Source organism: Ochotona curzoniae, unplaced genomic scaffold (assembly GCF_017591425.1).
Source record: "Ochotona curzoniae isolate NIBS_2020 unplaced genomic scaffold, NIBS_Ocur_1.0 contig_2599, whole genome shotgun sequence".
NCBI classification, from domain to species: domain Eukaryota; kingdom Metazoa; phylum Chordata; class Mammalia; order Lagomorpha; family Ochotonidae; genus Ochotona; species Ochotona curzoniae.
The window spans coordinates 12,221,126-12,509,483 of NW_024465520.1; the positions used below are offsets into that span (position 1 = coordinate 12,221,126).

At 42.0% G+C, this 288,358-nt stretch overlaps 2 protein-coding genes across 3 annotated transcripts; one reads left to right on the forward strand and one right to left on the reverse strand.

Moving 5' to 3' along the window:
- Positions 1-52,644: 52,644 nt before the first annotated feature.
- VEPH1 (ventricular zone expressed PH domain containing 1) lies at positions 52,645-230,519 on the reverse strand. Of its 2 annotated transcripts, XM_040974934.1 has the most exons (13): positions 230,229-230,519; positions 218,680-218,895; positions 203,570-203,744; positions 174,293-174,459; positions 166,647-166,856; positions 147,099-147,319; positions 129,617-129,826; positions 128,657-129,054; positions 102,076-102,215; positions 100,442-100,576; positions 69,912-70,029; positions 55,915-56,051; positions 52,645-52,881 (listed from the first exon to the last, which is right to left on the reverse strand). In XM_040974934.1, exons 1-13 carry the CDS (start codon positions 230,364-230,366, stop codon positions 52,645-52,647), a joined length of 2,502 nt encoding a protein of 833 aa, XP_040830868.1. In that variant the 5' UTR covers positions 230,367-230,519. The 2 variants fall into 2 exon arrangements, with proteins under 2 accessions (XP_040830868.1, XP_040830869.1); XM_040974935.1 differs by lacking the exon at positions 100,442-100,576.
- Positions 183,007-188,644, forward strand: PTX3 (pentraxin 3). Its single transcript, XM_040974936.1, has 3 exons — positions 183,007-183,136; positions 183,601-183,990; positions 188,031-188,644. The coding sequence occupies exons 1-3, from the start codon at positions 183,007-183,009 to the stop codon at positions 188,642-188,644; spliced, it is 1,134 nt and encodes a 377-aa protein (XP_040830870.1).
- Positions 230,520-288,358: the final 57,839 nt, after the last annotated feature.

Below are 288,358 nucleotides of genomic sequence, written 5' to 3' on the forward strand. Positions count from 1 at the left end.
CTAAGTAGCTACTAAGACTGGGACTGGATTACAGTGAAGTCAGGAGCCTTGAGCTTTGAGTGTCCCATGTTGGTGGTGGGATCCAAAGTGCCTTGGCCACCATTCCCTGCTGCCTTCCCCAGGCTCACTGACAGGTAACTGGATTGGAAGCTGAGCAGCCTGGACTTGAACCAGCAGTTTGTATAAGCTACCCTTCTCACCTGCAGCAGCTTGACTTGCTGTACCACGATACCAGCATCTGGGGAGACTTAATTAAAGGAAAAGGTGGCAGTTTTAGAAAATGGAATATACTAACCATCTGGGAAATTTAATAAAGTTGTTTTTTTTTTCTTTTAAATTCTAGTATGTGAAACATGTCACATGTGTTGTTTGATAAAATCAGAAAGAAAATATTTGGGTGAAGACAAAAGCAGAATTTATGTTTTTAGGCTTTCATATCTTGAAATCAGCATACACATTTATTAAATTTGTTCCAAGGATTTTGTAAATCACAGTTGTAAATCCCACAGTTTCCCTGTGATTTACTCTTGTTAATGAGGACAGATACATTGACTTGAAGTTTTATGTCAGATCTGTGTCCTAAGGGACTGAAAATAAACCTGTTTGGTAGGAGGCAGAAATCATTGATGAGACTCACGGCAGGATTCCAAGTGTATCAGATGGCCCCACTGTGTATGCTCTATATTAAAACATGAGTTTGTGTTTCAAAAAATCTGAGTCTTTAAGTTGTTTTTAGGATTTTGATGCTTCATTGGCCCGTTCAGACCCTTTATCATCATTTCTTGTGGTTGAAAAGCCACCATGTGTCCACTTCTGCCAGGCCTGGATGTGCTCCAGGAAATGCTTGACCCTTGCTGTGTTCCCTTTGGTCCCACTCTTCCCTTCTCCAAGCTCCTCCCTTAATTACTCTTCCAAGATGATTATTTGCCTGTGCCTCTAACTTTCCTGCTGGTGCCCGTGCTGCCTGCTCCACCCTTTTGCGTTCTGCTGTTTACTTGGGGCCCTTGGCCAGAAACTGAGCGAGGCGTGGTCCCAGAGACCAGGGATGTGTTTGTGCTCAACACCTCCTTCTCCTTTGTAGTATGTTGACCACTGTTCAGAGTCCTGTGCTTTCCAGCTGCATGTTGGGAGAGTGAGAGCAAAGGGTGGACCTGCCCCGTGCTCTCTTAGGTTACTCCGCTCACATTCTAGAAGCCAGAAGAACTGCAAAGGAGGCGGGAACGTTTAGAGGTGTACCTAGCGACAAGCACAGACAGGCTTTGTCTTCATAGGACTGGAGATTCAAACACGCTAACTTGTGCGCAGTGTTTAGCTCGGTACTTGGCAGGTGGCTTGTTCAGGAATAATCCCAGCATTTGGTGTTCCAGTTCCATGAACGTTGTTTTGTTTTCTTATTGTCTGTTGATGAATTAGCATTCCAATTTATCTAAGAGTTTGGTTAGTAAAGGCAAAGTCAGAGAGGTTGCTTCACACTGAAATCAAAATCACCTTTCTGAGTCTGTGTAAACAGAGACCGAATTGTAGAAACAGCACTCCATGGGTCTCATCTTGGGGACACTCAGTCTGCTTGTGACTCAGTGATGCCACCCAGAGTAAACGTCTTTCCCTTCTCCTCCAATTCCTCCTCCTCCAACTCCTCTTCCTCCTTCTCCTCTTCTTCTTCCTCCAACTCCTCCTTCTCTGCTTCTTCTTTTTAAAAAAAGATTTATTTATTTTTATTGGAAAGGAAGATTTACAGAAAGAAGAAGAAATAGAAAGATCTTCCATCAGCTGATTCACTCTCCAAACAATCACAATGGCCAGAGTTGACTTGATCCAAAGCCAGGAGTTTCTTCCAGGTTTCGCACCTGGGTGCAGGGTCCCAAGGCATTGGGCCATCTTCTGCTGTCTTCTCAGGTCATAAGCAGGGAACTGGTTTGGGAGTGGAGCAATTGGGACTTGAGCTGGAACTCATATGGCACTTAGAGGTGGAGGATTAGTCAATTGAGCCCTGAGTTGGCTTCTAAAGATTCTATTTTTCATGAACATTTGGACATACCCTCAAGTGTACATGGGTATGTATGTATTTGTTTTTGCATCTCTGCATACATACGCATACCTTGTGTGCACATGAGACACAGAAGGTAAGTCACTTTCTCAGAGTCATGTGGCCAATAGAAGTTGCAAACCAGAGGGAGCTTTTGAGCTTAGATGTCTGATTTCTAAGTTTGCAGTCCCAGACCCCTTCCTGAATGTTAAACCTTGATTAATGTCTCTCTTTCTCTAGACTGTCAGGCCTGGAGGACGGGGTTTCATTTATCTGTGCATCCCTTGCAATGAGAATGGGTGCAGGTGCACCGTGGCAGTGCTGTGAGCATCAGGCAACCCTCTCTCCACAGAGATGACAAAAGCCACTAGAATTTGTAAACCTGGTCATACGCCTGTGACCCTGTCACCTTCTTTCTGTGTGCAGTCAGTGGCTGCTTACTGTTAGAGGAATTTTAACCTCATTTCCTTCTGTGCTTAATGGAACAAATTGTGAAAGTTTTGTAAAGCTTCAGCAGTTTCCCAGTGTGTCCGTGGGAGTTGCTGGGCTACAGTTCCACTCTGTGCCCTCTTCCCTGTTCATGATTCTGTGAAATCGGTTCAACTGTGTCTGTTGGAGGTATAGGGAAATTTGGGGACTTGCTTGTTAAGCTCTGAGGTCTGGTTTTGTACTGCCTGTCCTGGAGCTCTGATTGCGGGGACGGATTCCACCAAAACACAGCTTTGCGAGCAGCCGCCATTACCTGCAGTATCAGCAGTTTTCCCTGGAATCTATCCTAAGCCACATCTCAAGGAGCTGATTTGGAGCAGCATTTTATATTCCCCAAGAGCTGAATCCTCTCCAAAGCATACTCATCGCAAGTGATGACTCTTAGAAATAAATCCACTGAAGGTCAGCTCACGTCGGAGTAGTCACCAGAGCTTAAAGCAATCAGAACCACATTTTTCTTAGAAAACATCTTGTTCATGTATGTTAAGCTTGGGATAATCCTGATTTTGCTTATAATCACAAGGATTATATATTTTCATAAGAGCAAATTTCAATTCTTTCTTTCCTCTGACTCTGCTTTGTTTTGCATTCACACACATACACAAACTTTTTTGTTTTGTTTGTTTGTAATATTTTTTTGAAGTTAAATAATATGTTACTAGATATGATAGTCTCCATTACACAGCAATTATACATCCCTTTAAATGAAATGCTACAAAACAAAGTCAACAACAGAAAGAAGAAAGAAGTTAATACCATGAAGTTAAATAACATGCTACTGAATGACTAATGTGTTGCTGAAGAAGTGAAAAAGAAAATCAAGAATCTTCTTGAAGAAAATGATGTTACTATATAATCTATGAGTCATTGAAGAATTTAATCAGAGAAAGTGTTTTGAAGAGATGAAACTAACAAAAACATCAAAATCAATGTGATATAGTTTTCACTGATTTTGTTGGTGATATATGTCTCCTGTTGGCAACAAATAGATGGTTTTGTTTTTTAGTCCAGTCTACTATTCCATGACATTTGATTAAGCTTAAGCCATTTACATTCAGGATTAATATGTGTGGGTGGTAATTTGGCCCTGTCATTTTAGCAATGAGTCGTTCATTGATTTAGTCTTCTGTTGTCATTTTACTGGGATGTTCTTCGCATTTGCCTTTGGTTTTGGTGGGTGCTATTCTTCTCTGTCAAGAGAACATCTTTAAGTATCCTTTGTAGGACTGGTTTGAAAGAGGCATATTCTTTTAACTTTTCTTTACTGTGGAAGAATTTCATTTCATTTTCAAAGACAAAGGAAAGCTTTGCTGGATATATTATCCTGGGCTGACTTTTTTCTTTTAGAATCTGGAATATGTTGTTCCATTTTCTTCTGGCCTGTAGAGTTTCCTGTGAGAGATCTCCTGTGAGTTTAATTGGCATTTCTTTATACATCAATTGATTTTTTTTCCCGTGCACATTTAAGATCTTTTCCTTATGTTTGGTTGAAAAGAGCATGATTATCATGTTCTGAGCCCCTCCTGGATCTTGTTTCCCAATTCTTCCTCTAGATTAGGGAAATTTCACTTTATTATTTCATTAAATATATTTGTAAAACCAGTTTCTCTTTCTGCGCCTTCTGGGACTCTTGTTACTCTTGTATTTCGCCTCTTAATAGTGTCTTTCAAGTTTTGAATACTTTTTTTGGCTTGATCCAGCTCTGCTTCCAGCTTTTTGTTTTTTTCACCCTGGTGACAAGAAATATCTTCCAATTCTGAGATTCTTCTGCCTCTTTCATTCTATTTTGGAGACTCTCCAATGTATTTTCAATTTGCCCCACTGTATTCTTCATTTCTAATGTATCAGGTTTCATTTGATTCATTTCCAGTGTGACATATTCCTTCAATTCCTTGAATGCCTGCTTTATGTGCTTCTCGTTGTTGATATGAAGCTTTACAACAAATGTTTTGATTTCTATCTCCCATTTTCTCGATGTCTTCCTCAGTTAACTCTGAAGTTGGCATAGGGTTTTGCTCCTTTGCAGTGGAGTCTTCAGTAATATTCATTGTGCCTCTATGTCTTCTTTTGCTCTTGGTCATTGTACTTCTGGTTATCAGATTCTTCTCCTTGGGGCAGGTTTCTAAGCTGTGTCACCCACAGGTCTACAGTTCGATTTACTTATTGCAGTTGGTAAACAACTCTTTGCTTGCAGCCTATTGTGGCTCTTCCTCCAGCAAGTTCCAGGTCTGGGTTCTTATGTTGAAGTTCCACCATGGTCTCTAGAGCTCCAGCTCTTGGCTCACCAGTCTCTGCCTCCTGTGACACTGTGATGAAGCTGCACCATTATCTGTACAACCTTTCTCCCACTTGCAGTTGGAGCCGGTCCCAGGATTAGGGAGACACCAGATGTCCTATAAGGCTAGGTTGTTGGTGCTGCTGATCTTGTAGGAACCTGTTGGTTGTTAGGTCTGAGGACCACATGGATCTGTTTTGGCCCATAAGATGCCATAGTCAGTATTATTTTCTTGTGGGACCAGTGCAATGCACTGAGTTCAGGGAGTTCTCATGAGATCAGCACATGCACAGCTCACTGTTGTCCCTGCAGTCCTAAAACTTTTGCTACACTGTATGAAATGGCACCTGATGTGCCACTGCTAGAGTTCTTGTCTGCTTTCCATCAGGTCTGAGGGCTACCTGGACCTGTCTTGGGTGGAACCTGTAGGATGCCATGGTGTTGCAGTTTGCTGAGTCAGAAATGAGTTCATTCCCAACTCAGTGTATGCTCAGTCCTTTCCCTTGCTCTTTCCTCCTTAAACAAAATGGCACCTGATTTGGCTCTACTGGGGGCAGACTCGGCTGTGAAATCCATCCTGTTCCCACACTGCCTGTCTGGGATCTGCTGCTCTGTCTCTGCTCCTGGTCAAATCAAACAGACCAGCAGCCTGTGCAGTTCTTTGGGTTCACTTCCAAAGCTCCTGGTAAATGTCCCTTTCCATCTGGTTGCTGGTGTAGTTCTGGCTGCTGGTGGAGTTCAGATCACCATTTGCTGAATGCCTCTGGGATATCAGTCACTGCAACACCACACCGTTGTGTCCGCTGCTTTCCTGTGTCTGTCAGTGTCCAGGTACCCCTCTGCTGTTGTTCTGTCCTCTCCTATTTCCTGGAATGTGTCCTCTCTGCTTCACACTGGTTAATGTTTCTCTGTTTGTTTAAGTGTGTCCATACCCTATTCTGCCATATTGATTCTTCCTGTAATATTTTTAAAAAGTGTGGTTTTCTTACTGTTGGCCTCCATGTCAACTTTCATTCAGTCATTTGCTTTGGAAATATTCTGGATAACTTTTACCATTTCCTAACTTGCACCTGCTTTTTTTTTTCTTTCAAAAATTGGAGATGGTTCTGTCCATCTTTATGATCAGGTAGTTAGGATTCTGTTGAAATTATCCTCTCTCTTTGCTTCCTTCCTTTCACTTTCCTTTGGAAAGAAATCCTCCAACTTTGGAAACAAATCCTCAGTGCTTTTATAGTGAGAGAGTACCTGGCGGGGGGAAATATTTTTGTGTCCTCTGGAGGGTAGTCTGACAAGCTCAGTTATCATATGAAGAGGTGTGAAATAGTCTAGTGAGGCCAAAGGGATCATATGATTGAATTCAGATCTTGTAGGAGTTATTTTAGGTATAAATATCTTTGCCACTAATTGTTTATGACATGTTAATGGCTATGGACTGAACGTATTATAAAAGACAGATTAATATATAGTCTGAGTATTCCTTATCTCAAGTACTCATGGCCAAAAATGTTTCACATTTTGGAGTTTATCAGATTTGGGGATTTTGTGTGGACTTTACTGGCTGGGTATCTTTTGTCAGTTGAAATGCTGATACATTTCATATTTTGAATTTTCAGAGGAAGGGTGGTCATCCTGTAGCATACTTAAATTATATATTGAGTCTCACTTGTGGTAGGTAGACATGGCATGGAAAGAACAGTAACTGACACACCAGACATAAGTGCTTCACATAATTTCAATTAAAATATGTATGTATATGTGCACATGCATGTAAGGATGTGCATACATATGCATTTATTTATGATTTTATTTATGAGAGGGGAAGAGGGAGAGACAGAGAGGTCCCATCCACCGATTCACTCTCAAGATACTGCAACAGCCAGGACTATGCCAGGCCAAAGCCAGGAGCAGGAACTCATTCTGGGTCTCCCACACGGCTGGCAGAGATCCTGCTCTGCCATCACCTTCTGTGTCCCAAGGTGCACACACGTTAACAAGAAAACGGAAAGTAAGAGTGGAGCTGGGTGTCGAAGTGGTGTACTCTAACATGAAATGCTGGTGTCTGAAGAGGCAGGTTAACTGCTACACCACATGCCCATGCTTTCATTTATTTATTGATGATCCTTCTTATCCCAAGTAGGATTTAAGATTATTCATCAAAACATGCCTGCTTTGAAGAGATAAATAAAAAATGAAACTAAGTGATGATTGTGCCAAAATCTTAAACAAGGGTAGGCAGATGCAAAAAAAAAGCCAGCTGTATTACATTATTGCATGAAATGCGTTTTTCCAGGATGAGTCTGTCTGCTCATGTGGGCTTCAAGGTTGTCTCCAAACTTCCCAGTTAGCAGAGACAAGTGGCGTATTGGCCTAGACAGAGGGGGATCATTCCTGATAGTGACAAGACTGGTTAATTCTCACCAAGAGTGTCATCAAAGCCTGAGCCAAGTCCTCGCAGCGTGCCCTGAGTAGAATCAGCCATGAGTTTGACTCAGCTGGGCCACGGTGCTGTGCCAGTGGGGCAGGCCCATTTTCCCCTCCCTCAGGGACAGCTGGGTTTCACTGGTGTGACTTTGTCCTCCAGGGCTTGGGCATCATGGTGGGAAGGAGGACAGCACAATGTTAGTATTTCTAGCTTGCAATAAGCAATGACATCTGGCAGCTGAGGTATAGCCAGGGTATAATCAGAAGAACTGCACACATGTTCCTGACAAGTCAATAAAAATCTTCATTTTACTGAGTTTTATTATTTTGTGGGCTTTTCAGTCATGTGGTGTTATATATATGAGCATCATTCTTATAGTAACTGGTATGTGTACTAAGGAAAAAGAAGGCAGCTACTAAGAATTTTAAAAAGCTGGAATTTAAAAAAATTCTGTTATATGATTCTTAAAAAATTTATTGAATTAAGCCTTTACCTGCTGTGCCAGCATCCTATATGGGCACTGGTTCCAGTCCAGTGCCCTGCTACTGCGCCTGGGAAAGCAATAAAGGACTGCCCAAGTCATTGGACCCCTGCATCCGTGTGGGAGATCCAGAAGAAGCTCCAGGCTCCTGGCTTCAGATTGGCCCTGCTCTGGTTATTTGTGACCATTTGGGGAGTGAACCAGCAGGTGGAAGATCTCTCTGTCTCTTTGCTCTCTATATCTATTCTTCTCAAATAAAAACAAATAAATCTTAAAAAATCTATTTATTTATAAAATTTTAAACAATGCATTTATTTGTAAAATTATACAAGTTCATTATAGGTTTAGAAAATGCAGAGTTAGATAGATGGCCTAAAATATCACAATCCAGAAATAACTTGACTAAATTATATAGTGTCTGCCTTTGTGTAAATAGTGCATGCAGTGGTTTAACCTCTTAATTTTATGAAGGTTACCAAATCAGTCAAAGTGTGGTCAGATAGTTAGACCTCTATAAAACATCCCCTCGCCCTGCCTCCCTGCCCTTGCCTCTCTTCTGACCTCCAGCTTTGGAAACAATCCCTTTGTGCTTTTACAGTCAGAAAGGGTCTGGAAGGAAAAAAAATAAACTTATCTTGAGGGAGGAAATATCTGTTTCCCCTTGGGAGCAATCTGGAAATTCTGCTAACATAGTTTTTCTACTCATGATTAAGTAAAATGATTTTCCATTTGCTTTAAGCATACAGAGACATTGTGACTCACTGTGGAATGGGATGAAAAACACAATATCAAAACTTTGAGGATGAGGCCAGAGACTTGAGATAAAGAAGGATGTGCTCTATCCCCATTTTTTTGTGTGTGCTTGTGTTTTTTTGGGGGGGCGGGCTGGGGATGGACCTGGCTGGACAGGTGGTAGCACCTGCTAGCATAAGTGTTGGCTGGGTATGTTGGTGGGTTGGACTGAGCTAGGCTGCAGCACCTCTTGGTGTGTAAGAACCGAATGAAATGTGGGACAGACTGGACCAGTATACTGCACATAGCATCAGGTGCAGGGGCCATGGCTGGGGGTGGGCATGGTGGGGATTATTGGGGTCTCTTTGACTGGACTGCAGTTCCCACTGCTGTATTTGAGGGTCAAGTGTGTGGTGAGCAGAGTTGGGCTGGGGTGGAGCATCCATTGGTTTGTGTAAGAAATGGGGCGGCAGACAGAACTGACCCAACAACCACCAGTATGTGTGTAGTCTGATGTGGGTGATGGACTGAGCCAGAGCTCGTTCTAGCACACCTGGGAATCAGGTCCAGGGTCACCTCGGATGAGCTTTCTTTGGAGACTCCGTCACTGGACTGCTGGACTCAAAAACTCCAGCCTTGGGGAGAATTGCGTGATCTGTGGTCTGACCATGGAGTGCATATGTCAAAACTGGGCCTCCTCAGTTGCTGAAGATGGAGCAGTGGATGGCAGCCCCAGATGCATATGGGGGATATGGCAGTCCATCAGGGCCTGCAGAAGACATCTGGCACCATGGCAGAGAAAGGAGGGCAGAACAAATTAGACATCTCTTCCAGCCAAGCACTGCAGCAAATATCTGGGCGAACGGAGACTCTAAGGTGGACTATGTCAGCCAATGGACTTTGGAAGGATTTCCTCAGCCTTGGAGCAATGAAATCAACAGCATTTCAGAATTCTCAAAATCACTTGAGTAGCACCCTTTAAGAATGTTCCACATTGGGGACCCTGGGATGACACTGAGTGGGTGTTTGCCATGACTGGGTACTGATGCAGTTAGGAGGTTGGGTGTGGCGTCTCCTCTTTTCTCTCCCCTCCCCCCAGATACAGGCAGAAGAAAATTGAAAATAATGGTCTCCTTCACTTTCCCTTAACCTTCAACATTCCCACCCTAAACAGTGGTCCACATAGGCATGCACCCTTCTCAACTATGTAAACATCAAAAATAAAAAAGTTAAAATGAAGATTTATTTATTTTTATTGGAAAAGCAGATTCAGATTTACAGAGACGAAGAAAGAGACAGGAAGATCTTCCATCTGTTGGTTCACTCCCCAAATGACTGCAGTGGCCAGAGCTGAGCCAATCTGAAGCCAGGAACCAGGAGCTTCTTCCAGGTCTCCCACATGGGTGCAGGGTCCATAGGCTTTGGGCCGTCCTCGACTGCTTTCCCAGGCCACAAGCAGGGAGCTGGAAGGGAAATGGAGCATCTGGGACACAAACTGGCACCCATATGGGATCCTGGCATTTGCAAGGTTAGAATTTAGCCATTGAGTGATTGCGGCAGGCTTTTAAAAAAATGTATTTATTAGGTTGTGGTTTCAATGCAACAGCACATATTATTGTACTTATTAACTGACACTGGTGGCTTGCATACTGAAAACCTTGTGAGGGGCTCCTGAACTTTTAATGTGCTTTTAATGTTGAAGCACAAAAAGGAAAAATACAGATGAGCGTTCTGAGTAGGCATAGAGGACATGGGGTCCAGTGTGTTCTCTTTGAAGCCAGAAGCAGGTGTGACACTCTGTTTTCCTGCTTGCCAGCATCTCTCTCCCTTTTCTTCCACTCTGTTTCTGCTTTCCTTCTCCAAGCTCTTCCTTCTCTTCTTTTACACTAACTCCTCTTCCGTATCACCCCTTCTACAGCTCTTTCACCTCCACCTTCAATTGGCCTAAACTGTGCTCTTTTGTGTGTAAATAACTGGTAAAAGTAGGAGAAGAAAGGCAAGCTAGTTCTTGGAATGGATTTTGCATTTTGAACCAAAGCGAAAAACTCAAATAAAAATTTGTAAAAATATTGGTTTTAACCAGGACCACAAACTCCTCACCTTTTCCTCTCCCCAGAAGGCAGTTGTTCCTCTTGGACAGATACTTGAGGCTTATGACACTAGGGAGGTCTATAAATCCAGGTTTGTTGTTTTGGGGTGTTATTTGTTTTGGCTTCATATATGATAACTCTTCCTCCCACCCCAGGCCTTGCTGCTGGAAATCATACCCCTGGAATTCTGCTTGGCCCTGTCTGGTCTACCCTCTTCCAAAGTAAGCTCACACATTTGCTGTCGGATAAAACTGCCTTGCCCAGCCTGCTCAACACCCAGGTCTGGACCACGTGTTCACCAGCGGGAGTAATGACCCAATATGGGAGTTTCCCAACTTTCCCCACTTACCTTACTCTCAGACCCAGATCTCACACATGCCAGCAGATGCCAGGCCCCTACCTGCACAGCCTGCCCCCTCTATCCCAGCCTTTGAATGAGCTGGTGGATGATGCGACCCAGCCCTCCCCACACCCTGTTTTAGGGTGCGTATGTGGGTGCTACAGCCTGGACCTGCCTGGCCTGTTCACAGCTCCATTACCCGTGAATGTTGGCAGAGTCCATGGTTTCGCCTATCTCAGTCCCTCAGCACCCCAACTCTTAAGCTAACCAGGGTTAGGTCCACATATCCTCCACAGAATATACCCCTGGACCTGATTCTCTTGAGTGCTGATTGATGTCATTGCCCAGCATAATGTGACCTGTTAACTGTTCCAACACTCACTTTCATGTACTGGGATCTTTCATGTGGGCTGGTGTGTGGTGGTTGGCAATTTCCATGCTAACAAGTCCAGCTCAGAACTCCCCTGTGGGCTGCAGCATCGGTCCGAACCATAAAGGTCAAACAACCAGATCTCGGTCCTCTCCCTTGCCTGCAAGTACAGAGGACTTGTTGTTTGGAGTTCTTCTGAAGTCATTCCTCACCTACATTTATGCTGGTTTTTTTCCCAGGGATGTCCCTCAGCAGGAATTCCTCACCTGGGCATGAAGTGACAGGCATCTCTCTCCCTTACCTGTGTGATTCCCCAGTCTCCCTCAAATGCTTAAGCCCAAGTTCCTGGAGTGTGTCGCTGGGCAGTCTGAAGACCACCCAGCACAGAGCCACCCCTGTCGCAGCTCCAGCTGGGTGAGGGCAAAAGGACTCCCTAGCAGGGCCTGTGAGGCCACCCACAGCTCCTGTGGAGTATACGGGATCCAGGTGACCCTGGACAGGCCCAGTGCAGAGCCACCCCTGTTGCCACACCAGCTGGGTGGGGGAAAAAGGTCCCAGCTCAATTATTTTTATAACACTACCCACACATAGGTAGCTGAGCTGGCTGAAGTTGGCAGCTAACTGGTGCCAACTTCAGTGGTGATAAGCACTTCCCATGTCAGAATGACTGCATTGGACTCCTGGCTCAGCTTCTGATTTCAGTTTTCCACCAGTGAGCATACTGGGAGGCAACAGGTGATGGCCCATGTACTTGGGTCCTGGCTACCTGTGGGGGAGACCTGGATAAAGTTTCAGGCTTCTGGCTTAGGCCTGACCCAGACCTGGCTATTCAGATATTTGAGGAGTGGATCAAAAGCAGAAAGAGTTTTCTGTTTGCTTCTGATTTTTCAAGTGAAACAAATTGGAAAGTACAACAATTAGAAAGTAGCACAGTTGGAAAGATAAACATAAAAGTTGGAAGGGTGAACTTCTCAGCCCAGTCTATGGAGTGCTGTAGGCACTTTGGGGATACAAAGATTGTTGAGATATAGTCTTTAAAGCACTTGCAGATACACTTGACATAATACTGAGAGAACAAACTTTATAAAGCTATAGTAAACTTTCAGCAGTGTTGCAAGTACAGCACAGTACGTAATCGTTTTGTTTTGTGGACAGGTGGTGAATATGTTACTGACCTCATGGCCCCTCAATTCCGTATACTTTAGCATATATTTATATCTTCTGTCTGTTGGTTCATACCCCAAATGGCTGCAGTGTGCAGAGCTGGGTTGTTTTAACGTTGGGAGCCAGGAGTTTCTTCAGGTATCCCATGTGGGTGTTAGGGCACAAGGACTTGAACCACCCTCCACTGCTTTTCCAGGCATTATCAATAGGGAGCTGGATCAGAACTAGAGCAGCCATGACATTAACCAGTGCCCACATGGGATTATGGTGCCACAGGCAGAAGTTTAGTCTGCTATGTCAGGGCTTGGCAGGAGTGTGGGAGTATACAAGAATCTTTATATAATCATAATGTAACCATTGACATCAGAAATTAACACTGGTGCAATGCTAATCTCCAACCCTCAGACTGTACTTAAATTTTGTGACTCAACCCAGTGATCTTATTTGCAGCATAGGATTCTTTTTTTTTTTTTTTTTTAAGATTTCTTTTATTTATTGGAAAGTCAGCTATGCAGAGAGGAGAGACAGAGAGGAAGATCTTCCATCCGATGATTCACTCCCCCAAGTGAGCGCAACGGCCGATGCTATGCCGATCCGAAGCCAGGATCCAGAAACTTCTTCCGGGTCTCCCACATGGGTGCAGGGTCCCTAGGCTTTGGGCCGTCCTCGACTGCCTTCCCAGGCCACAAGCAGGGAGCTGGATGGGAAGTGGAGCTGCTAGTATTAGAACCGGCGCCCACATGGGATCCCGGGGCGTTCAAGGCGAGGACTTTAGCCGCTAGGCCATGCCACCAGGCCCAGCATAGGATTCTGTTTCAGAATTCTCACGTTTAGTTGTCATTTTAGTTTCTTCCAGTTTGGCAAATATCATCAGGCTTTCTTTGACTTTGATGACTGACACTTTCATGGGCAAGTTATTTTGTAAAATGTGTTTAAACTGTGATTGCCTGATACTTGCTTTTGTATTTTTTTGAAGGTGAGCTGGTTACTTTTAGGTGTCTGTTTCACTGGATCAAGGGATGTAGCTGCAGGGACATTTTTGGAGAATACTGTGTTCCATGAGTCAGTAGGTTGGCACATGATTTGGTAGACTGAGTGGGGAAGATAATCCCTCCCTGTGGGCAGGCACCATCCAACTGGAGAAGGGACTCATGAAACAAAAAGCTGAAACATCTCTGAGTTGGTCTGCTCTTTGCTGGAGGTGGGACACCCTTCTCCAGCCCTAGGGTCTCAGGACCCCAATTCCCCAGCCTTCAGACTCCAGCACTTATACCAGGAAGCCCCTGGTTGGGCCTCTCCTTGAGAATCACATGTCTGGCTTCCCACCTTTTCCAGCCCCTAGACAGTGTATCACAGAGGTCTCCAACATCCAGGGCTGTAGCCTGTCTGCTGCCACCCTCTGGCTCACGGGAGCACTCTTCCACTCAGGGCTGTGCTGCTCTGTGCCAGGCTGACCCCACACCCGACAGCTCTGTATAGCTTTGCTCTGTGCTGGAAGTGCCATGCCTGGAGCCCTTCCTCACGCTGTTGGCAAGCTGAGGGTCCACAGTGCATGCTGCCTTTGTCACAGCCTTCTTACCCAGCTATAGCTCCGACACCTTCAGGGACAGCTCTGTTGGGTCCTCCTCGCTTTGCTCCACCTGAGCTTTGGGCCACTGTGACTCCTTCTGGGACACTGTGACAAGCTTTCACGGCTTTGGTACTGCATTATTTGGGAGGGAAGGGAAGACGGAAGAAATGAGGAAGAGAAGGGGGAAGGTCTATTTTAAATTTCAGCGTTTGAAAAAAGAACAGTGTGCATTATATATTTGTTTTCTATACTAATGACAAATAAATGAAGCTTTATTGAGGTCTTCTAAAAAGACTAAAATATTAAACACGTTTTAAAAGTTTACATTTATTGTCTTCCTAAGGGACTAATGTAGTGCTGGATAATTAGACTCAGATTCTTTATTTATGTTCATATTTGGGGCCAGAAGGGAAGTTTCTTTTAATATACAATCTTTGTTTATTTAAAGTGCCTAGAAGGATTGGAAAATGTTGGGAATGAACCATTATTGGTAAAGAGACTACGCAAAGCTATTATGGCTTCTAATAAAGGGCAGCATTGCTCCTTTAATCACTTCATGCAGTTTGGCCCAAAGGCATTTATCCTCGTCTCTATCCATCGAATTTCATGGTAAACGTTATTAATTTAACCCAGATGAAGTCAGAGAGTTATGTCTGAGTCCATCTTGTGGTTCTAGCAAGGTAATTACTACCAAGTGATCAGTGAGTGAGTTCAGAAAGATGCATTTACTTATTATTAACTGAATAACCACTGAGTTAATAAAACTATCCCATGACATACCGGGAATTAATTGAACATAATAGATCAAGAAGTTACAACCACAGGGAGATAATGGAGAAGTAATGGTCTTTTCTACTGAGATAAAAAGATACTTAAAAGCTCATTTAATTGAATATTTTCCTAATATTTAGGAGCTAGGTGTGATTCAAGGGAGTGAAATAGCAGTTTTACTAATGCAGATTCTTAATGTGGAAACATCTCAACTTAATCAACAAAGTTGGAAGATCTAGTCCTTGTCTGAGAATTTTACCATTTAAATAGCTGAATTTTAAAAGAAAATCAGTCTATATAGTCAACTGTTTACTTTCTAATGCAAAAAGTAGTAGCCAGATCAGGTTAGATCAAAGTAAATAAAGTCCAAAGACTTTGAAAAGTTCACAACACCATTCTTTTGCACTTTGTTCCAAAACCCAACAAGTCAAAAAATTAAAAAAATAATGTGGCATAAAATATAGGTTTTCTGTTCCCTACGGTCCTGACCTTGCATTTTGCTGTGATTTTTGGCCCAGGATCTTAACTAACCACAATGTGGAAATATTTCAGGGAGTTAACGCAAGCCATGACTCTGGGATTGCTTCATAAATTCACAGACAAGAAAAGGAAATGGAATGTTCTCCAGTTGGTAATATAATGACGGAGTATGTGGAACTTATCACAAATAAGTTAAGTACATCAGCAGAATGTGCTGAATCCAGGAAGCTAAGATTTCTCCCCGAAAAAGCAAAGTTGACCAAAATGCTCTGCAGTCTGTTTCATGATTAAACAGGATCTTCGGAATAAGCGTCACTGTTTCTCCTAATGTGTGTGTGAATTAAAGAACATGAAGCAGTATCTGAGTGTAGCGTCAAGGGCTTAATAGCAGTGAAGAGCATGGGATAACAGAACCAAAAGAAATAAACCAGAGGCAACTGAGCAGCAGCAAAAGAGCAAGATCTCTGGAAGTGGGAAGAAGGACAGCTCAAGACAGAAGAGTGCTCAGCTGATGCGTCCATGGGATTCTGAGGACGGCCAGGGGGAAGAGCAGCACTTTCACTGACACTTCAAAGAACACTTTCTTTTCTGTATTCCAAAGAGATGTATACACATCTCTTTTTGCGTAAACCTTTAAGTGTCTGATAACAGCTTAGTGGAATTTGGGAACCGCTGTCACTTGCCAGGTATTTTATAGCAGTTACTTACAACATCTCCTCCCTCTAAGTTCCTGTTCTCTTTCACCTCCTCCACACACACATATCTCTATACACATTTCCCAACAAAACTGATTCTGAAACTATATTTGCACTAGAAAATTTTTCCTGAGGAAATAGAGTTCTTTTAAATTGATAAAGCATAAGGATCTTACAGAGGAAACTTTTCCAAGCACTATACATGACTGGGAGGGAAGGGAGGGTTGTTTGTCTAAGGCTAGCTTGTGTTCAGTTCAGAATGACAAAACTTGGGGTTCATTTGCCAAAAGTTCAATACCAGTTTAGGAGAGAAGTGGAGAGAGGGTTCAGACCACTTGATTAATCACTCTGAACCCAGAAATCCCAAGAGTTTCTGAGGTTTCAAATGGAATTTGGATAATATAAAATTCTCATGCACGTGAAAACCAAAGTCATGCGTGCTTCTCAATTGCATTAAGAAGTCTTATTCCGGGACAGTTGTGGTGCAATGTGTTGGCTGCCACTTGGGATGCTACACCTCCATGTTGGAGTGTCTGGTTCGAGTCCAGGCTACTCCATTTTCTAATCCAACTTTCTGCTAATTCATCTAGGAGACTGTGGATGAAAAATCAAGTATTTGACTTCCTGTTATTCTTGTGAGAGACCAAAATGGGGTTCTTGTTTCCTGGCTTTTTCTTAGCATAAGTTGGCTATTGTGAGCATTTGAGCAGTAAACCAATAGATGGAAGATCTCTCTCATCTTTCTCTCTCTCTGTTACCCTGCTTTTCAAATGGATGAGTATTAAGAAATAAATGAAAATGTAACTTTCTTTTAAAAATAAGAGTCTTATTCTGTCTGTGGTAATTGGGATTATTGCCCACAGTTCTTCACTCCATCTTCCAATACGATGATATATTCTTGTCCTTGACTATGGAAATTTAAGGTGCATCCTCCTGTAGAAAGATTTATTTTCTCACCGTATTGACGCCAACATGTGGCTCCATTTGCCTATTGCGATATGGGTCTAGGGTTGATGTTGCATTAGCTTAAGCCAATGTCTTAAGGGGCATTCTCTGGGATTTTTCTTTTTTGCTTCTTTATCATTATTATTTATCATTATCATTTTTGACACAGTTCTATAGGTCCTGGGATTTCCCTTACCCCCTTTCCAAGTCCCGCCCCCATCCCCCCCCCCAAGTTCCTCTACATTGTCGCTATAGTATAGTTCTTCATAAACAGTCATCTGTCCATCATTGAGGGCATGGACAATGGCAGGTATCCCTCTGCTGTCATTCTGTCCTCTCCTATTTCCTGAAATGTGTCTTCTCTGCTTCACACTGGCTAATGTTTCACTGGTTGTTTAAATGTGTCCTTACCCTACTCTGCCATCTTGATTCTCTCTTGGGATTTTTTCTCTTGGAGCTTCCCCTGTTGATTACTGTGGGAGGAGGCTTCTTTTGCTTACTGGATTTTCTGCATGATAAGTATTTTTTCCCTTTTTTTAAGAAAAGAATTTTTAATTTTTATTGGAAAGGTGGATTTGCAGAGAGAAGGAGAGACAGACAGAAAAATCTTCCATCCACAGTTCACTCCCTAAGTGGCTGCAATGGTCAGAGCTGAACTGATTTGAAACCTTGTGCCAGGAGCCTCCACTGGGTCTCACACATGGATGCAGAGTCTCAAGGCTTTGGGCTGTCCTCTACTGCATTTCCTAGGGCAAAACCAGGGAGCTAGATGGGAAATGGGGTCACCAGGACATGAATTGGCACCCATATGGTATCCTGGCATGTACAAGGTGAAAATTTAGCCACTGAATCATTGTGCCGGACCCGTGAAAATTCTTTCAAATGAGACAAGAACCAACATTGCCTTTGCTTTGAATTTCCTGGAACAGCTTTGATGCTGTGACTTGGAATCGACTCCAATCAGATTCCAGTCTGATGAGACTGGGATCCAGTCTGAAGTGGCGTCCAGCCAGCACCATGTTGTCTTGCTGGATGGGTGAGCAATGGACTATGCTCACTCCTTTGCTTTGCAGAGCCTCACTCCTCTCCATTACTAACTTTCTCTCAGAGACACAAGTTTCCTGTCAACCAGTAAAAAGTGGTTAGTGCAGCTGCTGGTGTCACGACTCAGGAGTCAGGCTTGCTGACAAGGTTGGCACAGCCCCCTGGAACTGAGACTGTATACTTTTTGTCTCAACTCTGGCAATGTTGATCCTGTCTGACACAGTTTCCTTTCACAAGATAGGCCAGCTTTGCTGGGAAAAAGGTCTCAGAGAAATTTTGGAATTCAGGCCGGGGCTGCACTCTGGTAGGTTTCAAAAGTCTCCTTGACTAGATACCAAATTCTGACAGTCCTTTAGGGTGTTGGGCTGAAATGCATTCTGTTCCTTTCCTCTAGAGGTCAATTTATCAGGGACTAGGTGCAGGGGCATGGGGCCATGAGCTTCATGCTGCATGCCTCAGTGAATCCCCAGTGTACCCCACACCCTGACAAGCTCTCCATCTTTTTCCTCCTTGCCACTCCTCTAAATGCTTTCTTTGCTTTGCCCAAATCTTCTTAATCCCTACAAACTCACATTCCAGGTCCCCTTAACTGGTGTTTCTCACTTGCTAAATTATGGAAGTTTTTCTGTCCACCGATTGAAGATTCTTCTGTTCTGTAATTGTTGATTAACCTGTTGCCATCTGCGATGTGGTTCATGAAAATATTATGTGTTTCAACAAAGGAGTTGTTGGTACTATGCTTAGATGCTTTCTCTTTTAGGCTACACATTTTTCTGAGACTCCTCAGGTTTGTAACATTTTGGTAAAGTATAATTGTGGAAAAATCAATCTACTTATTTTCTACCAGGATTCAAATACTGCTTGGATTCAAAAACTGCTTTAACCTGAAAGCTGGTTAAATCTAGTCCCTAGTTTTGGTTAAAATGCTAGGTCTAACTTTTACTTTGACAGGGGTTTAAATTGTTGGCAATTTTTTAACATCCAAAGTTCTAAAGTCTTCCACATTAAGACATTCAGCTGGACCCCTGGAACTCTCTAAAGATGACTCACTGAAGTGGCAGAGTTGGTAATGGCCTTATGTTTTGTGTTTTCTAGGACTAAATCATGGGAAGCTTTCAGGTGGTACTTTAGACAACATTCCTGAGCAAATTTGCATTCCATCAGGGACTTGGAGGTCAATACTTGGAAGAGTGCCCTACTGTTGTTCCCGCACAAGGTACACTTTTAGCATGAAGCAGCCAGAGTGGTCATCACCTCCATATCCCCCACATCCCTAAGAGCACTGGGGTCCATGCATCTGTGTCCTTCAGGCCCCCACACACCCCACCTGTGCCTTCCCCTAGAATCTCTGTAACCAAAAATTATTCTGTGCCATCCATCAGTGTCTGGGCCACCCACTGAGGGGCTGCCTGTGGCTGCTGCTGGGTCAGTCCTCTGGCTAGGCCTGCTGAGGGCCACTCCTCTGATTGTCAAATAAATAAATAAATAAATAAATAAATAAATAAATATCAAAAAAGTAGAAAACACCAGATCATGTTACATACAAATGGTATGGTACCATACAAAATTATAAAGAAAAACTCAAAACTCTGGGACAGCTCAGCACCCTGGGTGTCTGAGTAGCTGCCAGGCAGAGATTTTCCTATAAACTTGTTTCCAGGGAAGATGGTACTGTCATCTTTAAGTGTGGAAAAGTAAGTTGAAGAAGAATACTATGGAAAGGTTCTATTAAAAAGGTAATTTGCCTATCAGGATGTATTATTTGAGTGGTGAAGAGGACTGTTTGGAAGCTTTTTTTTTTTTTTAACCAAACTACCAGCAAGCACTACTTTCTGTGGAGGGGCGGTGATGGGATTGCACGTCTTGCTTTGTGCATTTCTGGGTCATTTGAATTTGTAAGAAAATTGAGTAAGATCACTAAAACGTATGAGTTTGGAAAAAAAGCCATCCCTCCACCCACAACCCCACTGGATCAGGAGAGTGAATTTTATTGCTCACTTGTCACCATTTTGAAAACATACTGGTACAGTTTCACATGCTGACTTAGAGGACAAGGATCCTTTCCATGATCAGAAAAGAGTTGAGTTCGTGTGCTTTTTCCCTCAATATCTTCTCCAGGCGATTGAAACACCTTTCTGAAAATTTCTAAAATATATTGATAGTACCTTACTACCTTTCTACGAGAAAACAGAACAATGTGTACCATGAGCAAAAAATTAAACAGCAAACACAAAGCTTATGTCACTAAGTAGAGAACTCAGTGTTACTGGCTGAGCACAGTGTTATTACAAAATAAGGAGAAAAACCCTCCAAGTTGATGAGAAAGTAATACAGGAAATGAAACCATAATGAATTGCTTAGACCTGGGATGGATGAATGTCCAAATTCTACAGGTGGATGGTGAGTGGAGAGGCAGAAGGGTCCCGTGTACCTGCTGGGAGCAAGGTCACTGTTGGCAACAGATCTTGTTTTAACAGGTTGAACCTCATTTTGCACCCAACTAGATAATATGCAAGTGTCACAGTCATGGGCACTTAGGTATCCAGCAACTTTTCTTTCTTTTTTTTTTTTTTTAAGAATTATATCTATTTTTTATTGGAAAGGCAGATGTACAGAGAGGAGGAGAGACAGGGAGGAAGATCTTCTTTCCGATCATTCACTCCCCAACTGGCTGCAGTGGCTGATGCTGTGCCGATCTGAAGCCAGGAGCCAAGAACTTCTTTCTGAGTCTTCCACGCTGGTACAGGGTCCCAAGGCTTTGGGCTGTTCCAGACTGCTTTTTCACGTCACAAGCAGGGAGCTGGATGGGAAGTGGAGCTGCTGGGATTAGCACTGGTGTCCATATGGGATCCTGGCGCGTTCAAGGCGAGGACCTTAGCCATTACACTGTTGCGCCAGGGCTCCGTCCAGCAACTTTTCACATCGGAAGAGCTGAATGAGGCACTGTGGAATTTGGTGATGTCACACGACAGAGGAACAGGAATTTAGGCTTCCATCTGGGGCAGCTTGATCAACTCTGGCACCTCTAGGTCAGAAGTGAGATGCATGGTTTGTGACTTATGGGTAAAGTGAGATCATTTCTGTGGTGAGAGCTCTGCCCACCTGGACATTTGCAGAGATGACCAGAAATCTGGAGAACTTGGCTGAATATAAGACAGCTTGCCAGGTGACCAGAGGGAGTCTCCCACATGACCACCGAGAACAGTGTGTGATCTGCACCATCACCGGACAATGGTGATGAGTGAGTAACAGGGTCCGCCTGCCGTGGGTTGTGCATAGCTTGCTCTGCCACCAGGTTCTGAGCTGCATACCTACTCTTGCTTCCTCCACGAGAAAGAGCCCCATGGGTCTTAGTGATCTCGGAAGAAGTGAGTTCATGGGAACTCAAACGCAGACTCAGCTGCCTGGGGCTTAATTTTCTTGTGGGCGGTAAAGTGATTGAAATCTTTTAGAATCTTAATGATGACAGCAAATGCTTTACAGATGGTACTAAGCAGGTCTGGTCAAAACAGTGATTCTCACAGGGCAGTTGCCTTCTGAGAGGCTGACATGAGCAATATTCTCTCCGTCATCCCCTTAGCAACTGCTGTGCACCCCCACTCCACCGCCAGCATCCTGCCCATGTTATCTGATTTCATTCTCATTGGCATCCTTGGTAAGCAGCATCCACAGGCAGAAGCCCTGTGTTAAGTGATGTGTGCTTTGTTGCTGATGGAAGAAACATCAGAGTTGGGAGCTTTGAGGGTGATTGAGAAGAATAAAAGACCAGGAGGGAAGGAAAAAGTAAGGCAGCTGGGGATGGAATGATGGGAAGGTGCTAAAATAAGGGCAGGTGAGCACAGTCCCTTATGAAAGGAGCCACAGAAGAGGAAGGGGCCAAGAAGAGGAAGCTTTGCTAGTCTAGGCCAATCCAGATAATTTCAGAACTGTATTTTTCCACAGTTAGCTGGGAATAGATTCTTCTCACTCTGCCTCAACTTAAATTGTGGACTCTTTGGGAGCAGGGAGTATTTAAAATAGAAAAGCATTACTTGCTTACATGTAATATTTTGAACCTATGGCTTCCTAAGGGAAGACCCTGGAAAAGTGACATCAGCATCTCCTGGAAACTTGTTGGAAATGCAGACTTTCAGTGTCCCCTGTTGTTACCAGTTCATGTCCTGACTGCTCCACTTCTCATCCAGCTCCCTGCTTGTGGCCTGGGAAAGGTTTTGGGATCCTGTATCCTTGTGGGAGACCTGGAGGAAGCTCTGACTCCTGACTTCGGATCAGCTCAGCACTGGCTGTTGTGGCTACTTGGTGAGTGAACCAGAAGGTGGAAGAATTGTATCTGTTTTTCCTTCTCACTAAATGTATCTTTCAGATAAATAAGCACTTTGTTTTTAAGGAAAAGAAAAAGAAATGTTGGCTTTTCAGGCCCAAGCCAGAGCTATTGACACTCTGGGAGCAGAGGGCAGCTCTCTGTGCTTGAACAGACTGGACAATGAGTGATTTTGATGCACATCAAGGTTTGCAAGCCAGTGTCCTAAGTTCTAATTCACAGGTGAGCCCATTTTGCTTGTTCCTAATTGGTCAGTCCTTCTGGCTTTTTTTCTCTGCTTGGGTAAATGGGAAGGTATGTCTGTTTTCTTGAAGTCACATGTGGGACTTGATTCGATCAATAAAGTATCAGTGCAAATTCTGTGTGTTCCTTCCAGGTATCAGTGTGTGACTTTCCTTGCTCTTTCCTTGGACTGTGGCAATCGTGGGCAGATGGTTAATGTCATTATGCGTAAGACTGTAACACTGATGCCTGCAGGAATGCCAGGATACCGCACCAAGAGTGGCTTCATGGAAGGTCACTGCTGCTCCTTTGTGTGCCTGAGAGACTGTGATACACGGAGGTTTGGAAATGATTGCCACAGCATAAACAGATCTTTCATAACAAATATTGTAAGTACTGTATCTTCACAGTGCTTTGTCTCATTCCAGGCATGTTGGCAACAAATAGTAATTAGCGAAGTGAATTCAATGAAGAATAAACTTGACATTAAATCGACAAACATTTCTCATTGTCCAGGAAATCTACTAGATTAGCTCAGATTCATTTTGTGTATTGATTGGCACTACCACATTTTGTAAATTAAAAAATTCATTTATTTATTTGAAGGGTGATGGTAAGGGTGTGGAAGAGAGGAGCAAGAGGTCGCCGATTTGGTGGTTTACTCTGCAAATGACTGCAATGACATGACTGGGTGTGTCCAAAGCTGGGAGCCTGGAATTCTATCCAGGTCTGTCTCTTGGGTGGGATAAACCTAAACCCTTGGGTCATCATTTTCTGCCTTCCAGGTCTGTTAGCAAGAAGCTGAGGAGAAGAACAGCCAGATTCAAAGTAGCATTTCTACCTGGTAGTTAAAGTCCACTGTGTCACAGCAGGGGCACTTGACATAGTTGTTAACCTTGAAGATTTTAGTTGGAAGCAAAGATTAAACAGTCTAATGATTGAAAGAGTGTAGAGGTTCTTGAATAAAGCTCTAAAAATTTTCACTTCATTTATCAGAAAATGGAAAAGAAATGAGGTGTCAGCGCACTTGTCTTACGTTGGTGTTTTAGGAAAGTGTACCTGCCGGTGTGGAGTGGCAGGAAGGCCAGCTGAAAGGCTGTTTCAATAATCTAGGTGTGAGATGAGGTTCTGAGCTAGAGTGCTGATGACTGAAATGAAAATACATAATCAAAAATGAAAGGGATTAGAAAGGGAAAAACAGGGTATTGGATATGTAAGGGGTAAGAAGATGAAGAAGGAAAAGTGCTCAGGAGAGACTCACATCTGTGAGACCACACTCACACACACACACACACACACACACACACACACACACACGGTAGAAGTTGAGGAGACGTTCTTGCTCTGTGTTGAATTTTAGTGATGACAGATCTCTTAGGCAGGAGATGCCCACAAAGGCAGATTGTTGATTGAAATTGGATGGAGTTTGGCAGAGGTGTCACAGCCAGAACTAGAAGATTATGGTGGAATGATCTCCCTGGGAACAGCAAGAGCAGGTGAGGCATCTAAGGGAGAACTTGGAGGAAAATGCAGATTCCAAGAGACATCCATATTGTAGAGTGGGAAAATGGGGAAGAACTGGTAAAGGAGCCAAGGGAGCAATCAGAAAAGTGGGATAAGTAGATCATTTTAAAACTTTTTAAAATTTTATATGTACCTAGCAATCGCACATATTATGGAGTGCAATGTGCCACTCCAGTGCATGTAAGCTACTTGTGATGCTCAGAACAGGGTAATTGGCAATCTGTCATTTCACATGTTTATTATTTATTTTTATGCTTATTTTATTTTCAATTTGTTTAGTTTTCATTTGGAAGGCAGAGAAGCAGAGGAAGGTCTTCCATTCACTAGTTGGCTCTGCAGATGCCTGCAATAGCCAGGCTAGACTGGGAGTGAAGCCAGGAGTCCAGCATTTAGTCTGGGTTTCCAACTGCATGGCAGGGACCCAACTACTTGGTTCATCATTACTGCCTCCCAGGACACCCATTAGCAAGAAGCTGGAACCAGAAGCGGAGTGGAGATCTGAACCCAGACACTCCCATATGTGATGTATTCTCAAGTGGGAACTCAAACATCTCTCCAAATGTCTTTCTACTAGTTATTTTGAACAAATTAAGTATTGTTAACCATCATCATCATACAATATTGCAAAATATTAGAAGTTTTGTCAGACTGTGCCGGACCCTGTACTGGCAAGCACACAGAATAATCAGGTCTGGGATCCCTCAGATGAAGTTTCTTTGGAGATCCCTTCAACTGAACTGCTGATCTCAGAACTCCAATCAAGAAGGGACTGTGTCAGCCAGTAGATTCTGCATAGATTTCATCGTGATTTGAACAGCGAGATTGGTAGCAATTCAGAACTGTTGAACTATCAAAACTGCTTAAGCAGGACCCTTGGAGCATGCCTCACATCGGGGACCTGGGATGGGAGGGAGTCTGGGTGGGGCTTTTCCCTTTATTTCTTCCCTGACCCCAGATACAGGGGGAAAAAAATGATGATGTTAGTGTGGAAACAATGGTATTACCCACTTTCCTGTAGCCCTTGACCCTTTGTACCCTAAGTAACTAAGTAAGATTATCAAAAATATAAATAAATAAAGTAAAATGAAAAAAAAGTTGTTCCTCCAGGGGTTGGTGCTGTGGCACAACAGGCTAAGCCTTTGCCTGCACTACCAACATCCTATATGGGTGCCAGTTTACGTCCTGGCAACTCCATGCTTATGGCCTGGGAAAGCAGCAGAGGACGGTTCAAGTCCCACCCATGTAGGAAATCCAGAAGGTTCTCTTGCCTCCTGGGTTCAGATTGAGTCAATTCCAGCTATTTGGGGCAGTGAATGGATGATCTCTCTCCTTCTGTCTCTCCTCTCTAACTCTGCCTTTCAAACAGAAATAGAATAAATGCTTAAGAAAGGAAGCTGTTCGTCCTACCCACTGGTAGCCCTATATCCATCAGCTATCCCTTTCCTGGTCCTCTTTCCCCACCCCCCAGATAACCTCCTCGAACGGGTCTTAAAAAGTTTTCAGGAAAAAAATGAGGAAGGAGGAGGGTGCATTGGGAATGCGGGCAGGAGGGAGACCTGGGTGGGAAGTATCACTGTGTCCTAACGTCTGTATTGCAAAGTGTGTGAAATGCGATCACTTTATATAAATAAAATAAGATTTAAAAAGTTTGTAGGAAAGGCAGAATTAAAAGACAAGCTCATTTTGGTGCAAAGAAATCTGAAGACCACACATAAATTTTCCATTATTCATATTTTCCATGAATTATCTGAAGACCCCCTCATAGTCTATTTCCTTGCTTGCACATGGGAGTGAAAACATGTGGTGTTAGCATGTCAGTCGCTGGCTTATTTTGTTCAACTTAATGTCCTTCAGTTTCATTTGCGTTGCTGCAAATGATAGAATTTCATTTTTTCCAATGACTGGGTAATATCCCATTGTGTGTGTGTGTGTATATATATATATATGTATGTATATATATATATATCACTTGGCTTCCTCTGGATTGATGTGAATTTAGCTCAATTCTGTAACTTGGCTGCTGTGACAAGTGCTGTGGTAGACATTGGGGAAGAACTATCTTGTTGACATGCTGATTTGGATATGCGCTTGGTCATGGGATTGGGGGATCATGTGGTAGTTAGTTCTTGCACTAGTTTTTTGAGGAGCCCTCAGTTTACCACATTGGCTATAATGATCTATATTTCCAGAAGCAGTGTATCAAAGCTCCCCTTTTTCTGCACCCTCCCTAGAATGGGCTATGTTTTATCTTTTTGGCAAGTCTTTCTAATTGGCATGTGATGGTATACCATCATGGTTTTGATTCGCATTTCCCTAGTGATTAGTGATGGGGAGTATTTTCCCCAAGTACTTGTTGGACCTCTGTAGATCTTCTTCTGAGAAACGTCTTTTCAGGTTATTTTCCACTTTTAAAAATTGAGTTTTTTTGAGCCATTGAATTATTTGAGTTGAAGTCCTTATATGTTCTGCAAATTAACACCTGGTAAAGGTAATTTTCATTTAGGACTTTACATTGAGAGTTCTACATGTATTTTATTTTATTTCATTAAAAATTTATTTTTAAAAAACAGTTCTGTTTTTGATGATGTTTACATAGTTAATTAGGGTGGGAAGGGTTAAGGATTAGGGGAAAGTGGGTGAGACCATTATTTCCACATTTTTTTTTGTTTCTTTTTCCTGTATCTGGAGGGAGAGGGAGGATAAAGGGCAGAAGCTGCACCCAGCATCCCAACTGCCTCAGTAGCGGGAATGGGGAACAGCTACCCAAGTCATCCCATGGTCCCTGGTGTGGGGTATGCGCCCAGGGCTCAAGTGATTTCAATAGTTCGGTAATTCTGAAATGCTGTTGATCTCTCTGATCCAAGGATGAGAAAATCCTTCCAAGGTCCATTGGTTGACAAGGCCGCCTTAGAGTCTCCATTCACCCAGATATTTGCTGCCAGCGCTTGGCTGGAATAGTTAAGTAGTTTGTTCTGCCCTCCTTCCTCTGTTATGATATCAGAAGCACTCTGATTTCTTTAAAAACTTTTATTTAAAAGGCAGACACATACACAGATAGACTGAGAAAAAGAGTTTCTACCCACTATTTTACTGCCCAAATTCCTGCAATAACCAGGGCAGGGCCAGGTTGAAGCCAGGAATCAGGTATTCCATCCAAATCTCCCATGTGGGGAGTAGGGACCCAAGTACTTGAGCCACTAACTGGCTACTGCTAGCCACTACAAGGTAGCCTAGTGGCTACAGTACTTGCCTTACATGTGCTAGTGTCCCATATGGATGCTGGTTCATATCCCGGCTGCTCTACTTCCCATCCAGTTCCCTGCTTGTGGCCCGAGAAAGCAGCAGAGGTCAGCCCAAAGCTTTGGGACCCTGTAGCCATGTGGGAGACCTTGAAGAAACTCCTGGCTCGTGGCTTGGGATTGGCTCAGCTCTGGCTGTTGTGGCCACTTGGTGAATGAACCTATGAATGGAAGAGCCTTCTATCTGTAGCTTCTTCTTTCTGTGAATCTAACTTTGCAATATAAATAAATAAAATCCTTAAAAATTTTTTGAGTTTCTGAAGTATGTGAGGCGTGGCAGATGCTGCCTTGTTGGCTAGTCTCTCCTCAATTACAAACTACCATGCACCAGTTCACATAAAATAGAATTCTTACAGCTTATAGACAAAAATTAGACATCATTCTTTTACATAATGCCCCTCAATACTTATAACTTTATTTTTAAAAACAACAATTCTCTCACCTTCTGAGTTTATTTTTCAGGGCCTGGTTTGAATTCTGACTCTAAAAAGTGCTGGCTAATAAAAGTCTCTTATTTGGGGTACATGTAGTGCAGTTTTGTATATATATATATATATATATATATTTTAAAGAAAAGCAATCTTTATTAAAACTGTTTTTGTGTTTTAAGTTTATTTGCTTTGGCAACATTGTTGCATTATGCACATTAATTTTTTTTATAATAACAGATTGATTTCTTACATAAGTTCCGAGGCAAGTCTTACAGTCTGTTGCTGCAGTCTTAATTAGTGTTTTTTTCTGTGCAAACAAAAATCAGAAGGCTTTAGCATGAATTACATGCCTCAACATTTAGTAATCCCCCCAAAGTTAGTGAGATGAGATTTGTGGTACTTGTCGCCTCGAAGCCCTAAGTAAATCCAGCCTGCAGGAATGTCCTTGGCGTTGTCAGGATTTGAAGAACCCTAGGGCTGTTGGGAAATTTTTATGCGGTTTAAAATTGAATAAGTACACTACACTATAAAACATAATAAAGGAACTCAATATTTTTGTCAGAAGCGAGTTTTCCTCATTAAAATGGAAAAAAGTATAGTTTAATTTGCATGCCTTTTTGTTAACTCTGGCTCATTTTGTGGCCTTTGTTTATTTCCTTGGAAGTCTCTGGGTGCTGGGCCCTCGGACCAACGCCTGAGGAACACTGTCATTGCCTTTGTTGTGCCAAGTGGTGCAGGAAAAAAAAAATGTTTTGGTCTGTTTTATATGTATAAAATCCCAGAATGAAGAGAATTATACTGCTTGCCTTTTAGATAGCGGTTGAGAGTTTCAATTGGGGAGGCTGAACAATAACTTCAAACTATGGAGAGCAGCTGGAAAAAATCAGAGTGGAGCTGGCAGCTTTGCTGTTCCACTTCTGTGGGGTCCTGGTGGGCAACCTGGCTGAGCCAACCATTCTTGCCTCGCTTCACCAGCTCATGCCATTTGTGGTTTTGGGACATCACTTCTTCTCTGCTTTCTTTGTTCCTCTAGTTCCTTTAAGACTTCCCTTCCTTGACACAGAGTCTCTGAAGTTCAACTTTCACCCTCTTCTTGTGCTAGGGTAATCTTTTTCACTTCCAGTTCTATTTCCAAATATCAATTGAATGTCCCTTAGGGACCTCACACTCCAAAGCTGCAATACTTAACTTACCTTCCAGCTTTCCCTCCCCTGACTCCTTGTGCTGATGGACAGCATCACCTGTAGTAACATTTTCATTTTTCTTTTTTGTGGGTGATCAATGACTGCGTCAGATTAATGTCATCTCAAAGGACTTTATATCCTTTATTTCCCACATCTCCTAAGTAGCCAGATTTTGTGTATACTATCTTTAAACAGTTCTCTAACAAACATTTTCTGGGCTACATTCAATTAAAAACAAAATATAAAAGCCAGATTGGTCACAAAGTGAAAGCTGGGCTAATCCAAAGCCAGAAACCAGGAGCTTTTTCCAGGTCTCCCCCACGGGTGCAGGGGCCTAAGCTTTTAGGCCGTCTTCTGCTGCTTCTCCAGGCACAGCAGACAGGAGAACTGGAAGGGAGCTGCTGGGACTCAAAACGGCACCTGTGTGGGATGCTGGAGCTGCAAGTGAAACAGCCTACTTTGGCATGCCATTGGCCCTGATTACTACCGTCCTTCCTTTCCTCCCTTTTTCTTTCTTCCTTTCTTTTAAATGATTCATTTGTTTTTATTGTAAAGGCAGATAAGATTGATGGAGAGAAGGAGGGACAGAAAGATCTATCACTGGTTCACTCCCCAAATGATCACAACAGCTGGAGCTGAGCCATTCTCCATTTCTTTCCCAGGCTATAATCAGGGAACTGGATGGAAATGGAGCAGCCAGGACAGGAACTGGCACCCATATGGGATCCTGGTGTTTGCAAGGTGAGGATTTAGCTATTGAGCTGCCATGCTGGGCCCTGATCTTCTTTTCACTCATGGGATTCTCCTCTAGTCTCGGGGTGGCACTGGCCGTGGTAGGAGGAGTGAAATGGCTTATGTGCTTCTCTGTGGTTTTCCCATTCTGTTGTTTAAAGTACACATCTTGGCTGCAGAAGAAGCTTTCTGTTCAGAATTTTGGATCTTGGTACTAAAAACTGAGCTTTTGGAAACAAGACAACCTTTTGTCTCTCAAAAGTCTTGCTTAAAAATTGAAATATTTAGTTTTTAACATGATCTTCTCTGTTACACATTTTAAGAACCTATTTTGGAATTCATATCCAAGAACTGATTCTTTGTTCTTGTTGCATTAGAACAGGGAGTAGGCACAAAGCAGCCCCGGGGAGGCGGGACTGGGGAAAAGCCTCTCTCAGGATCTCCAGACATCATGTCCAAGTCCTTGATTTGTCCCAAGTCGTGTCTCCAGTCTGTGATCTTTTCCTTGGTCTTGACATTCAGCCCAACTGGCTACTCTCTGCTCCCCACCGTGTGTTTCTTCTGTCCTATATTATTCCTGCTATCTATTAAAACGTTTTATCATAAACTGGCGAATTATAGTTGTTATACAAGGAGCCTTCAAAATCTCATGAAGTTTTATAATACAGAGAAATGTGCGTGGATTTAAAAAAATTTTGCACGAAAATGAATTTATCTTTAATTCCATTGTCTATGAACTTTTTGAAGTCCCTGTATTGATGGAACACAAAGTGATGTTGTGATCTATGAATATCATGCAAAATAATTAAATCAAGATAATGAACATATCCTTCACTTTCAATACTTATCATTGTGATGAAAACATTTAAAGTATTTATTTGCTTTTATTTATTTGACAATTAGAGAGAGAGAGAAAGAAGGAATCACCAATTGGTTTGCTCCCCAAATGCTTGCAACAACCAGGACTAGGCCAGGCCAAAACCACAGACCAAGCACTCCATCCTGGTCTGTCACATGTGTGATGGAAATCTGATATTTGAACTATCATTGACTGCCTTCCAGGCAAAGTAGAGGGAAGCAGATTTGAAAGCAGAAGTAGGATTTGATCCCAGGCATTCTAACATGAGATTGGGAGCCCCATGTGTCAGCTGTAGCCATAGTGACACTCTCAGCAAGTATGCTACTATTAACTGCACTCACCGCACTGTACAGCAGATAAAATAAATCCTTTTTACTGTACCCCTGAGTCTCTGGTATCCATCATCCTACTCTGCTTTTAGGAGTTCCACGTATAAGTGAGAACATGAGGTCTATGTGTCTATGCCTGACTCATTTCACTTAGCAGAATTCTTGCTGCAAGTAATACAATTTGCCTCCTTTTAAAGGCTAAACCAACATATTACCTTTTCCCCATTTACTCATTTGTGGATGGACTGTGACTGACTGAACTATGTTGCTATTGTGAATAGTTCTACAATGAATATTTGAGTGCAAACATCTCTTTGGCATACTGATTTAAAACCTGTTGAATGAGGACTCAGAAGTGAGGTTACTGGCACAGGGGCCACCCAAGGCAGCCACCAGATGGGCAGGGAGAGGTCCCTGTTCGTAAAGGGGTATGCCCAGTTGATGCAGCTGCACCCTGCAATTTGAGTATCGCATGTTGAAATGCCAGTTCCAGTCTTGATTGCTCCTCTTTTGATCCAGCACCCACTAATGCACCTTGGAAAGCAGTACAAGATGTTCCACGTGCTCAGGTCCCTGCTCCCGTGTGAGGGGATGTGAATGTATTTCTTGGCTTCTACCTATGTGGGAAATGAAACAGCAGATGGAAAAGCTCACTTTCTCTCACTCGCTTCCTCTCTGTCATTGTGAGTTTGATATAAATAAGCACTAAAAATAAAAAAAATATTCATAGAAGTCTTCTCAGAATAGCCAGAGTGCTAGAATAACTCAAATGTGTAGCTGTTAGAGAAAGTTATATGAATTTTGCTCTAGTTACGGAATGGAAATGTACTCAGCAGTGAAAAGGAATACAGTATTAATACACATCACCATATGGGCAATCTCAAAAACGTCACGGTGATGGGCTTATGGTTAAGATGCCTGTGTCCCGTGCTGAAGTGTCTCTGTTCAATTCTCGGCTCCAGTGCCTGACTCCAGCTTTCTGCTGAGAGGCAGGGGTGATGACTCAAACATTTGGATTCCTGTCGCCATGTGAAACAGTTGGAATCAGTATCTGGCTCCTGGCTTCGGCCTGGTCCAGTTCTGGACATCTGGGGAGTGAACTAGTGGTCGGGAGTTTTTTATGTCTGTCTTTCTGTCTATCTAGTTTCTCTTTGTCTTTCAAATTAACAGAGAACTCATCCTTTAAGTTAAAATCTTGAGAGAAAAACATCAGGCACAAAGGAATACATACTACATGATCCCACTGATGTATGGTTACAGAATAGACTAATTTTATTTCCCAGGTGGCCTCTAGGGAAGTATATAATTACATTTCTGGGATGATAGTAATATTGTATGTATTATTTTATTGTTTATGTTGTTTTACACAATTTTCAAAATTTGTGAACTGAATATGTGTGGCATATAAATTCTGCCACATGTAAATTACACCCTCTAAGAAATCAAAAATAAAAAGGTGAAAAAGGATGTGCTCGCTTCAGCAGCACATATACTAAAAAAGGTGAAAAAAGAAATGAAGCCAGCCAAGGACAAACGCCTAGAGAGGGTAAAGAGCTTCCAAAAACAAGCAACTTATAAAAATGTGTAAAAAATATAAACAGAAATTCCAAAGGCAAGGAAAATATTAACAACCCATTCACATCAAAGAAACTGTGCAATCTCAGTGGTAACTGGAGATGAAGAAATGAAAGCAAAACCACTTCAGCACCCATCAGATACAAAAAAAATAAATTTGGAATAATTCCAAAGGGCTGACGAGGTTATGCGCAATGGACATAGTTAAGACTGCAACTTGGAATCTATGGGATAAAGTCAAGTAGAAGAGTAATTAGGAAAAGCTTACTAGAGTAAATTTAAACACAGCAATTCCATTCTTAGGTATTCCTTAGGTCAGCAGTTCTCAGACTTTTAAAAAATATTTATTTATTAATTTGAAATTTTGTTAATTAATTCAGAGTTACAGAGATAGAAAGATAGATAGATAGATAGATAGAGCCGTTATCTGCTGATTCATTTCCCAGATGACTACAATGGCTACAGCTTGGCTAGGTTGAAGCTTAGAGCCAAGAGCTCCATGGGGGTTTCCCACATGGGTGGCAGGGCCCTGAGAACTTGGGCTAGCTTTCACTGCTTTCCCAGGCCATTAGTAGGGAGCTGGATGGAAAATAGAACAGCTAGGACATGAACTGGTATCCAGGTGGAATGCTGGTGTCATAAGAGAGTAGCTTTATCCTACTAGGGCACAATGCTGGCTCCAATTCTTACATCTTTAAATTCCAATATACTTTTAAAGTTATTGAGGACATCAATTATTATTTACATAATTTGTATCTATTGATGTTTACTGCAATAGAAAAATGGAGAAATTAAAAAATACTTTATTGTTAAGCCATTTAAAAGATAATTAACTCATTACACATTAACATGAATAATATATTTTTATAAAATAATTGTAATTTCCACAACAAAGATTTTAGTGGGAAAAGGAGCATTAATTTACATTTCTGTAAGTAGGTTTGACTCAACAGAAGACAACTGGGGAGTGTTTTGTTTACATTCAATCTTTTGTAATATATTATTTTCGTTGAAGTCTGTATGAAGACAATACAGATTCTCAGAGACATGGAACTGGCAAAGGGAGGAATGTGTTAGCATCTTTTCAGGTAGTTGTGGCTGGTTCCTTTGACGATGTACCCCAAATTAACAAGGGGGTAGTTTCTTTAAAGTTAGATTATTGGTGAGTTTTTTTTCATAATTAGTTGAATTAAAAATACAAGATTTATACTGTACTTTAAATGAACTTTTTACCCATGTGTAGTTTTGTGACATTGGTCATTTGAAGAATATGATTTACTGAGTTGTACAGATTTCCAAAATGTTGATAATAGTATAAAATACCATTTCATCAGAAATTATTCCTACTTTCGTTTCTTTTTGACTTTTTGTCTTTGCTTTACGGCTGGACTATGGGCTGGACTGTCTTGGAAGTAGATTCTTTTTGAAAGAATTTATGTAAAGTAAATAGATGTTTCATAATACAGATTTAGAAGCTTAGGGGCTCCACCCCACCCATCGCCTTCTCCTATCTCAACCCTGCTTAACTTTTTCAAAATTATTACAATGACATATTCATTGCTTCACATGTGTAACATTTCATTATATAAAGATATCAAGGCATAACAAGTAGATTGCAATGAAAAAAAAAAAGAAAAATGGAAATCCTGCTATTATTCTGGAGTACAGAAACAGACTGTAGAGAGCAGTTGAATCTCAGGACGTTAATCGCACAGAGATAACTTTTTGTGCTTTGTGTTTTAGTTGTCACAGATCGCATATGGTTTTTGTCTTTTTCAGAATGACTTATTTCATTAAGCATAATGATTTCCAGCTGTATCCAGTTGCAAAGGATAGAGATTCATTCTTTGTTGTGATGAGAGTATTCCACACTGTACATGTGCCACTTTTTATTTTTTAGAAAGATAATTATTTTTATTTTTGATGATTTTTACATAGTTGATTAAGTTGATAAGGGATAAGGGTTATGGGTGAGACCATTATTTCCACATTCTCCTTTTTCCTTTTGTATCTGGGGGAAGGAGGGAGATAAGTGGAGAAGCTCCACCCAGCCTCCCAAATGCCTCTGTACCTTGGGATGGAGGACAGCCACCCAATGCCATTTAAGGGTGCCTGATGTGTGGTATGTTCTGTGGGTCCTGCTCAAGAGGATTTGATACATTGAAAGTTCTGAATACTGCCATTTTTGCCACTCCAAGTGTGATGAAATTTCTCCAGAATCCAGTGGCTGACATAGTCCACCTCAGAGTCTCTATTTGCCCAGATATTCACTGCCAACACTTGGCTGGGGTAGTTCATCAATTTGGCCTTGGCTTTTGATGCTATAGCTAGGCCTAACCTGGCCTGCTGCCAGTCCCAACTCTTATTGGTAGGTGCTGCAACCTGAACCTGCTCAGTCTGCTCCCACCCCTGGCTCATGCATACTGGTAGGTGTGATGGTCTAGCCCAGAATGACCTGTGCAAAACTGGTTTCTGCACTTGCCAGTGAGCTAGGCTTTGCTCAGCCATGCCTGGACCTCCCCTTTCCAAAACCAACCCACACACTTGCCAGTTGGTGGAGCTACCTTGCCAAGCCTGCACAACCCCCAGACCTGAACCACATGTTCACCAGTAGGAGCTATGGCTCAATAGGATAGTTGGCCAAGTTCCTCCACTTGGCCCGCTTCCAGACCCAGATCTCATGCATGCCAGTGGGTGTTAGGTCCTAACCTGGCCTTGCCTTCCCCTCCATCTTGGTCTTTGTATGAGCTGGTGAATGTTGTGAGCCAGCCCCCGCACCCTCACACCCTGTTTTAGGATGCGCATGCGTGTGCTGCAACCTGGATCTGTCTAACCTACTCCCAGCCCCAGTACCTGTGAGTGTTTGTGGGTTCCATGGTCACACCTAACTCAGCTCATCCCCACCCCAGTTCTTAAGTGAACCAGCGGGACTTGTATTTCCACAGGGATTGTACCCACATTCCCCCTCATGATCTATCCCTGGACCTGATTTTCTCATGTGCTGGTTAGTGTCCTGGCTTGCCTAATGTGACCCATCCCCTGTTCCAACCCTCAGTCAAGTACTGGGATCTAGCTCTCCTAGAAAGGCTCCCACTTTTGTGTGGGCTGATGTGTGGTGGTCAGCAATGCTTTGTGCTAACAAACCCATCTCAGGACTCCAATGGTGGCTGATGATCTGACCCATATTGATCTTATGGTCTCTTTTCCCCAAACCATCAAGTCTTAGTTCCCTCACTTAACTGCAAATACAGTGGCTCTGCCTTTGGGAGTCTCTCAAGATTCATTATTCACTTACACATGTGGTGGCCTTATCCTATGATGTCTCTGGGCAGTAATTCCACTCCCCCAGATCCCCAGAGCTCATTGCTGGCCAGCCAGTTGGCCCAGGCCAAGATGTCTCTGACTGCCTTTAAGCAGCTATGCCAGGCTGTACCCCTCTCCTCTCCAGCCAAGAAGTAGCCAGTGGGGTTGAGGTTCCTGTTTGTGTTCCCAGCACCATGTGCCCCTTTTTCTTTACGTAGCCATCATCTGATGAACAGCTGGGTTGGTTTCTTATCTTAGCTGTTGTTAATTGCATTGCTGTAAACAGGGGTATAGTTAAGTCTCTTGTAAGCGAATTTAATTTCATTTTGATATATTCCTAGAGGTATGTTAGCCAGGTCGTATGGTAGATCTATTTCCAGATATCTGAGGGATCTCCACTGTCTTTTAAAATGGTTGCACTTGTTTACATTCCCACCAACAGTCAGTTAGGGCACCGTTTTCTCCACATCCTCACAGTATTTGTTATTTCCCGATTTCTCTGTATGATAACCATTCTAATTGGGGTGAGGTGGAATTCCATTTTTTAAAGTTTTCAGTTCTCTAGAGGTTAGAGAATCTTAGAATTTTTAAAAAAGTGTATTAGCTATTTGAAATTCATTTCTTGAAAAATGCCTGTTCATGTTCTTTGCTCATTTCTTAACTGGATTGTTTGTTTTGCTGTTGTTGAGTTTCTGGAGTTCTTTATAAATCCTGGATATTAATTGTCTATCAGTTGTGTAGTTTGAAAATAATTTCTCTCATTGTTTTGTCTGCCTCTTCACTTTATCACCAGTTTCTTTTGCAGTGCAGATGCTTCTTAGCTTGATATAATCCCATTTGTTTATTTTTGCCTATGTTTTGGGGGTCTTTTACAAGAAGTTTTTGCCTGTGCCTATGTTTTGCTGAGTGATTCTGATATTTTCCTTTAATAATTTAATGATATCAGATCATGGATTTAGATATTTTATCCAGTTAGAGTTGATTTTTGTATAAGGCATATGGTATGTAGGGGTCTTGTTTCCTCAGCACAGGCGATCTGAAATTCCCAGGACTACTTGCTGAAGACTGTCCTATCTCTTTGAATTTATTTTTGGTTTGCTTTTCAAAAATTAGTTGGCTATAGATGTGTGGGTTTATTTCTAGAATTCTGTTGCATGCCATTGGTCTTCATTTCTGTTTTTATGACAGTACTGTGCTATTTTGATTACAAATGTCCTATAGTACATCTTGAAGTCTGGTATTGTGATACCTCCAGCCTTGGTTTTGTTTTGTAAGATTGCTTTAGCTATTCAGAGTCTCATGTGTTTCCATACGAATTTAAACCTCATTTTTTCCTAGATCCAAAAAGAATGTCATAGATGTTTTGATTATAATCACATTGAATGAGTAAATTACTTTCAACAACATGGACATTTTAATTATATTAATTCTACCAATGCATGAACATGGAGGAGTTTCCTATTTTTGGTGTCTTCTATTTCTTAATTTAATGTTTTATAAATTTCATTATAGAGATGACTCACATCCTTGATTAAATTTATTCCAAGGTATTTAAAAAAGTTTGCAGCTGTTGTGAATGGGACTTATCTTACAAGTTCTTTCCCAGACACTGCATTGTTTATGTGCATAAAGATCATTGCTTTTTTTGTGTTGCTATTATATCCTGCTTAACTTTCTTATGAGTTCTAATACTTTCTTAGTAGAATGAGTTCCTCTATATACAAAAGCATTCGTTTGCAAACAAGGATAGTTTGACTTCTTCTTTTTCAGTTAGTACCACTTTGACTTTTTTTTTTTTTTTTGCTTAATACCTCTGACTAAAACTTTCAGGACTGTATTTGTTAAACAGGAGAAGGTGGACATCTATGTAGAGCTAGATACAAGCTGAATAAACCTAGGCCCGTCTTGAGATCACTGGCTGGTTCAGCATGTCCTGCAGTCTCAGTGTGGGGGACTTTTTGGGCTGATCCAGGTCTACTCCAAGGTGGTACCTTTTGTCTGCTTGTCTAGGTACTCTGTAGGGATAAAGAGGAGTGAGATGAGTGTTCCTACCCCACAATGATCCACAAGGACCTCAGTTCTCTATTTTGATGCCTATCTGAACCCAGTGTTGGTTTGATCTGGTGGGCAGTGTCACCTATTGTTGACCCACCTCTTTGCTGAAGAGCTCCATTTGTAGAGAATCTGCTCCCTGTTGTGCAGTCTCACCATGCCTGCTGCTCCATGATGTTTCCATCTCCACTGCTGAATTCTCGCAACTCCTGTCAGGCAGCACGTGTCATTGTCTCTCCCCCACCCTCCCCTTCCAGTCAAAATCATTGTGTTTTTATCCTGATATTCAGACAGAGTTTAAGGTAGTGGCTGCTTGTCTAGGAGCATACTTAGGGAGGGGAGTGAAGTCAGGACTGGGGAGGGAAGAAGCTGAGCACCACCAGTTTTGCCCAGTCACACGGGAGCCCTGTGGCTAGAATGATCTCTCAGGGTTGTCATAATGTGGGCCCAAGTGGCCAGGTCTTTGTATTTCTCCATTATCCATCTCAGCATAGACTATGGAGGAGCATCAAGAAACACAGTGCTCACAGCACTGGACTCCAGCTCCAAAAATTCTCATTATTTTAAAATTTTTGGTACTTATTATAAGATCACAGCATTCAAGACACTGCTACAGATGAAAGAACAGACTAAGATGGAACAGATTAGAAAGCTCAGAAGTAGATATATACACATGTGACCAGTTCATTTTTACAAAGTCATTCAACAGAGAAAGAGATGCTTTGGGTGTTTTTTTCCTGAATAATATGTACATTTAAAAATTTCCAGTTAATTTAAAAAAAATTTATTTTAAATTTTGAATTAGATTTCTTGTAGCCTCTTAAAACTTACCTTTTGAAAAAAAAAAAACTCCAAATATCCAAATGTCTAATGAGCAGCTTTTACTAGTCGTTCTTGTAAACAGTTCAGTAGTTTGTTTGCATAACCCTTTCTAGTGAGAAAATTTTCTTTTTTTGTTTTTAAGGATTTATTTATTTTTATTGCAAAGTCAGATATACAGAGACGGGGAGAAACAGAGAGGAAGATCTTCCGTCCACCGATTCAGTCCCCAAGTGACCGCAATGGCTGGGGCTGAGCCAATCTGAAGCCAGGAGCCAGGCACTCCTCCGGGTCTCCCACGCGGATGCAAGGTCCCAAGGCTTTGGGCCATCTTCAATTGCTTTCCCAGGCCACAAGCAGGGAGCTGGATGGAAAGTGGAGCTGCTGGGATTAGAACCGGCACCCATATGGGATCCTGGGGCGTGCAAGGCGAGGACTTTAACCACTATGCCATCGTGCCGGGCCCGAGAAAATTTTCTTAAGAGTAGCTTCTCTACATCATATTCTTTCAAATACCTCTTCACAAAACTGAAGTCATATAGATGAACTTTAGCATGCAGATACAATGATAGGTGTTAACTTCACAGTAACAATGTAATTATCTTTAATAACACATCCACAAGAAAGAAAGAAGATGAAAAAGAGAAAAAAATAACAGAAAGGAAGAGAAGTGAAAAGGAATAAAAAGGAAAGAAAAAAAATAAGAGAAAGGCAGAAAAGAAGTGTAGCAGATGGTCTCTGTTTCCTTAGGTCCAAGTTCTCGGTTACATGTGCCCTGATCCTGTGGCAGGCCAGACCATCTGTACCAAGGGCTAAGTTGGTTCTGATGTCTTTGGCCTTTTTGGTTGACAGAGCTCTGTACACACCTGCTAGTGGCCTTCCATCCCCAGGGCTCCCCTTATCTTCTTGCACCTTGTATTTGAACTGCACATACTTTGCTCCTGTCAACACGATCCCAGAAGTCTCCGCACTTTCACTCACCCGCTGTTCCCACTCTCCCGTCTGAGTCTGTTCTTTGAAGTGATTTGAAATCTAAAGCAAACTGGCTGTGCCTCAGCTTAGTTACTGGTGGCAGAGACCAAAATCAACACAATTTTCATAATGTCTTTTTCATTTGGGAAGACAACATGCCAACGTCTCTGGGGCTTTTATTTAAAACAAATAACCAAGACAAAATCTCCATGGCTCCTTGCTTTTTGAAGCCGATGTCCAAAATATGGACATGGTATATTACACAAATAAAAAATGGAGACTCCTGGTTCTATTTGCATGGGCCTTGTGAAAGACATTTTTAAAGTTGAAGTCTTCTCTGAAATATCTTCCTGAGTGAATCAGGACAGCCTGGATACTGTCTGTCTGGATTGTATTATTCTCATACCTTACTAAGATTACCTTTATGTGTTCAATATGTTAATGTACTCCTGATTGTCATTGAGCAATATACATACATACATATATTTAACTCTAACAGTCAAATAGTTAGCAAGTATGTTTTTAAAGAAAATTTCTGTTGTTGTTTTCTCCTTAACATTCTTTTTACTCTTTCTCTACCCCTTCTCTTTATCCACACTGGACAGGAAGCCCCTACCACATAGAAAAGGGATGTTGAGAATAAATTTAGAAAGAAGTCACAGTAAATTGTAAGCATTTGCATTTCAGCATGGGACTTCTGAAACTCACAACAGAGGTAATCCTTTAAGAAAATAAGGTTTTAAGTCTCAAGAGTCAGGATTTTAAGATGAAAAAGTCCATAGCTCTGGAGACCTTTCAGGAACCTTGTACATAAATAACACATTTGGGAGAATATGTGTGGATAAGGGGGGCTGGAAAAAACTGGAATGAATGGAGAATACTCTCCATTGACTATGTTTATTCTGAAGTAAGATGATGTTTTTCCTACCAGGTGAAATGGGCTCCAGGCCTCAAGACATCAACTGGGTGGAACTACAAAGAAATAAAATAACATTATTCACAGTCTGGATTTACAAGCTAGAGTTTGCAACTTGCCACTGTCTTATGAAAGGTACTGTTGTCCTTTGGAGGAGATGCAGAGCCAGTGTTTATCACAGTGTTCTCTTTGCAAGGCCTCGTCGGGAGCATTCTTGGGGCTCAGCATTGGGAGGGATTTTCTTACTTTGGGCTACTGCTTTATTTCCATTCTGGGGAACCCTGTGACTTGTGAATCTGAATGTTTCTCTTCATTCCGACTGCCACGTCTGAGCCCTGCCTTCTGCTAATGTACGGAGCCTCATGGGATGCATTTTATCTACTACCTCATCCTTTTGCCCCTTTGTCTTTGCTGCTTCTGTCTGGATGGGCTGTTTGGAAAGTAGAATCAGACAGAATTGAAGGTACTAGATGCTTGTTTGGGAGAGCCTTGAGAGGATCCCAGTTCATTCATTCAGTGGAATGCAGTCAGGACTGGGGAGGTAAAAAGTTGAGCTTAAAAGTATAGCCCTACTACTTCCAGATCAAAGATGGACTCCCAATGAAACTATGAAATATATCTTGATAATAGGATGCTGGACTGTCTGCCTTTGTCCATGCTTGTAAAATCAGAATACACATAAACAGCAGAATGATGGACTTAGGACTGTTTATGAAGAACTTTACAGCTGTAATAATATAGGGGAAATCAGTGTGGGGGTAGGGAGCTTGGAGAAGAGGGAAGGGAAATCCCAGAGCCGATAGAACTGTATCATGAGAAAGAAAATGTAACCATAACCATAGTCTCAATGAACCATGTAGAGGGGGCTGCAGCTAGAATGGTCTCCTAGATGTATCCCAATGCAGGACCCCAATGACCAAGTCTTTAGACTCTTGTCACTCATTACATGTTAGATGCCCTAGGAAGAGGAAAAAACAGCTTTGGCTATCCAATAGCACTCCCATACTTAATTGAAAGAGCCTTGGTTTGGGCTGAAGCTGTGGCATTGTAGGATAAGCCTAAGGCTGTGGTGCTGCCATCCCACATGGGTGCCAGTTTATGAAGTGGCTGCTCAAATTCTGATCCAGCTCCCTGCTAATGTGCTGGGGAAAGCAGTGAAAGATGATTCAAATGCTTGATGCCCTACACCTACATTGGAGACCTAGAAGAAGCTCCAGGTTCAGATCCACCCAGTTCTGGCCTTGGTGACCATTTGGGGAATAAAGAGTGGATGGAGGATCTTGTTCTCTCTGTTTCTCTTTCTCTGTTTATAACTCTGCTGTTAAAATAAAAATAAATAACAAACTTAAAAAAAGAAAAAGGACCTTGATAATGTAAAAGTCTAATATGTATTTTTAAAATACCCATAAATAGTGTCCCCATATCACAGTGCCCCCATATCACAGTGCCCCCATATCACAGTGCCCCCATATCACAGTGCGATGATCTCTTTATGTATCCCAAACTTCCTCAGCCTCCTTGGCATGTTCTATTTATTACAGTGTTGCTGCTGCCAGCATCTACTGGGGCTGGAACTCTGGAGAAAGAGTTCCACCAGAAAGGGTAATGTACAGTTTGATGAAGGCAGAATCTGAGGGACCCAGATCTGGGAGACCCAAGTCTGTTGACTTCTAGTGAATCTTCAGAACTGTTCCAAAGTGGTCTAATTCAAGTCCAGATCTACGCACTGTGCAGACCCTGGCTTAGCCCAAAAGGCCAGCTTTGGGAAAGGGGTTCAGTTCTAACAAGTTAATAGTGTTTCTCTCTCTTCTTTGTAAAGAATATGGTTGGTTACAAGGAGCATGGTCAGAAACAGGGAGAGTATTATCTCTGAAAAAAAGGCTGTAGAAAAGAAAGCTACTGATGAATATTATGAACACTTCTGGGAATAAATAAGGAATGTATAGGTAAAGAACAAAAGATTGCTCAAGGTTGCTGCAGATTGCTCTGATGAAACATAACTTTTGTTCATGTCACCAAATCAAATTGACCTGGTAGACAAAAACTCATCACCCTGTCTTGGACGTTCCTCAATCAAGTCTCTAGAGATTTATTCCTAGTGTTCTGCAGACATTTTAGAGGCAGCATTCTGCTCAGGGCTGTACTATCTATTTCCAAAGTACCTCCAACCCTCATTTCTCCTCATTTCCCCTGTTGCTTGATTCTTTCAAGCTCTCAGTTTGTCTCTTGCTTGTGCTGTTGTCACAGCCTTCTACTTCCCTACAAATCTGTTCTCTACACAGCAGCTAGAACAATCATAACGCAGACTCATCCTGTCTGTGTTTCGGACCTGCTCTACCTTGGAGCTTGTTGTCTTGGCCACTTCCCTGCCTCCCACCCTCGTTCGTTTCTCTGACTTATTTTTGCTCCTTCAATGAATGTGCACCTTTTCCCTCGGTCTTCTCACATTCTGTTCCCTTCCTGGTCTGCCTTTTTAAACCTTTCCCTTAGCAGCTCCTGTTTGTCTTAAACCTCAGTCAGAAGTCTTTTTCTTCTGGGAGCTGCCTCTTACTTCCTAGCTAGGTCAGACTTCTTATTTCATAATCTCACATGGGAACACCCTGACTAATCAAGGCAAAATTTGGATTCATCCCTCTCCTGCTAGAATATTCATTCCACAAAGGTTGAGACATCTTGGCACCTCAGCATTCCCAATCCTAGCTCAGATCCTGCACAAGGTAGGTGCTTTGCATTCTGTTTCATTTACTACATTAGATGGATTTATTGTCTTAGTCTGTTGGAGTTGCTGTAGCAAAATGTCCTGAACTGGATTATTTATACACAACAGATTTTTTTTTTCCATAGATTTTGGAGACTGGGAAGTCCAAGATGGGTGTACTGGCAAATTCAGAGTCTGTTAAAGGACTCTTTCATTGGAGATGACATCTTCTGCATTGTGAGGAGAAACAAGCTCCTTTGCTACTGCTTTAAGGACAATAATCTCATTGCAGAGGGTGAAGCTTTCATGACCTAGCCACCTTCCAGAGACCATCACTTGAGATCAGATTGGGCTGGGTTTTAAAGTATGAATGGGGAAAGCACAAACACTCATTTCACTGCATTTGCTTACCAAGCTTCTTAAGGCATGGATGACTAAGTTATTTCTGAATTCTCATGTCTTTGTTAGGCACCTTGCATTGTTGCATAGCAGGTTAGTTGCTGTTTGCCACACAGCATCCCAATGCTAGGATGCCAATTTGAGTCTGGGCTACTCTACATCAGAACAAAGGACTCTGATCTGATTATGTGTCTGGGAAAGCAGCTGTCACGAACAAGGGAGACACAGATGAAGTTCTTGGTTCCAGGGTTTAATTTTGGCCATTGTAGCCAATTGGATGTAAACCAGTGGATGGAAGATTGCTCTCTTTTGTAATTCTATATTTCAAATAAACAAAGCTTTAAAATGTAAGTCTTTGTTTAATGAATACCTGAATCTGACTACTTGGAAGGTATTTTCTTTAAAAGATTTATTTATTCATTGGAAAGTCAGGTATACAGAGAGGAGGAGAGACAGAGAGGAAAATCTTCGGTCCAATGATTCACTCCCCCAAGTGAGCGCAATGGCCGATGCTATGCCGATCCAAAGCCAGGATCCAGGAACTTCTTCCCAGGTCTCCCACATGGGTGCAGGGTCCCAAAGCTTTGGGCTGTCCTCCACTGCTTTCCCAGGCCACAAGCAGGGAGCTGGATGGGAAGTGGAGCTGCTGGGATTAGAACTGGTGCCCATATGGGATCCTGGGGCGTGCAAGGCGAGGACTTTAGCCACTAGGCCATGCCACCGGGCTCTTGAAAGGTATTTTAAGGGGAAGATGAGCAGATAACATGTGGGTGTCCAAGGGAGGGACACAGGACTGAATGTTGGAAATTATGAAACGGCAGATCCCACAATCAACTCTTAGTGATAATTTAATAGGAACCATATTTGAGCACTTCTGTGGACTGTTTTTGAATTCTGAGTGACTGAATAATTCTAAGTAATTTTTATGCTTATTATTTTTAATAAGAACATTTTGCTTCTCACAACTTTTCTATAAAAGTTATTTTCATAATCAAAGCATTTTTATTTGAGTTAGATGTAGGCTAACAGTTAAGTACTGGGCTGTCCATCCCCAAAGTGCTAAAGCTGCTGGGAATGGGAGGGACCAATGATGCCTAGTAAGGGATTTACTTTGTGCAGTGGGGACGTTGGATTTGGCAAACTCTTGGATTCTTTCGATATTGCTAATTGCATGATAAATATTGAAGCCCCCTTTTTAGAAGAACTTGGCCTAGTTCACTTGGCTGCCTCTCAGTCTGCCAGTGGCTTCCCTGGAACCACATCGTGACAATACTGACTGCAGTGGAATTTGAGGCTGGCACAGCTGCAGCATTTCTGCAAAAGACAGTATTATAACGATGCTAAAAACATGCACACAAAGATACTTCAAAATGCTCACGAAAAGTGTGTGTTATGAAAAGATTATGCATAGATTCCAGAATGTTTTTAGTGCTTCTGTGTTTCTAGAAATGCGTTGAACTATCCTCACGTGTAGGTGTGTGGTGCTAGTGTGGAAAATCACGAGATAACCCTTTAGTTTTCTGCTCAAAGTGTTTTCAAATAAGTGTGTAAGATACACGTCTGAGCATTTTGGCTAATTTCCTAAGATGGACTTTTCTAAATTATAGTTTTGGCTAAATTTAAAAGATGAGCTTCATTCTGACTTTTGTGTTTATGAGCTAGTTGGGCAAACCAGAATCTTGTTTTCTGCTCTGGAAAGACATTTGAGCATTTTTTTTTCTTGTATTACAATAGCTCTGGTTTAAGAGGGAACAGAATATTCCTAAAGGAAATCTGGTGTGTGGAAGTCAACCTCTCTGAAGAACAATGGAGCATACACAAAGTTTCTTGTGATTACACGAACTCCCAGGCAAACAGGAGAGGGTGCAGGGAGAGACTGGAGTAGTAAACATAAGATATATTTCTACAAAGATCTGCAAAAACAATCAATTGCTTTGCTGTTTTAACACCTGTATAAAAGAATATTTACATGCATGCATGCTTGGTTATTAATACTAACATGAATGGACTGAGGGCTAAAATATCAGACAATATTTGGGAGCAGGTGATGTGGCACAGCAAGTTAAGCCATCCGTCAAGGATGCCTTGTTCTGTATCAGGGTGCCTCGAATCAAGTCCTGCCTCTGCTTCATTCCAGCTCCCTGGTATTATAACTGGAAAGCAGTACCTGATGGACCAGGTAACTGGATTCTTGGCACTCAGATGGGAAACCTGGATGAAGTTTCTGCATCTTGACTTTGGTGTGGCTCAAATCTACAAATCTGTGTGGTAATCCACATCTGGGGAGTAGACTAGCAACTGGACTCTCTGTTGCCTCTTGTTTCTCCCTTTGAATAAATAAATAAATAAAAGGCAAGGAAATTGTAAACAAATACAACATATAATTTTTTCCCCAGTGATGTCTCACATAATACTTTTATTCCTTCTTAAGAAAGATTTATTTATTTTTATTGGAAAGGAAGATTTACAAAGAGAAAGAAAAGAAAGGAGAGAGAGAGAGAGAGAGAGGAGAGAGAGAGAGAGAGAGAGAGAGAACTTCCATCTACTGGTTCACGCTCCAAATGACCACAACAGCCCAGAGCTGAGCCAATATATAGCCAATAGCTAGATGATTAGTCAATAGAGCCATCACACTGAACCCATTACTTTTTTGTGTTTTAAATATTTATTTTTTATTATTGGGAAGTCACATATACAAAGAGGAGGAGAGACAGATAAAAAGATCTTCCAACTGCTAGTTTATTCTCCATATGGCTGCAAATGGCCCAGAGCTGAGCCAATCTAAATCTAGGAGCTAGGAGCTTCTTCCAGGCCTCCCATGTGGGTACAGGGTCCTAAGGCTTTGGGCCATCTTCTACTGCCTTCCCAGGCCACAAGCAGGGAGCTAGAAGGGAAGATGAGCAGTTGTTGCAAGAACTGGTGCCCATATGGGATCATGGCACATATAAAGCAAGGATTTAGCTACTGTGGACCCAGAACTTTTATTCCTATAAGTCTCCAAGTCTGTGATTTGAATGCTTTGTGCTTTTAAATTATTGGGGTACTTTATAAGTCCTCAATGTTCTCTGAACCAAAATTAATTCTAATTTCTCTGAAAAAATAAGGGAAGTTCATTATTTTTCTGATGTAAACTTGAAGAGGTTTGTCCATAAGGACATAGAGGATCTGTGTAAACACTGTGTACCTGATTCTCACTTTTTGTTTAAAATGCACAGAAAACTTGTAGAATTTCCAGCTTCCCTCACTCTTTTGCCCTAAAAAAAATCTGTCTTTGAAGTAGTCAAATTCAGTAGCTCCTAGGACTGGCGTTCAGAGAGAAGAGCTGTGTTTGCAGATGTGTTCTGCCGAGGCCGGGGTTCTTGTGCTAGGACCCAGGATCTACCACCAGAGCTCTGTGCCTCTTGTGCAAGGCACGTGGTTGTGGGGCTCTTGGTCAGCTGGTTTATGCGAGGACATACAGGAGATGGTGGAACTTCTTAGCAGAGCATCTTCAGCAGGCTCCGCCACACTCAGCTGAGTGCGAGAACCCAGGCACAGGAATTGCCATTTTCTGCTGAAGCTCATACAGCCCCATTCTACCCTCTCTGCTCTTTGCTTCCCTCTGCTCTTCTGTGGTTCTATGATTTCTGCCTGGCTTCCTAGTTTTGCCTTTATACTCTGGATCAGAAGTGGAGCAGCTGGCAGGGCTGCCATTGTGGTTCAGCAGGGAAAGTCACTACCCTCACACGTAATGCTGGCATCCCATAGAGGTGCTGGCCTGAGTCCTGGCTGCTGCTCTGCTTCTGATCCAACACCCTACTGATGACCTGGGAAAGCAACAGAAGATGCACCAAGTGCTAGTGCTTCTGTTAATCACAAGGAGAGCAGATGAAATTCCTGGCTTCTGGATTTGGCCTGGCCTAGCTCTAGTTGTTGGGGTCATCAGAGAAGTGAATCAGCAGATGGAGGATCTTTCTCTCTCTCTGCTGTCTTTTCTTCTATTCATGTGGCTCTAAATTTCAAAGAAGTAAACAAATCTTAAAAAAAAAAAAAAGCTGGATCATCTGAGACTTGAACAGGTACTCATATGGCAAGCCAGCATCGCAGGTGGTGGCTTAATTTGCTGTGCTCCAATGCTGGCCCCTGTGTGGAACACATTCATTCACTGATTTAAATTTTGTTCCTTTCTACTTTAATATCCCCAAATTTGTCCACCACAAATGGCTGCAACTGTCTGAAGCTGCCTGTTGATGTCTAAACTTGGTACCAGTTTTTTGTCACTTCAGTCGAATTATCTGGATGGGAGCTACGTGGGTGCTTGATGCTACATGTATTATTTGCTGTGTAATATGTCCAACATAGGTTAGAACAGAAAAAAAATTGCAGAAGCCAGTGAATGGAGTGAAATGAGTGATTAGTGAACCAAAGAACCAGCATGGGAGGAGTGATTGTGGATCTGCTTAGTCTTTCGTGGTAGAAGTTGTTACTCCCCATTTGGAGGTGAGATGAGTACCTTGCCCAGATGATCGAGTCTAGGTAGAGAAGGACTTGGAACCTTAAGTTTTCACACCTAAGTTCTGTGCCATATTCTCAAGACTGCTGCCTCAGTAGTCATCTCCCTGACTTCCAAGCCCCTCTGTCTTTCAGGAACATTTTGGGGGAGCAATGGTCCCAAGGGGTCCATAAGCAAGTAATGTTTGGAAAAAGATGGGCTCTTGAATTTTTGTTAGGTTTTCACTTAAAAATTTAGTTCCCAATGGTAACTGGAATAATTCTTCCTATGGGACTTAAGACATGTTATTTATTTCACTTCAGTACACCTTGAATTAACGCAGATAGTCTTTTACTTCATCTATTTGTTTTCTGTTGCACACAGAGAAGTTTATTTGTGAAGGAACCAGGTGAGCAGGGAAAGGAGAGGGAAGGGGAAAGCCAGGAGGTGGGGTGCCTCTCAAAAGGGGAGGGAGGGACAGACACCCCATCTCACTATTACATCCTACAGTGAATAATGCTTCCTGAAATCTGAACTGTTTATTTACATTTGCAAATAAGACAGAACCATGAAGAGGCCTGCTGGTGCCTATGAAAAACAGATGACTTGAAGATATAGAAAATGTCCCATGGTATTACTTGCCACGGATTTTCTAGGAAACGTAGCAATATAGAAATATTACATGTGTATCGTTACCAAACTCCGGATTCTCAAGAAATAACTACGGGAGAATTGTACAATAAACCTTTATGTGATTTTCTGTCCAGGACTATCATTTTATTCAAACCATCATTTTCAAGGTTTAAATGTGTTTAGTGGTTTCTGAGATCAGGCTCAGGAATGACAGTCCGCTTGAACAAGGCCAGTTTGTGGTGAGCCTGTGCCAACATGGCAGGAAGTGCCAGAAATATCTGTGGGCAGCCTGTGACTCTCAGATTCCTAGAGTGATTGTGAACTCAGTAGAATTTATTTGCATTTGGGATTATTGACCCTACAATGAAACTAGAAAGATCATTATACATAATTCATACATTTACTTCTTTTCAAAATCGGTTAAAAGGCACTCAAAGAGAGTTATTCAGTTAACTCAAGCATAAGGACTTTGTAACAAGAAATACGCTTTTTTTTTCCCCAAATGGAGTTGGTAGGCAAAACGTTCAATGAGGAAAACATCAGGATAGAACTGTTGCTTTTCTGTGGTCTCTTGGCTATGCAAGCTTTGAGCACATTGCTGGCATTCCAATTGTTAATAGCATGCCATTCACCTAATATTTTGAGACGGTTCTAGCTTTCTCTAATTGATTAAAGCAGTTGAGGTCATTCTCTGACTTTTAACAATGTGCTGGTATGTCTTAAAATAATATTTAGTGAATCATTTATGGTTATAATTGTTCTCGGTCTCCTGTTCAATTTCATAAGATGTGTCTGTAGTCCAGGGTGAGTCTCCCATTGTACTCTGAATGCATATATCAAAATTAAATGAATCGACTTCCTTCTCAAACTGTTGCTTCTGAGTTTTGTATCTCTGTAGATGTTGGCAACCTGCACCAAATTTGCAAGTCAACACCTGGAAGTCAGCAGAAAACCTTTCCCCCTATTTTTTTAGAAAGCAGTGTTACAGAGAGAAGGAGAGCAAGAGAGTGAGAGAGAGAGAGAGTGCTAGCAAGATATCTTCCATCAGCTGGTTCCTCCTCAAAGCAGCCATAGTAACTGGAAATGAGTTTATCTGAAGCCAGGATCTAGGAGCTTCTTCTGGGTCTCCCACATAGTTGCAGGGGCCAAGGACTTGAACTGTCCTTCCCTGTTTTCCCAAGCAGGGATCTGGAAAGGAAGTAGAGCAGCTGGAACATGAACCAGCACCCACATGGGATGTTGGCATTGCATGCAAAGTTTGTCTTCGCCTGTTATGCCAGGGTGCTGTCCTTTTGTTTTCTTTTTCTTTTGTTTCTCTCTCTCTTTTGAAAAAACTATTTATTTATTTTTATTGGAAAGGCAGGTAATAGTTACAGAGAGAGGAGAGACAGAAAGAAAGATTTTCCATCCACTGGTTTACCCCACAAATGGCACAATGCCCAGAGCTGGGCTGATTTGAAACCAGGAACCAGGAGCTTCTGCTGGGTGTCCCATACAGGTTCAGGGTCCCAAGGCTTTGGGCCAGCCTCGACTGCTTTCCCAGGCCACAAGCAGAAAGCTAGATGGGAAATGGAGCATGCGGAACATGAAACAGCTCCCGTATGGGACCCTGGTCCTTGCAGGGTTTAGCCATTGAGCCATCATGCTGTGCCCAACCCTTTCTACTGTCACACTCCGTCTCCATGAGATCCATGGGATCTGCGTTGTTTCATGAGTTCAATATTTTCTTTGCCTGCCTACTTCCTTTGTCGCCTTGGCTACCATATCTGTCAAGATCCTCAGAACCTGCGAAACGCCCTTGCTGCATTTTTTTTTGCTATCCTTACAATTCATTCTTTATGCCATTGTCAAGGCTACATTTCTAAAGGTAAATTTGCCAAAATAAGATCTTTCAGTGGCGTTTCAGCATTGAAGGCCCTTGGCATGAAGTCAAGCCTTTCATACTATGATCCCATAGGGTTTTTTCCAGCATCACTTCAGCACCATTCCCTATAGATCCCTTGTCCTGCAACATGGGGAAGAACTTGGCACTTTGCTTACTGCCAAACTCCCAAAGTACCCTTATTTAATTCCTTTGTTTTCTTATTCTCTGTGAGCAATTTCAAATAATTCTGTGCCTTCAGTGATTTCCTATAAATGTGTATACAATGATCCCCAATTTTTACCTCTAAAATTTATTCCAACTTTGCATATTAAAATTGAATTATTTTTTTTCTCAAACATGATCTCTCTTACGTTTACTGTCCTATAACATTGGCAGTGGAGTCGGGATGTTGACCACCAATAATCTTTCTTCAGGTTCCTGCGTTGACCTACATATTAGACAAATTTCAAGAGAAATGTTATACTCTATATGTATTCCAAGTTAGCTTTTGTGTTACTGATCACGGCAAAGCAAGTCACCACAAATTTATCAGTTCAAAACAGCATAGCTTTATTATCTCACAGTCTCCAAGGGTCAGGAGTGCAGCATGGTTCAGTAGGGTCTTCTACTCATAGTTTCACAGCGCTGCAATCAGGGTTGTGTGTGGGCCAGTGCTCTAATCTGAGGCTCAGAGTCCTCCTCCAAAAACACTTGATTGTTGGCATGCTTTTTTAAGTCTAATAGGAACATCTTCCTCTGAGTTATGCATATTCTTTTGAAGGACTCTATGACGAGTTCAGGCCCAATGAGGATGATGCCCATTTGTTCATTTGAGGTTAACTGAATAAGGACCTTAATCACATTGCCCAAATCTGTTTTGGTTGCATAATGGACTATAGTCATGGAGAGGTAATCCTGTCACGTCTGTCTTATTCTAACAGCAAAAAGGTGCAGGAGTTCAGGTCCTACCCATATCCAAGGCAGAGAGGATTTTACCAGTAAATGCAGCATCGGAAATTATCCCACAGTTCTGCTTAACACACCTTAGCTAAGAAAAAAAAAAGTGTGTGTAGATACGTATGGCAAAAAAAGAGCGAATATTTGCAACTTGGAGGTATTAAAAGGTTTGAAAAAGGACAGAACTTTAAAATATTTAAGTTTAGTGGAAGTGGTTGGTGCAAACTCTGTAGATAGAGAAAATGGTTTTCTATGCTTTGTGACACTGCCTTGAGTAGAGGGTATATACAAGTAGATACATTTTAGATTATATTTCATGAATCTGAAAGGAATAGTAAGAAAAGTAATTCTAGAAGACAGAAATTTAATCACATAATCAGTTTGAACTACTTTTTATGTGTTAGTCTCATTTATATTAAGAAAGGATAATTACAATTATACATCTACAAGTAGGTTATATGATTTTTCTTTGCATATTGATTCAACTTTTTCTAGTATGCAGCTTTTAATACCTTTGTCAAACTGTGATTTTCATTACAGGTAGCAATTTTTCTTCAGGAAAGATAGCTGAGGAATCTTTTAAAGCTGGTTTTAAAAATACGTTTATTTATTTAAGGTGGGCGTAGAGAGAGAGAGAGGCCCCAACTTTTGGTTCAGTTCTCAAGTGCTCACAGTGGCCAAGGATGGGCCAGGTCAAAGCCAGGAGCCAAGAACTCAGTTCTGGGCTTTGTGTGGGTGATAGAAATCTCATTGCTAGAGACAAACCCAGGACCCCCAGGTCTGCATTAGTAGGAAACTGGAATCAGGAACCAGCATTAGGAATTAACTTGAGACACTTCTATGTGGGATACAGATGTTCTAACTCAAAACTAAATACCCTCTTCTGTAGTCTTAGTTTTAGATGATAGAGCTACTGAAGTACCTTTGGCCATGACTCCTCCCTTACTGGCTCCGCTAAGGACACACTGTAGCTTATTTTCCTGTGTGCTTCAGATATTCTGAAGTTAATCCAACCGCTGTTAGGATATTAAATTTGCTAAGAATCTTGCCATTTTCGGCGTTAGAGACAGCTGTTCTGCGGTTACTAGTAAAAAACAACAGCATGGCTTGGTAAATTCCTTTTTCTTGACGCTGGCAGTGATAAGGCACTGCCTGCTGTACATGGCTGCATGAAGACTGTGGGAAAGGTCCTATAGGTAAGTCGTTACTTCTCTACTTTGCCTCTCTTTTGCTTGGGCGACTGCCACGTTGATGCACTGCAGCCACTCTTCCGCTTTCTTCTCATCCTTGGCCTTGAACACGTAGGTTTTGTCGTCTGTGAAGATTTCAAAAGCCCGGGGCAGAGAGCGGTCCCTGCGTTTCCTGGCCACGGCTTTTACACTCTGTACTTTGCTGAGCTCTATTGGAGAGTCATCAGGATCATCTTTCTGAAATACATGGGAAGAACAGAATGTGAGCCGGTGCCTACTAGCGAGTGAAACATTTTCCAAGAGGGCCAGTAACCTTTTACTTTCATAGCTCAAGACCTTTGACACTGATGTTAAGGCCTCAGTGAGTCGCTAAAATAACTGAAGGGATGAATAACTGAATCATTGTTGCAGTACCACGAATCGGCATAAGATATCCAGGTGAGAGAAAATTATTATAGAGTAGTGATTCTTTGATTTTCTGCTGTTTTCTATTTGGAACGCTATTAACTCTGAATTTCAGATAGCTTGAGAAGTATAAAACTGATTTTTCCTTTGTGCTAATACTGAGAAAATGTTTGCCAAGCCCTTAATTTAATAAGTAGGGTTCCAATGTTAGAGTAGATCAAACGGTTTCAAAACTCCCTGCAGCTTTGGAAGCATGCTTTGGTTTAGAATGCCATGGGAGGAATTTGCAATGGCGTTACATTTGTCTTTTATCGGAGCAGTGGTTGAAGTGCCTCTACAAGAAGAGAAGTCACCGCTGTAGGTAATTATGGATGGTTTTGAGGAATTATGCACTTTCTCATTACATACTGTCTGCTGGAAAATGAACCTGTGATTGAGAACCTTGTCAATCCTTTTCCCACCTCTCCTGTTACAATCACCCCTCCGCAATATGACAATGAAAGGTCCCCTTCTTAGCTCAACTTAAATGTCCATGATTTATTGCCCAACTTAGAAAAGTCTCGGGAGAATCAAACAAGAAAGCACCTCAAAATATTAATGTCTGACAGCCAGGGCAACCAGATCACTCCTCAGCTACTCCATGAAAAGATGCATAGTCAATAACATTTCAATTTTTAATGCTAAAAATGATTTACTAAATTTGGTATTGTAATATGGACTTTCATAAATAATATACATTTTTAGAAAGATAAGCCAATCAGAAAAATCTTACCACTCGGAGACTAAGGACCACAAGAAATCAGAACAATAACATGTCCATCTGTAGGATGGTTTTATTGCAGGGTAATCAGAATAAAAATGCTGTGGGAGATGTTATCTCAAAGAAATAAGAAATATTTTATACATTTCTACTAAAGAAGTGTCAATTTGTGTAATTAAAAAAATAGTGTTTAATATTAAGGTAAAGTTTGTTTTATTCCAGTGGCTACATTCACAGGAGAGAGTGATCTTTTGCTTTTCAAATGTAATTCAGTGAACACTATCATCTGGGTGACTGCTTATTTATTTTATTAGAGACTTATTTGAAAGTCAGCTATTTACATTTAGGATAAAATTGTTGATGCAGCAATATTGTAAGGTATTGTATAGGGTTTTCCAAATACTTTCAGGTTGAAGCGTACAGGAAGCTACTTTAGACACCATTGTTTTGTCCTAATTTGTTTTATACTGAGCATTTCATAGTAATAACTTTGTATTTCTTTGAATTCACCTACAGTACAGAAATTGATCTGTGGACAAACTGGCGGAGAATACAACATTTCTACAGTCATCAACTAACGTGGGAGTGGAGAGAAAGTTGGAGCCTGGTAAGTTGGTAGAGATTTAGTATAATACAAAAGTAGAATGTCTTCCAGACTCAGTCCTCTTTCTAAAATACTTGTCTTTCCTCTAAAAATAACCCAAATGACTAAGAAATCTAAAAAAAGACTCTCACTCATACATTTACAACTAAAGATTGAATTTGATCTGATCTGAAAATGAACTGTTGCTACAGAGAATTGACAAATATTACTCAGTTTTCATCTAGTGATGTATTGTCCCAGCTGTTGGCAACTGCCTCGGTTGCCTTGTACCTAGTCAAGTGCTATACTGTTGGGAGAAGAGCAGCCAAGGCTGGTGGGCATTATGAGCCTGGTTAATGCCAATTTTGTGTTAATCAAACCAGTGTGCCAGCATAGTTGCCCATTCTATTTTTCTTTTTTTTTTTTTAACGCTATGTGGGGAAGGCAGGGAATGCTGGGTCTGGACATACCACCCTGGTGCCGAGACCTGGCGGCTGCAGATTGCCCTGGTGAAGGGGATGTGAGGACATATTGGAATAAGAGTGGCTCAGGGATGTTTGTAGGGGAGGAATGATTTCTGGAGATTTCATAGACCAGGCCACTGAAATCGCAGGTAGGTGAGGAAGCTGAGATGGTGTGGTTTAGAAGGGGGAGACCCGAGGCTATGTCTGGGTCAGTCCAGGGCACCTGCCCAAGAGGGAGCCCTGCGCTGGGCTAAATAACATTTTCTGCCACCTGCTGGAATATGCAAAAGCTGGGGTTGGGGTGTGCCTGGCTGCGCTAGGTCGTAATACCACACATGAGTTACTTTGATTGTATTTCAAAAGAACCAAGAAGTAGGTAAAGATGTAATTCCTTATGATCTTGAATGAATAGATGAACACTAAATGAAAAGGACATGCCTTTACATTGTTGATAGGTGAAGAATATTTCAACATTTTCCCACTGAAAATTCAGATGATAGATATTTACTGAGTGTACTAGCTCAGATAGTAAATTACATTAGGTGAAGTTACATTAGGTGAACATTTATTAATTCTATTATAAATTTACTCCACTTTTTGGCTAGATGAAAGATATGAGTATTTTTCCCTGATCAGAGTTGAACTTAGTTGACTATGAAAGGTATTTTGTTATGCTAATCTTCATCATTTCTCTTTTCTTGTCTATTATCCCTTTTTCTAAGTTTCACACTTCCAAAAATAACCTATAGTTATTTTAAAGAATCAGAGTCAATATTAATATATAGTTGGTTCTCAATGTTATGTATTGGTTTTTGAGTAAAGATTACCTACTAACATGTAGTTCCTTTTCTGAAAAGGAAAGGTATCTTCCATAATAAACTGAAGAGGCACAAGGGACCAACTGGCACAAAACGGAACAGAATAGACCAAAGAACATGACAACAAAATAAAACTGAGACTGATTGTTTAATGAGTTTTAACTCAGAATAAAACAACCTAGCTGGCTGACAGATATCAAGATCTTAAAAATTCAAGTGCAAAATTGCAGAGGAACTCACAGACTTTCCTTTTTGAAACAGGAGTTGATTTCCAGCTAGTGTGAAATAGCGAGTTTTCCATCGTTTGATGAACTTCCATCTGATTTGCTTTTCCTTAAGTTTTCCTTCTATGAGAGGCTGGCCATCTTGATTTATAACTGTTGAAGGTAATAGGATGATCAAACCGTTTGGTTTCCATTATTTATTTGGCAAGTCATCAAAAGTCAGAATAATACAAATGAATCAGGGCTAATAAAGTATGAATTTAGCTTACCTGGCCTCTTTTGTCCCTAAGAGAATGCACAATGTAGATATGATAATGGGAGTGTTGAAAGCTTTCCGGGAGGTTTTCAAAAGCAATTAATTCACAAAAAGAGCATTTGGTTGATAGTATTTAAGGTTCATCTAAATACATGGGTTTTTGCACTGCTTGCCTTCCTTAAATAGGATTTTGCTCCTTCATTTGGAATAACCAAATGGATTCATTGTGATGTTGAAAACTCATTTTCTACTATTCATTATGCCAGGAACTAGGTAATAAAATAACCAAATTTCTATTATTTCTATTTCTTTATGACACATGAGGTGGTGGAGGAACACAGCTCTGTACATCATCATAAACCAAGTCTGTTTAGCTCTTAGGCAGCAAAAGTCGATGCAGTGCCCCAAAAGACCTGCTTCCCTAAAGCCGTGACACTGAACAGCAAGGCAAGTGTACCCAACTTGTACACATATCCACTCTGAATCATCCGTAATCTCTCCGTGCTTCTACTGCCAGCTGGGAAGCAACCGCCCATTTCACGTTTCAGCTTAAATGTGTCACCCTAGGCCGGAGCAGTTCCCTCTGCATATGTATGTTCTCATGGCACAGAGTAGGTTTCTTTTATATCAGAAATCAACCTTTGTGGATGGGTACTGGTGTTCATCTGATTGGAGTGTTTCCCACTTAGCTGGAAGCGCATGGTTTTGCTTTGTTCCCTGCTGAACTACCAGGCATTTAACACAGTGCCTGGAAAAATAATGAGGGAGTCTGTGTTTACTGAATGGCTACCTTAAGCTTCCACTGAAGCAGAGAATGTGTGATTCCATGTGATCATAGAATTAGAAGATCCATTACGATATCAGAAGTTTAGCTGTTGACCTGAAGAGTTTTATTCCTTTTACCAGCCATATCAGCTCTACTTTTCAAATTTCTAGGGAAGTCTGATTTCTGTGTGAGGATCAACAAACAACTTTAGTGTGGGACAGTATTTACTTAGATATATTTATACTCCGTTTCGAAGCACCTTTGAAAACATCCAGACAGTACTCTGTTTGGCTGTATCAACACATCTGCCCTTCCTATGCAGTCATTTCTTCAAAGATGGATCACATAACTAGCTCATGTGAGAGGATTGCTCATCTTGATAAAGCCCTTTGAATATAAGAACAATCATAAACAGAGTTTTAACAAGGGAGCTTTAATGTTTTTCCTTGCCTGTCTGGTGGCTATCAAATTGATTATTGCAGTTATCAATTGCAAATTAAGGCTAGGAACTGAAAGCATGCGTTAACTATGCTGTCAGACAAGGAAAAGCACTATGACGGAAATCCCATAGGGACCACGGGACAGCGAGGGGCTGGTGTGTCCTCAGTTAAGTGGCCAGGAAAGAGCTTGGGCATTTGAGGTGACATTGGATCTGAAATCTCATTGATAAAGAGCATCCTGGAGCTCCATGGTGAATGGTACTGTGCATAACAGAGGTTGGGGGATGCAGAAATTTCAGCCAGTCATAACTTACCATCAGTATTAAAAAAATTATTTCAGTGTCCTGTTTTGCTTTACTAGGAATCTCCTGATTTTCTTAATTCTGTTTATTTATTATTTGAATGGCAGAAAGATAGAGGGGGTGGAGACACACACCACATACACATATAGGGAGAGAGAGAGAGAGAGAGAGAGAGAGAGAGGGAGAGAGAAACTTCCACTTGCTGATTCACTCCTCAAATACCCGCAATAGGCCCAAACCAGGAGGACGTCAGGAGCCCAACTGATACTGTGTCTGCTATGTGGATGGCAGAGACTCTTGCCCCATCGCCTCTCACTTCCCAGGGTGTGTTATCAGAACACTAGGGCCTCAGGTAGAATCAGAACTCAGGTATTAGGTGGGATGTGGGCATCCCAAGCCGTGTCTCAATGCTGTGCCACACATCTACTTCTGAGTTTCTAACGTTTTAAAGCTAGTAATACTTTTTGTTTGCTTTTAAAAAATGACATTTTTGTTGTTGTTGTTTTATTTTAATTTAAAGGCAGAGTTACAGAGAAAGAACGAGAGATGGAGAAATAGATTTTCCATCCTCTCGTTCGCTCCCCAAATGGCCATAACTACCAGAGCTAGGTGGGTCCAATGCCAGGAACCAGGAGTTTTTTCCAAGTTTTCCATGTGGGTGCAGGGGCCCAAATACTTGACCCATCCTCCTCTGCCTTCCTATGCCATAAGTAGGGAGCTGGATTGGAAATAGAGAACCCTGGGGTTGGAAGTGGCACCCATACTGAATGTCAGTGATGCAGGAAGAGGGTTTACCTATCATGCCATTGTGCTGGTGCCAACTAGTCAAGCTTTTTACAAACTTAAATTTTCCATCAACATAAGGGCTGTTTCTTTTGTGTGGTCTCTACACTCTGTTGTTGGCTGGCTAAGGTAACCTCCCTTCCCCTTTGCAGTGCAGCCGCTGACAGCAGTAGCAGTCTTGGGGTTCAGTGCCTGCTTAATGAGAGCTGGAAGCTAAGCCATAAAGGTCACAGCAGCCTATTTGAGAGCAGAAAAGAATGCTTCCAGAGGGGACCCAAGAGGGAAAAAGACAAAAAATAAATCAATAAAAATGTAACATCCAAGCCAAAAATTAAATGTTTTCACAACACCCATTTTTCATGTTTTCAAAGTGGAAAAATGTTAATTTTATTGTAACTGTTCAAGGATTTTGCATGGGAATGCAGGAGATTTAGATTCTGAGTTCTCTCATGAGAACTGCAATTTCTTTGAACAGCGGAGGGAAGAGTAACAATATGCCCTGGTTTACAGAGATATTGAGGCATCGACAGCCAACATGAAGACACTTTGGAGAGGCTAAATGGTAAAATGTAATGCACAAAGCACCTATGTGCTGCTTAACCCTACTTGCATTAAAGAATCTACTTCACAGTTTGCAGTCACATTTGCTGTTTTGGTCATGGTTTTATTAGTAACAAGGTTTGAACTAAGGTCATTTCATAACGTACTCATAACGGTGCTGTGTCAGCCTTTCTTATTTACTCAAAGAGGCACTGGAAATAGTTATGCTCTCTGAGATGTTTCAAAGTCAGAATTGATTTGCATATAAGGATCTTTCTAGATCCGACAAAGGGAATTAGCTACTGTGTTTCTTATAAAAGTACACTGAAATGCTTTTCTGGAAGATGAAGGGCAAACTTTAAAAAGTTCATGAAAAATGTGAAGTCTAAAACAACTACACACGAATTTAAACATTTTTGGCACCAAATAAGCTTATATTCTAACTAATTTTTCTGCAAACTTTTTAAGAGAAAATATTTATTATTTGCAAGGCAAAGTAAGAGAGAGAGAGAGAGACTCCTTCATCTGCTTGTATCTTGACTCCTCAAATGGCCACAAAAGCTGAAGCCAGGAGCCTGGAGCTCCATCCAGGTCCCCTGTGACTATAACCAGGGTCTAAGTATCTGGGGTTTCCTTTGTTGCTTTCCAGGCACATGAACAAAGAGTTAGAGAGGAAGCAGGATAGCAGGTAATCAAAAATAGTCCTCCAATACAGGATGCTAGCGTCTTAGGCGGCATCACAATGCCAACTACATCCACAAGTTTTTAAAAAGACTTACTTTTTCTATTTCAAAGTTAGAGAGAGAATCTTCCATCTGCTTATTCACTCATATAGCCTCAATGGATGGGGCTTGACCTAGCTGAAGCCAGGAGTTAGGAGCTTCATGGTCTGGGTCTCCCATTTAGGTGTAGGGACCCCAGGACCTTGGGCCATCTTCTGCTGCTTTCGCATGAGCGTTAGCAGGGAGCTGGTTAGGGAGTAGAAGCAGCTCATATATGGGACTCTAGCAGGTAAAAACTTTACCCATTAGATCACAACAGCAGCCCCAAGCACAAAATTTTCAAAGTATCCTCACCCTTGTAACCAAAGCTAGCAAGGAGCAGTTGGAAAAATTGTTGAATGGGCCACTACAAGCAAGGGGTGGACAAGATATCATATGCCAGATTGCTGTGATGAGAGACTGAAAACAAAACAATAGGCCTACTTGAGAACAAAGCATGAAGAGCTTCAGAAACAGCTGCTAAACAAAGACTTGTCATTGTAGTCAGTGAAAATTAATCACATGGAAAATGTTCATGAAATGGATTTTGGAAGGAAATTTTAGTGGAATTTTAAAATGGCTGAACATTAGGATCCTAGTTTGGATATCAGAGTTAGCTTTGGAGAATTCAGTAGAAGCCAGGCTATTTGTGAATATTAGATTAATTTAAAAACAACTTAAAAATCAGGAAAAAAGGGGCAAAATCTTCACTTCTTTTTTCAGCTCTTATCCTGTATTTTTTTAAATAATTGTATCTCACTTGTCATTTTCACATATGCTACCACCCATAGCATACTCTTCATAAATTTTTTTTTTAAAAAGATTTATTTTCTCTTTTTCGGAAAGTCGGATTTACAGAAAGAATAATCTTCTGTCCACTGGTGTACTTCCCAAGTGACTGCAGCGGCCGGAGCTGAGCTGATCTGAAGCTAGCAGCCCAGAGTTTCCTCTGAGTCTGCAATGGAGTACAGGGTTCCAAGGCTTTGGGCTGTCCTCGACTACATTCCCAGGGCACAGGCAGGGAGCTGGATGGGAAGTGGAGCAGCTGGGATTAGTGTGGTGCCCATATTGGATCCTGGCATGTGCAGGAGAGGACTTCAGCCGCTAGACTACCACATTGGGCCTCATAGCATACTCTTGTAAGCAAGTAATTCTTATATATCACGCCTCTTTCATGGTTGAAACAGGAAAGTATATTGAGTTTGGAGATTTTTTTTAATATTTCAATTGATAAATTACATGAAGCATGATTCTGTGGTCATGCATCTAAAATAATCTTGCTCTCATTGAACATATTGGATAGTCATACATTTTCAGAACTTTATAATTAGTGCATTACTTTGTTCAAAACACCACAATTTGGCCAAGAAAGTCTATTACTATCTATGATTTCCTCTCTTTAACTATCGACTGGCTAAAAAATTTATGGATTATGAAACTGAATTCTCTGAATTGCAAATGGAACCCCAACTGCCAAGTTTATCAACTTAAAAGCTTTTCAGGAAATCCTGTGCCTAGTTGGGAAGTGGTTACATGAGTCCTGGGCTCTGATGAAGAACGGTCAAGGATTTTCCAGGAAGAACACAGAGAAGGATCCATGGAGGAAGAAACACGAGGGAAGGCAGATGTCAGAGCCCAGGAAGCTGAACGAATTGAGAGGCAAATTTGTACAGTGGTGGTTTTGTGGCAAAGTCATGGACTGCGAGCTGAGGGCTGCGGGCACGATTCTTCGAGGTGTAAGACCCAGGAAAACCATGAAAGATCAGTCATGCATAGATCTCACAGCACACTATTAGGAAGTTTTTCTAAAGTCCCAGCAGAGAGGGCCCAGAGTCTGTGAGAGTCCTGCTAGGCCCAGGAAGCCTTGCACAATCTGAAGGGTTAGCCATGTACCAGACAGACTTCTGGATGGAAGCAAAGGACAGCTTGAGCTTGGTAACTGAAGCACCTAATGAAGGGACTAGTTATACAGGTGTGGGTAAGGTGCAGCCCCTGGGGATGGCATCCAGCTGGGCATAACACCTTCTGCCCAAAGTGGAATGGAGGGGGAAAGAGTTAGGACTTGTGGGGACACTGTGTGGAGAGTTCAGAGGATACACTCAGTGACTAATTGGGAAGGGTGACTGTGAACAGATGACCTGACTTTGCTCCCTTCCCAGGACTTCCCATTAGGAACCCCATATAACTGGAACCTGGAGGCCAGGGGGCTGCTGATGTAGTTACTGCATGGCAGCCTGGTGCACAAGGAGAAGTGGAGAAATGGTGCTCAGAGAAAAAAGGATGAAGCACAGATTATATATTCAATTGGGCAAGGTGGAACAGACTCTGAGCCTGCAGTTTGCCTATTTGAGGGCAGTTTGTACCTGAGTTTTTTGTTCTCATTCCACAGCAGCTTGTGCACTGCAGCCTGGAGGTGATTGCATTATGGGGGAAAGGGGAAGGGAGATGAGAGGGAAGACCATGGATTCAGAAGAGAAAAATCTTTTAACCTTTGGTAATGGAATTGATAAGATGTGAATAAAGTGCCTGCAGTTTCTTGTGATATTTTAAATTGATTATTGTCTCCATTAGAGCAGTAGGTCATGTAACATATCAAGCAGTGAAATCATAATACCAAGAATGGGAAAAGGCTGTTGGAACCTTTCCTTGAAAGTAAAGAATAGGCTATAGATTACTATTCAGGTTTCTCGTGTCTATTTTCATTTTAGTATTTAGCTGTTTATAGTGTTGAAGCTTGATTTTGCTGAACTTGGTTGTTTTTCGGGTGGTCTGAACTGGCTTATAACTCTAGCAAGACATGTGTCATCAGTTTAGGTACAGAACTTTTTTTAAGGATGGGTGTGCAGAGAAATCCCCAACACCACAGTGAGGCGTAACTAATCTTTGTGTCCCACCCAGTGAGGTATGAGTGTCATTCTGAGAAGTTGATAAAAAAAAAAAAATTGGCCTGGACTTGTTGAATAATGACAAATTAATGCGATCAATAGGCTATCATCAGGTGGAAATCAAGGAAAACAAGTACTCAATCTTAAGATTAAATTTTTAATAAGAGATATCTTGTATTGGTCCCACTTAGTCTCACTAATAAGATCTCATGGGTAGATATTACTGGCAACAGCCATGGCTGTAGAACTTTAAATAGTTTTAAATGTTGAGCTCTTTCCCATACTGTCTGAATGTTGTAGAACTTGAATAGCAATGGGAAAAAATCTGATTTATTTGCGTCAGATCCTACCTGGCTGGACATTCTTGATATTCTGAAACGTGTTAAGATTTTAAGGGAATTTTCAAACTGTGTTTTATCCATAGTAGTTCAGCACTTGGCCTCCAACCTTTTGGCAATGAATGGAAGTTTACAATGTCTGCATTAAAAGCTTTAACTGTAACATATACACCCTCACATGCTGTCTGACATATATACACACACTCAAATCTATATGCACATATGTGAACGTATATACCCATATATGTACCTACATACATATACATATATAAATATCTCACATATTCTGTTAAAATTATCTGCTTTTGAAAATAGCTTACTGGAGAAGAGATTATACAAAGAGTATGTATTTGGCACAAAAGATATGCTGCAAATGTAAAGATATAAATATGTAACTTTTTCTCCTAAAATGGATTTGTTAATATGTTTTTTGTCATCACTTGATTGAAAAAAATTTACTGCTGAAGATTTTTTGAGAAAATTTAGTCACTCATTTGCTTAGTAAATACTACTTATGTAAGGATTGAAGAAGGATAAATGAAAGAAGCCAACTGCATGAAATTTACTGTTTGCTGGAGAAAACAGACATTAACCAATCACACGTAGCAAGTCAAGGTGACTGACAGCTGTATGGGGACAGTGTTATGGGGCAAAGTTCTGAGGTGCTTTGAGGGCCCTGACTCTAATCGAGGAGGTAGAGAAGGTGTCCATGAAGCAGTGGATTTGAGTTTGAATCAGAAGGTTAAGAGCTACATGAACTAGAGGAAGAAAAGAGAAAAGAGGCTTGCTGGCAGCAGGATAAGCGTATTCAAGAGACTGGTGGCAGAACGGAGGTTGGCGTGTGTGGGAAACAAAAGAAGGTTCTTTTGGGCAGACGAGAGAGTGTGGAGGAAATAGGGGGACCAGATGAAGCTGGAGACCTCTTCAGCATCATGCTATGAAGAACTTGTGTGGTGTTTGCCTTTAAGCTAAGAGATACCGAGGCTATCCAAGACCTCATGCGAAGGATGGCATTACCCAGTCATTATCTCCAAGAGATCATTCTGGCTATAATGTGGGAGGCTGAATGAAGGGTCCAGGATAGAGTTGAATGCAGGAGCTGCCGCCATTATTTTAGGTAACAGGTGGTGTAGATTGCACTAAGGCTACAGAGACAGGCAGATAGCTCTGAGAGCAGCTGACAAAGTCAAACCCTCAATCCTGGGATGATTTATTGGATGAGGGCAATGGAGAGAACAGTAGATCTCTGATTGATGCAACAGATTGTGCAAAAGCCATGTTTAGTGATGTAGGGAATGCTGGAAGATCAGGCATTTTGGTTGCACAGGAGGGACAGTCATGAGTTTTAATGTAAATCAACTTAGTTGGAGGTGCCTTAGAAGCAGTGTTCATCTTTGTGTGTACTACTCAGAGCATAACTCTGCATATCTGATATATAAATGCAGAGTTATGCTCTGAGTAGTACACACAAAGATGAACAATCTGTGGTTCTTCTTCCAGTAATTTATTGTCCAGAATGGGAGATTGAGAGCAACACACCCTGTGCATGTGAGCGGGTGAAAGAAAATGCAGAGGGAAAAAGGAATTCATTCTGCCTGGGAGTGATCTCTCTCTCTCTCCTGGGGGTGGTGGCTCTCTCTTTCTCTTTGTGTTTGAAAAAGAGAGAGGAAGAAAGAGTGAGAACATGTGCAGGCATGTGGGAAGGTTTAGCAGGGAGAGGAATGCCGATATCACAAAAAATTAGAGCAGATTTTAGAGCAATAAATTACCCAAGTAGATAGGTGTGTGTTTGTTTTGTCTTTAAGTAATTCAAAATATCTCTAAACAAATAATCTGGGGTTCAATTTTATGTGGTTAACATATAGTCGGTGGTTGTCATCTACATAAATTTGAAAATGTAAAGTTATCCTACAAAATATTGCACTGTTTTTGGTAGTCTAACAAGATTTAAAATATGAGAGTACTTGAACACATATGGATAGAAGAGGAGACATCGTAGGACAAACTCAAACACTGTGTAAATCCAAATTAAGCCTTCTTCCTGTGAAATTTGGTATTGAAATCAAATAGCAATTTTTCATACTGAAGGATTCAGAAGGCTGTTTATGGTCTTACGGGCTTAGTCTTCCTGCAGTCATTTAGCCCATTTCTTCCCTGGCATCTGAAACAGAAAGTCCTCTAACCCGTGTGAGGGCTGTCCATCATTGCTACCTTCTGAAGAACATCTAACAGGAGAGGTCTTTTTATACAGATATTATTCTGATACTTTCTCTATTTGCTCAGGTTTCATGGACAACACACTCTTACAAATTTTTGAAGTCAGACTCTAAAAAGAAGTCATGATAGAAAATTGCTTGAATAAATTCTTGTATTTTCTTTTAGAACCCAGGAGGCCTCCTATTGACCATCACAAGGAGGCTGCCTACTGACCATCACATTCCAACTCTAAATGTCTAGTGACTATGAGAGTAAGCACCCGGGATGACTCAGACTGTAGAAAAGGGCGTGAGCGCAAGAACAAATTTATTTACTGTGAGGTTTCCAAACAAAAGAGAGAAAGTCATGACCTACTTCTTTCTTCTACTTTCTAAAAATGTGACTAAATAGAAAGCCAGATGTGCTCCAGGACTACCCAGCTGACTAACTGACAGCATATACTGTGTAGTTCCAAGACAAGGGAGACTGATAAATGAGATTGTCTTGGTTTTCCAGAAATGAGTTCGTTTTACTCAATCTCTGTTCTATCATTCATGTGGACTAATGGGATCTACAATGAACACAAGCCAAGTCTCCCTGGGTTATTGCGTTACTATAATCACTGCTTCATGTTAACTCTGTACTTTCATCAAATGATTATCACAAACTGAAGTCAGCAATTGGAAGGACTGGAAATCAATTCTACTATAATCATTTCCCTCATGTAATCATTTCCAACACATGATCATACCAAAGTCCCTATTCCTCTTTTAGAAGAGTAAGTTTTGAGAATGTAGATCACTTCCCAAATATTAAATTTGTTCTTGGCCTTTATAATATGTTACAACATTTTGGAATAATTATTCTTGGAATTTCCAACATTTAATGTGCTTAGCTTTGCCCTAGAACTTAAAGTTACTGGTTCTGAAATAATCTTGTTCAGGTTAAAATCTTGATTCTACCAGCAGGTCCCACTGTGTAGGGAGAATTTTGTGTGTCTATGTTTCATTTTTCTGATTTGTAAAACAGAGGCAGTATGGGGAGAAAATGAGAGAAAGCATAGTACTCAGTTACTTTTGACTTCACTTGTACTTACTTGGATAAAATATTTACTGATCACAAGAAGTTAAAATTCCTATGAATTTATGTGTTACAGGTGAGGTCCATGGAAAGATGGTGATAATACTTCTACCCAAGCAGGAAAAATGTACCAGGTGACCCTGTGGGTCATGGATCTGCTTTGCTTTCTGAAGAAGTCTTTGGCTTAATTTGCACATTACCAGGTATGTTACATTTTTAGATGTTATTCTTGATGTCTAATGAAATGTTGTTTATAAATAAATTAATAAATTAATTTATTTTTATTATTCAAGAGACAGGAAGACCCAGAAATAGGAGTCAGAAAGAGCTATGATGTAGTGGGTAACACTGCTGGCATCCCATAGATATGCTGGTTTGCATCTCAGCTGCTTCTTTCCCAATCCAGTTCCCTGTAAATGTACCTGGGAAAGCTGTGCAGTGAAGTCCAAGTAGTTGGGTCCCTGTACAGACATGGGAGACCTGGATGAAGCTCCTTGATCCTAGCTCCTGGTTTTTAACCAGCCCAGCTCTGGTTGTTGCAGCCATTTGGGGACCGAACCACTGGATAAAGGTCTTTCTGTCTCTGTAATTCTGTCTTTCAAATAAATAAATCTCTCAAGACATTCATTTTCTTTAGTCTTTTTTCCCAAGTCTTCAATGCTGCTCCTTTGGGCCACTCCTTCCTGAGGCTGATGGGGTACTGATGAAATCCACAGTAGTGCCCAGCAGACACAGTTGTAAACACAGCTCCTTCACTTGGTGTGCAATGGCTTCTCTCAAGGAACAGACAGCACCACCTATGCTTATCAGATCTACATATATTGCAGATGTGTTAGCTCTATGTTTGATGTGGGGCTGGCCTTGTGGTATAGTCAGTAAAACTGCTGTTTGTGATGCCAGCATCCCATGTGGGTGCTGGGTTATGTTCTAGCTGCTCTACTTTCAAAAAAATTTATATTTTTTGTGATTTTTACATAAATGATTAGGGTGCAAAGGATCAAGGGCTACAGGAAAGTGGAAGAGACCATTGTTTCCACATTCTCCTTTTTCCCCTTCCTGCCTCTGGGGGAAGGGAAGAGATGGGGGGAAGCCAACCCAGCCTCCCAAATACCTCTACCATTGGATGGAGGACAGCCACCCAACACCATCCCAGAGTGCCCGATGTAGAGGTTTTGATAGTTCTACAGTTCTGAATTACTGCTGATCTCGCCAATCCAAGCACAATGAAATCTTTCCAGAATCCATTGATTGACATGGTTCATCTTATAGTCTCAGTTTGCCAACACTTGGTTGTGGTATGGCTGGTCCACTTTTGATCCAGCTCCCTGCTAATGACCTGGGAAAAGTAGCAGAGAATGGCTCAAGTGCGGGCCCCTAGTACCCACAAGGGAGACCTAGAGGGAGCTCCTGGCTCCTGATTTCAGCCTGGCCCAGTCCTGGTTCTTGTGGTCATCTAGGGAGTGAACCAACAGATGGATGATCTCTCTCTTCCATCTTTCTCTCTGGCTCTGTAACTTTGATTTTCAAATGAATAAATAAATACATTTTTGAAGACATAGACTTTGAAACATCACATTTTACTGTTCAAGACACATTTGACTTTCTCATTTCTAAGTATTATTCATTCATTCACTCCCTTAAAGTTGTCTATTGCACACTAAAAATACATACAAAGGCACTTGATTTTTTCACATACATCTTCAGCATCTAACTGGATTATAAATTTTCATCAGAGTAGATATGGAACCTTGCTCACGTTCCTGTCACAAAGGACAGCGTGCAAAGACTCCCTGGCAAAGCAGTAAACATGCTTTGCATAACTGAAAAATGGATACAAGCACCATGCCAGCAGTGCATGATCAATAATAAAATACATATTCCTCCGTCGTGATCATCTTTAAACTTAGAATTTAAGCAGAACGTGGATGCAAATACCATCCCCATGAGTAACATATTTGGCAGCAATATTATGTCATTCCTTTCACATCAATTAAATGTATGATTTACATGCTTATGTAAAATATGAAATCAACAACATACATAAACTTTTCAGAGAGTCAAGGATTTTTGGTGAGACTCAAATCCCTTTTCATGTAGCAAACGGAAATGAGGAAGGAAATCCAAACACACTCGTTTCCAGGGCCAAACATTTTGGTTCAATATGTTCTTCTATAAAATATTTGACCTTGTTTGAATTTTTATAGCTGTGTGTTTTTAGTCTATATTTAATGATGAGAAACACAAATAAGAAAGAGTGAATGTGCAGAATGTTCTTTTCGAGTGCATGGCAGTGAATTTGAGAAAACATATATTAAAAGAACATTTTGTGTTGTTAACTTTCAGCCCCTTTTCTGAGGCCTCCCGCAGCCAGATATGGTTACGTATTTATTGAACTAAGGGCTCAGCTTACTTGGAGTGAAAATTCTTGAGATTGTCTCAGAACCACCCAAGATAAGTACCTTATTACACTATGCTCTCAAAGTTTCTTTTATGCTTTTTTTACAATGTGAAATAAGGTATAATTAGGAAGTTTTATAATGGAGACATTCAGTCCCCCAGTTCCTTATTTGCTTGAATTAGCTTTCAAAAGTTGGGGTGTTCACTCTGGCATTGACTCAATGCAGGACCTATAAACAGCCAGGGAAATGTGCACCCTCAGGCTGGTGTCTTTAACTGCCAGCTTCTTCCATCCATACTTTTTCCATGGGGTAATGCATTTTAATTGATGCATCCTTGCAAGCCCCTCACATCTCCATATGGCCAACTCGACACACTTTTTCCACACGGCCTCCACGTGTTGGCAGCTCATGAAAGGCAGATTGCTGCAATGGGTCATCTCTAAGAGGCATGAAACCCTGCACAGTAATGGACTATGTAGAGATGCTGCATGGATGATTTTCTGGAGCATGGCTCAGCTGCAAAGTGGATTTGTGTTAGACAGTTCTTCACACTGTTTCCTTGGCCGAAACAGCAGTTCCAGAACAGCATCAACATGGAGAACTCCCTCCTCTCAAGGAGCGAATCAGTAAGGAAATATTCTTCAGTCAGGCTTAAACTCAACCTTCTTCCACTGGTAAAATGGAGTTAAATGTATTAAGGAGGCATAATGGCAGGGAAAAAGCAGGGTGAGGGTGAACAGACACTGGGGAGAGCATTGTTCAAATGATTCCCTACTCTTCAGATGGTCCACTTACACAATTCGGTCATCAGGTGATAGTGCGAAGGATAACTGTGAGTTAAAACAGTCTGTGTGCTCTTTTACTCATTTAGTGTGGTCTCATTTCCTTCCTGTTCTGGAAAATACCCTGATAGAATACTTGTTTTTATCTAATCCTAAAGGGTCATTTGGATGAAATGAAAAATGCTTTTCAGGGCAAAAGGACAGATCCTGCTTTATTCATGGCCTCATATAGGAAAGGGCCAGTTTCCCTTGTTCACTTCTGGTTCTATGGTTTCCTGTTTCTTCCAACAGCTTCCTCCCATGGTCACTTAGTGACACACATCTGTTTCAGCACAAAGTGGAGGAAATGAGGAGAATCTCATTGTTGCAACATAGGATGTTTAAGCAAGAGGAATGTTGACCTGAACAGGGAGACTCATGAATGGCTGCAAACCCCAGGGACACAAATGGTTTCTAGCAGCAAGTGGGGTGTGGGGGTCTCTCACCAGTTGCTTTTTCAGGATTGTTGCACATGAAGCATTGCCACGCTCCTGCTGTTTCACTGAAGCCAAATACATCAAAGAACCTCACTTCCTCCAGATGGAGCTGTACCTGGTCCAGATCCTGTTTCAGGAAACATAGCACAAAGAGCAGAAGTTGGTCCACCTGCTACACAGCATTCTGACGTTGGGAACGGAGTGCATGAAATTAGGAAGCCAGTACTCAGATTCAGTGCTGAGTTACCAGAAAGTGCTCAAAAACTCCACCTGGTGAACCTGGGAAAGGAGCTGTCAGTTCAAACTCTACAATGAGAGTGCTCTTAAATACACAGTGAGAGAACACAGGCAGAGGGCCAGAGGCAAGGTGTCAGCTCAAAGTGGCATGGAATTTTTCACCTATTGAGACAGCTCCTAAATCTAATCTAAGATCCAAATATCTAAACAGTGGCGAGATCCAAAGCTTCAGTGTGGCTGAAGGAAATCTTGGAGGATTTGTATTTTATTTGCATTTTCTATAAATTTGAGAACCAACTATTTGTAGTAAATAGATATGTTTTTAAGAACTAGTTTCATGAAGTTGGCTTTGCCAGTGCTGACAGGAAATAGCGGGCAGGTTTAATCCCCCAGCCAGTGGCTCCAGCACTGTTTTAGCTTTATGCTTTACCTTAAAATTGTGCTTTCTATTCCATAACATATCTATATTGGTCTTAATGGGAAATAATGGCTTGACTTGTTTATTAATAGGTTTGTTGACTTTCCCCCTCCAAATGGTTGAATAGGACTGACACATCAAGAGGACTACCCACATTTTATGTAACCTGTGGCCTCCTGCCAATGTGCTCCTGTTTCAGAAGCAGAGGAGAGAGGTTCCATTAGACTGTAAATGGATGGAAAATGATTAGCCTAACCAAATTAAATAGCGCCACTGTCCTCCTGAGGCTCTCCTATTATGTAAATCATTCCTATCTTTTGTAATGGGGTGGTCAGAACTGCCTTGTTAAAAGGTTGCTCTTCATAAAGGAAATTCTGTGTCCTTGCTAATCTTGCATGGATCCAGCTGCCTTACATGTTTGTCCTCCCCTCAGCTGTGATGTTACTTCCTTCCCTCTGGCCCACACACTCTTACTTCTCTACCTATAGCAATGCCTCTTAGTATTCCTAAGAATTGAAAGATGTGGCTACTGTTACACTGCTCAAGAGGGATTTCCATAGACAGTAGCTGGCTGGTGACTAAGCTTCTACCCCAAAGCACTTGACTCCCAGTTCTACCTTTCTTGATGGCGGTGATGTGTGTACTATACACCAAGCTCCTTAAGAACAAATATATGTCTACCAGCATGTTCATATTATTGATTTATAGGCACAGGACAAGTTTTCAAAGGACTCTATATGGGAGATAGCAATGCAAACTTCAGTGGAAATAATTTTGGAGAACATTTATATTGACAGCAGCATAAACACAATGAAGGCATGGATTCTAGGTTGTTCTGCTTTGGCTGCTGTACCTGTAGCACTAAGTGCTTAACATTAAACAAACACCTACTAACTAGTTTTGAACAGGGAAAGGCATAAACTGGTCTCCTGTACTAAGGCTATTAGTGTTTGTGCTCTGGAATTGGACATTCTGGAGATTCAAAATGCTGAATACGGAATTTTGTGTTCCTAACATCCAATACCATATTCCAGGCATTCCAACAGGAACCACATACATGGAATATTGTTTTAACAAAAGTGACTTCAAATGTGTTCACATAAAAAGGAGACTCTTCCAAAAAAACAAGGAAAAAAACCCAAAACACAAAACAAAAAGAAACATGCTCCCCAAGCTAAAGAAGAAGCACCTGGGAGCTTTGTAGGTTTCAAAGGATGAAATCCATATTAAAATTTATGGGGAAAAAGCAGATGTTCATAAATATCGGTTTCAAAACCATTCGGTCTCTGAAGTCTGTACTTGGCCGTTGGCATGCAGATCACTTTTCTGTTTCCAACACAATTAAAGATCAGTTTTTTCATTCACCACAAACACTACCAGCAAACAAAGTACTTAAAATAATACTTACAGGTTCCTTGATTTTTCCTGCTCTGAGACCAGAAGGGTCCCAGGTTGATGCATATAATCCACCTTTGTCTTGACAGAAAGCTACTTAAAAAGTTTAAGCCAGATGGAAGGCTACATCCTGGTGTTCAAGCTCTGAAGCCAAAAGCAGGCTTCCCTCTTCAGAGGATTCAGGTGCTGTGCAAAAGGAACTGAGATACTACTTCTGCAAACTAGTGAAGTTGGCAACAACTTTGAGTAGAGGCAGATGAGCACACATAGTTTCAGATATTTGTGGAAGATCAAAGCAAAATAAATCACAAAACAAGAACAACCAATGATGCCTGGATTTTTGGAAGTTTGACCTCTTCACTGTTCTTGGGCTCATTATTTCTCTTTATTACTTATCTTCTTTATTCTTCTGGATCTTTTATCTTCCCTAAGTCTTCTTAAAAAAATTTTTTTTTTTTGGCTACAATTTTGATTAAGGGAAGGAAATGAGAGTTGGTTTGTTTAAATAATCACAAATTTCTCTTAAGACAATTGGGATTTCAGAGAGTGAGGAAATAATTCATATCCATCTCATCACTACTTCAGTATTTCAGTTGTTGTGACTCTGTGGCAGAGAGACCCCAGGACTGCCCCTCCCACCATCATTTCCACCTCCTGGCATCCATATGTGTCTAAGCTTTTTCCTTTCAGTGTAGGGAATCCTATGACTTGGTTCTAACCAAGAGTGTGGCAAAGGAGAGGGGCTGTCAACTCCATGCATATTATGCACATGTGCACTATTTCGCTTGTAGGCACACATGCATAAGGCCAGTCTCACAGGAGGACTGTGCTTCTGCTCTTGAGGAGACAATTTGTCATATTAGGTTGCAAGGAGCTACGAGGGGCCTCTGGGGCCTAATGGCTGCTTTAGTGCTTCAGTCTTAAAATTGCTAACAATTTTTGCCAACAACCTGATGAGTCTGATACCAGATTCCCCTAAGATCCTCTGGATGTGAGCACTATCCAGTCAACACCTGGGCTGTGGCTTTATGAGACTTTGAGCAGAGGACTTAGCTTTGTCACAACCGGAGTTCCAACGCTATGGAACTGGGCCATGACAACTACATGCGGTTTTAAGTTGCCAGGTTCATGAAAATTTTTGTGCAGCTTGAAAACTAACAAGGAGATTGTGCCAGGAAGAGGAAGGGAAAGTGACGCCTCCCCCCGCCCCAGTTGGCCAATTCTCAATGAACATGATGGTTCTATTTAGAGCATGATGCATTCTCTCAGGTCCCTTCCAAAACAGGCCTCACTCATACTAAAAGCATATTGAAGCTCAAATTGTTTCTGTTGATTTAAACATATATATATATATATATACACACACATATGTAAAATCATAGTAAGCATATATCAAGAAGGAGTTTTTTTGACAAGCATCATTTAATTTTAAAAGTTATTAAATGACTTTTAAAAAACAATGGGAATTTGGGAAACTATATAAAAATATCTCTTATTAAACCTCATAGGAGAAAAATTAAGCAGGCAGCATGGGAAGACGTGAGGATATTTACGGCATGAATTTGCTGACAAACAACAGCATGAGTCAACACAATGGATTTTGTGAAAGTGTGTGGCGGTTTCTTACACCACAGTCCATGTGCTATAAGGAGGGTTCTGTGAAGCAATTTCCAGAAATCAGTGAAAGCATACATCTGGAAGAACTTTGGGTTCTGGCACATTTGCATTCTGTCCTAAAGCTATTTGTGCGGATACAAAACACAACATAGACTTGTGTGCTCCTGTGTCTTTTGTTGATAGACTCCACTCTAGGCACACATTTCTAATGTATTTTATGAAATGTAAACTGGACATCTAAAAATTCCCTAATGGTTTCACATAATAATGAGGACTACATGATTCTCCAGTTATTCCTAGAGTCTGTATTCAATACGGAGTCCAGGATATGATTTAGTTGTGTGCATGACTTTCAATTAACAATTCATTTTTATATGTAGGTAGAGTGTCTCTATATCGAGGTAGAGTGTGCTGCTTTGTTGAACAAATAAGCTAGCGAAAGAGACTTTAAAGAATACTTATGCTATAATTTTACTTTTCCTGTTTTTTAAATCCTGAAAGCTACTACTATTGAGTTCAATCTGTAGCAGTCAGTCATAGTTAATGAGATGAAAGAGGCAGAGGCTTTCTTACAGGAGGTGAGAAGATGATTCCTTAGGTTCATGGACGAAATCCAGAGCACATCTTTATTCAGAAGTGGTGTGACTGCTGCTAGGCTTCATCTGATGAGGCTCTGGGCTGACTAGACTAAAGCTCTCTGTAGAAAGAGTGACTTTTGTATTATTTCATATCCTCTATAGACAGTATGGCACTTTGGGACAGGTATTTGGCTCAGCAATCAAGCCGTAGCATTGGGCATTCACGTCTCATATCTGAGTGACTGGGTGCCAGCCCTGGGTCCACCTCTATGTACAGTTTCCTGGTAACACGAGTCAGGGAGGCAACAAGTGTGATCCGAGTACTAGAGCCTGTCACTCATGTGGGAGACCTACACTGAGTTCCAGGGCCTTGTCTTCAACATGGCCCACCCCTGGCTCTTGTATGCATTTCAGGAGTGAACCATAACATCAGATTCTCTCTCTTTCTCTCTCATTCTTTATTTTTCAAACAAAAATGAAAACATTTGAAAACAACATGTATCCCTTTGCCTATAGTAGTTGGCCAATGAATTATTTTTATTTTTAACTCGCTGGAGCATATAGATCCCGTCTTTAACTTAAGACAAATGCAGTTTTTAGACTTTCAATTTTCATGTCTTATCAACTATGACACTAAACTTCTTTTGAGAAGACTTCTTAAAAACCTACCTATGTTTTTAGGACTATTACAGGTATTTATTTAATTTTATTTGATAAGTTGTCAGAATAAAATGCTATTAATTGAGGTGAGACGTTGCCTGATCATGTTGATATGGCATGCTGCCTGTTTACTTTCAGGATCCAGAGGGCTTGACATCACGAATTCCTGGGAGACTTACTGAAATGTAAGATTCGGGTGTTGCCCTGGAAGCCCAGCCTACATCTGTGGTCAGGTGAGGCCTTTCCATTTTAAAATAAGCTCTCAAGCAATTATGAGGTACACTAACCAGAAAAGTAGCCCACACTCCTAGTAATAGGTTGAGGGATGGCTGATCTGTACCCATTAGTTTGTATCTGAGGCATCTGTTGATCTGTATGAGCAGGTCTATACTTTTTCACAATCTAGCAAAATACAATCTGGTTTTAAGAATAAAATTTCCATTTTTAAAAATCAAAGATGTCATCATTCCAAATTGTGCATTATGAAAGGAAGTGATGAGATGTGAGTGCTGAACTAACTGGTCAGGTTTAATCTGAAACTTGGCAAAAGGCACTGGCGTATAGGGAGGGAGGTGAGTAGTAAGTAAGAGACAGACAGTAAGCAGAAGCAACGAGCCATCCAGCATGGAAGGACCCATCGTGTGTTTCATCCTTTAGTGTGGATGGCAAACTTACACTGCATCTCACTGGCTTTCATCTTTATATTCCAAATTCGTAAGGGAACTCTGGGTATCCCTGAATGGATGAGGTCGGTGTGGCAAGCCTCTCAGGATTGCAGAAGACTGTGAAACAGACCTGTCTGTCTTCCTTGCTGTTCCTTGATGCCTGTATGTTGGCAAGAACTGAGTTCTTTCTTGGATTTCATGGCAGTTCTGACTATGGTTCTGGCTCTGTGTGGTTAGAACTTGATTCACTTAAAAGAGAAATTCTGAAGAACACATTCCTTTAAGGACTAATAAATACAGTGGAATATTTTATTTGACTCACAAAGTCAAACTTTCATGTTCACCTAAGAATAATGAAAAACAATCCGACCACAGGATGTTGGCAGTTCAGACTATCAGATTTTAAACAGGGTCATTTTTGGGGGGGAGAAAAGCTCATAGAAGAGTATGGATTGAGTAGTAAGTAAAGATGGCAAATTGGGTGAATTATATAACAAGCTTTGTAAATGCTCTTAAATTCACAAATTCTTTATAAATCTTTTAAAATTCAGCCTGCTAAAGCCATCAAAAATAATTTTTTAAATCAAACTGGAAACAGGGACAAAAGCTTGTCAGTGTTCAAAGTGTCCAGAAAGCTTAGACATGCACACTAGCACCAGCAGTAAAATATAGTTGGTAGGATTTTCAGCAAGGAAACCAGCATTTACATGTTCTTTTCCAGCAGCAAGCAAAAAATTACAATGTTTTTTTTCACTGATAATCATCATCTATACTCACCAAGCATGTATGGGGAATCTACTGTGTGCTGCTGGACTGAAGAAGGGCTCGTGGGAAGGTGCTTCCTTTCTGCTCCCTTGAATAACAGGTGTAAGAAAACCATGCATGGGCCCAACGTGGTAGCCCAGCAGCTAAAGTCCTTGCCTTGAATGCACTGGGATCCCATATGGGTGCTGCTCCACTTCCCATCCAGCTCCCTGCTTGTGGCCTGGAAAAGCAGTCAAAGACGACCCAAGGCTTTGGGACCCTGCACCCACATGGGAGACCTGGAAGAGCTCCTGGTTTCTGGCTCCTGGCTTTGGATCAGCTCAGCACCAGCCATTGTGGTCACTTGGGGAGTGAATCATCAGATGGAAGATGTTCCTCTCTGTTTCTTCTCCTCTCTCTATATATCTGACTTTGCAAAAAAGGAAAAATCTTTAAAAAATTTATAGCAAATGCCTAGTAACAAAAATTGTGCAATTTTTTTTCTTTTGTAGTGAAACAGTTTCATATTGACTTGTTTGAACAGGACCTGGTTTGAGGCACTAAAAAGGATGAGATAGCAGTTTGAAAACAACCCCCTGTCAGGGCAACGCAATTTTTGCTAAAATTGATTTAAGGATAAAAACCACTGGACTTATGATTTAGTTTTGGTTGTAGCACAGCAAAATCACTGACACTTTATAAAAAGTTTATGGGACAATGCACCCAAAGAAATGAGCAGTTTACGGATGGATAAGTCATTGAAAGAAGGGGACATGTGATGCTGAAGGTGAACCTCAGCAGGAAACCACCCCAATTAATCTGTAAGAAGAAAAGAGGACTGATGACTAGCAACAGAGACAACAGCCCCGGACATGGGTCTTTCCTCTCGTCCAGCATACACACTTCTGGCTGAACAATGAGACTGGGACAGACTTTCTGTTCCACAGGTGCCGAAAGTGCTGCACCAGACCGACTGCAGAGAAAAGCAGCGCTTTCAGAGGAAATTAGATGAGGTCTTGAAGCATCGCTTCCAACAATGCCAAGTTGGAACATGGCTTTGCCAGTAGGATCGGAAAACAAAACACAATCAAAGCTATGGCTACCAGCACGTGAAAGTGGTCCATCCAAAGTAAAAGTCAAGAGCGAAGAGCATGGCAAGAGTCCTAGGACATGTCCAAGGCAGCCTCCTTGTTGGCTTTTTGGAGGCCCAAAGAATGATGACATTTATTTATGATGGGAGTGTTGTGAGAAAGTTAGCCAAAGACTTAGCAGAAAAATGCTCAGCAAAGTATTTCTAGGGAGTTCTTCTCTGCCGTGGAACTCTTTCCTCTCTCCAAATACGGGCAATTAGGGAGAATTTCAATGGGAAATCATTACACACGAGCTATGGCTCTGATTGAACTTCATCACACCTCCTTCTGTTTCCTAATCTTTAAAGAAAAAAATATTCAGGAACCAGTTTATTACAATGCTGCCATTATATAATGAAGAACTGGTTTGAGTCCCAGTTGCTCTGTTCACTATTTCGCTCTTGGCCAATGTGTCTGGGAAAGCAGTATAAGAAACTTGGATCCATTTTGGAGTTCCAGGCTACTGATTTGCCTCGCCTAGGCCTGGCCATTGCTGCCCTGTGGGAAGTGAACCAATGGATGCAAGATCTCTATCTCTCTCTGCCTCTTCCTCTTTCACTCTATGTTTCAAATGAATAAAACATAAATCTGAAAAAAACATTTAAAAGCCACTAATCTTTCATCAGCTAATGATATAAGTAGTGTTCATGCTAGGTAATAGAATACTAGCCTAGCACTGTAGAAATGGTGACTGCACTATTTTCTGAAACTTGGGAACTGAAACCAAAAGGTCAAGATTTGTGGTGCACTTATGATTGATTAGAAAGTGAGACACCATGTGACATTTTTTCTGGAGGTTTGTGTTTCCATCTTTTTTTGTGTTTTAAAGATTTATTTTTTTAAATTGCAAAGTCAATATATATAGAGGAGGAAAGACAGAGAGAAAGATCTTCTGATGATTCACTCCCCAAGGGACCACAACGGCTAGTGGTGAGCTGGTCTGAAGCCAGGAGCCAGGAGCTCTTCTGGAGCTCTTCTGGGTCTCCCATGCTGGTGCAGGGTCCCAAAGCCTTGGGTCGTCTTTGACTACTTTCCCAGGCCACAAGCAGGGAGCTAGATTGGGAAGAGGGGCTGCTGGGATTAGAACCAGGACCCATATAGGATCCCAGTGCATTCAAGGCAAGGACTTTAGCCACTAGGCCACTGTACTAGGCCCTTGTGTTTCCATCTTAACATGGGGGTGACATAATGAATTGTGGGGCACACATGGTTGCTCCCCTGGAGAGCTGTTTACACTCCAGAACACACAAGTGAAAACCCAGACGCTCCCCAAGAAGAATTCTTCCTCTCTCAGGAGGCGAGGAGGTGGGACAGCTGTCCTTCCCCAGGGTCCATAGCCAGATTCATAGTTTTAAGGCTGTGTTCTTACATAGTTCATGTAGGATGCCATCAGCTTCTCATTGTGTGGTCCTAGTGCTAACAATAAAGGCAAAAGGGACCTGGAAGGCAATCTACTGTAAAATGAGTAGCGACCTGCTGTGCTCCACAAACTTGTTTGCATGAGATATTAAGAATTCAGCAGTGTGCCCGTGCTGTTGCTCGCGAGCTTCTGCCAAATTGATTTCCACAATGACTGTCTGGTTCACATTCCCATCTGTGAAAGCACGAAAGGGTTCTTCTTCCTTCCACACTCTAGGAGACCTTTCTGAGTTTTCTGGGTGAATTAGCACCCAAGTTTCCTTCTCTTTGAAACAGGCCGTGCGAGCATGACCAACAGCATACGTGGCTGAGTTTGTCAAGGTGTTTCTATGCAGTCTCCAGAGACTTCTTAAACTATGGCATCTTCCAAATCACAGAGCAAACCTGTCACATGCTTATAGAACCCATTGTTTTCCCTCCATTTTAATGCCTTTTGTTAGAAGCATTCCAAGCTGAGCCAGATGAAATCACTTTTTTTTTTAAAAATTTCATTTTTACATATGGTTATTTTCACATGCAAATGTATGGCCAGGATCTAGGACCTAGTTTTAAGAATTGCCATTTTTTGGTGTATTTACTTGGAGTAGTTATAGGCAGGTCAAAACAAATTCTACCTTGGACTTAGAAAAGCATGACTTCCTATGGCGGTGGAATTTTTACATTTCCATTCAGTCACTTAATAGAAAGAGTGGAGAGCTGAATGTTAGTGAAATAATCGTGATTGAAACAGATGTAATAATTAAGTTAACTTTTCCTCACTAGAAAATGAATAAACTAAACTATGGCTCATTTATACAATGGAAAATTTTTTTAGATGCTAGAATAAATGAGCCAGCTTTGTATGTACAAATAGACATACTGAAGGAAAAAGCAAAATCTTAGATTCAGAAAGCGAGAGATGCATGTAATATGCTAACACAAAGTTGAAATTGTAAAACAGTCAGTGCAAAAGCCTTCCTGGAAATTGACAATATCAGCCCCAGGAAACTATCTATAATGTTTCCTCCTAATAGGAGATATTTGAAACAAATATGGAGGAAATGTAAACATGTTTCTTATCTTGTGGTGTGAATGAATATCATGTTACTGTGTTTCTCTGAATTTATGAGCAATTTTGTAATTGAGTATAAGTAAAAGTAGGAGAACACGGTTCAGTGAAGTGAGAGTCAGGCATGGGTTCGAGTCAGTGAGGAAGAAATGTCGGTAAGTGTGGGAAGCTCCTTGGTCATGTTCAAGTCCCGGAAGAGCCTTTGTGCTTTGTGTATGAGGCTGGCCTTGGAGATGGGTCATTCGAGGGCTATCTCGGTGCTGGTATTTGCACTCACTCTCATCAGAAGGCTATGTGCAAACATTTTTTTTTTTAACCTAGCTCTTGGAACTTGGGGTGCAGGCAACAAATGCAAAGCGCTTGGAATATGTTCTCTCTTGTTTAGGAAACACAACCAACTCAAGGGAAGAATTATGGAATGGGTTAAGTGACAGAGGTGACCCACTCATATGAGTTTGCAAGAGGAATGACCTAAAGAACCTATGTTTTTGGATCAGAAGATCAGAGTTTGAGTCTTGTGCTGAGATTCCCTAACAGTTCTTGGAGACATATCTTAATTTTCCAGTGCTCCCAATAATCACAGAAGTAAGAAATGATGCTGATCCCTGAGCTGGTTGCTGCAGGAGTCGTAGCTGCTTGGATAATCACACCACTTTGTAAACTGCAGAGAAAGTAGTGATAATGATGATGATTTGAATAAACCAAGATAAGATAATCCTTTACACAAACAATGGGTTTTGTTTTCTTTCTTTTTTTTTTTTGTCTCCTGGCTAGATAAACATATGTAAATCTCTGGAAAGAATGTTCCGTTTACAAAACACTGATGTTTGGTGCCTGAGAAACATATTTAGTTCTCTAAAAGCAAAGAGCCTATTTATCTGTCTGATTTTGTTAGTTTGTTTTGTCAAACCTGGGAGCATGGGATGTAATAAGATGCAAACATAGAAGGATGTAATGCAAGGTGAACATTTCAGAGGGAGTAGTGACATGCACATGCTTGATGGGGCCATAATGAGATATACAAATGGAAATGCTCATCGAAATGTGCATGAGTAATGAGCCGTGTAAATGGATGGGTGTCCTGATAGAGGCACTGAGGGGGGTATAATGAGATGTTTATAAATGGGAGCATTAAACAGGGAGGGTGGCAGGGGCAGCTTGTGAGAAGCGATAGAATGAAAGGATGCAGCCCAGTGCATGAATGGAAGAGCTCACAGCATGAGCACGATGAGGATGTAATGAGATAAACACGGCATGACATAATGAAGTCCACAGATGGAGGGGTGTAATGAGCTGGGTAGAAAGGAGGGAATACTGACGCCCATGAAAGGAAGGGTTTAATACTCTGAATAAAGACACAGGCATTAAGAAATTGTGAAAACTGAAAGGAGGAACAGAAAAAAAAGAGGGGCTTTGGTAGAAAAGGGACGGGAAATAACAAGGTGGGCCAATGTAGCATTCAAATGAGATGCCCACATGAAAGGATACAGTGATGTGCCTGTCCAGGGAATAATTAAATACATATATACACACGGGAGAATAATGAGGTGCCTAGGCTCTAATCAGACACAGATCGCATCACTCATGCTAAGGAGATGAGAAATTAAAAAAGAAAAAGTTGGGTAGAGTTACAAAGACTTCTATATGCAGAAAGGAGGAAGTTAAACAGGTGATTCAATCACAACTGGAGGCATAAGGAGTAACCGTTTTGGGTTGCTGTTTTAGGACACCTAGCTGGGCCAGATGGTCTGTACCTAACTGCATCATCCCATCTCTCCACCCTCCTAGCCATGTTAGGAGGGAGATGAGCTCATTCCCAGCTTATAGATGAAGAGACAGGGCTGCAGTGAGGTGAACCTACTAGGAACACTTGTCAAAGTTGCAGGATCACAGCTCAACCTAAAGAGTGCTATGTGCCACGACTGCTGAGGTCCCAGGAACTGGAATTTTTAATACGCTCTCTAGGTCTTGCTGTGGGCACAAAACTCAGAACTGCTTAGCCATAGGTGCACTGGAGTGGGTGGTAACTTCCTCCCGCACAACCTTGAGGAAATATGACTACAGGCAGCATGCAGGAGTCATACAAGTTATAGGAGTTACTGCCTACTGGACTGCAGAAGGAGGCATCAAATGATTGTGCGAACCATCAGTTAGCAGAGGCTTTTCTCTCTTTCTTCCTTCCTTCCCTCCTTCCTTCCTTCCTTCCATCCTTCCTTCCTTCTTTCCTTCCTTCCTTCCTTTCTTCCTTCCTTCCTTCCTTTCTCTCTCTCTCTCTCTTTCTTTCTTTCTTTCTTTCTTTCTTTCTTTCTTTCTTTCTTTCTTTCTTTCTTTCTTTCTTTCTTTCTTTCTTTCTTTCTTTCTTTCTTTCTCTCTCTCTCTCTCTCTTTCTTTCTTTCTCTCTCTCTCTCTCTCTCTATCTTCCTTCCTTCCTTCTTCCCTCCCTCCCTGTTCCTTTTTGTCTTCCCTTTTCTACAGTTCTTTTAAGATTTATTTATTTATTTGAAAGATAAGTTAGGGAGAGAGAGAGAGAGACGTAGAGAGAGAGAGAGAATATCTTCCATCTGATTCATTATCCAAAATGGTTGCTATGGCCAGGGTTGGGCCAAGCCCAGGAGCCTAAGCTCCACTCAGGTCTCCCTCATTTGTGGTAGAGCCACCTTGGGCCATCTTCTGCTGTTTTCATGGGCATATTAGCAGGGAGCTGGAGCAGAGTTGGAGCAGCTGGAATCTGAACTAGCACTCACATGGGATATTGGTGACACAGGGAATGGTTTAACCTGCTTTGCCAAACACTGGTTTCTGGCATCTAAAGCTTTCATGTAGAATTGGGATGCAGCCATGAAATAGGTTACCTATTAAAAGAGATCATACATAGCAGTTCAGTGAGTTCTCTACTTCAGTCTGCTCAGCAGAGAACTTAGTTCATTCACTGGCCTCTATTTTCTGCAATCACTCCAAGGGCTGCAGTAATAATATTGATCTCTCCCTTTACCGATCACAGTATCTGAATGCTATTCAGGCAGTGTGTCTATGTTGCTGCTGCTAATTGATCATAGCAGTCACATAAAGATGTTAGAAAATTCCAGCAGGTGCTGAAACATCTAGTCAAAGATGATGATCCCCTTATAAAATGTGTTGAACATTTAAATACTAATTTTGATGGGGCTCAGAAAAAGCTGGGGGAATATGAATCGTACCTGTAAATGACTTCTTTTTGGTGGCTTGTCTTGAGGATTTTATTGAAAGTGCCTGTCTCTCATGACTATTTGTCATATTCATTAATGTGTCATCATGAACATGTTGGCAGGTACACTGAACATGACTCCAGAAGCTGGTGGTGGATTATAAATTTGATTAGTTAGCCAGACTGGATGCTGAGATTGATTCTAAATTATGTCACAATGCTGTCTTGCTCTGTTAGAAACCAACTATTGTCTTTGACAAATGGGAAGAAAATCAGAACAGTAGGTCAGAGGCTCTTAATGGAGCAACTGAAGACTGACTGCTGAGAAATGGAAGGGATAAATAAAAACAAATGAACAAAAGTGTCTACAAAAATAAAGAAGAATTGATGAAAAAACAAACAAACAAACGCTTCAAGCTGGTCTGAAGGACTCTCCACTGTCCTCTCCCAAATTCATATACCAACATCCTAACCTTTACAGAATAAGTGTTCAAAGGTAGGATCCTTAGGAAGTGGCTAGGTCTAGGGCTGAGCCCTCATGAATGGGATTAGCTGTCTATGAAAGACACTCTAGAGCTCTCCCATGTCCCTTCTGCCATGTGAGGACACAGTGAGAAGGCATCATGTGTGGCCCTCGCCATACACAGAATTTGTGTCTGTCTGGGACTGCCTTACCTTCAGAACTGTGAGAAACCTGTTTCTGTTGTTTATCAGCCACCTACCTGGCTTCTAGTGTTTTGTTTGAGCACCCGGAACGGACTAGGACCCTGGGCAATGTGTGGTGATGCTCTCGGGTCATCATGGCTTTCTGGGGACTGCCTTGAAAACTGAAAGTCCTGGTTACAGCCCACCGGGCAGCGAGGGAGCCCCTGACTTTGCTCCTCAGTGTCTGTGCTCTGCACTCCTCACGGGGGCCTCCCCGATCCCCACACTCCTTCCAGTGCTGTGGGATGGAAATGTGCTCATCCAGTTAGATGTCCCCGTTCACTGTGATGTGGGAAGAAGAAAATGTCAGAACTTTCATATCGTTAATTTTTATTTCATTTCAGTATGTTTTATGATGAAAATGCAAGTGTGTAAAGATAATACATGCATGTAGTTTATAAGGAAACAAATTTCTCATGCTGAAAGCATTTACTTAAAGTTTTTCTACTGAAGGTATGACTGAAATTGGAAGAGAATGCCCTAATAACTTGAAGCTTCTCTTTATTTGCCTTTGATCTCCAGACCTTTGTGCCAACTGTCATTTTGCTTGAAAAACTCATGATCTGATGACAGAGAAGCCTTTCCTGACTACTCCACAAATGCTCATCTTCCTTAGGCATTGTATTACTTTGTTTTTTTTTTTTTATGACATCTATCATTGTGGAATAGTGTATTTGTTGCTAGCATATTGTTCATCTGTCTGGGCAGGAATGGTAACTGCTTATGCCCAGGCTCTGCGCTATGCTTGGCATATAGCAGACACGTGTAAAAACAGTTTGGTTGATTAATGCACTTAGATAATAGCTACCATGATCTCACTGGGATCTTGTACTATGGTCTCCTCTGTGTTACTGTTCATGGCCATTTTTCCTATATGGAACTATTTCTCTTTTGTTCAAAAACCCAAATGGGTGCAGGCATTTGGCATGGCAGTTAAAGAACTCACTTAGGAAGCTTGCCTTCCATAGTGGAGGGACTGGGTTTGACTTCTGCCTCTGCTTCTAATTATAGCTTCCTACCCATGTTCATCCCGAAAAGCAATAGGTGGTGGCTCCTGCCACCCATGTAAAAGACCTGGATTGAAATTTAACTTTCTGGCTTCAGTCTGAGCCAGAAGAACTCTCTTTTCCTCCCTTCCTTTAAAAAAAGAGAGTAAATTTTAAAGATTAAAAACCTGAACTGGATCTTAATGTTAACAGTCTTCCTTTATGAGCAGAGCTAGGAATGTCTTGAACCCTTGTGTTTGCAGCTCTGCCCCTCTTTCAATCCATGCCCCTGGAACTCTTGGTCTCCTTTCTTGCCACGATTTGCAACCATCATTTGGTTTAGTCTTTAGTCACTGGGTTGCCCTTTGGCCTCGAGTTTTGGGTATACCTTTAAACATTTTAATGTGCAGTGGATCATTGTATTTTTTTTTTTCTTTTTAAACGTTTTCTTAAAATTTGAAAGGCAGATTTTGTTCACTTCTGAGAGAGAGATTTCCATCCATAGGTTCATTTTTCAAATACTTGATAGGTGAGGCTGGGCCAAGCTGAAACCAGGACCCTGGAAATCAATCCAGGTCTGCAATGAGTATCCAGGGACCCTTACACCTGTGTCAGTAGTTAGTGCTTCTCAGACGCTGGTACAAGCAGAGTGAGGACTAAAAGCCAGGCACTCCAAATTGGGATGTAGGAATCCCCAAAGGCATCCTAATGTGTCAAATGTTTTTGTGTAGACTTTTGTTCATGCCTTCTTTTTATCTCATTGTCTCAACTTTGCTACTTGGGTACTGCCTGTCGTATTTTCTCACTTTGAACTCAGAGCCTAATATCCTGGAAGCCTCCATTCTCATCTAAATATTTGAAATCCCAAGCCTCACTTCCATCTGGCTTGCTCTGAAAGCCACAGTCAGCACAGCTAACCTCTGCAACACTGATTCACCTAAGACTCCTCGGAGGCTGTATTTCTACAATGCTTGTCATTATGTCACAAGAGCAGAAAGTTTAAGGGAAAATGGCACTAAAAAATGTATTTATTTTCGTGCAAAAATTTTTTGAAATTTATGTGTGGTGAGGTCTTCACAAAGTTCATGGAATGATAGGTGCTTGAGACAGTGATTAAAGCACCACTTGCAAAGCCCATGTCTTAACAGAGTGCCTGGTTAAGAGTCTTGGCTACTCTACTTTGAATCTAGCTTCCTATCAACGTACACCCGGTGGGGCTGCAGGTGACGGATCAAGTACTCAGACGCCTGTAATCCATACTGCATATATGGACTGAGGTTCAACTGGCTTCACCCTGGACCAGTCCTGACTGTCACAGCAATTTGGGGAGTAAACCAGTGGATGTTAAGCTGCTCTTCATCTCTCTCTCTCTATTTTTCAACTAAAGTGAAAATAAGTAAACAATTTTTTTAAAGTTTGTGAAAAATGGATATTATGAAAAATTCACTTCCTTTCATCCTTATTTCTTTCCTTATTTCTTTCCTTATCTATCTATCTATCTATCTATCTATCTATCTATCTATCTATCTATCTATCTATCTATCTATCTATCTTTCAGGGGAGAGGGCCAGGGTTGGAGTCAGCCTGGCCCTGAAATACCTGTCATGGGCCAGGGTCATGGGCCACGGTCAGCCTGCCAGTTCCATGCCTGGCCAGGGAAGGCTGTGAGCAGTAGTTTTGCTGCCTCTGTCCCCTCCATGTCTTTCAGGCCAGTCACCTGAGCCTGCCAGGAATCTGCCCTTATTAGAATCAATCCTACTTCTGGCCTTTGGCATCAGACAGCAACCTATGCTTTCACATTCTGTGGCTTCAGACACATCAGCGTTTCTGATCCAGGGACCAGAGCTGTGGGTGTGTGCCCTGGCCTTGGCATAGATGTTGCATGCCAGGTCACCTCCCACCTCCTTTGCTGACTCTCATGCAAAGGAGAAGGATACACCCAGGTATACACAAAAGAGGTGTCTGCCTACTCCAGTGAATCAAATGAAGAGCTCAAATACAGCTTTAAAAAAAGCGTAACAATAACAACAGTAGCAAAAACCCATAGCCTTTGCTTTCACTGTATCATGGCTGCTGCACATTAAGGCAGACATATTTCACCTACATCTTCCTCTTTTTGGGAATCTGCTTTTTGCAGGAGCACTCCTTAATGAGTACAGTATTAGAAGGTCTTGGTGTGTCACATGAAGGTAATTTTTAAAGAGCTGACCATTGCTTTAGGTAATCTGGCCTATACTCCAGAATAACTTCTACAGTAAGTAGTCAAGTCTGTGCACACTCTGTTTGAAGTATGCGTGGACAACTGAAAGACCTTAGAATATATAATTATGGAACAAGAAGACGCTTGTGCAGTGATTAATGGTGTCTGTCACCTCTATGCTAATGGTAGTGTGTTCACTTAAAGGAGCATTAAAAATGTTTATCTTTAGTATAATTGGTTTTACAATCTGCACAGGAACAATCTATCAACTCCCAGTATTAGGGGAATGGCAAAATATAATCTTTCCTTCCTGATGGGTATTCCACTTGCAATTTGTTTCTTTCCAATTTTGCTCATGCTAATAAACTTGTCTTAGAAACCAATTTCTTTTTTAAAAAAAAAGATATATTTATTTTTATTGCAAAGTCAGTTATACAGAGAGGAGGAGAGACAGAGAGGAAATCTTCCTTTGAGTGATTCACTTCCTAATGGCCGGTGCTGTGCCAATCCGAAGCCAGGAGCCAGGAGCTTCTTCTGGGTCTCCCACATGTGTGCAGAGTCCCAAGGCTTTGGGCCATCTTTGACTACTTTCCCAGGCCACAAGCAGGGAGTTGGATGGGAAGTGGGGCTGCTGGGATTAGAACCAGCACCCATATAGGATCCTGGCGCTTGCAAGGTGAGGACTTTAGCTGCTAGGCCACCACGCTGGGCCCCAGACACCAACTTCTTAGAGTAATGATGACAATACAGGGGACAAAGCCATTAGCACTTATTTGAAGTGCTCTATATTGTGAGGCGGATCCATTAGCTGAGATAGTGAGAGATTTCTGAACCTAGGATAGGAAAGTCCTATGCCCTTAATCAGCAGGAAGTTGTTACAGAAAATGTGATGCCTGGGAATTCTTCAGCAACCCTTAATAGTTAGAATCAGAAATCTCTGAGGGGAAATGAGATGGGCTAGGTAAGTAGCTAGCTTAGGGTCACAAATCAAAACCCAGCTCCACCCCGTGCCATGTAATCCTTTCCATTTACCTGCCAACCGGATGACATCTTCCCTCGGGTTTACTTCACTCTACCTAAGTCCTGGGGGTGGCGTCATGTACACGCTCCACTTTCTAGTCTCGCAAGTCTGGCAATGGGAGAACTTTCCTTTTCCTGGGGACACAGGATGGAAGGTTTCCTGAACATAGAATCAAACCAGATCAATCTGTTCTTCTGATCCAGAACCCATCTGAACAGCCGACATCAAAGGCTAGGCTTACACGCTACAGGGGCTCATCTCTGTCACATTGTACTGACTCACTGCTAACGGCCCAAATACCCAGACCCTGTCACCCCTGTGGGAGACCTGAATGAAGTTTCTGGATTCTGACTGCTATCTGATCCATCCCTGGTTGTGAGTACCACCTGCGGACTGAATATCTCTCCCTCTCTCTCTGTAACACTGTCTTTGAAATAATTTTGTTAAGAGCAAAAAAAGTTATATGTAGGTTTCAAACTTTTTTTTAATCAAAATAAACCTTCTTTTAGTTACATCTTTCCACAATTTTTCTGAAATACCCTCTTATGTGGACTTAAATTTCTCATGAGACTTCGAAGTTTTGAATTTTGAGTGTAATAATGCCACTCTTACTCATGCATCTGTTTACTCAAACATATTAATGCCTTAATTCAAAATTTAGTCTAAGCCATTGGGAGCATCAAAAAGCCTCCTTTTGTTCCACCTGGAATTTTATTTATGCATCAATACTCTAGCCAACTACTTTGGGAACTTCAAATGTGTTTGTAGCAATGTGGACTGAAAACAAATCTCCAAATGCTAGCCAGATGTGGCACATTTTATTTTAGCAGCAAGTCTAATAACTTTTTTTGTTTCCGTAACGGGCATGGTATTGAGATCTCATTTCTGTGGCATATGGAATTTCCCCATGGTTTGGGAGCAGGAAGTATATGTCAATAAAGAGGGTTCTCTTTCTATTCTGGCCCTTGACTGTCTGTCCTTCTGATGCTCGGAACCCAGTGCCCTCCGAAGGGCAGGGCAGCACGTGCCCCAGAATGGGATCATCGCTGGCAACTCCTGGGGAGGTCCTTCTTCTCATTTCTTTAGTAAATGAGTGGATGGTTCCCTTCACTTTCTAAAATCCACATTTTTACAACAGAACCTGATTATCTTGGAGTGGAATTGTCTCTAACTAAAATGTTCACTTATATTTACTTGCATAAATCAATGTGACACAATATTTTTCTTTAAGAAATACATACTTAGAGAAAACTTAGAAAACAATAATCTCATAAAGCAGAGCAGCGTATAGTGTTGACATTTGAGCATATTTCCTTTTGGTTGTTATGCCAAAATGCTCTGACTAATATTCTTTGTGGTATTTCTGGCAAGTATGTTTTATGTCACCAAACAGTAACCAAGTGTGTTTTTTTAAATTACTTCTTCATATTCCTTTATATGGATGTGTAATCACTTCATTCTTCTATCTTTAGACATATTGGCTATTTGTGAATCACTCCATAATACTTTGTGTGTGTGTGTATCTCAAGTTTTGCACATATTTCGGATCATTTCTTGAGAATAGATTCCTAGAAGTGAAACAACTGTGTTAAAAGATCCGAATGTTTTTTGTTGTTAGGACTCCTGGCCTACATTATCAAATTGTTTTTCAAGATGTTGAAATAACTCACACTGCAAATAGAAATGTATGACAGTGGTTAAACACTCTTGCTCCACACAGTGCTAATAATTGTATCTTAGAAAAATTGTGTTAAAAGGATAATGTCAGCAATCACACTGGCTACTAATGAGGCTGACTACATTTTCTAGAACAAGTTCCTGCTTATAGTGAGTGCTCGCTCATGTTTTTGGTCCATTGATTGTTGGTTGGCAGGTGTTATTAGTAGAGTTCTGAATGTAGGCCAATCTTACTGGAGTTAGTTGGAACATCAATGTGGCTTTATTTGTATTTCCCTGATAGCTAGGAGCCCAAGCATCTTTTCATGTGTGTCATTTGAATTTGTTCTTTTGAAAAATGTCTATTCATTTCCTTCACTCATTTCTTAGCAGGGTGTTTGTTTTGCTTTCATTGAGTTTTGGAAGCTCTTTGTAAATCCTAGGTGTTAGTTCCTTATCAGTTGTGCAGTGTGCAAAGATTTTCTCTGATTCTGTTGGTTGCTTTTTCACTGTGTCGATTGTTTCTTACACTTGATCTTAGCCAAAAGGCCGAGAAGAGATATTGTTGATTGTTTCCTTTGCTGTGCAGAAGTTTCTTAGTTTGATGTAATTCCATTTGTTTTATTTTGGCTTTGACTGTGCTTTTGGTGACTTTTGGCAAACACGCATATACATATAGCCATCTAGAGGAACTACATAATAGTGATACATTGCAGTATGCCTCTCCACTCCCAAATCATGGACTTCCAATGAAACTGTTAGATACATCTTGACAATAGGATGCTGGACTTTCTGCCATTGTCTATATCTACAATATGATATACTTACATATAATATCATGATACACTTAAATAGCAAAAGAACTTATGACTGTTTTTGAAGAACTGTACTGTTATAATAATACAGGGGAAATCAGTGGGATGGGGGTGAGATGCAGGAGAGATAATCCCAAGCCTATGGAACTGTATCATAAAATAAATAAATTTTTAAAAAATATGGGACAAAAGACTCTTAATGGAGTCTTTCGGTCTTTCCATATATATGGAAACATATAATCTGAAAACAAGAATTCCTACTTTCCAATTTTTATTCCTCTAATGTTTTTTCTTGTCTGATGGCCCTGGCTAAATCCAGTGTCTTCCCCATTCAATACAATGCTGGTTGAGTTTGTCATATATTGATTTGGTTCTGTTGAGGTATTTTCCTTTTATTCCCAATTTCTGAAGTATTTTAAACCACGAGAGGATGTTGTATTTTATCATTTTTTCTGCATCTATTGAAATAACCATAGGTTTTTATTCCTTAGTTTCTTCAGCTGATACATTGTGTACATATGTTGAACTATCCCCACATTCCTGGATGAATCACACTTAGTCCAAGTGGATGATCTTCTTGATGTGTTGCTGTGTTTGATTAGGTAGTGGTTTATTGAGGATTTTTTGCATGTATGTAAATCAGGGAAGTTGCTGTTCAGTTTTCTTTTGTATATCTGGTTTTGGAATTAAGATAATGTTGGCCTCATTTTTCTGGACAAATTTAAGCATTCAATTGTTTGAATACTTTAAAAAATTGAGATTAGCTTTTCTTTAAAAGTTTGCTATTAGGGCCAGCATTGTGGCATAGTGTGCAAAACCATTGTCTGCAGGTGCGGACATCCCATTTGGCCATCAGGTCAAACCCTTGATGCTTTATTTTCAATCCATCCCCCTGCTAATACAACTGGGAAGGCAGCAAAGGATGCCCCAAATGCTTGAACATCTGTACCCACATGGGAGACCCAGAAGAAGCTTCTGGCTCTTGGCTTTAGTCTGGTTGCAGGTATCTGGTCTGGGGCTTTTGTTTGTTGGGAGTTCCTTCACTGCTGATTCAATCTTCATCATGGTTATTGATCTACCCAGGTTATTTTTATGTGTTTATGCTTCAGTTTTGGCATGTTGCATGTGTCTGGAAATCTGCCCATTACTTACAGGTTTTCCAGTTGGTTCATACGTTATTTGTATTGTTTCAGTTGTGACTTTTAAAAAAGTCTATGATGTTATTAATTTGGTTCTTATCCTTTTTTCTAGTAAGTTAGACTAATGGTTTGTCAATTTTGCTTATTTTAAAAGTAACAAGCAGGTCTTTGTTTTAATGTGCTTATGTGCTGTTTTTAAAATATCCATTTTGCTATTTCTTCTCTAATTTTCATTATTTTTTTCCTCCAGTAATTCTGGGTTTTGTTTGCTCTTGTTTTTTCTAGTTCCTTGGGATCTATTGTTAGGTCAATTATTCATACCCTTCCAATTCATTTAAGCACTAAATGTAAAATTTCCTCTTAATGTTGCTTTTACATTATCCCATAAGTTTTGTTATGTTGTGTTATCATCTTCATTTGTTTCTAGAACAATTTTAAATTATCTTTTATGGCCCATTGTCCATTCAAGAGGATGCTATTCAGTTTCCTGTGCTTGTATGTTTTCTAGAGTTTTTTTTTTCACATTATAAAGTTCCAGCTTTAGTCCATTATCATCAGAATAGATGCATGGTGTTAAATTAATTTTTAAAACATATGCTTGAGGCTTGCTTTCCATCCTAGTATGTGGTCTGCCACAGAGAATGCTCCATGCACTGATGAAAAGAATATGTGTTTTGCAGCTGTGGCATGACATTTTCTGTTATGTCAATTAGATCAATTTGGTCAATGGTGTAGATTAATGCTGCTGCTTCTTTGTTGAGTTTTTTTGCTTAGTTGATTTGTCCATTGACAAAAGTGGGGGCTGAAGTCTCCCATTATGATTGTGTTGGAGTGCATGTCTCTCTTCAGATTCACTAACATTGGTTTTAAATAGCTGGATGCCTTAATATTAGGTGCATATACATTTCCTATAGTCACAGCTTCTGTTGATTCAATCCCCTAATCATCACATAATACCCCCCCCTTTTTTTGTCTCTTAACAGTCTGTGTTGTAAAGTATATTTTGTCTGATATGAAGATACCTATTCTTCCTTTTATATTTTTCCATCTTTTCACTTTTAGCTTGTTTATCTTTGTTGGTAAGATGTGTTTCTTGTAGGTGGCATACAGATGGGTTTTGTTTCAATTTTTTCTCTCTCTTTCTTTTAAAATAAAGATTTAATTATTTGAAAAGCAGAGTTAAGATTGGTGCTTCACACTCCAAATGGCTACAATGGCTAGACATGGGCCAGGTGGAAGTCAGCAGGCAAGAGTTTCTGCAGGGTCTTCCATGTGGGTGGCAGGCAGCTGTCCAACTTCTTGGACCACGTTATATGCTGCTTTTCCAACACATTAACTGGAAGTAGAGCAGCTGGGACTTAAACTGGTGGCCACGTGATATGAGATGATGACGTTTCAGACCTGACTGACCCATTATGCCCATTGTTGACTGTCAGTTCTGTATCACTATTGCAGAGTCCAGTCCATTCACATTCAAAGCTGTTATTAATAAATAGTTAATCCTGCCATTTTTGGTAAATATTTGTTTTGTTTGAACTGGATTTCTTGTTATTAGGAGATTTTATTTCTTCTCATTCTTTCATGATGCCGATTATCTTTCTCTGTACTTTATCTTTCTGGCTATATTTTACCATTATTTCACAAAATATCAAACAATATGTTGCTATAGTTTAAATTTAAAGTCAATTATTCTGTTTGTTAGTTCAAGAGGTTTTGGTATCTTTGTAATATAGTAACTATTCCTGATCAGGAACTGGTACCTCATTATGTTTTTTGAAGTCCCATTTCTCTTCATTGTTGCATGAATAGAGAAAACTAATCTCTCTTCTACACAGTTTATTCCTTTATACAACTATTTCAGTCTTCTCATTGTGTTCTTGGTCTTAGGTGAAATCCCCAAGTCCATAGGACAATGATGGGCACATTCTCACTGCCCAGAGCAAGTCATTATTGATATCATCAGTATATCTTTTATTCTTATATTTCCTGAAAGTAAGATTGACTTTATTTCCTTTTTTCAACAACATATTCCTTTTTTATGTTATGTGTTTCATTTGTTCAACATGTTCTTTTTTGTAAATTTTAATGACTACTATAAGCCAGGTAGGCTACCCAGATTAACTACCAGGATTTTACAATTTATAAGACAGACAAGATCCCTGCTCTCATTTAGTTTATATTTTATTATTTCTTGCTTTCAAGCAATATTCAGTAGCAAAGGTTATGGTAGGTTTATTGATATTTGCAAATTTACCAAAAGCATCTCCAACAGTTCGCTACTAAGCATAATTTTTCTTTTACTGTAAAGCAAATATTGGGATGCTTTACTTATGGAAATTGAAATAGAACATGAGTTTATTTTGGTCACAAAATTTAAACCCATGCAATTTCCTCATAATATATATTTTCCTGCAAACTTTTTCATGATCCTACCAAAAGAAAATCAGAGTTCTTTCATCAAAATAAACTCTTTAATAGCATTTTGTATTGACTGTTTTAAGTATCATATTTGTCATGTTAAGAAAACATTTTGGGGCCCGGCGCGGTGGCGCAAGTGGTTAAAGGTCCTCGCCTTGCACGCCCGGGATCCCATATGGGCGCCGGTTCTAATCCCGGCAGCCCCGCTTCCCTTCCAGCTCCCTGCCTGTGGCCTGGGAAAGCAGTCGAGGACAGCCCAAAGCTTTGGGAACCTGCACCCACGTGGGAGACCTGGAAGAGGCTCCTGGCTTCGGATCGGCATAGTATCGACCCGTTGCACTCACTTGGGGAGTGAATCATCGGACGGAAGATCTTCCTCTCTGTCTCTTCTCTGTGTATATCCGCCTTTCCAATGAAAAAATAATAAAAATAAATCTTTAAAAAAAAAAGAAAACATTTTGCCATTTCTAGCTAGGTATAGTGTTTATTCATTCTTTTAATTAACATATAAAACTTGGAGTATTAAATTTTAGGTGTTGCTTTGGGACTGTGTATGCATTGAGAAGCTTATGTTCTCATAGAAAACTGGTCTAATTAGGGAGATAGACATTTGTAGTTCTAATATAAAATATATGATTATTAAAAAGGTTTTTGGGTTTTATCAAATGTTAATTTAATTTTGTGTCTAGGGATGATAGTTTTCCAATTATTTGAACTATTGAACTGATGCATTTTATATTAAACCTTTTAACTTTTTAAATTTTAAAAATAATATAGCATATTATTTAAAAAATTTCACACTTCAATTTCTGCGGCATATTGATAAACTATTGTTTGCAAGTGGTTATTCAGCTGAATTTATGCTGAAAAAAATTCACATTTGAAATTTGGGCAATTTGAAGTGGGTATGCACAGTCCTGAGACACCTGTGAACCAACTTGGAGTGCCTAGGTTCCATTTCTGGCTCTGGCTCCTGATTCCAGCTTTCTGCTAATGTAGACGCTGGGATCAGCAGTGAAGGCTCAGTCATTGGGTTCCTGTTACCCAAGTGGGGAACCTGAATTGAGTTCTTGGCTCCCAGTTTCAGCCTGGCTAGGACAGGGCCAGTGCAAGCACTTGAGGAGTGAACCCTGAAATGGGAGTGTGCTCTCTCTCTTTGTCTCTGTTATTTTCTTTCTGTATTTCAGCCTCTGAAACAGAGAAATTATTTACTAAAAACAAAGTGAAACTTGTTGTGTTTTCTGATAATGCTGATCTGGTCAAATTAAATAAAAATATAACCTGAGACATTGCCCTTCAGATTCAAATTTTTATTGCCACTTTGAACCTCTATGGTTACATCTAAGAGAAATTTGAATTTACATTAAATCTGAGAGAGGAGAGTGCTGGCTAGAAATAGCCATGTTGGCTAACAAGCATTGAGAGATCACTTTGTGTGGCTGTTGTCCTCACAGCCCTATATGTATTCACTCATTCAGTCAGTCCTCAAAACAGTGAGTGGGTTCTACTATTATCTCCACTGCACAGATAAAGGATCTAAAGACCACAGACCTGGTACACAGCAGAAATAAATTCTAAACCCAAGGAATCAGGCTTCAGAGCTGACATTCCTAACTACTCTGCCAGGTATTTGAATCAAGAAAAGTAGATTATGCTGCTATAACTTACACCTAACTTCACTTTTTAAAAGATTTATTTTATTTATTTTGAAAGTCAGAATTTCAGAGAGAGAGAGAATGAGAGATCTCCTGTTCACAGGTTCACTTTCCAGATGGTAGCATCAAACAGCGTTGGACCAGGCTGAGGCCAGGAGCCACGAACTCTATTTGGGTATCCAAAGGCCATTCGCCAGGAGCTGGACTGGAATGGAAAGGTTGGGGCATGAATTGCCACCCAAATGGGATGCCAGTATTGCTGACAGCTCTGCTACAACGCAGGTCCCATGGGTTCACTTTTCAAAAGGAAACATGGGGCCCGGCACGGTGGCGCAAGTGGTTAAAGGTCCTCACCTTGCACGCCCGGGATCCCATATGGGCGCCGGTTCTAATCCCGGCAGCCCCGCTTCCCTTCCAGCTCCCTGCCTGTGGCCTGGGAAAGCAGTCGAGGACGGTCCAAAGCTTTGGGAACCTGCACCCGCGTGGGAGACCTGGAAGAGGCTCCTGGCTTCGGATCGGCATAGTATCGACCCGTTGCACTCACTTGGGGAGTGAATCATCGGACGGAAGATCTTCCTCTCTGTCTCTTCTCTGTGTATATCCGCCTTTCCAATGAAAAAATAATAAAAATAAATCTTTAAAAAAAAAAAAAGGAAACATGACTTCTTCCTTCTGTGCAAGCCCACATGTTAGCTCCAGTTTCCAGGTGGTCTGTCTCTCCTGGCAACTCAACATCAACCTTTGCTCCTACTCACTGTGGCAGTAGGAACACACACTGGCTCTGATAAATTTCCAGTTCATGTGACACATATCCCTTCTCAGATTTCATTGGCTCAAACAAGTCACATGGTTAAGCCTTCCCTTCAACATCATGTGCCCAAAGGAGAGAAACATATTTGTTGGTGACAATCTTGATGTCACCACGGTGTGTATCCTGGGTCTAAATTTGTCACTGATTTTCAACATGTCAGTTTGTTTTCAATGTACCATCTGGAAAAAGATAGGATTCATTTGTCTATCCAATTGATAACTATTATTTATTGAGGAGATGTTTATGTGAGCCAAGAACTGTGTAATATTGTTGAAATGCTAAGCATGATGAAAACCACTGTTCTCAAACATTCTGCAAGGTAGTAGACTTGTCAAAAATAATGCATGGGTGTAAACTCACAAGATTCTAAGGTGAGCATTTGCTGCAGTGACTGTTACTGCTTGGGATGTTCCCATCCAATACCTTGGCAATGAAGTCCCAGCTCTGTGCTCGATTAGAGCTGCCTGCTAATGCACATCCTGGGAGGATCAAGTGCTCGGGTCCTCATCACCGAGTGGGAGACCTAGTCTGAGTTCCTGGCTTCTTGTTTGGACTGATCCAGCTCTAGCTATTGTGGGCATCTAGAAAGTGAGGAATCTCTCTTTTTATCTCTGCCTTTCCAATAAAGCATAAATAATTAATCAACTATTATAAAATAAACACATGCAATTAAAAACAAAACTCCAGGATACTATTAAAAAGCAACCACTACCACAAAGCATGCGAAAGTTTAAATCCTAGATACACCAACATTTTCTCAAGGAGTTTCTTCCTTTTTCCCTACACATCTGAATGCACTTGGCTGCCATGAGTCTTCATCACAGTGGCAGGAGCACATACGTCTATCACCTTCAGGTCACTTGGGTACATGTCAATCCACCCAGATTGTGGAAATAAGACAGAATGTGCAGTATACTCATAGCTATTCTGAAGGCAGTGCACAGAAAAAAAATTGGAGAAAATCCACTTGATTAAGAAATATAGGGAGGCAATCCAGATATCAAAGCTCTTCCTCACTCAGGAGTAAACCAAATTGTAAAACTTTGAACATTTCAAAAAGTTTCATTTACAGTTCATCTTTCCCTAAGGGAATATTTATTGGTATGAAATAGAAGAAATATGAATAAGTATACTTGAGAGCATGCATAAAACTGGTTGCCAAAATTTTTTTGATCTCTTAGGACTTGAAGCAGCCAAGTTTTAATTTGTCAATTGTCTCTTGTTAAAATACAGCTCACAATGAAAAATTTTTAAGAATTTGAAGCATTATCTTTCAACATGATGCAACAGTTGAAAATTTGAATGAATGTGCAAAGATTCCATTTTACCGTATGCTGATGCAATTGTGGCTTTTCCTTTATTTTTTAAAAATTATTTTGATTGGAAAGTCAGATATACAGAGAGAGGAAGAGACAGAGAGGAAGATCTTCATCCATTGACTCATTCCCCAAGTGACTGCAACGGCCAGAGCCGAGCTGACTGAAGCCAGGAGCCCAGAGCCTCTTCTGAATCTCCCACACGGGTGCAAGGTCCCAAGGCTTTGGTTGTCCTTGACTGCTTTTCCAGGCTACAAGCAGGCAGCTGGATGGGAGGCGGGGATGTGGGAATTGGAACCTGTGCCTATATGGGATCTCGGCACTTGCAAGGTGAGGACTTTAGCTGCTAGGTTACCACACTGGGCCCTATTCTAAACACTGCATGTTACATTTTTCAACCAAAATAAGAAAGAAAAAGTGGTTCAACAATTGGATGTACTTTCACTGTCTTTGCAGACCATCCAAAATATATTTGTGAGGAATCACACTCATTTATTGTTCTGTTTCAGTTCTTTAGCACTTGAGATATTTGGTTAGTTTTATAAGTGTTTGATTAGCTCAGTTGCCAGATGTTTGTGCTTTGAATCTAAGCTTCTATTGTTTGTTGTGCTTCTCATAGAAAAAGGAGTGACTCCATGATTACATATTTCCAAAATCTTTTGTTTCCTCCTCAGCAACCAATACTTTTTATTGAACTATCTTCACAATAAAATTAAAAACGATCTCTGAGTATGAGAAAGAGGAAAGAGGAAAGCTGATACTATTTACTGTAAGAGATCAATAACCATGGTGTACTCTCAAGACGCATGTCCCTTGAGTGATTCAGTCGCCCGATATGAAATAGGTGCTGCCTTGTGTCTTGTAAATCTGTATCTCTGGTCATGTCTTTCTTTCAAGAATTTCAAGCACTGTGTCCATCTGGTTATCTACACAGATAGCTCAGACTCAAAATCAGAATGCTCTCCTTCCCCTACCAGAATGAACCTCCTTTGAGGACTCTGTTCCAGGCTAATGTCTTCGTCCTTTCGCCCTAGCAGTGTACCTCAAGACATCCTCTGTTTTCTTCATCGGACACCAAATCCTGTTCAGTGGACTTCCTTAATAGCTCTCTAACCCTACACATTTATAAGATTATGTCCAACTTTAGTCAACTCGTCTGTCTCAGGCTGTTTGTTCTGCTATAATAAAATACCTGAGACTGTGTAGTTTAGAAAAAAATAGATATTTATATCTCACTGTTCTGGAGGCTGAGAAGTCTAAGTTCAAGATGAAGGCATAGGCAGGGCTAGTGTCTACTTATGACTCAGTCTCTACTTCCCACATGGTGCTTTGAACACTGTGCAGTGGCAGACGGTGAAACAGCACAGTGGCCTCATTGGTTCCTCCTACCTGGCGATGAAGTCACTAATCGCATTTATAAGGGTTCTCCCTTCATGACTGAATCATTTCTGAAAACCCTACTTCTTAACACTACCATGCTGGGGCTTAATTTTTAATATGTGATTTTTTTTTTTTTTTGCAGGGGGTGGATATATAAATCAAACCACAGTGTATTGGTTGTGGCACAGGGGATTCAACTGCCTCTTGGGACTCCTGCATTCATATTGGATTATCTGATTTGATTTTTTGCTTAATTCATTTTCCTGCTAATACATATCCTGGGAGGCAAAGCGTTATGGCTCAAGCTTTTGGGTCCCTGCTGCCCTGTGGGAGACTTCTGGATCTAACTTGTCCCAGCACTGGCTATTGAAAGCATTTGGAGAGTGAACCAGCAGATGGAAGATTTCTCTCTTTCTTCCCACTCCTCTTGCTTTACAAATAAATAAGCCTTCATTTCCTATTTGACGTTACTAACCTTCTAAGTAGCTTGCCTGTCTCTAGTTAGACTTCCTTTAATCATACTCTCCTATACTGAGGTCTATGACTTGTGGCTTAGGACGATCTGAGCGTGTCAATGCATCTACAAGACTGGTTGGCTGGTTTCACCCTTATGGATGGGTCTAGTTCCACACTTTGGTCTTTTTCTGATTGCTGCCTGCTCAGGAGGTCATAATTGTGTGCCGAGAACAATGTTTCTACACTTCTAAATGCTCTGTGTCTCACATCACACCTCATGACTCATCAAGTTCTCTCACTAGGATCGTATCCTCTCACTTCCTGATCACCATATCTTCTTGTTCTTGCTTGTGGGGTCTGCAGAGCACAACGTCCTGAGAGCCTGTGTGGAGGGAAGGCAGGAAGGCACCAGGGAATCTGGAGCCCCATTCCCTCCTCCTGCTCTGTCCTTCAGCATGCCATCTTCTTGTGTAAGTTGTTTGCTATTGCACACAGCACATTCAGTTTCTGTGTGGCTCCCCTGGAGCTGTTCTCTGCAGTCCACAGGCTTCAAAGGACAGTGGCTTGGAGTAGCAATAGCGTGCTGTCCCGAGTCTGCGTGGACATCAACACTTAAGGAGGGGACTTTGACCTGGTCCTGGCTGCTGTGGCCATCTCGGGAGTGAATCACTGGCTTCTTTAGTTAGAAGATTTATTCCTGTCCCTCCCTCTCTGTACTCTGGCTCTCAAATAAAGACATTAAATCTTTTGTAAAAGAGAGCTTTCTCATAATAGCAAAGCAAAGAAAAATAAAGTCAAATTGTGCTGTTAAGAAAGTGGCAAGCTGTTACATGGCGATCTTGAATCTTGGTTGAAAAATAAATGTCCAAGAAAGACATATTTGTACCTTTGGCTGTGGAAATGTGGACTCCATCATGGCGGTTTCAAAGCTGTGGGCATCTCCTGCCTGGGTTTTCTCCCATAGGGCTCTGAGAAATTGAATAGAATGACTCTGTGTGGACAAGGGCTCAGGAAACAAGCTCTGAAAATGTGGATGGGTACAGGGAGGGAGGGAGAGAGAGAGAGAAAAAGAGAGGGAAAGAGAGAGAGTATATTATCTCTATGTCATTTGAGTGATTTCTAGACCCTTTTTACGCTTGGTTTGAACTTTAACATGATTTAAATCTAAATAAAATGTTTAAATATTGATCTATCTTGAAAAGCAAGCATATTTCAGGCTTTCCATTTTTATAACAGAAAATGGAAAGATTTAAATAGAATTTCCAAAGCAGCTGATACTTATCTCAATGATTTCCCAAAGACAACCTTTAATTGGAAAGCTGTTAATATAAACACATTTTTCAAATTTATTTTCATATCAAGGTTTTGTAAATGAAGACAAGAAATTAAGAGTATAGAAATCAAATTTGCTCACTCAGAGTAGATCATGAATAGAAATCAAATTTGCTCATTCAGAGTAGGTCATGAAGAAGACAAGTTAACTAAGTGTTCATTATACAGTGACTCAAGTATGAGCATTATAAGTGGGTGTGTAAGGGAAGAGGCATTTTCATCCTAAAATATGTAGCAAATGAAAATTACTAAAGTTTTAGGAAACATTTTCTGGAATTGCTGGGAAATGAAATTGTCACTGTGAAGAAATTACATTTATTTGTATATCTCATGAAGTCAGTGAAAATCCCCCTTTCAAAGGAGGATTTCCATTTATATACTTGTCAATCAATGATGAGTCTAGTAACATTTATATATTGTGATATTATGCACAAAAACATAAGAAGTCTTTTAGCTTCAGGGAATGACTTCATAAAATCATGCAGGACATCAATGAAGAGTATACAAGCCATTTGAATTAATTTTCATCTTTATATATGATTAAGAGTTTGACTTATAAAATTATACTTTCTATGTCAATGACTTTGTAAGTATTTAATTATGAGACTCTAGATAATCTGTATGTAAAATTTTTTCTCAGAAAAATTTCACTACTATTATAACAATGAACATTTTCATTATTGAGTAGGAAACGGTATGGGATCTAGAATATGCTAGCTGCTCGCTGTGAGGGATCATTAAGTGTTAAGAAGACTCCTTGGGTGCCCAGCACGATGGTTCAATTAGCTGTAATCCTCCTCACCCTGCAAGTGATGGGACCCATCTGGGCACTGATTCATGCCATCCTGTATGGACACCAGTTCATGCCCTGACTGCTCCACTTCCCATCCAGCTCCCTGCTTGTGGCCTGGGAAAGCAGTAGAGGACGGCCCGAAGCCTGAGGAACCTGCACCCGTGTGGGAGACCAGGAAAAAACTCCTAGCTCCTAGCTTCGGACTGGCTCAGTTCTGGCTGTTGTTGCCATTTAGGGAGTGGAATCAACGGATCTTTCTCTCTGTATTTCCTTTTTATGTAAATCTGTGTTTCCAATAAAAGGAAGTAAATCTTAAAAAAAAGATGGTAAAAATGAATGCAAACTCCTATGCTACCAGCTTGCCGAGGAGCCTGGTGGGCAGGAATTCTGTGTACCTGCTGAAAGAGGAACATGATCTGGATCCACGGCTGAGGTTCTTGGCTGATGAGGATAAAACTGGATTTGCTGTACAGGCAGTAGTGTCCCTTCAGGGAGCAGGTGAAGAATAACTTTGCCACACAACTTCTCACTGTATCTAGAAAACAAAAATACAAATGCGAAAAGCTTACATGTTTCCAGTTACATTTACTTCTTCAATATACAAACACCTTTGGAAAAACCTTCAGATTTCAAAGTGAGAATTAACAATGGCAAGCAGGAATGTATTTGAGAATGGATCCATCACATGGAAAGTAGATTTAAATGAAGATGCGTTAAATAGGCTGTATTCTATTCATCATTCACTTGTTTGAATTAACGGTGTGTGAGGAATCGCCAAGCAACTCCAGTGGAAGATAAAGCCTTCTCACTTGATTGGATGTTTGTGAAGAACAGACAAAAGGATGGAGGAAATCCCGGAAGTTTCAGGGCAGTGAATGGTGCACTAAGAACTGTGCATGTCATACTCTGGTGGTGTGCTGGTGGTGGCGAAGTGACACGGACACAACTTCAAACTCAGACCATGGCTGTGGCTCCAAAGGAACTGTCCTCATCTGGTCTTGCTGAAGAGCTTCAGCAGGGCAACTTAAGGAGAGCTACATTTAGGGACGAGAAAGTTGTAGGTGGTGGTGGTGGTGTGGAGCCGAGGCAGGAAAAGCTTCACGTGGATACAGTCAACAATGAATCGATGCAACGAGCAAAGCAAATATGAGCTTTTCTGCTATGTGCAAGACCCCGAGTTAAATTTGATATAACAGAGCGATTTCCGTGTGCCATGAGTATCTGCTTGCATTTCATTGTTATAGTTTTACAAGATAATTGTTGTCATTCCTATTTTGAAGATGTCATTCTAGCAGGCCCTCAGTATTGCCCTGTTGCCTGTTATACCGCGCTGTCTATCAGATAGCTAAACAGTGTCTGAGCAGATGAATAGAGAGCAGTGTTCATATCTGGAAAAGCAATGCTCAACTAGGGCAGAGCCAGGGTTGAAACTCAGTGGAGCTAATATCTCCGAGATGTTTTGAGTTCTAGTCTGCCTGATATTTTATTTTCAGAATTATTCTGAATTTTTAAAAAAGACTTATTTATTTTTACTGCAAAGTCAGATATACAGAGAGGAGGAGAGACAGAGAGGAAGATTTGTCGTTTGATGATTCATCTCCCAAGTGAGCGCAATGGCTGGAGCTGAGCTGATCCAAAGTCAAGAGCCAGGAGCCTCTTCTGGGTGTCCTATGTAGGTGCAGGGTCCCAAAGCTTTGGGCCACCCTCCCCAGGTCCCGGATGTAGGGCATGCTCTGAGGTTCTTGCTCAAGTGGTTTTGATATTGCCACAGTTATGAATCGCTGTCAATCTTGCCACTCCAAGCACTATGAGATCTTTGAAAAATCCACTGATTGACATAGTCCATCATAGCTGAGATGGTTGGTTGACCTGTTCTGTCTTCTCTCTTTTCTTCGTTAGGGTTCTGAGTCCAGCATTTAGATTAGGAAGATCTCCAAAGAAACTTCTTGTATGTGCTAACAAGTACAGGGCCTGGCACCGTCCATCGCTCCAATCAGCTGGTGGTTGCAATTGCTGGGTTGGTTCTGTTCTCACTCCCGACTTCCACTGGAACCAATGGGTGTTGCAGTCCAGCCTGGTTCTGTCCAGCACATACTTGGCCCTCACATAAACCAGCGGGAGCTGCAGCCTAGGTTGGAGCGACCCACAATAACCCCCACCAGGCCCACCCCCTACCCTGGTTTGCCAGTAAGTGTAGCAGTAATCCAGTCCGTCCCACACCCCATTCCACCCCAGCAGCTGTCTTAGTTTTATGTCCCCCTGTGGGAGTGGTAACCCAAGAGGGATGAGCCCACTATTTCCCTCCCAGGCCTCTCCCACATTCCAGTTGATGCTGCGTCTAAGCCCAAACAACCCTCACCCACTTTAATTTTGTTTGCACCAGTAGGAATAATCATCCCAGCCCAGCTTTTCCCTGATCTAGTCCACATGAGGCACGCAGGTGTGATAGCTCTGCCTAGTCTGGTCTGCCCCCATCCCAGCCCATGCTCTCCTGCGGAAGTAGCTGTCCTGCAAAGGAACCCTCCCTTATTCCCCTGCCGGCTCTGCCCACTTCCTTTCTTGTTCTCAGGCTGGTTGGGCGCTGCGGTCCCTTCTGGTACAGGCAACCTCACCTCGGCATTCCATAATGTGCACTAGTCTTTGTTGGCGACCGAACCTGGGTCGACCCACACTGGTGCCTGGATTTGCCAGTGGATGATGCGGACAGATTCAGCCTGGTCTTGCCCCCACGTCTGCCAATTGTATGCCAGTGGGTAGCTTTCCATGGCCTTTTCTGGGCTGTTTCCTATCATGTTTCTTGCGTTTACCTGCTGGGTCTGTGTCCTGCCAGAGGAGTTGCCCAGGCTCCTCCATCAGAACCTCTCCCAGTGCCAGGTTTCACGCTTACCAGTGGGTCCATGAGCCAACCCTACTCAGTCCACTTCCTATCATAGCAGGAACTGTGGCTTTTCCTGACTGGCCTTCCACCCAATCTGGTTCTTGCTGTTGGATGTTCCAGCCCAGCCATGGTTTGTCCATACCCATGTATGGCTCACAATATGCTCTATTCTTAAAAAGTGGCCGTGGATTAGCATTTCTTAAAAGGTGATGGAAGCCTACGAGTCCATGCTAAGACAGTGGATCAAACTCCTTAGTGGATGGGGCTGACTTGTCCAGTCTGATTATCCTCAGGGCTCAGTGTGAAGTAACAGAGTTTTCAGGAAAAGTTGGGACGAGATGTGGGAGAGTGGGAAATAATGCATTGGAGGAGAAAGTCTTGGAAACAAAATAATAATTTCAGAGGGAAAGTTAGAGATTTATATAGAACTCTTAATAGCTTTCTGTGATTCTAAGACGTTGATGTAGTAGACAACTACCTGTGTGATATTAACCATTTAATATCCTTGCATACAATTATAAGTCACGTATGGATTTGGGGAGTGACCAGTCATAGGTGGAAAGGGTGTTTGAAACAGACCGAGAGACCAGGCAGTGACAAAGACATCAGGGGCTACAGTAGAGAACAATATTAACTTCAAATAAACCTACTGGAAATTATCTGAGCACAATAGTTTTTAAAAAATTAGCACTGATATTCTGAAAATTGATTTTAAATGAATCTATACCAAATAAATAGGAAAGCAAGTAAACAAAGCCCATAAGGGCACAAAGCACAGGTCGCATTTTGAATAACTCTAGGTGCAAGGTACACACTGAGCAAGCAATATGTTTTGCTTCTACAGAACATTACAAAAGAGACTCTGTTCTTTTCAAAGAACCCATGTAGATATCTCAACAGTTGTAAATTGGACTCTGAGTCTTTGCTCTAATATCTTTTTCTTTCCCCTAATTTCCTATTGCTCATTCATGTTTTCTTTTGAAAAGGAACATTAATTAGATTTATTTCACCCATCCTAAGTGTGTCAGCTTTTTGTATACAAACCACAGGAGTCTTAGATCTGATGAAACGGTCAAATATACAGAAGAGAGAGACCCTTTGCTCAGAAGCACAGGCACAGGCTATACAGATAAATCAGTTCTGTGATACAAGGCTTCTGTTAATGCTTTCAGAAAACCTGGTTTGTATCAAGTTTTGCCCTTCACATTTGTCCCCTCCCCCCTTTCCCCCAGAACTTTCCTAGATTAGAAACATTTCCTTCCAACATTAAAGTTTAGCTGTTAAATTTTCTCTGTAGTTTGTTCCTTCCTATTTATTCATTCATATAGAGTGGTACACATGCAGTAACTAGCTGTGGGAGATGTGAATGAATGGATGGATGGATGGAAGTCAGACAATGAGCTCAAAGTTTTTTGGCCACAGGATTGACCTTACTCTTAAGAAGATTACAGTCAAATGGTAAAAACATCTGTGAACAATGGCTACCAACTGTTTACATTCCACGAAATAGTGGAAGGACACCCAGCTGCTGACTGCTCAAAGAAAAATTCACTCTAAAGAACAAGGAGAATTCATGGAGGTGATATTTTAGTTGGAACTTGAAAAATGACCAAGATTTTAAACTTGGAGAAAGTGTGAAGAAGAAAGAAAAGGGACCCCTAAAAATCAGTATGTAAGGTGCAGTGTTCCGACTGATTTCACGTGAAATGTTTATAGTGTCTGCATCATTAAAATATCTTCATTATACAAGTATTTCAAACAGAAAAAACTAAGATTAGAGATAATTTTATTTTGATGTAAAACATTCCGAATGCATTCAACTTTTTCTAGAGTATGTATTTTCCATGAGCTTTTTGTGCACTCTACAAGAACTGATGCCCCAAAAGTTACTTTTTCTTCTTAAAAGAGTTGAAGGGCTCAGACTTTCTCACATGTGTAGCACTTTCCATAGTCAAGCTGATCTGACAGTTTTCTTCATTTTTGACAGAATGCGGCTTCTTTCTCCAAAAATCAAAGGACTTGATTTTTTTTTTTCTAAAGACCAAAGTTAATTATTTTGCTTGTTATGTTGTATGGTTAAAATTCCCCAAATATGTATATTATCATTACTTTTCTTTTATTTTTTGAGTAAAAGTCATCACAGGTTGGGCATTTGACCGAATGGTTAGGATACCGATTGGGGTATTCACATTCCATACTGGAGTGCCTGGATTCAGACCTGGCTCTAGATCCTGACTCCAGCTTCCAGCTGATGAATGTCCTGTGAGGCTGCAAATGATTGTTCAAGTTCTGGGCTTTTGTCACTCATGTGGGAGATGTGGATTGAATTCTGGCTCCCAGTATCCACCTGGTCAAGTGTCAGCTACTGCAGGAACTTGGGGAATGAAGCAGTGCACAGGAACTCTCTCTGTGTATCTGTGTGTGTTTGTATGTATGTATGAATGAATGCATGTAAACAAACAAATATTTGAAAGGCATTTTGGAGTTTTTTTTTTTGGAATAGTGTGTCTTTAGATTTGCAAAATAAAACTAATTATATTATGGTTTTTCATATGTTAGACAACCAGTTTCTTCTATATTACCATGTTATTTTAGTGTGGTCCATTTGTTTCAAGCAATGAATCAATGTTGATAATACCATAAACGGAAGTCCATTGTTCATGCTGATTTCCTTAGTTTTGACTTAATATTCCGTTTCTGTTCTAGAATCTCATTCAAATTCCTACATGGAATTTACCCAGTGTGTGTCCTTAAGTTCCTCTGGCTATGACATATTTAAGATTTTCCCTGTTTTTGGTGACTTTGACTTTTTCAAGTGCTTTGTGGAATGTCCCTAAATTGGGATTTGTCTATTTATTTATTTTTAATAACTAGACAACGACTTCAGTTGAGAAGGAAAATCACAGAAGCTAAAGTATTGCTCATCTTTTGCTGATGCATCTTTCTTTCAATGGGCATTTGGGTTGATGATAGCTTTCAACCGCTGTGAATAACACTGCTTCAAACATGAGTACACTAACATTATTTTGGGGCCCTGGTTTAAATTCTTCTTAGTTCATATGCAGAAACTGAACTGTGAGATAATATAATAATTCAGTTTTTGGAATGAGCTTATGCATTTTTTTAATCTCTGAATCTCTTAGTCCATGTGAGACCATGGAGACTCAGAAAGTGTTGGTGATGACTGGTCCGGCAAGGTTACCTGTGCCCAGGACTACCAGGGCAGGCTTTGGTACTCAGTGCAGGACAGGTGACAACAGCATCATTGGAGGAGGTTTTCTCCTGCAGCTCGACACTGGCAAGACAGGAGCCTTTGAAGTCATTTCTTCCATCTCCTGCTTAATTCTCTTTTGATGAATTTCAAAGACACAGATGTGATTCGAAACACGGGCAGGGAATGAATAAAGGACACTGCCATTTAGCTATATAACCGTCCTAAATCAAGTAGGAAAAATCGTAAGAATGCAACAGGTATTTTGCCTGATTGAAACTTTTCCAAAGGAAATAAAAACATGTGTTTGAAGTCAGACAGAAATGACGAGTTTTTAGAAAAATGTAGAATGGGCTTCACGCTTTAAAATGCTTTTGAGATTAAAAACACTTGAAATCATAGCAAAACTTATGATTCAAATTTCCCATGTCTTAGTTTATGATGACTTTGGATGTTAAATAAGATGTTTCTACATTAATATGGACTGTATTGTCCCTTTTTTTTCTACTCTAAGACCTCTCATGTGGAGGGGAATTTGGGAATTAGACTCATTTGTCATTCAGGGACACATGAGTGTGTTTCTGAATTTAAAAATTCTGCTATGAATTTGTACTTATGTGATTAAAAAAATAATAGAATAAAAGTTGTACTTGTTAATGCTAATTAAATGATGTCTCACTGATGACCATAGAACTAACATACTTTTAAATGTTGTTCTCTTTTGCCCTTGGTAGTTGACAGTCTTGGTCCGCTGATGCCTCAGTGTACCCAGCAGTAGAGCAGGTGTGGGATTGGTGATGGAGCAGACTTAGTTAGAAGTGTACCAAATGAGCCTGGCGCGGTGGCCTAGCAGCTAAAGTCCTCATCTTGAACACGCTGGGATCCCATATGGATGCCAGTTCTAATCCCGGCAGCTCCACTTCCCATCCAGCTCCCTGCTTGTGGCCTAGGAAAGCAGTTGAACACTGTCCAAGGCCTTGGGTGCCTGCACCTGCGTGGGAGAACCGTGGCTTCAGATTGGCGCAGCTCCAGCTGTTGAGGCCATTTGGGGAGTGAATTGGTGGATGGATGATCTTGCTCTCTGTCTCTCCTCTCTGTATATCTGTCTTTTTCATAAAAATAAATAAATCTTAAAAAAAACTAGAAGTGTACCAAAGAACCATGGGCTAAACTTTACCCTTCAGGGCAATAGCTAGTGGGGATTTTGTCTCAAAAAAAGACTTTTCTAAATGACTTTGACTCCTCTTAGTTTATCAATACCGGAATATGTAGGATATGGACCACAAGATCCCTGATTTGTGATGCCTCTTTCCTTTTTTTTTTTTCCTCTTGGTAAAAGCAATGCTATTTTAAAGAGGTAAGAACAAGAGCATGGTTTTAGTTCTGGCAGGGGAAATTGTGAGCAGAAAGGGAGAAGTATAAAGTTATGACAAATGGGCCCCGACTCCCCATCTTTGGGCTGTGGTTTGGGGGAAGTGAGTTACTTAGACTGGCTGTGGCACATCACGGGGAAGGGGATTCCTTGGAAGGAGAGCCACTCCCAGGTGGCCCAACTGAAATGAAAGCATAGCTCATACGCACAGGTAGACAAAACCTCCGAGGCTCATTTTTCATGGGTCACCATTGTGCCTGCTGTGGAGCAGACAGGAGCCAGCGGAGCTGAGGTTCTTGGTAGATAACTGTCCTGAGAACTCATCCTAGTTGGCCATGGGCAGAGTGTGGCTCTGCACAATGAGCTCCGAGAGAACCTTCCAAGTCAGAGCCAGGTTTAATCGTGGTTTAGTACTTAACAGTAGAGCTGAGTGAGGTGACATAATCCCATTCAGACTCACACTTCTTTTCGGAGGAAGTCCAGCTGACTTGACTTTTTTTTAAGGAAATAAATAATTGCCTCTTGGATGTCTGTGGCAAAAGGAAACTTCAGGAAACTTCATTTTCTATGATGTTTAACATGACTCAAGTCAATGTATTTTTAAAATATTCAGTCTCATCCATTGCTTTTCCAAGGTGTGCTTATGTGTAACTTGTTAACTTTTTTTCACTTAGTGGTCTAAAATCCAGTAATGATGGCATTAAATTATCATGATTAACACTAAATAGAGTTGATTAAAAAACATGAATTCTGGTCAATTATTTCTACCTTCATGTTTTCATTGCTGCCTATAGAAAAAGTTGCAAGATAAAATAGAGTAGTAATGTTATTCAGCTTCCAGAAGTTCAGACTTTTAGTAAATGTGCAATAGCCAGTTATGTGTTTGGTTCTGTTGCTGAAGACAGAAAGACCTACCAAAGAACTGAGTGAAAATGAATAGAATCCTCTTATCCCTAACTTGGCTATTTCCCGATGGCTCATGGGATGTCATGAACTTCGGGGTTCAGAGGCAACATCCACTCATCAGGGCACATTGGAGTGTCTCCTGTGCCCAGAATCCCTATGAACTTGGAGATTTGCCATGTGTAAGAATCTGATGCCAGGTGCAGTTCAAAATCATTAAATCCTAAAGATCGAAATGATTCCTTCATGTCACACAGAATTGCAATGGACCCAGTCCAAAAGTTCTTCTTTTCTTGAAAAATTTGAGACTCAAAATGCTTGAAATCACAGCAAAGCTTATAGTTCAATTTCCCCATTTCCATGATGATGATGTCTTTACTTTGGTGTTAAATAGAATGTTTCTGTATTAATAAAGTCTATGTTGTCCTCATTTTTCTTGACTATAGGACCTCTCTTATGGAGGGGAGTCTGGGAATCACAGAATGAACAAGGAGCCATTTATGTCCCAGAATTTGCTGGCAACTGCTGAGATACTTAAAATCCAACTGTATTATATGACAGCTTTTTAAAATTATTTACTTATTTTTATTTGAAGGCAGATGTTACAGAGAAAGAAGGAGAATCACAGAGAGAGAGAGAGAGAGAGAGAGAGAGAGAGAGAGAGAGAGATCTTCCTGTAGCTGGTTCACTCCCCAAGTGGCTGCAATGGCTGCTTTATATGCTACACCACAATTCCAGCCTCTGGCCTTATCTTTAAGTGACAGTATTAGCTCTTTATAACTTCTCCAGTGAATTTGTGGCAGCATTACAAAGTATGTCCCCTCTGACTACCACGATAAGTCTAACTGAGCTCCGGCAAGAGGGATTTGAGCTGGCACTTACCCAAACACAGATCCTATCCCACTACACATGCTTGAGAGTCACCAAATGGGTCTTCAAATAGTTAAGAAATAAAGTAGTCAACATCAACATTATCAGAAATGAATCTGGGACATTTGCACAGAAGCTTGCAGAGTTTCTAGGCCTAAAATTTAATTTGGAATCTTATGAATCTTAAACACATAGTTTTTTTTCGTCTGTGGCCATACCACCATGAACGCACTCGATCTCATCTGATCTCGGAAGTTATGCAAGGTTGGGCCTGGTTAGTACTTGGATTGGAAATACATACTTTTTTTTCTTGATGATAATATAACTGATTTTTGACAACATTACAGAGTCATTTGTGGTCACATTGAACTGATGGAATCCCATATGCTATATATGCATTTGACTCTACCAAACAGAAATTTATCAAAGATTCTGCAGAGGCAAATGAGGCAGGCATGTCACGATCCCTTGTAGGTACCATTTCATGAGATACAAATTGCCTTGCAATTCTGAAAAAACTCATAACAACAAAATTGAGGTCAGGAAATTTCAGGACATTTTAGTATTAAACTCCATGAAAATGGAGTGTGTGTCCTCTCTCTCACTCATACCCCAAGGAAGGAAGCATGAGTCTGCAATGGTCTGACTCTGACTCACTTAGCTCAGTGTTCCCTTCAGCTAGTAGTTCTGAATGGAAATTGGCTGGATGCTGTCCAGTGAACTCAGCAATGTACTTGTGAAGAAGTATGTATTACTATGAGTTTTGATTATGTAGGATCAGTTAGTGTAGGGAGGCAAGGGGCCTCCATCTAGTTTCCGTCAACTGGGTCAATCTTGCTGAAGCTCTTGCTGGGAGTAGCCTTTAGTAGCTTCTAAGCATGCCTGGATTTCCTAAGATATCCATCATTCTATTCTAAATTGATTTCACAGTTGTGTGGCTGCCATTACAAAGTCATGGTTTCACTGAATGGAAGCCAACTAATTTTATGTAGTCAATCATGAGGTTAAAGCATGTATTTGGAAGTCATTTTTTAAAATACAATTTTAGTTGTAAGGAAGACAATCCAGCAGATTATAATGACCGCTGGAATCTTCAAAGGAAGTACGTTCATGGTCTGCATCATGTTATGCTTTACTTTTCACTGATGCAATTGCTGCAACAAAATAGGAAACCATATGTTTGAGTGAGGTTGATTTCATTTGCTATCTTGCACCAAAGAAACATCTAACAACATTGCCATTCCTAACAGATACTTTGGGAGTTTAACGAGAACGGGCTGGATGCATCAAAAATCTTACAATCAGTGACTTGGAGGCAATCAGTGACTTTTGGGGCCCATGCCACCTGTGTGGGAGATCTGCACTGAGTTTCCTTCTCCTGGCTTTGGCCTGGTCCAGGCCCAGTTGCTGCAGACATTCAGGGAGTGAACCATCAGATGAGAGATCTCTGTCTCTCTTATAAACACACACACAAACAAACACACACACTGAAAGAACAATATGGGAGCAACTATGTTGGATTGGAGAGGAGGGCTCAGAGGTCTGCTCTTAGAAAGGGTCATTTTTATGGAGACCCGAGGACGAGCAGGAGAGAGGGAGTCCGATGGTGTGGGACTAAGTGGCTCATATCTGAGCCCAGAGCAGTAAAGAATCAAGGTATTGGAGTTGGCAGATAGAAAGTGATAGTTGAGATGAACTGGGACCTGATTTCACAGTCCACAAAAGATCACAGAAATCCTGGTGGCCTTTGTTTCTCTTCTTAAAATTGCATAAGCCTTAATCATGATAGATGACTTCAAAGCTAGTTTAGGCTAAATGACCCTTGGAATGCATCAGACACCTCGAGAATAAAACTGCTGGCACAGGAGTAGTCTATTTTCTACACATACAAAGAACTATGACTTTCAAAAGATTCCTCTACTTTAAGAAATCACATTCCCAAAACGCAATTCAAACGAGGTCCATGATTTACAGGAAACCATGTGATTGCACTGTGCTGCAAGAATGAAAGGATAAAAAGGAGTACACCAGGAAGTGATGGGGTTAATTGTACTTCTTTTTAAGGTTCTAAAACATCCTCCACTCTCTGCTGGTCCTTTGTGCACTTCACTCTGAGTGATGATCAAAGCTCTTCCTGCAGGTGCAATATGGCACATGCCTGCTATTCCCCCAAACACAACAATTACTTATCGTACTGCAGGGTAAACAACCACAGGTTGCTGCAGATGGCCTTGCAGATGGTCCTGGGAGCACAGGTGCCCTTGACATCCACAAGAATGTAAATCCAGAAGGCCAGAGAACCAGGCACCTCCAGGGACGGACAAGGACATCTAGTGGTAAGTGGCAGAAGAAACAGCTCATTACCCAGAAAGGTTCACTGTGTCTTGAATATCCCTTGCTTCCTACTCCACAGGGGGGAGTGGGACTGCAAAGTTTGATCTTATTTTAGCTTTCTCTTCTGTCAAAACTGACACTCAGTAGCCAGCTTCCTCCCTAATCACTTTCATCAATATGACAACACTGAAAGCTAATGAAATTCTCTCTGAAAAGCCGCTATTATGAAATCCAAATTTGTGAATATTGAGTTATTGGAAGGTTTTCAATTTTGTGGAGAGTAGCCCAACTAAAAGAGTGAAAGGAATGCGCCTGGGGTAGGCACAAACGAAGGTAGAATGAACTGAGGCCAGACAAGACATCAGAGAGAAGATAGAAGACCAAAGAACACACAATCCTGGCAGTGTCATTAATGATAACCCAAGGAGTCAAATGTCTTCCCTTTGATTGGCATTCACTGGACCTGAATCAATCCAGTGTCTGCTATGGGACAAAAGAGGGAGCAGAGCACAAAATATATTCTTCTCTTAGAAATAGTCGGCCAGCTTTACCCACCACTATTTGGTAGAGGAGAGTGGAGTCAGAGGCTGAGTTGGTGAAGCCTGCTATGGACAACCCCCGGGACGCTGACGTCTCATCTGTCATTATCAACCCCTCAGCCTTTGTCTGCTGGATTCAGGCAGGGTGGTTCAGTGAGACATTCACATAGCCTGCTGGACTCCATGGCTACCAGTCACCCTCTGTCTGCCCCTTCTCTCTGTGGACGGAGATCCAGACATGCAAATGAGCTTGCAGAAGCCTGCTTTCTGTCAGGTCTAGCCTCCAGATTTTCCACCCCTTCCTTACATGATAGAATTTCCTCAATGGCTACCAGGGGTGACTGCAAATATTAGCAGATATTACCCTGTCTTAGAAGACAGAGGAAAGGGGTTTCAGAACAGTAGTATACATACTGCATGTTAAGCAGTGAGTTGTCCTCCTTCCAGAAACCCCCTGAATACCAAGATGTGTACAGTTAGAAACAGATGTCATTCCTTTCTAATTCTGTACTTGAAGTACACATGAGGTACCTCACAAAACTGTATCAGATTAGGGGCCAACTTTTCCCAGTAGCTATGTTATCCCCCTCCAATCACCTCTAGAAGAACTATAAAAATCCTTCTTATGCAGTGCTTCTGTTGGCTCACAAGTCATCCTACGTAGGCACTGCAAACTCACTGAACAATCTTGCTCTACTTTACTGTGCCAAATGTTGTGTTGACATTTTTGTCTCTTCTCTTCCCCATCCTCTTAATAGGATACCTTCTAATTCCTCTCTTATCATTCAAGTGTTATTTTGGTGATAGTGGAGATAAAAGTGTTCCATTAATCATTTTTACTGGAAGTTTTGTGTGGGAGCACAAAAACTCTTAAAGGTCATCTAGCATAAAATTTCCAATGACCGTGGTGGTCTAGAAAACTTACCATTTAGGGCAAGGATTGGCAAACTGCTGTCCATGGGCCAAGTCCAGCTCACTGCTGGTTTGTTTCAGGAAAGTTTCATGGGAACACAATCATGGCAATCCATTTATGTAGTCATGATTCACATAACAATCCTTCAATCAATGATGAACTACAGGCATGAAGGGGTCCTATAAGCTTTTAATGTCAGGTGACACAGTGGTCATCTAAGCTTGTGGAAGGATACTCTGTGAAGAAATTCCCTAACAATGCATTACACAGAAATACCTCCATTGTTATACCCACAACTGTTATCTGAGTCTGCATAAGTGAGTAGTTGCAACAGAAATCAAATGACTTGTCCCTGATAAAAAATATTTATGTCCTGGCCTTTCACAGAAAACCCTTGCAATCACGAATCTAGAACACAAGCTGATAAGGTACAAGATAAATTTTCTTCTGTAGTTAAAACCTGAAAATGCTAAAATTTTTGGAACTACTACATTTAATTTTAACGTCAAATGGAATGTCACGAGCAGAAAAGAAATGTGTTCTACCAGGGACTGGCCAAAGAATTTCCTTTTAATCCATTATGTTCCACCATCTTAGATATAGGACACATATAGAAATTTAATTGAATAACAACTACACCACTTATGGTAATTCTGATACAAACATTTTCACTTTTAGAGTCCTATCCCTTTGAGAAATGTCATAAGTGAATGACTAGAGTATTTGAAAATATTTTTTTAAAATTCATTGTCAAGATGGCCTAAACCTTACTGCAAAAGTTACTTTTACTAAATGTTCAACTGGAAAAAGAAAAAGTGTGCACATGACTCCCATGTAATATAAAAAACGGGTTCAAAAAGTGTTTTCAGAAGTGAGGCTGTCATTCTGAGGAGTGCACGGCATTTGAAAGCATCAATGTTTTGAAATGGTGTCTTAAAAATAGGGACACTATTTATACTGGGACAATGAATACTGCATAGTAATGTGTAGGGTACGACATTGTTGCTTCACAAACTTTGGCAGCTTGCTATTTCTGGTTTTTGTTGACAAGTTGTGACAAGGTAGTTCTACAAATGTAGATAATCTACAATCATACTCTGTTTAATTCCCCAACAGTCTGTTCACCAGTTACGACTTATTGGTACACTTTCCATGTATTGTATTACCATCTACGGGCACCACGAGGGAAAGCAGGATAAACAAGTGTTCCCTGAAACTGACATCACCGATGAAGAAACAGGTAACAGAGTCATATGATCACATTTGTAGACAAAGCTACAAATAATGAAATCCTCATTGTACGATGGTTTCATAATAAACATTGCACTGGTAGAATGAAGTTCAATAAAGTTTAGCTACTTGTTGAAGTTTAACAATGAAAAAAAGAAAGAATAGAGCCAAAGTGTGTCAGTGAAAGGTATTGGGTACCTATAATAGTCTCATTGGTATGTGGATAAACATCATTGGTTTGTTTCCAAATGCTCCACTTCTATTAGAGATAAACAAGTGGTATTGGTATTTGTGTTAGAACGACTTGTATATTAAAAAGACATGATTGTTCACAAATTTGTGAATAAAAACAAAAACCATGTTCTAAATTTGTTAGGTTTCAAAAGAGACACCTGCTAGGCATATCTAAAATCACGCAAGAGGAAATTATCAGGAAGAAGAAAGTCAGATATCAGATTTACATGAAAAGTTGTCATTCCTAAGTGGCAAGTGCAATGATGTCAAAACAATATGTTGGCGGTAATATTTTAAAAAATGTAATGTGATACTTTGGAGTATTTTACTTCTTTCCACCAAAAATGTATTGTGTAATGTGTGAAAGATCCAAAGGTCCTTTGTAAACTATACTGTTTTGTCACAGTGTCCTATTTATAAAGCAGTTTACCTTTACATTAATAATGATACTAAAAGATATATAAGCTCTAGATTATGATTTCTAATCTTAAATAGTACTGGTGTCAATTTTGGAATTATTCACACAATTGAAAAATTGACATTTTAATGTTGAAGAATGATGCCAATCAATATACAAATAACATCTTGTATTTAATACAGTAGTGAGAGAAAAATGTCTTACTGATGGAAAAATCACTCTTGGCACATTAAATTAAAAAATGGCAGCTCAAAGGTCTGTTGTTTCCAATGCTTTGACAAATTATTCCATTTAAAAGATTATTTTTCAAAATGTTTGCAGCAAAGGCAGCTATACAGTTGGCTTATGTTTTATATTATACTTGTTTACTCTTCCATATTTTCAAACCTAAATTTTCATCATCATGATTAAAGAGCAAAGCATCTTTGAAATATAGTACTGGCCCCTTGGCCCAAATATTTTCTTACAGTGAAAAAATGCTGGTAGAAAGTACACTGAGCAGTGACAGGATGGTAAGATAAGGGTGATCATTCTTATCCTTTTCTCTGTTTTCCAAAACTTTACAGTGAATACCACATCTCTATAATTGGCAAGAAACAAAACAAAGCAACAAAACAAAACAAAAACAAACAAAAAAACCTCGCAAAATCTTCATTAGGAATTTTTTCCCACCAAGAAATGGATTGTGTTGCGCTACAGATTTTACTAGCCTGTTGCAAAGTTTTCACAGTGGGCTATAGTTTTGAGGAATAAATGATCAACTAAGAGTTTCTATATATAAGATGGTTTCAACTGATTTTAGCTCCAGGGATATATAACCTAAGAAACTAGGAGTTGTCTGCAAGTCATTAACATACATATGAAGTAAATTCATGTATTTTCTAAAAAAAGATTTATTTATTTGTGTTGGAAATGAAGATTTATAGAGAGAAGAAGAGGTACAGAGAAAGATCTTCCATCTGCTGGTTCACTCCCCAAATGTCTGCAATGGCCAAAGCTGAGCCAGTCTGAAGCCAGGAGCCAGGAGCTTCTTTCTGGTATTTCACATGGGTGCAAGGTCCCAGGACTTCAGGCCATTCTCTACTGCTTTCCCAGGCCATAAACAGGGAGCAGGTTGGGAAATGGATCAGCCGTAACACAAACAGAGCCAATATGAGATCCTGGCACTTGTAAGGGGGAGGATTAGCCAATTAACCCATTACACTGGGCCCCAAAGTTAGTTACTATTTCACTTCAGCTTTCTGTTTAAGCTTAGAGGATAGACAACATAGTCACTGTGAATGACAGAAGGACATTTTCACTAGCTCTACTCCTCAATCTACACCTTTCCTAGACATGGACGCAATGCTGCTCCCCCAGATATGTTCCTGTATATTTAATTCATGTCCACGATGAATTAAATGACAGAATTTGAATACTGACTGAATTTGGGGAAATCAAAATACTGTGAGATTTTAGAAGGTGTAGCTTTGGGATGCTTCTCAGTGTGCAGTGAGTAAGCTATTATTCTATAACAGGACCATGGATGCAAAAATCAAGCCTGTAAGTCAAGGCCTTGGTTCCCACCCTGCTACTGGAGTCCACCCTGCAAACATCTCCACTCAGCTATCTCACCCCTATTCTTCTCTAGCAAGGACTAACTACACTGAAGCTTATTTATTCTAAAAGAACCAAAGGTTATCATCATTTTTTGATAATTTTGTGTTGTCTTTGGAAAAATATCATGCATGTATTTCCAACAAATGATCAACAAACATCTTAGCCATTCTTCCTGTTTTTCAAGGCCAAGCTTGGGATAAATTTAATTGTAGCAGTCTCTGTGTTTACAAACTTTCATGTTGTATCACATGACATTCCATTTTCCTTTTTCTAATTAAGATTGTCACCCCACTCCTAAATGAAAAGTCACAAACTACACGAAAGCTTGTAACTCAGTTTCCAGCCTAACACTGAGCATTAGTGGTCCATATCAACTATTAGGTCAGGTGCTAGACAGGCCTGCTAATTGCGCTTCATTTGTTTTCTCATGTGTTCTTGCATTGATTAAACTATGCTGTCTTAAGCACTTTCTTTGTCCATCACTGTGGTAGGTGCTGGGGACAAGCAAGGTTCCAGTGATGTGGCAAGGATAGTCTGAAACCCTTGGTGCTGAGTGGTCACATTCTTAGTTGTAGTCAATATGCTCATCTCTGGATCCAGCCCTGGGACTCCAACACCGTCCTTCCCTCTCACTGTCAGCAAGTATCCAACAGGTATATGCATATGGAAGATGGCAAGGAATTGGATTATTTAAATCAGGGTCCTAAAGCCAATGTCAATGGAAATCTAAACAAAGTCCTTCAAATCCTAACCAAGGGACCAGGGAAAAATTTCAGCTTCTGAGGGCTACTTTTGTCACACCTTAGGCCTGAACTAAGTCCTTCAGACAATGAGTAAAGCAAATGTGATGTCCAGTGCTTCTGCCTGCCTAGCTGTGGACTACCTCTGAATGTAGAAGAAGGTTCCCCAAGACAAAGAACTATTTCTGGAAGGCAGGCAGTGACCTGTGTCATGGGAAGGGTTATGATGGCTAGAGGGTCTGGTTCTGGCTAGATCCATAGCTGCAGGAATTTCTCTGTCCTGATCAGCTCCTGGCCTGTTTCTCCTGCGGGGCTGGTATTGTCCAGTAATGACATAGCGCAAGGCCCAGGCAAGTGAGGCTCCTGCTCTCCTGTTTCCTGGGGATGCGCCCCACTTCCCCTTTGACCCTTCCAGATCTCCAGACCCTCATCTATCTGCAGCATGTCAGCCCTTTTTCCTTGGAGGGAAGTGGCCAAGTTTGGGAATACAAAGGAATGCACTGTTGATAGAAATGATTTCATGCTTCCCCAAGAAGCTGGAGTTGGTGAGGGCTGTAGAATTTGGATTAGGAAGGAGAGAAGGGGAATTCTATGAGCCTGAAATTAATCTATTGTATTTAATCTCTTTTACTGTAGTGATACTTCAAGTCAACCTGTCCCAAAATGAATGTGTTGAGAGGCTCATTCACATCTCCATGCACAAAGCTTGCTTACAACTAGTGGGTTCCATGTTAAGTTATTGTTATCTTTGTTCTTTTTTAAAACTACATTTCTGATAGAAGGAAAGAACTATGATCAAAAGCGGAAGAAGACATTTGGTTCAAAAGTCAGTAGATCATCATTATGGCAATCTGCAAAGACAGCGTCTTGAAATTTCTACATCATTAAGGCTCCTTAGAAATCAGAACAGCTTACCAAACTATAGATATACGGCCAAAGTAAAAATTAATTTGGAGCATGAGGATCACACTTTCTTAAAAATGTACTTGAATTCAAAGGTTTACAATAGTAGTGTTTGACTAAAAGTATTTGGGAATTTATTAAGCTCTACCTAATATTTGAAAAAACTAGTTCAACCTAGACAGGTTACCTTACCAGTGGGCCAGTATAACTTATAAGTGCATTTATAAAAACTTGGAAAACATTATAACTTTTTTTTTTGCTTTGCAAGTTTTCTCTTATTTCAGTACTTCAAATTCTCAAGCTAACACTCTTATTTATGTAGTTCTGGAGTTATTTTAAGGAGATAGAATAATTCTCATTGTGCCATAAAAATTCTAAATACACAGTAGTTCAGGAAATACAAAGTTAAGCATAACAAAATTTACATAAATAATAACAAATGTTGTAAGAGTTCAGTGAATTACTGAAAGACTGGATATTATCATTAATGTAAGAATACAAAGAATATCTATGTTTGTCTTAATTCTGTTATAGTAGACTCAACTGTCCATTAAAGACTTTCTTAAAAAAAGAAACAGGAAAAAAAGCCAGCAAGAAACCCGTCATGTAACCATAATTATGGACTGGTATGACTAAAATGGAAATTCAGTAGAAAGATACGATAAAGATGCAGAAACAGTCACAACTATCCACATTTACTGGAAAAGAAAGCTTTTATTTAAGTATTTTCAAGGTTATTTTGAAAGATTTTGAAAGACGTAAATCATGTGGATTTAATAACAAAAAAGATGGCCCAAACTACAGCGCATCAATTCCTTTGTAAAAGCAACGAGGACCAATCGGATCAGCAAAAATAAACAGAAAGTAAATTCACACAAAGGGATACTTCTCGACTCACTTTTCAGTGTTCCAGGCTTAGCAGAACATTGCTTCCAACACACTTACAGTTAATCTTAATTCTTTGCACATTTTAAGGGAAATGTGATCCATATGTTTCTAATTCATTTGTACAACTTGGCTAAACATCAGTGAAGAAACATTGATTCCCAACGTTTTCTGAGGCTTTTATAACTATCTTTCCCAAGGAAATAAATGGCATGTTTATAAAAAGTCATAGGATGCACAACACGTATTCCAATGTATATCAGAGAGTAGAATTTCCTGGCTTCCTAGTGTAATTGTTTTTTCTTAAAACTCATATCCAGTTACAAGAGTTAGGGAATGACTAGAATCACAGCCACAAATTCAGTGCCATGGACAGTCAAATCACCAAGCCTGAGACCGTTGGGTGACTCTGAGAAGAAAACTCATCTCAAGTATGATGCATGGATTAAGTAAGCCACAAATCTGTAGTAAGGAAGAAGATTTTTTTTTTCTATACCTGGAGGTTCAACTGAAACTTTTCAATCCCTCTATAGCAGGATTTCTCAAACTTTCCTGTGTCTGACAGGCATTTGGGCGAATTTTACAAACTAGATGCTGAGCCAATCAGGGTAGGGTAGTTTGAGAAACTCTGTTTCTAACAAGTACTCACAGGCTGCTTACGCAGTGGAGCTTCCGACCACATCTGAGAAGCAAGACTCCACGGCAGTGCTTTTAACCACTGCTGGAATTTGAGCCTGGGTAATATTTATTGTCTTATGACCATCCTGCATAACCGAATATTTAACAGCATCCCTGGGTTCTAGCCATTGGCTATTAGCAGCTTTGCAAATTACCTTCCCAAGTCATGGCAAACAGAAATGTTCCCAGATATTAGCAAATTGGACGAGCGGAACAAAACTGCCTTTGGTTTAGATAGAAATTGCTGTATTGGTTTGCTTAATGCTGACATGTTTGTTGGATAATATCAAAACTCCCTTTGATGAACTGACTTCAGTGAGCACAACATTCATTAGTCAAATAAATAGGTTTCTGTCTCACCTACCCTCAGCAATTAGTATACTTCTATGTATGAACTGTAGATTTTATAAGAAATTTTGTTTCTTATATTTTATAAGAAATATTGTTTCCATCCTTTTCAAGACCACTGGTATGTTCAGAAATAAATTTGCAAACTGTATTTTGCAATTGTATTTCCAGAGACAAAGTTCTGAAAATAACTTATTCATTTTATTTTCCCTTCATATTGAGAGATTCATTCTTTTTATTGTATTACATGTTTTTGCAGGCTACCTCATTTTGAATGTTTGAAATAAGATTTTGTTTCCAATGAGTCAGGTAAACAAAACTATTATAATAGAAACATCCAGGAAATGCACAAAATAATTTGCTGATCCTGGTTGGTTGTTTGCTTTGGATGCATCTTAATTAGTAAACCCAAGTAAATGGTGAAACAAGCCTCCCAGGCATTGGTTGCTCTGGCTTGTTTGTTCCTGCCAGTAACAAATTGGCGAATTGAGATACCTGGGAAAATAACAGGAAATTAAAATGAAGGAAAATGTCCGGTTTTTTTTTTTTCGCTTTTTATCAGAGATTAAAAAAAATTTTTGGACTAAAATTGTTGGAGGCAGATGAAAATTTTTTTCAAATAACTAATTTTATTTTGCCAGATTTATCATAAGACATTTAGAACTTATTGTGTACCAACTAGCAAGAGCTGGAATTGGGGCATAAAAGCCCACTGTGGCACATGACAGACAGAACACATGCAGGCCATAGTACCCTCTGGCAAGTGTTGGGACTGAATACAAATCATGTCAAGTTGGATTGCAAGAAAATGATCTGGGGCTGTGAGTGGGCCTGCTAGGGGAAATGTGAGCACTTCCCTGCTGAGCTGCAGTTCCCCTGGTAGGCTGTACCTACCACTGGTATGCATAAAAACCAGGGCTGGGGATGGGCCAGGCTAGGCTGCAGCATACTCCTGCATGTATGAAAATTGGGGATGAGGACGGGCCTGGTGGGGGTTACTGAGGGCCACCATGACTGGACCACAGCACCCGCTGGTGTGTGTGAGGACCAGGACTGCTGTGGGATTAACTGGGCTAAGTCACAATACCAGTCCATTCACATGAGAGATAAAGTTAGAGTGGAAATGACCAGGCAGCTGCATCCACTGGTGGGTGCCTTGGCTGGTGCACGTGATGACCTGAACCTGACCTTGTACTGGCACAAGAGTCAAGTGTGAGGTCAGCTGAGGTGATGTTTCTTGGGAGGACTCTCCAAATACACTGCTGGACTCAGGCCCTGGCCACTGGGAAAATCACAAGATATGTGTTTTTCTAGAATTTTCTCTGGTTCCTCTGAACATATATATTTAAATTCATTTCTTTATTTTAGTTCTTCTTAGCCACAGCTGGTTCATTGCACCAAGGTGGGACTGGCTTTTCAGCTCTTGCCCTTGGCAGGGCTCAGCCCTGGCTGTTTTAAGTGTTGGACAAGAGTACCAGCAAATGGAAGATCTCCTGCTGGCTATCTCTGTCTCCTTTGTCTTCATATCTCTCTCTCTCTCTCTCTTTTACTTTATTATTATTATTATTTTATGAAACAGTTCCATAGGCCCTGGGATTTTCCTTACCCCCTCCCCAACTCTCCTCTCCCTCTACTGATTTCCCATATATTATTACTAAAGTATAGTTCTTCATAAACAGTCATATATCCATCATTGCGGGTATGGACAATGGCAAAGAGTCCAGCATCCTATTATCAAGATATAGTTAACAGTTTCATTGGGAATCCATTTTTGATCTTGAAGTAGAGATGCGTATTGCATTGTATCATCTGGATAAGATAGTCTCCATTACACAGTTACTATACATCTTCTTAAATGAAAAGCCACAATACAAAATCAACAACAGGAAGAAAAATAGACATTTACAATGTCATGAAGTTAAATGACATGCTGCTAAATATGATAGTCTCCATTAGACAACTACTATGCATCCCCTTTCCTATTTCCTGGAATGTGTCCTCTCTGCTTCCCACAGGGCAATAGTGACTTCTCCTTGTAGGATCTTTGAGGATACACTGAGTATAAATTCATGGCTATCATCCAAGTTGCTGATAGAGGGAGAGATTGTGCATGTATGAGTACAAAGAGTTTATCAAAACTGTTTATATTAATTCCTGCTTAATTTTTCTGTGAAATAAAAAACTGTTGTTAGAAAAGGTTTTTTTTTTAACAAAAAATAATAGAGTCAGATGTCACTGTGGTGCAGTGGTTAACGCCATTGCCTGTGTTGCTAGCATCCCCTGCCTGTGCTGGCTTGAGTCCCAGCTATTCTGCTTCTGATCCAGCTCTCTGACAATATGCCAGGGAAAGCAGTGGAAGATGGCCAAGCACTTGGGCTCATGCACCCATGTATGAGACCCAGAAGAAGCTCCTGGCTTCTGGCTTCATATTGGTTTAGCTCTGGCCATTGTGGCCATTTGGGGAGTAATGGATGATTCTCTTTCTCTCCATAACTGTGTGTCAAGCAAATGCATGAAAAACAAAACTTAAAGAATGAGTGATTATTTCAAAATTCACTTTTCTAAAATCAAATACTTGATTCCTATCTTCCAGGTCTTATTGTCTCAATACTTCATCCATGGGTGATGGTGCCCAACTGGCCCATTGCAGGATGTTTCCCTTTGAAATACCTCTGGCATGAATCTTTAACTATCAGTGTATCCATGTAACCTGGCCTAAGTTCCTACACATGAAGCATTACCCTATCTCAAGGACTGATATTTGCACTTCACTCCACTTCAACTCCCATCACTTCTCTCTGGGGCCAACTTTGAACCCATGGAATGAGCTATGTTCTTTATCTCCATAGGACTTTTGCACAGGTTCTTTCCCCTGACTGACAACGCTGCCTATCCCTACCCCTCTGTTTACCTGTGACGTTTCTCTTTGAGTCCCTTCTCCAGGGAAACCTCCCTGGTTCTCCCTGTTGAGATCAAATTTCAGGTGATGCACTATTACAGAACCATGTTCCTTGCCTGCAAATAGTTCACTTCATTTTGCAACTGTGCATGTACACACAGTGGTGATTTGAAAAACACTCACCTCACAGGGTAAGATCTGTGAGAACAAGCATCATGATGTTTTGCAGACAACTAGATCTCCTGCCCACAGCATAGATACCTGGCACATGTCAGATTGTCAGTAAGTATTGGTTACTGAGAGAGTGAGTGTAAATGAGATTGACAGTACACAAAGAGGCCCAAACAAGTCTCATAAGATGCCTAGGGAATATAAAAGAGGACACTTTTATCATCACAAATTCCTTGATTTTGAGAGATCAGAGAATATTAAGGGTAGTTCATTGACCCTCTACCTGCTTGTGTCTGTGAGATAGTGAATAGTAAGCATCCCATCTGAAAAGTGATTATTTTCCATAAAATAATTTTTGAAAATTTGATGAGGACAGGACAAAAATGAAGACACAAAATTTCCCTGTCCTTGGCTGCTCTTTTTCTATTTGCTCCCGGGAGGCTGACAATATGCAACACGAGGTTCTGTCAGGCAGACTCACTTGCTGTTCCTGACCATGCAGCTCTCCACATGTAACCTCGAACATGAATAAATGCCTGCTGAGTTATCCACCTGGACTCCCAATGGCTAATCCCGTAGTTACCCCTATCTTTGGGAAAGCAGCTGCAGATTCTCCATCACCTGAGACTGGTGGTTGTTTGGAGCACAAGGGAGGGATTGCTAGCCTCCCCATTCTTTCTTTCTCTCTGGTCTTATCAAAACTCCACTGAGGCATATAATCTCTTTTCAGTTTCCTTGCTACCAACTCTTTATCACAAACAGAGCTGAAAAATATATATATTTTCTGTGTTTTCTGTCCTTAAATATGATTTAATGATACCCAGGGACAGTTTTGTTTCCCTAGGGAGAGCACACTGTCAGTTTCATAATGAAAGGATAAGGGAAAATAGCATTCACTACACTGAAATTTGATTTGTGGCAAACCGGTCTGGAATTTTCTCTGTGCTGGCACTGTCAATGGCTCAGGATTACTGTGTGCAACAGTGGGTCCCTTGGTGGAAAGGCAGTCCCCAAACAGCAATAAGGGCTGACTGATGATAAATTCAGGATAAGCTTCTCTAAAAGAGGATAACAATACTTATTATGGGTTATATAACCCTCTATTTAAAGCAATAATAAGTTTAGAAGGGCCTATTGAAGAGTATAAAATACACCATAACAGAGGAAAGGTGGTGGAATAGGGTGAGGACAGGTTTAAACAGATGGGAAAGGATTAGCCGAAGTGAAGCAGAGAGGATGTGATCCTGGGAAATAGGAGCAGACAGGCCAATGGCAGAGGGACGCCTGGAAACCCATGGACATGGGGGAAAAGCAGAGACACAGAATGGTGCTGCAGTGGTAACACACCCCAGCAGCGACTGGTGAGTGGAACTGCACCTGAGGCCAGGCGGGAAGGTGAGTTCGCTGGAACTCAGCATAGAACTGCCCATCGTGCTGGTTTGTTTAATCTGACCTTGAGCAGAAGCAGAGTGGCAGAACCACAAGCAGTTGGGTGGAAGATCAGAGTGGATTCAGACTCCCGCCAGTGCCACATAGGATGCAATTGTGTATACTGAAGCAAAGCCTGTGGAGGGCAGAGGGATATCAGAGAGCTGCTGTTGGAAAAATAGGACTGCCAATCTCTTTCTCATATGCAGATTTCATTTCCTTTCGATAGATTCCCCAAAGTGGGATAGCTGGGTCATATGGCAGATCAATTTTCAGTTCCGTAAGCAATATTAACTTGCATAGTTGTTGTACTGGCCTATACTCCCACCAACAGTGAAGTGGGGTGTTTCTCTTCACATTCACACCAGCAGGTGTTATTAGTAAGGGTATGAATGTAGGTCAGTCTCACTGGAGTTAGGTGGAACCTCAGGTGGTTTTTGTTTCTACTTCTCTACTAACCAGGGAGGCTGAGCGTGTTTTTCATATGACTGCTAGCCATTTGAATTTGTTGTTTTGAAAAATATTTATTCATTTATTCATTTCCTTCACTCATGTCTTCACACGGTTGTTTGTTATGGCTGTCACTGAGTTTTTGAAGCTCTTTGTAAATCCTGGATTTTACCCTTCTATAGATTTTGCGAAGATTTTTTCTCGTTCTGTTGGTTCCTTCTTCACCCTGTTGATCATTTATTTTGCTGAACAGAAGCTTCTTAGCTTGACGTAGTCCTAGTTCTTTATCTTAGCTTTCTACCTGCTCTTTGGGTGACTTTTAAATGCAGAAGAGACCAGGATTTCCCCCCCAGATTGCTTTCAGTTTCTTTGTCAAAGATTAGTTGGCTGAACCATCAGGGTCACTCCGGAGCCCTCCACCAAAAAAAATTAGATTAGATAGACAGAGAACAACAAGGAAAGCTCAGTACCAGATAGGAAATGGTTAGCCTGGGACTCACATATACCTTACTTGGCAGGACACAAAGATAAGTTACTCCTCACTAGGGTATTGAAGATTTTTCTGCACACCCCTCCTAAAACTGTTCTGCGCTTCAACTATTGACAAATGCCTTGTTAGAGTTATAAGTCAGCATGGACTATCCAAAAATCCACCAAGTTCTGTAAAAATTATGCTTCAGCACTACAAACTGCTAAGTACAAAAATGAAAATATATATATAAAAAAGAAAATAGACACGAGACAGCTGAATAGTACCCTATAGCCATCTTAAGGTATATATCAGCTAGTTGTATATATACTAAAATTGAAATGTCAATGAAGTAATCATAGGATGTGGTTAAGAACTTGCATTTTCTAACATATTGGTCACTCAATACCATGTCAGTTAACTCCATAAGGATATAAAACGTTGTTGATGATATATTATGGCTTTTAATGGGTTGGGACGTTATTCTGCCAGCTCTGCCTTCAGACCAGAGATGGTCTCCCCAAGAAAATGTTGAATTTATTTGGACAATAAGATGCTGGACTCTATGCATGGTACATGCTTGCAATGAAAGAATCATGACTGGATTTGAACTGTAATACTGCAATAAGGTGGATGTACCATGGGGGGAGGGTAGAGGGAAGGGTTGGGGGAATCCCAGAGCCTATCAAACTGTATCATAAAATGAAATGTAATAATAATAAAAATTAGTTGGCTGTACATGTGTGGACTCCATTCTGGTGTTTCTATTCTGTTCCTTTACACATATCCCTATGTGAGAAGTTACCCAGAAAATTACAAAAGTATTCCCCAGCTATAGGCAACTGCCTAGGATGTCTTGCACCTAGGCAAGTGTTACACTGCTGGAAGAAAAGCAATGGCTGGCACCCATTCTGGGCCTGCTTAGTGCCAAATTTGTGTTAATTATACCAATGTGTCAGCAGGGGAGCTGGCTAATACATGTCACGCCTGGTTCCCTGCCTTTCTTCACCTCGCCCTTTGCTTTTAGACTAGACTGCACCGTCACTAGCTCCTCCCCTACATCACCATTGTATCTGTGGATTTGTAGCTGCGCCTTGAGTACTTCAGCACCGTGAAAGGTTGGAACCGACGCTCAATGCAGTGTGTGGCTACACTGATAATTATATGGATGGAAACTCTGGCAAGAAACCCACTCGGAGCCTGCTTCTGTGACATGGGCTTCCAGGATTTTACTGATCACTGAAACAGCGGACCAGAAGCAATGTCTCCAGGTTGGCAAAAACCTGAGGAACAGGAGTTTTAGGTGTGTCTAAGTAGGTCAACTAGGAAATAGTAAGATGATCAGTCTTATTGCAAAATGGGATTAAGATAACATACAATATTTGAAAATAATCTATTTTGCAAAAGATTCATATAAGAGGTTGGCAATTTGATTGCTGTTTTTTTTTTCCCCACTTGAAAAGACACAGAAATTTCTCAGGCTTGAGAAGTTCAAAGCGCTTACCTTCGATGGTGCACTGATCGGGGACTGGAATCCTCTTTGCGATTTCCACAGCATACGCTTTCACTCTGTCGAGGTTTTCCTTTAAGTACAGGTAGAGTTTATCGTCATACTCTACAGGGCTCGCCATTGTTCCTGCAGTTTCTTCCTGGTGGTTTCCTCGAACAGTTTCTGGTAGTTTCTCTGATTCGATATATACAATACTTGGGTATGAAACAGAGGAATTTCTCAGCTGTCGCTCATCAGAGTCTGTCTGAGAGAAGAATCTGTCGCTTCCGTGGAGAAGTGGGTCTATTTCTGAAAGGGAGGTGCTGGCAGGGCGATCTCCACTTTCCACATCTTCCCCGTCATCTGAACTCACAGCCTTTTTGAGCACAGAGTGCAAAGCCAAACTTTTTGACCTATAGCACCAACAAAGGGCAAGTTAAAATAGATAATAAAGTTGAGTCACCATTCACTGACTAGGAAAAGAGATAGTAGTAATCCTGGGACAGTCATTTCCTCTGAAATGGGGAACTATTAATAAGCTTGAGAAAACATAGTCTATCAAGATACCAAACCTCTAAACATTTAGGTCAGCTCTCCAACCAAAGATTTACAAGTCAATTTTATAGCAAAACTGACTGCAGAATGACAGATTTCCATATTAGTATTTTTTCTACTTTCGCTTCTAATTTTTCATCAGAAATCATGAGATACTGTTGACAGTCATTCTTAATTTGGCATATGACTAGTTAAGAGGTATTTTTAAAAAATAGTGATAGGTTTGTTTCCTACTTGTATTTTTTATTTAAGATAGTGAGCTGCTTTCAATAATGAAAACACTGAGGATGATATTTTATCATGAAAAGACAAAACGTTGGGTCCATAAAAAGTACCCCAAGACAAAATGAGAACAAAAACAGCAGCAAACATGAAGTGTATATGTTTTTTTTTTTTTTAAACAAAACAAGCCAAATATACCTGTTAAATCTCATGTTTTTTCTTTTTTCTTTAGAAACTTGGTCCAAACTGTGTCTTCTGATTGAACCGGGAATGTTGCTGTCAGTATTTATTCTGGCTGTGCAGGCTTGCGTTTTAGCTTGGAGCTTCTCGCAGTCTTCATTTTCACTAACTGTGAGTTTAGTCTCCTTCGGTTTCTCTGGGAATTCGATTTCAGCACTGGTTTTTCTCCTGAAGGAATAGAAGTCATCGTACCCGCAGTTTGTCACACAGAGCATTCAGAATAGTGTTGTTTTAAAATGACCTTTTATATCAAAACTTTGCCTGATAGTTTTATGTGTTAACTTTTCAATAAATATTTGTTGAATATCTAATGTGGGCATAGGTCTTTGAAATTGCTTCTGTGGCTTATGCTGTCAGTTTATAAATGATGGTGCTTCAGTTTTGAAGGTTTCAGAGACTTAAAAAACAGCTTTTATTGTTGTCAACCACCTTCCTGCTTATAGACGCTGCAAAATTTGCTCATGAAATTCATGACAACATTTTCTGGAAAATTTACATGTGTTGTCATTTTGAACTTAAATGCACATAGTAAGAATACTTCATCTGGCCTATTGAAAGCTTACTTTTAAAAAATTGTGTGGAAATCAGTGTTAAGAAAAAATATTTCTGAATTTGAGAATGTTAGAGGAAAGAGGCTTTCTATGAATAATATTGGTAGTTTCCAATATCTTTTAGTAGAGTTTATAAACTACTCTGGATTACTAAGATTACCGCTTTAAGGTATGGACCTTGTGTGCCGTAATACTGGACCCACTCTGAGGGCAAACAGTGTCCTATAATAAGGGCTTATGGATAAGCTGCAGAAATACACAAGGTCTTCAAAAAGTTCATGGAAAATGTTTATTATCAAGAGGCAATGCATAGATTTCAAAGTTTTTGGCACCAAAATAAATCTATCTCTTAAATCTGTTTTGTATAAATTAAAAAATAAGTATATATATTTTTATTTGAGAGGGGAGAGAGAAAAGGAGAGAGCTTGGCAGTGTTTTCATCCGCAGGGCCATTTTCCAGTTAGGGCTAGGTAAGGCCAACACCAAGCACCTGGAGCCTTATTCAGCTCTTCCACGAGCGTGACTGGTGTGCCGTAGCACCTGCTGAAGGTGTGCATCAGCAGGAAGCTGGGATCAAGAGCAGATCCGGACCTGAATTCAGGCACTCTGAAAAGGGATGCAGCTGTGCTAAGCCTTAGGTCACATGAACTGCCCCTCCGAGAACTTTTTGAAATCCCATGGTTCTTTGCTATTCACTAATGTGACGAATGATTGGGGAGCACTTTGCATTCATTTTCCCTTATGTGTCTTTTAATGTGGAACTGACCCAAGTCTACTTTAATTTTTATTTAGCAATCATTGGCAACCATAATAGTTGGTGTTTTATGCTGTCCTTGTAGAAACAAAACTTACAAAGTAAGTTATTTTTCATTGTCACACTTCTGACACCAAGTATATAGGCTTCCTTTTTATTACAGTAACTAAATCTCTAAGTCTGGGTACCAAATGAGTGTCCTGCATGCCAACTCAAACCTAATATGATCTGCCTGAGCTAGCCCCGGAATCCAGACAGTCTCCCTTCAAAAAGAGTTTCCCAGCTTATTCATACTACTCTCCAACTCATCTATAGAGACAGCAGTAGGCATTTGGCTTAGCACGGTTATACCCTCTTGGTCAGAGTCCACATGCAAGTCCAACCTGGGGATAGCAGCAGGTGGGACAAATTCAGAGGCTAGACAATTTGTCAGATAATCAAGCTGGTTTTTATTGCCTAATAAGCTATTGGAAATAAAATTTTAGCACATTTTTTCCTATATAACTTTTTTTCTATAGATTTTCTATGGCTTTCCATATGTATCTTCTTTTTATTTGTTGCATTATTTGTAATAATTATATTATCTATAACTGTACAGATAGCTGTACTTAACTCACAGGGCTATTGGAAAGGCCAAATGATCAAGTTAGGATGAAGTATGGTCCATAAAGGTAGTCAATAAATGTCAAGTTTTATGACTGTTATTGTTTGTTTTATTACTATACCTTTGAAAGCTATATCTGCCTGGTCAATGCCTCGATAGAGACCACATCAGTGTCCCAGATCCAGGCAGATCAACAGTCCGTATCCTGAAGGGAACTGAGGGCCCTTGGAGAAGACCAAGGCAGCAGCCTGCAGGAGGGCACTGTTGCTTGGCTCCCAAGCACTGGAGCCTGCATGAATGAGCGTTCAGGGAGCTGGGACCCCCCTTCCTTCACTCTCAGGTTGACCTGTGGTATCTCCTTGAGAAGACCTGGGCCTGAAAGAGGCTCTGAGGTTAGACAGCTCCCAACCTTAAAGGTCTCGATCATAGGCGTGTCAGTAAGATACAGGACATTTAGTCAAATCTGGATTTCATGTAAACAACAAATATTTGTTAAATGTAAGAATGTCTCTAGTGGGATATGCTAAAAAAAAGTTTTACTAAAATTGATACACTAAAACGCTAAAAATTAATGTTCAGTTGAATCCAATTGGCTGTCATATTTTTATTTGTTAAGTCTGGTAGTGCTACTCTGGTATAAACTCCAGCTGCTTAGTGGCTAGGGCCAGCACTGTTCATCTTGTTCCTCTGGATCTGGCACAGTGCCTGGCACACATAGGTACCTGAATTGTATGTAGAATAAGTGAACGGAGACCTTTGTACATGTCAGAAATCAGCTTGCCCACCATCACTACTTCCTGGAGTCTACCAGATGTCCATAAAGTATGGCCACGTCTGGCCCCCTGGGGAAATTTAGTAAAAATGAAACATGGAGAGGGAAGCAGAGAGCAAACAGAAGAATCTGCAAATGACCAACAGTTTGGTCTGGGGCCAGTAACCTGGAGGTTTGGGTGCCAAGCTAAGGCACCTGCATCTCATATCAAAGTGCTTGGGTTCGAATCCTGATGTTAACTCCTGATCCTGGTTTCCTATTAATGGGCATGCTAGAGGGCAGCAGGTGATGGTTCAAGCAAAGGTTTCTGTGACTTATGTGCAAGACTCAGATTGAGTTGCTAGGTCGTGGCTTCAGCCTGGCCTGGGCAAGACTGTTGCAAATATTTGGGGAATGAGGCAGCAGATAAGAGCTAGGCCTGTCTCTGTCTCTCTGTCTCACAAAGGAAACAACTGTCTGGGACAAAGCAACGACCTTGAGATGAGGCTGACAAGCGGGCTTCTCGGCACCACGCCTCTCCGTTCCATAGACTCTCTTGTTTTGTTGATTTGGAGATCTGTAGAGCACAGAAGTGGCAAGGCAATGAAAAGTCCGGGAGGCAACCTCAGCCCCACGGCAACTTGACGAGAGCTTTCTGCTCTGGCTCTCAATCCACATGGGGAGACTGCACAATGCTGTTGACAGGGAGGAAGGACCACATTTGATTCCGGTAGGTTGGAACGTTAGGCAATGGAAGCTAAAAGGCCAGGCTGATAAGCAGTCCCCGCTCCTTCACTTCTCCCCTTGCTTTTCACATAAATGATAGGAGAGAAAAGTTGCCAGAAAATCAAGATTTTTTTATCCAGGGATGAACACACTTTGTGTGGACAGTGCGGAAATGCAACAGGAAGGCGGGTACTCCTCGAGTCACTCACTGGAGAGACTAGGCTTAGCAGGCCGGACTCCTGTCAGCTGCTATTTCTTTTCTTTTTGTCACTAGTAATTCCAGTGGGAATTGTACAGAAACCTTGGCCAGAGCACTATAATCCCCTAAATATTAACTTGGCCCCAACTCAAACCATCACATTACAAGAGGCTCAGACGATTTCCAATCTGCACGGTTCCTGGTCTCTGTTGCCAAAGTTTATAAAAGTACCTCCAGGGATGCCTAGCAGGAGACCTAACTGCCTTTGTCTTGTGACATTGGGGACTCCCTTAAGAAACAAATTGGTTCTTGGGCAGCTTGTTGCTCTCCGTGGGCCTGGGGATGAGGACACTATAAAAGCTGGCAGGGGCAGAGACTGGCAGCTTCTCTTCCCGGCTCTTTAAATCAAAGAAAAATAATATGAGTTCCTGTTTGACAACTTGGCTTTCATTCCCATGTCCAGAGTATGCACTCCTGCAGAGTTCAGCTTGTTAGACAAGTGAGGAGGTGCAATGGACTAAATCCATGCCAGAGTCCTAAATTCTTAGGGTATTATATTCCCTCCTCCTCAGCAATTGCTAAGGTCATCAGTCATCCTAAGGAGGACAGAGATGCTCCCCTGGCTCTCTAGAGCTATCCTCTGTTGCAGGGCTGCTACTTATAACCCCACTGGAACAGCTACCCAGCAACGCTATAGGAAAGGACAGCAAGAGGCCCAGGTTCTGGGTACTCTGTTCTGCCTCTGCTCATGGGCAAAGGGCAGCACGAGCAGCTCCCAGTCGTGTGGAGGATCAGAATGTGGCCATGCCAAAGGTAGAAGTTTACCTAAATGTAATGATTCCGGAATTTATTACATTCATGTAAGGTGCTTAAAAAAGGTAAAGTTAGAGGGAAGGACAGAGGGAAACAGAGGGATCTCCCAACCACTGGGTCACTCCCCAAATAGCCAAAACATCCAGGACTGAAACTGCAGCCATCTGGCCTTCCCACATTGGTGGTTTGGGCTCAATAACTTGCAACATCTTTTCTGGTTTTCCCAGGTGCTTTAGCAGGGAACTGGATTGGAAATGGGGTAGCTGAGGATTGACTCAGTAGCTATATGGGATGTAAGCATTGCAGCCTAACCATCTTCACAATGTTAGTCCCAGACACAGAGTTTTCAAAACAAATTTTTAAAAATGTGGGGCAATAGAATGACAATGACATCACAGGCGAAAAGATCTAGGTTTGTGGCTTTTCTTGATTAGTGATGTACACTTCTTTTTCTAATTATAAATCTCACATTTTATCATATGAAATGTTTTTAATGATACTGTATCACCAGATTCCTGAGGTAGTTATGTAACAGAATAGATTATACAATGGATCCATCTGGAAAATTCAAGTAGTCAAAATTTGAGTGGCTGTTGGCTAGTGTGAACATGTGACACTAAAAGAGAGGTTTGTGCAGGTGGCACTAAATGTGGAAGATAAAATTCTTCTGCTCAAAATCACAAAGGATGGAAAATGACTTTTCCCATCCACAGAGAGTGCGTGCTAAAGGAGAATGATTCTCCTACTGTTTGAGTGTGAAAGAACTGGGATACAGATATGAGGGTCTTATAAACCTTCAAAGAATCTGTGTGGGAAAACTATGCATGGATATAAAATTGTTTTGCACCACAATAAAATCATGCTAATTTCTTACAACAAGTTCGAATAGGATCTAGTTTGAGGCCATAGAAAAGATTAGGCATCAGTTTCAAAAGGAGTTCGTATAAGAGCAATGTGAATGTTGCTAAAATTGAAATAAAAATATCAAGTTTGTGGTGAAGTTTTGGTTGAAGAATGATAAAAATCAATGATGTTTTAGGAAGTTTGTTGGAACAACGCCCCAAGGAAATTATCAACATGTATAAGAAGGTAAAAATACAATGTTGAGGATGAAACCTGTGGTGGCAGATAAGCCATACCGATTTATGATGAAAATAGTAATCTTGTTTGTGCCCTAATTGGATAGTACGCACAGCAGTAGGAACAATAGCCGGGTACTGTGCCATAGTAAGCTAAGCCTCCACAGCATCACATATGGCTGCAAGCTTGAGTTCCAGTTGCACCACTTCCAGTCCAGCTCACTGCTTATGGTCTGGGAAAAGAACAAAGGATGGCTCAAGTCCTTGAGTAGATAAAGAGTCCATTTCCTCTCTTTCCCCTCTTTCATCTTCTCTCTCTCACTTTCTCTTTTTGTCTCCTCTCTGTAACTCTACCATTCAAACAAAAATGAAATCTTTAAAGAAGGGGAAAAAAAAAAAGAAACAATAATCAACATTGTTAACATCTCAAATGGCTCATCTTCTACAATTAACCTAAAAATTAAAGTAGGGCAAACCTGCTTGGCGTGTGCCAAAACTATCAGCCCCAGATCAGTTGGAGACAAGAGTAGAGCCTTCCTTCAATGGAAATTTTAAGCAAGTGTGTCAATATTCTGAAGAACTTTTTTTTTTTGAGAATTATAATAGTATTGAAACCTAGCGTTACTGATATGATCCTGAAAACAAAGTATAATCAAAACAGTGGCTATCAAGAGATGGAACTGCACAGTCCAATAAAATCTGTGCTGGCCAACAGCATTTTGCGGGAGGGGATATTCAAGGTATTTTGCTTGCCGGCTTTATCAAGGGCCAGAGAACAAGAACATCTGGTTTTAGGAGAGTGTGATGAGAAAGTCAGCCAAAGGCTAGGCAGAAAAATGTCCAAGAAAACCCCCTCGTGAGAGTGCCTCTCTACCACAACTATGCTGCTCGTTCCTCTCATTGAACAAGGGCAATTTTATAGGAGCCTTGATGGGAAAACATTAACCATCCACCTCATTATTTTCCTCTTGCTAACCAACAGCCATCTGGGTAGGACACAGATTACCAACGTGCTTCCTAAAGGAGTGGGTTGATGTGGGGCAGCACGGTCATCAAGACCCTTGGAACTGGAGAGAGAAGTGCAGAAGTCATGCACTCTTGTTTTTCTAGGCTAACTTGACTGGGAATGCGGACAGGTAGGGGCAATGGCAGTGAGGACTGAACAGTCAAAATGAGAACAGGAAAAGAGGCCAAATTTTGCTTTGATGCATCCTTTCATAATCTTTACCTCCAATAAGATACCACCTTTCAGTTAACAGACAGAAATATTGCTGCATAGAATTACCGATGTGGTGGGTCAAACAGAGATAATCAACATACAATCCTGTGATTCAACTCCATATTTACAGAATTCAGCATCTGTATAGACTAAAGAATAGCTAATACCCTTGAGGTTATAGATGAATAAAAAAAAAATCTTTTGCCTCATGGCAAACACAAATCAAGTTAAAAACTTTATGGGGACTGGGGTTGTGGTATAGAGGGTAAAGCCACTGCTGGCAACCCATGTCAACACCTGTTCTTATCCTGGCTGCTCCATTTCTGATCCAGCTCTCTGCTAAGGACTTCGGAAAAGCAGTGGAGGAAGCCCAAAGGCTTGTGCCCTGATCGTCCCTGTGGGGGACCTGAAAGAAGCTCTGGCTCCTGTCTGTGGCCTCACCACTGTGACCATCTGGGAAGTAAACCAGCAAATAGAAGATTTCTCTTTGTTCCTTCCTCTCTTTCTATAACTCTTACAAATAAATAAATAAACAAATAATAAATATATATTTAAGATAAAAAAGAACTCTTTTTTTTTTTTTTACCTCATCACAATCCACTGCACAGCAGCTGTCTCTCTATAATGTTGAAATCTCTTTCCTTTAGAAGGCAGCGTGGTGGTACTGCATACTAAACCTCTGCCTGTGGCTCTGGCATCCCATATGGACAGGCTCATGTCCAGGCTGCTTCATTTGTGCTCCAGCTCCCTGACTGTGGCATGGGAAAGCAGCAGGAGATGGCGTAAGGCACCCATGAGGAGACCCAGAATTGGCCCCTGGCTTCAGATCAGGTTAGCTCTGGCCATTGTGGCTGTCTGGGAAGTGAGCAGTACTCTCGCTGCCTATTTCCTTCTCTCTGTAAATCTGCCTTCAATAAAAAATAATTTTAAAAATTTAAAGGTAAAAGTCAAAATCTTTTCAAAATTTTAAAAAAGGTCTCCTTTAGGTTTCCAAGAGAGTTTGGGGGAGGAAAATGGTAGAAGTTAAAGAGAATTCTCAAATTTGTTTTGCTAAGCTGCATAAGAATTGAAGGGACCCGGTGTGGCCTAGCAGCTAAAGTCCTCACCTTACAGGCGCTGGGATCCCATATGGGCACCGGTTCTAATCCCAGCAGCCCTGTTTCCCATCCAGCTCCCTGCTTGTGGCCTGGGAAAGCAGTCGTTGATAGTCCAAAGCTGTGGGACCCTGCACCCGCATGGGAGATCTGGAGGAAGTTCCTGGCTCCTGTCTTTGGTTTGGCACAGCACCAGCCATTGCAGTCACTTGGGGAGTAAATCATCGGATGGAAGATCTTCCTGTCTGACTCTCCTCCTCTCTGTATATCTGACTTTGCGATAAAAATAAATAAATCTTTTTTAAACAAAAAAAGTTCTAAGCTCCCACCTTCCACATTTCCTCGTAGACAATGATTTTGTTAAAAGTTCTGTTGGGTATGGCTTGTCAATGGGTGGATCATGTTTTGAACAGCTCTGTCCTAGTGTATTTGCCAAGGGAAGTCCTCTACTCTAAAGGCCTGGAATGCAGTCTTAAAGCTTACCAAGTGTCTTCCATGCAAGGATATTCCCTGTTCTAACTCTCTAGGGTAGAGCCTCTTTATCTGAAGTTCCAGCTTCCGAGGTTTCCATTACCAGCAGACTACTTGGATTTAAAACTCATATGGAAAATTCCAGAAATAGATAATTCATAAATTTTAACTCACATGATGAAATCTTACACTCACCTGTTCACTTCCTTCTAGAACATGAATGTCCAGCATGTTCACAAGGCTCAGGTGCACACTAGCTGCTCACCAGGCACGTAGGAAGTATTGGGGCTCTCTGATCCACTGTTGTCATATCTCAGTGTTTGGGTTTAAGTCACCTTATTTTGCTTAGTAATGACCCGCAGCAGAGGAATAATGATGCTGGCAATTTGGATATGCCAAAGAGAAAGCAGAGGAGTTCCCTTAAAATGAGAAGGTTAAAGTGAAAGATACTTTGAGAGGTGCCAGTGCTGTACCATAGGAGTTAAGAGGCTATCTGCACTGAAGATGCCCTGTAGGGACACAAGTTTGAGTCCTGGCTGCTCCACTTCTGATCCAGTTCCCCAATAACAGCCTGGGAAAGCAATGGGAGGTGCTTCAATTGCTTGGGCCCCTGCACCCATGTGGGAGGCCTGGAAGAGTCTCTTGGCTTCAGCCTGGTCTGGCCCTGGATAGTTTTTTTTTTTTTTTAAGATTTATTTTGTTTTTATTGCAAAGTCAGATATACAGAGAGGAGCAGAGGAGGAGAGATAGACGGGAAGATCTTCCTTTCAATGATTCATTCCCCAAGTGGCTGCAACGGCCAGTGCTGCGCCAATATGAAGACAGGAGCCAGGAACTTCCTTCAGGTCTCCCACATGGATGCAGGGTCCCACGGCTTTGGGCCATCCTTGACTGCTTTCCCAGGCCACAAGCAGGAAGCTGGATGGGAAACAGGGCTGCTGGGATTAGAACCGGTGCCCATATGGGATCCTGGCGCCTGTAAGGTGAGGACTTTAGTTACTAGGCTATCGTGCCTGACTTTTGGCCCCTGGTTAGTTTTAACAGTCATTTGGGGAGTGTGAGTCAGCAGATAGAAGGTCTCTGAGTTCTCTCTCTCTCTGTCAATCTGTAGCTTTCCCTTTCAAATACTTTTTTTTAAAGATTTATTTTTATTATTTTTTTATTGGAAAGGCGGATATACAGAGAGGAGAGACAGAGAGGAAGATCTTCCGTCCGATGATTCACTCCCCAAGTGAGCGCAACGGCCAATGCTATGCCGATCCGAAGCCTCTTGCGGGTCTCCCACGCGGGTGCAGGGTCCCAAAGCTTTGGGCCGTCCTCAACTGCCTTCCCAGGCCACAGGCAGGGAGCTGGAAGGGAAGCGGGGCTGCCGGGATAGAACCGGAGTCCATATGGGATCCCAGGGCGTGCAAGGCGAGGACCTTTAACCACTTGCGCCACCGCGCGGGGCCCTCAAATAAGTTTTTAAAGACACTTTTAGAAAGACAGATTATATTCACATAACTTTTATCAGAATGTATTGGTATAATTGTTCTGTTTTATTATTAGTGTTGTTAATCTCTTACTGAGTCTACCATAAAAACTAAACTTTATCAGTATATACACACAGGAATAAAACAGTGTAAACTGCTTGGTCCTATCCTAGATTTCAGACACCCACTGTGAGTCTTGGAATGCATCTCCCTGGAAAAGGGGTGACTACCATACACTGATTTGTTACTCCCGCCAACGAGTGAGGCAAGCCCTGCGAGTAGTTCCGTAGGTAGATGAGGAAGCTGAGACAGTGACTTAGTGCTGGCGACCCAGCATTGGATGCAAGTGTCTGCCTTTCGATCTCACTCCCTTCACACCCCCCACTCAGACTGCCTCTCATTGGATGCGTGGTGAGGCTACTTTGGAATCTACCCCAAGAGTAAGTGAAACATATTATGGGATTGCTGGTGGCATGTTAGCAAGAATTATCACATTCCTTCTCTCTGAGTAGCATCCTGTGGGAAGGCGATGCAATAACAGAATTGATCTACAGTCATTGAGCAGCCATTCATGCACATTGACGAAAGACATGAATTGTGGACTCCCCTTATAACCCAAATGTTCAGGTGTTAAACGTGCAGAGAGAGTCATGTGAATAGCAGTGTTAGAGTTCAATATGACTGGTACCAAAAAGGAACAGAGAGCATTTGGGACACCAAAATAACAGCTAGCCAAGTCATCAGACCTAGTGGAGCCTGTTAGAGTTGCCCATCCCAAGTGGGGCTGGAGAAGGTGAAGGACCTCTTATCTCTTTTTTCGCAAGCACACTTTCTCCTCCTCTGCGTTAGAGTGTTGGTGTTGCCTTGAAAGGGAAACCGGTCGTAGGAGCTTGACAAAAGGCTGCTGTTTTTCGTGTGTGCTGCGTGCTTTTGAACGTGGCTGTGTAAGAGGGCCTGACTCACCCCGCATATCTGTAACTGCTGACACTTCATTCAGGAATGTCCCCATCTCCGTTCCTCTTCCTTCATCCCAGCACAGTCAGTCCCCTGGGGCCTCACACTGCCTGGCTTACTCAATTTTTTCCAAACTGATGATGAAGTCTCCTACCTACATCTCTTGCAGAAAAATGAATTCCTGAAATACCTTTACAGACCTTCACATCACCCCAAATGCTGCATCAAGGAAGGACAACTGGTGGAGTCAATGAGCAACAGATGTAACGTAAACAGTACCATATGTCAAACTTAACCTCTGCAGTAGGAAGAAGGGCAAAACTTAAAGCCAGAGCCTCCTCCCTGTGTGCAAAGCAGTAACAGCAGCCACAGTTGCTGGCACAAAAGGCTGTGAGGATTTTCTTTGTGTATACATGACTGTTATCAACCTCTCCAGATTAAAATGATGCAATCATTTCTGGTTAAAACTCTCATTTCATTTTTACAAGTTGCCTCTGTAGAGCAAAATTACATTGAGCTTTCCTAAGCAGGGGGCAACACTGACAAAAACATGTTTTTAATTACAGTCCTGAAGTGACTTGCAGATATACCCTGAGCCAACAGTCACTCTCAAAGAATCTATTTCTTTTTGTGTGAACAAATCCTGCCTAAAAAAGTGCGAGTTCTTATAAGCATGCTTGAAAACTTACTTTCCTTAGTGCTTAGTCTCTGAATATGATCTTTTTAAGTTAGGGGGAAATGGGACATAGAGACTCCAATCTTTCAGGATAGGCCTACAGATATTGTAGGAGTGGCGAGGTAGTGTGAGCTACAGTAGTTAAGAGAAAAGCTAAGTCACTCGGGATGGGGACAGGTGGGAAAGATCTCACAGGAAACTGGTACCAAACTGCAGTGGTGGAGAGTGGCAATAGAATGCCAAAAGTAAATGGGGGTACTAGGCTTGGCAGAGATGTGCAAAGGTCACCCTTGAAAATTATTTTGAATTATCTATTGTTGAAGTGACCCAATGGTATGTTTCCTTAAGAATTTAGCCAAGCCTTGTTTATAGACACGATGCCAGCTGCAAAGGATGCTACCCAGAAAAAGCCCAAAGTAGATCAACTGATGAGTATGCTTGAATGTGAATTAGGTAAAATTCCACCCAAGGTTTTACTACCCAGTGTTATCAGGTCGGGTGGACCACCTGGCTCTGGAGCTCTCCTTATGGGAAGGCCTGGGCTGACTGCAAAGCTATTGGGAAGGAGATTGGACTTCGTGGGGTAAAATGTTGGCCTGGTCTTAGGTGGGCTTATTTCCTACATCATGAGGTAGTGGGAACATAGTAACTATGATCTGAGATCCACTGGACCAAGACTAAATGGAGACAATGAATTGATGTCTAGGCATTTAACAGTATTGCTTTTCAGGAACTGCTATGGGCCTACAAGGCAAGAAGGGACTGAGTAGAGAACTTGTCTTCTTGCATATCTTTAAGCCTTATTCCATTATGTTTTTGTTTGAAGCTTCTACAGTTCTAATGCATATTAGAACACTTTGTTGTGAGGATTAAGTCACATAAGTAACAGAACGGCCTTGTGGTAGAAGTGGTTGAAAGCTTGACCAGAGCCGTAGCAACATTCTCTGTGGAATAGTGGAGAAGCCCTGTGCCCCGTTCTTTTCATTACTGTCATGGATGGTGAGGAGCCATCCTCCTGAAGCTCTCGGGCAACGTCCTAGTCTCTGAGGTGGCTTCTGGGGTGACATGACGGGAACTGTTCGATGGCAGGCTGCAAAGGGGCCCAGGGTCTAGGAAGGATCTTTATAGGCCATATGGTTTAACCACACAGTAAGGTCACATTCAGTCAAATTTCTAGCTCTCTACCCCAACCCATGCTCTTGATGTTTACTGCACAGAACGGGATAGACCAAATATCTGTGACCACTCCAAGAAAGATAGATTTGCTATGGTCATCCTTTTGTGAACGTAATCTTATCCCATTTCTCCTTCATTCTTCCTATACTTTGTTTTTCCTCAGTAGGGTTTTACTACAGCTTACCTTTCAGTCTCCTTTTTTACTTACAGACCTAGTTCTTAAAGAACAAAAACAAAATCTTGCCACCAAAATGACACTAAGCACCAAATTAATTACCAAGAGTAGACAAAAATTCAGGGAAACCTTAACCACATGGTTGTTTTAAACTTCATGATTTTGATTGTTTGGCTAGGATTTGAAAGACTGATTTGAAGGAATCTTCACCTCCCTGCTCTGTAGGAAAGGGCCAGGCACTGTGTCTAGGGACCCTGTCTTCTGCTTCTTCTGGTTTCTTGCTCCGCTTACTGCCATCACTACTGTCCCTCCCTGCCTTTCCCTTTTTGTCCTACTTTTCTACCATCCTTGCTTTCTCTTCATAATTTCCATAATCAAAGTTTCCATTCTCGGCTGGGGCCCGATTCTGGCCTCCTACAAAGACCACCTGTGACAAACTGCTTTGCATTCTGATGGGGCCTGATTAGATCAGCCTCTGGGGGCCTGGGGTCTCATTCATTTGGCAAAGGCATCATCTAGCTGGATTATCACAGTGTGGCCAACCACACAGCTGCTAGAACTTTACTCTCTTCTTCCCCAGATCTTTCTGGGTGCTAGCAGGCAGACAGCCCGATGGTTAGGGGTTACCCAGAAGACTACCAGGTTGGGCTCACAGTTCCAAAAGGTCTACGCATCTTTTCCTGTGCTGACACCTTCTCCTTGTCAACCCATACTTGATATTGTACCCCATTTATTTTTCCAGAATTAATTTCAAAATCTGAATGCCTTGCTTGGCTTCCCTCTGCTTTTCGCCTCCGTTGGTCCATTACTTGGATTTAAACATTCTTTCAAAGTAGAAGGAGAGGGAGAAAGCACAGGAGCTCAACTGCTCTATGTTACAGAACATCAAAACTTAGAACCACTTGGAATAAAGCAAGCTCCTGTCTGTTTCAATTTTTCATTCCCTTTCAGATGTGAATTGTTTTTCTTCTGATAGTCTTGTCGTTTTGGTCTGAAGTCTACAATCTGGCCTGCTGGGCTATGTGTCAGATTTGTAAATTAGATGACATCTGTTTTGGATTTTATCTCTTTTTTTTTTTTTCAAGCTCCCTTCACATATTCATTTCCCCTTTAATTGTACAGAACAAACTTTGCCGTATGCTTTAGGCAAACATGTGCCATTTCTGCTTGAGGGCACCGATGAAAATGACCGGAGCTAAATGGTCACCATGCAGGCTATTCAGTGCCGAGCTGTTGGGAGAGGAACCTTAGCAACCCTCCTGGGAAGGATGTGCAGTTAACACAAAGGGAGAGTTGTCCTCACCCACATGGTGAGGTTCCCACTGAATAATTACAACCCTTTGGAAGAAGACTGGCAAGACAGCTGAGCGGGCAGAATTATTTTGAACCAAGAGAGGCTGAGATGGTGGTGATGGTGATGGTGATGGCATGGTTGTGCTTGAGGTGAGTGGCAACCTTTTCACCTGCTCACATTTGATCTCGCTCCTTTTTGCTTTGTTCCTTCTCCTTGGAAAATAGACAAGGAGAATTTAAGTGCTTTTCCATTCTTGGATATTTAAAAAGGTTCGTAGACATTAAAGTTAAAAAGAAAATTTATCTCAGTGCAAATAAGTTGAAATCCATGCATAGTTTTCCATAACTACCCCCCGCACTTTTGGAAGGCTTTCTGTACTCGTGGACTTCAGAACATTTTTGCAGCAAAATAAGCCTATCTAATTTCATTTCCACAAATTGTTGAAATAACCTCATACATGTAAATTCATGTTTTAATGGTAAGACCTCATTTTTCTTTGTGTCTATATATCTCCTACATTCTTATTTTCATTAGAAAATGATTTGCTGCTAATGGCGTTGATCTAATTTTCCTAGTATAATGCTCTATTAGCTCATCCATTAGAATCCTGTTTAACACTCTAATTTAACCACTTTTTTCTTTTATGTAAACTGTTTTCACATATATGATCCCAAGATGTCCATTGGCCTCTTGAAACCTTGTTTTTTGGGGTGATAGCATTAGAGAATGGAGGGTGTGCTGACCAGGACAGGTGCTAGTGCTTTTATATCTGATCCACACACCAAGCAAAAGTGGAGGAAGAGAGGCAGGTTGGGTGGGCACCGTCTGGAAGGGTGACCCCAAACCCAGATGCAACATCTGAAATCACATAATGAAAATCGTCTAACAATGACTTTGTGGCTGTGTGTATAGGACAGGTCACCCCTTCATGATGCTGGTCTTGAGTTTCATGTGTTGCTAGTCAAAACAGGAGTTTAAAAATGGTGTCTTTAATTTGGGGGAGATGTTCGTTTCTTAGGGGACAGTTAGCAATACTTGAGATCTTTTTGATTGTCGTAACTTAGAGGAATCATGTCCACTGGTATCTAGTTGTTTGAAGCCAAGGGTACTAGGAAATATTCTGTAATGCACATGGAGGACCCACAATTCAGAATTACATAGCTCTAGTATCAATAGTACCAAGGTCAAAATAGACACCTGCATATTAACACGATAGTTGACATGCCAAATCAAAACTATGGTGTTGACATACAAGGACATTTACAGTCGATCTTGCTTTGATGAGTAGGAACTCTGAACTTTGATGACCCATGATAGTCAGGTATTAGCTTTCATGTGTGGTGGAAATTCTTTAAGACTTTGCTCCAGCTACCTCCCCTCATAGTTACCACCAGCATTATCTGCGTCTCTGGAATCACTCAGGCTGGGCATCTATGGGTTCTCTGCACTGTGCTCCTCTTTCCTCGCCCCGCTTCCATCTGTGATCAAGTCCTCGCAGCTCTGCAATCCTCACTGTGATGATCTGCCTTGATTTGCAGGCTTCCCATCACCCTCACAGCTTATTAAGGCGAGGCCGACAGTATCCTGGATACTCACTCTCTTGTCAGCTTGCTGTTCTAGCCAAATCCATTCAATTATCCATGAGAGCAGTCATTCTCCTTCACTTATTTGGTTAAAAAAAAAAATCTTTATTGAAGGCTTACTATTCGCTGATTGCTACGCCAGGCCCTTTCAGTACCCAGGCTCCCATGATTCTTACAAAACAGGTTCCTTACTCTCAGACCAGCTCACAAGACCTTGGGTAATCTGTCTCTGAACTAACTTAAATCCCTCTCCTACTCACTGCTGATGTCCTCACGCCACCACACTGAACAAGTTATCTTTCCCCAGACTGGGTCACACTTGCATCTTTGTTGGTGCTGTATTCTCTACATCATATATCTGTTACCATCCTACACAACTTAACCTAGTGCCTAGAGAGAGTCCAGGCTGGGCATGATGCTGGACATAAAGTAAAGACCTGTGACTCACTGCTCATCGCCTGGTCAAGAATGACTTATCATACTTTGAAGACTTTGTTTCATTCTGGAATTGGTATGCATCATTTGTCATTCTAAAACTGAAGAGATTGCGGAAGGCTCAAATGGTCCCTGCCCTTATCTGGAACTGAACATCTTTCAAGCTACAGTGAAGATAAAGATGGGGTTTGAGTCCGTCTTCAAACATGCAATCTCTGTGACATCAGGAATACATCGAACCAGTGCCTAAACCTCCGGTTCTCCTATGAAGCAGGAATGATGATGTCTCCCCTCATTGTCAAGCACAGTGCTTAGCAGCATAGGATCAGATGACATATGCGAACACGTGGTGCAGCTGCTAAAGCTCACAAGCTTTTCCACCCCTCTCTATTTAATATATAGCAAAAGCCAACCAAATGGCCTCCCCAATCTCTATATTTTCAAAGGCAAATTTCTTGACCAGGCCAGTTTTGTGCTTTGTATCCTCTTCCTCCAGCCTATCTTGTGTCCAGCAGCACTGGAAGTTCACACATCACATGATTTCCCCATGGCTCACAACCATGGAAATCTCTCTGCCCTTCCTTCCTTTGACTCAACTCCAGACTGCCTCTTCCTTGGGCCACCTTTGCACCAGGGCCAGAGGGAGCTTCCTCAGACATGGGTTACAATTACACCTTGTCATGGACAAAGGCCTATGATGATTCTTCATTGCCTGCAGGATAAATTTTAAACTGCTGAGAAGGGGATGTCTGGCCCAGCACACTAGAAACACCATGTTGCTTTCCGTGTAGCACACCCCCTAGTCATATGACGTGACTTTTGTTTCGGAAGGTCCTTCTCATGCTGCCCTGAAAACAATCTGTAGTAATCGGGTCATCTTTCAAGACTTGGTTCTAATTATCTCCTGGAAAACCTTCCCTGATCTCAGCTTCCCACCCATTTCCTTCTTGGCAGAAGTAAAGAATCCCACCTCAGTGTTACCTAAACTTGCCGAATCCATCTTGGCTACCATAGCCTTCCACCATTCTCTAATTGCACACTTAAATATCTATCTACGTTTTACAATGAGCTACTTGGCTACAAGTAACATGTTTTATCTCTTTCTGTATGTCTAGTTTCCTGAGATAAACAACAGTTCAGTTCTTGTTGAATAAATGAGTGCTGTAGTGCTTCCTTATACTGCATTCCTATTGCTTTACCATATTTTGTTCATCTTTTAGACTTTTTGTTACCCCCCGGACTTCCACAGCTGCATATAAAAGTCTGGTAAATGACATAATTGACTCAGAAGTAACTCTCCATTGAGACACTGGCTTAGGCTTTTCTTGGAAAGTTTCAGGAGTATGTACGAGATCGCAGCTGTCAGTGCTCAGCCTCCCTGGGCTCCCTGGAGGACACAGGAATTCCTGCTCACCTGCCACTTCCAACTTTGGAGCTCTCCAGTTGTCGGGTAAGGAGCTTGGCAATGGTCGTGAAGCTGTTGCTCATGCGGAAGATGTCTCTGCTGTGTGGGCCCAAGATGGAAGAGAAGGCGTCGGTGATGCTCTTAATCTCCAGCAGAAGAATGTGGTGAAACGAGTGCTCCATGCTAGCCAGCTGGCTCACCAGATACGCCAGGCAGCTCCTGGCTCTTTCCTGCCAAGAACAGAGAACATAAAAAGTCCATACTATAAGAGATCCTGAGTCCCATGGCCGACAAATGACAGCTCCGTGGGGAATTGACCTAGGGTACTAGCTGAAACTACGTATTTCATTTACGGTTTCTTTAGCCCTCATCTTTAGGACAAACTTTATTTTGTTCAAAGATTTTTTATTTATCTTGAAAGTCCAAATGAGAGAGAAAATCTTCCATATGCTGATATCATTATTTTTGTATGAAAATCTATACTTTAGATAATCGTTTTAACAATTTTGAAATGTTTAATAATGCCTACCCTTGTTGGATAAGATCCTGTTGCCAATGGGGAGTTTTAGTAAGCATAGGAGCTGTGTCAGCTAAGCCATTTTTTTCTGTCATTCACACATGCCTACTTTATTTATATTGTTCCTGAACTTCAGTTTCTTTGAAGGAACTTATTTCTACTATTGTGACAGCTTGGATATGTAGATAATATATTGTATTTACTCACCAAGCACACAAAAAGTGTAATGTGTTAGGAACTGTGTAACGTAACAAGTAAGACTATTCGGTGGAGAGAAGACAGACCTTGCACACCACTGGGATATGGCACAATCTCTGCCAGTTGGGTTGGGCAAGCCATTGCTAAGGATCTCTGAAACCACTGACACTCCTTCCTGGTGATGGTGGGGTTAGCAAGTTACATAGTTGGGAAGGATGGATGTGTGGGGCAGATCATTGTGACGGAGAGACTGTGACATGACAGAACATGCGAGTGAGGACATTTGCATACCTTAAGAAATGAAAAATCAGCAAATAAATGTATTTATTTAGTTAAAAATTTTCATTGTGTTTTGATACAATTTAATTGGCGGTGGGCTCTCTGCTCCCCCTTCCCAAACTCCCTCCTCTCTAGAATCACAATGTGTGTCCATCATGAATTTTCCCATCTTTCATGCTTCCGCTGGAATATCTCCCAGATAAAATTTATTTTTTTAAAAATGTTTGTCCTAGGGGCCGACATTGTGGTACAGTGTGTTAAGCTGTTGCCTGCAACACTGGCGTAGCATGTAGGCACCTGTCTCTAACAGCCCGGAGAAAGCAGTGGAAGATGACCCAAGTGTTTGGGACCCTGCACCCATGCGGGAGACCTGGATGAAACTCTTGCTTCTCCACTTTGTGCTGGATCAGCCCCAGCCATTGGACCATTTAGGCACTAAAGGTTTTTCTCTCTGTTTTAAATAAAATAAATGAAAAAAATGACAGTAAATTAACTAATTTCATCTTTAATTTTTTAAAAATTGTACTTTTCTTGTGTTCATAATGGTAGTATAGTAGAGTATATGTATGAATATAAACAAATAGGCCATGGAGAATGGTACTCAACATTTTTCTAATTGATAGGTATGCAAGTCTAAATTCTTCTTTTAGTTAGAAATTTCCTTTCATCCTTTGTTGTAGCATTCAAAGTCTTCATTTTCTTCAATGTGCAACTTTTGTCCACTCTTCTATATGAAGCTGTTACTAGTGATCACTTCTGCTTGGATTTTCACTGTGTTATACACTTTTTATTAAAAATCTTGTTTAGAGGGCTGACTTTGTGGTATAATGGGTTAAATCACCACCTGCCACACTGGTATCCCATGCAGACATTGCTTCAAGACCTGTCGCTCCAACTCTGCCTACGTGACTAGGAAAGTGACAAAGGATGGTCCAAGTCCTTGGGCCCCTGCACCCACATGGGAGACCCAGATGAAGTTCCCAGATCCTGGCTTCGGCCTGGCCCAACCATGGCCTTTGAGACCGTTTGGGGAGTAGATCAGCAAACAGAAGACTTCTGTTTCTGCCTCTCCTTCTCTCTTTCTGTAACCGTGCCTTTCAAATAAATAAAAATAAATCTTTGGCAAAAGATCTTGTCTACTACTTAATTGCATTTGGTCCTTGGTTTACTCATGCATTTTTCCAACTACCGAGTTAGGGTTGCATGCCTGCAATATGCCTCTGGTAGACTCTAGAAGAAAAAGGTTAACAGGATGTCTCTACCTCCAGTGACTCACAACCTTCCCTTTCATTTGTAATGATTCTGGTGCCTGGTTATGCGTGTCAGTTAAGCCATGAAGGGGATCCCTCTCACTCATCATTCATCGACCTGGCACAGATCTGAGTGGCAGATGCTATGCCCAGTGTGTCTCCATTCACTGATTTGAGCAAACTTTCTGTGCCAACTATGACATTACAAGTAAAGCATGTAGCTGAAGAGGAAGTCTGAGCTTTGCAAAAAACATGTACTGGAGAACATACTGAAGCAGTGGAGCTTCCTACTCTTTAATACTTGGTTTTCAAAGACCTCAGCTTCAGTTACATTGGGACACAGTTCTGGAAGAAGTGGATACATCTACCAATTAATCTCTTACTACACTTTTAAGCCCTATTGGAGCACAATGCTCTGTATGGCTTAGTGGGACAGAAGTGTGTGCTTCCATGAGCAGGACAGCTAGTCAAAGACACTCATGCCCTAAAGGCTCACAACCTTACCTAAACGCAAAAAATAGATCATTGGAACACATTTCTGACTGCACTTGTTTTAAACTTTGCCTCATGCAATTACCAGCTTGCAGAATAAACCTTAAGTATTCTTGGTTGTAGCAGTTCTTTGCAGCATGATTGCTGTCACTAATTCTCACAAGGGCTCCCAGCCTGATTTCACCATATGCTACACGTCCCAAGGATATGTTTGATTTCCAGTCTAAGGTAAATGCTGGATGGGAGGAAAATACAGAAAATACAGCTCTGAAGAATAATGACAAAGATCTCAGCCATCCTAATGAGTCAGACTAACAATAAAAAAGTTATCTCTGAAAAATATATTGTATATGAGATTGACATATTATTCAATAGAAAAAAAAATGGGAGGGAGAGAGTCAGATGGAAGTCCATGTCAAAAAGTGAAGCTAGGCATAAATCAGACAGAAAGATGCCATTTGCATTCAACAAAGTGGGGTTTTGTTTTTGTTTTTTAAAATTTTATTTATATAGTCAATTTATATAGTAAAATTTTATTTACATATACCAGTTCACTTCGTAAATTCCCACAAACAGCAAGGACTGGGTTAGCCTGAAATCAGGAGACTAGAACTCAGTCCATATCTCCAGTGTGAGGGGCAGGGATCCAAGCACAGGAGACACTGCAGCGCACGCATGCGCCTCCCAGGGTGACCTTAGCACCAAGGCGGATTAGAAGTGGAACTGAGACTGAAACCAGGCATTTCAGTATGCAAATATCTCCAGATGTGACATAACCTGCCCCTCAATGTAGAATCTAAACCCAACATTCTCAATGACCTTAAAAATAATTAGACAAGTTCCCAGGCTTGATGCAGGGATGCAGAGATCCAGTGTGGAGACACATGAGATTGACAGTTTATTTACTCTTTGTCCTGCTTAGAAAGTAATTTCAAAATTTGGGTAACATTCTTACCTTCAGAAGCAGATTATTCTTTAGCCGTTTCACAAAATGATTTTTATTTTTAATTGGTTAACTCAAATCATATACCTATGGCTTCATAAAGAATGTTTCTTACTGTAAAAGTTAGCAAGGCTGGGGGCCCGGTACAATCGCATAGTGGTTAAAGTCCTATCCTTGCACTCCCGGGATCCCATATGGGTGCCAATTCTAATCCCAGCAGCCCTGTTTCGCATCCAGCTCCGTTTGTGGCCTGGGAAAGCAGTCAAGGACGGCCCAAAGCCTTAGAACTATGTGCCTGTGTGGGAGACCCAGAAGAGTCTCCTGGCTCCTGGCTTTGGATTGGCTCAGCTCTGGCCGTTGCGGCCACTTGGGAAGTGAATCAGTGGAAGGAAGATCTTTCTGTCTCTCCTCTCTGAATATTTGACTTGCCAATAAAAATAACATAAACCTTAAAAAAAAAGAAAGAAAGAAAAGAAAAAGAAAGGAGGCTACTCCTATCCTTAAAAAAAGTTAGCAAGGCCTTACTTTGAAGTGTAGGTTTTCTGACAGGTGGATGTGGCTGTGTAGGTATATGCTGAAATCAATATAATTCTGAATGATCTCTGGCAGCCGGACAGGGCCAAAAGGAAAATGAACTGCAGAAACAAGAAAAATCATAAGAGCTTTGGACCTTACATGTGAAACCAAGCCAACCTCACATGGTTTGTTCGGAAACCTTGGCGCACACCCATGTCCCTCCTAGGGGCAGCAACGTGATTCAGAACTAGAAAGTGAGATGTTAGGGCAAGAGGCCCGTCAGGCGATCCTGGCTCTTCCTTGGTTCTGTGATAATGCACCGCTGGGAATCCGTGACTGCGTTTTAGTCACCCACTGTGAGGACAGCGGGAGCAGCACCAGTAGGACTTCACGGCAGGGGGCCCGGTTCTGTCCCTTATGGCGTACATTCATTATCTATCGGTATAATGATAGTTGACCCACAGAGAACTTAGTCTGAGCATCACAGCTGCTCGACACACTTTGTAGGTATCTGCTCACGTGATCTGCAGAATGCCGTGCGGTGAATATTGTGATCGCTGCCACTTCCTGAGTAACAGCGGAGGCACAGAGAAGTCACTGCGTCAAGGTCACACGTGCTGGCTCCCTCGCTGGCTCGTCCCCAGCAAACCCAAGCACATTCACATACATACTTTTTCTACTTTTTCCCACATTTCATCCATTGGCAGAATTACATTCTGATTTAGTTACACAATTATAAATACTACATAATGAAGGGGTCTTATATGGGGAATTAGTATCATAAAAAAGCTATACATGGGTTTTTGCATCAGGCTAAACGTTTTAATTTCCATTTTCCATTAACTTTTGGAAGAACCCTTGTATTTGGTGATTCAGAGCCCTTTTTGGTTTCAAGACATTTTAGCCTCTTAAAAATTGTGATCTGCAAGGATTTTTGGGGGTTGTTGCTATTAATATTTACCATATTGGAAGCTAACACTTAAAAACAAAAATAAGCTGGGCCGGTGTGATAGCGTAGGTCCTTGCCTTGCATGCACCAGGATCCCATATGGGCGCTGGTTCTAATCCTGGCAGCCCTGCTTTCCATCCAGCTCCCTACTTGTGGCCTGGGAAAGCATTCGAGGGCTGACCCTGCACCCGTGTGGGAGACCTGGAAGAGCTCCTGGCTCCTGGCTTCGGATTGTCTCAGCTCCAGCCATTGTGGTCACTTGGGGAGTGAACCATCGGATAGAAGATCTTCCTCTCTGTCTCTCCTCCTCTGTATATCTGCCTTTCCAATATAAGTAAGTAAATAAATAAATAAAAACAAAAAGAAGCTTCGTGAAGAATATAACATTTCCTAAATAACACATTCAGTGAAAGGAGAGCCAAACCTTTATATTTTTGTAAATCTCTAATTACAGATTTTCTTGTCAGCTTCTGTGTTTGACCTGTTAAATCTGGTCGAAGATAATAGGCATTTGGAAAAAGGAGGAGCATTTTCAAAGTAGCCTTTATAACTGTAAATAACTTTTTGAATCCTATACCAAAAACTCAATAAATTATAATTTCTTAAAGGTTAGCTGTATGTTACATTAAAATCTACAGATCTGTCTTGCACTTTGAATTTTAACCCAAGCATGATTTTGTAGCATTAAGCACTAATCATTTGGCGAAATATTGGCTCACTGAGGCATGCGTGCTGGAAGGGATACAGTTTATTGCAGAGGCTCTAAAACATTGCACTCACTAATGTCACCAGAAATATTGTCCGGAAAGTTAAAGTGCTGGGGCACCATCAAGTTTACAGTGATGCACAGATTTTTCGAAGGCTAGTTTTTCCTTTGTAAATTCACATTTTTTCATTGGGAACAAATACTAGTATCAATCATTTTACTTGAAGTGAAAGACTTCATTTTCCAGATAATATTAGCCAAACAGCCAAAAGGAGTAATCACAAGTTTGGTTTTTGTCATTTATTCTTGCAAGTAAAAACTGTCAATTAAAAAAAGTGATTCATTAAACTGATAGGTGCTTTTCCTTAAGATACCCAGTATATTTCCATATTCCAATATGTAAAAAAAGTTCCAACTTTGGGTTAGACAAGCACAAAAACTAAAAGCAATATGTACCCTGGGCTGAGATTCAATAAAATGAATCATTTCTACTGTTCCACCAAGCTAAGTTAGGGTTTCTCACCGTGAAGGGATGGTGATGAGGGATGGGATGGAATGACTGGCGGTTACTTCCACTAAAGGACATCTCAGGCATTTCCACTGTCACAACTGGGTGTGTAGGATGCGAAGGCAGATGGAAATGGAGACTGGCGGCCACAGGTGCTGCATAAACAGCCATGCTACAAGGCACAGGCCCCTACAACCAAAATTATTCAACCTCAAATGCCCAAGTGCCAAGGCTGAGAAACCGAGAATTAAGGGAAACTAGCTTTTTTGTTTGTTTGTATGTTTGGTTGCAAGTTTTTCTGGCTTTTGTGCAATGACAGTGAATGGTACTAGTGGTTCAGGGGGGTTCAGTAAAGAATTGTTCATGACCTTATACAATTTGATGCCGCTGTCCCGAGTTGTGTTTAAGCTCTAGTAATTGCGCCCATCTTGTTCATCGGTGACATGTCAACACTTAAATGGTAACTGATGTCCTAGTGTTATTTCTAGCAGCTTTAACTTCAGATACCCCAAAGTGATCTCTGGGGTCCATGCATCCAGACAGCTGTGGAACTACTATCAGGGGGTGGCAAGTTGTTTCTGCTTACGGGATCAGATAGTAAATATTTATGGTGTAATGAGCCATGTGGTCTCCATTACGGGAAAACAGCTACAGACAATAAGTAAATGAACGGTCTGGCGGGATTTGGCCAGAGGCAGTAATTTGCTGACCCCTGAACTGGATTATATGTTTGGAAAATTGCATTGGTCATACCGTTAATTTTTACCACTGCTGCCATTTTACTTTTTAAAGAAAGCTATTCCTGCTTATCTCACGAAACTCCTCTATTATTCTTTGAAAGGATAATGGGAAGTCATGCAGAAATCGCCAAAGTGAAGACATGGAGGTCTGGTTGCAGTCATGATTTCTTAAATTAGAAATCCCTATATGCCACCAACTTGATACATCCTTGATTTTAGCATCTTTCCCTGCTGCATCTAGAAGTTCCCTCAGATGCCTTTTCATACTATCTTTCTTTGAATGGTTTTGACCCTTATTAGAGTTGTTACAACAATGCAAATGCCCACCGGCTCTCCAATTCCCACTTGATTTCACTGGGATGGGTGGCATCCAGGCATGGGATGCTACAACCTCTCAGAGGATTCTAATGTGGGGCTGAAAACCACTAGTCTGTAGAGTCTTACATCTGAACATTTATGGGCTTCCTGATTTAGAAAATGCAGATTTGGCTGTATGTTCCATAGTTTCCGCTCTTCTTTCCCTTTTTAATAAGATTTATTTATTTCAAGTAAGTAAATAATTCTTTATAAGTCGAATGATTAAGCCAAAACACAATATATCTAGACATTTTCATCATGACCAGAGCTTGTCACTGGTAGATGTCAGCTCCTTTTCTCTTCATGGTCATTTCCAAGCCTCTTCCATTTTCTCTTGTTTCTGAAGTGAAAGTTTTCTTATTACTTTTCTGTAAGAAGTTACCAGTAAGGAAACAAGTAAGGATCAAGCTATTCAATAACCTACAAATTCCCACTAAATTATACAATAAGTAAGTCTCATTCTTTTTTCATCCACATGCAGATTTTAATGTGAACCTAAGTTTTCAGTTAAGTGAAGTGGATGTCTAGAACCCAAGCGATGACTTGAAAATGAATAAAGCTCATTCTTAAAAATCATTCTTCCCAGGAGTTGCTGTTGTATGGTAACCAATAAAACTATTGCCTGTTATGTTGGCATTCATTTGCTCCACTTTTAATCCAGATCCTGCTAGTGTCATAGGAAAAGCAGTGGAAGATGGCCTAAGTGCTTGAGTCCCTGCAGCTCGCGTGGGAGACCCGCGTGAAGCTCCAGGCTTTGGCCTGCCTCAGCCCTGGCTATTGCAGATACTTACTGGAATTATGGTGAAAGGCCTTTGTATCTCCATCCTCTTTGTCTCTTTCTTACTTTCAAATAAACAAATAAAATCCTTGAAAAATGTTACAAGACATAAGCTTGTAGTCTTAAAATGTTACCACATGGCCTGGCGCAGCAGTCTAGTGGCTAATGTCACTTTGGGCGCTGATTCCTATCCCAGCTGCTCTAGTCCCATCCAGCTCCCTGCTTGTGGCCTGGGAAAGTAGTAGAAGACAGCCCAAAGCCTTGGGATCCTGCATCCATGTGAGAGACCCCGAAGAGGATCATGGCTCCTGGCTTCGGATTGGCTCAGCTTTGGCTATTGTGACCACTTTGGGAGTGAACCAACGGATGTAAGATCTTTTGGTCTCTCCTTCTCTGTGTTAAGCTTATTCCCCCCCCCCGCCAAAAAAAAACAAAGAGCTTGTTAATATCTCTCTTAGGTGCATAATCGTTCAACTTTGATATAATTTAAAAAAACATTCTAAAAGTTACATTCTTGTATTCTTTCTTTTACGCTTGATCATACCTCAACTGTATATATAGCCTGGGATAATTGAAACTCCTTTCCTACCAGATGATAAATAAAATATTAGATTTTAAACATATTTTAGCTGTTCTAAATATTCGTTTAATCACATGGAAGGAAGTAAGCTTCCTTCCTTTATTATCTTGCATGGTACAGGTTGCATGATTTCAGGACCACAGTTTCTGTGGGCACAAGAGGGGGCAATAAATCATATACCTAGTAAAAAATTGCTGTCTGGGCAAAATAATTTTTAAAAAATGAATCCAAGCAATGAAAGTTGAGAAACTGCTGATAAACACAGATGTATCCTTTGTTTTGTGTGAACCTCTGACTTCATAATATGGCAAAAATGAAGGATGAATTGGATTCAGTTCAACTCTATGGAATTGGCACAGAGTGCTAAAGTAAACTCTATACTTTAAAAAACGCATTAAGGTATGATTCATGTGTTAATATACAATTATGACTTAGGCTTATTAAAGTGTAAAACTTGCCATGTCTGCTTCAAAAAGGATGTTTGAATGTAACTGAATTAAGATTTAAAGCCGACATCAGAGACAATGAGATGTGGTTTAACATGATGCCCAAGCTATTTGGAACAATAACCTATCCAGATAACCTATGCCTTTAGCTTGATGTTTTTATACGGCAGAAAACTGGACAAGGTAGGTCTCCTGTCAATTAAATCTTTCTGATTTCAAGTTATTTTTCCTAAAATAACATCCAGTATGGTTATGTTCATGCTTAAAACCAGAGTCCCTCTCTCTCTGTGCTGGGGGTTTCTCTTCCAGCATTTGCTCACTGCCTGCGCGCCCGAACACAGACCTGAAGCCTGCAGAAGTCCATCTCATTTGAGCTGCAAACATAGTGCCATTCTGTGGACTGATAAAAGACCTGGAGGTTCTGTAGTTCACATTTACTCTCTAAAAACTGGGGGCTTGGGAACTTACCCTCTTAAAGGTAAAGCCTTTGTGAGGGTTTAAGGGGCCCGGAATGAATTATTCTGAGCCAGGATGTTTCTTTCTACCACACATAGGACTCTCATGTTAATGGTCTCTCATTGATTATCCGGAACAATGATTCCACTATTTTCATTTGCTTCAATTAAACAAACTTTTTGAAAGACCACTGGGGACTTGAGCACTAAAAAAAATTCTGGAAAGCTCAAAGAAGCAGCCCATCTCTAATTGCACAGTATCTGTTTAGCAAATGTGGTATAATCACCGAACGAGAGAAAAATAACCACAAGCTTTTGGCCCAATCACGGAATCTCTTTGAAGGAAGATGCTCATTATGGGTCCAACAGCAAAGACAAGAAACAGGAAAAAAAAAAAAAAAGACAGAAAGACATTTAGTTTTTGCGAAGGAAAGTATGTACTTTTTGTTCATTAGATAAGGGGACAGCATGGTGATATTTAATTCGGTTGAACTATACATCAGCTACAGCTGAACTGTTTCTAATTTACTCATTGCCTGGCATAATTGGCTCATTACAAATAGATGAAGGTGCCTATCCTTCGTTGTAGCTACTTATTTTGGAAAGAAATGGCCAGGATGTTTTATTCATGATAGACGAGCTGCAACTTCCAAAATACAAATCAGATGGAAGGTCTTGCTGGACATTACATAATTCCTTATAAGAAAGAATGAAGTGAAAAACACTGTCTTGCAAAAGTGCAGCTCTTGCGTGGGATTGGTTACTTCTTTAGCTAGGACGATTTCATATAATTTTTCCACCAATCACTTTGCAACTTTGCAACCTTATCCACCAATCACTTTGCAACTCTCCTTGTTTGGTTCCTGGGTTTGCCTTGGCTTAATCTTTTTGGTCTCACAGCAACAGCGTTTTCACTGTGAATGGCCTCCTCTGTTTTCTGAATGAATAAATGAATGATTGTTCGACAAAGCAAATTGCAGCAAACGGATGAGTACTCCTTCTCAGGGTGTCTCAAAACGTTTGGAGCCTGTCTACCCAGAGAAAACGGTAACTTTCCAAACTGTTTTTCACACCTTGATGTAAACACAGAAATAAAGTGAAAATAAATCATGCACTATAGGTAGAGCTGCACTGAAGTTTTGAAAGAGCCTATGGTTTACTCCTGCGAATCTCAACTGTAGAACTGAGGAGTCACCTCATGGGACCTACTGTCCCCCACTTTGTCTATTGCACAGGACACTAAAATCCACACATCTTGTTTTGAGGTAGTCTTGATTTCCTAAGATGGAGGAAGGTAAAATATGATGGGACATTAAAAAGTTCATGGGAAATGGAATTAAAAGATAAGTCTGTTAGAAAAATAATGATAACACCTATGCATATCAGGGATCTTTATAAAGCTCAAAGAAAGTAAGTATTATAAATTAGCTGTGCATGGGTTTATAAAATTTTGGCACCAAAATAGATACTTCATTTTATTTTTCATTATTATTATTGTTATTATTATCCTATGACACAATTCCATAGGCTCCGGGATTTCCCTACCCCTTCCCAAAGCCCCTCCCCAGACAAACTGATTTTCCCTATATTACTAAAATAGTATAGTTCTTCATAGATAGTCCTAAGTCCATCATTGTGGGCATGAAAATGGCAAAAAGTCCAGCATCCTACAGTCAAGATACCTGGTTGATACCCGGTTCTTTGTTTGCTGTCATTTGTGCCACTCCTTCCAGCAAGTTTCAGGTCTGGGCTCTTGTGTTAGACTTCCATCATGGTCTCCGTATTCCCAGCTCCTGGCTCACCACTCTTCATCTCCGTGATTCCATGCTGTGGCTGCACTGCTGCCTGTACAACCTTTCTCCCACTTCCTGTTAGAGCAGTTCCCAGGATTAGGGGGACACCAGGTTTCCTACATAATTAGATTGCTCGTGTTTCTGACCTTGTTGGAACCTGTTGGCCACTAGGTCTGAGGGCCACATGGACCTCTTCTGACCTGTAGGTTGCCAGGGTTGGTATTATTTTCTATGTGGGACCACAGCAATGCACTGAACTCAGTTTGCTCTCAGATCAGTGCATGTGCAGCTTACTGTTGTCCGTGCAGACTCAAAGCCTTTGCCACACTGTATAAAATTGCTTCTGATGTGCCACTGGTGGAATTCTGGATCTTCTGGTCTTTAGGTCTGGGGGTTACCTGGACCTATTTTGTGTGGAACCTGTAGGATGCTACATCGGTGCAATGCACTGATCCAGAAATGGAGTGGAACTACTGCCACAGGAGAGGTCCTTGCTAAGGGACAAGTTTGACACCCCTTCCCCTGTGTCTTTCTGTTTACCTTCTTGCGTGGAATGACACAGTAAGAAGACTATCAGAAGCCAGTCCCCACAAACCCCCGAGCCAAATGAGAAGTTTTTAATTTCCAGAACTGTAAAGACAATGCGTTTCTGATACTTACAAATGACCCAATCTTGATACCCTGTTAGGGCAGCACAGGTGGACCAGGTGCTATAGGCAAACAGTGCCAGCTCAAGTGGTGGGATTCTTGTCTTGCAAATGGAGACCTAGCAAGTTCCCACTTCCTATCTTCAGTACCCCAACTGTTGCAGGCTTTTGGGGAGAGTGAAAGGGAACTCTCTTGCTGTTAATTAAAAGCAGCCAGAGATGTGGAGATGGAGTGAGGAATCCTAAGAACATTACATGGAAGTCTTAACAGAATAGAGTGTTTGCCCAGGGAAGGGTCGTTTCTAAGCGAATAAAAACTGTCCCTTCCAACAGCACAGGGGTTGAATTTTCTTTAGCACCCTACTCCCTATGGTGCCTTGCACACTGCAGGTGTTCTCATAAATGTTCCTAGGTTATATTATAGATGATACTTATTGTCCTTTAGGTTCCTGTTTATTCTAACATTGCAAAGCCAATAATTTTTACGAGAGTATTGTTTATTGACATTGAAACAAATGAATTCGCAAAGAAAACTGTGCAGTTATGACTTATTCTTTCTGTGTGTAAACGTCATGCATAATTATGCAAATTTGCACATGTGTGGGATTATCTGGGCCATTCAGGGGTGTTTTGTATCAGGTAGTTTTGTTAAGACTTGAGTCCTCAGGAGCAGTGCTTCTTATATTTCAGTGTGCATACACATCATGTCAGGATCTTGAAAAGTCTTAGATTCTGATTTACATTCCTGCATCAGGCCTAATGATACCAATCTAAGGACCCTGCTTTGGGATATCACATAGGAAGCAGAACAACCTAAAACCAGGGTCTGCAGGTGAAACCCATTGTCTGTTGTTCCATCAGTTCTTCTCAAACATGATCAGCCACCATCCACTACCACAAGTCACCGATGTTCTGTCAGATCCATCTCTACATAACGGGTGGTTTTTTGTGAGCATATGTGGATAAACATTCTGAGCCCATTACCTGGAAGGGCATTGGCAGGGGCTTGACGAGGTAGGGAGCACCGTTATTTCCTTCTTAGTGCTTAAATTAGGTTGAAAGTATGTGTATTCACCTGCTAAGTGAATGTCTAACAAAGGTAACCTGAACACAATCAGATGCTCAATTCTGTGCTAATGGCATCCACTCTCAAATACTCTTAGCAGGACAGATTGCAATGGCTTCTGGGGGTGGAGGAAATGCCTTTACCTTGGATGAGCCTCCTCCAAAACAGGGAAATCTTAAAGATGATCTGAGTGCATATTGTTTATTTGTGTGCTACAGGAAACTAGAAGAAAAAGGAGTGAGAAAGAAAAGGGAAACAGCCCCCAAAATACCCTGGAAACTAGCTCATCTGAGGGGAGAGGGAACTGGGGTACTTTACACTATCTCTCATCAGTATTTGAGAGCTGGTGAGGAGTGGGGGAGCATTCATTCCTCAGGTGTCTATAAAGCTTTAAGGCAAGGAAGTGTGGATGCTGAGAATGGCGGTAGCTGACTTGCTTGAAGTGATTCAGGCCTGAGCAGGGCTGTGGGCAGGGAAAGAGTCTTGCTACCATCTCAGAAAGAGCAGGATCTGAGCTGGAGTTTGCAACTACTTCATCCTCTTTCATCCATCTAGCACCAGTGCCTAGTGATCCTGGGATGTTCAGGCTCTGTTCATTTATTCACCTCCTTAGAGGTTGCTTTCTGATTCCTTGGGGCTGGCCCGTGAGGCTGTCCCCTCTGGGGAGAGGAAGAGCAAGTCTGTGGATGCCAGGCTGCTCACTTTGGAGGGTCTGATCCCAGCACCAAGCAGATACTCTTCTGCACCCAGCTGCAGGTCAGAGTTTTGGCAAGCTGCCTCGGCTCCAGGGAGAATCAAGAGCTCTTTGTGGAATAAGTCAACTGGCCCAAATTGCTGCTCATAATTATAAGACATTGTTGAAAATGGTTGTAACATGTAATTTTGTAATCATTATTTACAATTCTACATTTGCAACTATTTATGGTGGCTGGCGGTCCTTCTACTAGCTCCCCATTTCTTGGGAATGCAGAGGTGCATGGGATTGCATACACTTGGCTGCACTGTGTAAGGAAACCAAACACTGCTTTGAGATCTCTTGGGCACTGTGGGTGATTTCGCTGAGACAGAGGCAGAAAACAGGAGCCTTCTGCTCATGGATGAGGAGTTGCCTCCTCTGGCCTCATGGCAGCCACCTCCCTCGCCCTCTCGTTGTTCATCCTGTACTCAGGATTTCCCAAGCACTCAGGACTTCCTCCCAGCTCATGGCCATTGTGCTTGATGTGACTTTCTCCAGATTCCTTTCTTTCTTCTTCAGACACAACTGTTATCCAGCAAGTCAAACATGGAACAAAGTCCCCTATGCAGTGTGAGTGAGTTCCTTCTAATTTACAGGTTAGTAATGGCAGGTACCAAGTGAGCTTGAATCATTCATGTGTTTCCCATCCCTATTTATTGTCATCTGCTTCCTGGGAGGGCCCTGACTTTCTCTTCCTTGTGTCCCCCACCCCAGCTTCCCAACTCTGGATATCATAAACCAGAAAGGATTAACAAGTTAGCCCTAACAGGATTAGGGGGAGAAGGATAAGCCATAAAAACACCCTCATTTGAAAGCATTTATTTTGGGCAAACATTAGGTTTGTTTTTGTTTTCTTCACATTTTGTAAAAAAGTGTGCTTAGTCATATTATTCATGGTTAGCATAGAATCTTCTACAGTAAGATTTATTTATTTTTTTATTTTTGGAGGAAAAAATGTCTTCCCTAATTGATGGCAGCTTGGATGTATAAAGGAGTGGTTGACTAGTATCAATCATGGTTGGAGAAAATGAATCCCTAAAACCATGGAACCTACCAAAGTTTTAACCTAATCCATCATCCTTGGGGACCCTATGGTTTTTAGCCACGGCTCTGCTTCGGTTGTGGTTTGCAAGTTGAAGGTGTGATCGGCCATCCAGCTGTTTGGCAGGATGTTTTCCAACCGTCAGGATGAAGTCTAGAGCTCGGTTAGCAGTTGTCTTTGTCATTCTTTTCCCTTTCCTCCTGAAACTGTTTTTGCAGGCCTGCCGGATGTCACAGAAACATGACCTGGGCAAGAAGTGTGTCACTTCTGTAGCTGAAAAGTGCCCATGACTCTGAGCCCAGAGAGGATGTAACAAACACGGCCTGGTGCTGAGCCAGCATCCTAGCTGGTGAGGCAGGGAGCACAGGATTTGACACCTAGTGCGGTTCGGCCATTCGACCCCCCACAGGTGCAGGCTTCTGGTCTCCAGCTAGGCAAAAACAAGTGGCTGAGCATCCTTCTGTGACTGATGAGATCACTCACCAGAACATCATAGTCATTCCTCTCAGTTTGTCTCACATAGGCTCTGTTGCCTTACAACCTGTCGGAGGGAAGGGAGCTACAAAACATGGTCATGGAGTGTATGCTACACACAAGTCCATGCCTTCCAACAAGCCCAAGGCCTAATGAGGATTTGACTACTAAACATAAATGGTTTCAACCCATTTATTTTAGACTTAAGTCTAGGGACAGATGCAGGAACTCCAGACAACCTCTTAGAACAGTGAAGGCTGTCTCCTTCCATGAAGATAGGTGTTGAACACACCAGCAGGTGGCTGAGACCCCTGGAAGAGTAGAGTCTGAGAGCAAGGAAAGCAATGACATTCCCTAAAATGAGATATTTGACTTTAATCCTCTACAGACAAGAAACATCACCCTGGTTTGGCTTTAATGTAGTCATTTTAAATTTGGCAATTGAGATTTTGTTAAAACAAACAAGGCTGCAAGCTTATTTGGGCTGTTGCATTGGTGGTGACCAGGGATTACTTGCCCTTTATGTAAATCAGTGCACTTTCAACACTCCAAGCAAACAAGGGCCATTTTCAAGTACATTCCATGAAATAATTTTTTGTGGTTGTTATTCTTATTGCCCACCCCCCCAAAGACAATCTGCTACAGAAGTACAAATAGCAAGCAGAGAGAAAAGTTATGGGCTACCCACAGGAAAACTATCTCACAAGTCCTTTATTACTTACAAGGAAATAATGTATCCAGTTCTGCCTTCCCCTGTAATGACCCATGCAGCTCTTCGTGGTGCCCCACTTCAAGCTCGTCTGACATTACTTTATCGTATCCTGCACACAGCCGCCAGTGCAGCTCCTTGCCTGAATCATGGACGAGGTAAGACACTGCCTAGTTGCTGCCTTCTCTCATTTCAGTCTCTTATGATCACATTTCAGCTTCTCTACAGAACAAATACAAGGAGAAAGTCTTGGGCAACAGTGAAGAAACAAAGTACTAACACTGAATCTTTACTGCTTACTAGATACTGTTTTACTCGGTTTAACTCATCGAATCCTTATAACACATCCACAAAGCGAGTAACACTGCTATCCCCATTTTAGAGATGAGAAAACTGAGTCGAGAGAGATGCTGTAATTTCCCAAGGCCACATGGCTTGTTAGGTGACTAAGTCTGGGTTGAAACCAAGCAGTGTGGGTTCAGACTCACAGGTGACCAAGCTTTGCCCCATGCTTTCAGGATGAAGACCCCACAATATCCATATTCTCACTTTTCACCTGTTAGATACCAGGAATAAGATGTGTAGGCTCTGAGCTATGCCACCCCTTCTGCATTAACACGATCACTTCCCCTCTTCTGAGATATAACTATATCACATCTAAGAATTAGACAACTTGATCAAATGAAAACGTCAAGTCAATGTCAGGATACACTGAAGTGGCAGAATGATGGACTTGGAATTGTTTATCAAGTGCCGTATTAGTACTAATATAGGGGAAATCAGTCAAGGGGAGGGTATTTGGAGGGAGCAGGGGAGATCCCAGAGCCTATGGAACTTTATCATAAAACAATAAAACTGTTTTATGGCTTCTTATTTAAGGGAATGTATTGTAACTGTGTAATAGAGACTATCATATCCAGATGTAAGGACACAATGCATTATGCATCTCCTCTTCCAAATCAAAGAAGAACTCCCAATGAAACAGTTGGCTGTTTCTTGACAATAGGATGCTGGACTGTCAGCCGTTGTCTGTACCAGTAGAATGATGGACTTATGACCGATTATAAAAGAGTATACTACTGTAATAATATGGAAGAAATGAGTTTGAGGGAGGAGATTTGGGGAGAGGTTAAGAGAAATCCCAGAGACTATGGAATCATGTCATAAAATTAAAATAAAATAGGAGAAAAAACCTAAAAAATTAATAATATAAATATAAATTAATTTTAAAATTTCAAAAGAAGAGAAGAAGGAGAAAGTTTGGATGTGTGTGTGAGAGGAGTATGGTTGTCTTTCTGGAACTGCACCGATGGAATGCATGAAATTTGTTCTCTTTATATTAACAAAAATTAAAAAGAAAAAAACCCATCAAGTCAGAATTCAAACTTGAGTTTTAGCATTACTCTCAAGTACTCATTTACTCTTCTGGTCTTGAATGAATTCAGATGGATATGATATAACTTATTTTGTCTGCAGGCCCACAGACTCATGGAGGAGAAGTAAACCTGACCTTGAAAATGGCAACATGGCAGCGCTAGTACAACAACATTTGAGGTACAACCAAAGTGGTATGGCAGTAAAGCCTGGGGTGACTAAGCTTTCCTAATGGAAGCTGGAAGAGGTCACAGAAAAGCTCTGGAAAGATGAGGAGGACGAGAGAGACCTTTTCAGCCTAGCAGGTTTTTATTATATTGCTAAAAGGCAAGAGAACTTGAATTTTGAAATAAATTGCAGTATGCCCTGTGTATCTGAAGTTCTACATCCACAGATCAATCATCGCTAGGTCATTTTGTTATTACTCCCTAAAAAATTATAACTGTTAACATGGCAGATTATATTAAACATTCCAAATATTCTAATAATGACTTCCAGGAGTCTGAGGATTATATGTAAGTAGTTGGCCATGTTTACAGGGGTGTGGAGCGTCTGCAGAATTTGGTACCCGGATGAGTACGAGAGGCAACTCCTCACTGATACTGAGGCATGACTGTATTCCTCAGGGTGCTTATGATGAGTTCTCCCCATATCTACCAGGAGCAGGTTGATTGTCAGCTAGCTGACCATTGTCCATCAGGTTAGCCTCAATTTAGACAAACAGTGACATTCCTGCACATGGTTAAATTATGTGTGGCCAGTGTCTTGATTTTCATTTTAACAATATCCCCTCCCATGCGCACTGCAAATTAATGAAATCATAAAGGAATTCTGACAAAGGGGGTTACTTCTTAAAAACTCCAAGGTTTCGAAGTTGAGGTTGAATGTTTGGGCAGGTGTGAATTATTCGCAACAGGAATGAGCAGAGAGGGGTTCCAGGAAGCATCATGCTTGTACTGAGGAGTTGCCTCTTGAGGCCGGTCCTCATGCTGGCACATGCGGACGGCGTGAGGACTCACTCTCACACCTTTTCTAGGAAGCCAGAGGGGAGCAGTCTTCAGCAGGCTCACAGAGCTCCTCACAGCCTTCGGTGGAAAGAACCAAGCAGCATCGAAAACCCACTTTAAAACAAAATGTACAGTTGAATGGCTAAGATACTCAGGTCCTAATTCCCACTAGGTCCCTAACCCTACCTGAGTTTGTAAGTCATAACTCTGTTGAGTTTTAACTTCATCTTGCGCAGAATTCGGAGGTTGAACTTGATGAGCTTATAAAATTCAATCAAAGTGTTGAACAAGCTTATATGTTTCTAGTAGTAACCAATACCAGAGGTAAACGGATTAAAGGAAAAGTTTCTCTTTATTATTTATGTATTTGCTTCCTTTTAAAAGATAAAATCAAAACCAAATATAAATCACGAGAAAGACTGGCACATATGCATGCATGCATGTACACACCCATCACAACTCGAATGTCTGGACTTTCTTAGTCAACCGATTCCCACGATCCCTAATGACATCCTGTTGTCCCTACTAAAAGCAAATATTTAGCCTAGAGGTTTTAAACATCCACGAACGTTTATTTCACTCTCCCAAATAACGTCTTCCAGAAGACTCAGAACATACTGAGCAAGGCACTTTCATCACAGTTCTCACTGGTGGTTTGTCTCTGGGACCTCACTCTGTGCTTGTGGATGGTCTCCCCGGATAAGTAGAACTGAACCAGAAACGAGATTAGCTGTTGTTACAAAGTAGCCCTGAATTTGTTGTGGTTCCCACTACCCATCATCTCTAGCTCTTCCCCAGGTAACATAGACATTCTTCCTGTTTGAACCTTTCACACAACCCTGCTACCTCGACCCAGTGGCCACTAACCATACACAAGGTTAGAAAAATAAATGGAGATTCTCAGAAGTCCAAGGACTAATTTGTAGGTCATAGAAATTCAGTGGATTAAGTGCTTGCAGAGCCCAGGAAAAGAGAGTGACAAAAGCCAAACTTACTTCGTCCACATGTCCCACAGCTCCGAAGATCCTTGCTGTTTGTCCCACGAGGTAGGGAAATCTCTCACCTATCTCCTTCAGCATTGGGAGAAAACTTCCCAGCGCTGCTGGGTCCGAGACGGCTATCTCTAGGAGGATATTCAGGATAACGTCACTGTTGGCTGCATCCTTCAAATGCCCAATGAGGAAAGGAATACACGTCTGAACCCCCTGCAATGACACAGGGAAGCAAGAAGAAACAAAGAGAGAAATGGATTGGATTAAAATCAATTTCAGAAGCAAGCCTTTTTTAGACATTAAATCTGAACTCCACCCATATCTAGAGTAGTTACAATCCTTAGAACTAAAGCAAATCTCCCACCTTTAGAATTTAAAATTTTTAATAAATTGTTCGGCGGTTTCTATTTCTTTCCCTTTTACTGTATGCCTTTCTATGAAAGACTGACATTTACAAAATGTGTGGCAAACCTGACTGTTGTCATATTGTATTCTCAATCAGAATGTTCCATTTCCCACAACCTGTATACTGTAACTTAAGAGACAATGAAGGTGTGGAAGAGGTCTGTTTGAATTTTACTCAAGGACTTCAGCTTGGAGAAATACTGTTGTGAAGTATTATTTTGAAAAGTATTTAAACATAAAAATAAGAAAGTAGGAAAGATTTCCCACATTTTCTTCCATTTTCCATCTTGATCACAAAATATAATAAGAAAATTATTAAAGCAAAATTATTCCTACAATATGCCATTTATTTCTTGATTTTAGAACTTTTATGAATATGAGAATATAATTACTCTTGTTAAAAATGTGATATTTTGTGGAATAAAGTCACTAGATTAACACACAGACATTTTGCACATTGACAGTTTAATGGTCTTATCTGCTAAAATAAAAGAATTAGGAAGGAAACCTGTGAAAAAAAATAATAGAGGTTAAAAAGGTTTACCCTTCTATTTCTGCTATACTTATTTCTTCTGTTTGCTGTTGGTTTGCTTTATTTATTTCTACATTCAATTGCCTTTTCTGATTTGAGAGAGACAAAAGACAGATCTCCCATCGACTGATTTATTCTTCAAATGCCTGCAGCAGTGAGGACTGGATCAGGCTAAGTCCTGCTCTCCCACGGAAGTGGCCACTGCTTCTTAGGGTCTGCGTTGACAGGAAGCTGGGCCCAGGAGCCAGAGGCAGGTATAGAACTCTCCAATAAAATATGTGAGTATTTTATCAGGTAACATAGCCACTAAAGCAAGCACCTGCCCTGGTTTGCTTTGTTTGTTGTTGTTGTTATTTTTTTAGTGACATTAAATATAACTTTTTGTGTTAAAACCAAATACAATTCATAGCTCCATTTACCCAAAGCTGAGCTCACAATTCCTCCATCACTCCATTAAAAATTGATTTCTCCAACCTCCTCTCTCGTTTATTCATATAACAGCATTTTACACCTGGCCTACTACTCTTTCACCCTTACCAGCAAGTGTATCTAAGCAATCGTCACGTGCATCCAAGTACTCTACAAATCTGTCCCTTCCATCATTTCCTATTCCTTCGTTCATTTGCTTATCCACAGATGCCACTGAACCCCTCCCATTTGTAAGGTACTATTCCCGGTGCTGGAGAGACAGGTGTTAAGTCTGGTAAAATCCCTGCCTTCTTGGAATCACTCGTTGTCTGTTAAAGATGACATTCAGTGAAACAAAGAGCAACATCCAAGTTGTATCACCACATGTTTTAACAAGTACCACGTAGGGAAAATACAGGGCTTTGACTCGAGGGTCAAAGAGGGAGACACTAGGCGTGACTCCCACCCTACTCTCCCACACATGACTAACTCCAACAGGCTTCCCTGGCTTCGGTCTTATTCAGCCAATGTCTCTTCACTCCGTGTCCCCATCCCTTCCTGAAGGTGTTCCATGCCTTCCCCTCGCTCTTAGGCACCAAACTCCTTTTCTAAACTTGGTACATCGTTCCACATTCTCTCTTTCACTATCCATTCAACTCTCACTCCCCACCCAGAACCTATTCTACTTCAACCATGCTGAATTAAATCATTTTCTTAACACACTTGGTTTTTTGTCTTGCATCTGGCATTTTGCCCAGGTAATTTGCTCCACTTGAAATCTTTGTTATCCCTGTTGTGCTGGACAAGCTCCTGATCATTTTGAGGTAGCGGCTGAACTGTTGCTTTCAAAAGCCTTGCCCAGCTCTGCTGCTCCTGCAGCTCCTGCTGTATCTTCTTTGGCTCCAAGCAATCCTCACCCTGTATCCCTGTTGTTGCTCATCCAGATGCCTGTCCTTCAGCTTCACCGAAAGCTTCACCACAAACTATTGCAAACGCCATTATATAAACTCAGTGTTCAGCACAGAGCCATGCTTGGACGAGTTAATAAGTATTTGAAGAACATATCCAAAGTGGTAAATATAAATGATTGCATGGGGTGATGTTGTTGTGTGGTTGATTTTAAAAATTAAATAATTAAATAAACACAGAGAAAGATTGTCCATCTTCTAGTTCACTTTCCAATTGCCCAAAACAGACTGGACTGGGCCATTCTGAAACCAAGAGTCCAACCTGTATCTTATACATACATGGGCATCAAGGACTTAATTATGTGAGTCATCCCCTGCCGATTGCTATGGTGTGCATTAGCAGGAGGCTGGATTGGAAGCTGGGTTGGTCTGGAACCCAAGCATCTCAGTTGGGATGGATTACATCTTAAGTGCTGTGCCAAACTCCCATCACACAGGGTGGCATATAAATAAAATATCTCCCTCACTGCCATGGCAATTGAATTAGTTGAAATGTGTATGCTGTTAAGCATCATATACCACATATACAACTCAGAAGGTGTTTCTGAGATAAGTAAATTATGCTGCATGTAGACTTAAACTTTATTTCCACATCTGGCATTGGTAGAGGAAAGTACAAGGCTACTTTCTTGTGAATGGTGCATGCAGATCAGCCATTTTATAAAGCCCATTTGTACATTTTAGAGCAACTGTGTATCCCACAGGAAGACATGGGCACACACAGCAAGTGTCAGCTAGCAGTGCACAGTAAGAGCACCACCCCAAACAGGAGCTTCTTAGAAATGGAAAACGCTTACAGGTTTCTTGCCTCCATAAGATTCCACTTCCATGTCCTTACTTTCAAGTCCTAACCCAGGAGCAACTAGATCTCCATGGCGTGTGTATTTGCTGCCAATTTCATGAAACTTCAGTTGTGCACCCCAAGAGAGTGCTGTATCTGTTGCTGCATAGCAAGTTAAACTGCCGCCTGCAGTGCTGACATCCCATATGAGTGCCAGTTCGAGTCTCAGCTGCTCCACTTCTGATCCAGTTCCTTGCTAAAATGTATGGGAGAGCAATGGAAGATGGCTCAAGATTTCTTCCTCTGTCATTCTTTCTCTCTCTGTAATTCTGCCTTAAAAAAATAAATGAATAAATCCTAAAGAAAAATAAAGGGGAAAAGAAGGGAACATAAGGAAGGGACGGGAGTAGGGGGGGTGGAGTAGATGGGAATGGAATCAAAGATGAGGGGGAGGAAGAGAACGAACTACTTCACTCAAAGCTAACTACAGTGGCTTTGGTGGAGTTTATAGAAAGAGCAAAGAAGAAAATCCTTGAATAATGTAATAATTGTCTTACAAATGAAACAAAAGTTATTAGTAAAAGATTATTTTACTTTGAATTTCTAGTAACCCAAAGTTTATTGTGCTGGCGATAGAAGACAGAGCTATTTTTTGATCGCTACACACATGAATGGGCAGGGTGCCTCGGCTTAGATGAATTATTCTTCCATCTGGAGAACATCTATTTTTTGAACACTGAATGTTCCCTCAGGCTAGTGTGCTCAGTGCTGCTTCACAGGGAGGTGGGCCCACACAGCGGACAAAGACTGAGAGCAGCCCTGAGACAACACAGCAAGGCCCACCCTGACTCTACTCCCAGGCAAAGTGGAAGCCCCATTCTATGGACCACTGGTGGAGCTTCCACGCTGGTCTCCTTGCTTTAAGCCAGCTCCTTTCCTTTATGCCTCTTTGCTGCCAGCAGAGCCCTTCTTCTAAAACTCTGATCTGCTCACATCAACTCTCCCTGGGAGACTTGAACATATCTCTGACAGCCACGGCAGAATCCCATTTCACGGCATTCAGGCCTTCACCAAAGGGTATACCTGCTGACTTGTGCCCCATGACCCAGCTGGATGGCACTTGAACATGGAGAGAAGTCTTACACTTTTCAAGGCAATCTTCTCCTGAATGACCTTAACACATGCAGGAACTGGGGTTGGAGTACCACTCCAAGAGACCGAACCACGCCCTCAAGTATTCGATAACCATATAAAATGTTCTATCCTCCTACCTGACCAATTCACCTTTCTAACAATCAGGGCTGCGCGATTCGAACTCCAAACCATTGGCTTCCATAGAAAACTAATGCCAAGAGCTTTGTTTTTTGCCTCACCCCCTTTTCTCTTCCTACCCCTGATTTTCCCTGCATGTGGCTATTCCAACTCCCAGTCTCTCCCAGGCCACCCTTCAGGACCATGGCATTGGTCCTGAGGACAAGTTAGCATACTTGTCCTTGAGAGAACAGATTCAGGAGTCAGATCTGTTTAGAAACTACAGAAAGACTTGAGGTATCCGTGCCCCCCTCAAAAATGCCAAGGTCCTAGATATCTGAACTGCATTCAGCTGTCAAGGAATCAAACGGGACCTATGGGTACAAAGAGGAGAGAGACAGACCAGAGCCGTCCAAGGGGAGTAGGCCAGTGCAGAGGCCAGCCTTCACTGCTGAGCTCACTTTCTGGTCTTCAAGTAGCTGAGTCCTAGTTCTGTGCTCTCCTAGCAGGCTGCTGCCAGGCTGAGCGGTCTGTTCATGTGTGGAAGTGCTATAGATCCATCTCGGGCTATGAGCTCCTTGGAGGTAGGAACTGTGCCCTAATTTAATGTGTATATATTTTATATTATATGTGTGTGTGTACGTGTAAACACACATATGTTTAATGTATGGAGTTAGAGTTAATGGGTGCCTGTGTGTACTGAATATATGCATGCATATACTGCCGCTTAAATTTGTCCTCCGGCCCAGTTTTCTCAATTAGCTTGACTAACGTAAGAAATTTCCGTATCTATAAAACTTGAAGCAGACATTTCAACATTTCATCCAGCAGTCCAGAAGCTTTTTGGAATGCCCGCATCTATATCAGAATACCTGAGTTTGAGTCCTGCGTGCCACATCAGCTCTGATTTCAGCGAATGCTCACCCTAGCAGATAGCAGATGGTAATGGAAGTTATTGGGTCCCTGTCTACATAGAGAAGAGCAGAACTGAATTGCAGGGTTGTGATTTCAGTGAGGCCTGGCCTGGCTGCTGCCAGTAATTAAGGAGTGAACCAGTGACTGGGAGAACTCTCTCTCTCTCCCTTTCAAATAAATAATAAATAAATAAATAAATAAATAACTTAAATATCTATAAATCTCCAGAAATCTATAAATGTCTTCCATTTAAAAAAATTTATTACTTATTTCTACTATAGTGAAAAATATGTCTGGAGACCATGATTCTACTCCAAAGGCTATTTTTTTTCTACTTTTTAAAAATACTAATTTGAAAGGCAGAGTTAGAGATGAGGGGAGAGAGAAATAGAAAGAGACCATCCATGCTTTGGTGCACTCCCCGAATGGCCATGATGGCAAGGGCTGAGTCAGGCCCAAGTCAGAAGCCCGAGCACCTGGGACATCCTCCACTACTTTTCTAGGCACATTAACAGGGAGCGGAGTAGGAACTGGAGCGGCTGGGCTTGAACTGTTACCCGTGCAGAATGCTTGTGCTGCAGGGCAGTATCTTAAATTGCTGCACCACAGTGCCAATCCCACCAAAAACTTTTTCTAAACAGTCTGTATTTGTTTTTTTTTTTAATATTTATTTATTTATTTGAGGGTAATAGAGAGGGCAATGCCAGAGAAATCTTCCATCCTACTGATTCCTACTGATTCACTTTCTCCAATGTGTTCAACAGCTGGGGCTGGTCAGGACCAAGCCAGGAGCCTGGAGCTTCACCTGGATCCCAGGGGGGTGACGGGGTCTCAGATAATTGGGTCATCTTCCACTGCTTTCTCAGGCACATTAGCAGGGAGCTGGATGAGAAGTGGAGGGCCTGGGATTTGAAGCAGCAACCATATAGAGTGCTGGTATGGCAAGCAGATTCTTAACCTATTGTGTCTATATATTCTATTACCCATCTTCCTCATGTTCTGGTAATAATTTCTTAATTTTAAGTGTTAATTTTAAATAAATTCCAAAGTGACTTCTGAGTGTCACTGTCCTGATGATGCTGTCAGGTATATTAGGGTTAGATGTGTGAATAGGAAAGCTCTGTGCTGCTGAGAAGAAAAATCTAGAAAACAGTTCTCTCTCCTCTAGGACCAGACCACAAAGGAGTCCCTCTGGGTCTGAGCATGAATCAAGCAGAGGTTGCACTGACCCCTGCTTGCCTGGGGCTAGCAGCTCCAGTGCTGGTGATATCAGATGTGCTCATTGTGTCACTAAATTCTGTTTTTATTGGCTAGACCACAGTCCATTGTACAGCAGCCAAGTACCCATGCTGGATTCCCATCAATACCACTTGGGAAACTGGCCACCCAGTCTCTGCCTATTCACAGGGGGTATCTGTCATGAATCACTAGCTAGGAATTCCCAACTCCTTTTGCTTTCCATGTGGGAAGAACTGTGTCCAAAAAGGAAGGAAGCCCAGAGGGTAATGGTGGACAGAGGGGACCTGCCTGCTGCCAGCCGCATCCTGGAGCTAACAAGAATGTGGGTGCTGAAGTCTTATGTGGAAAATTCCATTTGTTTCAAAATCCTGTGGCCACCCTGCAGCTGCATAGGACATCTGTGTTATCACTGCTCACGTAAGGTGGGTGATGACGAAGGCACTGGAGCAAATACAACGCCACCTGCCCTCCTCCTCTCACTGACATCTTTCCCATGCCTGCTACGGATTCACTGGAACTCCCTTTTGCTGCACAAGTCACAGTTGTAGAACCACAATTGCTTGAGGTGTGTTGAGGTCAAAGAATCCCTTGGCAGGGATCCACCTTGGTTTGTCATGTGGTCTGGCTTCAACTGTCTGGCTTTAGCAAAAGGCGTTTGATAATGTCAGAGTTACAGCCTGCACACAGTGTGTTTAAGAAGCACAAACTGTAGAGATTGCATGGAGGGAGACCTGGAAAGTGACCAGAGAAAAGCAGGACCAGCTGGCATAGAAGGGATGTGAAAAGCCACCTCTCCAAGTCACCTCTGGGTCCCAGGGCTATATTAAACTTCTCTGAAGTCTCCTTCTTCACTTACACAAGAAGAAACTGGTTGTGGGAAATCAAACTGAGCCATGAGCTGAGCTCAGCCCTATCGGGGCAGTGTGTCTGCAGTCCCCCGCTCACTGCAACAAGCCCTGAGCAAACTACTCCCTTCTAGGCTTCTCAGTGGAAGAAGCTCAGTCTCCCCCCAACACATATCCCCAGAACCAGAAAGGAGTCAGGAGACCAAGTTCAGAGTTCTGGATCTACCTTACTGTTTTCTGCTTGTTGGATGCGGGTGGGAGACGCCCGGCTGTGTGGACCATCATAGAGGGAATGTACTCTTTACCTCCAGCTGTTTCCTCTTTGCTGCTACATGCAAGAGCCGTAGCAGATGGTACTGCTCTGGCTGCTCCAGCTGAGACATCAAGGCCAGGAGTTCTGTCAGGTGTCTGTTGATGGGTTGAGGCTGCTTTTCATGCACAGCAGGTAACACCCGCAGCAGCATGGCATTACCTGAAAAGAAACAGTATAGAGAATGAAGGTTTTATCAGCCCGCAAGTCATGGAAATAACATTCTTGTCCATGCAGTAACTTTTGTACTTACATATTAATTAACAAAACCTTTGCCCGTTGCGTTTACATGTTAAATAACAAAAACTGATAACCAAGTCTTCTACTAAAGGGCGCAATAACTTACTCTGAAAAATCGCCAAATCAGGTTTTCATTAATTCCATACAAAGGAATACTCTGTGATATGATCAACATCATCATGTAACACACCATAGGGGACAGAGGGACATTTGACAGAAACCAGGCCACACCCTTGAGAAAAAAATAGTTCTGATAAAAAAAATTCCTGATGAGAAACAACATTTGGATGATGTTGAAATGGAAACGAAGCCGGGCCATAGGCATGGGCCCAAATAAAGCTGAGGGAAATGAGTACTGAGGCATGCCGGCGCATTCCTGAGAGATGTGGAGGCAGCACTTCGCTGGCTGACATATGGAAGGTAGGCTGCATTTTTATGAGCGGTTTAAAAAGTAGCCATGTAAATTTAAACCCCCAATTTCTGCACTACTTCAAGGGACGTTCAGACTTGGCTTGTTTGTCACATGTGATTTGCCTCAAGGATATGTATAGACAATTGGATGTAAAATGGCAAACCTCAAGAAGAAATATTACCAACGCTACATGCCTTATCTGCAAACAACATATGGGAAACATCTGCTTATCACTTTACGGTATGGATTTTTTTCTCCAATCCTCCCAAGTGCTTCAGTGTCTCGGAGGAATTGGTTCCTTGAACAAGAATTTTTTTCGACTCTACTTTCACTTTAAAGTTTGGCTTTGAAAACAGATGGAGAAAGAATCGAACACGCAGGAGTTACACACCCACAGACCTCCATGCTATGGTGGGTGCAAAGACTGAAGGAAAGCAGGCCAGCATTTTCAGAATAGCAATACCTTAAGTGGACAGGTGATTGTTGGTAAAACCGAATGTACTTGACTGATAATGACTAACAAGAATGGCACTTTCTATGCAGTTCCTAAAGTAAGTCTCAAACATGTCTTAGTCTTATGTGTTCAGGGTACAGCAAACTGGAACTATCCTGATTTTTGTGTCCATCCGTGCTTTTCCAGCAATTTATTTTGTTTGCCTTTTTTTTTTCCCTAAAAAAGCTTATTCTGAAAGCATCAGATTTTAATGTAGTTCTCAGTTTTACAGATCACATTAGGTTATAGAATCTGCTCATGTGGACATTTTGATCAACCAATAAAGAGCACGTTACACGGAACTGTAGTTGAAACCAAGGACAACACGTGTGCACATGGCTTTTGGCAGAACACTACTAAAGGCCTCAGGAGGGATGAAGAGCAAAAAAATTCGGATTAGTCATTTTCAACTGATTTAGATTTCAATTAAAAGACACAAAATAAACATTGAGGAACTTTTTTGGAGTCAGAAACTGATAAAGAGAAAAAAACCCCTGGGTGTAGAAATCCCATAAATTCCATTCATAAAATGATTCAATGACTCAAGTTTAATTACAAAATATTTCAAGCAATCAGGTCAACGTCAGTAACTGATGAAGGACCACTGCTGTGCCCACCAGCAAGCTTTGCTCCAGATTCGTCTTGTGTAGCGACTGCTTCCTACCCCAATTCACTCCTTCTCCCTCCCAGAGACAGCCACCATTCCAAAGTTAGCATTTATCACTTCGATGAATGTTTTTATACTTAATTACATAACATGCTATAGTGTTGTTTCACATGCTTTAAGATTCCTTTGAGGGGCCAGTCCTGTGACACAGCATGCTAAGCCACTGCTCATAATATTGACATCAGCATTCCCTATAATAGTGCTGGCTTCAGTCCCAGCTGCTTGGTTTCCATACAAACTCCCTGCTAACATTGCTGGAAAAACAGAGGAGGACGGCCCACAAACCTGAAACCCTGCCACTTTCGTGGGAGACCTGGCTTCTGGGTTTGGCATCACCCTACCCTGGCTGTTAGAGCCTCTGCAAGAGTAAGCCATAGAATAAAAATCAAGAACTTTGTTGAAGAAAATGATGCTACTCTATGATATATGAGTTAGTGAAGCATTTAATGAAAAGGGTTTTGAAGAGATGAAACTAAAAAAGAAATCCATGAGATATAGTTTCCACTGATCTTTGTTGGTGAAATGTGTCTCCTGTAGGCAAAAAAAAATAGATGGGTGTTGTTATTTTAATTCAATCTACTAATCTATGATGCTTGATTGATGAGTTTAAGCCATTTACATTCAAGGATAATATGAATGGGTGGTAATTTGGTCCTGTAATTTTAGCAATAGGTTGCTCATTGATGTATTCTTCTGTTGTTATTTCATTGGGATGTTCTTCACTTTTGCCTTTGGTTTTGGTGGACACTATTCCTTTTCTCTGTAGAGGAAATCTTTAAGTATCATTTGTAGGGCAGGTTTGGAAGAGGCATGTTCTTTTTTTTTTAGATTTATTTATTTTATTACAAAGTCAGATAGACAGAGAGGAGGAGAGACAGAGAGGAAGATCTTCGGTCCAATGATTCACTCCCCAAGTGAGCGCAACGGACCAGTGCTGTGCCGATCCGAAGCCAGGATCCAGGAACTTCTTCCAGGTATCCCACGCGGGTACAGAGTCCCAAAGCTTTGGGCTGTCCTGGACTGCTTTCCCAGGCCACAAGCAGGGAAGTGGACCTGCTGGGACCTGCTGGGAAGTGGACCTGCTGGGATTAGAACCAGTGCCCATATGGGATCTTGGTGTATTCAAGGCGAGGACCTTTAGCCACTAGGCCACTATGCTGGGCCTGAGTCATGTTCTTTTAATTTTTCTTTACTCTGGAAGAATTTTACTTCATTTTCATTGCTGGGTACTTTATCCTTGGCTGACAATTTTTTGCTTTTAGAATCTGGAATATGTTGCTCAATTCTCATCTGGCCTGTAGAGTTTCCTGTGAGAGATCAGCTGTGAATGTAATAGCCATTCCTCTATATGTCAGTTGATTTTTTTTTTCATGTGCACATTTAAGGATCTTTTCCTTGTGTTCAACTGAAGGGAGCTTGATTATCATGTATCTTGGTGAAGATTGCTTTTGGTCAACCCTGTTGGGAGTTCTGTGCCCTTCCTGGATGTTGTTTCCCAATTCTTCTTCCAGATTAGGGAAATTTTCTTTTATTATCTCATTAAATACATATTTAAATCCAGCTTCTCTTTCTGCACCTTCTGGGACTCCCATAACTCTTATATTTGGCCTTGTAACCGTGTCTTTCAATTCTTGAAAACTTTCTTAGCTTGATCCAGCTCTGCTTTTAGCTTTTTGTTTGCTTCCCCCTGGTGACAGGAGATATCTTCCAATTCTGAGATTTTTTTCTTCTGTCTTCATTCTATTTTGGAGAAGCTCCACTGTATTTTTAATTTGCTCCATCGTATTCTTCATTTCTGACACATCAGCTTGCATTTGATTCATTACTATTTCCTGTGTGACATATTCCTTCCATTCCTTGAACTCCTGCTTTATGTGCTTCTCATTGTTGATAAGAAGCTTTATAACTAGTGTTTTGAATCCTATATCCACCATTTTCTCAATATTTTCCTCAGTTAACCCCGAGGTTGCCAAAGGCTTTTGCTCCTTTGCAAGGAAATTTTCAGTAATATTCATTGTGTCTTTGTCTCTTCTTTTGCTCTTGGTCATTGTACTTCTGGTTATCAGATTCTTCTCCTTGGAGCAGGATTCTAAGCTCTGTCACCCACAGGTCTACAATGCAATTTACTTATTGCAGTTGGTACATGGCTGTTTGTTCGCAGTCACTTGTGCCACTCCATCCAGCAAGTTCCAGGTCTAGGTGGATTCTTATGTTAGATTTCCAGCATGGTCTGCATAGCTCCAGCTCCTGGCTCACCAGTCTCCACCTCCCATGATCCCATGCAGAGGCTGCACCATTGTCTGTACAAGCTTTCTCCCACTTCTCCTCCTTCTTCCCCTCCCCCCCCCAAATACATTTCAGTTGTTTTTATGGCATTAAGAAAGCAATTTTGTACCTTAAGTTTTGTACCTTGATCTTACACTCACTACAACTTAACCAGTTACTCCATCAGCATTGCCTTTTGAGTCTGCCTTTCTGGATTAGCTTTTCCACTCGAGATGATTGCCACTGGCTTTGTTTCTTTCCTCCCTTGTTCACCCCTTATTTCTTCTCCTCATGATCTTACTTTATTAGCTGGGAAGCCCAATATTTTGAAGAACAGAATTGATGTTTGTGGCTATCCTGTTACTATTTCTACAAGAATTTCTGTAAATTCTGTTATTTAAGTTTTATCAGATTAAGTAAGTTCCTGGCTTGATTATTAATGAGTGTTGGATTTTATCAGATACTTCTCATATTCACTGACACAATAATATGATTCTCCTTAAAATTACTAATGTAATAAGTCAACAGATATTTTAACATTTACTCTTGGGGACAAACTCAACTTTCATTATTGTGTACTTTTGGGTTTTTTGTTGTTGTTGTTTATTTTAAAGACTTACTTATATTTATTGGAAAGGCAGATATACAGAGAGGAGGAGAGACAGAGAGGAAGATTATCCATCCATTGATTCACTCCCCAACCAACCACAATGGCTGGAACTGAGCCAACCCAAAGCCAGGACATGGAGTTTCCTCCAGGTCTCCCACGTGGGTGCAGGGTCCCAAGGCCTTGGGCTGTTCTCGACTGCCTTCTTAGGCCATAAGCAGGGAGCTGGATGGAAAGTAAGGCTGCCAGGATTAGAACCGGTGCCCATATGGGATCCCAGCATGTTTAAGGTGAGGAATTTCTCTGCTAGGCCATTGCATGGGCCCTGTTGTGTACTTTTGTACATGCATTGCTCAGTTGCTTTGACTAATATTTTATTCACTACTTTTTCCATCCATGTTTGTAAGTGAGATGTTCTTGTCTCTTTTTAGTATCAAAGTTATCAGACACATAAAAGGAACTTAGTGTGTTCCTATACATTCTATTCTCAGAAGCAGTTTTGTAAAATGGAGATTACGTGTCTTTGACTATTTGGTATATTTGGTAGTACTTGTCTATCAGACTGGCCCAGCAGTACTCTATAGACTTCTTTATATTAAACTTGGAATTACATAATTCAGATTTCTGTTTTCCTTAGCACTTTTTTTTCCCTTTGAATGATCAGTTGTGACAAAGGTGGATTTAATTACTTTATAAATTTCCCTACAGGATTATAGATTTGTCAATTGCTTCTTATAATTTTGTCAGCCTTTGTCATACATATATTTTTGGAACTACGTTACTAGATAATTCTGAGATATCTGCCTATAAATGTTTTCTTTTGGTCATAATTTAATTACGTACTCTCTTTCTCAACTTAAAATCTCTTTCACTGCTAACTTTTTAAAATAGAACGTGGGTATGCTTTCATTGTCTCCTCTCAATATACTTTCACCTAAAATATTTTAAAAGACTAATTTACTTGAAATGCAGAGTTAGGGAGAAGGAAGAAACAGAAGAAGAAAAAGGAAGAGAGTAAAGGAGTGAGCAAGAAATATCTTTGATGGGCTGGGTCACTCAACAAATAACTATGTTGCAACAGTTAGGTCTGGGCTAGGCCAAAGGTGGCAGCCAGATGGCCATCCAGGGTTCCCACATAACTGGTGGGGGCCCAAACACTTGGGGTATCCTCCACCACACTCTTCCCAAGTGCACTAACCAGAAGCTGGTTCAGAAACAGAGTAATCATGGATTGAACTGAGGTAGCACACCAGCATCCCAAGTAGCAGCATAGCCAACTATGTCACAATGCCATCCTTGACTTTCAACATTTTGACCTCCTTATATTCTATATGTGCTTTTTACAAGTGATTTATAGTTGCATTTAAAAAATATCCTTATCGGGCCCGGCACGGTGGCGCAAGTGGTTAAGGTCCTCGCCTTGCATGCCTGGGATCCCATATGGGTGCTGGTTCTATCCCGGCAGCCCCGCTTCCCTTCCAGCTCCCTGCCTGTGGCCCCGGAAAGCAGTCGAGGACGGCCCAAGGCTTTGGGACCCTGCACCCGCATGGGAGACTCAGAAGAGGCTCCTGGCTTCGGATTGGCATAGCATCGGCCGTTGCGCTCACTTGGGGAGTGAATCATCGGACAGAAGATCTTCCTCTCTGTCTCTCCTCTCTGTATATCTGCCTTTCCAATAAAAAATAATAAAAATAAATCTTAAAAAAATATCCTTATCTCACAATCTTTGTATCCTAACTGAAATACATGTCTTTTAAACATTTATAGTGATTATTATGTTTAGCTGTATTTTTAATTCATATTTTGCTTTTTTACTTTGCTTTATCTATGATTTTCTTTCCTCCCACACTGTTCTCTGCTAATTAGATCAAATTTCTTAAAGACTTTTTCTGTCTCTTTTATTTGGATGTCTAATGCCTTTTGGTTTTAGTGATAATGCTTAACTATCATAACAAATGCTCTTGAACAAAGCAAGATGATTTAATTTCTCTCCCATCCTCTTGGGTGATGAATGGAATTTAGAATACAGAACACAAAGAGAGTAAACTCTGGATTACTTTCTTGTATCTGTCCTCCAGTTCATTAACACTCTCTTTAGCTTGACCCAATTTGTCATTTAATACATTTGCTGGTCTTTTTAAACATTTCAAATAACTTTTAAAAAGTTCTATGTTACCTTTGATTCTTCAAAAATTCACCTAGCCTATTCCTTTCGGATCGTGGCTTGTTCTTTTCTTTCTATATCATAAATCATTTTAAGCACATTTATTTCCTAGTGGCTGGCTGTTACATAAATGAAATTCTTGACGGGGTGATGGCTCATACTTTTTGGTTTCTACTAATCCATAGTTACGGCAGATTGTCTTTGGTTGTGATAGTACATTAGTATTCCCAATATGTCGAGGTCAGACCCAAAGTCTCAAGGTCTCAGGGACCTCAGACATGCTTCACTCCTATTCACTGGTTCAAGGGCAGAGTGCATTTGCACCTGCTAAATGCCAGTACATAACCATTGGTGGGTCTTGAATTTACTCAGGGTCTCACTTGTAACTCACCACCCAACACCTAAGCTTTGCTCCCACATGGTCATTAATACTCAGTGATTGTAATGGCCAACTGTCAATACTGTAATGAGATACCTGAGGAAACTAACGTGCAAAGAAAAAGAGATTGTTTAGCTCAATTCTGGAGGTTTAAATTCAAGACGGAGCAGCCCCATTAGTTCGACCTGTGGCAGGTAGGTGCGGCAGATGGGGAAGGAGGAGCACGGACAGAGGAAGGACCATGAAAAAGAAAGCAAGCCACTGAGACAAAGCCCCACTTGGGCTTTACAACCAAGCTTTTCCTGAAAATGACCTTCTGCAGTCACCTGCACCCCAGCCCACCACTGACCCAAAGGCTCACCTCTACACACCATAGCTGGGTTAAGTTTTCACTCTGAGTATCAATAAGTTATGATGCTGAGGTTTCAGTATCTGCACAAGATTGGAGGGCAAATGTTTTGCAAACCATGGCAGTGTTCGTGGAAGAGACACCCCTGCGTCTCTCATCCGCACCCCAGAGCAGCCTTAGCATCCACCCTCACTGAGGGCCCTGTTCCCTAACTGTGGGTCTCGGATGTTTCCTTTACTTTATTAGGAGTGCCCTTTGTTCACTTGAAGCTGGTGCTTCCTCCATATCTCGCATAGGACAGTTTTCAGCTGACGGACATGGCATGTGAGATCCTTATCCACGCAGGAGCAGGAGTCATCAGAAGCTTGCTTTACTTTCCTTTGCACAACAAGGTCAGTGTAACACCAAGGCTTCGTAAAGAAACACCCCTGCAGTGGTGTGGTCCTTTTTGCAGCTTTTTCCTATTTGAGGTTTAACCAGTCATACTGTGTTCTTTGTCACTAGCTAGCTGCAGTTCCAGAAAAACGAGGGACAGCTCAGAATGGACTTGAGCACTCTGGACCTTCTGAAGGTGTTGGTTTATCCTGGACTTCACACTTTAGATGTGCAACACAGGATTCAAAGGAGAAGTAGAGAAAGTTTTCCATACGTAAAGGGCTGTGACCTTACAGAAGCTCACACAAAATGCTGAAATCATGGTTTGCCTTCACGCCTGTGTGCTCCGCGGATTAGTTCTCCGCTTGCCCCGCTCCAGCTCCCCAGCGGTACCAATTCAAGTTACAACAGCTAATCCTCAGGGGGATATGGCCCAAGCCCGCTTTGCTTTCTCTCCTTATTCCCCTCTGACCCTCCTCCCTTTGGTCTGACTGCAGCATAAAACCTTTGTGGTTCTCAACATTGTGCAACTTGCACATTTCCCTAGCCCTCCCACCCAGCCCCCTCCCCCCAAATCCTGGGGAACTCCGGTTCGTGCAGTGCCACCGGCATTACTCACTCAGCCCCATTCAGGCTTCCCCCAGCATTTATTAAGGGGCTCCAGGCTACTGCCTCTCACTTTCACTGCCCCCTGCTCAGCTCAGCTCACGGGAGAGCTTCTTTCACACTGCTGCGAGGCAAGAACCTCCCCTCCAGCAATGCATCTCCTTGCGATTCTGCTTTGGGCGCTCTGGTCGGCGGGGTTGGCCGAGAACTCGCATGATTACGAACTCATGTATGTGAACTTGGACAACGAAATAGACAATGGACTGCATCCCACCGACGACCGTAAGTTCCCTTTTAACTGTTTCTCCGCTAGTCCTGACTGCATTCGCTACAGCTCTGGGTCTGAAATACGGGATCTGTACTTTGCAGCCAAAAACAATCAAGCCAAACATTGTAGTTTGTTTTGTAAAAGTGAGAAGCGCCTGAGTTAAGAGAGAGGATCTGAGGAGGTATTTGTGCTGCCTACATTGACCGGGTTGAACTATTTGAAATCGTCAGTATTTGGCCGCTTTGTGCCACTGGCGCGCGATTTCCTGGAGTTCAACTTCATTCGGTCCTGAATGAATGGCTTCTGGGTCACTTCTGAGATACTTCCATGCTGTTTACCAGGAGGTATCCTTAAAGAAAAAGGGGGTCTCCCGGGGACGGGCTATTAAGTTGGGACCACCGTAGGAAGTTCCCTTTCACTAAGCGCACTCCAGGCAGATCTGGGTAGGGTTTTAATGCGCGTTTGTCCCGCTCTCCAGCCACGCCGTGCGACTGCGGTGCGGAGCACTCCGAGTGGGACAAGCTCTTCATCATGCTGGAGAACTCGCAGATGCGGGAGAGCATGCTGCTGCAGGCGACCGACGACCTGCTGCGCGGCGAGCTGCAGAGGCTGCGGGCCGAGATGGGCCGGCTGGCGGGCAGCCTGGCCCGGCCGTGCGCACCGGCAGAGCCGACGGTGACCAGGCTGGCCGAGGCGCTGGCCGAACTGCTGCCGGCCAGCCGCGCCGCGGACCGCAGGCTGGCGCTCCTGGAGCACGCAGAGGCGCAGCGGCGGGAGGAAGCGGAGCGCGCCCTGGAGGAGCTGCGGCGGGCGCGGGCAGAGCTGCACGCCGTGCAGGGCTGGGCGGCCGCGCGCTGGCTGCCGGCAGGTAAGAGACCCGGACCCTAGCCACCTCCCCTGCCGCCTCGTTCGGTTCTCTCGGTGCGGAAAACCGGCCTGTAGGCTCCTTGGGCACCTCCAGTGGGGGAGCACACAGACACACCTCTTTTCCGCATGCACAGTCACAGAGCCCGGGCACTCCCTCCGAGGCGGAGAAAAGGAAAAGTCTTCCTCCGTTCCAAGAAGTCCAGAGGAAAGCGCTGGCCTTGGACGTATTGGAGACGTCCAGGGCCCCTGACACTCGATCCCACCCGGGCGCACCAGGAGCTCCTAGGTTAGGTTACCACTGTGACCTCCCTCGCTGCGCAGCTTCCCTCCGTTAGGGATTTCCAGGACTTCTAATTTTATCCCGCCCCTCTCTGTTGGGGAGCTCTGGTTTCCCGCGCTATTTCAGGATCCAGCCTAACTTGGAGGGATGTTTTCCAGCTACTCTTGTCAGCGCTTCCTCCTCGTCCACAGAGAGGTGGAGCCTAGAGGCTGACCTGACCTCCACAAGGTCAGCGCATCCCCAGGGATCTGTGGAATTCTTATGACCCTAGAGACCTGAGGGGGGAAGTTTGACATCCAAGGTGGAACAGGCAGGGTAAGGGCCAATCCATGTGCGCCATCCTGCTTCACCCAAGGACAATCTGGGGATGCTGGAAGCAGATGCAAAATGTCCAAGTGCCAAGGGACACTCCAGGAATCCCTATTTACAAATTGGTTAAAAGAAGAAGAGATTTGGAGCCCAGCAACATTCCTTTATTAATCACTTTTAAGAAATGCTGATAGGACAACCATCTGTGGATTACATTAGAAAATCGGTATCCTATGTAAGAGTATAGAAATTGATAGACTTTCCCAAACAGAAAAACAATTTAAAAAGCACGCCACTTTGCCCTGTATTTCCAATCAAACCCATCTAACTGGATGGGGTGAGGGAAGAATCATCTATGAAAACATGGTTCAATTCAGATCACCCAAGTGAGGCCAGTATGCCAGCCTCCTGAAGAGCCAGGGGCTGCTTAACCGCAGCGCCCACATTTCCCGAAATATTAGTAAGACTTCAGAGGACAAAAAGTGGAACAGCAAATGTTCAAGTCTTTCAAAAGTTAGTGGAAAATGGAATTCAAGGCACATTTATTTTGATGCACAGATATGGAAATCCACGTATAGGTTTCTCATGATACACTGTTCCATGAACTTCTACAAGTCCACCGTGGATCCTCAATGCCGTGCTAGGGGCAAAGTTCTGATTCTGTGAGCGTGTTAATGCATGATAGTTCTGGTGTTGTGCAAGCTGTGCAAAGTCACTGTGTCTCTAATCTACCTCAAGAAATAACCCTCGTTTTCCTCTTCCCTCTGCTCCTGATAGTAGAAGAGCCGGCTCTTGTTGTACACAGAAACACTGCACCCAGTCTTTGGTTTCCCTTCCCTTGGTCTGCTGCCAGCTTGGACCCTAGGGACTGCCTCATCATCTTGGTTTTGGTCTCCTAAAAACCTGGCTTTCATTTAGCTTGTTCTTTAATACTAAAATCAGAAAAAAAAAAAAAAACCTATCAGCTAACATTTCTCCTATGAGAGCGCCTGATATTGCAAAGAGGCGTTCAGAGCACCAATCATTGATCAACAAAAGAAGCCCCCCAGAACCTGCCCACATGGGGTTCCACTGCGGGAACTCCTGCAGCCAGGGGGTCTCCCAGACATAATCAGCACGCCCTCTGGAATGCAGTGCTCACGACCTGGACTTATTCCAACAGGAAACCAGTTAATTAGGCTGCAGTAGGCACTGCCTTGATCACTACTATACCAGAACTTTACAGAGACCAGAATATCTTAAGTGCCCATGGGGAAGGGAATCTTTTGTTCCATGATCTTTACTTGATTTAGTTGATTTCACTATCAAAAGATTTCTTGGCTATTACTAGGACATAAAGTCCCTGTTTGTTCAAAGTTTTCTGGACAGAGCCACTTCCACAAATCAGAATAAACTTATTGTGTTTTACATATATATATATATATACATATATATATATATATATATTTTTTTTTTACTGCAAGTTCTGTCCAACCACTAGCTAGTGTTTAAATGCCCTGGGAGTTTGATTTTCAAATCAGTCTGATTTTCAAATCAGTCACACTTTCTTTAGGTTTTTGCAACATTTCCGTCTCTGTAAAAAGGAAGGTGCTTCAGAAAGCTTGTGAAAATGGGACTAAACACAAGGTATTTTGGTATAAAAATTTTGAAATTCATGCACGCAAGGAATCTTCAAAAAGTTCATGAAAATATGATGAAAAAACTGCATGAATTTTAAAAACCTTTTGCAACAGTTTTGATTTCCTTTTCCACAAGCATGTTGAAGTACCCTTGCATAATCAGAGAAAGCGGACTTCTCTGGTTAAACATTTCAGCAGCAGCATTTCCCAGAGATTCCCAGAAAATGCGCATGTCTGCATCTCCACCCTCTGGATCAGCTATGTGCCCTTGAGATGGAGAGAGGTGGCTGTTTGCTGAGCTCTCAAATTCAAGTTCAAGTGTCCCTTCCTCTTAAGTGCTCAGTGAAACCTGTTCTCCAATTAGGTTCCTTGTGGGGATTCATTTCTCTTAAACGTTTACTTTTAGGGCCCAAGCATGCACAAGTATGTGGGCAAAGTAAAAGTGTTTCAGCATCTCCCTGGCCCACCCCGTTCTTGATGCTGCATTCTTGTTGCTTATAGATTTGTAAAACATTAAAAGCAGACTACAAGGTTCATTTATAGGTAATACTAAGACTGGAGAGAATATGAGATTCATCCAAAGCTGTGGCATACTCATTAGTAGTAAAACAGGCCGAATTGGAAACCTCATAGCCAAATCCAGGGATTCCAGCAGAAAGAGACAAGGTAGTGCAATGGTTAGGGTATGACCTCTGCGACCAAACTCCTTAAGTTCAAACCTTAGTTTTATCACTTGTCAGCTATGGAGACTCAGACTAAATTATGTTTGTCTTGGCTTTCTCATCTTTAAAGTGGGAATAAAAAGACTACTGCTAACATTGATAGTAGATGGGTTAAAATGACATTTTAGTGGCTCAGAGAACATATGGTCCAAAGAGTCACTGAATGAGCATCCAGTAAGCATTAGTCAGCCGTATTTACACTGTTGGCTTTCTACAAACTCTGCAAAATTTGCAAATGTTGCAAACTATGTATTTCCAAGTGACATCACTCTTTTAGCATTTTGTTTAGAAATGCTTGTAGCTAATGGCTAAATGGAATGAACTAGGTTCGCTGGATTTCACAATCTATTATTGAGGAACTTGGCGGTGATGAGACACACAAATTGAGCTCTAATTCTTGAACTATAGAGCTATTGTTGGAGTTTCACCCATAATGATTCCAATTTTGTAAAAGCAATAACAGAATCTATGCTAATTTAGAGGGGAGGTAGTCACTCCACAGGGTTTTATTGTTTTAGGGTCTGGACTGCTTGGCTTCTTCTGTTGCATGACTTCTTTCCTACACAGATGCTTCGCTGAGTAAGAGGATGGCTTTCCTCATCATCTTCTTCTTCTTCTTTTTTAAAGATTTACTTATTTTTACTGGGAAGGCAGATCAGATTTTATTCAGGGAAGGAGAGACAACGATCTTCCATGTGCTGGTTCACTCTCCAAATGGCTGCAGGGCTGGAGTTAAGTCTATCCAAAGCCAGGAGCTAGGAGCTTCTTCTGGGTCTCCCATGTGGGTGCAAGGTCCCAGGACTTTGGGCCATCTTCTGCTTTCCTAGGCCACAGGCAGGGAGCTGGATGGGAAGTGGAGCAGCTGGGACATGAACCAGCACCCATATGGGATCATGGCACTTGCAAGGTGAGAATTTAGCCACCGAGCCCTCATGCCAGGCCCTCATCTTCTTTTACAAATTACAGTTGAGGCTGCTTAAGTCACAATGTAATGCTGCGTATAGTTTTCCTTTACCATTCTTAGAAAAAACTATGTTAAAATAGGTCAATGCCAGAATAAATGTGAATGAACTTCTCTCACATTCTTTGTCTTATTTTCTTGCTACTTTAGGTTGTGAAACAGCAATCTTATTTCCCATGCGTTCCAAGAAGATTTTTGGAAGCGTGCACCCAGTGAGATCCATGAAACTCGAGTCTTTTAGCGCTTGCATTTGGGTCAAAGCCACAGATGTATTAAACAAAACCATCCTGTTTTCCTATGGCACCAAAAGGAACCCCTATGAGATCCAGCTGTATCTCAGCTATCAGTCCATAATGTTTGTGGTGGGTGGAGAGGAGAACAAACTGGTTGCTGACACTGTGGTCTCCCTGGGAAGGTGGACCCACCTGTGCAGCACCTGGAATTCAGCGAAAGGGAGCATGACCTTGTGGATGAACGGGGAACTGGTGGCTACCGCTGTCCACACGGTCCCAGGGCACGTGGTTCCAGAGGGAGGAATCCTGCAGATCGGCCAAGAAAAGAATGGCTGCTGTGTCGGTGGGGGCTTTGATGAAGCACTGTCCTTCTCTGGAAGACTCACAGGTTTCAATATCTGGGATCGTGTTCTGAGCAATGAGGAGATCAGAGAGAGTGGAGGAGCAGAGTCCTGCCACATCCGGGGTAACGTTGTTGGGTGGGGCGTCACAGAGATTCAGCCACATGGCGGAGCCCAGTATGTTTCCTAAGTGTTGTGAAACTCTACTTGAAGCCAAAGAAGAAACTCGTATTTCAAATGTATGCCAGCTGGGAAGGTCTGAAAACCTCACTTTGTAATAAGAACACTTGAGACTAATGAAGGAAAGAGTTGAGGTTGATCTTTATTTACCTTGGCAGAATACTGAATAAACAGTTGAAGGGCAGACATTGGAGAAAGGTTTGGGGGATATTGTTTCTAGATGTTGTGCCATGGTGCTTTCAGATTAATGCCATTTCTCTGTCAGATAAACTCTCAAAAAATTAAAAAGGACTGGATTGTTGAACAGAAGGGTAATTGTTCCACTTGGATCTGGCCAGAGGCAAATTTTAGATTGCAAGGAAAACAAAACATGTTGTCCATTGTTCATTGTTATGTATGTATCTTATTTCAAAAGATAATAGAAACATATTTATACCATAAGGTGACTTAACAAATAGAAATGTAGTATGTGTTTTAGTCGAATGTCATTTTTCTGAGAAGATAGTTGTATAAGTTATATGTAAAATGGGTTTGTATTAATTTTATTAAGACTATTTTTGTAAAGCTCTACTGTGAATAAAATCTTTTATAAAACTAACTCATGTCATCTAGTTGTAAATGTAAGAGACACGTTGGAGCAAATCCAGCCTTTTTGTTTTTTCTTCATCTGGAGCAGGCAATTAGCTTTCAGACACTAACCTATTCTGTAGCTGGTGATAGTACTACCAGAAACAAACCATAGAGCTGTTTAAGCTTCGGATTCCTACAAATCATAAAAAATACAATCTTGCAGAAGTCAGTTTTTCTCTCCCTCTCTCCCTTTCTCTGTCTCTCAGTTTCCTCATCAGAGAGATTGAGGAACTGAAGCAATGACAATCTGTAGGTTTCTTCCAATTTGACGATTCCTGGAGCTTGTACAGCTTTTCTGTACTATTTTAACTCAGAACAGGCAGTGCTTTCACACACATGTGAGGTCTGCAAACAGTGGTTAAGAACTGTCACTGGAGAGACAGAGGAGTCTTGAAGCATTAACTCACACCCTTAAAACACACCCAGTTCCCTCACCCATGGGCCAGGGGGACAGGGACAGTCACACCCCTCTATACTGCAGATGGCAGGTAACTCTCTGCACCCAGCACCTTGTTCTGTAGACTCCCCACAGGGCTGACAATAGAGCATCATAGCGACACCTCTGAAGTGTGGCAAAACCACAGTGATGATGAGTCTAAAGTTAGGGCCTGAAAAACCACAGGTTCATAAACAACCACCTGTTCAGAAAATCTGAAGAATAGAATCAGGGATGATTCACACCCAGTTAGCTAGGGGTCCTTAGATTTTGTGACTAGCTAGCTGGGCATCCTTGAGACATACTGTAGAACTCTTCTGGATTCTGTCAGTAAAAGGAAGTGGTTGGACTCTTTATTTCAGCAATAACATCCCAGAAATGTAATGGTATTTGAGGCTGTTCTTGCTCAGTGCAAGGGCCTCCTATTCTTGAGACCTGCAAAATTAGGCTGATGCCTTTCTAAGAAAATAATGTGCAGTTACACACAGGCAGGCCAGTCTCAGATTCCAAGACACTACGTGGTGCAAATTTGCAGGCACATGGGCCACATGCAAGTCCCTGTCTAGCTACTGTCTACGTGTCTTCAACTCTGAGCTGATAGAAGAAACACTGAATTTAAACTATGGCAAAAAGTTAGGAATGCTTTTAGTTCCCTGGCATATTTCTGCATAAATTGGGATGTGTTTACCACACTCACAAATAGCTCAGGCCTAGATAAATGTGAACTCAAATGGTGGTGGAACTCATATGTATATATATATATATAACATGTTGAAGACAAGGAAGAAATAAACAGAAGAAAATAATCTTTGGGTTATCAATGTATAAATTTTTATCAGCTATGGCAGTAAGTTGGGATAGCTATCTCAGGGACTTCTACTTGTCCTTTGATTTGTTTATTTTCTTATGTGCCAAAATTTTAATCTTAGTGGCTTATACGGCCACTCCAAAGTAGACATACAACTAAGCTCCTACCAATGTTGAAACATGCGTATTAGTCTTTTTCCCTTTATTTTTCTGTCTGTTCAGGATGTGGTGATGATAGTCAGAATTTCAGCAACCATCTTACACCAGGAAATTCCATGCAACAATATCAAAGAAGTCTGCATATCTGATGGTTCATTTATTTTATTTGAAAGGTAGGCTGCAAGAGATTCTCTATCTGCTTGCCCACTTCCCAAATGCCCACAATGGCTAGGGCTGGGCCAGGCTAAGACCAGGAGCCAGGAGCTCCATTCAGGTCTCCTACGCTGGTGGCAAGGGTTCAGACACTTGAGCCATCATCCACTGCCCTCACAGATGCATTAACAGCGAGTTAAATTGGAAGTATAGCCACTGGGATTTCAACCAGTGCTCTGATAATAGAGGCTGACATCACAGACAATGGCATAACCCGTTTACCACATAGCTGTCCCTAGATTTATTCTTACATGAGAGAAAAATATACTTCCACCTTCTTTGTTGCATTATTGGTTGATAACCAATCCTGAGCCAATGATTTTTTTTTAAATAAGAGAACTAGGTACTTGACTCTTTTGTCATTTTAAATTATTATTATTATTATTTTATGATACCAACACATTCATAAACTATGCTCAGAGGATGTGTTTTACAAATTCTCAAGAAGCTAGATGTTTGGCTTTTTAAAAGCTATCAATAAGCATGTGATATGTTTTTTCTTGTATTCACTTTAGCATTTGATATACTTTAGATTTCATCAAAAAGAAGAGAGAATGGATGTATAGGACTGAAATAAAATATCTAAAAAGAAGCATCTGATACTGGCTTAGGGTAGTTCCTTGGGACACCATGTCTCTCACTAGGTCAGTTATTAAAGGTATCATCGTGCAAGGGCACAGTAAAACAACCATGCAAGGTGACAAGTTATCAAGAGGAATTGAGTGTATATATTTTACATCGTGCACATAAATGGTCACTGCTCTGCTCTAGCGCAATGAACGGTCCTGGTTTGCGTGGGACTGTCAGAGTTTCTACCCTGAAGGTTCTGTGTCCCAGGCCTCCCAGTCCCAAACCACTAAGGACAATTTGTCACTCTAGAAAGGTTCCATGTCCTAGACCTCCCAGTCCAGACCACTGGAGACAGTTTGTCACTCTGGAACATTCATACGGACGTCCAATGCAGCAACATTTTTGCAGAGATAACATACAAGCATAAATAAAACATAGATATATTTGCATGCCTTTTATAATATAAATAAATTGGCTTTCACGTATTAGTTCTTTCGATATTTAAGATATCTGACATCTAAGTATTTACAGTTACTTAACTGGATTTACTTTAACAAAAAATGATATTTTTTCAAACGAATTATAATTGATCTTTATAATTGACTTTTTATTATTTATTTCTTATCAAGTCTTAGAAATACATTCTTTTAGCATTTTACTAGGCTCAATATTTCCAGAATTATTCTTTATCTGCTTAAGCAGCAGTACCTTTAGGGGCTGGAGTTGTGTCACAGCAGGTTAAGCTACAGTCTGCTATGCCAGCATCCCATATGGGCACCAATTCAAGTCTGGGTTGCCCCACTTGTGATCCATGATAATGAACCTGGAAAGGAACTAAAGACGGCTCCAGTCCTTGGGCCTACACCCATACGGAATCCCAGGCTCCTGACTTTTTCCTTGTCCACCCCTGGACACCGTGCCCAACTGCGGAGTGAACAGGCAGATAGAGAAGCTTCCCTTCCCTCGCTGTGTGTAACTTGCCATAAACAAAATTCCTCCAATAAATAAAATTCTCTTCTTTACAAAGAATGGCATCCCTAAAGTTAAAAGTATCAGTTAAGGCAGTTTGTAGAATTGATGTATGTACTCTGGGAGTTGATAAATGGGGACCCATCAGTTGTGTAAATCTGAAGCACAGAAACAAAATTGTTGGACTTTAAGTTGTCATCCAAATCTGGCACCATCGCCCACTAACTTAATAACTGTAAGGTAGCACGTATGTGAAGCAGTCTTTCTGAATCTCAGATTAACTAAAAAATTGGGGACACATCTTGCCTACTTTGTTAAAGGATCATTAAACAGATGGTGTATATTCAAGGCTTTCTAAACTACGTTTGAAACAAAATAGTTATCTCAAAAGGATATTCCTTTAAGAGGATTAACACTCATAGAAGTAACAAAACAAAACAAAATGAACACACAATGACTCTCCCGTGTGTGAAGTCACTTTTCAGCTCAGTGGATGAATGGCCTCAACTGTGAGGTCCACTTTCTACCTCACAGTGGCCTCTGCTGGAGAAGTCGAGAAGTTACAAACTCCGACTTCGATTCCTAACATTTTGAAATATGCAACAGTCTTCTATTCCAAGATGTGTTTTTTCCCCCATATTTGGACGTTTCTTTAGAACTACTTCTTACTGACAGAATATTTGATAGTTTCTTAGGTATAGTATTACTCGTGGTGAATATTTCTAGTAAGACTGCTTAGTAGTTTGTGAGATTATTTGACTAATAAACTCTTTCCTAACAACCTATAATACTATGAACTTAAAATTCTCCCCTTGAAAATAATTGTGTCGTGATTGTTTTGACTTGAGAGGCAAGGAGACACAAAGAGTCCCCATCTGTGGCTCATGCCTTAACTGTTCCCAACAGCCCTGGACTCAGTGCATGTCTCCCCACGTGGCTGGCAGGAGCCCAGCCCCGTGACGTATGCCTGCTACCTCCCGAACTCTGCATCAGCAGGAAGCTGGAGGCAGGGCAGTCCGAGTACTTGACCCACATACTTCATTATGGGAGCATCTCCATCACCAGGTCCAACCATCATAGTCAATATTATTATTTTTTAAACATCTGCTTATTTTATTGGAAAGGCAGATTCATAGAGAGAAGAAGCTACAGAAAGAAAGATGAATCTACTTTTCCACTCCCCAAGTGGCCACAATGGCTGGAGCAGAGCTGAGCAGATCCAAATCCAGGAGCCAGGAACTTCTCCCAAGTATCCCACACTGGTGAAGGGTTCCAAAGCTTTGGGCCATCCTCCATTGCTTTCCCAGGCCATAAACAGGGAGCTGGATGGGAAGTGGAACAGTCAAGAATTGAATCAAAGCCCATATGGGATTATGGCACATGCAGGACAAGGATTTACCCACTGAGCCATCACAGCAGGTCCAACTCTCTGTCAATCTTTAATGGCTAAACATCTCCACAGGGATCATGAAAATCCCAAAATGTATATGATTCTGCCTCAATCTGTGTTTATGTCTTTTCACTTTTTACCATTTGAAAGGAGAGGAAAGACAGACAGATAGCTCCATGTGCTGGCCCACTCCCTTAAATGTCTGTGATGTCTGGAGCTAGGTTAGGCTGAAGGCTGTGGCTGGGAATAGAATCCAGGTCTCCCACAAAGGTGGCAGGAATCCAATTGAGTGAGTCCTCACTGTTGCCTCCAGGGGAAGCATTAGCAGGAGGTTGGAGTCCGGAGCTGGAGCCAAGTATTCTGATATGGGCCTCTAAAATGAGACGCAAGCATTTTCACCACCAGGCTTAATGTCTATATCCCAATATTTTAATATACATCTCATATGTGTTAGATCCTCAACTAGCCATGATGACAACAATGATGATAACGAAAAGGAAGAATCACGGATGCCGTTCCTGACCAAAGTGCTTGGAAGTGGGCAGAGTATGTAGCTTTATCTCTGTAAGCCTCATCTGCCCTATGTGGCATCTCTTCTTACTGCTGAAGTAAATGAACCTCCAACTTTCTTTCTTTTTTTTTTTTTTAAAGATTTATCTATTTTTATTGCAAAGTCAGATAGACAGAGAGGAGGAGAGACAGAGAGGAAGATCCTCAGTCCAATGATTCGCTCCCCAAGTGATCTGAACCCAGGAGCCAGGAGCTTCTTCCAGGTCTCCCACATGGGTGCAGGATCCCAAGGCTTTGGGCCATGCTTGACTGCTTTCCCAGGCCACAAGTGGGAGGCTGGATGGGAAGAGGGGCCGCTGGGACCAGAACCAGTGCCCACATGGGATCCTAATGCATGCAAGGCAAGGACTTCAGCCACAAGGCCACTGTGTCAGGCCTGAGACTCCAACTTTCAATCTCTATTTTTCAAATAGCTCACCAATCAGGGACTTGCCTTTTGTCTCACGCAGAGAAAGAAATGAAGTGAATTTATCATAATTAACTAGACAGTCTTTCTCAAGCTATTGCCAACAAGTCAGAAAGGAATGTGGACTCTTGCTGAGACCATATTATATTTCCTTTCCAGAGACCTTCTGCTTCAATTTCAAGTCATTTGCCGTCCCCTTGTGACTTGTGCTGGAGGTCGTGTGGCAGACATGCCGCGGGAGAGGTGTAGAGCCTCATGACGGTCGCTGATTTGGAAGGCGGGGAGGAACATCCTGCTATTGGACGGAGAGCAGCCAACTGCACCACACCACGGGCTCCCAAATAAGGGCCTGAAGATGTCCTCCCAAACCTTCACGTGAGCCCTGACTGTTGGAGACATCCCTTTCTCGAGCTCTTCAATAATGCTGTCAGCTTCCAGGGTGAGAGATGTGATAAGCTGGACAGCACGGAGCTTGGGGTGTGCGTTTGCTTTCTAATCCTGGAAAGTATTACAGCTTTTCTTCACTCAGCCGGCCGTAGTTGGATCATGACTTGGGTGCACTGGAAACCCGCCCTCCCTTTGAAAAAGTTCTGTTGTTGCAAATATCGGATTTCTTGGTATAATTTAAGGATAAAAAGTGACCCAGGTGATATGCCTGCCACTCTTCCACTTTAACTCAAAGGAAAGTGTCCATTAATTACCCCTGAAGTGAAGTTTTAGGGTGTTTTCTTTATAATAATATTCAGCTAAAAAAGGATGTTCCTTTTCATTGCTAAGTTTTCTAATTTTTAAAATCATGAGTGAAGCTTACTAAAGGAATACATTTTACTGAAGGAGAGAGATTTCTAATTTTCTTCAAGATGGTTAGGTTTTTATTTCAACTGAAATTAACCTGTGAGTATTGTGACATGGATCCGTACTCAGGCAAGGACCTTTCTTATTGCATTGCGAGGAGTGCCCTGCTGTATAGTCGGTTTCTAGGGAAGCGCAGAGGGACTTGCTTCTTGCTTCTCCGTTACATCACACGGCGTGTTTGTCCTCACACTGTCACTAAACTGTCTTATCACCACAAATTTGACTGTTATCCCCTTCTCTCTCCTAACTTCTATTTTCTTTTGCCAAAACTGCTTTGGCTACGAGTTTCACTTTACCTTGCTCGTGGATTAAAATAAGCTTGCCATCCTTCTTGGGAAAAACTCATTGTAATTTCCCTGAGTTTGTTGACAACTGATATCTTTTCCTATGACAAATTTCCCCATCCACAAATATGACATGTTGCTCTTGTTAGTTATTCTTGATTAAATTGCTTCTAATAAAACCTTTTAAAAAAAGATTTTATTTTTGTTTGCGCGTCAGATATAGAGAGAGGAGGAAAGACAAAGGAAGATGTTCCATCTGCGACTCACTCCCCAAGCAGCTATAATGGCTGGTGCTGTGGTGATCTGAAGCCAGTAGCAGGAGCCTCTTCCAGGTCTCCCACGCGGGTGCAGGGTCCCAAGGCCTTGGACTGTCCTTAACTGTTTTCCCAGGCCAAAAGCAGGGAGCTGGATGGGAAGCGGAGCTGCAGGGATTAGAATCGGCGCTCATATGGGATCCTGGCACGTGCAAAGTGAGGACTTTAGGTGCTAGGTTAATGTGCTGGGCCATTAATAAAGTTTTAGAATTCTATTCTCAAAGGTCATGTAATCTTTTCCTCCAAGTATAGCTCTTTCCTTTGTATAATATATTTTAATATTACATTTCCCATGTATTATTGCTGGTATAGCTGGTTGCTATAAATTGATCTAGCAACTTCAGTGAAATTTCTCTTATGTCTACTAAACTATTAGAAAGTGTTTGGGACCTGGCATGTTGGCCCAGTGGATAAACCCTCACCTCGCAAACCCCAGGATCCCATATGGGCACTAGTTTGTATCCCAGCTGCTCCACTTCTCATCCAGCTCCCTGCTTGTGGCCTGGGAAAGCAGTCGAGGAAGGTCTAAAACCTTGGGACCCTGCACCTGCATGGGAGACCTGGAAGAGGCTCCTGGCTCCTGACTTTGGATCTGCTGAGCTTTGGCCATTGCCACCATTTGGGGCATGAATCAGTGGATAGAAGATCTTTCTGTCTCTCGTCCTGTCTGTAAAATCTGCCTTTCCAATAAAAATAAATAAACCTTAAAAAAAGTATTTGGATTTTCTACTACAGACAATATTTTCTAGAAATAACTCTTTTCTATTATATTATTACAATTTTCACTTATTTATCCATGGTAGGGTTTCATGAATTTGCAAACATGACTATCATGGTTTTAAAATGTGTAGTGTGGGAGAATCAAGATGGCGGAATAGGTTAAGGACATGTTTAAATGGACGGAGAAACATTTAATCAGGATGAAGCAGAGAGGACATATTTCAGGAAATAGGAAAGGACAGAACAACAGCAGAGGGGTACCTGGAGACTGACAGACACAGGAAAGCAGCAGGCACAGCAGTGTGGTGTTGCAGTAAATGATACTACAGCACGGCGATCTGAACTCCACCAGCAACCAGGTGGGAAGGGACTTTCACTGGGAGCTTGGGAGGTAAGCCCAGACAAAGAACTGTCCGTCCTGCTGGTCCCTTTGATTTGACCAGGAGCAGAGACAGGCAGTGCGAGAACAGAGTGAATTTCATAGCCTGGTCAGCTCCCTAGAGCTGAATTGGGCACCATTTTGCGTAAGGAGAAAAGGGCAAGGGAAAGAACTGAGCATGCTCTGAGCAGGGAGTGAGCTCATTTCTGACTCGGTGACTGCAATGACGTGGCATTCTATGGGTTCCATCTGGGGCATATCTGGGTAGCCCTCAGATCTGATGGATGAAGAACTGTTGTGGTAGCACGTCGGGTACCATTTTGCGCACTGTGGCAATAGCTTTGGGACTGCAGGGGACAACAGAGAACTGCGCATGTGCTGAGCTCGCGAGAGCTTGCTGAGGTCCCACAGGAAAATAATACCGACTGTTACATTGTACCGGTCAAAATAGGTCCGTGTGGCACCCAGACCTAATGTCTAACAGGTTCCGACAAGATCAGTGCCACCAACAACCTAACTAGATAGGACACCTGGTGTCTCTCTAATCCTGGAACCCACTCCAACCGGCAGAGGGAGAAAGGTTGCAGAGAAAACGGTGCAGCCTCAGCACGGTATCACAGGAGGTGGAGAATGGTGAGCCAAGAGCTGGAGCTGTGCAGACCATGGTGGATATCTGACATAAGAACCCAGACCTGGGCCCGGCGCAGTGGCGCAAGTGGTTAAGGTCCTCGCCTTGCACGCCTGGGATCCCATATGGATGCCGGTTCTATCCTGGCAGCCCCGCTTCCCTTCCAGCTCCCTGCCTGTGGCCCGGGAAAGCAGTTGAGGACGGCCCAAGGCTTTGGGACCCTGCACCCGCGTGGGAGACCCGGAAGAGCCTCCTGGCTTCGGACTGGCAGAGCATTGGCTGTTGCGCTCACTTGGGGAGTGAATCATCGGACGGAAGATCTTCCTCTCTGTCTCTCCTCTCTGTATATCTGCCTTGCCAATAAAAAAAATAATAAAAATAAGTCTTTAAAAAAAAAAGAACTTAGACCTGGAACTCGCTGGAGGTTGTGGCACAAGTGGCTGCAAGCAAAAAGTTGTGTGCCAACTGCAATAAGTAAAATCGCATTGTAGACCTGTGGGTGACACAGCTTAGAAACCTGCCCCAAGAAGAACACTCTGCTAACCAGAAGTACAATGACCAAGAGCAAAAGAAGAGACAAAGGCACAATGAATATTACCGAAAACTCCCCTGCAAAGGAGCAAAACCCTAGGCCAACCTCAGAGTTAACTGAGGAAGACATCGAGAAAATGGGGGACACAGAATCCATAAGACTCATTTTGAAGACTCTGGTCAAAAATGAGAAGCTCATGCAAGAGTTCAAAGAATTTAAGGAAGCAGTAAAGCAAATCAAGACTGGAATATCAGAAATTAAGAACACAGTAGAGCAAATTACAAGTACGGTGGAGAGTCTCCAAAATAGAATCAAGCAAGCAGAAGAAAAAATCTCAGAATTGGAAGATATCTCCTGTCACCAAAAAGCTGGAAGCAGAGCTGGATCAGGCCAAAAAAAGTATTCAGGAATTGAAAGACACTATTAAGAGGCCAAATATAAGAGTTATGGGAGTCCCGGAAGGTGCAGAAAGAGAAGCTGAGTTTGCAAATGTATTTAAGGAAATAATCAAGGAAATTTTCCCTAATCTGGTGAAAGAATTGGGAAACAAGATCCAGGAGGGACACAGAACGCCCAACAGGCTTGATCAAAAGCGATCTTCACCAAGATACATGATCATCAAGCTCTCTTCAATTGGACAGAAGGAAAAGATCCTGAAATGTGCACGTGAAAAACATCAATTGACATATAAAGGAATGCCAATTAAACTCACAGGAGATCTCTCACAGGAAACTCTACAGGCAAGAAGAGAATGGAGTGACATATTCCAGATTCTAACAGAAAAAAATTGTCAGCCTAGGATAACATACCCAGCAAAGTTTTCTTTCATCTTTGAAAATGAAATAAAATTCTTCCAGAGTAAAGAAAAGCTAAAGGAATTTGCCTCTTCCAAACCTGCCCTACAAATGATACTTCAAGATGTTCTCTTGACAGAGAAGAGGAATAGCACCTGCCAAAACCAAAGGCAAAGGTGAAGAACATCCCAGTAAAATGACAACAGAAGACTAAATCAATGAACAACCCATTCCTAAAATGACAGGACCAAAGTACCACCTATGTATATTTAACTCTGAATGTAAATTGCTTAAGCTCGATCAAACATCATAGATTATTAGACTGGATTAAAAAAACAAAACCCATCTGTTTATTGTCTGGAGGAGACACACTTCACCAACAAAGATCAGCGGAAACTCTATCACATGGGTTTTGTTGTTTTCTGTTGGTTTCCTCTCTTCAAAACACTTTCTTCTGATTAAATCATTCAATGACTCATAGATCATACAGTGGCATCATTTTCTTCAAGAAGGTTCTTGATTTTCACTTCTTCAGCTACACGTTATACATTTAATAGCATGTTGTTTAACTTCTTGGTGTTGTTAATTTCTTTTTTCTCTTGGATGTTGATTTTGTTTTGTGGCTCTTCATTTAAGGGAAGGTATAGTAGTTGTGTAATGGAGACTGTCATATCTAGTAACATGTCATTTAACTTCATGGCATTGTAAATTTCTATTTTTCTTTCTTTTGTATCATGACTTTTCATTTAAGGGAATGTACAGTAGTTATGTAATGGAGACTAACAACCAGATGTGAGGATGCAGTGTGGTATGCATTTCTGTTTCCAGACAAAGATGGACTTACAGTGAAACTGTGTATATTATATTTTGACAATAGGATTCTGGACTCTCTGCCATTGTCCATGCCCGCAATGATGAACATATGACTGAGTATGAAGTACTATATGTTAGTAATGATATAAAGGAACGGGGGGGGGGGAATTGGGGAGGGGATAAGGAAATATGGAACTGTATCATAAAATGATAGCAATAATAATAAAATGTGAAAAAAAAACTGCAATGGTCAAGGTTGGGCCAGCTTGCAACCAGAAACCTGGAACTCCACATGGGTCTCCCATGTGGGTGGCAGAGTCCCCGGGGTCCCAAGTGTTCTGGCCATCACCTTCTACTTTCCTGGAGGCCTTAGCAAGAAGCTAGGTCAGAACAGAACAACTGAGACTTCAGTGGCACTCTGACGTGGGACACCGGTGTTGTAAACCGAAGTTTACTTTCATGTCCATGAGGCTTTTTGGTCAGACATTATTCTGGATGTTTCTGTGAGGGTGTTTTGGATGTGATGAACATTTAAGCTGGCAGGGTTTCAGTAATGCATATTGTCTTAATTGTGTGGTTCACACCCAATCAGCTGAAGGACAAAATAGAAGCAAGCAATGATCTCTGAGCAAGAAGAAACTCGGCAGCACTTGGCCTGGACTTTGGACTTGAAACGCAACAGCCAGTCTGCTTGAGTCTTTGGTCTGTTGGCCCACTGCGGATTTTGGACTTGCCATAGACACATGAGCCAACTCCTTAAGCTACATCTTTCCCTAAATATACACATCTTGCTGATTTTCTCTGGAGAATCCTATTACACCACCCAAAGGACCTTCATCCAGGATGAGGCAACCTCAGCACAAAGAGGCTGCAGGCTGGAGGGGCAATTCTTTGGCTCGACCATTTAGACATCTCCTGCCATGCCTACACCAAGTATCACTACTGTATACTCACAGCAGGAGTATTTTCAAGGAAGTTATGGAAGCCACTTATTCAGGAGAGTTGGTGAAAGATCTCATCAGGTTATTGTGGAATCTCAAAGTGCCCAGAAAAGTTCCTGCAACGAGGAACCTTTCTTTAAAATGTCAATTCTAAGGCAGAGAGGCAAATACCCTCCCCACATGCCCCACTCACATATGCAACCATGGACACAGATCTTCCACTCACTGGTTTGTTCTGCACGTGTCTGTAACAGTCAGCAGTGGGCCAGAACTCACAGACTTCAGCCATTCCCTGCTGCTTCCTAAGTGTGCATAGCAGGGAGCTGGGGTCAGAGGCAGAGCTGAGACCCCAGCTCACACATTCCAATATGGGGTCCAGGTGTAACTGGCAGCATCTTCATTGTAGACCCCAATGCCTGTCCCCAGCCAGGAGTCTTGAGAGAGGCAGGCACTGGGGAGCAGAGAGCTGACAGGACCCTCACACATCCTCTCTACCTGCATCCCGAGAGCTCCATCCCTTTCTCCCTGTGGGTGACTCTGCTTGCTTGCTCATCATTGGATGGACCCTCAAAACTGTCTTCCCATTCAGCCTGGTAGTTAAGACACCTGAACGCCGCGTTGGTGCCTGGGTTTGGAACCCGCCTCTGCTCTGGACTGGATTCCTGTGGATGCGGGTGCCGGCAGGCAACGGGGTTGCTCAGGAGACCCATCTGGGAGACCTAAATTGAGTTCCTGGATTGTGATATTGGATTCTGCTTGGGCATTTCACACATTTGTAGAGTGAACCAAGAGCTGGGAACTCTTCATCTTTTTGCCCCTCTAAAAATAAAAGAAAACTTCTTTTATGGGTTTCAAGACTAATAAATAAATAAATAAATAAAATGTGACGTGTATACAAGTGCTTGTAATTCCTATAAAACCTTTTCCCAAAAGGTAGCCAAGGTAGTGAAATGAGAAAAATCTTTCCCTAAGCTTTCAGCAACTTTAATATCATGAATACTATGTAATTATCAGATTACTCTTGCAGCCAAAGGAAGTCAGGGGAAATACTGACTACGACGATGAATGAGCACACTTCAGCGATCGCAGGATGAGTGATGCTCATTGTCCTACTGGAGTTCAAAGGTGCCCGGACCCAGAAGGACACTGCGGGTGCTATTCACAGCTGTTGAGGGAGGCGGTGCTCAGAATGCACCTTAGGAGCATCTGGCACAGTGAACAAAACCTCACTCCTTGGCATCCAGTGGGCTTTTAGAGAACTGGAGGACTGAGGGATGATAACTTTTGTTATCTGGTGGACAGCCATGGCCAAGGAAAGCAAACAGAGTTTGAGATACAGCAGCACCACCTGTTCTACCGCAAATCAGTAGCACAGTTTTGTAAAGGGGAACAAGCAATCAGCTCTGGGGTTTGTTGATCAAGGCGCAACACCAAGGAGAAAGATTGACATTTTCTTCCCCTGCCATATACTGTCACATGGAATGAGCAGGCTGAATACTGTTGACTCTTGACACACCAGGTGGCTCAGCACAAAGACACAGAGGCCTCCTTGCTGGACAGAGCCATAGGGCATCCTCAGCAAGGAGTTCTGGACCTTTCATGGCAGCAGCCTCTGAGTCAATGAGCCTGGAGTCAACTAGTGCCACTCAGGAGGCAGGGCTTCTGCACTCATCTAGATACCTGTGGGAGGCAGCACGCACAGAATGGAGAGGAGGCTCACGGACATACTTGGATCACTTGACAGGGGATTGGTGCTCTACCCTAGCATCCCGCAGGGGTATGTGTCAGTAACATGTGGGCTGAGACATTCAAGGACCTCACAGAGCTTTATCAACCAGCATTGGCAACACTTGGATGCATGGCAAATAACTCTGTGTCTTGCTCACTGATCTCAAATACCAAAAACATGATTTCTGATATATATGAATTTAAAGGCAAAAAGAGAAGACAAGGAGAGTATTTTTCATGAACAACTTGACCTTTTCTTTCATCCCAATGTTTGAACAATTGATCAAGTCATCCTGATTTGACCTTTAACAGTAAACCAAACCCCAAACATAGTCATATTTAAGTCCTTACATGTTTTACAGACTATTTTATCTAAGAAAAGGCATTTTTAAAATGTTTTAGAATCAATGGAAGAAGAGGTTCTCCTGCTACTCCTGAGAGCAGAGGGACGCGTTCCTCTCAGTGTTAGGATAAGCTCTCTATAGTTGGTAGTCAGATGAGGGAACCAGGAGTTTAGAAAAGCCCATTCTCTAAACTGAGCAGTGCTGAAATGGAAAGACAATTGGAACCCTTCTAAGGAATCCAAGCAAGTCATATGCCAAGAGCAGAGACACAATTTCAGTCAGCCAAGTGACCCCATGCACATTCGTAAGTCAACTAGTAACAAAGTAAAGTATTGATGTACGCCACAATACTCCAGATTACTCCACAACACTCTTGTTTCCTGGAAGTCCTAAAGGCTTCTTGAAAATGCTCTCAGACAAATCACAACCCACAGCTCAGCCCTCATACAGTACCTTGGAGGATGCTCTTGACGATGGCTTCTGTGTGGTCAGCCAGGAGATCGGCCTTGGTGATCGCAGCCAGGGACAGGTAATTTGACATATTCCTGCGCAGTTCCTTGTTGCCTCTCTGGAGGAATTTCACTGCGATGGGGATGGCTAATGTCATCACAGAGGGCTGGTTGTAATTCTGAGGAAATATAAGGAAATAAAAACTATGAAGTGAACTCTTGATCTTGCTTGGGGGATGTCAAGGCTAACAGCATAAGCTGATGAGGACCACGAGAAGCAGGGTGTAGGATGCTAAGTGCTAAGGAGCACAAAATGAGTACTTAATCCAATATCAATGTCCTGGGGAAGGAGATGCCTTAAGTGGAAGCTGTAAGATATATAACAGTATAACAGATGACTGGACAATGTAAGGCAAGGAGTGGACAGAAGAGCAAGCGTGTGTGGGGGCAAAGGTGAGAGAGTGCATGGAGCATTAGTGGAGTTGTAAATGGCTCAGTAGTATGGCTGGAGTGTGCACTGAGGTGAGAAAGCAGGGGGTGATGAGGTGAGAGAGAGAGAGAGAGAGAGAGAGAGCCAAAATAATGCAAGATCGGGCATAACATGCCCAAAATTTCAGAACTGTTTTTTATAGCAACCAAAGTCACTAACGAGAAAAACAACCCATCAGATTACTTTGGAAAACAGCCAATATGCACTAAAAATTGCATTTGGGTTGTATCTTTAAAACTAAAGTTTCAGTTAATGATATTCAGATGAAAAAAACAAACATAAGACTAAAACCTAAGGGAATTCTGGACCCTAAAATAATTATCTCCTCTTGATTTATTTTGTGGATAAACATAATGCATTTGCTTATCAAATAGTGTTATTAATGCTAAATGGCCTAGCTAGGAAATAATATTAGAAAAACATACATCGTTTTCTTTAAAACCCCACTCACTACTTGTAACTAATAACCACTCCTCAGAATGAATACATGGTAAACGTTACTCAGAGCACAATGTATTTGGGAAACTGACTTGTAAAGTCAGTAAAAATGAGACATGGCTGTTTCAAATTCTTTGTGTGAAAAGTGGTTTTTTTTTGCACTGCTAGATTTTATGCCTTCTGGAACCTTTCAAAATTATGGGCTTATGGTATTCTCAATAAACCTCTGACAAATAGAGTATCTAATGAAAAAATGTAAATCTATCGTGATAATTACCGCCAAGAACATAATGGGGTGGGAGAGCGTCTAACGGGACTCCAATCTTGGCTGTGTCATCATCTTGCTAGGCTCCACTTAGGAGATGATTGACACACCTTTTTCCAATCAGTCTCAGAAAAGGATTTCAAAGCAGACACACAATCTGTAGGCTGTGACCTTCACATAAAGAGAGTCAAACAGTGACCACCATCCAAGTAAAAGTTTACCTTTAGGTAATGTCCGGTTTCTTTGCAGCTGATAGAGAACATAAAGTGGTGGGTAAGAGTGGCACGTAGAAGCTATTTGTTTGTCATTACCTAATTGTTTCTTTTTCCCTTGGCAGTATATTTCCAAAATTTTAGCTGGTGTATTTTAGCTAAATGCTTTTCTCAACCTTGTTGGCATTTTGATATGACCATGTACACAGTTAAGGTCAATGGCCAGAAGTGGTGGTGATGTGCACAGTCTCTAAGTTAGTGTTACCATAAATGACTTCATCTCTGGTTCCTTCTCTTTCTTTAATGTTGACAGCAATGAGGATATTGTAACAAAGACTAGGAGAAATTCTAGCACCATGAGTTAGACACTGTGTATTGAGTAACAAGGAGCAGAAAAATGTTAGGAGGAGTCTAGGTTTGTGCATGGAGCCACGATATTAGCCTTGGATTGCTTCTCTTGAATTACTTGATGAGAGACAAAGATCCATGCTATAGAATCTAACCCAGTGCTATATTTAGACCAGTTTTTGCAAGGTAGCCTATATCTTGATCAATACAGTGTAAAGCCTGGCTACATTCATTCTTTAACTTTCCCCTGTAGTATAAATGGAAAATTCCAAGCTCAGATGGAAAGAAATGGAGAATTTCACCCTTGCTATGTCAGATCACATAATAAGGACAAAAGAAATGACATAAAAGGCAAAATTTGTGATGGACATACAGGGTCCCTCAGCAGGACTGTGGCATCTTAGAAACTGGACAGTTGTAACAATTGTATATCTATGGAAGAGAAGTGTATCTTGATCCGCTTATCTCCCTTAACAAAAAACCAATTCAAGATTGATTACAAATCAAAAGGAGAAAAATAAACCAAAGGCAGAGAAGAAAAAATAACATGTTAATAGCCTCAAAACAAGCAAAGTTTTCCTTAAATATAACAAGCACAGTATTTTAAAAAGACTCATAAAATAAATAAAATCAAACTTCTAATCACCATGAAATAGTATTAAGAAGATGAAAATGATAATTCAAGGAATGAAGGGTGATATTTGTAAGGCAGTCTTCCAATACAGGTCCACTGGAATCCCAAAATAGATATCAAAAAGTTTTCCAAAACAAAAAGGGAAAAATAGACAAAATAGATACAGGACTTGAATAGATGCTTTACAAAAGAGCTCAATATATCTCCAAACCTGAAGATATGATCAACCTAATTCATCATTAATTTTGGTTCAGATTCTATTTATAGGGTGTTTTAGTAAGTCATTATTAGGATATGAATCAACCACTATCGTGGAGAAGAAGTATAGTGTTATAATCTCGGATTTTCTTCTTTGAAGTACACTCAGAAGTTAGTATGGGTGGAATGGTTATCATAGCACTGAAGATGCCCATAAAGACGACACATCTGCTGTCAGAGTGGCTGCAGTAGGTACCTGATTCTGGCTTTTGACCCCAGTTTCCTTCAACACAGACTCTGGAAAGCAGCCGAAATGGCTCCAGGTAGTGGGTTTCTACAACCTGTGCAGGAGCCCTAGATTGCATCCCATCCCTGGCCTTTGGCCTGGCCCAGCCCCAACCTCTGAGGGCATTGGGGAAGCATACCAGAGGATGTCTCTTTCTATCTAAAAGTTTTTGAAATAATAGTAATATAGTGTTTTTTTTTTTAAAGAAAAATGTCTAAAGAAAGTATTAGGTACTATATCGTGAATAAACAGCCCAGGGCTCGGGTTTTATGACTGACAATAACGTATAGTAGTGAACTCAATGTAGCAAAGAGTCTAAAAAAGGGTGGTGATATCAGGCAGGTGACTTATGTACTCACACTGTATATGGGAGTTAAGTTAAATCAGTACTATGGGAGAACTGAGGCATTCAAATGTATGCTCCTGAGAGGGCTAGGAGTGTTGGTGGTGAGGATTACATTGTAATGTTCCTGAGGCCACAGAAATTCTTATTGTCATGGTTTTTCTCACACCTCCAAATCACTGTCCAATGCACTCCTGCCCAACACCCCAGCATCCTTCTTCTGGAGCATCTATTCTAATTCCTCTTTGCTAGCTGTCTAGATGCTTCTAATCAAAACAGGCTTGTTTTTGCTTTCCAGGGCAATCAAGTGACTCAGACAAAATAATAAGCTCAAAAATGAGTAAGTCCTCCAGTTATAATTAAAAGGTGTGAGGTGGATTCTCCTTCATCTGTTGGATTGAAACTGTTGAGATGAGAAGATGAAGAGAATGCACTTTCATCTTGTGAGAACCTGTGTGAGATCTGTTGAACCAAGGATTATATCAGCTTGGGAGAAGCTAGGTCTGAGACAGGCTGAACACCTTGGATCTGGAAACAAAAAAAATCTGAAATCAACATGACACTATGCAGGGAGATTTCATACCCAAGTTCGCGAGATGGAACTCCAACAAAACACAGAATCAATAAAATAGTGTATAAAATTACCTTTATGCCATGTGTATAATACATATCAAACATAAATAAATTTTGTATTTAGACTTGAGTTCCATCCCCAGGATATCTTATTATGTATGTGTCAGCATTTCAGTTTTTTTTTTTTAAATTAAACCCCCCTCTGACACACTTCTCTTCCCAACTATATCAGATAAAGAATAATCAGCTTGTAACATCATTTGACCACATTACAGTCTCTGAGGTCAAGTCTTTTGGGCTTAAGCGTTTTCTTCCCCCAATCACTAGAAGCAACACAGAACTGGTAAATTTTAATCTCTTCCTGCAGTTTTACCTATCCATTCTTTCCAGACCCAGCAGAGGAGACAAGTGTTCTACAACCAAACTTAATATTCCACCATCAACCCAGCCCATCCATGCAGAAACTTTGGACCCTTTTCCTGGTGATAAATCTCCTGTCTAAACAGAAGCTCTACTCCAAGTCTTTGCCCTACCTATTCTAGCACTGTAAATGCTAGAATAGTCTAGCATTGTAAATGCCATTGAGACAACAGAGCATGAAGCTAGATTTCTCTAAAGTTTCCTCTGAATGCCAAGAGGTAGATTGTCTTTTTCTCCAGGGACCTTCACTGGGCTCCACTTCACTGCCCCTTAAGGATGCAATAAGTTACAGGGTTGCTCTACTTCCCAGGAACTGGCCTAAAGCCTTAGGAATCCATGAAGGTGCTTGCTCAGGACACACAGAATTGTCTAGATACATTGCAGTGAACACACCCCAAACACTTTCCAAAAGACTAGTGCATTCCAATTTGCCTACATTGAGGATCTTTTTGAGGTCAGACCTCAGCCACTGCTTTTACATGATCAGGACACCAGGGAGCAAGATTAGAAATCAGAATGTTCACTTATTGGTTAAAAAAAAAATCAGATGAGGGCCAAGAGAGATGCTGAGGGAAATTCTACCTAAGCAATGGTGAAACCTGAATGAAATAATACAACCTGTCTTACAATGTAGTCCTCATTGCTGATAACTAGAAGTTTCCATCCACCAAGTTTTGTCTCTCCATTCACAGAAGAGCTGGATAGTCATGACAAAACAAAGAATCCACACCAAGCACGCTCCTTTACTAACTTACTCTTCAGAAACATGGCTTTAAAGAAGGCCAGATAGTCTGGGCATTTTCGTCAAGAACATACAATGGGCAGAGATGTCCATTGAAGTTTTAATCAAGTTACTGCTTGTAGATCATTAGATGTTCCCCAAACCTCTCAGTTTCAACTATGCAATTTCTTGGGTTGCTCCAATAGGCAGTCAATTTCTCCACCAAGTTTAGGTTTTTTTTGTTGGTTGCACTTTAAAATGGCACACCTATTGTTCCTACAACGATTTGCCAAAAGTCTAATCTTGGGGAAGGAACACAATATCACATTTTCATAAGTTTTCAACAAAGAATTCCATGCCCCAGTTTCACTAGATTTGGTCATTCACCAACAGTAACTTGTATGTAGAAAGATACACATCTTCCACTCTCTTCAATACCTCTTCCTGAACCAAAGGTGGTGACAATGAGAAGCTATAAAGACAGCACAGTGAAAGATCAATTGGAATTAGTATCAGCAACCGATGTTTTGAAACCACAGGGCAGCAAACTAGTGCTAAACTAATCATGAAAAACCAGGCTGTCTTAATCAATTTAATCCTATTCCTTTACAATAGTTCTAGATGTCCTAGAGGAAAATAATGGCCATCTATTAAAGTCTCTGAAGTACACTTCCTAATGAAATGTATAAAATTCCCTCCTGAAATGTATAATGTGATAATTAAGAAAAGAAACCATAGGAAACTTCAGCACACTTGTTTTTTCTGGGTTTCACCCACATATGTTGTTTGGATATATCTCAAATGACACAAAAAGTGAAGACTTAAGTAGAGTGCAAATAGTTCGTGTAAACATCAGGGACATGCATCAGCTCAACAGCCACGGAGTCCAGACAGCATCAAGTGCATCCAGACGCCGCAGCACGCTGAGCGTTAACAGGATCTCAGTAAGGCCTGACCCATCAGGATGAGATTGGATCAACGTGGGTCCCATGGGCTTGCCAGACACCCCACAATCCATGTGAAATAGGATTCACATTCAAAGGCAACATCACATTCAAAGGCAACAAAGAGGGTTGCTAAATCAAGAGATCTCGGGTCCCTGAAACTACTTTACCTCTGGAATTATTTAGATTACAGAAACACTAGTGGGACTCTTACAGAAAAAGCCCTCTGTTGATGGTACTACAAATAAACTACTTTAGCAGCAGCTAATAATAATGGAGCCCATGGGAGACCATACCGCTCAGGGCACACAAGCACATTAGAATGAATGAATATCATCTTTCGTACAGTTCAGTGCTTACAACAGATTCAGCGAAGAAACAAAGACTTACTCATGGACACAGTCACAACCAGCTTCAAAGGTAAACAAGAGGGCCTTGTTCCATGGGTGCCAAGAATTACATTTCTTAACTAGATTAGCACCAATTTGAGCTTTCAGTGCAGACTTGCCTTTTGAAAATGCACTTTGGGAACACTTCCCAGTGTTTTGAAAGTGGAAAAGAATAAAGCTAAGTAGAAAAGATATCCATCTGAGACCAGAGCAACTGGAAAGCTCTTCGGCTCTCAGGCCTTGATTTCAACTACAGAGCCATAAAACATGATTAAGCTCAAGAAACATGAAATTGCATTCTTAAAAGATCTGGGATTCTTCATCCAGTATCATCAGCCAGGCAGTCAAACTAAGTTTGTATTTACACATGGGATGCTTGATTCTTAATAACATAGTTATGCATTAAAGCCTAAGTGGCACATATCACCAAAAATTTCCTGTGAATTTCTAAGAGAACAACTCTCAAGAATCTCTCTCTCTCTCTCTCTCTCTCTCTCTCTCTGTGGGTGTGTGTCCCAGTCATCTTCCATCTCACCCTCTGTCTTTAGATAGGTATGCTGACTCTGGAGCAAGACACACTGCTATGGAAACCACAGAGCAGTCAGGCATCCTGAGCCTGTTCATTCAATCTAGACAAGATTTACTTGAGCACCTACTATGTTCCAGACACTGTTCTAGGCACCAAGCCTATTTTAGTAAGTAAAACAGAGCTTCCAAAGTGAAGGGAGAAACAAACAATTAACAATGGCTGTAACAAATCATTAATAATATCTTAGAATGGGCCTGGCAGCATGGCCTAGCGGCTAAAGTTCTCGCCTTGAATGCACCGGGATCTCATATGGGCGCCGGTTCTAATCCCAGCAGCTCCACTTCCCATCCAGCTCCCTGCTTATGGCCTGGGAAAGCAGTCCAGGACAGCCCAAAGCTTTGGGACCCTACACCCTTGTGGGAGACCTGGAAGAAGTTCCTGGTTCCCGGCTTCGGACCTGCATAGCACCGGCTGTTGCGCTCACTTGGGGAGTGAATCATTGGACCGAAGATCTTCTCCTCTCTGTCTCTCCTCCTCTTTGTATATCTTACTTTGTAATAAAAAAAATCTTCTAAAAAAATAAATCTTAGAATGTGTTGAGGGTCATTTTAGAGTCTGGTAGAGGACAACACCACCAACCAGAGTTAACACCTCCAGGGGTTCCTGTGCCCTAAATCTTTGATTGATAATTTAATGTCTATTCATTTAATCCTCACAAATCTTCCTTCTATAGCTATTGTTACCACTTGCATTTTTACATATGAGGAAATCAGGAACAGAAAGCCTTCACTCTTCTAAAATGAAACCACAGATAAACAGTAGAGTTAGGAATTCCTACTGAATAATTTGCAAAGCTGACATACCTAGCCTCTCCTTGTAAGAGTCGTAAAGGAGAAATGCTCTCCACTATCCAAGGCATTCAATGCGCAGTGAGAATCAGGGGCAGCGTCTGAATCTCCAAACAGTATTGACATCCCTGGATGGGAATAGACTGGATGTGGAATCAAAGAGAAATGTAACAGGCTCATCCACAAGAAGAAAAAGATGGATGCTTTCTGAGTTTCCAGCAGTGAACTGGGGGTTGTTCTATCCCAGCATTCCACGTTGGTGATGTCCTTCACACAGTGAGGAGCAATGGCAGCAGAGCTGGGGGAAGGAGAAAAACTACAGACCTGATTAGATACATGGCAATGGCACTGCTGAGCAACGTGTCGGCGAAGACGCTGTCTGTGCTACGGCCAGTACAGGGATGATGAGCCCAGGCTATAGGCTATAGGCTTCCATGATGGTGGGCCTGTTCAGTTTCTGGAATTTTATCTAGCAAGGTCAATAATTAATAATGTTGCCAAAGTACATTTTAATTTTCAGCAACCAAGTCCCCTGATTTGCTTGTATCCCAGAATGTAATATGCCTTGGAGGGGTATCTGCCTTCAGGATGTTCCTAGGGGAAAAGAAGGACAATAGCTAACTCCATATGAAAAGTTTTTAAGCAAGAGCTGTTCACCCAGCGTAAGCTTGATTTTGATTTACATATGTTTATAAAGTGACTAGGCCATAAACAGAGATTTGTGCAGCCAGCACCACTAATTAGGAGTACTAGATCTCAGTAGTTGGGCAACTTAAATCATGCTGGCTGATATTTGTTTCAGTTTCTCTATAATGATCTCTACTTTTTTTTTTGCTATCTACAAACCACTAGTTTTATCAAGCACATACTATTCACCAACTGTACTACGGAAGCCTATGATCATCTTCAAACTTCCTAGCAGTACTAAGCAGTGGGTATCACTATCCCCATTCTGCAGATGTTAAGAACACGGAGCTCAGGAGAGAAAAACAACCCGCAGATTTCTCATTGCGTTAATGTCTACATCTCCGAAAACTTCAAGCGCTGAAGTTCTTGCTAGTCTGCCTCACAGCATTCACTGAGATCATGGAATTTCAGACTGGGAAGTGACCCGAGAGGTGACCTGAAGCCAACCCTTCCTTTCTGTGTGCCAAGTGAGGTACTGATCCAAAGACCCAGGATTTACTGGCAACGTTTGGGGACCAAGGCAAAGTAAGGAAGAATTCATGAATGTGTATAACATGTGTGCACTGATTGTGTGTGGAGGAAAGAGTAGATGGCTTTTGGAATTTTAAGTGATTTTAAGGTAAATAGAGCAAGCTCATAAATCTAGAGACCAAGAACAGAAAGTAACTAAATCGCTGGCTGCTTTAACTTTTCAAAGTTGTCCTACTGCTCTATTTTACCGGGGGGAAGGGGTGGGAGGGAAGAGAGGAAGAAAAAAATAATCATCTGATTTCTACATGATTCCCCTAGGAACCTAAATTATGAGATGGAGCTCCTGGCAGTGTGGCGGCTGCTAGGGGTATCTGAGTGAGGTCAGACTCAAAGCTTGGGGCCCTGACCCCAGCCACTGGAACCAAGCAGTGAGTGAATCCTGGGCTTGCCTAGGCCTGAGAATTTTCTCCTTTCATGATAATTATACTGTGAAGGCTTTGGCAGTCCAGGTCTTTGGCTCCACCCATTGCCGCCATCTAGGTGGAAGGGGCCAAAGAGAGTTCAACCTCAGGGCTTTGGTGGATGGAGCTCCTGGCAGCATGGAGGCTGCTGGAGGTACCTGAGTTACGTTGGACTTAATGCTTGGAGCCCTAGCCCCAGCCATTGCTGTGAAGTGGTGGGCAAATCCTGGGCTTGTCGTCAGATTTTGTCTGCTGGCCACCCAGAAGTGAGCTCTGGGGTGTTGGGGGAATGGAATTACTGCCTAGGGACATCAATGGATAAGGTCACCATATGTGTAGGTGATGAATGAGTCCTGAGGAACTCCCAATGACAGGGCCACTGTACTTGCAGGTAAGCAAGGGGAATGAGACCTGGTGGTTTTGAGGGGAGAGGCCAGAAGATCTGTATGTGCCAGACTGATACATCAGCCCACATGGGAGTCTTGAGTAGGGCTTAGCATGGAACATTGCTGACCACCACATGCTAGTCCATGTGAAAGCTAGGACTGGAGATCTGTCTAGCAGGGCTAGATCTCAGTACTTACCTGAATGTTGGAACAGGGGATGGGTCACATTAGACAGGATTATGACACTAACCAGCATGCAAGGGAACCAGGGCCGGGGTAGATTCTGTAGGGATAATATGTGGGCAGAACCCGTGGAAATACAAGTCCCGCTGGTTAGCTTAAGAGTTAGGTTGGGGATGGGCTGAGCTAGGTGTGACCATGGAATCTGCCATCACTCACAGGTACAGGGACTGAAAATAGTCTGAGCAGGTCCAGGCTGCAGCACCCACGTGTGCATCCTAAAATATGCTGTGAGACAGGCCAACCTGCAACATTCACCAATTCATACAAGGCCAAGATGGAGGGGCAGGATATGCCAGGCAAGGGTCTAGTATCCGTTGGCATGTGTAAGATCTGGGTCTGGGAGTGGATCGAGTGGGGAAATGTGGAAACTCCCAGTGAGTCATAGCTCCTGCTGGTGAGTATGTGGTCCAGTCATGGGGGTCAGGCAAGGTAGCTCCAACTGTTGTCAAATGTGTGGGTTAGTTTTGGAAGGGGGCAGAATGCGCAGGGCCCAGCAAACCTTAGCTCACCAGCAAGTGCAGAAACCAAACTGGAGCACAGGTCATGACAGGCAGGGCTCTCACACCTACTGCTTTGCATGAGCCACAGATGGGAGCAGACTGAGCAGGGCCTGTTGAAGGTCTGCCTCCCCCGCCCCCAGAAAACCAGACCACTAAATGCCCGAGGACCCCGATTCTCAAATGTTCTTGGCAGACTGAGACTTCTGCAGGAAGCAAACAAACATCCTGGTGAGATTGTTGGCCACTTTGCTAGCGAAGCGTGCCTTTGGAGGTGTGAGGCAGCCTCATCATCTTCCTCTTTTACTGATTGTGGCCTAAATGAATCTGAGTACAAACCGAGTTCTGTTAGATTCCTTTTCTAGTTAGATCTGTTTGTTTACCAGTGTTGGTTTCTGTAACTCATGTTTGCTTAACTCTGCTTAGAGCCTGGTGATTGGTTCCCAAATCTCTTATGATCCATTGTTACAGTAGCTTGTATGTTACTGTTTAGTTAACTAGTGACTTTTATCTGCCTGCTTGCCCTGCAAAAATCATGGTACAAGTTGCCCAGTAAAACTCAATAAAGTGTGCATTGGTTCATGTCTCCTTTGTATTCCCTGTGTCCCGATTCTTCTCAGCATGGTTGTCATACCTCAAGTCCTGGTCCCCACTAGAGGGACCCCCCCAAGAAGGGCCAGGTTCCAGTACCCACCAGTCAGAGTTGGGACTGGGGCAAGGCTGGGTCAGGTCGGGCTACAGCATCTTAAGTTAGCAAAGGTCAAGACAGGAAAGGGATTATGCCAAGCTGGGTCAGAGCAATGACTGGCATGTGCAAGATCTATAGCTGGGAACATACCTGGTTGGGGAGCAAAGGGGATGCTCTGGCTGGGTTGGGGTTCCCACTGGTGAATGTGAAGGCCAGCATGGGGCTGCTATTTGGTCTGAACATGGCTGCAGTGTCCCTCGGCACAAGTGTGGACTGGGGCTGTGGTTGTGGAACAGGCTTGGCTGGGCTGCAACACCTAACAGTAAAAACTGGAATGGGTTGAAAGCCAGTCAGGAAAAGCCACTGTTTTCTGTTAGGACAGCAGGTGGACTAAGTAAAGCTGGCCCATGGACCCACTGATGGGTGTGAGATTTTGCATTGAGAGAGGTTCTGATGGAGGATCTTGGGGAACTCCTCTGTCGGGACACAGTCCCTGCAGGTAAGTGCAAGAACTACAGTGAGGAGCAGCCAGACCATGCTGCAGATTGGTGCCCATGGGCATACATTTGGAGCAGGTTGGGGGTAAACCAGGCTGGGTCAGTTCACATCACCTGCTGGTGAATCCAAGTATCAGAATGGAGTATGGGTTGGGCCAGGTTGGCTCAAAACACATACCAGTTCACATGAGGGCCAGAACTGGGAACTGGCTGGGCTGGGCTAGGCTGTAGCCCCCACCAGCATGAGCTGAAATTGACTACAGCACCCATTGGCAAATGCTGAAGTGAGACAGGCCATGCCAGGCTGGGCCACAGCACCCAACGGGCACAAGTGAAACTTGGGGAAAGGAGAGGGATGGAGCTGGTGGGGCGTGGGGGACTGCGTGGGGCTCTCCTGCTGGACCACCGCTCCCACTGGTGAGCATGAGAGTTGGGATGGGGGCATACCAGGCTGAGAAGGGCTACAAAACCTGTTGGCCTCATGTGAGTTAGATCAGGGTAAAGCCAGGCTGGGTTGCCTCTTCCTATTGGTGCATACACAAGCCAGAGTGGGATTGGGTTAGTTGGACTTTGCAGCAGTATCAGCTGACAGATGCTGGCACTGCGGGCAAATTCTATCAAGTTAAACTGCAGAACCATCTGGAGAGTGCCAGATTTGGGAGCGGGAGTGGGTCCAATAGGGAAACAGTGGGTGACTCTCTTGGGTTGCCACTCTGACTGGTGAACATGAAAACCAAGAATGGGACAGGCATAGCTAGACAGAAAGTGGCACCTGCCAGCATGCGTGTGGGCTGGATAGTGGGGCTCTTTGGGTTGAACTAGGCTTCAATGCCCATTGACACATATTAGAGTTGAATGGGATGTGGGACGGACTGGACCTACCGGCTGTACATACTGGCAAGCAGGGGGAGAGCCTGGTGGGGATTATTGTGGGTCTCTCCAACTAGGCTGCAACTTCCACTGGTTTAGGTGGATAAGTGTAGGCTATCAGTGTCTGGCTGATCTGGAACATCCATTGATTTGTGTAGAAGACAGGGATGGAGGCAGAACTGATCCAGCAATTGCAGCCACTTGCATATGCATAAGCAGACTGAGGCAATGGACGATGCCAGACCCTGGACTGGCAAACACACACAAAAATTAGGTATGGGGTCACCTCAGATGAAGTTTCTTTGGGGATCCTACCAGCTTAATTGCTGGACTCAGAACCCCAACCATGGAGAGAATTATAGGTTCCATGATCTGACTGTGGAGTGCATGTGTCAGAGCTGGGTCTCCTCAGTGGCTTAGATGGAGCAGTGACAACATGTCCAGGTTCACATGGAAATATGGCAGTACATTGGAGTCTGCAGAGGGTGCCTGATACCACAGCAGAGGATGGAGGACAAAACAAATTGATCAACTATCACAGTCAGTGTTGGCAGTGAATATCTGGGTTAACAGAGACTCTAAGGTGGACTCTGTCAACCAGTGGATTCTGGAGAGATTTCATTGAGTTTGGAGTGGCAAGATCAACAGTAATTCAGAACTGTTAAGCTAGCAAAACCTCTTGAGCAGGGCCGTCAGAGCATGCCCCGCATTGGGGATCCCGGGATGATTGAGAGGCTGGGTGTGGCTTCTCCCCTTATCTCCCTTCTTTCTCCAGATATAAGAAGGAAAATAAGAGAATGTGGAAATGGGGATCTCACCCATCTTTCTGTAGTTCTTAACCCTTTGTACCATAATCAACTATATAAAAATCATAAAAAATAAAAATAATTTTAAAAAATGAACTTAAATTATTAGGGGTAGAGAATCATTGTATTAGGGGCTAAAAGCTCCCACCTAAATTTGGTGAAAACTAAATACAAATGTCATGACAATACCCTTGCTTTTGGCTCCTAGGAGCTAACTTTCTAGAACCAGTTCCCAGGGTAGCCGGGCAAAATGCTGAAGTTGGCTGAAAAACAAGTTTTTTTGAGAGCTTCCAACCTTCCATGACAGCAGTGGTGCCTCCTCCTGGGCACCGCCCACCTCTGTGACTTGCCTTCCCCTCTCAGCTCAGAGGCCTAGCCCACAGTCTCTGTGCGTCCCTTGTAAAATGGTCAGTCCTTGATATGGACTGAGCCACGTGGAATGTGTGTTCCAGGAATGCATAAACAATTTAACAGGGGAATGAGGAAAGGGGAGATGAGAAGGAGAAGGAAGGAAGCCAAAGTGAGGGGTTCAAAAATTCATGGACAATGCACATTATGAAAAAGACTATACCTGGGTTTCAATTGTTTTTGTCAGTGCTAAGCATATCCACATGATTAGAGTTTTCTAAATTGCGCTTGGTAGATCATGGTTTCTAAGGGTTGTTCATAAATGTGTTGGGGATAGGAAAAGGTTAGGAATTCCATGGTCAACCCAGATTGAAAAATTCCGGATGAAACAGTTGAGTAAACTTGTTTTCTATACTACAGTACTTTACAGAGCTTTTCCTAACCACCAACGTTTTGAGAGCTCCAGCAAGAAACAAGAAGTGTACCGGTTCCTAGTGTACTTGGCCAAAGAATTCTCTTTTGAGAAATAATTGTCAGTATCATTGGTCAGTATAATTTCTTATAGATAATGATATCTAATGTGGTTTCCATAGGGAAGAAACTGTGGTTTTAGAACTTACATGATTTGTATAACGCTTCATTGTTGCACAGCTAGTTCCTAGCTGAACCATAATTCCAAATGCATGTTTATACAAAAAAAATGAAGTTAAACATAGTCAGAATGTTTAGATATCATCATGGGAAATTCATGGGCCACAAAGAAACACATTTAAAATACTTGGTTATCTCTCCGTACATGTCCCCAACACCCTTCCCCTCAAGGCCAGTCTTCACTTCCTCTTTAATCTCCATACATGAAAGCAGTCTCCTTTCTGGAATTTTCCAGCGTCCCTCATTTGGACCTTGGCACATATTGGTGTATTGTAACTTTTTGTAGGTACAGTCTTATCTCTAAAAAGCTTAAAGGCTTACCAAGATATTACTTTGAATCCCCAATTGTGTCTTTTTTTTTTTTTTAATTGGAAAGGCGGATATACAGAGAGGAGAGACAGAGAGGAAGATCTTCCATCCGATGATTCACTCCCCAAGTGAGCGCAACGGTCAGTGCTATGCCAATCCGAAGCCAGGAGCCTGTTCCGGGTCTCCCACGCGGGTGCAGGGTCCCAAAGCTTTGGGCCGTCCTCGACTGCCTTCCTGGGCCACAGGCAGGGAGCTGGAAGGGAAGCGGGGCTGCCGGGATTAGAACCGGCGCCCACATGGGATCCCGAGCGTGCAAGGCGAGGACCTTAACCACTGTGCCACCGCACCAGGCCCCCCCCCCCCCAATTGTGTCTTGAAGATAGTAGAGGCTCGATAGAACTTTCTCAGTTCGTTTACTACCCACCCGTCTGTCTTAGCTATTGATGTTTTGTGGTGTCCTTTTATGATATCTGAACACAACAGAAAACACTGATTCTTGCATCAGGAACATCACATGCTTACACTCTGGGATCAAACAGCCTGATGTGGAATGCGGACATACCTGTAAGATGCAGCTCATGATGTCCGACGCAATTTTTGCGTGAGGAGTGTCTTCGTCTTTCCCGGGGTGCCGCAGGTTGTGCTCCAAACAGGAGTCCCAGAGCCCCACGAGGGCCTTTGCATGCTTCTCAATGGACTCCGTCTCTCTGATGGCTGTCGTGATTCTTGTTATACATATTTCAACCACTGCCTGGTCATTGTTATTGGTTTGGTAATCCTGTTTGGAAAGAGAGCCTTTATATTAAATTATTCCTCCACAACAGATAAAATACTAACTCCATCCTTTAGAAGTGGGTGTGCTGTGCTGTGTCCTGAAGGGTGAGATTGTAAAGCCTAATTAGCATCTTAATTGGAAATGCTAATACCTTGTTAGACACCCTTGCTAAACACCCTGTTTTGAGATAGAGCTGGTTTGTGCTACCTCATAGAAGGAGAAAGTGAAATTTTGGGATGCTTAATTATTCATTTGGAAGGGAGTTTAATCCTCAAACTGCTCAGTTTCTGAGTCTATTATAGGGCTATCATTTACTCTGCTGTTTCAGTAACTTGGATGAAATGTTTCAAATTATCCCCCAATTTCTCCTCAGTAGCTTTCTTTCTCATTCTGGACTAATTGAATAACATCATTTCATCTCTCTCAATTCAAATAACTGCAAAACTCTTTTTAGCCTTCCCAACCACATTTCTCCCCATTCTCCTATTTTAATTCTCCCTCCAGTAACCCCTCATCTTTATTGAAAGATAATATCAGCCTCTTACACATCTAAATGTGAGAAATGGGTTTGTGGCAATAATTTGAAAAACTGGTCCATCACCTTTGCACAGTGGACTCACAAAACAAAACACAACAGAGTGGTGAAGGTTTTGATCTTTATGATACTGTGGGCTTCATGAATGCCGATCTCATGCACGCTAATAAAGCATCCATTCTGCGGCCCAGGGATCAAGGAATGATCACAACTCTGATGTGATACTCTATGAGAAGTACATTTCCCATGGCCATCTATACCTACCATTGATCTTTGGTGCATCTCAAAATCTTAGAAAAGGATTCATCATTCGAAATGTCAATAAGAACATTGGTGCTTCATGGGAGGAGGTCAAAATATCAACACTAAGAGGAGTTTGGAAGAAGTGAATTCCAGGGCCAGCGCCATGGTGTCAGTAGGCTAATACCTTGCCTGCAGTGCCAGTATCCCATGAGTGTGCCAGTTTGTACTCCGCTTCAGATCCATCTCCCTGTTTATGGTTTGGGAAAGCATCAGAGGATGAGTAAATCCTTGGGTCCCTTTATTCATGTGGGAGACCTGGAGCAGCCTCCTTGAACTTGGCTTTGGATTGCTCAGCTCTGGCCATTGGGGCCATTGGGGGATTGAACCAGTGAATAGATTTTGCTTTGTCTCTCCTCCTTTCTGTAAATCTGCCACACACACACACACACACACACACACACACACACACACATTTATGAATCTTTAAAAAAATAAGTTAATTTCATGAAATGAAGCATGAATGACTTTGAGGAATTCAAGATTTCAGTAAGGGAAGGAGCTGTAGATACAACAGAAACAGCCAAAGATGTAGATGTATTAGGCTGCCCTGAACAGGTGCTGGAGTTGCTGTTATCTCGGGATAAATCTTGATAAGGTGTGAAGTTGTGCATTTTGGACAATGGAAGTCATTTCTTGAGACGGAATCTAGTCCTGCTGAAGGCGTGGTGAACATTGTCAAGATGACGAGAGAGAGTAGAGAGTATTACATATGCTTAGTTTGGAAAGGATTGACTCCCATTTTAAGAAAAGCTTTTACCTTGGGCAAACTACTGTCAATCAGCACCACATGCCACAGAGCAATCTCTCATGAAAGGAAGACTCCATCAAAGCAAACCATCTTCTTTGCTGCCTTATGTTAAGAAACTGCCACAGCCACCCCAGCCCAGCCTTCAGGAGCCATCAACATCAAAGCAAAAAGATTGCAATTCATTAAGGGCCCAGCTTATCAGATAATCATTAGCCTTTTTCTTTCAATAAGTTATTAGTTTTAAATTTTTTATTGATGGCATGGATAGTTTTCAACATAGTGCTATTGCACATCCAGTAGACTACATTTTAGTGCAAATAAGATTTCTACATGCCCTGGGAAATAAAAAAAAATCATGAATTGCATTATTTTTGTTATTTGCTTTATTGCATTGGTCTGGAATTGAATCTGCAATATCTCTCAGTTATGCCTGTATTATTAATAAATCTACCTCCTAAAATTGTTGTGAGGATTAAATAAGTTAATACACAGAACCGATTTACAACACTATCTGGCAGAGGGCAGCTACATATAGACATCAACAGCTATTTTATTTCCCTTAAGGATTCCAGAACCCTGAAAGTCAGCTCTGGGTTTACACTGAACAGCGAGTTATAATAAATATTTCTTTGTGTGACTGCTACTTTTATACATTCATTCCAGAGTCACTTAATAATGTACAGCATGAAGACTCATCACGACTACCCTCTTGCAGTTACACTCCACTGTTGCATCCCTACAAATAATCCATCACAGGAGTATTTGCATCACCTTTTACCAATTGAAAGGCCCACAAACATATATTATATTCTTTGTTCTGTCACTCAAGTATTTCACAAGCCAAGACACTAAACAACAACAACAAATGCTCTCGTAGCTGATAATATCCCTGGAGTTTCTGAAGGAAGCTTACGCAGAAACAATCTTAGGGTAATACAATCACCTCAAGCCATTCAAAAGCCTATTCCAACTATTTACGTTTTCTAAATTCTAAAACTCGGAGAAATACACCAATATGAGCACATGTCAGTAGATTAAACGTAGAGAAGGTAAAGTACTGAAAATTCTCAGGCAATGGAACTATTTAGTCCAAAATATGAAATTCTGTGTCCCAAGTCATTCAATGTATAAAGATGCTTTCTATTGAAAAAATCAAGCCATCTTAAAAAGAACTAGAAAGATTTAAAAAAAAGACTTCTACAAATCAAAAGTTCAAAGTATAGGTGAAACAACAGATAAGATACACTTAAAATAAGACTGAATGGATTGGTAAATAGAGTTGAGGAAATAAAAAACAATATAGTGCATGAAGATGAAAAATACAAAAGATCAAGAAACGGGTCCGGCGCTGTGGCATAGTAGCCAAAGTCCTCGCCTGGAATGCGCCCGGATCCCATATGGGTGTCAGTTCTAATCCCAGCAGCCCCGTTTCCCATCCAGCTCCCTGCATGTGGCCTGGGAAAGCAGTCCAGGATGGCCCAAAGCCTTGGGACCCTGCACCTGTGTGGGAGACCTGGAAGAGCTTCTGGCTCCTGGCTCCTGGCTTTGGATTGGTTTAGCACCAGCCATTGCGGTCACTTAGGGAGTGAATCAAGGGATGGAAGATCTTCCTCTCTGCCTCTCCTCCTCTCTATATATATATCTGACTTTGCAACAGAAATAAATAAATCTTTTTTAAAAAGATCAAGAAACAAGGAGGACAAAATATAGAGAATGTTAAGGAAACTACTTTGCTTTTTTTACTACATTCTCAATGCCTAGAACATTGTATAGCACATAATCAATAAACATAATAATAACATATGATATTATGTATTATATAACATGCTAACACATTGTAACATAATAATAAACATATTCTATGCATAAATAAGTTAAAAAATAGGATTTCTAAAAGCATAGGTGAGATTAAAAAGGCAGTATTCAAGATTCCATATAAGAAGTTTTCACATTTGTAAAAGACATAGAAGTCCAAACTCATAAACACAATGAGGATAAAACAAGACGATACAAATAAAACCACTATTGTGAACCTAGACACAAAACAATGTTAAAACAAGAAAATGCAGACAAAGTAGGTAAGGTATAAAGGAATTGGAATGAAACTATAGATTTCAACAGCAATCAGTGAAATAACTGAGAAATAGACTGCCAATCAATAGATCTATATCTTGAAAATTATTTAATACTAAGAACAAAAATAAGGACCTTTAAAAAACACTTTGATTTTATTACCAACAGACTGTCACTGAAATGACTTTTAAATGTACATTTTAGAAAGTAAGACCTGGCTGCCAGCATTGTGGCACTACCTGCAGTGACAGCATTCCATTTGGCCATAAGTTTTTTTTTTTTTTTTTTTTTTATTGTTGCTTACATTGTATTATGTAGTACAGTTTTATAGGCGCTGGGGATTCCCCCCACCCCTCCCATACCCCTCCCCCCATGGTGGATTCCTCCACCTTGTGGCATAACCATAGTTCAAGTTCAGTTGAGATTCATTGCTTGCAAACACATGCCTAGCATAAAGTTCAGCGTCTTATTGTCCAGATAAGTTCAGTGGCCTCCTGGGGAGACCTTCTATGGTCTGAAGATAGGTCTAACAGAGTAAAGATCTGGACAGTTAAAAGCCCCAACAAGGCCTCAGTGTCAATATACAACATTATGGAATTACTATGGCCATAAGTTTTACTTCCAGCTGCTCTACTTCTGGTCCAGCTCTCTGCTAATGCACCTGTGAACGCAGCAAAATATGGTTCAAGTGCTTGGGCCCCGTTATCCACCAGAGAGATCCAGATGAAACCCCTGGCTGCTGCTTTCAGCCTGGCCCAGCTCCATAGCCATTGTGGTCATTTGAGGAATGAACCACCAAATGAAAGATCTCTCTCTGTGTCTATCTCTCTCCCCTTCTTCCCATCTCTGTGTCTGTAACTCTATATCTCTGAACAATAAAATAAATCTAAGGCTTAAAGAAAATGAAAGAAAAACTCGGGTTCAGGAGGGGATAGGGATACAATGAGAAAATGGAAGGAGAAAGTTCAAGGTTATCCAACAAAATGAATAAAAGTTCTAGTTAATTATAACAGGTGCAGTAGGCACATAAGCAACCCACTGTTGCTAACATATTTCAGATAAAGCTGCTTTAGTAGGATGCAAGTAGGGACCAGCGAGAAATCTAGTATTCAATTTATCATGAAAAACAACCAATTAAAATGTGAATAGCATGATGTCTTTAAAAGAGTTCTATAAAAGACTTGAATCTGCTAGACTTGAATTTCTTGTAATTTCCTTCATCTATTCCAGAGAAATTGTCCATTTCTCCTACTACCAGTTACATTACTTGCATAGTGTAACAGGTAATCTTTCTTGGATATATCAATTACAAAAAGATTATTCTTGGGCCTGGCATGATAGCCTAGCAGCTAAATCCTCACCTTCAATGAGCCTGGATTTCATATTGGAGCCAGTTCATATCCTAGCTGCTCCACTTCCCATCCTGCTCCCTGCTTGTGGCCTGGGAAAGCAGTAGAGAACTGCCCAAAGCCTTAGGACCCTGCATCCATGTGGGAGACCCAAATGAAACTCCTGGTTCCTGGCTTCAGATTGGCTCAATTCTGACCATGGCAGCCACAAGGGTAGTGAACCAGTGGGCAGAAGATCTTCCCCCTTCTCTCTGTAAATCTGCCTTTCCAATAAAAATAACTAAATCATTTTTCTTAAAGTTTTTTTTTTTCTGGGATCCGTAACATTCTGTTATTGTTTTCTGTTGTGGAACAGCTGTCATTCCACGATGAGTACCTGGGTTGCAGATAGAAAATGTCTACCTTAATGCTCTCTATGTCTTTTTACACACAGTGAGACTTCTGTTTCAGTGCTACATTATAGTCTACTAGTTTTTGAAAATATTTTACATGGATTTTTAACTCAACTTCGGCAGGCCCTACAATACATCTAACTCAGTGGACATAACAACAATCTCAAGAACCAAGATAAGTTCCTGGTCACACAGCACTGACAAGCATGCTAAGCTTACTCCACGGTCAATAAAAATTGGAGGTTGCTATCAATTATAAACATACAGTTGTTTCAGAAATAATATGAGATAGATTTCCATTTTCAAATTAATAATACATCATCACTACCTTTTCCTAAATATTACAAGCAACTACTAAGCACTGAAGATGTAACTTTACAACCACTAATCTCAGCAGAGATAAAAAAAATCAAATGGTGAGAATTTAATCAACTAAAAATGAACAGAAAAGGAGATGAAGAGAATTGCAGAAAAATTTTGAAATATAACATGAAAATAAATGGAGAAATACATCCAGTGTATCAGTTATCACAGTGAAAATAAGTTGACTGACATCATTTAAAAGACACCTATTTTCAACTGGGATTCATTTTAAAGATTTAATTGCTTATTATTCATACCTTATATTTCAGCCATAATTACAGAAAATTGAAAGTAAACCTAGAAAAAGAAACCTCCACTCTAGCCACATTGCCACTCTGTTCCTCAAAGACTCTAGGCCACAACCTCAGTCTTTTGTACTTGGTGGTTTTTCTGCCTGGAATAATCCTTCAGGTATCCAAAGTATCACTAGATCACCATCATGATTTGCTTAAATATGAGCTTTTTAAAAATCATTTTATTTATTTTTATTGGAAAGGCAGATTTACAAAGAGAAGAAAATGCAGAGAGAAAGATCTTCCATCTGCAATGGATAGGGCTGAGTAGATCTGAAGCCATGAACCAAGAGCTTCTTCCGGGTCTCCCACATGGGTGCAGGGTCTTAAAGCTTTGGACCATCCTCTACTGTTTTCCCAGGTCACTAGCAGAAAGCTGGATGGGAAGTGGAGCAGCTAGGACATGACCCAGCTTCCCTATGGCATCTCCACGCATGCAAGGTGAGTAAGGCTTTTAGCCACTGAGCCATGGCACCAAGCCCCAAATGTCACTTTTTACTCTGGCTTATGTCATCTGCCCTACTTAAAATTGACAACTTGAAATTGCCATTCTCTGGTTTATTTTTCTATATGATACTTATTTATCAGCTTCTTATCTGCTATGTATTTATCTTATTTGTTTTAGTTTTTATCTAATTAAATGGATAATGACAGAGCCTGTCTATTTTTCTCAGGTCTATATCCCAGCGTCCAGCACAGTACTGGGACACAGTATGCAAAAATGCACATAAATGAAGCATGACAATTGAGAAGGGAATCATTTGAGTTATAACCACCTGAAGGAAGTTGGAAAATATGATTTTACAAAGGAGCATCATTAATTGTCTCAGCTAAAAGCTATTAAATACTCATGAATTTAATAAATGATCAACACAGTTCTTAAGCTTCCTTAAGAAAAATTATAAGGCCTCATTGAAAGATAGGTAAAAAGATTTAAAGAAACGGATAGAAATAGAATGTCTGCAGAGGAGAAGATTGCATCTTGACACTAATTTTTTTCAAATTAATCTACAAATATAATGAAATTCCAATAAAGATACTGACAGAATAATTCATAAAACTTGAGAAGATTAATATAAAATTATTGAAGAACAAAAGCAAATCAAAGCAGTTTTAAGGAAGGCTTGGGAATACTTGTCTTACCAGATGTCAAGATGTATTACAAAGGAAGAGACAAGCTTCATATCAAAACGACAGATAGGCAGCATACACAAGTGACACAGGAGCAATACAAGCATATATAAAATACTCCCAGTTAATAAGAAAATGTTTTAAAATCTAAATAGAAAAGTTAGACACTTCACCAGAAAGGAAACCCACACTGAAATTGAGAAAAACTTGTAAAGTATGAATAAAGCAAGAATCTGTGAGGATGTGAAATCATTGCAAATTCCGTGCATTGCTGACAGGCATATAAAGTAATACAATCACATCATAAAGAAATTTGGTAGTACATTATAAAGTTGGAGATATATAAAACTCCCAAACCAATTGTTTCACTTTTACTTGTGTTCTTAGAAATACACATTTGCCAATATCACCAACTGCAAGAGTGTTTACGATAGCACTATTTAAATAATAAAGGTTAACTAAAATGGTTCCACAAAGGGACACATGCACACAATGAAGTACTCTGCACCAGTGGATTGGAACTAGATGGACCAATTTGAGCAAATCTCAAGAACACAATACTACTCTTACGGCACCACTTGGGTCATTTAAAAACATGAACTATAATAATGTTATCAATAATTTTTGAATCATGCACATTCAGCAAAATAATAAAACCATGCATGGATGAACACTTCAGGCAAGGGTCGGTTACCTTGACAACCTTAGCGGAGAATTGGACTAGAGATACTGAAGGAGTTTTAATTGCAGCTAACTTTTTACATTGGGCAGTTGTCTGTCCCTACTGAGTCCCGTTGCTTTAAAAAATGAGGGCAAACTGGGAGGTGTGTGGCTAGATAGGCTTGGGTTGACAGCACTGAAAAGGGGGAAGAAGTGAATGAGTGGATAAAGACAAACTCTCACCTGCCATCCTAAAGGAGGGAATTCAAGTTCACGCCTCAGCAAAAGCAGTCCAGAAAGGACCTGAATAAGAAGTTTCAGTGAGAAGTCATAGTTTTCAAAGCTCAGCTTAGGGACAGATTGAGAAAATCTTTCCAAGACCTATTGATTGACAAAGATCACCATAGTGGGATACCCTTACTTAAAAAAAGAAAAAAGAAATGAAATTGTTTGCCAATCACAATTTTGATTTCAAACTGAGGATTTCAGCACATCATAAGATAAACAGAGACCACATGCCTTTACAATCAGAAAGTTGAGAAGCAGAGTACATCTAATAATTTTTTCAAGCAAGTGATCCAAGTACCAAGTAACAATAAATTATAATAATCGAAAAGACATATTCTAGGAGACGGCAACCAAAATGTTGAGGATAGTGGCAGCACTTGGAGCTACAAAGAGGACCTTCCTCAAGAGCTTGGAAACCAGACTTCCCTCTGAGACGCAAGCTAATTCCATCCACTTGAACAAGCTGGATTAGATAGTTACAGATCTAATATGCCATCTGCATACAGATGACTTTAGAGTAAATTACAGATAATCTCTAGAAAGGAGACTACAATTCGACTATAAACCACATTAGGTTTAGAAGGAATAAACCTAATTGATAATATCCCGTATCTAGAAAAAGACTTGGGAAAGACAGCATGAATCCCACAAGAATTCTGGCCTGTATGAGCTATCATTTTCATTATAAATCAGTAAGTTGGCCTAGTTGGTGCTTCCAAATCTTGTGTTTGAACAGCATGTTTTTTATGTGAACAAACAAACAAATGCATTTTCCAAGCTTGAGAATTAAGGGCTGCAATGTTAGCTGATATAACCTTTTCCCGACACAAATGCTTTGTTGCTCCTGGAAAAACCCAAGGACACGAATGTCGAGCTGGGAAGTAAGAAGCTAGAGACAAGACCTGTAGCTTATCTTCAAAGGTTTAGTTTGTACTATAAAAATAAAAATTAGACTCTTGATTGCTGGGGCGAAGGTCAGAAGAACACCGAGTTGCAAACACAAGGAGTTCATATTCCTGCTAACCATGTTCACAGCAATCATCTAAATTCCGATAAGGGAATTCTTGGTCATAGGCAACAGAAAAATCCTGGGTAACTAGAGCAAATAAAAATAACTAAAAGTGAGGCCAGCATGGTGGCATGCTAGACTAATCCTTTGCCTGCAGTATCAGAATCTTATCTGGACACTGAGTCCCAGCTGCTCCACTTCTGATCCCTGCTAAAAAGCCTAGAAGAGCAGTGGAGGATGCCCCAAAACCTTGGGCCCTTGCATTGATATGGGAATCCCCCAAAAGCTCCTGGCTCCCAGCTTCAGACTGAGCCAGCTCTCTGGTCATTGTGGATATTTGAGGGGTAAACCAGCACATGGAAGATCTACATCTCTCTCTCTCTCCCTCCCTCTCCCTCTCTTTCTCTATTTCTCTGTATAACTCTGACTCAGATAAAATGAAAACAGATCTTAAAATAATTCAAGATAAAGAAGAAGAACATAGCAATAGGCCATAGGATAGGCATGGTGGCTCACAAAAAAACAGACAAGGAGCTGCCAGAACTGATTCCCACAATCTTTCTTGTCCTCCAGGCCATGGTTCATTTAGAGAAGTGGAAGAAATACAAGAAGCCAGTCAATGAAGAAGACAGATGAAATCCTTGCTCCTCACACCTGCTAGTTGGGTGGGCTGCTGAAGGGACACTTATAGAACAGATAATACTAACAAGGGACATGTCAGAGTCAACATCAGGGAGGACATTCAACAGAACTCACCATTCTCCAAATTCCAGAATTGACATCTGGGAGACAAAGCAAAGAGGACAGAAACAAAGAAATCACTGGCTACTGGTGACCTCTGGTGGAGGCAAGATTTAGGGAATGTAGATCATTTTTACTGTACGGTCTTTTTTATTACAGAGATAAAAACTGGCAGCATATTGAGTCAAGTTCTTTCCAGAGATGTGTGTGAGAGAATGAGCTGCTAGAAACAGCTCCGAAATCCTACCCAGAGCCATGGAAACATAGCAGGACTACTTTGAGTTTTCAGTCATACCAAGTTGTTTAATGTTATGGAGAAAATATGGGCATGTCATGGCTGTCAAAAACATTACCTGTAAGAGCAAAGAAGGGTGTTTGGGGCAGTGACTGCACTAGTCACAGGGGCGTGAGTGCGTGGTCATGGCCTCCACCCAGAGAACACGCTGACAAGCTGGAGGTAGAAACCACACTGGTTACCAGTGTGCTTTTCAAATATCTCTTTATTATAACACGGAAGAGTGCTGTTATCTCTAAAATATGTAGAATTTGCCAATTCAGTACTTTATGACTTGAGTCCCACTTCTTTCCTCTTCCTAGTGGGTGTCTGTGCCAAGTGCTGGCAAACACTGCTGAGTTGTGAGACTGTAACAGGATGTTTGGTTACCCCACTTTTTGAAGAATAAGTTTTAATGGAGGTCTCAGCACAATCAAGAAGGTTACATCAAGTTGCACTGGACAGGCCAGATCTATCCCTTATGGGAAGAGCTTTCATAATGTGTAATCTTGACATTGAGGAGCGGCAAAGGAATGGGAGGGTTGATGCAGGTTTAACATCTGTCTGATTGTACTAGGGACTAATCACTGCTGAGCTGAATTTAATGGGACAGAGATAGAAAAAGAAGCAAAGGGAAGATAAAAATAGAGATAAGGCACACGTAAACAGAATCAGCGTTATCAAGCCGTGGGCAACTGTCACTTCTGGCAGCTGAGTGAACAGCATCCTTGTCTCAGATTACCTGCATGGCAGGAGGTGTCGTCCTGCCTTCTTTCATTATTCAGCCTTCCCCACACAGCCTTCTCTGCTTACTGAGGCTGCTCTGCAGCTCTGCAGGCCTGCTTTCCCAAGACTGGCTCCCTCTCCCTGCCATGTCATTGACAGAGTGTAAAAATAGCCCAGGATTAATCTTTTGTGAAAATTCCATTTTGTCCTACAATTTCTAGAATTATCATCTCCACTGAACGAGAAAGAAGGTGGTTAGCTATTCTCTAAACCAGTGCCTTGGCTGCCATTATTTCTTAGCCACCAACTACCCCTCAGAGCAGAGTTGAGACAGACTGATATTAGTAATCTTTGCACCCTCCCCCCACCCCCGAGCAAAGATGCTTTCCCCAGGACCTCGCCTGAAGGACAGTTCATTTCAGGCATCTAGTCTATAATCCAGTTTGCTTACCGAAGATGAGCTGATTATTTTAATTTGCTCCAAAGCTTCCGTTAGGCTATCTTCAATCTCAGAGTCATTCAAGGAGAAGAGATCCCCGGCTCGGGAAAGATCTTTTTGTCCCAAAACCAGTCGGAATAGCTGATGCATGTTGCTGAGCCTGGTCAGTCAACTTTCCTCAAGCCTGGGGCCATAGGATCAATTATCGGGGCTCAGTAAGACAAAAACAGGAAGCAGGAGATTCACTTCATATCCCATGAAAGATCATTTTTTTCTAGACTTTGAGGTTGTCTTTGGCATTCTCTGCAAAGGAAACAAATGACATAATGTAGCCACTGGCACAAGAGCGTGAGCTTGTGAGCTGGCAAAGTGAACCCTTAGAAACATCAGCAGGACGTAACACCCTGTGGCTTGATAATCTGCAGTTGATTTCCCAAGGTTTCTCTGGAATTTCATTCGAGACTGAATTAAACACCACACTTAACGCTTTTCCTGTGTTTCTCCTTTGTGTATCTTTCTTCTATGTCACAAACAAGTGGACAAACAACAAACTTATCTGATATGAAACTCCCTGAGAGTCCCATGGAAATCAAATGGACAGGGAGAACAAAGAGACCACAGAAACCATCTTACAGACCCATCACTGGTACCCTTCCTTCTGCAACCTTCCTCTCTTGGCTGGATGGCATTGCTGCGTCGGCAGTAGACACCTACCTCATGCCTCTTCCAACTTTGGTTCAAAATGAGTGCTCAGCACTGACCCACTGCTATGTACTCTTGACAAGGACTTGGCCTAGGGTTATGGAGTCAGAGAAATCTCTACCGAACATTACTAAGAGATTCAGCTGGAGCACTGACATTGAACATGGGGAAGGGCTTTGAGATCAGGCGACCCTCTCTCTGTTCTCACAGTTGAAATAATGAAGTTCCACTGTATTGTATCCCTCAAAGGATAAAGCAATGACACAAATTAGGCATCTGATTATTCTCATCAGTTCCTTTCAAGGTGTAATAAAATCACAGACCATTCACACTGGTCGAGATCTCAGCCATCATCTAATGCAAGAGAGGTGTGAATGCTTCCCCAAGTCCCTGTAGTAGCTGTGGCAGGTTCAGCCTCGAGAAGTCAGACCGGTGGGGTGCCTGCTTCCACAGTTCACATTGGAGGGAGTTATTCCTACAGCCAGGTAACTGATAAACGCAGCCACATGTTCAGGTAGTGAGAGCCAAAAACGGATCATTAAATGGAAGTACAGATGGTTCTGCCTCATATTTCCCTCTGACTGTGTTCCCTGGAATCACTGTGAAAAGAGAGAGAGAGGAGTCTGTTGTTAGACCTCCTCTCTGAGCTATCATTGCAGAAGTGTCTTTCTATGCTACTACAATTGCAAAGGTCTAGATACACATTACCAAGACAACACAGTCTCTGACCACTAGCCAAATCTTCCAGCAGACACTCAACTAAGTAAGATATCTGCCATATTTCAAATGTTGCAATTCACAGCTTATGTTAGGGGCTATATAAATACATTGTTACCTGTGTGAAACTTCTATACTATCTATTATCTTAGGTGCTCTTGTCTACTGGCCAGGCAGAGACTTTGCAAATATTAACTCACTGAACCCTTATGCTAATTATGTAAGACTCTGTCAACCTTACTCGCAGATAAAGAACTTGAGGCATGCACTTAGAAACTGGAGAACTGAGATTCGGATGGATGGCTTCAAATTTGTAACAATAGTGATATATTCACTTCATGCAAGACATGAAAGCACTGCTAGGAGTTAAGGCCCTTAGCATTATATTAGCTATCTGGACATGAAGATGCAGGAAGGATGGTACAGAATGAGAATGAATTGCCCTTCCTTCTTGCAGTGGCCCTGCATTCTTGTCCAACTATGCCTTGAGATTAAGTCAACCAGAAAGTAGAAAGAGTCACAAAGAAAAGACAATCAGGAAGAAGAAAGAAGGAGTGACAAGGGTGTTCCCAAAAGATGGGAGAGCTGAGTTGGTGGACCATCCAGTCTGCACCACGAAAAATGTGGGAATGCAAATGACGACATCTACAGAAGCAGGGTGATGTTTTCCTGAAATTTTGCCTTAACACAGTCGTGCCCTTCTCAGAAGTTTGCAGTGACAACCTCAGTGGAATGTGGACCTTGGTGAAAATGAGTTCGTATTGGCTGATCTACCTGCTGGGTGACCCTTGGCACTTCTTGGAGCAAATCCAGTGGCTCCAGGTTTCTCAGAGTATGTCCTCATAGAAGGAGCAGAAACACGCTTAGGAGGAGAAGAGCAGGAGCACCCAAAGGCTTTTCTTGGACTCCTTCTTGCAAGGCTGACCCCAGGACATCTGGTATGCTGCCCATACTCAGGTTTCCAACTCTAGCTGTTGCTTGTGCACACTCATTACGTGCAAAACATTTCTCTGGGTTCAAAACAGAAAAGCACCAAATTGCTCAACACAAATAGGAAAAACTTGTGTAAATCCAGGAGTTGGACAGGGGAGAGCTGAGATGTAGACGTTTTATTATTTGAGGATTACTAAAAGAAAAGTCTCTTGGGTACTACCAAAAGGACTGCAACAAAAATGAAAGGAGAGGAAGAGGATAAAGCATGGCCTCAAGGAAGAAATGGCATCGATGCAGAATCTTTTCGGAAAAGAAAAACTTGTACAGATTTCTTGCAATGCCCATGTGCCAAGGACCATATCTGAGGATGAGCTTCAAGTCCCAGCCCTGTCATCCAGGTTTTTCCTTCCCCAAGCCTTGGTTTGAACAATGCAAAGGGGTTAAGGTACACCTAGGCTACTCCACTGGGTTGTTGGGAGGATTACAGCTGGTAAGAGGTACCTTTCGTAAGATGACACTCCAACAGAAACTAAGTCTCAGAAACTAACTTTTACTCTGATCTTTCTCTGGTTTCCAGTGTTTTGCTTTCTTCAAAGCAACCTCAAGGGAAGCACTAGAATCTAGGATTTCTCTTTGCCAAGAAGGGTCACAGAAACAAGAATCCTTTTTCCTGCCCCCAAAGTCATGATGTCTGTAAATATTAATCATTCTCCATCTTTTGGTTTGGACTATAAAGAAATTCTTGAACCTAACCCATCTGATAAGAATCTGAAGACCCTGATTCCAGGATAGCTCCTGTCTCTGACCTGGTAGGAAAGAATGCTATACAACGAGGTCAAGAAGAATCTGAACAGACAGGTTTGGCTGGGTTTCCATGCTCACCCATCATCGTCAGATCTTAATCATTTTGTCCAGTTGTACACAGCTATCCAGTCTCCATCCAACTTAAGCATCAAAATGCACAGTTCATGCAGCTGTGTCTTCGGATCCTCAATCCAAAAGCTCCTGTGACCAAGTCAACTTGGTATGCCTTCCCCCTCTGAATCTGCTCTCTGGCCCCGGGGTTTCTGCCATGATCCAAAAGCTCCTGTGACCAAGTCAACTTGGTATGCCTTCCCCCTCTGAATCTGCTCTCTGGCCTCGGGGTTTCTGCCATGATCCTCGGGGATGGGCAGGCCAAGGGTCACCCTCTTCTCTTCCCTTATCACAACAACAGTGGATGCTCAATGGGAGTTTGCCAGTATTTCAGGAACTACTACCCCAAGTACTTCCCCAAGTACTGAGTCACATTATTTTCATGGCAAAAAAATCCACCTGACCAAAAGCTGATGGTCCAGATGTGTATACAACCAGCGGCACCCAAAATAGGTTGAAGTATTAGGATCAAATGTTGCTGATCTCTCCCAGCTCTGTCTAGGTACAGACACGATGGTGTACGGTAACCATTACTGAGCTGTCTGCCTTCCCACCAGCCCCTATCTTGACAGAGCCCCCACATTTCACATCGGGCCTCCTTTTCCTGAAACAGGGCACTCCAAGTGCATCACCGGTGCTCCAGCAGCTCCCATCCAAGCTTCCTGAGGTGCCAGAGTTTTCCTGCCAGTCTTCAACAACAGAGCCAGAGCAAATCCAGCCCAAAGGTCCGAGAAACTCCTCCCTTCCATGAATGCCCTGCTCCTCTGACTGACCTGCATCTGTGCAGAAATACACACGCACGTGACCCACATGCACACACGTGTGCAGACACAAATCCTCGAACTGCATCAGTCTCTTCTGCTAGATGGTTTTTTCCTCCAAGAGAGCTTCAGTCAACATTGCAGGCAGATATCATTAACGAAGCGGAAACAGGATTGGTGAAGCCACACAAAAAGCCAAGATTTATATCCAGGTGGGTCAGACGCTAAATCTTAGAAGTTTTTTTGTTTGTTTGTTTTTACATACAAGATGGCTTGTAAAACTTCTTTCTGTTCCCGACGTTTCATTCCTGTTCCCCTAAATCTTTAAGCAAACCTCATCTCCGCTCACCTTCTGATTCTTTAGCTTTAGGTTTTGTTGGGTTTGTTTCAACTAGATACTGGTGAGGAACTCAGATTTCTGTGAGAAGCAGCACACACACACACACACACACACACACACACACACACACACCACTAGAAATGCCTGCGACCAAACTGAACCCATTTCCGGGAGTTACAGAGGGCGCTGGTGGCCTCGGTTTACCTGTGTGCTACTGCGCCCCGGCGCTGGCGTCGCTCAACTGTGTGCGCTCACGCTGGGCAGGTGATTCGGGCCACGGCCGGTGGAGAGGGCACAGCCTGCGGAAGGCGCTCAGCGCAGTGAACCTGAAGTTGTCCGTTGTGGTGCCGGCGCCTGGTGGAAGAATTTCAGGAATGCCGCCCGATGCCACCAGCAGCCCGGGAGCCGGGTCAGGTGACACGCTGCACCTCACCCAGCTCAGTGACCTCGGAGTGAAGCACAAAGCCCTCTCCAGTCCAGGAGAGCTGTCTTTCCGTAGAGAAACAAAACTGCTTGTGTTCGTGAAAACCTATACTCGTCCCTGGAAAGACTGCGGTGGGGGGTGAGACTGCTGCGGGGAACAGTTTTCGACTGGAAGTCGGGCAGGTGAATGGATGGGTGGGCTGCTGGGAACGCTGTCACCCAGCCCCAGGGGGAGAGCCAAGAGGTGCAGAGGAGATACCACTTCCTTCCTGGCAGGCTTCGGGGCTGGCGGGAGCCGAATACCGCGGGTTTGTCCCATAGGATCCTCTGGCTCCGCTTGCAAGCGTTGTTGGAAGTTCCAGGCCACGCAAAATTGCTGATACACCGAACAGACTCCACAAACACGCAGACTCCCTTGCTACCCACTGTACCTGCTGGGAGATTCTTCCTCGGGATTTCCAGGGAGCACACGATGTCAACTTGGACCTTCTAAATATTGTGGCAACGCTCAGAAACACGATGTGTGTGCTTCTTTCTTGACATGTCAACCACCAAAAAGTATGAAACTGTTTCCTTCTTGCTTAAACAGTTAATCATACATTTCTACAATAGTGTTTGATGCTCTGCAGCTCTACTGCCCCACCCACACCTCCCATCCTTATTTGCCTGTTCCTGTAGCAGGTGTCAGCCCACCAATTTCTCCCTCGACTGGCAGGCACAAAGGCATTGTCCTGCAATAAAAGCTTCCTTGGGTCAGCAGGATGTGGACACCGCTCACCAGGAGGAACACCCTATTGAGGTGGTTGGGGTGACCACAGGTCTTAGGTTCCAGGAGAATGACTAGTAAATGTCCCTAGACACCTGGCCGGCCATCCTTTGCACTATCCAGAGTCTTAAAGGATTTCCTTGTGAAAACAGCCAAGTTCAGTCAATCTGATTTCTTCTATTAGCGATTTTCTTAATTACAAGATACTCATGAAGTCCTCTGTTTGAATGGAATAGCCTTAACCTTCCCTCTTTCGCATCCTCCTTCCACTCTTAATGTTTCTTTTTTTGTCCCTAGACTTACCCAGTTTTCCTACATTTCTTTCAAGCTGTTATAGGGTCTAGAATGGGATATTTTGTGGGATTAAGCCACTGTAGGGTCTAGAGTTGGACATTTTGTGGGACTCCAGTAAGAAAAACGGAATGAGGGAAAATGGGCACAACTGGATACAATCAATAACTGCCTTGTAAATCTGGTCAGGCCGGTTAACCTCCCCGGACCTCCAGTTTCTCATTAGCACCACGAGGATTGGGATATGTGTTGTGGGGAGGCTTAGTCAGATCACATTGAACATTTAACACAGGAGCCTGGCAAACACAGAAGTAATGATAGAAGCCACATGCTTAACACTTAGGATTCTTTTAGGTCATTCTTTTGTTAACAAATCCCCATGCAATACATATCACCACACTGCTAACTAAAGTCAGTTCCCAGCATTAAAGATGTGTGTTAGATCTTTTCTCTTGTTTGTGCATTCCCCTGTCATGTGACATGCAAACTTCACTGAGCCTGTCCCCTTTTGGTTTCTTGGTGACCTGTCTTGTTCCCTGGAGAGACAGCCCTCCTGTGCTCTGACCCCAGTCGAAGCTGAACAGTGACATAGAATGTTCTGCAGAATGGAAAAGACTAGATAGACCACAAGGAGTCTCAGACTTGAGGCTGGGTAATGTAAACCCTTGAGTTTTCCAGCCCAGCACAGGAGTCACTGCCATGTTTGTTAGAAGTAAATGCTTCTCCAGGGCACCACTTTCTTTCCATCCTCTCAAGGTGACCTACACTCAATATATGCTAATAAAGCACTGATGGTTAACTCTACTTGTGTTTGTAGGTTATTCTGAATGAAAGCATACACAAACCTGGATTTTAAACCCCTCATCATTAGGATACCAGGTGTAGAAAAACTGAAGCTGTGGGCTGGAGATCAGAGAGCTAATTTGGGTAAACATAATTAACTAAGAAGACAATTTACAGTTAGGATTTTGCGTCCTTTCTTTAGAAAAAAACGTCTAGAATAGCAACATGTATTCTGTGTTATGTTTTGGATATCACACCGCACTGGCACATTTTCATTTTATTTACCTGTATGAAAAATACGCATTGGCTTAGACTCATTTGGGTTCTAAAAACTTCAATAAAGTTCTCAGAAATTTTTCCCTTGAAAGAAAGGATTACAGATTCTTTTGTAGGACCATCATTCTCACACAGTGTGAAAGAACTGCGGGCGTTCCCATGGGAATTTGCTCCGTTCACTTCAGGCCTTCCCACAAGACCGCCATTGTTCCAAGGATGCCTCTTGGGTTCCTTTGCAGTGGCCTGGTGCTGCACTTTTCACAGTCTCGGAGGCTGGGTTATTGCAAAGGATGCGAGGGGACACAGCCCTCAGTTTTGCTAGCGCTCTTGGTCGAGGGTTGTAGCACACACCCAAAATAGGTTGGCAGCCTATGTGGGCAAGAGCTCAGAAAAATCTATTTGATTTTGAATATATGTTGCAGCTTGGTTGAAGGCCAGGGAGGAAACAGATTTCTTCATGGGGAATGGGGTGCTTATCTTCCAGGCAAATCAAAACCTTTTTTAAAGCCAAGACTTTTCATAATCTGTCACAATGATTTCTTAACATACACATTGTTGTCACCTGTAAGCTTTGACTTTACAGGCCAGTTGTTATGACTGATATCAATCTTACTTTTAAAAATATCCTAATTCAAATCGTTGGGTTTGTTTTTGCACAAAACATAGCCAAACTACCAAACCACAAAGGACACTTGGTGTTAAATATATCTTAATTTACATTTAAATTCCACATATTCCACCAACCGTAAGACCAGTAATAAGGCCATCAGTGTTTGCTTTTTTTCTATTCTTTAAATTGGAAATATGTAAATGTCATGGAACCAATGGTTATTATGGTAGCAATTTAAATGTGTCTCAGAAAGGACAAAATGGTGGTAAGAATCAATTAGGAATCATAAAGTGTCTGAAATATCGACGGGAAAAATAGCAAGGCCAGCAGCCCGGCGGCTGGCGGGCAGTTCTGTCCCACCCACTGGCTGTAATGATGCTGCTCCATCTTTGAGAGACATGGGCATGGCCAGTTTCTTCGCAAGTGGTAAAATGTTTCTCGAGGTAAACAAAAGCATGAAATAGAAACGCGACTCCTTGGGGATAAAACTGAGATGCACATAAATGAATCTGAACACACTGTTCCTGAGACATACGACCTATGATAACAGCCCAGAGAGAAGTGGCTGTTTCCTTCAATGACTGCAGTGCGAGCCTGCGTAGACAGCTAGGCACCGGCTCCCAAATGCACTTTATCTGCATAATCCACAAAACCCTGGATGTTTCTGGGTCTCCCCGGCCCTGCCCCACTTCTTGCCTGCCCCCTGCAGTTTCTGACATTTCCTTTAATTAGCTTTTGCTTCTGCTGAACAAAAGCGCAAGAAAGAGATAGCCATACCTCTTAGCACAGGCAATGCTGGTCCTCATAGGAAACAGGAGGCAGCAGGCTTGCTCCTTAGAGAACTTCAGCTTGGCGCCTTGTCCACGCTCAGCGGCAGCCCCTGCTGTCTGGTCACTGGCCGCTGCCAGTCGCCTCTGCTCTCCGTGCCTGTCAAGCCAGCGGTGTGCTGGAATCTCTCCTCGAGGTCTCACTGTGCAGAACTCTCTCTCTCCCAAACTTTTTCCTCCACGTAACAATTGGCACAAAACTGCTTATTCCTACAGTACTCTACAGAAGCTTCTCCAGCAGATCCGGAGTCTGAAAGAATTACATTTGCCTAGCAACGAGTAATTTAGGTTCTGTTAATGTATAACTCACTTTAAAGGATCAAGGAAGTTTTAGGTTAATATCAGATCCAGACAGCTTGGAGAGGAAATCTGGGGGCAGAATGGAGGGAGGGATGTAGTGGAATGAGATGGTATTCAAACCAAATATGACAGGAGAAAAAAATGCCCACATGAGGAGCAAAGCAGCTAGTCCAGAAGACTCAGAAGTCTGTCTGCACTATTGGTGTTGCTAATGAAACACTGAGCAAGTGAATCAAGCAGCCCAGTGGCACTAGGGAATTTTTGAAGCTTGCAGGATTCTTTCCACCAAAATCGTGCACTTTCTTCTCTTACCCCAAACACAGAACCCCTTTTCTCAGACCTAACACGCTGGGAGTCCTTTAGAAACATTGTGCAGAACCACATCCTTTTGTTTGAAGGATGACGTATTTTAAGCTGTCATGCATAAATTAGTCAGTGATTCCCCTTGGATTCTTGTATCTGAAATCTATTCTTTCCTTGTATTGATTTGAAGTTGAGCCCTACACATAAACTGATAGGATATTTTTGAGCCTTCCCCAACCAGAGCTGCCTGTCACACAGTGTGAGTACAGCAGAAGTTGTGTGGAACAGGCAGCTGGAAACATCAACGCACCCGTGTTACTGGCAATCGTGCTGCCAGCTAAACAAACTTCTGATTCGGTTATAAACCATTCTCACATGGTGAATATTTTTTTTTCTGGTGTCTACCATCAAATATGCATTTACCTTACTACTAGCCAAAGTCGTACCTAAGGTTTGTCTTTTTTGGGTAGACCTGATGCTCATAAATAAGATTGGCTCTAATTTGTTGTAGTCTATCAGAGAAATTTCTTTTTTATGATCACTATAAAGAGAAAAGATTTTATGTACTCATAGGTAGAGTTCCGATAGGACAACCACAGTTGGCTTGCTCCCTTCCAACACCCCATCATCCTTTCCCTGTCTTCATCAGTATTTGCAGAGACACAACTTTCAACAACTCTATTTTCACAGGCTTTATTTGCCATTCATCTAATATGAACCAACTCAAAAACAAAAAGACCCAAAATTCCACATTTCCACTAGGGTGAAAACGGGTGCTAAAAACAACCACCATTCCCAAAGTGATCATTTCATTCCTACACGCTTTCTTGTGTCCTGCATTAGCTGCCACATATCAAACCAAACAAATGGTGACACTTTTTTTTTGAGACTGGATGATTTTGCTAAGCCTAATCATTTCCAGTTTATTGCAAAAGACAGGATTTTGCTCTTTATAGCTGAGTAGTATTGCATGTCTATATGCCACATTTTCTTTATCCAGTCATCAGCTGATGGGCATCTCAGCTGATTCCAAAGTCAATGAAAAGAAAAACATGAATGTTTCACTATGGGAAGAAAAAGTTTTTATTCAACTTGATGGCCAAAGGACATAAGGTGTGTTGCTCTTGCCTTTTTAACACCAAGAAATTTGTCAGCTTCATTTGGGTCCCTTTAACCAGCTGCCCAGAGAAGCTGGGAAAATCTACCCCTTGAGGCATCCCAAAACATTTCTCAGCAGCTTCAGGAACGGTTTCCTGCCACTGAGCACTGAAGAAATTCTACCTGTAGAATCAGCCTCCCTGAAGCTGTGGGAGGACTCAGCAGGAGCCCCCTGGAACTGGCCACTGTCCAGCAACAACTCGCCAAAGCTGCAAAGGCTTGGAAAGGGACATGGTTACTTCTTGTCCCTCAAGGTGGGACTTTCCAAACAGTTTATTCCCATCCAGTTGTACAGCCACTCCTACAGCACTTTTTCAGTAATTGTCTAGACTTGTCTGCCAGTGCCTGACCACACATGGACCCCAATCAACCCTGCCCTAGCACCCGTCGATCCAGGACCTTGGGCATCAGTGTTTTTGGGTGACTGGTTTTACAGAGCAGGGCTCTTTGCCTGTTGTGTGCCAGCACACAATCCTGCAAGAATCAAGGCTGAAGCACAGGGGCTGAAACACTTAGAAATACAAGATCGAAGGTTAAAAGCGGGGGCCTGGGGACTTGATACTCTCTCAGGCAAGCAACGGAGCAAGTTGCTCCTGGACACCAGTTTAACTAGGGTTCTTCCAATACATTATTACAAAGATCTGAGGATTTTGTCAAAAAAAAAAAAAGGGAGAAGTAGAGTAAAACTGTCTTGTTGTTTATCCTAATGGTTCCAGGCAGTTGCGTTGCCAGGGTTAATTTTCCCCTTATCCTCAGATTCACACTCAATCAACTACAAAGGTTCTCCTCACACCCTGGTCGAAACACAGGTCTTCATCGCCTTTACCAGAGAGCTTGGGATTTCCCACGCATCCAATAAGGTTGCCAGGGGTAACCCTGTGAGGAGAGTGCCCAACCTTGAGAAGACAAGAGGCTGTACACCTGCTCCCCACTTGCTGAGGCCCACTTCATTCCTAGGCCTAAACCTGCTGAACTACAAAGAATTCCTGATATTTGCTCAGTATCCATCCACCTCTGATTCTGCAAAATTCATATGCCTTCTCTTCTTGGGTAGCTTGAAACACAAACATTGTCGATAATTATACATTCAGACTGAAATGTTTTCTTTACAAAAACGGTGTACATCACATATAAGCGCTGAGAGTGCCTGAGTGATCTCATTTTGTATAAATCATTTTGCTGAGGCCAGCATCGTGGCATAGAGGATAAAGTTGCTGCCTGCCATGCTGGCATCCCATGTCAACGCTGGTTCATGTCCCAGGTGATCCGCTTTCCATCCACCTTCCTGCCAAAGCACCTGGGAAAAGCAATGGACGATGGCCCAATTGTTTGGGCCCCTGCTACCCATACAGGGGACCTGCTGAAGCCCCCAGCCCCTGGTTTGGGCCTATCCCACTGCTAGTCATAGCAGTCATCTGAGAAGTGGATCAGTGGATAGAATATCTCATTATCTTTCTCTGCTCTCCCTCTTTCTCTTTCTGTAACTCTGACTTTCAAAATCAATCTTTAAAAAAAAATGATGATCATTTTTTTTTTACCTGAAACTACTGGCACTCCATGAGGTGCGCCATTTCAGTGGTCAGCCTCCAAGTTCTTGGAGAGGCCCCAGGAGACACAGACACTCACACTGAAATTCAAACTTCAGCTCACCGAACTTGAACTCTGCAATTCAATGTCTGATCAAGAGCAGAAAAATAAACACATACAGTTAAGGGGCTGATGTTGTGGCACAATGAATTAAGCCTCTGCTTGACATGGAGCCATCTGATATAAGTGCTAGTTTGAATCCTGGATGCTTTTCTTTTCATCCAGCACCCTGCTAATGTGCCTGGGAAGGAACATAATGTACTTGGGCCCCTACCATCTACATAGGAAATCAGGATAAAGTTCCTGGTTCCTGGCTTTGTTCTGGCATTAGACCTGGCTGTTGTGGCCATCTGGGGAGTGAATCAGCAGACAGAGAAGATCTCTCTTTGTGTCTCCTTCTGTCACTATAACTTTGCCTTTCAGACAAATAAGTTATTTCAAAAAATAAAGAGAAGGCAGTACCATTTACACATCAATACTAGCTTCTCTGCTTCTTGTTTGGTCACACCAACCAAGCATGCAAATAAGAAAGCTGAGTGCCATACTGTGTTCCTCTCTGTTCTTATCCTACCCGCATCCAAGCACTGTCTCCATCCTATCTATTTCATGTCCTCAACATTCCTTACGATCTATAGCTGTCAGATCCTGAAGTGACCTTTGGTGGTACATGTCCTGATCTTTATGCTCTAGTATATAGTTTTTAGAGTGTGATGGAACTCTCATAAACTCCTTCCAACACGTGGAATGAAGGTGTTCTGGAGTGTTCTAAGACTGCATCTTGCAGGCAGGATTAGCCTTGTTGGTCTGATGAAGCAATTGGTCATTTGGTGGAAGCCCACGTGGCAAGCAACTGTGAGTGGCTTTCTAGGAATTCATGTCTTCCAGCCAACAGCCAGAGAGACCAGTGTACTTAGTCCTACATGTAAATGAGGTGGATGGACAAATAAATGAGCTTTTCCAACAAGCAGAGGGTATTTGGAAGAGGAGCCTCCTGCATACTAGCGTTTGGATGAGGGCACAGCCAAGCTAACACCTTGATGGCAGCCTCGTGAGATCCAGAGCAGAGCACGTAGCCTAGCCATGCATGGATTCCTGACCCAAGGAAAGTCTGTGGAGATGCATTGCTCACTGTTAGAAATGAATAGATTGCCACCCGCCTTCCTCCACTGCCATAGGTAAGTAGCAAACGTTGCTGAAATTCTTCCCTCCCGTCTGTGTGGATACTGACAATTATCTCTTAGCAACTTGTAATGCCGACTCTGCCACTAAATCATCTTTTTAGAATTAAATAGGACATGTGAATCTGCTATGTAAAATTAATAAATGACACTCGTGCATAAACATGCAAACACACGTGCACACGCATCTACACGCTTGTGCCCATTCACACATGTGAACACACATGTATGTGTACATGCTTGTACCCACACATGCACACGTACACATACATACAATTGCATCTATATACACATCCATGCCATGCTGTCACTACCTTCAGAAAATATCTGGAATCTGATCAGTTTTCACCATTCGATAATATTGTTGTGAACAAAACAGCACCACAAGTCATGACTGTTTTGGTTTATAGCAACAACTCCCTGGCTTCTGTGCCTGGCTTGCTATGGTCTTAAAGGAGCATCCAGATGTTCCTACAGAAATGTGAGTCAGAACTGATACTTCTCCCTTCAACACTCTGCGACTGAATGACCTTCATTCTCACCCCGAATCATTCAGTAACCAAGGAAGCCCTATATGACACGGGTTCAATGAAGCCCTATATGATACGGGTTCCATTTTCCCCTTCACCTCCTCAATTTCTTCTCCTCTCATTTTTTTTGGGGGGGATCTCTCTGTCTAGCAATGTGGGATATGCAAAAATTCCTTAGCTATTCCTTGTCACAGTGACGTATCTCTACAAGGACTTGACATTTGCTGTTCCCTCCTCTACCTGCTCCCTACAAGTATAAACTTTAGGAGAATGGGGATTTGACTGCACTTTTAAAAAATATATGTTTTTTTATTCATTTGAAAGACATATTTACAGGGAGAGAGTGAGAGAGAGGAAGGGATATAGGAAGAGAGAGGAGAGAGAGCTTTTCCTTATACTGTTCAATCCCTAAATGGCTGCAGCAGTCAGAAGTAGACCAGGCTGAAGCCAGTAGCTTCTCCAGCGTCTCCCATGTAGGTGCAGGGGCCAAAACATTTGGATCATCTTCCTCTACTTTCCCAGATACTTAGCAGGGAACTGGATTGAAAGTGAAGCTACCAGGTCTTGAACCGTGCCCATATGGGATGCTGATGCTACAGGCAGCAGCTTAACCAATAGACCACAATGCCAGCACTTGGTACTCCACTTTTTGTACCTAATTTCTGGACTTTGAGATAGTCTCTGGCACACAATGTGGACCTACATTGTTGAAAAAGCTTTTAATAAGTAATTGCAGGTAATTTGCACTCAACTGAGCTCTCCATTCAAGACTGTGATTTTGGAGTGAAGAACCTGGTGAAGAATAACTGTACAACAAAGCCTCCGTCCTTCCTGGATGCTCTGGTTGCGAGGTCATGCTCCTGGCGCAGAAGTGGAAGCTGCTCACAATCCAGTGTAAAAGCAGTGGAGGCTCCCTCACAAAGCTTGCTCCAATCCTCCCATGACTCTCTTTAGGCTTGTAGCAAAATCCATTCCTGTTCAGTCAAGAACAGCTTCTGTCACTTGTAACTTAAATGCCTTAACTAATAATATAGTCATCGTTTCCCATCTGCTTGTGTAGTTTGTTCCTGCTAGTCACTCTACAAGAACCATCCTGGTCTGTCTATAAAATGCCAACTCATTTCCCCACCCCACCCCCAATTCTCCCTTCTTTATCACCGCAAAGATGCCTGGGCTAAGGAGAGCTGATCACACCTCCCTTCATTTCCTCGGGACAACTTGTGCAGCTGTCTCCTGTGCTGCTCACAGTCTCTCCCTCAAGGACGGCACCAGGATTGAATTCACTTGAGGAACTCCAGCTCCTGTCTCCCATTGTCACAATGCAAGAACCTAATCAAACTTTCATGATGCTTTTTATAAAATCATTAATAAAAAAATAGTTCTATAATTGAAAATAATTCTAAACCTGAAAGAAAGACATGGATGGCATAGAAACCCCTAGGAAGAGGTTCATTTTTTTTCTTGTAAAATGAGTGAAAAAAAAAGAAAAAAGCTTCTAGCTTTCCCAGTACCAGCAAATAAAAAGAAAGGAATATATTATTTCCTGAAAATGCTAGGTAGGGAATAGGAAATACATAAAAAAGACACAAATTACCAATCTTGAAAGCAGAGTTCTTAGGTGCATCCCCATGGAAGAGGTTATTTTTAACCATAATCCACAGAAATCAACATGAGTTCTGATTATAATCTAATTAATCTATAAATTATTTGGGAAGTACTGCTATCTTAATACCATTGATTTGTTTAATTCCCATTCAAGTAAATTGTTACTTATTCAAATTCATTTTCATATTTTTCAATACATTGTTATACATTGTGTTCATTATATCCAATTTTTTCATAGGTACTTCGTAGTTTAGTTGCTGTGGCATTTTTTTTATGATTCGTTTCTTAAAAGAACATATTCCATTTTATTAATTCTAAAGAAAGAGAATTTTAGGGGACAGTTTGATGGCTCAGAAGGCTAATTCTCCACCTTCAAACACTGACATCTATATGGCTACTGGCTTGTGTCCCACCTGCTCCACTTATAATCCAACTCCCTGCAGTAGAGAAGAAGGCCCCTGCACCCACGTGGGAGAGCTAGGAGAAGCTCCTGTGTCCTGGCTTTGGATTGGCACAGCTCTGGCCATTGTGGCTGTTTAGAAGTGAACCAGTGGATGGAAGATTCTCTCTCATTTTCTCTCTCTTTCTCTGTCCCTCTGTAAGTCTTTCAAATAAAAATAAATCCTTAAAGAGAGAATTTTAAAGATTTTTTTGTGTATTGATGTTTATGTACAACCTTGTTAAATTTTATTATTGGTTTTAAGTAGTTACAGAGCCCCTTGAACTATATAAAATCTTATGATTTGCAAACGAGCGTAGTTTTACTTTTTTTAGTTCATATACCTGTTACTCTTCCTGTTGTTCATTTATACCCCTTGTTTATATCTCACTAATCCCTCTACTATTCTTTTGGGTTACTAGTCGTCAAGTCCTCCGACGTGCCCACTTACATCACAGCTTAAGTAACCGTGAATATAAATTAGTCACTATACAAACTATACACTTGGACCCACGACCATGATTAGAGGTTAGTGATTCATGTTAAGTTGGGCATAGTCTCATTCGGACATTTGTCAATAGATAAGGCTTTAAAAAGTAGAAAGCTCTTGTTTTTCTAATAAGGTGTTGATTGATAAATACAAGCAGAATCTCATGAATATAGGGGAAACGAAATATTATATTTGGCAATGTTGGGAAATCACCCAAGTTTTGTGAGTTTCTGGCTTCATAACTATGAGATACTTGGATCAAAGTATACTTACTTTAAGTGACATATGAATTCATAATCCAAAGTAAAAAGGCTCATAAAAATAACAGTAACTATAACTTACAAAAGAACCATTTAAATTGGCAAAATATTAATGAAATAAAACACATGGATTAGATTTCCTTTAAAATACACATAGGAATAAAACGTGCTCAACAAAATATATTTTGGCTTTCACCAAACTAGAAACATCTGAAAATAACCAAAGAGATTTCCTTAAATTACAGCACGTCTCTGGCTTCGTCCCCCACTTAATTAAGTGTTGTTTTAATAATGAAGCACATTATGGTAATGCTTGTATCCAGTCTGTAAACCATCCTTCTGGGGTAGTTAAGATAAAGACCACATTACCTGCGTTGGAAATGCTCAATTGCACAGTCTCACCTTCTTCGCATATGTTTTATATTAGCCTTCCTAGTTGTTTTCTGAAATGTGCTTTAGGTAAGAAAGATAGAAACTGTTTTGTTCTTCAAACTTCGATGTGAATCTCTTACAATGGCTGAAGGACAGAGAAACAAGGTGACATTTTTTTTTCCCCTGGTAACTCTAACACAATCGTTTATGGTTAAGCTATTGGAAAAGTACAACCGAAGTTTCACGTTGCTTCATTTAGTGTTTTCCTTTCTTTTTTAAATGTATATTTAGTGTTTTTCAAGATGTAAACCCCCGAACTTTGAAAAGGAAGATTGTAGAAAGGCAACAACAACAAAAATCTACAAATGACATTTTAAGTCAAAGCTACTAAAATTCTGTGTATTCTCTGTGCTTATGTGTGCTAATTTTCTAGTCATATGAAAGTAACAATGCATCATTGGACTAAAAAGTTAACTGCCTTAGAATTCTATTTCTAGATTGAGAATAACCTCAGTGGATATAATTAAATGCTGCTCTGGTGGCAGTAAAATCAGAACAAAGCAATTTTTAAAGGTTTAATAAAAGAAAGAAAATTCAGGGCTAGCACGGTAGCGTTGTGAGTAAATCCCTGCAAATCACAGCTTCTCCTCTTCCCACTGGCTTCCTGTCAATGCACCTGGAAAGCAGTGGAAGGTGGCCCAAGTACTTGGCCCGTGCACCTGGGTAGTGAACCAGTAAACGAAAGTCTTCTCTCTTTCTCTCTCTCTCTGTAACTCTGCCCTTCAAATAAAATTAATATTTTGAAAAAAACTACAATTGTCTAGTAGAGTTCGTGCGTGTACATGCTATACCTCCATAATCCCATTTTTTAAAAATTAAAACGCCACACAAATGCTCACAAGTAAACTAGGATACAAAACATAGTGTCATAATGAAAAAAAACCACAAGCAAACATGGCAAGTTGTGATATCCTGACCATGGGATTGTATAGAGCAATAAACACGAATGATTTATAGGCACATACATTATCAATATGGATCATCTTGAAAAGAGCATTGAATCAGAAATCCAAGTTGCAATGTTATAGGCGTAAGTATCTCAACTTTGACTCCAAGTGCTTGTCCCCCCTCACCATGGAGATAAGAATTCAAAGCAGACATGAACACAGTGAAGAAGGAACACAGGGTTGATTTACTAGCATTCACACATGAGTGTGGGCATCCCAGACTAAGGGCTGTTATGAATGGGCCAGAGTTGCCAAGGAGGAGAGAGAGAGAGAAGAGGGGGCCAGAAAGGAGCCCTAAGTAATGGCAGAAGCCAACGAGCAAAAGGGAAGCTCCTGTGGGCATCAGCCCCCATCGTGGTATGGGAAGGTTTTTGGGATTTTTTTGGTGTCTGCACCTGGAGCTTAACTTCTCCAGGGCCATTGTGGAGTTTCATCCTTCCTAGTCCCAGAGGAGATACAGGTGCATCAGGGGAACTAGGGGTACTGGGCTCACAAGGAAAGGGGCGGTTACAGTGCAAGGCTACACAGAAATCATGGCAACAATTCTCCTAGATTCATTTATTCTTATCTAGCTTCCCACTCCTTATATCAATAAAAGAAAACTGTAATACAATTATATTTATCAGAAAAAGAATTAAAAGGACTTATTTATTTTTTTAAAGATTTATTTGAAAGGCAGATTTTTTTTAAAGAGAGAGAAGGAGAGATAGAGAGACACCGATCTGCCATCTGCTGGTTCATTCCTCAAATGACTGCAATGACCAGAACCTAGTTGATCTGAAACCGGGAGCCAGGGACCTCCTCCCAGCCCCACATGGGTGCAGGGACCCAAGACCTTGGGACATTCTTTGCTGCTATCTCAGGCCATAAGCAAGGAGTTGGATCGAAAATAGACAACCAGGATACAAACCATTGCCAATTATGGGATGCTGACTACGCAGGTGAAAGATTAGGCTGTTGAATCACTGTGTTCGTCCCTTAATATGCGATTTAAAAATGTATAAAAGTAAATTAGTGCTTTGGAATATACACACTAAAACCCATGCATGGCGTAAGTGAAACCCAGGATACTTCCTTCCCAACAAGAAGGAAGGTAGAGTGGGGAGGATGTGGGAAGAGCTCTCAAGATGGTGATGATGGTCTATTTTTTTAAAAGGTTATGTGACATATACACAAGTTTTTGCTTTTATTGTTTTATTTTAATCCTACTTAAGGATGTGTTGTACTATTTTGTGTTTATTCAATTTTTAAAACTTAATTTTTAAAAGTGCAAATTCTAGGCATGTTCTGAGCATTCTGGATTATTTAGCTATAGCCCCAATTCCCATGAACCCGAACTAAAAGGTGTATCTGTCAGGCTTTAGTCATGTGCTTCATGCTTCCCTCCCTGCCCTCACTTAAAAAAAAATCCCTTTATTTATTTATTTTTTTCATGTCTTACATAGCTTGGATATTTCTTATATTTTGGGATTAGATTAAATACTAGCAGGCAGCTTCTGTCATTCCGCATGAATAGCAGTGATTACTCTATCAGAAAAAGTATCTATAATAACATGGCTTAGTAATTACTGTTTGATACGCAAGTCTCAGTGGCGTAGTGTGGCTGTCAGGATGGCCGTCAGTAACAGGAAGACACAGTGGGCTCAACTCTACAAGAGGACAGGGCTCTCCTTCAGAAGGGACGAGTGCCGGACTCTTCAAACAGCAAGGAAAGTGTTGTAGCAATTATTCACAAATGCAGTGCAGCATCCCTTTGCTTTTCTCCCTCCCTTCTTACTTTCACTAATTTTACTAAATGCCTATTACATTCCAGCTGCCAAATGCTCCTACATGCCCTGGTGTCCGAGAAGAATGGGACCTCTGGCAGCGCATGCGCCATGCTCGCTGTTCCTGTCTCTGGCCTGCAATGACCCTTTGGTCAAACAAATACTTCTTTCTTTTTTCAGCCTTATTGTTACTTTTGTAATTCCTTTAATTTTTTACTTTACTTTTATCACAAAGTCAGATATATAGAGAAGGAGAGATAGAGAGGAAGACCTTGCGTCTGATGGCTCACTCCCCAAGTGAGCGCAACGGCCGGTGCTGCACTGATCTGAAGCCAGGAGCCAGGAGCTCTTCTGGATGTCCCACACAGCTGCAGGGTCCCAAGGCTTTGGCCCATCCTCAACTGCTTTCCCAGGCCACAAGCAGGGAGCTGGATGGGAAGTGGGGCTGCCGGGATTTGAACTGGCACCCGTATTGGGTCCTGACACATTCAAGGTGAAGACTTCAGCTGCTAGGCCATGGCGCTGGGCCCTCCCTTTACCTTAAAAATCATGAATCCTACAATGTATACAAATCACTAACGATGATTAAATTAACATATCACATATACCTTGCAGTTGTGTTAGTTTAGGTCAAGCACATTATATGTTTGCAAAATAATGAAATCATCTGATGATGGACTTATCAGGACATAACCCTGTTATTAAGTGATGTATGATTGTATGTGTAAATTATCTGCACATTTATGCATTTAGATAATTTAAAGGATGATGCTGTATTAAAAATGTATGTAGTCACCACTCAGCTTAAGAAATAGACATGAACCATAGTTGGAATATATGTCCTTTTCCAATTTTCTCTCTCTCTTCATATTCAGAAATAATGCATTGTTTGGATTGTATATTATCATTCTCTTGCTTTACTTTAAATTCTGTAATCTATGCATTTGTCTAAACATTTCATGTGCTTTTCAAATACTAATACTAATGTGATAACGTAGTATAGACTTTCCTGTGTTTGTTTTCATGCAGTGTTCTATCTTCATGATTCATAACTGGAATAGTGGTTGGCTTGGTTTTTGTAGTCATGTAGTGTTCCGCTGTGTCTCTCTGCCCGTTTTATTTTTTCTTGATATCTGTGCATCATATGCACTGTTGTAATGTAGTACTCTTAAAATAAATTTAATTAAACTCGTCCCCACTACCTTTACCTTGGTCTAAGAAATATTAGTGAAATGATGAGTATAATAAGCTAGAAATATTTCTAGTTTCTCTAGCATTCATAAAAAAATTATGAAACTAACATTTTAATGTCAGTAACTTTTTAAGTGTTTTTAGACATTTTTGAACAAGTTTTAATTTTTTTATGTTAGCAACATATTTTCTTAATGCTAGTAAAGTTAATTTTTTAAAACTTGACCACATACCACATCTGACCCCAAATCATTCCAGTTATAACTGGTGTTACGCTTTGAGAAAGGCTGGTCAAATTTAAAAAGGCGCACACACACACACACACACCTGCATCTCTTCCTGTCATTTCCTCCACCAATGCACGCTCCGTGGCAGGGCAGCCAGCAGCCAGCTCTGGCCGCAGCGTCTGCCAGCCTGCCAATCTGCCCCTTTGTCTGCAGAATGTTTCTCATTTGGATTTGCGTTCTGTTTTTTGTTAGGGATTGCCATCTTTCTGTTGCCCAGCACACTTATAAAAGGGGGTTAAATTTATGCCCTGGGAAACCAACATTCCGGCAGCTGCGCTGCCAGCCGGTCAGCCAAGATAAAGTAGCCGAGCAGAATTCGCAGACGGATGCTCAAGTCCTTGTTTATACACGGGCCAAGTCACTAGGGGCGTGTGTGGCTGTGTTAAGAGCAAGTTGTCAACCTCCCCCTCAGAACCTTGCCAGTCGCGGGGTGACAGCAGGCCCTACAGTCTTCTGTGACAATCCAATCCACACGTCTCCTCGGTGATCATCAACCACATGGGCTTATTTTACTCAAACTCTCCACTCAGAATCTAATTTGGGCATTCCTGGTATATTGAGACCTGCTTCTGTTTCAGCGGTGTGACACTGTTTCCTTAAAAAATATATTTTTTTAAAAATATTATTCATTTTTAGAAATTTTATTTGGAAAAGAGATTAAAGAAATTTCCACCTGCTGCTTCACTCCCCAAATGCCCAAAACAATCAGGGCTGGACCAAACTGAAGCTGTGAGCCACAGTCCCATGCAGGTTTCTCCCGTGAGTGTCAGGGACCCAACCACGTGAGCCATCACCGGCTGCTTCCCAGGGTATCCACTACCAAGAAGCTGGAAAGCAGTTGACACATTGTGCAGTGAGTGCCCTGCTGGCCTCATGACCACTGCACTGAGCACCACCCCTTTGAAATTTGTCCTCATCCTCTTTGCTGTTCTTCAGGTCAGATGGCTTAGATACACAGGTACTTAAAATGACTCAGGAAATAACTGAATTCTAAATTGACGCCAGTGCAAAAAGATGCGATTCGTCCCTAATTATTTTCCTACTATCTGCATTTCCCTGCTTGTTGAGAAGGTGTTCTGTATTTGTGAGCTGCCCCTGCCGTTTAGTTCACATGCAGAGAGGATGCCATTGGCAGGCCTTGCTAGGCACACGGCTGAGACCATTAAGACGTAGTGACGCTTGAAAGGAGGAATCAATGTTTCATTTCCATCAGAAGGCCGTACATCGCATCACATCCTGCTGGACATGGGCTGGACAACATCTTAATACTAATCAGCTTCCCCTGATACTGAATTCTCAGGATTGACACTTAGAAAACCGAGTCTTAGCTCGGCCTCTCTCAGCTGCTCTCAGACAATCGCTGCCCCCTCGCCAGACTGTACAATTTGACACTCTTGTTCAGTGACTTCTCACTCATTAAACTGATCAAGATACAAAACTTGTTAGTTAATTTTTCATGCACTTGGGGGATCTGGTTGCATATTTTAATGATCTACTCTCAGAATGTGCTGATCAAACTGCATATTTTGTTGATTCGCTGTGACATATCCTTAACCACAGTGTTGCTCATGCAGGGCCCCGGCTGATGTGAGCTGCATGCGGGAAGCACTGAATAGATGCCGTGTGTGCTAATTGAGCGGTGCGGCTCCACCGAGGCACGGATGTGCTCTCTCCTGATTGATCTGAATAATAACCATTTGGAAATTTCATATTCTGTATCCCAGGGCTCTAATGATATCAAAACCAATATTTATCAGAGTAGTGTTGGTCCTAGGTAGGCCTCAAGGCATTTTTCTCATTTGCTTAAGCTTGGGTCACAAGAATTGTGGAATCAACACACATGTATGCACACACACAAAGGCATACACTGACACATCGACACATGCCAACACATGCACACACACACCTGTACACACCAACACACACAGATTCAAACACACATTGACCTCTATACATGTGCACATACACCAACACATGCTGACACACAACATACATGTTGTCATACATTGATGCCCACGCAGGCAAACCGAGAGACACACACCTACACACACCATGCATGAATGAAGGAAATAAATGCAGGAGCTCCAGCGGGAGTCAAGATAAGGTCAAATCGAAAGGTGATGGTGGCACCTAGCTAGATGCTACGGACCCTGGTGAGTCTGCACACTTAGCACAGCCTCCAGGTTTTTGGCAGTAAGTCCTCTGAATGCAAAGTACTCACTCCACAGTGGTTGTCTCAGACAGGGAAGATGCTTAAGGCCTCCTGCCCAAGAGGAGGTGAGGAACTGACACACCAAAGCTTTCCTCAGGGCTCAGATGCGTTCCACCCTCGTGACTCTCAGCAAATAAAGCAGAGTCTGCAGATCCAACTTGCCAAGTCAGTTCTATCAATAGGTGGGAGAGCCCATGGACACCTCCACCTTCTAAATGCTGCAAGCTAAGAATTGCCAGGCCCCAGGTTGTAAAAATGTATTCCTCCCAAAGGAAATCACTTCACATTAGAGACAGATAAGCTTTACTTTAATATACTACCCAACCACAGTAATAATGGAAAAGTGAAAAATTCAAAATTAAAAGTAGGGTTTGGGATTTGTGGGATTGTCTTCTCAGGATATAAAAAAGGCCCAATAATGTAAAGAAACATGATTTCCCACATGCCTCAAAGGAAGACTTTGTGGGCACTTACAAGTTTTGTGAATTTATAAAGAGCGGGAGAGTAAATATTCTAGTCTGTGTAGGCCACCTGGTCTCTGTCACACTACTCAGTTCTCCCCATATAGTGGGACAGCAGGCCTCGCAGATGTCACAAACACAGGAGCCTAGCTACCTACAACTTCGCTCCCAGAATCGCCGGCTGGCCTCACTGTGACACAGCGGCCGTTGCTTATCTTTGATCTAGCTAGAACGTTGTTCTGCCATTTTTCAACTGATTAGTTTGTAAAAGTGAGCACAATATGGGATACGAGGAGAACTGGATGAAGTAATAACAGTTAGTACTTAGGGGCTTATATCCATCCCTCAATCACTCACACACAGTGAGCATTCTGGATTGTTGAATGTTTGTGTTACTACTGCACATCAGGTCATATAGGCCAATTAACTCAGGCCATGATCATCTGGCTAGGACTTATTCAACAGCCTTTACCATTGGTCATTTCTGGGGTCCAGGACTTCAGAAGTGGCCTAACCAATCAGAGCCTTTCTGTCCTGGAGCACACAGAAGGAAACGATCAAAGGCACAACCAAGATGACTGTCCTAGGAGTCAAGCATAGATCCACCATAGGCACCACAGTGACTTCTGCAGAAAGGGAGGTTCCAAGGTATCCAGTGGAAATGGTCAAGCCAGGCATGGCAAACCAGACAGCTGTCAGCGACTGCTACACTGAGGCATGACGTCAGCCCGTCATGGGAGGCAATGAAGGAAGAGGGCATAATGAAGTAAACACTGTTTAATCTGAAGGATCAGCTTGAGAAGAGTTGCGCATAATGGGATTACTGAGTGGACAGGAAGTTCTGAGAGAGGCTAAAGCAGTGGGCGCAACCTCATAAGCCATGTTAAGTGGTTGGGGTTGAGCCTAGACCAGAAGCTTGGCTGGTTTAAGCAGGACAGCAATGGGATGGGATCTGTGTCTCAGAGGAAATGCTCCAGCCTTCCATGGAGAATGGGCTGACGCTGGATGGCAGGATGTAAGATGAATGCTGACAAAGGCAGAGAGAACCCTGGGGCTGGGGGTGGTGGTGATAGCGTACTGATCACCAGCCATATGAAAGTTTGCAGAGCCAAGAAGCGACAGGGCCTGAGGAGAGGCCAGCACGGGGCCCAAGGAGGAGCTTCCCATGGAGAGTTAGAGGGCAAGGGCCCAGAGTGCAAGGACAGAGGTCCCGAGAGGAGCCTGAAGATGTTTCCAGAAACATGGAAGAGCAACAGAGTCAAATAGCAGGTGTGTCACTGGCACTAGCAGATAGAGGAGGAGCAGAATGCATGAAGGAAAGAGCATGAGCACACGCGTACACACACACACACACACACACACACACACACACGGGGGGGTTGGAGAAGGCAGCAGTTTAGGAATATTCTTGGAGAAAGGAAGGGCTCTGGATCACAGATTCGCAATGTCTGACAGCAATCACACATGTCAGTATGTCAGTCTGCTCCAGGCAAAGCAAAGTCAGGAGAACGACCTGGAATTTTCTTCTAAAACAGGGGTGGCAAATGGCTTCCTGAGAGTGGGAGCTCATGGCACTGGGCCTGGCAACCTGGGTGCAGAGCTCCACGGATGATGTGGTGGGCCAAGCATAAGAAAAGAAGAAAAGATCTAAAGGAGACCCTGAGGTCCCTGACAGGCACATGGCGGACGCTAACGGTGCTCTCTGGCCAGCCCAGGCAGATCTGGTCAGCTGGATCCAGAAAACACCAAGCAAAAAGTGTGAGTATCCCAGAAGTGCCAACTGGCTAGGTAGCATTTGCAAAATGCCAAGGAGGGGAGGCAGGGTGGTGTGCTGGGGAGAGCTATGAAGTCAATGAAAATATGACCCAGACCTAGCAGCACTCAGGGAAAGCCAGAAGGACAGTGTGAAGGCAGTGAATGGCACAGACGCCCACTATCAAGTGTTAGGACCCTTAAACTGGTTGTGTGACATTTCATAATGTTTACTAACTAGCGTAGATTAATTTCCACAGCTCATTGAGCTGTCATTTTGTGATATGAAAGACCAAAAAGAAAAGAAGAGAGCGAGTGAGAATGCCGTCCACTCTCCAAGTGGCTGTGATGGCCAGGCTGAAGCCAGCAACCTCCACCGAGTCTTCCATGTGGGTGAAGAGGTCCAAACACTTGGACCATCTTTCACTGCTTTCCTCAGATCATTAGCAGGGAGCTGGATGAGAAGTGCAACAGCCAGGACATGATCCATTTCCATATGGGATGCCATTACTGCAGGCAGCAACTTCACCCACCGTATCACAGCATTGGATCCAGAAATGCACTAACAATGACAAAAAAGAGACCATAACACCCAGGTGTTAACTCCTGGAAATGAAGTTTTCCATCTGTTACTTATTTTTAAAAAGTCTTATTTAGTTGAAAGGTAGAGTGGCAGAGAGAGGGTGAGACAGAGTAAAAGATTTCAGCTCATCGCAATGCTGGTTTACTCCCCAGATGACCAAAGCAGCCAGAGCTGGGCGAGGGTGGTCCCATGTTGGTGCAAGGACCCAGGCACTTGGGCTGTTTGCTGCTGCTTTCTCAGGTGCGTTAGCAGGGAACTGGACTGGAAACAGAGCAGCCAGAACTCGGTCCGTGCTTACACAGGACCCCGGTGTCACAGGGGCAGCTGAACCCATGGTGCTGCCCCATGCCAAAGAAGCATCGCACCAGGGCCGGCATCAGTGGGAGAGCCGTGTGAACTCGGGCCTGGGGCTTGCTCACCCAGGGCACATGCCAGCTGCCACCCCCGCCCTGAGGGCCACTCCTTCCAGCTTGAGATTCCCCAGGCATGTCAAGGCCTCTTGATATTTCCAAACACCTGTCTTTTTGGCAGCACATGTGAGAGAATAAAAAGGCAAACACTTTCTCCAGTGAAAATGTTGGAGTACTTCCTATGCTAAGCCCGGAATTCCTGCCTTGGTCCCTTGGCACCTTGTCTCTGCTTGAGAAGGAAAGGGACATTCTTTTGTGTTCTGGAGTGCAGCTCTTAGGGTTCCAGGGACCTTTCCATGGCCTTGCCCTGTCACTCTCGGGGAGCTGCCTGTCACCCACCCTCCCAGCGCGGCTCAGCTGGACACCGCGCTGAAGGCATTCGGGGCGCGTTTGCCCTCCCGCGGGCATCGAACGGTCCTTCTGGTCTCCGTTTCCGGAGCAGCCTCGCAGAAAGGCGCCACGTCTCTGCTTTTACATGTCCTCAGGGCTCGGGCTTGCCTCCAGCATCCCTGGATACGTGCATCTGACGGTCCTCCTGGAGAAGCACAGACACCTCGATTTAAAAACGCGAGTGGCCTGTGAGCATCACGGCTCTGGAGCGATTCCCGCCCTTGCTTTTCGCAGTAGCCGTACTCCCGGCAGCCATCGGCAGCCAGGCGGCTTCCTGTGCTGCCCAGGCGTGACTGTGGCCACCAGAGAGGCACCAGGCGGGCTGTGCTGCGACAGGCCCCCGGCCACACCGCCCGCCTGCCTGCCTCACGGCTGGCTTTTTCCTCATGGATTCCTCCTAACTGACTAGTTCTCCAGAGCAAGGCTGCCTGAGCCGGGTTCTCACTGAGCTCGGCTGCGTATCTGGTGGAGCTCAGTCTTCCTGCCACACAGCGCTTTGCTGTGGTCGCTGCGCATTTCAGTCCTTGTTTTGTGCCTCTCGCGCTCCGGGCTCCTGCGGGATCGGGAGCCGCCTCTCCTCGCCACGGCGTCTTTCTCCTGGAGCCCGCCAGGGGGCGCCTTCTGACCGTCAACACCCGGCGCTCTCCCCGGGCAGCTAAAATACGACCCGGGTCGCCCTAATGCTTTCATTCTGTTGTAAGCAATGGCTTCATTCAAGCGCCACTCCTCATTGTTATTTCACGGAGGGGAAACAACAGTAAAGAAGGAAACCATATAAGTTTTTGTGGACTGGTGCGCCATAATTCACTCGCTGGATTTCTATGTTGGGTTGTATGGAATCCATTAAGCAGGATATTGAAGCTTACGAATGGAAACCTAGTAATTCCTCTTTAATAAACATGAGTTACTTGTGTTTCTTAAACTTTATTAGGCACTTACTCAAAACATTACTCAAAAATGCTTGTTAATAATATGAATGATGATTTTGATTCTGTTTGCATTATTACTGCGTCTAAAGGCTCCACACACAAAGCTTGGATTAGTGCTAGAGGCTGAGAAAGTGCCTGGCGCTCGGATGTAAATCTTGGTGCCTGCACCTAATTCCATCTTGACACTTCTCACCAGAACCTGTACGGAAGGTAGTGGCCGCTACCACAGTGGCCTTTTTGTGTAGCTGAGGAAGCAAGCAAGGGGCGGCTTGTTCAGGGCCCCAGGGTGAGGCTCAGGGGAAGAGGAGGACTACAGGTTCTGGAAGGTTCCCTACCGGCTGTGGCATTCAGCAGGCAGAGCTGGCACAAAAGAGTGAGGGAGAGAGAGAGAGAAGAGCGGGGAGAGAGAGAGGAGACAGAGAAAGAGCGGGGAGAGAGAGAGGCAGAGGCACAGCCTTCCCTGGTCCTGGCTTTTGCATCTGACTTGTATAGTTTTGTTCCTTCCTGTCTCTGTCCGGGCCTCAGTCCTTCTTCGCGGCTCTTTCTGTGACTCTGAGGCACGTCTTGTATCTCCCCATGCCCGTCCCGCGATGTGTAACCCTGGACTCCTCCCGACACCTGCCCCCAGAACTCCAGGGCCACTTCCCATCGCAGCCCCAAGAAGCAGCACCAGGCGCCCAGCACATCACGTTCCTGCTTAGGGGAAATGGGCCTCACACCTGCCTGGCCACTCCCACAGACCCTCACCAGTCATCCTGGCGGCCACTTTCCTACCCGGCAAATGTGAGTGCAGAGCTGGGCCTCTGGATGTGGGCGTGAACTGGAGCTGTATTCTATCCTTGGAGTGCTACACTAACGCCTGGGACTCTAACCTCTCTGGCCAGGTTCACTGCCGGAGGCCATCCCTGGGGCTTCGCAACAATTCACTCCCCACTGAGAAGCCAGACTAACCTTGTAGCATAGATGTGACGACTATGCCGCCTGCTTTAAATGCATTCGTCGCCTCTCAGGGCACGTGGGACAAAATTCCAACCCCTCGTCCAGGCCCTCTGGCCCTGTGGTTTCTCAGTCACCCGGCCTGCCCCTTCGTGTCACAGCCACCTTCCCTGGGAGCCGCCACAGGCCCCGATGCTGGCTGTTTCTTCGGGCCTTCCCAATTGCACAAGCTCAATAAGTCTGACTTGTTTTATAACCTGTCTGCTTCTTTCATTCCTCACAATTACTCACAGTCTGTAATTAATGCATTAAATTATTTGGTTAATCATTTATTATCTCTCCCTGGCTACAGGATCCCCAAAGCTGACTTAGTCGATACTAATTAAGTAATTCAGCTTTGTTTGCAAATCCACATTCTACCAAGTCTCCAGCTCAGGTGTCCGACCACACTGGTGTTCTGAGCAGAGACCCTGGGCTGCAGCAGAGTGGCTGGATTCAGAGAGAGAGAGAGAGATGTCTTCATCATGTTAGAAAAAAGACTTTAATAGAGACCTAAGGATTTTCTACAAGCAAAACACTTGCACTCTGTATTGGTCACTTAACTGAGGATTCCGCCTAAGGTAGTGAGACAGAGAGAGGTAAAAGAGGGAGAAAGATGCGAAGCAGCTTAGAAAAGAGGGAACAAGTACAATATACAGAGGATATAATCATTTACATTAAAAGCCTGCAGCTGAAGACTTTTAAAAAAGAATCAACATAGGGCCCCAGGTGGTAGTCTAGTAGCTAAAATCCTTGCCTTGAACATGCTGGGATCCCCTATGGTCCCCTGTTCTAATCCCAGCAGCCCCACTTCTCATCCAGCTCCATGCTTGTGGCCTGGGAAGCAGTCGAGGACAGCACAAAGCCTTGGGACTCTGAACCCATATAACAAAATGTACAAGATTTGAATGAATAAATTCATTCATTTTAATGAATGAATACAAATTTTGATTACAAATCTTAAGTTGTGAGATGCATCATGTTCATGAATAGGAAGATTCAATAATACAATATTATTGGTTGCATGAATTTAATGTCATTTTAATCAAAATCTTGAGTTTTCATGAAGATCAAAAAAGTAAGAATTGACCACATTATAACTGCTAGCCAAGTTGGTACAACAAGGACCAACTTTACCCCATAACTTGAAGCAACCCTTCCCGCCAAAGTGGACAAACCAAGAGGAAATGGGAAAATGGCTTTTGTGATATCAGACATCAAATCACGCAGGACAATGACCTCTGAAATGGGGACAAGTAAGGCCAGCCCTCCCTGGGCTTACTGCAATTCAATGCTTAGAGAGTTTCCATACCAGTTGGCAGAGAGGCAAATCCAGTGTTGTCTGGTAGACGGTAGTTAGGGGATGGCTCTGGGGGCTCCAAGAGATCAAGGTGGATAGAGAATGGGTATAGGGTGCCGGAAAGGGGAGCTGCCGGGAGGGGTGCTCTCAAAATTGACAGAGGAACCCAAGAATGTTAACAGAACTATCCAAAGAAAGGGAAAGAAGTGGCTGTAAGGGAGGGACAAAATAGGATCTGGTGCTCCTACAGGGTCAGGTACAGAAGCCTGTTCCATAGACTAGAAACCACAGGAGTCGGGTGCTGTCAGATACAGTCTACAGGAGGGCCCCGAAAAGCAATTGGCCCAACACAAAACACTGCTCTGTTCTCATGTAAATCCTAAATATAATAACTAAAGCGATCAAAATATGTCCATGCAGTGAAACTGACTTCCAAAACAAGACACAGCAATATTTATAGGAGAATTTTAAACTTCCAATGCCCCTAAATGCAAAATTCACATATCAAAAGTCACCACACAAAGAAGCAAGAAAACAGTGACTCTTTCATTCTGTTTCACTAGTTCACTTGTTTAGCTTCTGTTCGTAACAGGCTAACTTCAAGATCTGTCTTGAAGCTGTAATAATGAAGACAGTGTGGTGTTGACAGAACGAAAGCCAAGTGAGCTGTGAAACACAGTGAAGCAGCCGGGAAAAGTCCTGTTAATATCTAGAAACAATACATTTCATAGCTGGGATTTCAGACCAAGTGGGAAAACAAGAATTATCCAATAAATGGTACTGAGAAAAGTGAGTCAAATGGAAAAAAGATAAAAGGTAAGATTGGAACTTTACCTCACATAGTAGGTGTAATTTATGTATGAACCAAGGTGGATTAAACATTAAAACATAAAAAATAAATGAGTAGATGTTTGGAATATTAGGTTAGTCTGCTCAGGACTCCTGCGTCTTATATTGGAGTGCCTGAGCCTGTATCCCATTGGATCCTGATTCCAGCTTGCAGCTAACACACATCCTGGGAGCTGGCAGGTGCTGGCCTGCATACTTTTTTTCATGCAACCCCTGTGGGAGACCCAGAGAAAGTTCATTCTCTAACTTAAACCTGGCCCAGCTTCAGATGCTGCAGGTGTCTGGGGAGTAAACCAGAAGACGGGAGACCTCTTTCTCTCTTCCTCTCTCTCTTTCTGACTCTATTTTGAATAAATAAAATAAATATATGTAAATTTCAAAACTTTAAAATTTTATTAAATATAAAATCTTTCATAATTTGGGGCAAAAAAATATTTTAAGGCAAAATGCATAAATAAATTTTATAAATTCAATTATGTAAGGATTTGAAATTTCTGTTAATCCAAAACTATCCCAGAGTAAGTGAAAAAGCAGACTCTAGCTGGCATAAGGGTATTTTCAGTACATAAAATTAAAAGAGGATTAGCATTTAAGGCATTGAGTGAAAAAGAAAAAAAAAATTTACACAATCAGCCTTTTAAAAAAATTGACAAAAAAGACAACTTATAGAAGAGGAAACGTGGATGTTCAATAGATACGTGAAAGAGACCTGGCTATATTAATAGTTTAAAAACTATAGGAAACCACAGTGCAAAACCACTTCAAAGCCTCAACACGTGTCTGAGTCACAAATGGTTTTGAGAAAGAAAATGCAAGGGGCACCACTGACTGCTGGTGTTTTTATCCTTGGGAAACCGCTGATGAGATCCTGTAAGGCTAGAGAGGTACAAACACACAGTCATTGCACTCCCTGTTACTAGCACTAGAGAGACGCCTGTACACACTTCACGCTCCAGGGAATTCACGGGGTGTTCACAGCATCGCATAAACTCTGCCCATCGAGCATTATAAAAAGGGAGAGGGAGAGAGAAAAGCACAAACAGCAAACTGATAAAAATATACTAGATTATCCATGCAATGCGATGTATGTACCAGGAAGAAGGCGTAAATCTGAGCTTTAACAAAGTGGGTGAATTTCACAAATGTGATGAAGAAAAATCCTGCAAATTTGAAGGATTTTCAAAAATCTCACGGAAAGAGTGTACTATGAAAAACTATGTTAGGGTTTCAATGTTTTGCACCAGAATAATATTTCAATTCCATTACTCCATAAACCTTCTGAAAGTATCCTCGCAGTGTGACTCTTCACAGACGTGGCTGTCATTTACCACGTTTCTCTGCTTCCTTCTTCATAGCAGAACACACTGTTACTGGCCACCTGCTGGCCAGAGGAAAGGGGGTCCTGCACTTGGTGGTGGTGTGCAATTTGCTTCTAGCCAATGAGCTGCAAGCAGGGGTGATGAACAGGATCTTTAAGGTTCTTAGAGAAGTTGTGCTCAGCTGTTAATCACCCTGTTTTGCATTCTACCTTGTCCTTCCTTGAAGCCAGCAATGTGGACCAAATGGATGAAACTCCATCGACTTCTAAGATTAGAGGATAACTCTGAAAATTGAAGTCATGAACTAGGTTGAAACGCAAAACAGGTAACTGGATCCTTAGAGACCACCGAAAAGCTAAGTGGCCTACCTCTAAGCCATTTTTTTTTTTCACATGATGCAGGAACAGATTTTCATTTTAAGTTGTTGTTATTTTGTTGTTTTCTGTTAGGAGTGTTCATTTCTATTTACATCTGATGCAGATGGGTGCAAGATAGTGAAATAAACTAGGTCTGAAAAAAATGGATAGCAACTGGAATGCAGCAAAGGCACAGGAAAGCAAATCATGGTAAACAATGATTGAGGCTGGCGATTACTAGCGAGATGTGATACCAGGCAGCAGAGAGGGGAACTGTATATATAAGACGCATCACATTTTGTTTAGTTGTATTTTTTATGGTTTTTTTTTTCCGCTTGTTTTAAATACTAGCATGCTACTCTTTAAGAAATTTAAACAGAAAAGTTTTTCAGAGCTCTCAGAACATAAAGCATACGGAGTTGTTCTTAGGATTCTGCATCCAATCTGCCTCTGTCAGTTCTCCTTTCCCTTCGGTGACTTGAGCTGGATAAACAGAAATAAAGACACTGCTTGTCCTGATTGTCTTGCTGGAGGCCCACACAGCTTCTCCGTCTCTTTCCTCTCCTCTGCCATACTGCTGCCCCTCCCAGATATTCAGAGGGTACAGGGAAGTCCACCTTCAGCCAAAGGTCTTGCTACTCTTAGTATGTTTCCCCAGAAAGGAAGAAGCAGGAGGAGGGGAGGGCGGCCCTGGTCTGCCTCTGTGCCTTGGGAAGAATATGGTTCTACTTTGTACCAAGCCAGATGGTGTCAGCCACAGGCTGAGGGAGTGGTTGGCGGTTGCTTGGCCTTGGCACATCAGGCTGCCACCTCCCCACCATGCTAAGAGGATCTCAAATCTGTTGGGCATTTAGGGGCATGCCCAGAGCAGAAGTGCTTCCACGATGACTGAGCGATTTCCCTCTGGAACATTTCATAAATGGGCTGATGGGATTAGACAGCACGCCTTTCTTAGAAGACTGTACAGACACTGACCACTTACAGAGAGATCAAAGTGGGGTTTTGGGGAAAATGCCAAGTTGCAAATCTGAGGTGGAAAAGATATTCCATTAACCTTGTATTTACTAGGCTGTCTATTAATTTCAAATGATAAAGGGATGTCAGATAAAGCCAATTAGCATAAAGCACTCTTAGCTTTGAGACGCTTCAACGAATAGCAACAGGACTAAGGGCATTTGGGGATTATTGAAAATGATGGTGTCTTCACTTTCTTTCATCTTGTGTATTCTGTGTGCTAAGACTGAAGGCAACTACTAAGTGATTTCCCAAATCCAGTCTTCCTGGCTTTTGTCTCCTTGTGACTTAAGGCCCTGGGTCTCCTGGCAGAGAAGTAAGGAGTGGCATACCCATCTGGGGAAGAAGACACAGGATGCGCCTGCTATCCCGAGTGACTGGGAGTCCCTCTAGCAGCTGGGGAACTGACACTTTGAAATCCTAAGATTTCCACTTGAGGGTATTCCAGCACTCAAGAGTCAGGGCTGACACACTGTGGGTGACTGGTGTGCAAACTGGGTTTGTGTGACAGCAACTTCATCTTCCAAGTGTATCTCTAAATGTGTGGTTGCAAGTATATAGTAAGATATTTGCTCCATGGTGCCAGGCATGTCTACAAGGAATACATGGGAGACACAGGATTTCAACTGTAGTGAGAGCCCTGGGGCCAGGAGCTGGCTTTGTGTTTCCTTATTTCTCCATTGCCTGGCCAATAGTGAGTGTCACATAAGAGATTTTAAGTGAATAAAGCTATATATATCAAACAGTTAAACAGTGACTGATAGTTCCATATGTAATGACTATCGGAATGTGATCCTGACCATAAGAGTTCTTGCAGCCCCATAAAGCAGGAAGATGATAGCAATCATGATCATAACTGCATTTAGTGAGTGTTTACCATGTGCCTGAGGCTTGCTTTTGCCTTAAAATATTATTTTCTTAAGGCCCGGCTCAGTAGCCTAGTGGCTAAATCCTCGCCTTACATGTACCAGGATCCTATGTGGGTGAGGGTTTGTATCTCAGCTGCTGCACTTCCCACCCAGCACCCTGCTTGTGGCCTGGAAAAGCAGAGGAGAATGCCCCCAAAGCCTTGGGACCCTCCACCTCTGTGGGAGACCTGGAAGAAGCTCCTGGCTTTGAATTGGCTCAGCTTTGGCCATTGAGGCCATCTGGGGAGTGAACCAGTGGTTGGAAGATCTTTGCACCCTTCCTTCTCTCTGTAAATCTAACTTTCCAATAAAAATAAACAAGCCTTTAAAATACTGTTATTTTCTTAGAAATCCACTCATTCATTTGTTTGTTTGAAAGTCAGAAAGAGAGAGAGAGGGAGAGAGAGAAAGGCAAAGAGAAAGGTCTTTCATCTACTGGTTTATTCCCCAGATAACTCCAACAGCTGGGGCTGGGCCAGGCTGAAGTCAGGAGTCAGGAGATTCATCTGGGTCTCCATCATGGATGGGAAGGGCCCGGGAACTTGGGCCATATTCAGCTACCTTCTCAGGCCATTAGCTGGGGATCTGAAGTGAAGCAACCAGGACATGAACCAGAATCCTTATGATCCTTATGGGTTGCCTGTGTTGCAGGCAGCAGTTCTACCTGCTACACCATAAGGCAGGCCCATATTATTTATTCTGTCATAGAAAGTAAATACTTGAATTAGCTAAACCAAAGTTTCAAACTCTTAAAAGTTACCGTAACTTAAACACAATGGAAGAAATTTTTATTGATCCAAATCTAGAGTCTTCCTTTGATAAGTTATCTCCAGTTTACACCATTTATACCTCCCTCCACTCTGGCGATCCATGGTACCCATTCCACCTGGCTGCTTCTTCCTTTCCAACGTGTGGATTCTCAGAATGAGCTGGACATCAGTGCCGAGCTAGCCAACAAGGGAAGAATGGGTGCAGAAGGTGTACCCACTTCCAAACCACATTAACAGGAAACAACATACATCCCTCTGCTCACGTTCTCCTGAAATGTCCACATAGCTCCAAGGAGATGCAGTGAGCGCCAGGCAGACATCACACAGAGCAATCTAGCACTGCAGATGAGGAGGAAAACCCCATCTATTCTTGAACACTCTTCTATGTCCATTTTACAGCCGGTGCAACGCTTGCTGAGAGAAGTCAAGCCACTTGCACAAGGTCAGGTGGACAGGACAAATGGCATTTCCTTGGAAATATTTCCTACTTCAAAGTTACTATAGATTTTTGAGTATTAGCTTTAAGAATAATTACTGATGCTTATTGTTATATCAGTCATTATTAAATATAACAGGAGGGATACATGGAGGTCAAATTCAACTGAAAATGAAACTTAATGAGAATGACCCCAACTATATAATCTCACGTTCCCCACCTTTGCCTGGAAGTGTGTGGTTAGCTTTGTCACAAACATGGATGCTTCAATTTAACGATAGCACTCAGGGTTGCTAGATATTTTACAATGCCTTAGGGAGCATGGCTTTATGAAAAGCTGTCCCATCCAAAAGCCAGTTGTGTCCCTAAATGGCAGTAGACTAAAGTTGTTCCTTTCAACACATCCCTGCATGTCAGCATGGAGAAGACATGTGACTGGAGAACAAGAATAAATTAGGTAAAGCACATGTACTGGGGTCAGAAGGTGTCTTCCTGAGTACAAGATAACCACTTCCATGCTGGGCCAGGAGATAGGGGGATGGCTTATGAAGGTTGCTCCGGTAAGAGATGGATAGAATGGCTGAAGTGAATTAGGGAGCAGAACCCTCTCGAATAGCTAGAATTCTATGGAAGCACAGTACAGGCTAAGGTATGTTATATGTTAAGAGAGGGAAATCGGGGTCAAACACACCTTGTGTCCTTGCTGTTTCCATTCTTGAAAGGAAACATGGGCAGCAAAGCTGGAGGAAAAAGTGGAGAATGAGGTTATTCCTACACTCTGCTGGGTGGCAAAACGTGATAGTGGTGGCTCGTGGGTTGAAGCCTCTTCCTGCTTTTACCATGACTGCTCCTTTTGAGTTCTCTTTCCTTGAAGTGCTGGTGTGGTTTCTCACTAAAGTGAAGCTTGGTGTCTAGTGACAGACACTGCAACACGTGTAGAGCGCTTGCAGTATGCCAGATGGGCATGCTGCCAAGAGCTTTTGCTACTCCTTATACTGACAAATAAGTGTCTCATTTAACCCAGCTCTCAGAGCAGTACCTGGCACAGGAAGGGGATGACTTTGTACTTGGCATTTGGAAGTGTGAAGAAATGCAGGAGTCCTCAGATAATTTGCTCATCCAGTAAGCATTATTATCTGCAGTGGTTTTTGTTTTTTCTTGTTTTGTTTGTTTGAAAAGCAGATTTTTACAGAGAGAGATAGAGACAGAGAGGAAGGTCCTCCATCCACTGGTCCACTTCCCAAATGGCCACAACAAACAGAGTCGAGTTGTGAGCTGGGAGACTCTTCCTTGCTTCCCATGTGGGTGCAGGAGCCCAAGACCTTGGATCATCTCCCACTGCTTACCCGGGATACAAGCCAAGAACTGGATCAGAAGTGGAGCAGCTAGGGCATTAACTGGTGCATACATGGGATGCCAGTGCTTGCAAGTGGAAGATTAGCTTGCTATGCCACCACACCAGCCCCACTGTCTGTGTTTAAGTTTAAGGACACTGAAGCTGCTAAAGATTCAGTACATTTGGCTCAAGTTAAATGAGGAGATCCTAATGTTGATGTGAAAGTTTCCAGCATGCTGAGCTGTAAGTAAAATGCCTGAGGAGCAACTATTGGTTTCCCATGTTACTGTCATTAAGTTTCCAACAGTGCTGCTGGCAGGAAGTTTACGATCATTTTCACTAAACTGAAATCATGTGGTTGGCAATGCCACTGCTCCTACTTCTGGCACTCCATGGCTTGTGGCCCCATCCCTTGGGTCTCCCTTCCTGGTACCTTACCTTCACTTCCATGCTGAAGTTCCTGTTTTGCTGTTAGAAGGATACTGCTGATTGCATTCAGGGCCAATTGATAAATTCTGTCTCAAAGCCTTTAATCATTTATGTGAAATACTAAATTTAACTTGACCAAGTATCTGATCACTTGGCATGGCTGATGAGAAAGACATTATACAGCCCACACTAGGGAGCCTAACTTTGTACTCTATGCAAATGTGTGTAGGTGTGTAAGTGTGTGCAAGATGCGAGCACATCTGTGAATGCAATTTTTGAGTTCAGGCCTGTGACTGTGAGTGTAAGATGCAATTGCGGGGACCTATGCCTGCAAGGATGTGGTAGTGCCATGACTGTGCCAGGTACAAGGGTCCAGTGCAACTCATGTGCAGCATCTGGCGCTGGCAGGGAATAACTCCTTCCCCAGGCTGTGTCCTGCCACTCCGCAGGGGTCACTGTCCTAGCCACTATAGTCCCAGTGTGTGTCCTGATGTGCCACCTCCAGAACACCTGGATGGATGGGTCCCATGGAGCACTGTGAAGATACCAGCTGCCAGGTCCACCTGCAGGGCAGGAAGACCATGGTTTTGGAGGCAGTTCGCAGGATCTGGGGAGTGTGCAGCAAAGGAAGAGAAATCTTATTGGGCACAGAGGCTGCATTGGTTGGATCCCTTCTTTCCTCTGCTGAGTGTGTGAGCAGTGGGCTAGAAGAGGAATGTGGATGTCCGGAGTCTGATAAACTAAACAGACTCGGGAAGAGGGTGATGGTGGTCGAAGCAAGGACCCTAGGAAGACTGCCCCTACAAATTCACCAGTCTTCCTCGCAGCCCTGCAGACACCCAGTGTCCGGTGAGCTGGGGCTGAGTGTTCTGCTTCCGGTTCTCCAAGGCATAACTTCCGGCTCACAAGGATGGGTGTGCAGCAAGTTTCTCTTCAGAATGTCTTCTGGTCTGGGCTTAGGCCCAAGCATTTCCCTGAGGTTGGTAGCTGACTTGGGCTTCACAGGACCTTGGAATGAGAACTTTGGACCTCAGTTTGAGCACACATACATATGATTCAACCATACATATGTGTGTGTATATATGTACATATACATATGTATGAATTCCTACTTCTGAAAGAATTAGAGAATATAAACAGGATATGTGTAACAATGCCTGGTGCCTCAGCTGACACAAGCAATGGAGTGTTCAATTGACACACTCTGTGAACAGTAATAGTACTTTCCATACTTCTCACGTGCAAAGGAATCGTCTGGAATCTTGTTCAAGCACAGCTTCTAAGATTTATTTTTATGCAAAGGCAGTTTTTTTTTTTTCCTAGAGAGAAGAGAGCAAGAGAAAGCTCTTCCATTCTCTGGTTCACTCCCCAGATGATCACAATGGTCAGAGCTGAGCTGATATGAAGCCAGGAGCTTTCTCTGAGTCTCCCACACGGGTGTGGGGGTCCCATGGCCTTTGGCCATCTTCCATTGCTTTCCCAGTGTACAAGCAGGGAGCTGGAAGGGAAGTGGAGCAGCTAGAATATGAACCAGCATGGTTCAGCTGGAGCCATCACGCAGGCCCCTCAACTGCAACTTCAGAACCTTTGTGGATTGGGTTGGGGCAGGAGGATCTGCATTTCTAACATGCTGCTGAAGTTGCTGGGCTGCAGACCAGGATTCTGCAGCCAGGAAGTAGCCTACAGTACAGGCGGCTACATAGGTGCTGCCGTATGGGTTGGCGAGGAAGCCGCCTGTCCACTAGAAGATATGAGGTTGACTCTAGAGGAAATCATGAAAAAGGAGAAGTTCTTTATTTGGAGGAGTTTCTGTCTTTTGAATTGGTTTTCATCCTAGGTTTCTTTCCCTCCTGTCAATGCGGCTGATATTAAAGCTAACGTGATATGCAGCATTACCTTACAGACTCCCCAGAGGCTCTCTCCATCTCACTGAAAAAAATTGGGATGGGAGGTGTGGAGCTAGAGGAGGAAGCAGACCTATTGATGGCCTACTGCATACCAATGGTTATTACTTCACATATGTTCTCATATTTACTCTGGATAAACAGGAGACTTAATGCTCAAGGGTTAATGGTAAGGCCTTATTTAAATGACACCTGTTTCCCATCCCCAAACGCATGCATTGCCCTCTGCATGTTGTTGATTTATCACTCACTTCTTGGCAGAAATGATTTTCTAATGTCACGTAGTGACTTACTCTAAGCAGCATTATGCCAATGTTGAGCCATTTTGTCTTGTAGACCATGGAAGTGCTCTCTGATTTGGAAGTCTCTACACCTGATTTTTTCCCTCTGTTCTCACCCTGCGCAAGATTGCTGTGTGTACCTAGGCTAGAGAAAACCAACACTGAGTATCTCAGAGCATCTCAGAGATAAGGCCATTTAACAAGCAGCTATAATGAAGCGAGGAACAAAAAGTCCAAAAGTGCTCTTCAAGCAGGTAGCAGAGATAAGGTGTTGTAAAGGATTCATAGGGGACCAGAGAGTCCTAATGGGCTGGTGTAATGAGACACAAATCCATGTCTCCCGTGGAGAAAGCATTGCCTTTCTAACTGAAATCCTTTGTATCTGTGAGCCAGAATCTGTAACCATCTTCTGAAAGTTGTGGGGACTGCAGAGTCACAAGTATTTAAATGCGTGTCCGGAAGTCATTTATTTTGTCTTAAAAAGTGAAGTAGCTCCCCATTTGTAGCTGTGGGAAAGTACATTGCAGATTTGTCTAGTTCTGGATAATTCTGTAGCAACAAGCCAACTGATGGTGCCATCAGACACATGCACTTTGAAAGGTGTAGTGGAAAATCAGATATAAACACAGACAGAAATGATTTCTTCTTTTTTTTTTTTCTTATGTAGTTAAGGATGTTTCTGGGTTCCCTTCCAGTCCCACAAAATGCCCCTGCCTTGCAAGAGCTGGGCTGTCCAACCTGGAACCTTGTGCAGTGATGGAGAAATTTGAACTTGAGTGTTCTGGAACTCTCTCTGGATGAGAGCCTCATGACAGATGACGGCCTGAGACCCAGCACTGAGTGCTAGGGAGTAGAAATCTTCGCAATAGCCACACTTGATCATCTGTCATTGATGACCCAGTGCTTGGTAATTCTCAGTGATCAGATGCTGGAGCTCAGGCCTGGACTCCGTTACCAATGTCAGACTCCCAGGAAGTCTGGGGTAGATGTGAGAACTAGTGTGCTGTCAAGTATTTGGTTAGCACAGCAGAGGGAAAACTTTTTTTTTTTTTTGCTGCAGAGATTTTTTTTTCAACTGATGTTTCTAACTTTGTTTTAATTGGTTCTTTCATTCTGCGAACTCTGTTTATTTCATTGTTCTTAGGTGGTCGGAGGACACTTTGTTCTTCAAATAAATGCAAATTCAGTACAGTATTTCCAGTGAGAAAATTTACCTTTTTGATGTCTGAATAGCTTTGATCATCAGTGTAATGATCGGGGTCTTCCAACATTGGATTTATTTAGAATATCTGGAAAAATATTGATGTCACAGTTGCGCATCACTGTGGAGGGAGATCTTGGGTTTCTACAGAATTCTACTTAGTATTTTAGCTGTCATCAGTCTTTAAAACTACCAATAGCAATAATAGCCTTTCGGCCACCTTGCCTGGCAGCTACTTAATCTGTAGGTGATTGCTGCTGAGTCAGAAAATGGATTGACCTACATACAAGTGTATTCTTTAATGCCTAATTTGCATTTTGGCTTGTTAATAACAGAATGGTGTTGGAATCACGCATATGTGATATTACCAAGAGCACTCTACTGATATGTGGCTCATATTTGCTTCATTGACTAACATTCATTGCCTATAAGCGATGTGATGTGGCGTGCGTGTTGTGGGAAAGCTGTGACGTTCCTTGTTTTTGCTATTTAGAGAACAATTCAGAAGAGCGTAGAAAGATTATATCTGCCTAAATGTATGTGAGAGAATCTGAAAAAAAAAACAACTTTTATAAAAGATTCGTTTACTTGAAAGAGTTACAGAAGAAAGAGAGAAAGAGAAAGTATCTTCCATCGGCCGGTTCACTCTGCAATAACCACAACTGCCACAGCTGGGCCAGAATGAAGCCAGATTTCAGGAGCTTCTTCTAGGTCTTCCTCAGGTGGCAGGGGCCCGAGCTTTCCTTTTTTTTCTTGTTTATTCCCCAGACCATGAGCAGGGAGCAGGATTGGAAGTGGAGTAGCTAGGACACGATCCAGTTCCCCTACTGCCAACTGCCTTTAAAACTTTTTAGAAGAAATTGAGTGGTCAGATTCTACTCTATTCTTTCCAAGAAGCTGTTCAGGATTCTCCAGTTAGGATTAATTTCTTTATCCTTCATGCCTTTTATACTATTTTTAAAAACCAGAGAACTTCACCAGGAAACAGAAAATCAATTAAATGAAAATAATGCTAAAAGTTGATTCTTTGAAAAGCCCAAAGAAATCGACAAACCCTCACTGCAGTCACTAAGCAAAAGCAGAGGGAAGATTCAAGGAAACCCTGCATCACAGAAGCAGAAATGGGAGAGATCTTAGGCTACCCAACCGGGCCGCCTAAACGAAGCCAGAAATCCCTAGAAACACAGTCTACCCAAGCAGCTAAGAAAAAGGCGTCTCAACAGATCTGTAGTAAGCGAAGAAACGGAACCGGTCACCAAAAAGCGAATTCTGCCACCCACTGAAAGAAAAAGGACATAAATCCTTCTCAAGCTTTTTAATAAGAGAAGGTGAAAAAATAACTCAGATTGGGAGGCCTGCATTTCCTGACACCAAAGGCAGTTAAAGACCCCACAAAAACAGAGTACTTGAACTATGGTTATGCAACAAGGTGGAGGAATCCACCATGGGGGGAGGGGTATGGGAGGGGTGGGGGGAATCCCCAGCGCCTATAAAACTGTACTACATAATACAATGTAAGCAACAATAAAAAAAAAAAAAAAAAAAAAACAGAGTACTACAGATCCACGTGCCCTAGGCACAGAGACGCAGAAGTCATTGACAAAATACTAGCAAGCTGAATAAAAAAGCATATTCAAAGGAACATACACTGTGATCAAGGAAGGTCTTTCTAGGAAAACAAGAGAGGGTCAACATAGAGAAACCAATCAGAATAATAAGCCACATAAATAGAAAACAGGAAAAATTGATGAGTACATCTCAATTAAGGTTAAAAATAAAACACATTTGAGAGACTCCTGCACCCTTTCAGGATCAAAACTCTTAGGCAACTGAAAACAAGGGAACTCCTTGAACATGACAGAGGGAGTTGATGAAAATTCACAGCTGCTGTCATAGCAGCGGTGAAACACCGGAAAAATTCCCCTTAGATCAGGAATGAGACAAAGCTGTCTAGTTTCAATACTACCACACTCTTTCTATCCTGTGTGGAAGCAAGTATGTAAAGACGTGGGTGTTAGATTGTTTGATATACAGATATTTATGAATTCTATCTTCACTGAATTACACAACTTATATAACACTATATGCTCTTTTACATACATAAATAAACACAATTAGTAAAAATATCATACCCTCTTTCCTCATTTTATTACCTCGGTCATGAATCCCATGTTACGTATTAATAATAGATCCAAGCCTGCTTTCAAAATATAATATGTATACATACCTTATGTGATGTTTACATTTGAAGGTAATACAGTAAAACATCAAAACTTTTTACACTTATGTGTCTTCATTAAACTTTTTATTTGTATTATCTGAAACAATTTTAAAGAAAAACACAAAAACAAACAAACAAGACCACACTGGAAGCTCAAGCTGGGACAATTGGGTAAGAAAAAAAAGGCCTCTAATTTGGAACAGAAGATGTAAAACTTTCACTATTTGCAGAAGACATAATTCTATATGCATAGAAAATCACAAAAAAGCCATGGAAGCCAAACTACTATAGTTAATAAATGAGTTTCTTCAAGTTTGAGGTGTAAGATAAACATACAGAAAATCAGTCTTTTTTAAAAATGAACTGACATTGAATAATATAAAGAGGAAGTTAAACAATTACATTTACAATAACATCCTTGTGAACAAAGAAGCTAAGAATAAATACACACTGAAAAATATAAAATTTTGCTGAAACAAATGAATACAACCTAAATAAATGGAAAAACTTCTATTTTTGATGGGTTGTTAAGATTTAATATAGTTAAATACAATATTACCCAAAGGAACTAGATAGCCAGTGTAATCTCTGTCAAAATTCTAACAGTTTTCTTTGAAGAAATGGAAGAAAGAAAATCCTTAAAGTCATATGGAAATGCAAAAGACTTGAAACAGCTGTAACAATACAGAAAAAAAGGACAAAGTTGGAGAACTCGTATTCTGCAACTGCAACACTTACCAGCCATCAGAACTGTGTAGTACTGGTTTGTATAACAGTAGATAAATAGACCAATAAAAATAAAGAAACATCGGCCTGGCGCAGTAACTAATGCTTAAAATCCTCACTTTGAACAATCCGGGATCCCATATGGGCGCCAGTTCTAATCCCAGCAGCTCCACTTTCCCATCCAGCTCCCTGCTTGTGGCCTGGGAAAACAATCAAGGACGGCCCAAAGCATTGGGACCCTGCACCTGTGTGGGAGACCCAGAAAAGGCTCCTGGTTCCTGACTTTGAATGAGCTCAGCTGCAGCCATTGAAGTCACTTGGGGAGTGAATCATCAAAGGGAAATCTTCCTCTCTGTCTTTCCTCCTCTCTGTATATCTGACTTTGCAATAAAAATAAATAAACATTTAAAATCAAATTTTAAAACATAGCTGTGGCTAATTGATTTTTAATAAGGATTCTAAGGCCATTAAGTGAGGGAAAGAATAATTTCTTCAACAATGGTGTTGGGACAACTGAACATTTGTGTGCAAAAATCAAACTGGGCCCCTAATTCACATGAAATACCAATGATAAATACAGTATCAACCCCATAACAATCTTACAAGAAGGTTGTTTCTTAGAAGAAAATATTGAGATAACTATTTTTGACCTTGGGTTTGATCTAGATCATCAAGTGGTTTGGCAACATGTTCTTAAGTACGGCTCCCAAAACTTAAGGAGCTAAAAAAATAAATAATGGGGTTGGCAATACAACACAGTGTCTTAAATTGGTATATGCAACAGTATGCCATATGAGTACCAGTTTGCATCCTGGCTTTTTTTTTTTTTTTTTACTTCTAATTCAGCTCTCTGCTAACGAGCCTGGGAAAAACGCAGAAAGTGGCCCAAATGCTTGGGCTGCTGCTCTCACATGGGAAATCTGAATGGAGCTCCTGGAACCTGACTTTGGCCTGGCTCACTTCTGGCTGTTGCAGCCATTAGAGTAATGAACCACTAGATGGGACATCTCTCTCTCTCTTGCATTTCCTCTGTGTCATTCTGCCTTTCAAACAAATAATTAAGCCTTTTGAAAAATAAATAAAAATAGGGTTTGTGTTGTGACATAGTGGGCAAAGCCTCCACCTGTTACAACAGCATCGGATGCACGTACCTGTATTTCCTATCCAGTTCCTGCTGAGGCACTGGGAAAGCAGTAGAAGATTTCTTAAGTACTGCATCCACGTGGGGCACCTGGAAGAAGCTGTTGGTTCCTGGCTTCCTTCCGGTCCAACCTTGGTTATTGCAGCCATCTAGGGAGTGAAATGGCATATGGAATCTCTCTCTTTGTAGCTGTGTTTCCAGTTAAATAAAAATTAATCTTAAAATATTAATTAATCAGAATAAATTTTACTTCGCCAAACTTACAAATCTTTATCTGATCAAGGTTATTATCAAGAAGGTGAGAAAGATAACCCACAGAGTTGGAGAAAATATTTGCTAGTCATGCATCTGACAAGGATTTGGTATCTGGAATAGATGAAGGACTCTAACAACTCAACAACAAAAAAGATAAACAATTTAAAACTGGGCAAAGGACCTGAATAGACATTTTGCTAAAAGAAAAATATATATAAATGTTGGTCACATAGAAAGAACATCGTTATGCATTAGGGAAATGTAGATCAAGGTCACAATGAGATTGAATCTCACATCCACCAGGATGACTATAATAAGGAATGAAAAATAGCAACTATTGATATGGATATAGAGAAAATTGAAATGCATGTATTGATGTAAATGAAAAGTGGTTTAGCCACTGTGGAAAGGTTTTGGCAGTTACTCAAAAAGATAGATGTAACCGCATGATCCAACAACCCCACTCTAGGATATAGTTGCCAAGGAGGTGTTCAAATCAATCCATGTACCCAAATGTTCACAGCAGCACTTGTTCACAATAACCAGTAATGGAACAACCCCTCTGTCCATCAACAGATGAATGGATGCACTCTGGTGTATACATACAACAGGAAATCACTCCACCAGAAAAAACAGGGAAGTGCTGATATATGCTACGACAAGGGTAAACCTTGAAAACATGGTGTTAAATGTAAAAGACAGACACAAAAGGTCACATGACACATGATTTTTATTTACATGAGCTATCTGGAGCTGAAAATCCATAAAAACTGGAAGCGAGGGCCCGGAAGTGGGCGTGAACTCTCCTCTGCGATGGGGAGAGGATTTGGAACTTGTTAGTGGATGCAGCTGGCATCGTTGTGAATGAACTCGAAGCTAGTGAGGTGTAGACTTTAAAATGGTTACTTATATATAATGTGAATTTTCTTTCTATTAAGAGAAGCTGTCAAGGTGTAGTTTTGATACAACAAAATACCAAAATTAAGTATAACTGTAAATATGTTTAGTTATTCAGATTGTGCAAGCAATCTAAAATGTTGCGAGAGGTCCAGGGGCAAACTTTGTGTGACCCTTCTCCCTGGGCGGCCATCTCACTGCCCACTGTTTGCATTTACGCTGTTTATCATGGAAACTGCGAACTTACCATTTGTCAATTCCCCAGTAATACTGTCAAGTGGGCAACAGAGGAATTGCCCAGCCATTTCCTAATTGGTTAGAGACCACCAATTGTGGAAGGTTTTCTGCAGGTTCCCACCCAGACAAGAAGTGGTCCAGGAACCCTTAAAAAAAAAACCCAAGGATACTTTCAGAAACCCTGTTTCTCCTCTCTCCTTTCTGGAGACACTCCCATCTCCCGGACCTTCCCAGAAGGTGCTTTCCCCTTCCTTCTGTTCACATTCACTTGTTCACACTGCAAATAAAACTTCTCTGTTTGCAACTGGTTTCTGACTTTCTATTTCTATACTGACCTGGTGGGTACTGCAGCCTAGCCCTGCCCAGTCTGCTCTCACCCCTGGCTCATGCAATCTGATAGATGTGATGCCCTAGCCTAGCTTGACCCTAGCTCCAGCCTGGCTCCTTCACCTGCCAGTGAACTGAGGTTGGTTTGGCCCTGCTCAGTCTGCCTCCACTCCAGAATCAGCCCACATACCTGCCAACATGTGGAACTATTTACCTGGCCTGACCAACACCCAGTTCTGAATCACATACTTATGTGTGGGAGCTAGAGTCCACCAGGGAATTTTTGCAAATATCCCTACCAGGCCCTGAAACGTGCGAGGCCCTTACCCAGCAAAGTCTGCCCACTCTGTCCCAGCCTTTGTATGAGCTGGTGGATGTTGTGGCCCAGCCCAATTCATACCCTATTCTTGGGTACACCTGTGGGTGCTACAGCCTTATGCCAGCCTGGCCTGTTCCCAACCCCAGTACCCATGAGTGTCAGAGGGTTCCATGTTCATGCTTAGCTTAGCCCATCACTACTCCAGCTCTTAAGCAGTTCGATAGGATTGGGCATCCCAGAACATCCCAGACAGAATCTGCTCGCAGACCTGGTTCTCTCTATGTGCTGGTTAGTGTCATGGCCCAGCCCAACATGTCCTGTCCCCTGATCTGACTGTTACTGGTGGGTACTGTGATCTATCCCTGTCAGGCAGGTCCCCAGCCCTAGATGTAGTGTTCATTGGTGAGTGGTGGTCTGCTGTGATCCCTGCTAACTAGCCCAGCTCAGGTCTCCTACTTGAGCTGGTGCATCGGTCTGACCCATAAAGAACCTCTGTCCTCTCCCCACCAGACTGCCTGGTCTCAGCCCCCTTGCTTGAATGCAAGTACAGTGGACTTGTTGATGGAAGTCCCTCAGTAATCATTCCTCACCTACAACACCTCAACAGTCCTCCCTCCTTCCCTCAAGGCCCCCTGCCTCTTTCATTGCTCAAGTCACAGGCCCTGGGCCGGGAAGCTTAAGGGCACCCCAGCCCAGCCTTCCAAAGCCCAGTCTTGTGGTGGGGTGGTATGCTGACCTGGAGCTCTGACCACACACCAGGTCCCAAGCTCCTGACATATGAGCTGGCTGGGGCTATACCCTCCACATATCCAAGATCCAGACCCATTCAAAGTTCCCCAAGTCTGGTCCAGGCCAGCATGGTAATCCAGGGCTCCCCCAACCCTGCAAGGGACCAAGCAAGTGGGGAAATCCCCAAGCTTACCCCACCTGTTTGGGTGTGAGCCCCCAGGTCCCTGCACACCCTGCCAGTGCTATCCCCCTGGCTCCCTGCAAGCCCGCATCCTCTGACCCCCACAGGCTGGCTGGGGCCACCCCCCATTATGCTGGCGTGAGATTGGCAGCAGGGCTCTGGTGATTTTTTAAAAAGACCGAATCTCTGTTTTATTGATGTTTTCCCTATTGTTTTTCTATTCCATGGTTTGTTTTTACACCGATACTATTTCTTGTAAGGCAAATCTTGAGGTAATGAGCGTTGTTAACTTTTTCTTTTTTAAACCTAAGAAAGTGTTAATTTCTCTTTAATTTTTGATGGCTAGATTTTCTGTATATAATATTCTTGTTTGACAATTTTATTCTTTCATTATTTTGAATATATAATCCCCTTGCCCTCTGGCATGAGTAGCATCTGTTGAGAAATCTGCTGACAGTCTTATGGAGGTTCTGTCATGATTATTTTTCTCTTTCTGCTTAAAAATTGTCTTTCCTTTAGATACTGGACTCTCTACCATTGTCCATAGCCACAGTGTCAGGAAACATTTAAATAGCAGAATGATGGACTGATGGTCATATGGAGTCACTGTCATGATTATTTTTCTCTTTCTGGTTTAAAATTTGTCTTTTCTATCGCTTTCTGGACTCTGTCATTGTCCATACCTACAATGTCAGGACACACTTAAGTAGCAGAATGATGGACTTACGATGGTTTTTGAAGGATTAAGCTATTGTGATAATATGGGCGAAATCAGTGGGGATACAAGACTGGGGGAAGGGGAAGGAGAAAAATCCAGAGCCTATGGAACTGTATCATAAAATAAATAAATAAATTTAAACAATAAAAAATTGGTCTTTTCTTTGCTTCTTGGGATTTTACTATGTGTTCCATTGTGGTCTTCTTTGGGTTCATAACAACCAGACTGGACACTTTAAATCTGGATGTTGACTTTTTCCTGAGGTTTGGGGAGTTTTTGGCCATTCCAATAAATGTTAAACTTCTGTCCTATTACAAGAGGTAGGAGAAACTGAAGTTTTTCCCACTCCCACACATCATTCTACACAATATTTCTGTCACCAGATGTGTTTCCTTCAATACAAAGCAGTTTTCCTCTTAATTCAATTTTTAAAGATACTTGTTTTGTTTATTTTAAAGAAAGAATTATAGTGAGAGAGAGAGAGGTCAAAATCTTCCATCCGTTAGTTCACTCCCCATTCCCTAAGTGACTGCAGTGACTGGGGCTAGGTCAGGTGGAAGCAAGATGCAGGTCAAATGAAAATAAATCCTTTTTTTAAAAAATTCGCGCTCCCGTTTTCTTGGATCTCCTGACAATCATCCAGAACCTATTCAGTTCTCTGTCCAGCCAGCTGTAAGTCATCTCCTTAGTGTACAAAAAGATGGTCATTACTTGGGAGATTTTAAGGGTTTTAGGACACACACACACACACACACACACACACACACACATCATAAGGCTTCTCAAACCCTTTCTTTGAATTTGTCTTCTCTAGATTTGTTCATGTAAATTCTCAAGAGCGTTTGCCAACTTCTTCTATCAAGGGCTCATAATTATATCACTCCTTCTTGTGCAAGTGATGGCAGAGTACTCGTAGTTGTGATAGCTCCCTGAGCTGAGTTTTGCTCTCTGGCCCCAAGCCATTGAGAGTATGGGAATATTGTCAGTGTCCCAAGCAAGGTAAGGCAGCAAGCATTGCCTTGGATAGACGCCCTGCTAGAACAGTTAGAATACTGGACGCTGGTTCCCTTCAACAGAGGAGCCACGGAACCATCCTGGCTCGTGTTTCTGTGCTGCAGGTTGCCCGGAGCAGCAGCAAAGCGCCAGTTCTTTGTTCATCAAGCCCTTACAGGTCTAGAGAATGTGGAATTCCATTAAAACTCTGAGTAAAGAAAGAGAAATGAGTTCCTCTGAGAAGTTGGAACATTGGACATGTGCTTCAACCTTTACTCTGCAGGAAGAAGCAGGGGAGTGGAGGTTTTCTCTTTTTTCCCACGCTGATCCTGAGGGAGGGGCATTGACAACCACTGCCTGTTAGTTCAAGCCCCTGATTTTGCCCTCAGCAGACCCCGAAATGGAGCTGCTTTTAGTCAGCATTTAGATTCAGTCAAGATTCAGTCCCTCAGGAGCCCTCTGAGAAGTCTGAGAATTAATGTACCTTTCAGTCTTCAGCTAGGAATGACTCCTCCTGATCCATGGTATTGTGCGGTGAAGAGAGGCTCTGGACCATCAGTGCCTCAGGTTTTCCCACTAGCTCTGAAGTTTTACAATCACTTACAGTGCAGAAATATCTCGACTGGTTTCTGGATTTCTCTCAAACAGAATTGATCAGTGTGTTATTGAATTAATGTCTTTGCAAAGGAGGATCTGGTGTTCCAGTATCCCAGTGATGTGCTTCGTTCACGTCTTCTGTCGTATTTAACCGTAGTGTGTCCTATACTTAATTTACCTCGTATTCCATTCATGTATACAATTCATCAATATATTCCTGATTGGGATTAACACAGAGCTTTTGTACATAATAAGATATAGGATAATGCTTCCAGAATTAAATTTGTTTTGCTTTGAAGTCAGAATCTGAGAATTTCCTATACACCATACCATCCTGCACACACACACACACATACATCCACCCCACTTGGGCTCGGAGTGAACACATTGCTTGAGCTGTTATAGCCCCATGTGCTACTACTTCACCTGGTCAAGCGGACTGATGCCTCGTGGACGCAGTGCATTGCTGTTGTTGCCTACCAACTCTGATACCCAGGGAGTTTGGCAGACGTTGGCTGCCTGCTGATTTCACTTTGAGTTTTTGTTGGGTGCTCACTGCGCTCTGTTTTATTATGGGCTATTAGCAAAGACTGACTGGCTAACCCATCACTACTCATTCCAGTAATTCAGGTCAGCATAATGATTTGTTCCTCCAAGTCATTATGAATCATTCTGTTTTGTACACCTCCGTGGATGACACATTGCTGGAAGCGACTACATAAGCAAACTCAGAATGACTACACTTTTATTTTTAGAATAGAGAAACAGCTGCTACGTCAAGGTTATAAGAGTTGCTAAGACGCTATAAAGTTAGTTTCTCTCTCCTGTAAGACGTATGTTAGAGTCAGTGTGACATTCCTGCCATCTTACTATTTGAATTTTTCGCATGCTGACTTTATTTTTTAATTTTTTAATATTTTAATTCTTATTTCCCACTTTGCAGTTTTATAGGTCTAGGGCTTTCGCCCTTTCCCATCCTTTGCTCCTTCCACTTTCCCCCTCCCCCATGTCCTCTGTATTTTACAATAATGCAGTGTGCCTGTCGTCTTGACTCCAATGTCCTGCTCTTTATGTGTGTCATGACATCGTGGGTATAGGCAAAGGCAGAAAGTCTAGTATTTTATTGTCCAGGTATATTTTAAGAGTTGTACTAGGGGCCAACTTTTATCTGGGAATAGAGGTGCATGCTGCAGGTCTCCGGCTCAAGCAGTAGGGTATGACATAGAAGTCCTTGCTACAGCATGCAACAATATTTCATTTCTCTTTGTGGCTGAATAATATTTCAGTGTATGGCTATACCACTATTTACCCATTCATTAGTTAAAGACATTAGGGCTATTATTTTTGGGTTCTTAATACTACTATGAACATTTATATGCAATTCTTATGGAGGTGGAAATGAAAATTTCAAGAGGTTAAATGATTATCTGATGCATTGTTGCTAATAGATAAGCCATTTCTGTCTAACCCAGAGCCCAAGTTTCTTTCTTTTTTTTTCTTTTACACAATAGATGCCATTGTTAAGGAGTCATTTTCTCTGTTTTTGGTGCATATAGGTAATTTGATTAGAAGTGAATTTAAAAATGAAAAAAAAAAGATACAGGCTTAAAATCTGTGCACAGGGGGATGCGTCTTGTCACAACAATTAAGCTGCTGCTGGCAACACTGGCATCCAATCCTGGAGTGTCATTTCTCGTCCCAGCTCTTCTGCTTCTGGTGCAGCTTTCTGCTAACATGTTTTGGAAAGTCTCAGAAAGTGGCCAGCGTACTTGGGCCCCTGCCACTCATTTGAAAGATGAGGTTAGAATTCTTGTTCCTGGCTTTAATATTGCCCAGGCTTGGCTGTTGAAACCATCTGGGGGAGTGAAACTGTGGATGGAAGATCGGTGTCCTCATCTCTGTCACTCAAATTAATTTTTAAGAAATCTGTTCTCTGATAAAAATTTGAACTCCTCATTGTATTTATATCTAGTAATATATTTACTCTCTAACTATCTGACTTAATATCTTCTTGCTATAAAGACAAGAAAATAAACATGGACTTGGGACATATGTTTGACTTTCTTTAAAAATAATCAAACAAAAGGGGGAGAAGCGGCAGATTAGCTTCTAAGATTGCCACCGAGTTTCTTTTAGGTATGTTTTCTGCTTGTTGTAAATAAAGGGGCAGTTCTGGAATCCTGCTGGAAGTGAGGTGTTTTATTGCCATGTGCCAACAGTTTTGTATTTGACGTGGAGTTCCTCGTTAAGTTCTGTGCTCCAGGTGTTACTTGTCACTTGTCCCTTTTCACTCAGCTGTGCATATCCTACATGAATGGAAAGGTGGGTGAGATAGCCTCTGGATTTTCTGCTGTTCTAGATAGCAGGACACCTGACAAACTTCACTGGCTGCCGCTTAATTAACCAAGTGCCATTCAGGTAATCCTTTCTCTGGATTTCTCATCAAAGCAGTTTCTGTGTTATCTGTGGGTGGAGGCCTTCATGTGCAGAGATGTCAAACTTAGCAAAGAAAAAAAATGGAACACCCAGATAAATTTGGATTTCAGATAAACAACAAATTTATTTATAGAATAGGCATCCTCCAAATACTGCTGTGTGTTCTGTATTATACTTGGAATGCCCCTTCTCGTGGCAGTGTGTTTAGATTACCACGGAGACCTGCTGCTTCCTCATTCTGTTGTTGAATTGATTGTAGAATCCGTATCAAGTTGTCTCTGTCTTCATTCAGTTGTAACATTTTTTTTTTTCTACCTCGAAGTAGCTGAACATGATTTATTATCATTGGGAGATATTGTACTCTTTTTTTTTTTTAAACTAAGGTTGAACAGCAGTCCCTGGATGCCGACGAACAATCCACAATGAAAGCGATCATTGAAAGCATAGTCACTGGCTACGGAGCGCCCTTTGTAGAGTAGCAATCAAATGGAAGAGAAATGGAAGGTCTGTCAGCTTTACAGAACATTATTGATGTATTGACCCGTGTGAGTGAGTTTATCATTTTCCTACAGCACATAATAGACGCTGGATACTGGTGGCTTTGGATAGGAGGATGGCCGTCCTTATTCTTTTACATGACTACGGATATGCTCCTGCCTCCCTGATTCATACTCTACGAGCTTAAGAACCAGAAGAAACCCTGAAATACTGCTAACAAGCCCTTCTAACACTACTTCTATTTGTGATAGAACATTTTCTCCTTTAAAAACTCATAGAACATTTTACAGCTGTTTACCGTGAGTGAAGACATTCTTCAATGTGACATGACATTGCTCTTTTTTTTCTTTAAAGATTTATTTATTTATTTTTTAATTGGAAAGGTAGATGCATAGAGAGGAGGAGTGACAGAAAGATCTTCCATCCACTGCCCCAAGTGGCCACAACAGCTTGAGGCACTGAACAGCATGCTGACCCAAATCTAGGAGCCAGGAGTCAGGAGCTTCTTCCAGGTCTCCCACACAGATGCAGGGTCCCAGGGCTTTAGGGCATCCTCAACTGCTTTCCCAGTCCACAAGCAGGGAGCTGGATGGGAAGTGGAGCAGCTGGGACAGAAAAAAGTCCACATCCGGATTTAAAGTGTCCAGTCTGATTGTTATGAACCCAAAGAAGACGGCAATGGAACACATAATAAAAAAAAAAGTGGAGCAGCTGGGACAGAAACCGGTACACACATGGGATCCTGGTGTATGCAAGGTGAGGACTTTAGCCAGTAGGCTTTCACACCAGGCCCTCATTCTTTGTTTTTATTTATTTATATATTTATTTATTATTTAAAAGAGTTACACACAGAGAGAGATTTTTTTTCCCACTTATTGATTTACTTCTCAGATGGCCATAATGACTGGGCTTAGTCCAAGCTGAAGCTAGAGGCCAGGAATCCCACTCAGGTCTCCCCCAGGGGTAGCAGTGGCCCATACACTTGTACCACCTTCCACTGCATCCCGGGTGCATCAGGGCACCTAGGACCTAAGTCAGTGCCTATAGGGTGCCAGCACAGGCAGGCGGCAGATTAGCCAGCTGTGCCACCATGCTGGTCCCAAGACACCACAGTTTCCTTAATCTTCCCACATAGTCCTTGCCGAATTTTTAGACATGACACATTTAGGTTTATCATGGTTAAATTTTATTTCAACTGATCTGTGTGGTGAAAAGGTTAGCGGCAGTGACAAATCGTAAAATTTTGGTTTATCTAAGAAAGATTTGCAGAAAAAAAAATTTTGAATACTTTTAGAGATTTCTGACAAACCATGCCACTTGTTCTCTTGTGTCCCTCATAGAATACTAACCAGAAATATCTTCTAAGGAACTCACTTGGCTCCCTGCAATAGCGTCTGACCTCTTAGGGTAGGTATTATTTCATGGTTAAAGGAAGATGCGAAAATAAGCCCTCCTAGTATATATATGCTAAATAACCTGCACTTTGATTACTGAGTTTTTAGAAAATTATTGTTGATAAATTATTATTTGTTTGTTTCTTCAGTTGTGATCATGGCAATCAGCCCCACAGTGATATTTGGTTGTAGTACCAGTAAGAGTCTGAGTTGTTTCCGTTGGGACTGGTGCAGCATGCCTCCCTACTGCCCCCTGGTGGCTGCAGGTACCCCAAGGATCAGAGCAGCTACTCAAACCTACCAAATCATCTCTAAATCCCACTGATGTTGTGGTGAGGAAGGCAGGGAGTCCACCGCCAGTTGTGTATCAGGCACTCTGCCAAGTCTTTTATATACTGCCTTTGATCTCACTGATTCCCCATAGCATCCTCCATCTTACTGATGACAAAAGAGTCATCAATAACCAGGACTGAGATCCACAGCTAGTAAGTAGAGGCATTAAATTCCAAAATCACCATAACGTGATGTCCGATATTTCTTGGCTGGCTGACAGTTGCATGAAGTTCATGATTCACAGGAACAGGGACTGTCTCTGTCTTGTTCCATCCTGAGCCCCGGATACCCGGCACACTGCAGACATCAGTGATGGTGGAAGGAACAGATTACGGAAAAATGGGGCAGTTTCCAGAAAAGCCCTTGACACCTAGAGGGCCCCCAATCCGTTTCTTCCACTGTGGCTTTTCGCCCTGTACAAAACCCCCTTGAAGAGTATTAAATCAACCATGGCTTCAAGAATTTAAAGTAAAGGGGCCACTTGGGAGAAGGTCACCATTATGTGTGGTCACCAGCAGCAGTTCAATCAGTCTAGAACTAATCCTGCATTTCTGTGGCAAACGGTCTGAAACAGGGTGACAGTGCAGCTCCCTTCAACGTACTCCCTCAGGCCTAAATCGAGTAGCTCACACAATTTATGAGGTTTCTAGAACAGTTTTGCCTAGCTGCAATATCTTGTGTGGGTGAAACAGACTGAGTTTGGAATGCTGTTAAACTTAGGGTCAACGCAGAGTTCAAAAAAAAAAAAATGAAGCCCTGCAAGGAGCATATGTTCAATGGTCTCTAACCTGGAGTGCCAAGGGATAAAGCAAATCCCTCCATACAAAATGTGTTTGAAGGTAATTTTGTACAGAGCTCTATTATCTTGAACATGTGGTTGTGATATGTAAGAGACAATGAGTTCTACCTTTTCAGCTTCAACTCCACAGCTCTTCTTGAATAAATGCTTCATCAGTTTTGATGTTAAGCAAGTGGGAATGATTTACCCAGGATCTTGCAATCAGATGTCTGCGTGTCCGATGTCTTTACATTCTAACCCTAACACAGATGCAGCGTAACTGAAAAATGAGAGCTAGAATGTCGAGGTTAAACTGCACGGACTTACTTTGCCTCCAGCAACCTATGCTAAATGATGATGATGTGATCAACAAGGAATCACGTTTTCTATTTAAACGTAGGCTTTTGGATACTTTTTTAAAAAAAAAAAATCTTTTTTACATTAACTAGGATTCTGTGTTAGACTGCTTCCTAGGTCCTGAAATAAGACTGTTCAGTTTATCACTTCCACTAGTTCTCATGTTTTTAGGCCATCCGACACCGCTGGAATCCCTCTGTTTATGTTAACAGTTTACGGATCAATTAGCTTTTAAGTTTTCCCCTGGAGAACTTTCCAGAATGTGCCCCGATTGGCTCTACTAACTTAAACTTTGAGTGATATAAATGCAGATATGGGAGCTGCGATCCCTAGGATGTAAGAATTTCTTTGACTCATAGAGCAGAGTAGTGAACTAGTTGTGTGCTCCTGGCCACTAGAGATTTGGGTATTTGGTGAGAGTTGGTCCAGTCTGCTCTCTCCTGCTCTGGACCCTTGCACGTTACGCTCCAGTGGTCCAGACAGTCTCTTGGTCACCTTGCTTTCCAACTGTCCCAAGCTCAGGGATTTTCGCTCCCTCTCTTCTAAGACACTTGATCACTTACACTGTTGTTGCTTTTTAAATTTCCGTTGCTACTACTGTTGCTAACGCCACTTTTCCCATTCTGTCCATACTTACTGTCTCCAGCATCGTCCTTCATTTTCTGCTGTTCTTTTCCATGCCCTTCTGCACCGTGTGCGTGCCTTGAGCTTGTAACCATATCACTGGTCAAGTAAAGGCCCATCAGACTGGGCCTTCAGACGATATGTGTGGCTCTTCTGTTCTCAGAAGCACTTTCTGATTTTGTGTTTGGTTTTTGCTAGAGGATATATGTAGTATTTTCTGGATTCCTTCTATTGTGGAGGCATTTTGGAAACTCACCTATTCTGTAGATTAATACCATGTAAGCCACATTTAGCTGCCACAATTCCTTTCAGGGTGTCCCTGGGTGTCAATTCAGTAGTTGTGGCACTTGTTCACCACTCTCCAGTTTGTTGTACAAACCTAAGGGAATAGAAATCTGAAGAATTATGTGCAGTTGGGTACCAGTGTGCACTGTGCTGTCAGAGGCAATACTGAGTCTGTTATTGATGAAGAATCAACATGCGACCTCAACAGAAGCAGAAAAGGTAATATTTATTCAAAAATGTTGTCCACTCTTGCTTTTACATCCATTGCGGTGAGTCTCTTCTGATACATTTTTTGGAGGTTGTTCACTGTCCTGGGAGCATCAAAAAAGATATTATGAAAGTAGAAAGTTAGTCCAGGAATTATTTTATTAAAAAAAAGTAAGAATGTGCCAAGAAGTAATTTCGTCCCCACTTTTCTACATTAACTCTGGTCATTTTTAGTAACTTTTGAAAATGCATATAAGAAACCTCAAGATTTTGGGATTTCACTGGCAGTACACTTCAATAAATCAGAATTCAACAGGGTTCAGTGAGGTTCCTAGGTGTGAAAATCCAGAAGGAAAATCTCATGTGGATGGGAAGACTTGATTCAGATGGGGGAGCCTCATCCTGATAGTGGACCTACCCACCTGGGCCTCCTGCAGCCAATTAATTTTATATCCTACAGTTCTGGCCAGACCAGAAATCCAGATGGAAACCAGATAAATAAATCTCTATTAAAGTTATCTTAAAATTTCTTTTATTTAAAACAGCTTGGTATGTCTAAGTGCAGACAAGTGATTTTACTACTTGATTAGGTGAGTACTACTCATCCTAGACACGGATGCTTATTATCCATCGGTCACAGCAAGCATTGTGGCACAGCATGTTAACCCTGTGGTTGCGGTGCTTGCATTCCATGTTAGTGACCTCAAGACAGAGTCCCTCCTGTGTTTCCAATTCAGCTACCTGTAGTACACACCCTACTATGCACAAGTGCTGTCTCAGGTACCTGGGCCCCTGCTATCCACATGGAAGGCTTGGGTAGATTTCCTGTATCAGCCCTCATCTGGGGAGCGAGCCAGCAGGTAGAATCTCCTTTCTCTCTGTTTTCCTTCCTCTGCTTTTCAAAAAACAAAAATACAAATAAATCCGCTGATTGCTAATTATAAGGACACAAAGAGAAGCAGGCTTCCATCTCAGAAAGTAGGCAGATCCTGATGTGTGTTTAGACCACACCTACATACTATCATTCTTTCTATGTTTCTGCTTTTAGGATACTCTGGGCTTGATTTCGGCTGATCTGTCTTGTATATTCTACCTGGGATCTCCATTCCTCCAAGCATGTAGAAATGTAAGTATGTTCTTTGCTCTGTATCAAAATCAAAAGTGCCTCCTCACTTTGTGTCTATCTTTGGAAGATGTTTTAGAATTCTGAGCAATGTTTTGGGACCAACTATTTGGAAACCACAGTGCTGAACTGAT

Excerpts from the sequence above, each read along its gene's own strand:
- PTX3 (XM_040974936.1), top strand. The coding sequence starts at position 183,007 with ATGCATCTCCTTGCGATTCTGCTTTGGGCGCTCTGGTCGGCGGGGTTG. Across the intron at positions 183,137-183,600 it reads ACTGCATCCCACCGACGACC|CCACGCCGTGCGACTGCGGT; the intron begins GTAAGTTCCCTT and ends CCCGCTCTCCAG. Across the intron at positions 183,991-188,030 it reads CGCGCGCTGGCTGCCGGCAG|GTTGTGAAACAGCAATCTTA; the intron begins GTAAGAGACCCG and ends TTGCTACTTTAG.
- VEPH1 (XM_040974934.1), bottom strand. The coding sequence starts at position 230,366 with ATGCATCAGCTATTCCGACTGGTTTTGGGACAAAAAGATCTTTCCCGA. Across the intron at positions 174,460-203,569 it reads CGTCAAGAGCATCCTCCAAG|GTAATGCCATGCTGCTGCGG; the intron begins GTACTGTATGAG and ends GTTTCTTTTCAG. Across the intron at positions 56,052-69,911 it reads CAATCCTGAAAAAGCAACTG|TTATAAATCAAGATGGCCAG; the intron begins GTGAGAGACCCC and ends TACCTTCAACAG.